The following is a 212,410-nucleotide window of genomic DNA, read 5'->3' on the forward strand; positions in this document are numbered from 1 at the left end:
GTGTGTATATATATATATATTTATATATATATATTTAAATATAAATTGACAACTATGGTTCAGCACAGATAACGGTTGATTGTTGCCATTTCCCTGAACCATGACCTTAGAGCCACTGGAATGGCAAAATTCTTCCCACGGGGCTGTATGTGTCTCAAATTTAAACTTCATTCCAAGTAACCAGCGAAAGTCAGGGAACTTGAAAATCAGCATTTATTTACATACCTGATGCTAATAGGTGTGTTTGTAAAACAGGGTAATTATAGTCTCTGATGCATTTGGGGCAGGTTTGATTTGTTGCTTGTGTGTTTGGTGGTGCTGGTTGCTCACAGTGTCTCACCATGTCATGGCAGGTTGGTTTTTGATCGGAATGTCCAGGCGGAGGAATGCTGCATCGCTTCCTGCCAACCTCTTACTTTTCCAGAAGTTATCTCAAGAAGGAACGAGTTACCAGATAGTAAAGCTATTGTTTGTGAGACAGTTGGGCAACTAAACTCTTGTGTGCATTTGCCCTGCATTACCACTGATGTTACTGGAAAGTGTCTAAAAGATGTTTGTGGATCAGGACTTGTATTGCATATGTATCTGGAGAGATGCCGCAAACATGATTTGTTATCTTGTCAAAGCAGAACTTTCTAATGTTGGCTGGCTGGTATTGCAGGGCGGTGTCCTCCAGAGATGGTGATTTCGTACTGAACAGCTTTCATGGGGTAGAGTTTCCCACCGGCCTATTGGTGCTTTTATAACAATAAAACTCTTAAAGCAGCAGTGAGGCAGTTTAGACTAATAAATATTTCTGGGTGAAGGCAACTCTAGTTCATGTGGCCTTATAAACCACATCAGAGTTATCCTCTAGGGACTGAGTTGCAGTTATTTACCCTGCGTTGACACTGGGGATAGATGATGCCTCACAAGCTCATATGCATGTGTATATGTGGCAATGGAGCTTTTCAGGTTATGCTGACAAAGGTGTAGTGGACGTGGTCACCTCTTAGCCCCGGCTGCTGCTCTGGGGTGGTTCTCGGCCCAGGTTTATTACAGGCCGGTTGCCTTCCCGCATCTCCGACACTGACCAGGGTTCTTTATTCCTGCTCCTCATCCTGGAATTGTTGTGAGGGTGCCAAGGCTCGTAGATGCATGACTCTGAGCAAGGCAGGGTTTAAAGGTCATAGTCAAGACCATTAATAACAAGGTGCAAACGGCTGGTTTATATGTAACGTGAAGCTTTTTACTTATTTCATTTTTGCACTTTGGGGGCTCTGTTTGCTTATGGAGCACTTGGTGTCTGGTACCTATTTAGGCTGAGAGCAGGCAATTGGGTTCCTTCAGGCCTTCGGAGGAATGCAGAAAATTGTTCTCTGGTGTTGTAATTCTACTGGGATAACTGGAGCTTATTTGTCTCACTGCTTATTAAATGCATACTTGTCTTGAGGTCTCTTTTTTTTGGAGAAACATTGGGTGAATCCCAAGGACCACAAGTGAGAGGAAGATTCCAAGGGGAGGGGGAGAGTGAAGTGCCTGCACCTCTCTACAAACTGCATCATCCGCCTCCGGTGCCAGCAGGCTGAAGAGGTTAAATATGAGAGCAAACTCCCTTGGAGAGAAGGAGATGTACGTACAGGGCTCGTACAGACATAAATTAACTTTGCCCTTCCCCCTGCCCAGAGATGACACACGGAGGGGAGATGCACCTCCCAGGCTACTAATATATGGGGTGTGTGGTTGGGAGCCACGTGAGGCTGTGCGGAGGGTTCGGAATGGAACCAGCTGTGGAGGTTGGGAGCAGATGTGCAGCGGGGCCGTGTTCTTAGCAGAGGACAGTGCTGGTAGCAAGTGCAGAGAGAGCAGATGGGGTTCATACCCCACCAACCTCTGAGCAGTACCCAGCTTGCCCTGTTTTGCTGTTAAAACGGACAGACTCGCTCCTCCCTTCTGCATTAAGGCTGTATAGGTGACGTGTGAGCTATTCTGATCTGCCTGTGTGTCGAAAATCTCTAAACACCAGGTCACATTGACAGTAGTGGTCACAGTGGGCTTCTGTGTACAGTCTTGTGTGGCCTGAATTCACTCAACTTTAACAGAGGAAAGGCAGCTTCAGTTTCTAGCTCTGTCTCTGGTCTCCTGTCTCCCTCCTCCCTTTCTTGAGCACACCCCACTGCCCTCAGCACTGTAGGAAGAAGACGGTGCTCAGGGATGCTGCTCATGTGCTTGGAATTTTCCTCCTTTCCAGCTTCGATTGTTGTGTTGTACTTTTTGCTAAAGGCCCTTCGGTGAGTCTGCTCCTCGGGGAACGCTGGATAACACACCCACACTCGTTGCATCAGTGAGGCTGCATCCACGACCACGAGGATGTCTCTCCATCGGGGATCTTCTTGCTTGGGTTCTTTCTGGCTAGTGACATTTTCCTTTTGCTCTGGACGCGTTGAATTTGAGCAATGATACCAGGGCCTCATCAGCTCAGACCCTTCTCTTAAGAACCTCTTGATTTCTTTTCTAATTTGGCTGTGGGCTATCATCAGTTATAAAACAGGGTGACACAGTATGTGACTATTGCATTCTCCTGCATTGACTCATCAGCTGCAATTCCAGAGCAGTAACCCCTGCGGCTTGCTGGAGCAGCCCTCCCTGACTCGCCTTCGCTAACACGGGGTGGGAAAGCTCCCACACAGATATTACGCAAATATTAAAATGCCCCATAAATCTGTCCCTGGGAGCCGGACCTGTACAGCAGGTCTGTTGTTGGCACAGGTACACGAGCAAAGCTTCGTGTGCAGGTAAGACAGCGTAAAACTCTGAAGTCTCTTCGTGCCCTGAATGTGGACCGGCTTTCATAGATTCTTTTTTACTACACTGTATTCAAAATAACAGAAGAGCATTACAAAAAATAACCTCCCTAGCTTCACCCATGGAAGAAACGCTCAGCTCTTCTGTTGGGTAGACTCGAGCCCCTTGGGCTGTCTCCAGGTAATTGTGGTGCCTCCTCTGTAACGCTGGTACCTGCTCCCAGGTGCTTTTACTCTGATTTACTGCCGTGCTGTGATGAGGAGGCAGATGCAGAGGGTTGTCTTCTCAGCTACGGTTGTTCTACAAAGCGCTGAACGCATCCACTTTTAGTATCTCGGCATCCAGTTTTAGCATCTTAGTGATGATATGGGAACGGATGAAGCCAGTAAACCCAAAACAAACCTGTCCTCGGGAGTTTTCTCCTTTGTTTTAAAACGTTGAGCATCTGCATTCAAAGGGAAGAAGTATTTTGGCAGCAGCCGTTGATTAAGGTGTCATTCATCAGGTGGGGCTGCAGATCTGCTCCGGAGCAGGATTTCTGCTGGAAGACGCTTCCCAAAGTCCTCTGGAGAGGAAGAAATGTTTATTGACGGCTGACCCGGGGCACTGGGTCCCTCCCGGCCTATGGAGCGTGCCCTGCATTGGGAGCAGGAGGGAGGCTTGGATTGATTGCCGAGGGGGCAGCGTTTTCGTAAAGCCTGCCGTAAATTGATGGTAGGTGGAGCAGTAATGAAGATAAACGAGGGAGCTCTTCCCGGTAGATCAGCGTGCGTGCTGACGGACCAGGCTTGAAATGCCTTTGGCCTGGCTCAGACCTGCGCCTCACCTGCCAGCATTCCTCAGCACGGCCCGCACGGAGCAAATCTCAGGGAAAATTGGAATTCAGAGGACTGGGAATGGCCTGGGGAAGAGCTGGGAGCCCCCCAGGAAAACACCAGCTTGGGTGCAAGTTCTGCAAGAGCAGTGAGGGCGAAAGGTGCTGCTCAGTCACTCCAGGGTTCAAAAGAGAGGTGGTTTAATTCTACAAGAAACAGGTTAAGCAGTGGGGAGGTAGGATTCCTGTAACTTTTAAGAGCTCTGTTAAAACGTCACCTTTTTCCTGGTCCACAGCTCTGCTGAAGGTCCTTTTTCTGCATGAGCCATCTCAGCGGTGTCTGGCACAGAGTAAGCTGCTCTAATCTGGCCCGTGGCAGACTTCTCAATTCTTTGAGCAGTTCCTATCAAAGCAGTTTTCAAAGTGGTTTTCTCCCAGCACTTAAACTAGTATTTCCTAGGGCCGTTGGGTAAAATCCCCGTTCAGAGATGCTCTTTGTGCAGCAGCCCATGGGTGGCTTAGGACCAGAATAATCTTCTTTGCCTTAAGCTGCTTTGACCTTCCTTCAGACCCGGCTGTTTCACCTGCTCAGCTTCCTCTGCCCACACGTCTCGACTCCTTGGGGAGCTTCAACAGCCCCTCCAGCAGCACCAGCAGAGCCCAGTTAAAACTATTTACGGGTGAATGTTACTGTTGACTTGCCCTTTCCTGTAGTTGTAGGCTTAGAACTCTGAAAACGTGCTTTGAGTGTGTGAAACATCCTTACCTGCATCCATCTGCCCAATGACGACCAACATCAGGAAAATTAACATTATTCCTGTGTCAGGGAGAAAACAGCCCAGCTCTGGGAGGGAGTGCGGAAGCACCTGTCAGAATATGCTCAGGAATTGCAATGATTAAGGTTTTTGGGGATCAATTTAGTTTGCAGGTTCAACTGCCTGTTTGCATGGATTGACACCTTTTGAGCAGACTGCATAAAATATCTGTTACATTAAATAAAGCACCTTTGTAATCATTACTTGCCCAGGTTGGGGGAAAAAAAAGAACTGAGGAAATTTCTAGATGGGTTGATCTCTGTAATGTATCTACCGGCAGCTCTGCAGCTTCAATTTTAGTTGGTAGTTTAAGCTTTGGGGGGTTGGTTTGGGGTCTTTTGTTGTTGTTTTTATGGGAAAGGTTTGCAAGCTAACCCGGCACCCAGTGCCATGTCATAAGATGTCCTGGAGCTGCTCATGGAGGATTCCCCAGGGGTTTTACCTGCTGAATGTGTCTGGAAACACCAGGTAACTCCCAGGACGAGAGGTCTGTGCTTTAGGGGAGCTGCGGGCAGGTAGAAGAAATGTGTGTGTGAATTCAAAAAGCAAAGAACATCATTTTCTGATATAGGTTTATAATGAATTTTGACTTAAAATAATAAGCAGTATACACAACATACAAGTGAGTTTTACAGAGACGCTGTCGTATCCGTCGACTTCAGAACCTACCGGGAAGTTCACAGGTTTGGTTTGCTTTCTCTAGCCCTCTCTGTCTGCCAGCACCGGGGGTGGCCCTTGTCTTTGTGCAGTCACTCGGGTTTCAGTCCCAATTTACAGCTCCGCTTGTCGCCTTGGCCGGGGGGCCGGGGAGAAGCCTCGTGCGCAGGTCGCTCTTGCTCAGCGGGGTCGGCGGTGCTGGGTCTGCTCGAGGTTAACGCGGGTATCACAGAGCTGTCTCACAGTCCGTAACACCCTTCCTCCGGCCTTGCAAAAAGGTGAAAAAGCAAGAGTGCTTTCTGCAAGATTATTCTGAACTAGTGTTTTTTTGCTGCGACATAAAAATCTCTGGGGAGGTGCAGGTTTCCTCAGCCATCGCATCCCGACGATGGGTCCTCCAAGTCCGTTTCAGTTGCGCCGTCCCTTTGCAAAGAGAACAAGGGGCAACGGCAGTTTCACAGTTTAAGCAAGGACTGCAGGCTCCTCCTAAGTACGGGATTAGTTTTGCTGAGCAAACAGAAGGGTCCACAGTACCTCCTGGGAAATGTAGTCCTTTCTTTAGTGCTTCGCAGAATTAATTAAATAAAAGCCATGCAGTTGAACTATAACTCCCAGAATGTCACGGCCCTCAGGGCACAGGGTTTTTAAAAAAGTTGCAAGGGGGGGTGGCAATGGATTCTTCCCTTGGTGTTCCCGTCTCCTCAGGTCTGGTCCAACCACTCGGCCCGTTTCGGCGCTTTACACGTGTGCACGTCCACCGTGTCCTCGCACTCCTTGCAGCGCACAGCGCAGCACCAGTGGAACTTGCACTCGCACTTGGTGACGCGGGTGACGCGGCGGGTGTCGTACCCCCGCCCGCAGCACATCACCTCGCAGCCGTCCGTCCCGCGGGACATCTTGTTGCACACGCGACCGGCCGTGCCCAGGGAGCCTGGAGAAGGAAGCGAGAGCGGGTCAGAGCGTTCAAATGCTTCTTCACCCCACACCCCACAGTTAGAGCAGCGGTAAGATTGTGTTTAGTTTTGGGCTTCTCATGATAAGAAAGCCCTTGAGGTGCTGGAGCGAGTTGAGAGAATGGAAGGGGCTGGAGCACAAGTGTGATGGGAATGGCTGAGGGACCTGGGGGGTTCAGCTGGAGAACAGGAGCTGAGGGGAGACCTTCTGATCTCTGAACTGCCTGAAAGGAGCTTGGAGCCAGGGGGGTCGGGCTCTGCTCCCCAGGAACAAGCGCCGGGAGCAGAGGAAACGGCCTCAAGTTGCACCAGGGGAGGTTGAGGTTGGATCTGGGGAACAATTTCTTCCCCAAAGGGCTGTTGGGTGGTGGAACAGGCTGCCCAGGGCAGTGCTGGAGTCGCCATGGGTTGGAGGGGAGGAAGAGCTGCTTTTGGGCAATGGGTGGAGCTTTAGTTTTTACCTGCCGACTTGTCCATCACGCAGTAATCAGGTGAGTTCTCAAAATACACCAGATCTGTTTTGGTGGGCTTCCTGAAGTTCTTGTTGGCCACGGTGAAGCCCGTGCCGTCCTGGTTCATCGTCACCTGGATGGCCCCGTTGTATTTCTTCCTCAGGTAATCCCCCGTTTTGCGGAAATCTGACATTGCCAGCCAACAAGTCCTTAGTGTGCAGGAGCCGCTGACCCCGTGGCATTTGCACTCCAGCTTCAGGAAACGCTTCACAGCCTGTGGGAAGAGGGATGTTGTGAGGACCGGTTGGGCACCGGCATCGCTCCTGGGTCTGTTCATCCCTCATGCAGCTTATCAGCCCTGCGGGATGGGGCTCCTAACGGGAGAGGGGTGCTGCGTACCACGGACCCATTCCTGCTGTCACTGATGCCAGCAGCAGTGAGGGTGCATCCTGGGGGCAAAAGTGGGGTCCTGCCACCCCTGCAGACTGTTCCCCATGCAGGGAGGCACTGGGAAGGCAGAGTAGGGTCCTGCCCTATTGTCTGCAGCAGGACCTGCCCTTTGGGGACACCCAGGGCTCCAATCCTACCCCCAAGCTGCCCCCCCCATCCATTCCCCTGCCGGGGGGTCCCGATGGGATGCTGGAGGCTACACTCACCATCCTGCCGCAGCGGTTGTTGTGCAGGTTCATCAGCGCCCGGGCGTCCTTCACCTTCTTCTCCTTGGCATCCACGAAAGCTTTGGCAAAGCGGATCCCGTAGTTGATGTTGTCGCTGCAGCCGCCCCAGTCGAACTCCCCGCGCTCGTCCTTGGAGCGGCCCCTCTTGAGCGGGTCGCAGCTGCAGGCCTTGAGGTCCCCCTGGCTGCACCCCCGCGTGATGGCGTACACCACCCCGGCCGACGAGATGGCGTAGACGAAAGCGGCCTCCCTGCTGCCTGCCGCGGGGAGAGAAACGGGCACGGGGAGTGAGCGTGCACCAAGGAGCAGAGCACTGCGTGTGTGCTGGGCACTGCTGAGGACAAACCTTGAATCCTGGGGTCAGTTTTGGGCTTCTCACGCCAAGAAAGCCCTAAAGGTGCTGGAGTGAGTTCAGAGAAGGGGAAGGGGCTGGAGCACAAGTGTGATGGGAATGGCTGAGGGACCTGGGGGGTTCAGCTGGAGAACAGGAGCTGAGGGGAGACCTTCTGATCTCTGAACTGCCTGAAAGGAGCTTGGAGCCAGGGGGGGTCGGGCTCTGCTCCCCAGGAACAAGCGCCAGGAGCAGAGGAAACGGCCTCAAGTTGCGCCAGGGGAGGTTGAGGTTGGATTTAGGAACAATTTCTTCCCCAAAGGGCTGTGGGGCATTGGAACAGGCTGCCCAGGGCAGTGCTGGAGTCACCATCCCTGGAGGGTTGGACAGATGGACATGAGGTTCTCAGGACATGGGGCAGTGCCAGGGGTGGGCTAATGGTTGGACTTGTTAATTTTGAGGGTCTATTCCCACCAAAATGATTCTGTGGTTCTAAGGTGTCACCTTTGCAGCTGGGGGTAAGACCATCCTGCGTATGGATAAGCCAAGTCGAGCCATCTCTGCTGGTCACCAAGCCCGGCCTCAGCTTCCCTGCCACCTTCCAGATTAAGGGGAATTTCACGCTGCGGTGGGTGCCCGTGGGTGCTGAGGCTCAGGACCAGCTGTCACCCTTCAGCCTGGGCCGCCTCCCTCCCAGGGCGATGCTGAGCGCGGGAGCTGGCGCCAGCTCCGGCCGGGCTCGGCTTTTCCCCGCGTGGCACAGCTTGCCGCCTGCTATTTTATGTCTACGGTTCAAGTTCGCAGCTGTTTTTATAACGCTGTAAAAGAAGCTGCAAATCAAAACCATGTTCGTCTTCATTTTGAGAGCCTTTGAAAGCAACTTCAAAGGCAGCAGAGCTCTCTTTGGGCCTCGCAGGATGGGGCTGTGGCGAGGAGCTTTCATCATTCCCCATCCTCTGCGTGGAGAGGATGCCGGCAGGAGGAAAGGTGCTGTCGTGGGGATGGAGAGGCTGAGACCGGGCAGGCTGCAACACGGCAGGGTGAGTATTGCGCTTCCAGCCCCTTTCCCTCCAGCCAGCTCCTCCGGGGGGTTTGGATGCAGGATCTGCTGCCCCATCCCCCCACCAGCTGGGAGCAAGCCCCGCTCCCCGGCTCCGTCTCACATGTCCTCCATATGAGCTGCTCCCGGCTCTTCCCAGCCGCCTTTGATTTGGGGCTGGATGCGCCCCGGCACATCACAGGGCATCTGTCCTGCAGTGCTGGGGCTCCCCCTGAGGCTCCTGGGGTCCGCTCGCTGCTGGAGCCCACGATGCTGCTCCTGCTCTGGAACCATCCCCATCCCTGTCACCATCACACCTTTCCTCATTGCTCCTCAGGTACATCCCTGCCTGCGTCACATCTGTCCCTCACCGGGAGTGGGAAGGTCCCTCCTGGCAGGGTCTGTGCCCGGCTGTTTGTGCCATGGTCCCTCCTGCTCCACCGTGGCGCCCGAGGCGATGATGGAGCTGTGGCTCTGGTTGCCTCCCTTGCCATGCAAGGGAACAGCCAGTTCCCACGTGAATCGCTGAGTCCTGGCCAACCCTGCTCTCCAAATATTTATATATCCCATTACTGTTTACATACGAGCCTGTTCTCTGGAGGTGTCTCCTCCTTCCCCCTTCTCCCCCAGTGCTCCCCCTGCTCCATCTCATTTGGTGCAGCTATTCCAAACGCAGTTGCTCTGCACCCATTAGCGCTTGATTAATTTACAGGGAAAGGCAAAGCTCTCCTAAAGGAGTAACCCAAGCCACCGGGCACAGCATCCCAGCCAGAGGAGAGACCCTCCCAGGGAGACAAGGCACACGGTGGTGGGAAGGGAATGGGGCAGAACCTACTTCGCAGCATGACCCGGCCGAAGACGGTGTGGTCCCGATCCAGGGTGCTGCAGTTCCAGCGGTGGTGCCGGAATTGGTGCTGGCATTCCCGGATCCACTCCTTGGCTCCCTCCCCGACCGACTGCATGATGTCGGGGTACCTCTGGCACAGCTGCCGCTGCTTGTTCACCAGCCCGGGGATGTTATCGCAGATCACCCTCGCGCCCAGCGCCCCAATGTACCTGCGAGAGAGAATGATGCTGTTACTTTGCTGCCCACAGAGGCAGGTACAGGGCTCTGGCTCCCCAGGTCCTCACCATGCTTGGAGCGGGGGGGTCTTATATTGAAGCCCACCTTTCCCTTTTGTCTTTCTAGCTGTGTCACAGGTGCTTTGGGCTCTGCCAAAGGTCTCCCCCTGGCAGGGATGTGCCCTCCTTGCAGCATCTCTTCAGCAAGGGGGGCCGGGGATGGAACACGCTGTGTGGTGGGTGCTGTGGGTCAGAGGGGCAGGACGCAGGGACAGGGCACTGCTGAGCCATCACAGCCGCTGGGCTTTGGCCTTTGTGTTTAACAAAATAATCCCAGGCGGGCAAAGCTCTGCTCTGTGTGCGCGTCGCTGCGGCAGGGGCCCCGTGGAGAACGTCGTCTCCCCAGCACCCAGCCAGCTCTGGGTGCTGCAAGTCAGGGGGAATCATGTCCCCAAGAGCCTGGGATCTTCGTGAGCTTCTGGGGTGGCAGCAGAGGAACCTGCTGATGTGCAAAACCTCCCTCCCAGCCCCCTCCCCTCCCTCCCAGCTTCGCTCTGCAGCCCGGCCCTGCTGAGCACAGCAGGATGGAGCCCAGCTGAGCCTGGTGCAGGATCAGCCTGGAGAACAGGAGCCGAGGAGAGACTTTCTTGCTCTCTGAACTGCCTGAAAGGAGCTTGGAGCCGGGGGGGGTCGGGCTCTGCTCCCCAGGAACAAGCGCCAGGAGCAGAGGAAACGGCCTCAAGTTGCGCCAGGGGAGGCTGAGGTTGGATTTGGGGAACAATTTCTTCCCCAAAGGGCTGTGGGGCATTGGAACAGGCTGCCCAGGGCAGTGCTGGAGTCACCATCCCTGGAGGGTTGGACAGACGGAGACGAGGTTCTCAGGACATGGGGCAGTGCCAGGGGTAATGGTTGGAATTGATCTTGAGGGTCTCTTCTGCCTGAAAGATTCTATCATTCTATGTCTCCTGTCTGCACGCTCACTGGGACACACGGTGGGAACGCTGGTGGATGGCACAGGCACCCACGCCATGCTCTGGCAGGGGTGAAAGGAGTAGGTTTCACCTCTTGTTGCTGCAGTCCTGGTTCACGCTGTTATTCCCCTGCATCTCCTGCACTGGTGAGCGCTTACGATCGTGCCCTGACACTGGATAACTGGGAGAACCACACTGCGTCTCCTGTCCCGCCTGTACCCCGCCTGCATCCCGGTCCCCTCCCTTTGGCGGGAGCTTGGAGCAGAAAGACAATGTGCAAACAACAGTCTGGTGGAGCCTGGCTGAGCCCCACGGGCAGCTTTCCACGCACACGGCGGGGGGGGACCCCGAGCTCTGCCCGCAGCCTCGCACCAGCCCGGACAATGTGGCAACGTGGAATTTTCCATCCCGGTCAGCCCCAGCCAGGCAGCGGCTGCTTGTGCTGGGGGATGATGTTTGCCACAGAGCGTGATTCTGGCTGGAAGGGATGAGGTTTGGGTGGGATTCAGTTTTTCCAACCCCCCCAGACTGGAAGAACCTTCCTTTAGTAATAATGAAAAGCAATAAGCTTGGGCAATATTTCATTGTCTCTCTGTAGCCATGTTCTATCACTTCTATCAGCCCCAGAGAGAGCTCGCAGGCTCAGGAAAGCCCTCCAAGCACAGAAAGCAACGGGATCTGTTCCCTTTTCTTAAAAAATATTTTGTTTAAACGTTGGCAGAAGCACAAGGTCATCTCAGGCTGGAGCTGAGGATAATAAACCCGGCTCCCCATGGCTTTGCAAGCCCAACTCAGGGCCAGTGAGCATTATTTTCAGAGGTTTGCTCGTCAGCCTTTGATCCTGCAGCAGGGGACACGGGAGATGGTGGAAGCCCTTTAGGAAAAGGAAAGTCACCAGGAGATCGTCAAACAATGCTGGCTGTGGATGTTTTAATTGCCACACTTGTGCTGGGCCATGAAAGCGGCCGGTTCCTTCCCATGGTGAGCAGGACAGGGCACAGGAGCATCTCCCCAGCTGGACGATGACACAGGGCAGCGGGCTTGAGTGGGGATGCTGAGATCCCATGGGGATGCATGGTAGGGGTATCCCAGCCCTGAATTCATTCTGCCTGGTCCCCATAAGGATGGGCAACAGCTGGCACGTCCCTGCCAAGAGCTGGGACAAGGCTGCGGTGCCGCAGGATGGAGGAGCAGCCACAGGTCCCCTTTGCTGGAGGGGAGAGATGCTGGGAAAGCTGGAAAAGGTCAAACGTTCTCTGAAGGGCCAGCTCAGCAGGGACTTTGTGGTGACCCTGGCCACCTCCAGCGCTGCTGAGCTGTGGCACTGGCCTTTGGGCACAGCAGGGGGTGCATGCAGGGCTGGCCTTGGGGACATGCTGGTAGAGGAGCCAGCAGCTAAAGCACAGACTGACCCCATCCCCTGGGAGACTGAGATCAAGGCAAACCCTCCAGACAAGATAAACACCAGGCACTCCCTTTTTCACACTGTCAGCTAATTACTTCTCGTTAATTCTCCTGCCAAATACCCAGGTCAGAGCAAACATTATCAGCAGGAGAAAGCGGAAGGAGAGAAGGGTGAAGGGCAACGAGCGCCAAGGGACGACCTCGCCGTGCAGGGTCCAAGACCCGCACTGGGGTCGGTGGCTGCGTCTCCCTTTGCTTCTGGCTGCAAACAAGCAGCAGATTTGCTGTGGTACCTACAGGTCTCCATTAGAAATTATGGACTGAAATCCATCCCGTGATTGCTGGGGCATTGGCAAGTGGCATGGCACAACACGGAGGAAAATTCCTCATGTGTCTTGGAAAGGCTGCGGTTATCTCGGCGGGACAGAGATCTTCCATTGCGTGAGAAATGCTCCAGTTGGGTTCAGTTACTCGGAAATGGAGCGAGACGAGGAACACCAGGAAAATTGTGCCAAGCAGAACTTTGGGAGGGAAAAAACCCAAACATTTGTTTTGGATTGATTAAAGCATCCCTTCCCATTTTGTTTCTAAAAATCTATGACATTTTAAAAGCACTGAAATAGGAAAGACAATGGATGTTCTGAGAAGTCCCCAGCTGCCTTATCAGAACTTCATTTTTAAAAAATGAAGCTGCGCTGGAAGTGGCAGATTTCTGTGAAATGCTGGACTCTTGGGGAATCGACATTATTCTAGCAGAAAACAAACCAAACCACACAAGCCCTGAGTTCAGAAAAGTCTGTGAGAGGGAACCGCTCCTGATGCTGGAAGCTGCTCGGGCCGGGGCTTCTGCATGGTCAGAAGGAGGGAGGCAGGAGCAGCTTGCAGCGAGGAGCTTGGAGTTAATAATGATGTGCATGTGGGGATAATAATAATGGGGGTCCATGGATGCTCACCCAGTGTCTGTGAAGCCCCCGCGTCACCTCCCTGCTCAGGGCAGAGCTGTTTGCTCCGCTCAGGCTCACACCAACCCCGCTGCAGAGTTTCCTTCTTGCAAATCGGCCTCTAACCACAAACTTGCTATGTTTCCCGTTTGCTCCTAAAACTCAGCTGCCAGGAGCTGGGTGCGAGCTGCGGTGCTGCGGGAATCCTTGTGCCACCCCGTGTGACACTGGACCTTGGCCAACCCGCAAGGACCAACTTGTGCAGCAGCAACGGAGACCGGGGATTCCACATTACAAAGGTAAGTGCTTTTGGAATCTGCAGGTAAAGCACTCCCCGCTCCCCACCAGCCTTCCTTCCCTCTGCGAGGGATCCGTTGCACCCAGACACATTCACCGGTGCAGCCAAAACGAGCTCTTCCCAACCGCCCGCCAGCGCCGGGGGAACAGGAGACAACTGTCACATGTTGGCTCCCAGTTGTTGTTCTTGTTCTAAGAGTCTGCTGACTTCGACTCTTGTAAACAAGGCGAAACCTAAATTGCTTCTAAGATAAACATGCAAATCAGAGGCAGACGCGTCTATTTACTTGGCAGCGTGCATTTTGTGCTAAACCCCCTTCCTCGGTTTGCCTCCGTGCTGGATGTGTCCTGCTCCCGCACTTCCCACCAGAGCCTGCCCGGCTTCCTAAAGGACTTTCAGACTCCTCAGGGAGCTCTTGCAGAGCCGTGTGGCCCATGTCATGTCTCTGCCCTCAGCTCCAACTGCTCTGGTGAACGTCTCAAGAGCCCAGAGCTTTCCTCTCCTCCCTGGACGTGCAGCTCCCGCGGGTTGGGATGGGATCCCCGCGGTTACATGTGGGCTGCCAATTCCTGGGATCTGCTGCATCTTGTCCCAAGGATCAGATCCCAGTATGCCTCACTCCTCCTTCATCTTCAACGTGCTGCAATTCTTTTTTCTGGACCAAAAACTGTCCTTTTGGCCCCAAAACAGCAGATGAAGCTTCCTGGTTGCTGAGCTCTTTAATAGGGAAGACCAAAAGACTCAGGAGAAGCCATAGCGCAGATGTAGGGGGATCAAGAGCATCAGGAGTACCAGGCTGTTCACAGCGGCTTAGGGGCTGCTCTGCAAAACCAGCGGTCAGAGGGAACCACAGTTCTAAAGGCCAAAGCAGGGGGATGCTGCAAAGGGGAATTCAGTTCTCCCTTCATTATAAATCTGCCTGGTGCAGGGCAAACGTCCCAGGCAGGCCCGCTGCTGTGGCATGCTGAGACACAAAGCTTCTTCACCATCACCGGTTCATGCAGAGAGGGTTCGTGGCTGCAAAATGATGGCAGGTTAACAGGTCTCCTTCCTGTGGCTTCTCTCTCCCCGAGGATCCCAAAGACATTTTGCAAACTGTTTGTAGCTCCTTGTTTGGCGGCAGAGCAGGGACAGAAGCGCAGAGTGGAATGCAGCAGTGGAATGCAGATGCTTTGGCCAGACACAGCGCCATGAACCTGGTCAGCACGATGGCTTTGAAATCATCAACAGATGCTTCTCCAGCCTGAAGACGAGCCTCAGCACAGGCAACAGGCTCAGCTCTGACATCCCATCTAACATGTTTTCAGCTTGAGAATCTGCCTTTCATGATGCTACCTCTCCCCAGCGAGGGCAGGCTGCTCTCAGCTTGGTTAAGACAGTTTGGACAGCTGAAATCCCTGGACCCCTGGCAATGTCAACTGCTCCTGGGGGTTCCCAATGGGCTCCCCCTTTTGTTACTGGCAGTGGGGAGATGCGGGCAGCCTGTTGCTGTGTGAGGGTGGATAGAGGAGCACTTGGGGGCTCTGGACTTGACCAAACCACATATAAAGCAACAACAAAACAAAAAACAGGCAAGAAAAGCACCAAGGTGGTGTTCCTGGCCTCTCAATTCTGTATCTTCTGATGGCCACCACCTGCCTGGCACACTTATCTCTCCCACCTCATATCACTCAGGCAAATAACCTCAGTGCTGTTTGGAAGAAACGTGGAGCTTTGAGCCACTCCATCGGTATCATCAGATTCCTGCAAACCAAGCTGGAACTGGGCTCGATCCCAGCTCAGGACATTCCCCTTGGCACTGGTTCCATTGTTCTGTGGTCAACTGCAAACTTCTGCTCCCCAAAACACCTCCAGGATGGGCTGCCTGGTGCTGCTTTAGGCTCCACCATCATTGGTGGTGTTGGGGGTTTCTCCAGGTCCTTGAGCTTGTTTTGCACAGAGCGGCATTGCTGCTGACTTCTGCTGCTGAGGTTGAGATGAGAATGGGGTCTGGATTCTTGGTGGTATCAGAGGCTTTGGAGTCCATCCCCTGGGAAACCTGATTCACCTCCCCATTGCTCTCGTGGTCACTTTGATAGTCCTGAAAGATCAACTTGGGAGCCAAACTATCTTGGCTTCTGTTCTCTTCCCATCTCATGGAGTTTCACTCATCTGTATTTTGGTGAAAGGCTGGAAAGCCTTTGAATAGCCTCTCCAGCTATTGGGACACCTCGTTTTGATAGGATCAAATCCAACATCCCTGCCTCTTTGCCTGATAAAGAGCAAATTCCAATGTACCTGGCAGCATTTCACCTCTTCAAGTTCTTTGCATACTTCCCAAGGATGCTGCACTTTCCTTCCTCTGCCCTCCCTGGCTGTGGGCAGACAATTTATAGCCAACTGCAAAGCACTTTGGGTTGCAAGGTGCTATAGACATTTGAGATATTATTTTATTATTATAAACCCTCAGTATTTTATTAAGCGCCACTGGGAATGTGGCCATCCTGGCCTGCTGGAATTGTTAACGCCTTGGAATGATTAATAGTCCTAATTTCCTCACTTAGAGCCACTACTCTGTATGTTGAGAGTGTTAGTCTCACTTGAATAATTTTTAATATCATAATGCTGAGCCACTACCAGTGCCATTCAAGGTACATATTTTTCATTTTCTGCACTGTGATCTTTCTGTTTCTTGTACATCCAGTTATCTGCCTTTGGCACCTTGTCGGAGTCCCCTCTCGGTGGTTCATCTGCAGCCAGTGGGATGCGGATCCTGTGGGAAGGACTGAAATGTCCAGGAGATGCTGCAGCTCCAGGAGCTGGACCCAAACAAGCTCCCTGCCCTGCACCGGTCAGCGCTGCCCTGCCATCCCCTCGGCTGGCGTGGGAGGGTTCGATAGCTGCATCTTGTATCAAGAGTGACGTGGAAATCACAGTCTGTTCTGCCTGCGATGTGCAAAGGTGAGATACGGTGTGCACAGAACATGTATCGGGTGAGCAGCAAAGCCCCGGAGCGCTCAGGCTGCTGCGGAGCTGGAGGAGGGTGAAGGTGGGAGGTTATAAAAGCACAGGGAGAAAAGGACTCCAGTGCCTTCGGCAATAATGGCCAAAATCTCATTCAGCGCTGAGTGAAAGCTGCTCCTCGGAGGTGTTATTGGTGGTCTTCCAATACCAATTGCTCATCAAAAATATGCTTTATCCTTAAGTATATTTTTTTCCCCTCCCAAAATCTCAAAGCACTTTGCTAAGAGGTGGGTTGGTAAGAGAGTTCTCTGGAGGTAAAGTGGGGTGGATCATTCTTCTCTTGTCTGTGGCGTATCTTGTGTGCTGGTGCCAGCGGCTCAGGGCAGAGCCTGCGTGTTTCTCCAGGACCTGGCCCAGCACCCATGTCCTGCTGGGCTGCAGGCACTGCTGAAATCGGAACTAGTAATAGGAAAAGCTAATGAGCTTGGGAGAGCAGAATGACTTTTTCCTTCTGCATTTCTTTGTAAGAAAGATTTCCTATAGGTGAAAGTGACCCTAATGAAAAATGAACTAAGAAACACAATTAGGATTATTATAACGGCGCAGAATGACTGAGAGAACCCATCTGTTCAATACACCCCAACCACGAACACCAGGGCTGCTGCAGAGGCCACAGGGTTCACTCCCCGTCAGTCTGACATTACTTTAAAGCTGATTTTTCAAAGCGCGGCTGCCTGGACAGCCGGAGCTGTGGAGCGCCTGGGGATAAAGACTTCCTGGTCGCTGACCTCCTGCTTTTATTGCCACGCAAAGTGCTCAGCAACAACAGACGTCCAGCCAGTGCGAAGCCCCCGCAGACTCGCTGTGCCCCGAGCGCTGCGCATCATCTCCCTTCGAGGTGGCGAGTCCCCCTGGTACCCAACCTGTGACATCCCTGGGGATGAGACCGGCTGGACAGGGAGCTGCCCTGCAGTGGGAGAACTCATGGAGGAGGGAAGGGCTCGTGGATGCTGGATGGCATTGGGAGCTACTGACGTGTGGTCCTCGGAGATCGTGAGCTGTTTGACCCTCTACTAGAAGAGCTCTCCTGGGTCTGCCCTGCTTAGGCTGGCACGGAGGGAAGGCGGTGACCCCCCCGTGCACCCCCGAGGGTTACACCGCCGGGCTGTGGAGCTCCTCCAGGCAGCTGTCTTTCCCTTGGCTTAATTTCAAACATTCCTATTGATGCTATTTCCCCTCCCACACACCTCGGTGTGATGCCTGTTTAAATGAGCCCCTCTCTCTTATATCCTATATCCACACCTACGTGTGGCTCGATTTTTCCATCGCTCTTTGTGCCCGTTCACTGCATCTGGACCAGGACCCGGTGCTGGTGTCACGATGAAATGGCAAACCAGGGAGAGGAAGGGCTGCGGGAGGGAGCACTGGGCCACCCTGCCCGTCATGGTGGGAATGTCCCCTTCAGTCCCCTGCAGTGGGGGTGTCCTTGCCAAGTCCTTGGGAAGAGCTCGACACCAGCTCCGGGGACTGCTCCAGCATGGAGGGTGCAATGGGTGCTCCTGCTTCACGGCCTCAGGCCAGACTTTTGGAACAAATTGTTGTCCCTGAGGGTGGTGAGAGCCTGGCCCAGGTTGGCCAGAGAGGTGGTGGATGAACCATCCCTGGAGACATCCCAGGCCAGGCTGGACGGGGCTCTGAGCACCCTGAGCTGGTGCAGATGTCCCTGCTCATGGCAGGGGGGGCACTGGGGGTGCTGGGAAGGTCCCTCCAACTCAAACTATTCTCTAATTCTATGACCTGCCCTTGGTGTGTTTTCCCTGCCCATGAGCATAGACCTTCCCTGGCCAAGTAGGGGAGCTGGAGTGGGGTGGCTGCCTCACTCTGGACCAGAGCATCCTCAAGAGTGTCCATCTGGGGGTGTGGTGGCTCTGCCAGGAGCCCCCAGAACCCACCGATGCCTTGAAGAGCCCCACGTGGCTGCCGGGCTCCTGCACACTCCCCAAGCCTGCGCTAGCCTTCCTTCCACAGATTTGTTTTATCTCTTTGGGAGCCTGATGCCTCCCATCTGTTCCAATGCCAGATGAAATTAAATATTTGTAGTTTCCAAGGGCTGTGGTTAGCAATAAACAAGTTAGCTAATGAGGATTTGGTGCGCCAGGGGCTTGGAGGGGTTCATGTGGGCTCGCAGGCAAGTGGGTATGTGTGAGGGTGGGGTACAGGGGTGTGTGTGCATATGGCTTTGTGTACATTTTTCTTTAACCAAACCTTCAATTTAAAATGGCTTTCCACACCAGAGCAGCCAGCGGGGCTCTCAATAGCGAGTAAACTCTACTTAGTTATTTACACCAAGTTTGTTTATTGCACAGTTTATGTTTATAAGCAACATTCATCTAATCTTCCAGATCTTTCGGAAGGAATTTCTGAGGCCGCTTTCGGGGCTCTTGCAGCACGGGGCACAGCCCTGCCAGGCGGGCGCCCGCCCTGCACGACGCTCAAGTGTAAACGGGATTTAGGGATTTTTCCCGTTGCATTCCTTCTTAATTTTCCGTCTGTGTTTCAGCTGGTATTTTGTTGCTAAGTGATGCTCTCCCGTTCGGGAGCGTTTCTGCATGGATGCTGCTCGCCAGTGCCAGCCCCAGCCCGTCCGCTCTGCCCGTGCGGACGCTGCTCCGAGCACACACACACGTACCCACGGCCACTCTTTTTGAGCACCAAAGTTCACCAATTCCTGGCGTTTTTGTGAGGCGGCGCGGCCCGCGCCTGACGTCACTGAAAATTAATAATTTGCAGTTGTTTAGAAGAAACATTTGGTTGATATTTCCTTTCCATGTACTGCGATCAGAACTGACCCATTTTTTTTTCTATGAATCTACTTTAAAAGTCAGCTCTGAAAATGAGAAGCATTTCCTCTCTTTCCAAAAGTTTATTGTGTGTGAATCCCTAGAAGAATTTGGCAATAATAATGAAAATAAGGAACGATGATGCACCACCAAATGTATTTACTGCAATATCAGTAGTGCTAGAGATGTGCTTGGAAACCTATGCAAATCACTGAATAACTTTTTCCCAAACCACAGCTGGTTGAAACCATTTTCAGTAAAATACGATTTCAACTAAACGTTTTATTTTATCGGAACTGACAGGTCCAAGCAGAACACAACTTGCTTCAATGAGGGCTTTTCTTAGGAATGCTCTGGTCTACAGAAGAGAAAGTACGTTTGAAAATGTGAACTTTAGAGTTTAATGTGTCTGGGTTCTAATTTTGTTTTAAGTTACGTACTTAAGGTCCCTGAGACCAATTCTGCTTGCTGAAAATGTTCAGTGTTGTTCCATTTCTCCCTTGGCCGAAAAGCTGTCTGCAAGCTGAGAACACAAACTGCTGCGGGAGCTAAATCGAGCTCCCTCCAAATAAGCCACAGCTACCGAGGCTTAAAACGTGGCTGGTTTTCCTCCTGCTTGCTGGGAAGAGACGTGCGCTTGGAATTAGTGCAGACACCGCGGTGGAGTCGTTGTGGGGAGAAGTGGGGTGCAACGGCAAGGAAAATAGGTGTTTTTCACACTCCTCCTAAAGAAAGAATTTTCACCCCTCAGCCAGCACCCAAGTGTGTCGCCACCACTGCCCAGCTCTGGGCAGAAGATGCTGTGACTACTCTAAACCTCATCTTTTTCCAGCTATTTTACCCCACACACCCACTCCTCAGCTCTAACAAACCTCCACTTCTTTTGCCTCCTTGGTAACAAAGTGAAATAATCCAACTTCTCTGCTGCCCAAAGACTCTTCCTTCCTCAGCTTTTAGCATATCAGCAACATCACCACCTGCACAGATGCCGTCCTGTCTTCACCTGCCCTGCTGGGTGGGGAGATCTGGAAGCCAGGCCAGCGCTTGTATCAACCTGATCCACACTGATAGTGATTCATTTTCTTGCCCGGGGATTTCAGTTCCCCGTGGGCTGATGAGGAGATCTCCTCTGGGCATGGCCGGTGATGGCATTGGTCTGGCTAGCTTCTACCCGTGCTCCCCAGAAGCCTGTGCTGCCCTCTGGAAGAAGTTGCTCCCCAAACAATCCACCTTTTTGGTGCCTGGTTCCAACCTGCTGCCCGAGCAGCATCTCCCGTGGGCTCCCCGCTCCCCCCCAGCTTTCCCATTCACCTTCCTCACCCTGGAATCGCTCTCCCAGGGGTGCCAGCGTGGGCACAGCTGCCACACGCCCAGACGTGCTCTCAAACGCTAGGAATACCTGTGTTATCGGCATGACTACTAAGTGGTACCGAGCCCTCGCAATGTGCTCCACAGTAGCCGAGGAATTCCAGAAACGACTGCTCTCTTTCTGTGGCAGATGCATTGAATTTGATTAAGTTCTGCTCCATCCGCTACGATGGATGCTAATGATGATGAGATAGGTGTGAAGAACAGTGATTTGCACAAGATTAGAGAGGACTTTTATAGGGTGGGGGACACTGAGAACTTTTCTGCAGCAAACTATTTTTTTCCTCTAGTGTTATTGAACTACTGAAGCAGCTTGGAAAACTTCACAGTCCTTGTTTTCCTAATTGCTCTCATTCTGCATACAAGAATTTTAATTGTTATAGGAATCGCGACAGGAGGAGATCAATTTCTAAAAGGCTGGTATTTTCTATGGCATCATTTCTCTCTGTTGCAGATCCTCATCCGAATGAGGGAGACCAGCAACTTCTTAACTTATGAGAAGCTATAGTACAAGTGCGCGGGGCAATACCGCAGCCCGTTGGGATCTGGGAGCTCCAGCGTGATCCCGAGATTGCAGCGGGTGGATCAGGGGAGCCGCTCGCTGCTACCGCTTCGCAGGTACGAACCCTACCGAGGGACTAACCCTGCCGCTGCCTGGGCCGGCGTGGCTTTCAGGGGGTCACGGTTTGTGGGGCTCTGCTCCCCGGCAGATGCGGCGGAAGCCGCGGAGTCTCCCGGCGCCGGGGGCAAGCGGGCGGCGACGGCGCTTTCGGGGCGCGGGGATGCCCGGGGAGCACGGCGGTGCTGCGCCCCGGGGAAAGCACCGGCACCGGCCCCGCGGCAGGTTGGGGCGCCGGCGGTTTTCCCCCTCCGCCCGCCGCGCTTCCCCGGGAGCCCGAGCCGCCGCCGGAGCCGCGCAGGTGGAGCCGAGGGCAGCCCCGAGCCGCGGGACTCCCAGCCGGGACCCGCGATGCTCCCGGGGGGAACCGGGGAGACCGTGCAAGCTCCGGCCAATCCCTGCTGGCTCCGCTGCCCTGCGCGGGGCTCCCACGGCCGCACGTCGGACGCTGGGCTCCGGTTCGGCGGGGCTCGCTGCGCTCCTGGCCGGGCTTCCCCATCCCGCGACCGGGCAGCGCGCAGCTCCCGCCGGCGGCAGCCCGGGGACCGTCGGGGCGGCGAACCCGTCGCGGGGACTCACCACCACGAGGAGTCGGCGCGGGGCGTCAGGGCGAGTAGCAGGAGGACGAGGGGCAGGCAAAGCCGCGGGGCCGCACCCGCCGTCCGAGGGAAGGCTCCGCACTCCGCACGCCCGGGGGCCAAGGCAATCCCAGGAGACGCTTCCAGGCGGTTTGGGCTGAGCATATCTCTCCGGGGCGGGGTCCAAACGGAGAAATGACCGGGGAGGGGGGTCCTGCCCGCGCTCCCCTCGGGGGCACTGCCCGTCACGGTCCCGCGGCGCGGCTGCCGGCTCCGCGATGCTGAGCGAGCCCCGGCTGGGCCCCCGCTCCCAGGCACATGCTGCTGCGCGGGGGGCGGCAGGGCAGGGCCGGGCCGGGCGGCAGCGGCGGGGCTCCCCGAGGGGTCCCGGGCCGGGGCGCTCAGCGGGGCCGGCGCCCCCCGAGTGGCGCGGGGCGGGCGGCGGGGCCGGGCCGGGCCATAGAGGTCCTTGCGCGGAGGGCGAGGACGCACTGGGGATGGGAGCGCGGGGGCCGTGGCCAAATATTGACAGCGCCCGCCGTGCTCCGGGCTCTCATTGGGCAGAGTCAGAGGCGCGGAGCCGCCGCTCCGGCCGGACCGACCCCCACCTCCGCAAGGGCACGTCGGACAGCCCCCTCCGGGCTCCTGCCCACCGCCGGCGGGGCTGCCCCTACCACCGCCCCGCCGCCGCACACCGCGGCCGCTCCCACCGCCGCGCCCGCACCCGCGGGGACGCGGCGCGGAGCCGTCGGCCGTGGCCGCCCCGTCGGGCTCCGCCCGGGGAAGGGGCGCAGCGGGATGCTCGGGGCCGGGGCCGCCGCCGCCGGCTCCTCCCGCGCTGGTCCCCGCCAGGTGTCACTGCAGGGCGGGAAACAGCCGCCCGCGCTCCGCGGGGCTGCGCGGGGCTCCGCGTCCCGCCGGTCGAGAGGTGCCCGCCTGCCTCCGTAACGTTCCGCGGGTCCTCCGCCACTGCTCCTCGCCGCACCCGACGGCTGCTTCGGCCCCGGCCCCCGTGCGGGCAGGAGCGGGCAGGAACAGGTGTCACGGGCGGTGCAGACCCCACTGCTGCACGGGGACCTGCAGGCAGCGGCCTGGGACAGGGGACACAGCCGCTGTTGTCAGGACATGGGCTCCTTGGGGTGATGATGTCTGCAGCGAGAGGCACTGCCATCCTGTCCTGGGACAGCCGGTATCTGAGCACTGGTCGTACCCCTTTGTACCAGGTTGACAAGAGGTCTCCCACCTCTGCCGTGTCTCTGCCGTCTGCAGGACAAGGAGGCCTGGCGGACATACTGCCCTTGGCTCTAAGTTCCCCTTCTGTCATCGCCCTGAAACTGTTGGTTGGCAGCTGGTGAAGACCAACCTGACCTGGGAGCTCCCTCTTCCCCATGTGTCCCTGGCTGGTTGGTCCTTTCACACCCTGAAGATGAGCAGGTGTTAGGCTTCAACGGGTAACCTCTCACTGCTGGCACTTCCCAATATGCCTAATTATTTATTTGGATCACAAACCTCATTATCCACCGAAGTGCTTTTTGCATTGCTGGAGCCCTCAGCTGTCCCCTCCCCTGCCCCCAGCTCGGCTCATTCTGCTCTTTCCTTCCCATTCCCATTGTCACAGATCAGAGAGTGACTTCCCTGGCCTGAGAGAAACTGGGACTAGAAACTCGCACTTGGTTATAATCCAATTATTCTTCTGAAAACTGCAGTGACAGAGAGCTGGTGCTAGTAGGATGCTGTCCTTTTGTCTGAGAGCCCAAATGGAATATTGCATTACAGCTTATTCATAAAGTGATTGCACTGAAAAGGCTGATATTTATAGGCTCGTGTGGAAGGTTGTGCATTTATTTTGAAGACCCATCATAGTGATAGCGTGCTGGGATTTCTGCCGTTGCCATTTCATGGGCTTTTCTCTGTAACCGCATTATTTTAATCCAAAGAGAAGAGACTGAGTTCTCTGTGTCCTGCTCTGATGGGAAAGGAAGGGGAGGAGGGGATGAACACCCAAATTCCTGGGTGTTCATCTGGGTCGGGCTGTAACTGGCTCCAGGATGAGGGCAAGAAGCAGTCAGTGCAGGCAGCGGTGTCAGCCCTGGGAGGGCGATGGGTGTCTGTGGGGGAGGGTTGCAACTGAATTTAGTTGTTGAAATTGCATCCTTGGGCCAGGTTTCGCAGAGCTTTGCACCCAGCGTGCCGAATTTCTCTGTTGACCTCATTGCTTATTTGGATGCTCTCCTGAACAGGAGCGGACTGACAGCCCTGGGGCTGGGTCAGGCTCTCCTTTGCCTGTCCACGTTCAGCAGTGAGGGAGGCCGGGGCAGCCCTCGCTCCTCCAATTGTGGCTCAACCAGGCAGAGACTCTCATTTGATCTTTCATTCAAACTAGCAGCGTGCTCAGGATGTCTGGGTGCTTGGTCCACATGAGCTGCGGTGAGTAAATAAACAAGGCTCTGCTTTCAAAGGCTTTCACGATTCATTAACTTCAAAGGAACAAGCTCTCTATTTTCTTAGCAGGTCGGCCACTCTGGAGACACCCGCTCTGCTCCGGGTGCTGAAGGTGACGGCTGCTCACGCAGGGGCAGCCACTGCAGGGCCCAGTGTCTCCTCTTACACAGCACAGAGCTGCACCGAGGGGCAGAGGGACAGTCCATGGCTGGTGTTAGTCCTGGGAGGAAAGCAGGGTAAGGAAATGCACAGGTGAGCACAGTCATGGCATTCACTGCCTCGAAGAGCTGCCCAGAGGTGGCATCCAACCTGCAACATGTTTGAGGCACCGGCTGGGACAGGGTTTGCAAACCAGGGACACGTCCCAGATCCACAGCTGCTCTACAGAAGACTCCCCATCTTTCCACAGCGGTGAAGGCAGCGTGGTCTTGCCTTCCTGTGCTGTCTTGGTGTGGGTGAGGGTGTTCTGCCCCCTGAGCAGGACTTGCTCTGGCAGTGCGAGCAGGGAGGTCGCTCTCCCTCCCCAGCTGTCTCCCCCGCCGTGGTGCTGGATTCCTGCTTTGATTGTGTGGGCACAGGTGCTGGGGCTGTGCCAGGAGCGCGCAGAGCAAGTGGAGATTGCAGAGGGATTGCTGCACCTCCAAAATGCCTGTGCTGGTCACAGCGAGGAAGCTAAGCTTTCATGTAGCAGCCCCAGGAATAACTCGGAGCCTTGCATAATCACAGCCGCCTGGAACCCCAAGGGGAAAAAATCACTGTCCTGGGATAACCCTCAGTGCCAGGCCTGCTGTCCTCGCGGGAAACCTGTTTTCTGAGGCAACAAAGCCCCATTATGAACACATTTATTGGGAATTTATTTTGGTATGGACACTGCAGCCCAGCCAAGCTCCTGAACTTGTGTAAAAGGGACCACAGAGGGGCCAACGGGATGGCAGGGGCTGCACACTGGGCACAACCTTCACTGTGCTCATCACCTCTCCGGCCACAGTGCAGCAGGTCCTGGGTGTCACAGGGACATGGTGGGAGCCCCGTGACCCCCCCCTGCCTGTACCATGTGCGTCACAACGGTCAAGAGAGCTGAGAGCTCTTGGCAAACTGTGTCTGGCTGGTTCGGTACAGGAGATGATGTGGTTAGTGCTGAGCTGCTGCCTCAGGTGTGCTGAGCCCTCACAACCTCAGTACTTGGCTATGAAAGGAAGGTCTTTTATTCCCCAAAAGAACGGCAGCTCCCAATAGCCGAGCAGTCCCTGGTTAGCCCCTGGCTATCTCTCCGAGGTTGGAGAAGCTAAGAATACATTTTGGATAGCTACAAATAACGAGAACGATGAATTGACCCTTCATAACGGCCTCCACCACCATAGAAACAGGAGCCAAACAAACAGGCACGAGCCAGCCCTTTAGGAGAGCTGTGACATATGCTTTGTTTGTCTGTCCCCTGGTTTCCTTGTTAATTGCTTTGTTCCTTCTCAGATTAATTGATGAATTGCTGTGTGGACATGCAGTGCTTGGCTTTGCAGCTGCATGGTGTTGGGGACCCTTTGGACTCCGTTGCTATCTGGGCACACACAACGTGGGGACAGTCTCTCCTCTCATGTGTGCCCACTGATGCAAATGGTGAGTAACTCCTGCCTGATAAATGCGGGAAGGTGTTTGGGCAGCGGGTCCAGCTACAAGCACAGGTGAAGGTTGAATAGTGAAATTAAAGCCCTGCCTAATATCAGACCCAGGTTTCCACCCAGGAGGTTTTGTGCCTTCCTGGAGGCATTTGCCAGATGTGGTGCCCTAGGAAGAGCTGGTTTCCCATTGGGGAACCCATCCTGCACCACAGCATCAGCTTGGACCCAGCTCCATCTTTCCCATCCCCACCCACCAGACTGGTGAACCGTAGCTCAGTGCACACGACCGAGCAGCTTCAGATTGATTGCCGCAGATCCAGCTGCGTTAGTCATAAAAGTCACCGAAAGCCAGAAATGGTGCAATAACACCTAAAAATACCTGCGCCGCGCCAAGCGGCCCCGGTTTCCATCATCCTTCCGAGGCATCTGTGTATTGTGTGTGCGGCGGGAGCGCAGGAGTGCGTGCTGGGGAGAAACCGGCCATAAATCCTGCCGGCCTCCGCTCGGCTTCTCCCTCCCACCGACCGCGGCCGTCCCGGTGCTGTCTGGCAGGCGCAAGCCCCGGCTGTCATCGGCAGATCAGACGGGGCTGAAATTTGACAGGCCTGTGGAAAAACACAGGGTGACATCACGCAGAGACACCGGCCCACTGATTAATCTCCAAGGTCAGCAGCTGCTTTATTTAGAACCAGGCAAGGGTTTGAGGTGGGTTTTTACAGGAGTGGAGTGGCGTGGGCTGCCTGTCCCATGTCCCCGGTGTCCTCTGGACACTGCTGGAGAGCCTGAAGCAGGGCTCAGGATTGCAAAGCCAAGCCTAAACCATCTTGGAACCCAACTGGAGGGAGCGGTACCACTGCGCCGTGTCCTGGGTTCCAGCTGTTTTCTTTGCTCCTGGAGTTTTCCCTCGCCCTCCACAGGAGGGGCAGCTCGGTTCCCCCCAGAACACAGCACATCAAACTTGAAATGTTTTGTGAAACTCTGTCAAGCCTTGAGGTGGTCCCCAGGGCACGAAAATGTTCCGTTTCCTCATTTTCAAAACAACCCTTTCCATTTCCAATGACTTTTTCTTCTGTGGTTGTTAACATTTTCACTCTACTTTATAATGCAAAACAAAATTAGAGTTAAAATAATATATAGAGAGTTTATCAGTTGAAGCATTTCAAGCCATCCATTTATCTGAGTTTTCTTTTACAGATAACCTGGAAAGCTTTGGGGTGGGTGACTCTGAATTGGAACAGAAAGAGGTTTCAAAATGTTTTGCAAAGACAGAACTTCATCTCTGTTGCCAAGTGGTAAGTGGCCAAGGGAAAAAAAACCCTATCAGGTATATCTCTAGCATTGTTTCTAAATGGAGAATTTTTCCTGTGATTAATAAAAACGGGGAAATAGGGCCAAATCCTGCACATACTTTGACCATAAAGCTTGTACAAACACACTGGTTGGGCTTTGGCTGCAAAGACCAGGCTTAATTAGTTCCCTTGTATCTAGGGATGTGGGCTGTCGCTGTCAGTGCCAGGAAGGATTTATGTTTCCTTTTCCTCGGGAATATGATCAGTGTCTAAGTATTAAGAATAATAATTTCACTAATGTAAGGCAAATTTCTTATCCTAGGCAGCTGATAGCGAGGGGGATGCTGCTGAGCTGCGGATGCTGTTCGGACGAGTGCCCGACAGTGATGACGATTTACTGCTGTTGCTGTGAACCCGCGCTCAGTGCTCACCCGCTCCCGGGGCTCTCAGACACGGAGTTCACCTTCCCCTGGTTCTGCAGCCCAGAGTGATGGGGAATTTGGAAGGAGAAAGAGAAGGTGGAATAAGCACGAAAGTGTAGAGAGCCCATAACTCCAAACTAGGGCAGGAAACGCACCGCACATCGCTCTAACCTTATCATCGGGGATGGATTTTAAGTGCTTCTTCAGTGACTCATAGTCCCTGAATGGGCTCGAAGGACTGTCCGCTTGAGAGGAAAGGCCAGAGAACTCCAGATCAGATATCAGGTTATTACAAAACCCGTACAAAACCCGTACGCCGCCTCGCATGAGGCATCTGCCAGGACCGTGGCCGGGGCTGCTGGGCCCCATGGGGAGGGAGGAAACACGGTTTCTCAGGTGTGGTTTGGGAAGGGCAGGGGGTGGTGGAGGCTCAGGAGGAGGACGGGCAGCATCCCTGCCTGCTCCCGGCAGCATCCCTGCCTGCTCCTGGCAGCATCCCTGCCTGCTCCTGGCAGCCCCCACCGGGAGGTGCTGGATGGGTGACATGAGTGCTGCCCTGGGTGACATGAGTTCAAAGGGACAGAGGTGGCATTTTTTGGTTCTCGCTCCTTCTGGGTGGTTCCCTTGTATCCTGGCTCCCAGGTGAGGATGGGGGCGAACAGAGACAGGCTGAAATACCCACTACTGATCGAAACTCGCTGTAAAAAAAGCCCTCTCTGTATTGTGTACATGAAAGATGGTGGTATGGTTCAGAGGTTAACTTTCATCCTAAGCTCAGCTAGAAGCTGAAGAGTTTTAGCATTTAAAAAAAAATACCAGAAAAGTATGAAAAAAGAGGACAAATTCTGATCTCGGTTACATTGGTATTAATGGAGAGAAATTTAATGGAAGTCTGTAGAAGCTTCTGATTTACTCTTGTGTGAGATTGGCTAGAAATAGCCCAAAGAATCTCATTGCTGCTGCCCGGATTCATCTGCACAGCAGAGAGCTATTAATGCTCTGTTTTCTTGCCTTTGGTCAATACATCTTGCGAGGCAGGAGGAAGCTGGATTATGTCTGCAAGTGTCCCCATGTCATGCTATGCCGGATAATGAACTGTGGCTAAATTGGATCAGCTTTTCAGTCGCCAGGCTCTCTGAAATCCAACAAGGAGTCAGGGCAGCAAGCTGTGCTTTCAGCCCCGGTGTGCCAAGAACAGAGCGGTTGCTCTGATAACCCTTGTGCTGCTGTGTCGGGAACCAGCGTTAGGCAGCAAGAGCTATTGTGGAGATGGCAGGTTGGAGCAGGTGAAAATCATTGTTAACCTGGAAATTGTGCAGCTCTGTTTTGCTCGGTGCTTCCCTGTGCCTTAAAAATGTCTGGTCTGGTGCAAATCTGCTGTTCAAGGAAACAGAGATATAATGAGAGCAGCATCTCACTGAGCTGCATTTGTCATTTGGTTTTGATCTGATTATTCAGTTAATCCTGGTTGGTGAGGAGTGTGGCTCGGGAAGCATCCAGGCTCCCTGGAGGAATGTGGAGAAGACCCTTATGTTGGACACCTGAAGGTTTGTGTTTCCATGGAAATCGAGAAAATATTGAAAGAACCCACTTGATAGCAGGGGTACAAAACCTAGAAGTGGAGAAGGCTCGCCAGCTGCTCTCCTGCCTGTGAGATGCCTGGTTGCGGTGTCTGGCATGACGGGATGTCCCTTCCCTGCCCCAAGGAATGGCCCCTGTGCCCCTGGGGGGCTCCAACCTGCTCTGGGAGATGCTGGGCTGGGATCCCAGCTCCATGTGCTGTCTCTTCTGTGACCCTTGGGGTTTAGACTGGGTATTAGGAACAATTTTTACTGGAAAGGGTTGTTGGGCATTGGAACAGGCTGCCCAGGGCAGTGCTGGAGTCACCATCCCTGGAGGGTTGGACAGACGGAGATGAGGTTCCCAGGACATGGGGCAGTGCCAGGGCTGGGGGAACGGTTGGACTTGATGATCTTGAGGTTCTCTTCCCACCAAAATCATTCTGTGATTCTATGAAAGCTGAGCCAGCTCCCTGTGCACGCATGAGGAGTTCAGCGCAACGCTTTATGATGACATTTCAAACAAAACAGGGCTGCATCTCCCCCCCGGGGATGCTGTGTGAGTGGGGGGCTGCGGGGCGCTGACCCCCCGCACCACAGGCAGGGCGTCTGTATTTTCACTGGAGTTCCCGAGAACATAATCCCATTAAGGGCTGAACGTCTGATTCAGCTGTCCTGCCTGTGGCTAATCCTGCCGGCAGGAGCGGCTGTTAGCCCATCGCCGGGGGAGATTCTGCAGCCCCTCCAGGCACCGGGGTCCCGACTTTAATCCCATCATCCGCTTTTGGGTCTATGGCTTCAATAGTTTCACAGCCAGGGAGTTAATTTTACTCACTACTTATATATTTGCCAGGCTTTAAATGCCATTTTTTGCTCGTGTCCTCCCTTCTCTGCTGTGATTTGCCCCTATTTCAGGGAATTTCACCCTCTGCCGTTGCTGGCTTCTTACAGACAGGACACAGTCTGGTGGGGTTTGTTTTGTTGACGGCTGCCTTGTTCTTTAAATATAAGATTTCTACAAAAGAAGCCATTTCAGTTGCAAATCTCTTTGAACAAGATGTGGTTTTGCCCTGCAAAAAGAACAAGAACAAATCCAGTGCTGATGAATAAAGAATATGTTGATAGAGCCAGTAATAAAATATACTGGTGCTTCTAACAGCTGTGAAGTCTGAGAGGTGAGGGGATCCATGGGAAGCCCACGGTGTCAGGGACACAGAGGGTTTTGGTGCACAGCAGCCCTTGTTTTGGGTTCATTTTGGCCATTTAATTATATACATTTTGATCACAACCCGTCCCCTGAGCAGTTGCCAGCATTCAGCCCCAGGAATACCCATTTCATCACTCTCTGCTATAACCTGAGACAGTGAATCTGGGGTTAAAAGCCTGAAGGAAAGCTGATAAATGTGTATAATATAAACTATTGAAGAGTAAAAAATTCTGAAAACACTGGAGAAAGTAAATACAATAAATTTGGGGTGACATTTCTCTCCCTAACTCAGGTTTTCCAGCAGCAGCTGCCCAGCCCTTTAACAGCTCAGAACTCCATATCACCTCCAAAATGTAATAATGAAGAGAAACTCTTGCAAAACATTTTTATCCTGAACTAACTGAGCATGAGTATCCTTGGCTCTTTTCTTCACCTGGTTTCTCCCGCGGGGTCTGGCAGTGCTGATGATGAGGGACAGATGCAGGTTCCTCCCTGGGAGCTCCTGTTATCACCCAGATCTGCCCAGGCTGGGTGTCTGCCCTGGGACCCCCCCGGGATCCCCACCTGCCGCTCACCCCCGCCTGTTTATTTCTACTTGTCTCTTCTAGTTTGGGAACCTCTCACTCCGCATCCCCTGTGCCCCGTCCTGGCTCCTCAGCCAGGCAGGTTGGATTTCCACCTGGAGAGGTGGGAATAGTGGGAACAGCTCTGGCTGCTGTTGCAGGAGGAGCTGAGAGTTCATGGTCTGTTTGCTGGTTTTATTTGATTTCTTTTGCTCAAAGACAAGACGTGAGGGCACTTGTGGTCTGCATATGGCTGCACTTTAGCTTAAACTGGAAGAGTCAATGAAAAATGCTGCGGGCAGGTGGTGGGCCAGCGGTGGCCACTTGGTCCTGTCTGGTGGCCACTTGCAGAGCACAGGAAGGCTTGTGAAGATGCTCAGATGCCTAAAGGGCCTCTGCCAAGTCACTGTGTGCGTTCAGCGGGGTCCTGTTTATCTAACAGCGCCAGGGCACTTAAGCCCTTTATGAGAGCGAGAGTTACGTCGTGTTTACCGGCTGGCGTGTGACACTGTCTGCAGGGGTGGCACCCGCCTGGGGACACGGGTGAGTGACCCAGGAGAGCTCAGCCCCCCTCAGGATCCAGCCCTTGGGTGCCCACCCATGCACCCCTGCGTCATTTTGCCTAAATGCTTTGCAAATCAGCCAGCATCCAATTTACCCCTGAAGTATTTTGGAGATGTCACTCCGAGAATGTTAATGGTGTGTGATTCACAGGGGTCCCGCGTGCTGGAAAACTCGTGGCCATGCAGTGGGCTCCTGCGGGAAGGCGGCTGGGACAGCAGCTCATGTTGGGGGCAGTGATTTATTAATGGGGGGGTCATCCCAGCTTTTTGACCCCGCACCCCTCAGCACAGCACAGCAAACTGGGGGAGAGACTGAGCCATTTAGCTGGCGAGGTTATCATGCTTAAAAACTTCTTATTTTTGGATTGAGTTTCCAAGCCCCCCCCCCGCAGCATTAAACACAGTTGTTTATTGGAGCTGACAGTAAAAACACAAGTGGTTGTCGGTCGCTTCTGCAAGAGTAGCGTCTACCGGCGGTGGAATGAACATGACGGAGCCGATGACTAATACAGCTTTGAATTTTATATGCTTCCAGCTAACGGGTCCCATATGTTCCACCACTGCAGCCTGAGGAGAGAGTGGTCCGAGATGTGGTGCCGGGCCCTGGGGCATGAAGCCTGGCTGGTTACAGAGCCAATTCCTGGCTCTACCCACCCCAGGGCTCCTGGTCCACAGCTGCGTCGGGGCTCACACCTGAGCTGGAGCCACTGCAGATGTTTTTTGGGGGTTTGAACCTCGGGAGGTGGTAGCAGGAGCTGTGTACTTGTGGCTCTGGTGCCACTGGCAAGCTTTGCAGGCAGCGCTGAGCTGGATTCAGTAGATTTATGAAGAGATCTAAGAGTCTCCAGTCTACCTCAGCTAACCTGGATCTCTTGCTCTGCAAGAGACCGTCGTGATTGAATTGATACCCTTGGCTTGGAGCCCTCTCTTGTAGCCTGTCGGGAGGATGGAGCAGGAGGGGAAGTGGTGTTTCCTCAGCAAGCTGCTGTGTCATTAAAATAACCCATCAGCTCTCACAAATCATGCTTAGTAAAAAATGCATGCAGTTTTATTGCAGGGAGCAGCTAAAACCTGAGTCAAGCATGTGGATATGAGGTTCTCCCTGGGCACCCAGGCTCCTGATTGCACGTTCCCACATTTGCCCATGGGTGCTGCTGGCAGAGCAGCACAGAAGCTCTCTGAAGAAGCAGAAGCACCCTAAGGCAATCGCATAGCTTGAAGAGGTCACTTTCCAGGACCTACAACACAAAGAAATCATTCTGGGGTAATTTCCACCAGCCTGCACTGAACTGCTACCGGTGCTATGCCAGGGCTGAACTAGGGAAAGGCTTTTGTCTCATTGCTTTTGTTTGCACAGCGCTGGCTGGACTGCTGCCACCTTCCCGTTTGCGTGTTGCTGCTAAGGGTGTGTTTTGGCTGGTTGCAGTTATTCAGCCGAAAATCAGAATCCATCTTGTTCTTCTCCAAATGAAGAGGGAAGTGATGGGAAGGCCATTGCCTCCTGCAAACAGCCATCTGCGGTCGGCAAAGAGTTTCCCACCCTCTTCTTTGTGGTATCTGCTCCCTGTCCTTGGCCAGACTTGGCTCCTTGGGGCAGCACCTGGGGACGCCGGGCACACAGACACAGCTGCGGGCTGATGCTGTTTAAACAAGAACGTACCTGAGTGGCTGACTCTGGGAATAATTCCCCAGTTCTCCAGTCCGGGAGGAGTTTGGCATCCCAGCCACTGCGAGACAGAATGCAGCCATGGTGGTAGCTGGTGTCTGTCCCCCCAGTGATGGACACGCCAGAGCCTCGTGGCCATGCCTGGGCTGGTCAGCTGCTCCCTGCAGAATTTTACCTTGTGTGTTTTTAAATTCCAAGTGCAATCTGAGTCTGGAGCTGGTAAAACCAGCAGGCAGGGAAGGTGAGGGTACTCGGTGCTTGAAGAAGCAGGAGCACGAGACGTTTCCTTTAACGATGCCCTCAATATTTGTCATTTCTGTAATGCAGCAGGGCTGCCAGCCTGACCCTGCACTGAAATTCCCCCTGCGGTGTCTCCAGCTAGTTCCCATCTGTTACTTCACTCACTTGATTAATCTGCCAAAGAAATTCCTGGTATAAACACAGCATTATCAGAATTTTACTCCAGACTTGGCCCCTGGATTCCCTGCCAGCTTTTGCTGCTATTGCACTTTTTGCTACAGCAACTCTTCAGTGAAAACAAATGGCAAGCGGAAAGTTATGGAGGCTGCGCAGGGAACTGGGGAGTCAGGGGTGCTTTGGGCCAGCCCAAATGGGATTGAAATGCCCAGTTCAGCACTGGGAGGTGATACCTGTTCTCCCAGGGCAGTGTTGGAAAAATTTAGCCTTAAAGTCTTTCTTTAGCGGGGTGAAGCAAGAAGCTGGATGCTCCTCCGTCTCAGATACACAGTCAGGAGTCGGAGCTGGTCTGGTGAGCTGTCTGTGTGCCAGCGCCAGCAGCGCGGCAAGGGAGCTTGTCCAAATTTGAGGCTTCATTTTCCTCTCACCCCTGCTCCTTTCCTTTGTGACTAATGACAGATCAAGCCCATTCATTAAGAGGAGGAATCTGATCCCGCAATTGAGGAAAGATCGCTTCTGAGCTATTCTTAGCTCACTAAGGACTTGCGTAAGAGGCGGATTTTGTTTTCCCGACCCACCTGGCAGCTGGGACCTCTGCTCCTGCCCTGCGCTTCGGGTCCAGGCACATGGCAGGGAGTTCACAGGGAGCCGTCTCCTGACATCCCTGGAATCATTTCTGTTATCAGAAGGGAAGAACCAAGCAGTGCAGAAAGGAAGGGTTTGCCTTGTGCCACTGATAACACTGTTCTGCAGTTAAACGCAGCCAGCAGTGAGGGATGGGAGCTGTGGTCACAAGAGCTGTTTGGCATAGGAGGGAACGCAGGAACTTGTGCTCAGGTTCATGTCTGGCAGGTGGTGGCACTGGCAAAAAGGAAAATTAACACTGCTCTTGTCTGTCTCAGGCAGCTGGAGCATCCCTGGTGCATCTCCCACCAGGAATCCCGATGGACGGTGTGTCCTGTGCGTGGAGGAGGCGTGAAATGGGAACCTGCGCCGCTGCTTTGCGCTCGATCGTGTCCTGAGCCCCTGTCTGAGCATGGGGTCCGACTCCAGTTTGAAACTGGTGAGAAAAGGTTGTCTTGGAAAATCCCAGCAATTCATTGTCACCCATGGTCCCTGCGGGGGGTTCCTCGCCTGCAAGGCGAGTGGAGGGACCCGCGGGGGTGCCCGAGGAGGGTGGAAAGACGAACGCCCCGGCGGTGCGGGGGCTCGGGCGCGCCCGGCCGGCGGGCGCCGGGGACACGGAACGGGGACACGGCGGAGCGCAGGGACGGACCCGCAGCGCTACCTGCTGGCTACCGACCCCTGGCTACCGGCCCCCCTGGCTACCGGCCCCGCGGCTCTGGGAGCCACTGCGGGGGGTGCGGGTGGACTTGTCTGCACTTGTGCCCCACGTTACTCTTCTGAGCTCTGGCTTGTCGGCATAACCTGGTGAGGGATGTCATGAGCTGGTGAGGACCCCTCCAAAAAAAAGCTGCTTTACTGTCAGGATAATTGTGTTCTGAATTGTCTTTTGGAGCAAATGTCTTTTGAGAAGATTAGAGATGCTGTCAAGAGCCAGTGACATCCCGGCTGACAAAGCAAGTTCCCAGCGAGGCGGTGGAACAAGTGGCACCTGGGATTATCCCTCAGCCGCAGGTAAAGTGGATGGTGGTTTGAGCTGTGGTGTCAGCTATAGCAGGATTTTTCCTCTGTTTAACATCAGGTCTGCCCAGAGTTACTGATGCTCACAGGTGTGCACAGTTGTGTGTGAAGAAGGAGCCACTTGTACCAAAACAGCTGCTAATGCAAATAACCAAAAGAGTCCCAGTGTTTTATTTCCACGTGCATCTCCTGACCCCTTCAAAGGCAGGGACAAAGTGTTGCAGCTTGTCCCCCTACGGGCTCTGTGTTGAGTGTGCTGGCTTTGTCCCCCAGTTGGGATGAGGATGCTCCAGGGATGGATCAAGTCTCTTGTGCAAGGTACGTTTTAAAACAGGCCTTCTTTTCTTTTTGCTAAAGCAGCTGTGGGACATTTCAATGTATAAAATATCTTTTTCCTGCTATTTTGGCAAAGAGAAGTTTTTATGTAGATTCCCTTCAAAACTTTGAAGAGCTTTTATCATTTTTTTCTTTCTGTGGAAGCAAAAGTCCCTTCCCACTCCGGTGCTCTGAGCAGCCGTCCAGCTGGGACAGCTCTCCCACACCCAACCCCATCCCGCTGTCAAGCATTGTCCTCTGCTTGATCTTCTCGGAGCCATAATCTGTGTTTACTCAGTGGTGCACCGGTAACCGTTCCTCACTGGTAGTCTAATGTCTGCAGGAGATAAAAACCCAAGCGAGGGCACATGTGGGTGCACGTGCGTCTGGCCAGGTCTCCATCCCCATCTTTTCCAGGATGTAGTTTGGATTTTTACCTTCTGCCCCTCTTGGGGGCTGGGATGGGTTCCCAGGTGGGCACCCAGGACTGGGTGCAGTGGCCAGGACACGTGTCCCCTGTCCTTGCTCCTCCCTCACCTCCTGCCCATGGTGACAGACGGTGACCAACAAGGGGTTGGACTCAATGATCCTTATGAGTCCCTTCCAACCTGGGATATTCTATGATTAAATATCTAGTTACTAAGTGATAATTAATTAGTAAAATTAATGTATTATTAAGGCAGGAGGTCCTGCTCTTCCCCGCTAACGGTGGGAAGAAGTGGGCGCAGGGCAGGATCCCTCCATAGCAGCCAACACAGCAGTCCGCAGCCATCACTGGCGAGCGTGAGCTCTGTGTTTGTTTTTGTAATCCTCCTTTTTTTTTTTTTAATTGTGATTTTAGCGGTGGTGAAAGGTGCTGGATTGACAAGCCGTGGAGACGGAAGGGCCTCCGGACTCCACCGAAGTTTACATTTACAAAGGACACAGAGAATAAATAGAAGACAGTGTTTAGAGTCCTCTGTAGACACTTCAGACTTGCTTATAATTCTGCAGCAATTCCATCACCTCTGAAGTGATTGATGCTCTCTATAAAGTCTTGCCTTAAAACATTTTCCTATGTGTCAGGGGAAGAAGTTTATTACACTTTAGTGAAAGGGCAGGATTTGTGTTGTGTGGAGGGCTGAGTCCTTCCCGGCCTCATCCTCATGAGAAAAAATAATCCGAGTGCTGGAAAAAAAGAGCCGGACCCAAAGCACACGTGCGGCTTGTGGTTAGCCAGGTCTAAAGCTGGGTGTCGAGATCAAGTTCTCTGTGGGTGCTACAAACTGAGTGGGTTTAACAGGTTTGCGTCATTTTAATTTCCCCTAAAAGGTTATATTTGCATTGAGTGGAAACACAGAACACATCTTCTTTCAGCAAAAAAAAGAAACAATATTTTTCATTAAATGGCCAAATATATTGAACAGAGACTGCTTTGGGACGGAGCTGCTTGCGTTCTAATCAAAACACAACAGATCACTGGCCTTAGGTCTATATTTCTATGGAGGAAGTTATGGTGTTTGTTTCTTTTTTATTCTTTTTTAATATCAACCTCACTCCTTGTCCTTAGACAGCAAACTGGGGGGTTGCTGACGTGAGGCTGATGGTGCAGGAGCTGTGGTCTCTCCCATCCCATCCTGTCCTGTAACATCACCGGGGATCAGGGCTGTACGAGCTCCCTGCCGCCTTCTGCCACGCACACAGGCACTGATTTATCACCAGCCCCACTGGCAAGGAATTACCTGTGTCTGCCTACATTTAATCTTCATTTTGATGTTTAAGGGAGAACCTGATGTTTGTTCAGCTAATTGCCTACTAAAGACTCTGCTCCCTCCCTGCTTTCGTGCTGGATTCACCTTTTTTTTCCTTTCCACAATGCCCTCAGGTGAAAGACAAATTGCAACATATAAAAAATGACCCTAGCCACTTAATTTGAACCAGAGAAGATAATAACAGTCTGCATGGAGAGCTGGATTTATGCTTCTCTCTCCGAAGGAGCCCCCTTCTCCAATGATGGCTGTCGGATGGTGCAAGCAGCATCTGAAGCGAATTGGGGAGGAACTCTCGTACCGCGCGGATCTTCCAGCAGCGTTTGCCGGGCCCGGGGACATCTGCAGCCCGCATGTTGGATTTTGGCAGCCGCTGAGCCCATTGTCAGCCTGTTCCATTGCATTAGCTGGTAATGGATAGAAAGACGTCTGCCAAGTTGGCCCCTGCACGCGGAGCCACGCGTGGCTGGGAGCATCCCCACCCTGCCCTGCCCTCAGCAGTGGGGCATGGGGATGGCGCACAGGCAGCACCCTGGGGCTCTTGGGTGCTCAGACAGCACCTCTGAGGCTCTTGGATGCTCAGGCAGCATCCTGGGTGCTGTTGGAGGCTCAGGCAGCATCCCTGAGGCTCTCAGGTACTCAGGCAGCATCCTGGGTGCCTGTCCAGCATCTTGGGTGCTTGGGCAGCATCCCTGAGGCTCTTGAGTGCTGGGTGCTGTCGGAGGCTCAAGTAGCATCCTGGGTGCTCGGGCAGCATCCTGGGTGCTTGGGCAGCATCCCTGAGGCTCTCAGGTGCTCAGGCAGCATCCTGGGTGCTGTTGGGTGCTCAGGCAGCATCCCTGGGGATGTCAGGTGCTCAGGCAGCATCTCTGCTGGAGTGCAATGCACTCACATTAGGGCCTTTTCAGATGCATTTCGCAGTCTGTCTGTCCACCCTAAGCCTTGTTCTCATCTCACCTTCCGAGCTCCCAGGCTGAGCGTGTGTGTGCGGGTCCCTGGGCAGCCACCCGGACCTGACACAAGACGAGCTGGGAAGGCAATTAGAGTCTCACCCTGCCTGCTAATTCAAAGGGATTTTTGTGTGTGTGTGTCCAACAACATGGAAAAATGTGAATGATGCGGATCAAAAAGAGGAACTGGGAAGCTTAACCTCTGGCTCATGAGCTGTTGGTCCAGCAGCTCAGGGATGAGAAGCCAAATGTCAGACACATGATGCACTTCAGGCTTTAGGGGGGGTTGTTAATTAGTTTTCCAAGTTTTTAGAAGTTTGTCTGTGTATCAGTCATGGCTGAATCACTGTGACAAGACCTCTCTTATACGTGGTCCTGGGGGAGAAGACACTCTCCCTGCTCCAACACCTGGTGCCGGGGCTGCAGGTTCCTCTCCAGCAGCGCAGATATTTGGTTTTTAGTTCCAGGGAAGATGAGAGGCAGTGTCCGAGTGCTGGCCATGCTGCTGCCCATTAGGCAGGCCCTGTTCCTCTGTTTCTGAGTGGAAGGATGCGGTTTAGACTGTTGCAATCAGCTCTTGGCCAGCTCTGCAGCGGCTGCGCCGGTCCCTGGTAAACACCGACTGGCGGCTGCTCCTTCCAGGGAGCCTTGCATGCTGCAGCCCTGAATCAGCCCGTAAATCATGCGCTGCAGCACGATTTCATTTGGATTCTTGATGTTCGCTTCTCTTCTCCGGCCAGCATTTCTCCCCGTTGCTCCCTGGGTGCGCTGGCTGGTTTGTCACACCCGGGCACCCACTGCCACCATGCTGGTGCCCTGCAGCTGCCGCTGCTGATGGAGCCGCTGGGCTTGGGCCATTCCTGCAGCTCTCTGTGCTGCGTGGGGTCCCCTCAAATCATAGGGCAGCCCCTGCCCCCGCCCCATCAGTCCCTTCACCTTTGCTGTGTAATCTGCATATAGAATGATAGAACAGTTTGGGTTGGAGGGACCTTCCCAGCTCCCCCATCCCACCCCTGCCATGAGCAGGGACATCTTCACCAGCTCAGGGTGCTCAGAGCCCCGTCCAGCCTGGCCTGGGATGTCTCCAGGGATGGTTCATCCACCACTTCTCTGGCCAACCTGGGCCAGGCTCTCACCACCCTCAGGGACAACAATTCCTTCCTCGTGTCAAAACCTCTGTTGCATATTAAATAAGCAGCATCAGGCAGGGTTGGGGGCTGCTGAGCTGGGGGAAACACCCACACATCCTCTCCCACTCGGGACTGATTGTCTCTGTGATGTTTCCCAAAGCATGAACGTCATGCCTGCAGAACCCCAGGTACAAGCAAGTGCTGAAGAGACTCCCCCCAATATCCATGTTGCTCTCCTGGCCATCCCCTTCCCTTCAGGTCTCCAGTTCCAGCTCATTTTCTGATTTATGGTCAAAATCATACAGTGACCGAGCAGTGCAATCGGGACACTTTATAAAACATTTAATTGCATTTCATAACCTCTTTCCATAAACCATCCACGGCATGTTTATAAACTTCCCAGCTCTTATTTCCTGGCTCTCGCAGCAAACGCCCACAGAGCCGTGGTACCTGGGGCAGCATCGCCTGTCACTGTGGCCATGGGACCGGGCTTTCCCGGTGGCAGGATGGGGATCTGGAAATGTGGATGGAGAAATAACAAAGCTCTCTAAATTCCTGTTTTCCAAAGACACAGACTGCTGTATGGACAACATTGAGATGATAGTTGAATTCATCCCAAACGCCTCTCAGAGTGTCTTTGTCCACTGAGGTTAACGCTGCCATGATTCAGTTTTTGAGGTCATCCCGATTAGTCGCTAATGGTGGCACAAAACCATGGTCTTCAATGTATCTCCACAAGAAAAAGTCACAGGGTGTGATGTCTGGGGATCTTGGGGGCCAACAGTGTAGGGCAAGTCTTGGGGTCCTGTGCGACCTATCCAACATTGAGGCAGTGTCTCCAAATTTTTGAAGCACCCTGTATTACCCTGTCAGCTCCTCCAGGACTTTTTCCTCAAGGACATAGGGATACTTTCACTTCCAGCCTGATTTCTTACACCGATCAGGGAGCTGGAGGGACAAGTGTTAGCCAAGAGCATCGCTCCTGCCTCCTGCCCTGCTGCTGCTGCTGCTGCAGCTCCATCACCACGCAGGGACTTGAGCCCTTGCCTCCATCAGTCTGTCTGTCCATCCAGCTGTGATTTCCATGAGCCCTGGTCTCTGCTCTGGGTTGTGAACGTCTCCTTCGTGCTTTGTCTTGATGGAGGGACAGGTCAGTGAAATGTCAGCCCCAACCACGGGAAACAGCCGCGTCAGACACCCGAAGGCACAGCCGTGCTGGAGGGACGCCCATCGGTCAGCTTGGCGGCCCTGTGGAAGCTGTGTTGTGTCCCATACCAAGACCCTGATAAATTCCTACTCTTTTTTTAGCTTGAAGGATTGCTGCAGCCTTCCACTGCCTTTCAGGCTTTGTTTGTTTGTTTTTAGCACAATATAAGCAAACTGGAGATTGCAGCATCCTCAGCAAAGCGCCTGACTTGTATGGAGGAGTTTTTCCACACAAAAAGTAATGACAAAGTAATGATTTCATCCCCCGGGATGTGAAATGTGCACAGTTAAGTTTTATCCAGAAGGTCAACAACTTTTAACTTTTGGCTGTTCAAATCCAAGGCGCTTTCCCAGGAAGTTCAGCTGCGGGTGGCTCAGGAGGCTGCTGGGGCTTTGGCCAAGGAGCTGCAAGAGGCTGCACCATGATGCGTGTTCTGTGCTCCCTTCTCAATCATGGAATCATAGAACAGTTTGGGTTGGAAGGGACCTTCCCAGCCACCCCTGCCATGACAGGGACATCTTCACCAGCTCAGGGTGCTCAGAGCCCCGGCCAGCCTGGCCTGGGATGTCTCCAGGGATGGTTCATCCACCACCTCTCTGGCCAACCTGGGCCAGGCTCTCACCACCCTCAGGGCCAACAATTTCTTCCCCATGTCCAGCCTGAATTTCCCCTCCTTTAGTTTAAAAACATCACCCCTTGTCCTGTTGTAACAGGCCCTGCTCAAAAGTCTGTCCCCATCTTTCTTATCAGCACCTTTTATTTATGGAAAGACCACAACAAGGTCTACCCAGAGCGTCTTTTCTCCAGGCTGAACACCACAACTCTCTCAGCAGAGATCCAGCCCTTGAATCATTTCTGTGGCTCCTCTGGCCCCTCTCCAACAGGTCCATGTCTGTCCTGTGCTAAGGACCCCTGAGCTGGACACAGCACTGTGTGCTCCCTGCTCCATCACTCCCTGCTCCATCACTCCCTGCTCCATCACTCCCTCTCCAGCTGCAGGGAGATGACTTGTCCTGTTCAGCCTGAGCCCGTTGCTGTGCTAACGGCGCTGGAATAACCCTGTAACATTATCAGCAGCAAATGGCCCTCAGTGTGTCACTTATAGGAAGCAGAAAAACAAACAAACCCTGCACAATAGCCAAAATGTCTTTCATGGGACTTGCAGCTTTCTAACTTTATTTAAAAAAGAAAGGGAAAAAAAAAAAAAAAGAAGTAAATTTTCTCTGTCAGAGAATTGCTATCATCACGCAATGGCACTTAGGAATATTATAAACAACTGTGTCAGTTTATAGGGGCTGCAGACGTTTTCCTGCGGCTCGCCCAGCTTTTCTCTCCCGTGAGCGTGGCAGCCTGGCCGGGCTGAGCATCCGCCCCAGCGCCTGGGAAATAGGGGATTAGTGGAGGGTTTGTGCCACTGGTGCCTCAATTCCTCCCAAATTCTTTGTACTTTTGGGGGGCTGAGTTGTCCTCTGCCCGCCCCCTCGGCCATGGGCATCACTTGCCCCAGCTGCAGGTGGGATGGGGGCTGTGGGTGGGATGGGGGCCGTGGTCCCCCTGCACGGCTCTGAAACCTCCCTGGCAAAACCCCCTTTCTCCCCCCAGAGCTGCTCCTCCTTTTCTCCCAGATCAGCAATTTCTCTGCTTGTAGCTGTCAGATGGCAGGCTGTAAATCAGAGCCCAGGCTTATCTTTTGGTGGGGTGGGAAAAATTATCTCGGCAGCAAAGGAAACCACCCGGGTGCGTGTTGCTCTTGTTGGCCCTTACGCACACTCGAGTACAGTTTCCTGCACAGGTACAGTCGCTGCAAGGATTGTTTTCCCTGCAGCAGAGCGTCACTCAGAGCTTTGCATGTAAAGTCTGAAGATGGATGCGTGTGTCCTGCCAGTGTTGCCTGTGTGGGCATCTGCCCCTCTCTGCTACTGTTGTGCTCAGACGGGTCTGCTCCAAGCCTGCTACACGATGCAAAATCCAAAAAAAAAGCCCAACATAAACATATATATATACCTACTTTATTCTGCATGTCCAGGGCTGCAAAACACGTGTCTAGCTGGATTGCTGGCGCTTGCTTTCGCCCCTGCGGTCCCTTACCTGGCAGATGGAACGTGTAAGACACACCCTGTAATGCTCTCCCATGGAGCTGCGGAAGATTTATAAGATCAGTACGTGACTGACAGATAAGGGACTCCCACAGAGCAAAGATGAGAGCGGGGGAAACAGAAAGCTGTGTGCTTGGACTTGGTTCAAGGAATTCGCAGCCCCTCTTGTTCAGGCAGGTTCTAATAGAAAATTTGCCAAATCAACCAAACGCCATAAAAATGTTTCTTGAAGCAAGGTTGGGGCAGAGATGGGTTTATAAAGAATACCCACCAAAAGCCCCATGTCCCACCCTGGTATTTATGAGATGCACACAGAGGGTGTTGATAGCAGAGACATTTTTGTAAGTCAATAAAACGGAAAAAGAGATTCCACTTGGTTAGGAGGGGTGGTGGCTTCGAACACATCGAGGGCAATGAAGGAGATCATTCCATTGTTTTAAGATTTCCATAACTCACTGTGCTTAAGCACATAAAAATGTAGACATTTTGGCAATAAAGTTTGGGTAATTTTTGAGTGCGAATCAAAAATCTCTCCCTCGTGTTCCCCTCCCCCTTCTGCCTTTTGTTGTTGCTGCAGGCAGCTGCCCCCCCCAGCTCCACCCCATGGCCTCATGTACGGAAAAATGTCTTCAGCAGAAACCTCCCAGCTTTTTAATTTTCTAATGTGCAGCATCTGTGCCCAGCCCATGCGCTCCTGCGGGCTGCCGTGGTGTGTCCGCTCCCGGCAGCTCACGCACGCAGACATGTGCAGGTTGAGCCTCTTTTGCCGGAGGTGACACCGGCACCTGCAGCCTCGCCGTGCTGCTGCGATGCCACCCGTCACCTCTGCACGTGTGGCACAGAATCCCAGGCTGGTTGGGGTTGAAGGGATCTCTGTAGATCCCCAGCCCAGCCCTGCTCACGCAGGGTCACAGAGCAGATCACACAGGTGGGTCCAGAGGGTTTGAATGTCTCAGAGCAGGAGACTCCACAGCCGCTCTGGGCAGCCTGGGCCAGGCTCTGGCACCTCCCAGCAAACAAGTTTCTCCTCGTGTTCAGATGGAGCCTCCTGTGTTTCAGTCTGTGCCCGTTGCCCCTCACCCTGGCGTTGGGCACCACTGAACAGAGTCTGGTCCATCCTCTGACACCCCCCCTGAGATATTGATCCCATCGATCAGATCCCTCTCAGCCTCTCTTCTCCAGCTGAACAGCCCCAGCTCTCCCAGCCTTTCCTCATCAGAAAGATGCTCCAGACCCCTCAGCATCTTTGTACTCTCTCCAGTAATTCCTTGTCCTTAAACCTGGGAGCCCAGACCTGGACCCAGTACTGCAGATGCGGCCTCAGCAGGGCAGAGTAGAGGGTGAGGACAAGCTGCTGCTCACACTTTTCCTAATGCACCTGCCACCTAAATCGCTGCCGTCCCTCTGTCTGTACCGCTGCCCTGGGGAGCCCTGGTGCATGTAGCGGTGAAGTTACCACATCACCAGGGCCGGCTTTCCTGCTCACACCAAGTCCAGTTTCCCCATGTGAAGGGCACAGGGTCAGCAAGCCCAAGCTGGATGGTGGGTGCAGGTCCCTGCGGTACCCGTGGTGCAGGCAGCGAGCATCGTCCCTGTGCACTGGGGTCAGCAGCTCCACTGCACTAACAGCCCTACTGACAACCACTTCACCCCGCTGACCTCTTTGGCTTCCAAAATTGAACCGTTTTCGCCAAGAAACTGGACGGACAGGGTGGTGTTTGCACTGTCCTGGGATGGGGAATGGGTCAGCTCCCGGGGGGTCCCTCCTGCCCGTGCCGGCAGCTCCCGTGTGGGGCTTCTCCTGCACTGGCTGTTTCCTTCCAGCTGTTTGCATGAAGAGCTGTTTGAGTCCAAATATTTTCCATGAAGAGCAAACTTGTTTGGGTGAAAAAAACACTGTTTTGTCAACATCTAATTTTCTCTGGGAAACCAAGTTTCCTGGGCGGGGGGGCGGGTCTGGCCGGTGCTCCCGGTCCCTCCCGGGGAGGCAGCTGGACCCACCACCCCACTACAGGGGTGATGTGGGATGGAGGGGGCCGCTCTGCATCTCCCCAGTGCCAGTTGCACTGCTGCATCACCCTCACTACCCCTCCTGCCCCCACACACCTGCCCCGGTGCTGGATGGGGCTCTGTCCCCATGCTGGGGTGGTAGCAGCTCTGCCGGTCCCACGATGCAGCTGCTCCGGCGCAGTGGTACCGGTGGGTTTCTGTTATGCAAAATAATGAGGTTTAAAAACAGCGTGGCTGAGAACAAACGCCACCTCCAGCCCACCTCGCTGCCTCCCGTCGCCGCTGCAAACACTGGCGCGTGTTCCTTGGCGCTAATCACGCCTGACGTTACGAGAACCAGATGATGGCAGAGGCAGGAATGCGCTCGCCTATTAGTCACTTCAGATAAATAGAGTCATCTGTCTCAGCACGATGAGGCCTTCGGAGATGAGCCCGGAGGGGCAGCACACACTCCCGGCAGGAAGACTGCGGGAACCCGGGCCGGCTGCGAGGCGGGAGGTTGCAGGGCCACCAGCGACACACACGCGGTGTGTCCCTGTGACGTTGCCTTGCTCTGTGCATTTAGCCTGCTCCAGGAAATAAAAAGTCACCAAGACTCAGCCGTGGTGCAGAGCACAACCACCCTGCCCGGTGCTGGGCACATCACAGCACCAGCGTGGAGCTCTTGTGATGCTCCACATCTAACCACCCAACTCCTGCCTGAGTGTCTGTCCCAGTATCACCCAACTTGGGGGTTTTTCATGTTTTCTTTTTCCTCTTTTCCCCTCGTTTTTTTTCTTCCTCAGTGAACAACTTTATTTCCCACTTTGACGTTTTCCAGACCCACCTGGGAGCCTGCCTGCCAGAAGGAGAAATGGCACAAGAGGAAATACATCTTCACAGCCTTGAGAGAGGAGAGGGTTGGAATCCGGGTCCGTAATCAGCGTTGCTGCGCAGTGAGCAAAGGCAGAGCAGGTTGTGCTCTGGAGAGTGTAACCTCACCTCCGCCACTCCTCTTCCGAGCTAAAAACTCAAGAAGAGAAGTGAAGCCTGTTTCTCTGGCTTTGAATAGGGCTGGTTCGAGCAGTGGTTGCCCGGGTATGGCAGGGAGGTGTCAAGAAGCTGCTTCCATCAATGCATGTCTTGGGAGCACCATCTCTTCACCTACCAAAGGGCAACGCATTTTTCCACGTCTGAAATTGCCCAGATAACCCCGTGCACTTGTCACAGATGGCACTGAAGTGACAGATGTGACACGGCTGGGGAGGAAACGCTGCTGGGGCTCCTCACAGCCGGACCCGCCGTCCTGCCCCGCCGCGACTTTTATCCCTTCACCTCTTTTTTCCGACTCGGTGAGCAACAACTGTCATGTTTATACTCTCCCCCCCAAGTCCTGCTCTACCTCAAGGATTAAGCTTTCATCCTTCATTATGAGCTTCTCCCCCAGGCAACATTTTCCACGAAGAAAAAGGAATCTCTGGGATTTTGCTTTTAAGAGATTATGTTACTAAGCATGTGTGTGTTTGTGCCGTGGCGAGGAGCTTTCCGCACACACACACACGGGTGATTTGTCACAACCTGGGGCAACGGAGTTTGGGGTGACAGGTTCCTGGGCTCATGGCCCTTCCTCCCCTTCCATCCTCTCCCTCCCAGGGCTGTGCTGGCAGTGAGACATCCATGAGGATACCCGTGAGGGTCTGGTCCTGCATCTTGGGGACCGCAGCGGGGTCCTGCTGCCACAATGGCACTGTCACCCCTCTGGGATGGGGGATACAGGGTGAGCATCGCTGGGGATGTGGGGAGGGAGGGGGTTCAGCCTTGCTCACTGTTTTGGGGGTCACTGCTTTGGCTCCACTGTTTGAGGCAGGATGAAGCTGAGCTGCCACAGCCTGTCCCTGTCCCCAGCACCATCGTGATAATCTTGGGGAGCTCGTGCCCTGGATCACGATGCTCTTGGGGGTCTCACCCCTCAGCAGAGCTGGGAGCCATCCCCAGCTCCTCCTGTGCTGCCCTCGCTGTGCTCTCACCCGTATGTACACAAAACCTCAGCTACTTACAAGCAGCTTACACCACGCCTGGAGGCTTGGCGGTAGAAATATTTGGCCGTACAGTAACGGTTGAACAAGGTTATGCTTTCATTGGCAATAGCTGTTGTTATTAAATCCCTTTTTCGGGAGCTCATCTAAGCCCAACAAATTAACATAAGAGAAATGCGATAGCTAATAACCTACCGAACTATTCCAAATCTGTAGTTACAACAGGGAAGACATAAACACGGCCTGGGAAGAATAACTGACGCATGTTTAGCTTCAGCATCTGGGCTGCTGCTACTTAGAAAGTCGTCCTGTTCCACCGGGAAATGACGAGGAAAAGGTCAGGTGCAAGCTGTGAAAACTCAGGCACTTGGGGTCCCTCTGGGGACACCTTGGGACACGGGGGGAGAAGAGGCGGAATCCCCCAGAGCTGTGTCCCCCCTGCCCAGGACACACAGCTGGGACCACAGCTGATGAGCAATAGCTTCAGCTGGTGAGTCACGGTGCTGAATCAGATGCTGTTCATCTTCCGCGCGTTAAATAGCACTTATTTTATGTGTTCTGGGGGACAACACCAAGATATGTTCCTGGAGAGAAAATAAGCTTTCCCATTGCTTTGACTGTAGACATTACATGGAATAATTAAGCTGCTGCTGCAATAGCTTGCTCTGGATGCTCAAGCGTGGCCAGCACCCTGCCCTGCTGCTGGGAAATTAAACAATTACCAGCTCTCCACTGTTTTCTGATAAGTCGTTTCAGCTTTCCTTTACAAGTCAATAAATAAAGAGAGTGGACTGTGCAGAGCTCAAACACAAACGGGAAAGTACATTGAAAAAAAGGTTTCTAAATATGCAGGGCAGCCTAAACACAGGCAGCCTGCAGACCCCCCCAAACAGGCATAACAGTAGGTCTGTATCACACATGCAGACACACACTATTGTGGGTATTAAAGAGCCTAAATCTGATTAAAGCCTTTCTATCCCCACCAGTGGTCAATTCCACAAACCAGCTCACCCAGGAGGCTGAATTCATTTCATCCTCAAAGTCTAATTAAAGCCATTAGTGTATTCCTTGTCTTTCTGATAAGATCAAAGCATTCCAAGAGCCAGTCATTACCTTATTTTCAAGACAATTATACAACATATAGCATCAATTTATTCTGCCTCCAGCTGTACGCGTTTATCTCTGTCTATCATCGCGTAATCGGGACCATCAGACGCTCTCTCAGCTGACGAGGCCCCTGCTCACCGCAGGGCTCCTCTTCCACCCTCGCCTGCAAATTCCACGTGTGTGTGTCTGTGTGTGATGCTTTTGCCCCTGCCCAGGTCACAGTGCTTACGGGCACCTGATGTTTTGCCAAGACAGCAGCCATAGGAGCCCGTGATGCCACAGCAAGGAGACAGACACACGTCCCGCAGTGACCACAGTCCCTGCTCTGCCCTCTCTCTTTTAGGGATGCTCTTTGCCATGTGCTCATCCAACACCCAAAGCCAAAAGAGCATTTCTACAACAGTCCTGAAGCACGTTGCCATCAGCCATACTCCCAGCTGGTCCCTGTGGTGCCTTGGGGGACACGGCACGGCCACCACCGCACCACAGCTTTGGACAAGGGACACAGCTCTGCAGAGCCCAGAATGCTGTTCTTGCAATGGGATCTGTTACTGAAACAAGGGCAAACCAAGCACTGCCATGGCTCACCGGGGGCTTTCCCCTCACATAAACACATCTCCGGCAGCTCACGGCCCCTGCAAGAGCCGAGCTGTGAATTTTCATCTCTCAGCTAATCAACTCGCCTGCTAGTCCAAACTTGTCAGGAGCTTTATCCCTGCCCTGCCAGCCTCCTCCCGGCCCACAAGTGACAGAAGACGTTCCCATCCCTCGCCGAGACACATCCAGCTGCTACAAAAACAAACATCCTCCCGATGGCGATTCCTCCTCGTCAAACAGCCCTGACCCCGCTCCCCACGGGCAGCCCCTCCGGTAACATCTGCGCTGCGCCCGTGCCCGGCAGTCGGCACATCCCGAGTCACAGGCAGTAAAAGGGTGATGTTTACGGCGGGGATGGCAGAGCCGTGTTACTGCTTAAGCCGGGGGGTTTATTAATTGCTGGTTCTCCCTATTCCTCCATGACAAAAGATTAATCACCCGGCCGAGGCTGCGCTGCCCGTGAGGCTCCTGCAGACGAGAGGCAGCTGTGGCAGAGCCAGGCTCCTGCGCCCGGGGAGGACGGGGCCGCCCCTGGCTGTGGTGGGGACAAGATTTTGGGAGGGTCTCGCAGGTTGCACACCAAGGGGCTCCCAAAAACCCACCTGGGAAGCTGCTGTGCTTGTGGCCAGGTCATGTGTCTGTCTCGGTCCATTCTGTCACCAAGCGACCTTGCATTAAATCATGGAACAGTTTGGGTTGGAGGGACCTTTCCAGCTCCCCCAGTGCCCCCCCTGCCATGAGCAGGGACATCTTCACCAGCTCAGGGTGCTCAGAGCCCCGTCCAGCCTGGCCTGGGATGTCTCCAGGGATGGTTCAGCCACCACCTCTCTGGCCAACCTGGGCCAGGCTCTCACCACCCTCAGGGCCAACAATTCCTTCCTCATGTCCAGCCTGAATCTCCCATCTTTGAGTTTGAAACCATTGCCCCTTGTCCTAAATGCCTTAAGCCCTGTGCTCGTGCTTGGTCCAAAATGCGGCCATGGGCAGCTGTGGCTTCAGGACACTATACAGAGACCCCCCCTCTCTGTCCCTGAAGTCACCAGGATTTATTTGGGGTTTTGCAGCCCTGACAGACCCCATGCACTACATAACATTTCACCATTTCTGGCACCCAGCGGTAGATGCTGGTGGCAGTAGCCCCATCCCCAGCATGGGGGCTCAAGAGGGGTCTCTGCCTGCAGCGTGTGGGCACAAGGTGAGCTTGTGCCCGGGCCCAGCGAACGTGCTGCTCCTCATGCTCTTCACAAGCAGCACATGGAGATGCTTCATTAACATGTAAACAGCTCTTGGACTCCCACGAAACAAATTCCCCTCTTGCTTTCAGAGCAGGATGAAAACCATCAGTATCAGCTCTTCAGCTTCATTCCCTCTTCCGCGCGGCACTCGAGAGCCGTTCGCCCCGTGGGAGCACAGCAAAGGGGACTGGAGCCTGCGGCGAGCTGCTCCACAGCCTGGGACAGGAGCAGCCAGCCTGGATCCAGCACCAGCTTCAGCTTGCAAAGCATCCCCTGGGCGCATCCAGCACAGTTCTCCATGGGGCTCAGCAATCTGCACAAGCGCTCGGTGCTGAGCGGGGCTCCCACCACCCCTCACAGCCACGGGTGTGTGCAAGAGCAAACTCCAGGCACGTGGTACATGGGAGCAGTGGCCCAGCAGAGCCGAAACCATGCAGCCATTGGGGAATGTGCTTTCAGCTGGACATCCACTGATTCCTAATTAGCTGAACAGCATTTGGTTTGTGTTGCAATTACTTCTGTACAAACACTGCGGTAGCCATGCATGGTGATTTTATGATGGCAGTTTGCAGCCCCACGGCTACGGGGCAGGATCAGCCTGTGAGCACTGAGCAGGTAGAGCCGCACCGGGCCGAGCGGAGGATCCAGCACAGGGCAGCGGCGGGATGCACAAACTGGAAGCAGAGGACTGCAACCCAGGCACGTGCATTTCGATGTCCGAATCTAGCTCTGTGTTTGCTTCTTTCTCTGTCCTCATCCCAAAAGAGATGATTACTCCCAAACGGATTTTCCCGGACCCTTTAACCTGCTCCTCTGAGCACCGCGGTGGGTTGCTGCCCACGGCTGGCAGCTGACGGGTGACGAGGCTGTGGCGGTGACTGCGGCGCCTGGATGGCGCCCAGGGGTTATCAGCAGCGGTGGCCGAGGCTGAAATAGCAGGGCAGGGAAGTGGGGTAAGCAGACCTCAGCTTCTTGGCATGTTTGCTTGTGCTAAACCTGTAGCATGAAAACTTTTCACAACAACACTCAGCGCTTGAAGCCTTCCTTGGCTGCGTGCACCCCGGCGGAGGGCGAGAGCCAGGTCTGGCTGGCGGGCTGGATTGTGCAAACAAACCGTGTCCGCAGGCATCGTGGCCGGGGCAGCCCGAAGCTGATGCTACAGGGTGAATGCACACCAAAGCAAAAGTTCTTTCTCCCGGCAGAATTGCAGGTTACAGTGTCTGGGGGACAGATGTGTTTTGCTCAGCCCTGGGTCTTTCTCTGAGCAGCGCGGCCGGGCACCGCACGTGCTTGTGCACTGGGGCTGCTGCCTGACCCTGCAGCCTCAGGGAGGGGTGCAAGCTCACAGCTACCCCAAGAATGTGTGAGCTGGGCCCAAAGAAACCCATCCCTGGTTTACCACTTCATGGGATGACTGGATTAGTTTTGCTGAGCTGGTTGGGTTACAGTTTCTCTTGGATGATTATTCAGATAACAACCGTGCTTGTGGCATCAGCTGATCTGCGATCATTTTGCAGGGGGGTTTGCCCTGCCATGGGGTTGCCTTTTGATGGGGGTTCCCTGCGAGGGGGGGTTCCCCTTCGATGAGGGTTTTCTTGCGATGGGGGTTTCCCTGTGGTGGGGGGTCGCCCTGCAATGGGGGTCCCCTGCGATGGGGAGTTGCCTTTTGGTGGGGTTTCCCTGCAATGGGAGTTCCCTGCAATGGGGGTGCCCTGTGATGGGAGGTTGCCTTTTGGTGGGGGTTCCCTGAGATTGGGGCTTCCCTGCAATGGGGGTGCCCTGTGATGTGGGGGTTGCCTTTTGGTGGGGATTCCCTGCGATGGGGGTTCCCTGCGATTGGGGATTCGATGCGATGGGGGTGCCCTGTGATATGGGGGTTGTCTTTTGGTGGGGGTTCCCTGCGATGGGGGTTTCCCTGCGATGGGGGTTCCCTGCGATTGGGGATTCGCTGCGATGGGGGTGCCCTGTGATGTGGGGGTTGCCTTTTGGTGGGGATTCCCTGCGATGGGGGTTCCCTGCGATTGGGGGTTCGCTGCCATGGGGGTGCCCTGTGGCGGGGCAGGCGCAGCCCGTTTCCCCTCCCCGGGTACGGTGCTGCCGCTGCCGAGAGCGGACTCGGGACGGAGCGGCCGCACGCAGCCGGGGGAGGCCGTGCGGGCAGCGGGAAGCGCGGCCGCCGCCTCTCGGTCCGCTCCCGGTGCCACTCCCGCCGTTCCGGTGCCTCCCGGGCCGTTCCCGGGCGCAGGGCGCTCTCTAGCGGCCCCGACCGGCCGCGCACCGGCCAGGGACGCTCCGCCCTGGGCGGGCGCTGCCGCACCCCCGTGTCCCACCCCGTGTCCCACCCCGTGTCCTACCCCGTGTCCCACCCCGTGTCCGCGGAGCGCCGGGGGATGGCGAGGGGCGGGAGCCACGGGGGCGTTGGTGGAAAAGAAACGGCGACTCGAGTTTTCCCGGTTTCCCGAAACGTTCGGTCTCGCACCGGGAAACCGAGGTCCGGCCGCGGGGCTGGAGCGGGGCCCGGGGGCTGCCTCGGAGTCAGTGTTAGGTGGGATAGAATCAGAGAATCGTTTTGTTGGAAGAGACCCTCAGGATCGTGGAGCCGGTGACAAACTCTGCAACAATGTCTGTTTCTAACAGGTGTGAGTTACAGAAGAAACATTTAGTTGCTTCCACGCAGAATCTACATCAACAGTTGGACTCCAAATGTCTTACTGAATTAGTTGGATCCATTTTAATATGTTGTGCTTGGTTTCTCTCAGAAGACAGGCTACTAGCAAAAATACATTCTTTTGCATACCCCTTCCCATATTATACTTTAGAAGAAACAGTACAGCGCATGATAACACAAGCTAAAAGGCTTCTAAAAGGTCTGTAAGAACCTCTCGTTCGAGTCTAAATACCCACAGGAGACAGCAGCGGGGTTAGCTCTGGTGTCCCGCAAAAGGAGACCCAAAAGCCATTAGGGACCAACTGGGCTGTGTCCGGCAGCGCATCCTCCCGCCTGCCCCCAGGATCCATCCTATGACAGAGCTGGGAGGGTTTTGTCTAATTAAATATTGCAAAATTACGGAGAAAGTGTCTCCGGTACTGGGAAGCTGCAGCTCAGCCCCTGCAGAGGGAACCACTGAACAGCAACTGATGCTGAAGAACAAGTCCAGTTCTAAATTTAGGACCAGCTCATGTAAAACAGCAGAGGTAATTAACTCGGGGCTGGGCTCTCAACTATATCAACTATATTTGATATAGTTGTGTCAGTTTGGGAAAGAAGTTAGGAAATCCTCACGCTGGGTGTATCTCCATTTTACTATTAAACAGCTAAATCGCCTGCTTTTCCTGCAGAATAGCCTTGGGAAGTTCATGGTACCCTGTTTCCCCCCAAAATAAGCCCCTCAGGATTTTTGAGGGTGCTTGAAATATAAGCCCCACTCCAATAACAAGCCCTACTTACAGTTCATTAAAAATGTCAACTTAAATAGTGCCCAGGCAGCTACACATGTAACAAAGTAAAATTATTTGGCAATAGAATGCAGCAGGACAGATGTGACAGGATGTGATGACATGACTATATTTGAATAAATATTGACTTTTTTGCTCAAGCATAAATGTAGATTGTTGTTCAAGGAATAATAAGACACCCCTGAAAATAAGCCCTAATGCATCTTTTGGAGTGAAAATTTATATAAGACTCTGACTTATTTTCCAGGAAACAGGGGCACAAACCATCACCAGACCATCCTCGTTACAGTTTCTAATTCGCAGACAGGCTGCTCCCCCAGTTTCTTAACGGGGGTTTTGAGAACTGCAGTGCAAAGTTTATTTGAAAGAACATTAATTTGTTCTTCCACTTAAGAACAAGATGAGCTCTTGAAATGAAACTGCTTGCCATAAGGGTCCAGTTAAGGAGCTCCTTCAGCTTTAACGCTGAAATACATGAATAATTGAAATTCTATTAACTCAACAAAAAAGCCAGAATACAAACTTCCCAAGAGACTCTGCCGTATCTCACCACCAAAACTCCAGGCTCTGCCAACACATGCTCACCATTAACTTAGCAGCTACTCAGTCTTTCTGAAATTTAAGCTTCCAAACAATGCCTAAATATTATCAAATACACAAGGAAACTTTTTACAGAAGGAGACGGGAAGGATAGAAGCTTTTTGACAGGGGAATCTCTACCCAATAAACAGGAATTGCAGCAGTAGAAAAGATGATGCTTCACCTCCAGCTCTCATGGTGGGCTATCGGACAAACTGCAGCGCAGCCGCCTGGTAGGTGCCCTGGTGCTTTGGTGCTTTAGTGTTGCTTGTTCTGCAGAGGTGGATGTGCAGGGGTGACTGTGGAGGTGGCATTTCCCAGGGCAGACACTGCAAACAGCCGCTGCTGCTGCGGCTGCCACGGCTCTGTGTCCGCAGGCTCTGGACAGGTTTCTCCAGACGGAGAAACGGAGTTTGGCCCCAGTTCCTCCTGCGCCTTCACCCGTCCATCTGAGCCAGCCACACCAGGAGATGGATTTTCGGTGAGTCGTTTGGAAGAGGGTTTTGTGGACAGCCCAGCACCCCCGCGACAAGCGACAAGCGGGACTTGCTCATCCTTTGCACCAGCAGCTGGGTGAGCGATGGGGCGAGGGCTCTGTGTCCTCAGGGCTGGGACTGGCTGTGTTAACCCCTTCACCGCTGCGCACCCATCACCCCGCTGGGTGCTGTCCTGTTCAGTGATGGTGGGGTGCTGAGGGGCTGCCTGTGTCCCTGGCAGGATGCAGGAGCTCCTGGAGCAGATGAGGTTGGTAACTTGTGATCTCCAGTTCAACAACGGCATCATCAAGCGGTAAGAGCACCCAGAGATGGAGATTCCTGCCCCTGACACCCTGTGCTGCCTTGGGAAGGGGTGGTGGGTCTGGGTGGGCTCCCTGGGAGCTGTACCGAGCACAACCACAGCTTCTCCTGGGCTGGCTCACACGGGAGTTCTAATGGGACCAGGTTTACATCATGATCTGGCAGCAGAAGAGAGTTTATCGTTCTTGGAAGTTTAAGCATGATCTCCTGCAAATGCTATGTCGTGTCTACGCCCTCTTTCCAGCCTTTTTCCTGCTCAGCACTGGCAGCTGCTCGCTGCCACGGAGAAGTGGGTGTTTTCCATTTCTGGATGAAACGCTGTGCAAAACCCAGCATCCTACTGCTGACAAACCCCCCTGGGTTTCTTCCTCTGCAACCTTTTTTTGAAGATCTTAGTGCAAATCAACAGTAGGAATAAGCATATCAAAATGTCAAAGAGATTCAGATCAGATTTTGAAAGAAAAAAATAAATTGGTGATTGACCCCAGCCCTGTTTTTATAGGACCAACTGTGTTATTGCAGCATGTGCACTGTGAATAAGGGGATAAGAAAAAGTCTGGTATGCTTTTGATTTGAAGAACTTATCGCAAGAGAGACACAGGAACAAGACCAGAGATGGGTGCCCAGCCCAAATTATAGTTTGGGACTGCATGAGCAGGAGCCCAGGGCAGGAGGGTGTTGTACCAGATCTGGTCCAGGATGTCCCTAGTGCTGGGTCCAGGAGGTGACAGCAGGTGCTGCAGCCTCTTCTGCTCCAGAACTTCACCCCCAGCTGTGGTTCAAGGAGTTTGGAGCGGGGTCCACAGAACTGGGACTGCAGCAGCACTGGAACCAGCAAAGCCCAAGAGTGAGAGACTGGGGGCACCTCCCAAGGACTGGTTGTGCATCTGGAAGGAGAGGTTGAGCCATCATCTGGGAAAGCAAAGGTGTCTGACTCAACAGCAGTGGGGATGCTCAGAGCGCCTGCCTGGACCTGTCCCTTGGCAGAAAATGAAACACCTGACTCTGCCCTTCACCTTTGCTCCAGTTCGCTTTCCAGCCTCTTTTCTGGAAGGGGCACACATTAGATAAACCGAAAAGTGTCAGCCGAGTCTGGGACTGCTGTGGCTGCTCTGGTTGCACAGAGATTGTCCCCAGCCCCCAGGAGCCAGGACTCTCATTATCTGCAGAACTGCAGCAAGAACAGGGCAAGGAGGTGCCTGGCCTGACCACTCCTTGGATTGATGGTGGCAGCAAATGCTTTTAATCTCTGCCGGGACATGTATGGGGACATAAGGCAAAATAATGCATCCCTGGAGCTGAACATATTGCTGCAGCGCTGCCCTGAGTCTCAGTAAGGGAGCAAAACCAACGAGGAGCAGCAGCTCCAGGGCTGAGCCCGGCTTTGTGTTCTTGTAAGAACAGGCCAAGCTCACCCAGGAGCTCCCCCCGCCCAGGAAACGTTCCTGAGTGGAATTTGGCACCAAACGCTCCCATTAATTTTAATTGCAAAAACCAACATCCTGACTGTCAGACGTAGCTACTTATTGTAGAAGAGGAGGAACTAAGCCATCACTTAAAAGCTTTTCTCCCACAAATTGTTTTTTAGGTTTCTCTTAGTTTTATAATGAACTTTATTTGTAAATCCAGCTCAAATTCACTGCCATCCTCTGCAGGAACAGGGCAGGGAGCCCAGGCAGGGTTCCTCGGATTCAGTGGAGCTGCGCTGATTTGTACCAGCTGAGCGTTTGACCTGGAACATGTTTGGCTTCAAGAAAAAGAGATTTATTTCTTGGCAAAAAGAAAAAAAGAGTCTTTGCTAATAGCCCTTGTCGTGCTTAAACTGCCATAACACAGCAGCTGCAAAGGGGACTCCCAGAATCCAAATGAAATGGGAATTTTCCTGCCAATGGTAATTAGGGTTGGTTTTTTTTTCCCAAATTTTTTAACCCTTGTCCTAAAAGAGCTTCCTATGCTGTCAGACCCGAATACCTGCAGAGACAACTGAGATAAAATACCAAGGTTTTGGGAACCAATTCACTCAGGAATAAGTCTGCTGCTATTCTCAGGCAGAAGCAGAGGACACATGGAAGTGAATCAGGATCCTGAATGGGGAAGGAAAAGACCTTTCAAAAATTAATCTTGCTACTTAGCACAGGACAAAACCAGAATTTTTCATGCTGCATTATTGCTCCTTTGGTTTGAAGCTCATATTAGTGACTGCTTAATGGCACTAGTCTTTTGTAACTCAAAGCCAGCGTTTTAATCCATCCTTCATATTAAAATCCTTGAAAAGAATGTAGATATCCTTGGCTTATCCTGTCCTCAAGAATTCATGAGAGATGTCAAATTCAGCTTCCTGTGAAGCCAGGATTCTTCACCCGGCTGCTGTCACATAAGCCAAAGAAATTCAGGGGCAATTCTGAGCTACGTGTTTCACACCAGTACAACCAAGGGCAGCAGAGAAGGGATGGCCTGGGTTAGACCACAGCCTGGGCAATGCCAGACCAGTCACATCCTGCGTGACTCGGGGTGACCGTGTCACCCTCTCTGTGCTGCACCCAACACGGGCAAAAGGGCTGTAGCTCATTTCGTGCCTCTTCCAGCCAGTGGAGAAGGTGTTATGGTGACAGAAGGACCTTCACATCGTGTGCAATATCCCTTGTGTTCAGAGGAAGGAGTCGCTTAGTGATCAGACTGTTGGAGTGGCAGAGGGGCACACTGCGCCTGGCCGACTCCCCCCCATTTGTGCACCCCCAAAGCCTCCTTTGCCCAGCGGAGAGGTTTGCAAGCAGGGTAGCCAGGCATGGGTGTCCACAGAGCTGCACCGCTGGAGCCTGCACGGAGCCACTTCAAAATTTAGCCATAATATTTTCCCTTTTGCCTTTCCCACAACCGCAAGAGCCTCATCTGGGAGCGATAATTGCTTCAGCTCACTGGCCGTAGCATCGCTCGGCTGTCACTGCAATGGGGAAGGGTAATTTGTTTCAGCTACCCTTATAGCCAGGTCCACACACACGTGTTGTGCCAGGAGGGAGTTTGCACCGGTGCAGTGCCCACTCGTGATCTGACAGCTTCCGTGGGGGCAAAGCCTGCGTCACAGTGGGGGATGTGGGAGAGGAGAAGCAGCAGATGCTAGAGAAAATCCCTGGTTCCGCTTTGTGCCGCAGGACCTGGAGCGGGGGGGTGATCTACGCACCTCCCAAGCACCCCAGGTCCCGTGGGAGGGGGAGCGTCCCGTGGGAAGAAGGCCCACGGGGAGGCGGGGGGATTCCCACGGGGGTGGACGCTGCGGTGACATCACGCGGCTCGGGGAGGGGGAATCCCACGGAGGGGAGAGTTCCCACGAGGAACTCGCGACCAGCGCTTGTGGGTCCCGCGGGGAGGGGACCCGAGGGGATCCGAGGAGAATCCCCCGGAGGGGCCGGTCCCGGTCCCCACCCCCCCGCCGTGTCTCCTCCCCCCGGGCCGGCTCAAGGCGCCTGCGCTGCCCCACGCCCGCGCGGCGCTCTGAGTCCATGGCGTCCCTGGCCGTGGGGCTGTGCCCCCGCCCGCTGCCGCCGTCCGTGCCTGGTTCCATGCGCCGGTGCCCGCCCGGCCCGGCCAGCCCCGCCGTCGCCCCGCAGCCGGTGGGCGGCCGGTCCCCCGGGAGCCCCGGCGGGGCCAGGGCAGCGCGGCGGCTGCGGCGGCGCGGCGGAGCCCCGCGGCTGCTCCCCGACGTGCGAAGCATCTTCGCGGCGCCGCGGGAACCGGCGGAGCGCGGTCACGGTCACTGCTTCGCCCTCCGCCCCCCGCGCCACGGCTGGTGCGACCTGTGCGGGGAGGCGGTGCGGGAGTGCGCCCTGCGCTGCGACCGTGAGTGCTGCCCGCGCCCTGCCTGCGCCTCGCTGTCCCGCACCCCTGCCCGCATCTCCGCCCGGGCGCTTCATCCCGCTCTGTAGCTCTGCCTGTGCTCTGCTTGCGCCCTGCTCGGACCCTCTCCCATCCCTTTGCCCCCGCTGTGAACCCCCAGACCCCATCTGCCTGTTCCTCGGGGGCTTGCGGGGAGAGCCCCGCACCACGCCGAGCATCCCTGGGGGGGTCCCCGGTGCCCCGCGGTGCTGCGCTCCGGGAGCTGGATGGAGAAAGGGATGTGGCTGGGGTCTCCCCACAAAGGGGCCGCTGTGCCCGGGTACGGGGCCGGGTGTTGGGCAGGGCTGCTGTGAGGTGCTGCTGGGTGGATTTGGGAAATGAAGGTTTTTCCAGGAAAGAGATTATCAGTTAATGGGCAGGGTTGTGAAGGGGTGGGCATCAGCGCTGGGCAGCAGGACTCTGTGAGTGGGAAGGATTCGTGCTTGTAAAGCTTTATGGTGAGGTGTAAATTCCTCTAGAAATAATAAGTTTGTTAGTTGTTAGACACCTTGCTTTGCCCAGACTCCCCAGGTAAGAGTGTTCCTGCCACCGAGTTTCACTAACGCGTATTCCTCACGTCAGACACACCCTGTATTCACGCTTGTGTTCTGCAAGAGAGATTAATCTTTCCATCATGTGGAAGATGGCACCGAGGGTCAAACGAGGTGACCCAGCTGGGGCTGTGCAGTGGCACACACTCTATGTCCCATGTGCCTGGGCTGCTGCTCTTGGGCCATGGGGCGTTTGCATGGTCCTTGGAAAGGTGTGACCTGCGTTAGCTTTTGCAGCTGGGGGGGTGATGGGCAGAGGAGGTTTGAGCAAACCCGTGTCATAGATAACTTGGTAGTGTGTGCTGCTGATGGTGAAACTGCTCCTTTCCAACTCAATTTGTGAGCACATTTCCTGCTGCAGGCTGGGTGGAAACTTGATGCAGCTGTAGAGTTGCGCTTGGGCTTGAGTGACTCCAGGATTTGCTGGTAGGGGGCAGCTGAGCATTTTGATTTTTGGCAGAAGCTGTTAATGCTGATGCCATTCACCCCAGACTAGGGGCCTGTGGGGTGAGAGCATCCTCAGCACTGGGCAGGCAGTTGTTTTTTGTGGTGAGGGAATGTGCTGTGTCTCCCCTGTTCCCAGGCTGGCTGCCCAGCTGGCAGTTCCAGGGGAGGCTTCATTGCTCGTTTGCTGGTTCGTTTGGGGGGTTATGCCAAGCAGGTGCTTTACTGCCAGCTTCGCTGGGGCAATTAGTCCCTTGCTCAGCCCCGTCTGGTTCTTACGCTTGGCTTTCTTTAGTTTATGAATCAATTAAATGTTTCTAACGGTGATTTGCATGGCGTGGTGTGAGCAGGCCTCTTACACATGCCTCCTGGTGCCGTTTGGAAATGAAGGGCAATTGGGAGAGACAGTCGCGCCATATGGCCCTGCTGCATCACATTAAGGTTTTAGCGCTGACTGCTGTTAATTAAATGTAACCTGGCCGTCACCACATGGCCAGCACAACGTGATGCGGGCATACGCTGGGCTCAATGAACGTGCTTAAAGAAATAGTGTGGGTTTATTTGAAGCAAAAGGAGCTTTGTCAGGGCTCTTGTCTTCACCAGACACCCTGCAAAGCTGTTGCAGGGCTCGCGTGTGAGGTGGGGTACTGGGCTGGGAGTTTTGAAATCCTGATCTAAAGTAATAATTCACGGAATTTTGTGGTGTTGCAAATGCTATAAATAGTTGTTTTGAGGGACTTCTCCCCTGGCAGGTTTTTTCCATAGTTATATTGAAACAAATAACTCTGTTTCCCTTTTCATTTCTGAGGAGCATTATTCAGACTGTGGAAGTTGTTCTGCCTCTAAAATTCCCCAGACAACCAGGCAGCATTGCTGGGGGCAGGAGGGAGATTTCAGTGGAGATGCTTGTAACATCTTCTGCATCCTGATAGTTTATCCTTTTAAAAATGCCTGAGAGCGGCAGACGGGGTGCGCTGTCCTCCCGTGGTGAATATTTGTTTTTCTTCTGGTGTAGAGTCACTCCTTGTTTTTGACTTGCAGCCTGAGGATACTCAGGTTTTAGTTTGTACAGTTGTGGACTATTTCTATTTATATCAGATCTGCTCATCTTTAGTAAAATGGGAAAGTGGTATTTATTCCTCCTCCCTCCCAAAATGGTCTGTTTCCCTTCCTGTCCTGAGCCGGCCCCGTGGCTCTGGAGGCAGCGGACAGGCTCAAGTCTTACCTGTGGGTGATGTGTCTGGGGCTGATGCAGATGTTGTCTGAGATGTTAGGAGCCTTTTCACAACCTTTTCACAGCCTCCAGGTCGGTCCTGTGCACAGAAGACGTGCTGCTCCCATGGGCATCAGTGCAGAGGGATGGGGAGGTGGGAGCTCGGGGGTGACTGACCCTGGGTCGTTTGTTAAAAATACTTGTTTTGAGTGCTGAACGCGATTGGGCATGCAAAGTAGCTATGACATTACACGCTGCATCTTGAATATCTCATATCTAAGGTGTGTGGCTTTGTGCTGCTGGCACCTTTCAGAGCCTGAGTGGATGTTTTAAAATAGTTCTCACCACAGGAACGTGTGTCCTGCTGCCAGCAGCTTTTCCCGACAGAAGAGCTGCTGTACCTGGGGAGAAGGGGCTGGACGGGCAGGTCGCAGAGGTGCATTTTTGCTGTGGGTTTTTTTCGTGTTTATTCTGGTGGGGCGGAGTGCCGTCATTTGAATGCAATGGTGACTAATGCAGCTTCCAAGCCTCCCATGTGCTTTATTTCGCTTTGGAGCTGGGACAGCAGAGGAACCAGGCTGAGCTCTGCGCTGGGAAGGGGTTGGGTGGGTGGTGGTGGGGGCAGCGATGGGTCAGGCTTTGGCCGATGGCTCGAGTGCTCCCCTGGCTCTTGGAATCCCTGTTGGTGCAGTTTCAGGGTTGCCGTTGCTTTTCTTTATTATTTTTCTTCCTGGCAGCATCATGCTGGTGACTCAGGGTCCCTCTGCACTGCACGGGGTCGTGACTGGTGAGCAGGGCTTGGGGCAGCAAAATAATGTGAGTGCCTAACCTGGGTGTGGATTTTACTTTGCTCCCTTTGCATCCCAGTTCACCCTGAGATGGGCCAGTTCTTCCTGGTGGACTTTCTTATCCTTGCTGTACCCACAATGCCAATGCTGATACAAAATTCCTGTTTGTATTACTGCAGCTTTTAGCAAAGTCCATGGTAAGATGTGTCCCCACCCTTCACTTGACCCCATCCTCTGGTTTGGCCGCGTTGTCCCCCATCCCCATGTCTGTGCCGGACGGGCTCCCCCGTGGTCTCTCATCCTGGCAGCGGGGGGCATCATTTACCACCCACATATTTCCCGGGTTGTGTTGATGAAGTCCCATGGAGTCGTTTCTTTGGCCAGGGTGTGTTAAGCCAGAGGCATCTCTTGCACATGGAGTGACCATAACCAATTTTTGTTCCTTTGCTGGCGGGACACGGTGGGTATTGTTTCTGATGGCCACAGTGTTAACAAAATAGGATGTTGTTGGCTGAAGTGCTTTTTCCTAAGAAAATCCCTCCAGCTTCCCTGCTGGGAAGGCTGGTTGTGAAAACCTCAAGCACCTGATGATCTGGGTGGCAAATGTGGTTGTACCTGAAGAGTGATTTTGTTCTGTAGATCTTGTGACACAGACCTGGTTCAGTAAAGTGCGTTGTGTGAATCTGAGTTTATGCCTCTGGTCTGAAACCACGCTTATCTCAGAGCAGTTCATTCTGTGTTCCAGTACTGTGCTGAATCAGGGCCTGTTTCCTTAAGGAGGAAGTTGTTCAAACACACACAGTTTCTCTTTCTAGTTTGTAGAGCAAACTACATTTCTAATATTACTGGTTCTCCTGTAGATGTTTGCTTAAGATAATGAATTCTTTAGCAGGCGTGGATGCTCTTAAAAAGCACAGCCCAGCCTTGCCGGGATGAGGCTCTGCTCACACCGCCAGGACACAGTGGTTTTTCATGTTCTCTCCTTCCAACATGTCCTCCCATGCTCTGTCATGTCTCTGGCCTTGCCGCCGTAAATAATAATTGCGAACAGTTCGTAGGACCTGCAGTGCTTTACATTTGTGCCCTATAGTAGCTGGCCCAGACGGATTCCTGAGGCTTCTCCTGCTGCCAGGTTGGGATGGCGCTTTGCGGGCTGAGGTCGGATGAGGACGGGGTGGGGTGCTGGGGTGCATCCCGCCCGCTGAGGCTCCCCAGGGCGAGGTGTTCCCTTCCCCGGGGGACACGGAGCTGTCGGGAGGGACAGGGACCTGCCCGGAGCAGCTCAGGTCTTCAGGGTCATGTTTCTTGCTTGCAATCCAGTCCAGCGCCTTGGGAAGGATTTATGGAGAGGGATACCAGCCAAGGCTCCAGCTCTGGCTGCGCAGGTTCGTTTTTGGGCTGTCCCTTTTCTTCCACCACTTTGTCTCTGGTGCGGTGGGTTTAGTTGAGTTTGCTGGGATGTGTATCTGTGGGGATGCTGTTGAGGTGTTGGGACAGCAAGGGGTCAATAAGCAAGTCCCCTGTGTTGTTTTAACTCATTGCTTACTTGGTGTGTTTTTTAGGATTAGTTAAATTTCACCTCTGTTTCTCCTTGAAGAACATGTTGTGCAGGGTGCTGGGAGCCTGGTCTGTTTGGAAGAGAGCAGAGGGGGGACAGTCATGATGTAGAGGGTACAAAGTGGCAGATTTCAAGCCTCCTGTTAAACTGATGTTTGTGTCCCAGCCCATCATCCAACACCCGCTATAGCTGTAACTGAGCAATGCTGTGAAAGAATTGTAGTATTGATCTAAAATCCTAGCTGACTATGTGCAGAGTTTAAATCAATATTATAAACACAATTAGTCTCAGCGTATTCCTTTAATTTAACCTTTCTTAAACTGTAGAAGACTGCAGGGGAAAAGCAGCAAAGTGAAGAGGGGCTATTGGAAGGAGCCCTCCCAGCGTTCAGCTGGGTCCTGCGCTTTCTCTTGCTAATCTCTTCCGTCGGGTTGTTTTATCTTATCAAGCAAAAAGCCCCAGAAATAGAAAGTTTTCCATGGCTAACAGGACAAGCCCAGAGATGCACAAGCTCCGCTGTGTGTTGCCTCATTGCTCAAAAAAAAAAAACCAAACCATCCCTTAACTTCCATCAAATGGCAGCAGATTGCAAATGGACAATGTCAATGTTTTATCTCCATGGGAGGAAAGGCCTCTCGTGGAAGCAGACGCAACTGGTGCCGGTACACGTTGCATCTCGGCAGCGCTCAGCTGCCCGCCCGGCTCCGCGTGCCCGGGAAAACATCGATCTCCCCTCGCAAGGATGGCAGACGGGAAAGTGGGGGCAGCCGCTTGCTTTGGGCTCGTAACAAAGAGAATTCGCAAAATATTCAGGCATTTTCCCAAGTCAAAGTCTTGGTCTGAGAGACTCCGGCTGCTGAGGAGGCCGAGCAGGGAGGTCTTGCTGGTTAGAGGTAGGTGGGGTTGGAAATGGGGGTGTTTGGGTGTATTTGCTGGTTGTTTGGGGTTTTTGCTGCTAACTGGGTGTTAAGGGATTGCTGCGGTGCTGCAGAGCATCACTGGCAATGCACAGACCTGTGGGCTCCTGTCCAGCTGGCACTGTCCCCTGCCACCGTGCTAGTGGCACCGGGTGGCTTTAACTTCTGCCCCTTCTGCAACACTTGTCACATGAATGGAAAATTCGCCTTTTAGTAAATAATGAATTGAGAGCATCCACCCAGCAGCTGCGTTTGCAGTCCAGCCCCTGCCATGGCGCAAGGATCTCTCTGAGGGGTCATTGTCTCTGAGTGGTCCTGTTGCTCTGGACAGAAAACCACCCTCTGGTTTCACCTGTTTGCAAAGGAATTAAACCCAAACTGCCTGATTTGGACCTAAAACTGCTAAGACCTGCAGACCTGAGGCAGAGATGGGGCCGGATTGATGCTGGGGGGGTGTCAGAAAGTGCTTGTGTGGGAGCGTTGCATCAAAACTAAGACCGTTCCCTGCATTTTCTCTGTGAATGCTGAAGCTGGTGGTGATGCTGTGGGTCCCCTCCCGGTGGCAGGTGACACCCAACAGCTCTCGTGATGTCACAGGGCCACATCCTGCATCTGTCCCTGAGGTCACCCCGAGTGACGTCGGGCATATCCCTGTTTTGAGGTGCGTGTGAATCCTCCTTGGCTGAAGGATCCAGAGCTCCAAGGCAAAGGGAAGAAATCTCCATTCTTTGCCATTGTCCCCTTCCCGTGCTCGAACACCTGCAGGTCTCCCAACGTTTTCAAACCTCATGTTGTTTTATTTCTCTTTCTTGCCTGATTCTGAGCTTTCCCATGGCAGCTGGGTCATACTTCAAAGTTTTTCCTTAGCTTTGCTGATATTAGGAGCATTTCTGCTTTACCCTTTATTTTAAAATGAATGCTAAGATCCTTAATAAACCAGGAACTGGAGCTTTAAGATAACTCCTGCCATTTTGTGATTCATTTTAACATCACACGAGGGTTTGTTTGTAGCTTGTTTGAAGTGTGTACTCTCAGCACGGCTCCTCTGCAGAGGGACAGTCAGCTCCAGGGCACGACAGTCGCCCAGCACCGCTTATAGGAACCACAAATTTTAACCAGAAATGGGAGGTTATCACAAGGGATGTGTTGGGACACTTTAGATCCTTTCTGACCTTCTCCTTTTGTCTCTGTAACCTGCAACTCTGGAGCTTGCATGGGACTCAGATCGAAAGATGCTCCACAGCACCCGCAGTACTGGGGAGGTGGGAGCGGGCGGCTGGGGGTGAGCAGGATGACTGTGGTCCTATATTTAGGCATCTAGATGGGCATTTCGATTGGATTGTTTTACTCTGCTCAACTTTATCCTCCTGAGAAACTTTATCTATGGAGAAAGGGAAATTCCTTTCAGCCACCAAAGTTTTTCACAGTATCATGATCTGACTTTTTTTTTTTTCTGAAGAAACTACATTTCCAAGTGTTACTTTGCTTGACTCGAATGGAAATTATCTTAAAGCGTAAGTGGAGGCATCCTGCTCCTCTTGGCAACCCTGTCACGTGGCTGCTTCCTAAAGCCGTGCTGGGTTTCTAAAATTAGTGTTCCCTGCCGGATACCGAGTGATTAGGTCTGTTAATAGGTGACGGTGACTAAGGACGTGTCATGCTTTAATCCCGTAAAGAAATGCCTGGCCGTAATGGGCCTGATCCGGAGGTGTGCTTGGGAACTGTAATTTCCGTGGTCCACGTTACGTATTCCAGGTGTTTTGTCATGTGTCTTCTTCACCTGAGATGCTCGAGCCTTCCCATCCTGGCCGGCCGCGGTGCGGGGAGCACGAGGCAGTTGCCCAAACCTGAACATTCTGGCCCAAATAGGTAGAATTGGACTCTCCGGTGGCGCCAGATGCTCTGGTGAACCTGCAGCTGGAGCATCCTCAAATTGGCACCTCCAGCAAAGACTTGGTGAATGTTCCCCATTAAAAGGCTGTTCCAGTTGCTCAGAAGGTCAGGCATTAAATTACCATGTAACTGTGCAGCTTAGCTCTAATTAAAACAACCAAAAAAAGGCAAGTCTCTCTGCTTTCCCCCAGGCTTACTTGAGACAACTGGCTTGGAATAGGAGAATGATAGACAGCTCATGCCAGGTGCATGTTGGATGATAAGTGATTTCCCTGTTTCCCCTGGAGATCGATGATTTTCCCCCTCAGGCATCAGCTCCCAGCGGTGCTTCAGCTCCTCTCATTCATTCCCAGGCATTCCTGTGTGTGTGTTCAGCAGAGCTGAGCAGAAATCCCTGTTTCCAGAGCAAACATGGGATATTCCTTTGCATTTCCTGCAAGCGCCACATATTCAAAACCAATGACCAAAAGAAAAAAGGAAAAGGATAAAGAAGAGTATTTAAAATACAAGCTTGCTGGCTTGGAGCAGAGTGGCAGGGACTTGGTCCTGTCTCGTCCTGTTGCGTGAACTCTCTTGCCTCAGTTTTAGGATATATTTTTTTTCAGGTCGGTGACCGCTCTGGAATTTTGGGTAGTGTAAAAAGCAAATTTAACGCTGTTTGTACAACAGTTAAAAATTAAAAGGATTAAAAGGGCCATTAAAGTGGAAGGAGGTTGTTAGTTGAAGTCAGAAGTCAGGGCATTGAGGGAAAGGGCTGGAGGAGCGACAGCCAGGAATACGTGAAAATTGTTGTGTCTGGTTGATGGAGCTGGCGGTGCCGAATTCTGCCCCTCAGCAGCCGTGGGTGAGCGGGACCCTGTGCCTAAAGAGGTTAAACCTGGGCTCTGCAGAGTCGGCTGTGCAATTCCTACCTTGAGCTAGTTAATATGTTACAGGAAGGGTCGGCATCCAAAGAAAACAGGCTGCGTAAATCCCTGACTTTGGTGTGTGTGCTGGGATGGGCGGTCACAGCCTGGGCTGGGGATGTGTCTGTGCTCTCTCCAGGGGCGGCTTTTTGGCAATTGGATGGTAGATCCATTCCACAGTCACTGTTACTCGCCTTTGAAGTGTTCATATTTAGTGACCTTAAACAGCGTGGCTTCTGTCTAACACAAAGATGCGTTGGAAGGTGGGGCATCCTTTCCTCGTGAAGCAGCCGAGCTTTTGCAGCGGGCGCTGTGTGGGTGACATCTCCAAGGAGCAGAGCTGGGGAGCAAACCTGTGGTTTGGTGGGACTTGAGCGTGTTCTGTACTTTGTGTATTAAGGTGCATCGCAGCAAGAAACACAGCTTTCCCTGGGGAGAGGGTGCAGGAGCAGCTTTTCCTCTGTTTGGGATATTCTGGTCCATGTCCTCATCTGGAGGAGGTTGCTTGAGTGGGGATGTGTGCCTGGCTGGTGGCTCTGGCCATACTGGTGCCCCTGAGCATCGGTCCATCCTGCAGCAGGAATGTGGTCCCTTCCCAGTCTCAGACCCCTCTTTTCTCGTTTCTCTCCCATGCAGACTGCAGATACACATGCCACCAGGAGTGCCGCAGCCTCATCCAGCTGGACTGTCCCTGGCCGGAGCCGTGCCAAGGCCAGCTCTCTCCCGAGAGCACCCTGCTGCCTCCCTGCAGCCAGGTACACCGGGGAGGGGCTGTCCGGGGGGGACACTGATTGCATCTTCTTCAGAGACCTGATTTCTTGCTCCTAAAGGGTTTTACAGGAGGCAGGTCTAGTCAGAGAAGTCAGTCCGTCTGTCCCGCAGACCTGTGCACACTGATGAATTGCTTATATATGGGGTGCATCTTGCCTATATGCTTGTTATATTTTGCCTCTGTGCCCTGCCTGGGGGAGAGTGATCTGGTGTGATGGAGGTTGTGTACCTGGGCATCCCCTCACCATAAATGTGCATGTGGAGATTTATGTTGTGTTTAAAATGCTGCCATGGGCCAGGCTGCCCGGAGCAGAGTGGTGACCTCTGGGGACATCAGCCTTCCCTGCGAGGGAGGGTTGATAGCCACATTAAATTGTGTCCCAGCGCTGGGTGCAAAGTGCTCGTAAAGAAACAGCAAAGGTGCATTTCTACTGCAGCTCATCACAGAGTTTGGAAGGAGCTCTGGCTTAATAGCCTTTTTTTTTCAGAGTTTCAGTAGTCCCGGGGGATTGAGACTCTTCAATCCGTTTTAGGGATGTGCAGTAATCCCCAGGGCCGCTCCGGAAGGTTTAGCTATTTGCCTAATCCCCCCGAGGGTCCCGCGGTGTCTGTGACACCAGCAGTGGCCTCTGAGCCGATGTGGGTGTTTGCTGGGACAGGCTGCAGCGTGGGAGACTGACGGATGCCGCGCGAGCTGAGATGTAAAATACTCAACGCTGGGGAGCTTAAAACATTGCTCAGAAACCCGCCTGACTTGCACAGAGCCTTCTCAGTCTTTATATGCTTTTTAAAAACTGTGTTCTCCCCACTATACCCGTTCATTTATATTCCTCTTTGTGGAGGAGCTTGTGCAAAACTGGAAATGGAGACGTGCACTTTTTCTCGGAGAAGATGTGGGGTTTCTGTTGGTGGGGTTGGGTTGTCGTCTGTGCTTTGCTGTGTAATTTCTGCGGAGCTTGGCCTCGCCGGCACGTGGCTGAGTGATTGCTGCTGGGAACAACATGGTCAGGAGGGAACCTGAAGGTGGATGGGATTTGTCCTGTAGGTTATGAATTACTAAGGGACTCTGGGTGGATTCTCCACTGAGCCTTGAGGTATTTGTATAAGGGCATAAAACCAGATTTGTGTGTGTTTACGTCTCCTTCGGATGTTGGGTTTCCCCCAGCAGCTTGATTTTTAGAAAAATTAGAAAAGCTTGTTTGTTCTTCAGGGTGATAACAGCAGCCAGGGGGTTATTGATGGTCCTAATCATAAACACGGAGGCTGCGCTTTGTGGCAATTCATCACTCTGGCGCATCTCTGGTGTGATCCTGGGAACGGGGGAGGCGTTTTGTGCCAAGGCAACAAAACTCTTTACAATTACAGCAGCGGACAGAAACCCATAAACCCAGCCTGAGATCAGGGATCGCGCCTCTGAACCCTCCGCACAGCAAAGCGCTGTCTGGAGTCTCGTTACCTGTGGCTGTAAGGCTGGGGGTGCGTGGGCTGTTTTGGGGGTGAATGAGGGTAAATCACTGCAATAAAGCTCTGTTCTCATTTGTGGATAATCAGGGGAAAAAAAAAATTGTCAAGTTTACTTGATCTCAGCCCATAAAACTGAGTATAAAGCCACATTCCTGATGTGTTTCTGTTGGCCAAGCAGGTTTTGCTGCTTGAAAGGAGGAGGATGGAGGGAAAACAATGTCAGTATTCCAGAAAGAGACCAATAGTGTGCCTGAATACGCTGGGTGGGAGGGAATTGCACACTGAAAACACAAGAAACTTAAATTAATAGCTGGCATAGTTGGAAGCCATTAAATAGTATTATCAAACGTAAGCATCACGTAGTTAAGTACTGTTACTATGTAATACCAGGCATTAACAATTTGGGCTTTGATCCAGCAAAGTACTTAAGCGCGTATTACACTTGGGGCGCAGATTAGCCTCCCTAGGTGAAATCCAGCCTCTGCTGGCGCTGACGGAGCCTCGCATGGTCCCAGCAGCACCAGGAATTTGGTCCTTGGTTTTTGCAGAGCTGGTCATGCCCTTCCCACCTGTGAACTGGTGCGGGTCACCGTTGGGTGGCTTCTCTGGGGACTGTTGCTGCTGCTGAACCAACGGGCCAAAATTACATGGGATTTTTTGCCCGGTTGGATTTTTACAGAGCTGGTCTCCCAAGCAGGGGGACCACAATGGAAAAGGAAGGGCTGGGTGGAGAAGCCCGTGGAGCAATATGATGGGAGCGCATCCAGTTTAGCGTGGGGCACGGCAGAGCTGGCCGGACCCTGTTTGCGCTGTGAAACGCTCAGGGCTGAGGCTTCAGCGAGGACTCGACGCCTGTGCTGTTCATCGGCCTGACTCTCGCTTTCTGCTCGCGTTGCACATGCTCAATTTAAGCCTCTTTCTCTTCTAACTATAGCCTTGAGAAGCTGAGGAGGTTTGTGCCGCTGCAGAAGCACGCGTGCTGCAAAGAGGATAGCTTATTTATTTGCACTGTTACGAGCTGCTTTGTAAATGTGCCATTTGGATTCTTGCCTTCCTGTTTGAGATGCAGATGTTGCGTCCTCCCACTTGTCTTCACATTGACATCCCGGTTTGTATTCAGGGGATGCTGCTGGCTGTGGGGTACAGAGCTATCAAAAGCTTGTAGCAATTGAAGTCCTTCAGCTAACAGATACAGAAGGAAGGGTGGGAGACACCATCTGCAACCTATCAAGAGGGAAGAGGTTTTTGTGCAGGGGTGGTAGCTTGTATGAAGATGTTGGAGCCCTTTTGGGCCAGTCGAAGGAACCTCATGACCTGAAGGAGCAAGCGATAGCTCCAGTTTACAGGAGGGGTTTGCTGAGGTCCTCAGGGACGTGGTTGAGAGGTTGACTTGGCATTGCTGGCTTAATGATTTGACTGGATGATCTTGTGGGTTTTTTCCAACCAAACCAATTCTGTGATGGTCCTACTGCAGATGGTCAAGCTGGGGAGAAGAGCCAAGGCTGTGCCTGCCAGCTCCCCACGCTCACTGGCCTGGTGGAAAAATAGCACTTAGCAATGGTGAGATTCTGCAAATCTGATTATGCGCAGCCTGGAAAAGTGCTCCGTTCAGTGTTAAACTTGCTGCATCCTGCGTGGAAACACCTCCTACGATTTTGTAGCTCTCCATCACATATATGCTCTTTCTAGCCCTTCCTTTCCAGATCCAGGCTGACCCTAGGCATGGAGACCTCCCTGTACCTCTGTTCTGCCCTGTCCTTTGCACTAACTCTAGCGATTCTTTATTCTTTATTGGATGGGCTGGTGGGGTCTTGTGTGAAGTATGCAAAGTGTGGGCATAGGATGGATTTATTCAGTGGAACGATACTCTCAGGCTTTGTTCCCTCTTCCTTTTCTGAGGTATGGTGGAGAATTGTTAGGGTGTATGCATGTACATTAATACTGCATTGCCTAAGCAGAGTCCTTTTTAAATTGATGCGTCAGGCTTTGCTTTAGTCCCCTCAACCTCCTTCTGAACACACGCGGGGTAAAATGCAGAATATTAGCGGGACAGTGGTGGCTCTGGAGGGGCTGGGGGAGAGCAGGATGGAAGAGGCAGCTCTGGGGATGGGTCTTCACAGGTCTGCGGGGGCCGAGAGGAGCAGGGATGATGCTGTTGCTCTGAGGCTTTTCCTGAGGCCAACACAGCATTTTAATCAGTCTGGGGCGATTGCTTCTTGCAAACAGAACCAAGGAGCAGAACAGTGTTTTCCTGGGCTGCAATCAAAGCTGCCTCAGCCGGGCGCCAGCACTGCTGAAATCGCTCCCGCTGCTCTAAAATTAGCTGTGGAGCAGGGAGGCACCCGCTGCCTCCCGAGAGCGATGACCAGGGGCTCCTGACACCCCGAGGAGGGTCTGAGGCCGCGTCCTCACCAGCTTCCCCCCTTCCCCATCACCTTTAGCAGCATGGTTAGGCTCGGTCCAGCCCTGGCTTGCTTCCCTAAGACATCAGATGCACCGCAGCTCTTGAGGATGCACTAACAGGGAAGGAGCAAGCATCCAGAGAGCCGTGGCAATGTGTTTCAGGTAGCAAAAGATGTGCTGGGGGTACCCGGGGATGGGGCAGTGCCCAGGGCCAAACTCAGCGCCTCGATGCAGCGGGGGTGAGAAATTTTGCAAGAGGAAGCGGCGGGGCCGCGCGGTGCGAGCGCAGGAAGGGGAGGCGATGCTGCGCCCCAGGGACCAGACGGCGCGTGGTGAGCGAACCCTGGGGTGCCAAGAGCCGGGGGAGCAAACTGGCAGCTCTGCCCCTTCCATGCTGCCCCCGCGCCGCCACGCAGGGAGGCGGGTGGAGGAGGAGAGGGAAGGGTTACCCGGCACGGCTGCCTGTTAAAGAGAAATAGCTCCGCTCGCTCTGGAGGATGAGCAGAAGGAGCTATTGCAGATAAGCGCCGGCGAGCTGAGGATGTGAGAGCCGGCTCGCTGCTGGCGCGGGAGCCCGAGCGGGGATCGCCCATGGTCGCCGGCCCCCCGAGCCCCCCAGCGAGCTCCGTGCGCACTCGGCCTCTCGCGTCCGCTGGGCTTCGATGACCCATCGGCAGCAGCATGAGCAGCGGGTACTGCAGCTTGGATGAAGACCTCGAGGATTGCTTTTTCACGGCAAAAACCTCTTTCTTCCGGAGCACACCAAGCAAGGTCCCTGCCAAGGTAACAGCTTAAAAAAAACTAGTGCAAAGGGCTGTGCTGGCTGGGAAGTTGGGGGGTTTGCTGGCCAGGGGGGAGATGTCAGTGTTCCTGCACGTTTGGCTGCAGGTGCTGCCAAAATTAGCTTGCAGCTGGAGCGAGGGCAGAGCTGCTGGCAGGGAGGAGGGCTCTCCCTGCCTCTTGCAGGCTCCCCATTCCCTGTCTGCACCGCTGCAGGTTTTTCTCGGCCACATTTCCACCTTTCGCATGCCCAGTTGGCCCCTTCACTAGGGATCCACAGTGGAGGAGGCGACTCCAAATGTGGTTTTGCAGCTTTGGGGGGGGCAGGCAGCAGCCCTGCCAGCTGCCATCCGTGGGTCAGGCTCCTGGCCAGGGACCTGTGGTTTGGTCTCACGAAATATGCGCCTTTGGTGACGATTGCACCTAACAGGTGGATAGGGAGATGGGAAAGTTACAGCATTAAATTAATCCACAAACTTATGAACACAGCAATGAATCTGGTCCTTGTCTGGGTGCATGGATCTGCCTTGGAGAGAGCGCTTGGCTGGGCAGCGTTTCACCCCAGGATGAGATTTCTGTATCGGTAACATTGGCAAGGCTGTTTCACGTTTTTTTAAGTGTCTATTAAAGAAAAAAATCCCCATCGAACTTTGGGGCCCCAACCAGAGCTGAGCATAAAAGGAGAAGGCGAGCGGGCGCTGCGGAAGTGGGGGTTTCACTCAGGAACAAGAGCCCGAGATGAGATCTGGCCTGGGGAGCAGCTTTTTCACTTAGAAATTCCCCTGTAAACCAGCAGCATCGACTTGCTCCTGCTCAGGCTCTGCTTCTATTTGCACACCCGAGGCTGCTGAGCCAAAATCCACAGCAGGTGCTTTGTGGTTCAGCTTTCAGCATCAGGAGGGCTCTCCCGGTGACCTGGGGTTGTTCTCCTTGGGGGGAGCTTGGTCTGGGGGAGCATTTAAGTCAACTGGTAATTTTATTCTAATTTCTTCAAAGAAATTCTCCCTCGGGTTTAACATGGGATATTCCCTGTTAGCCAGCAGCTCCCTCTCGCTATGATTAACCGACCGGTGCTGCTGGGTTTTTAAATGTCATTTGATGATTCATTTGTGTAGGAGATGTAGAAGGGCTCGGTGTTAGTGTGATAGGCGCTGTACCCCGCACCGGTTTAATTCTGTTCTTTTTGAGCCAGGGCGCTGCAGATTCTCAGCTACCTTTCAAAATCATCTTGGTCGCATTGGTGCTCAGGAACTCTCCCTTGCAGAGGGGCTGGGGGCTGCTGTGGCCCCTTTTTGCCCAGCTTCTCACCTGGATGTTTCTGGTGTGGGCAGGAGACCTTGTGGCTGCAAGATGGAGCCTTTTGGGGTTTGGTGTTATAGGGAGGAAATGGTTCCTGTGCATGGAAAAAAAAAATGATAAAAACAATGAAACAACACCCGCCAAATCTGCTGCTCAAGCAAATGATGATGTGTGATGGGTCTGTGTGCAGAGGTGGCTCCTCGTGTTTCTCCAGGGGTGGAAACCATCCTCAGGCCTTGGTGGGAAAAGGTTTTTGGGGCTTCTTGGCGCAGGTCCTGCAGGAGTGTGAGGCTGGACCTCAGCTCTGGATGGAGCTGCTGCTGGAGCGTGGTGGGATGGAGGAGGAGGAGGTGTTGGTGTTGGTCTGGAGAGGCTGGGCTGGATGGTGGATGGAGAGCAGCAAGGAGAACGTGTGTCCGGGGAGCAGCCAGCAGAGCAGGGGCCAGGGGACAGGCACAGCCCCAAGGTGGATGTCTCCCCTGGCTTTCGCTTTGCTCTTTGTCCCCATTTTATTATGTGGCATCTTCTCTTGAGCGATGTTATTGAATACAGAACGTTTCCACCACTGCGAGAGCTGTGTGTGGCAGCTTTTTTGCCACCAAGGATGATACCTGTTCCTGGCCACGGGCTAAAAACATCAACTTGCAGCCATGGGAATATGCTGTGCTGGGCAGGAATAAGCTAAATCCAGATAACGTAGGGCTGAATGTCTTAAAAGACCTAAGAAACAATCTCTGTGCAGGAAATGTGTTGAATGTGGGGTAGGAGGAGACAGGCAGGCCTCCCACCATTAAAGAAAAATAGAGTGGAATTTGACCACTGTGATTTGAGAAACGATTTTTCTGCTTGAAATAACTGTATTAGTCTGAAGCGCCTCTTTCTAGGAATTTTGTAATTCCTTTTTATTTTCAGAACCATCAGCACAATCACTTTTCATTAGCAAAGAACCATTTTAGATCTCTGAAGTGACCTCATCCCCAGAGATCTATTACTTGGCATTTTCCTGCCTCTTCAGCTGAATGGCTTCAGTGGCTCCTGCCTGAAGCGTGATTGCTTAAAACTCTGCAAAATTGCTCTTCGAGTCCTCCACCAGTAGCTAACCTGGTTTAGAGAGAGAGAAAGGAGCAAGTTTCCGTCCAAGAATAGAAAACACAAGAGGCGCAGAATGTAGTTTCATCTGGGGTGGGATCCAGGGATGGGGATGATGGGACCAGCCCCTGAATTAAGGGTCAGGTGTAGGGTCCTGTCCAGCCCAGACCCCCTGGGATTGATCTCCCTGGGAGAAGCTGCTCAACAGGGATGTGGCAGGAAAAAACGGTTTCTAAGTGAAATCTCCATGGCAATCAAAACACTGAGCCCATCTCCACTTGCTTCTAACCTCTCTGAAATGCAGCAATACTCCTCCCCTTCTCCAGTGATGCACTGTTCTCCTATCTTTTCTATCTTTTGCCTTTTCCTCTGAACCCCAAAGTAAACCGCAGCATCTTATTTGAATTTTTGAGTTTCTCAGAGGCAGTGAAATGTGGTGCGGAGCTGCTGCCTTTGCTTGATTTAGAAAGCTTTTTAAGTTGGGGGTTGACTTCTGCCATGCGAGAGGCTGTAGGAAAGGATGCTCTTCAGCTGGACCTGGAGTACCTCTCTCCTCGCAAAAATCTGTCACGGAGGCTTCATTGTTGCCTTTCTTGGCACAGAATCCCTCTTTTTGGAGTATGCCACCATAATTGTGATGGCCCATGGTTGTTTTTTTTACCTCCCCCATCCTAGGCTGTCATGAGCTCACTAGATGAGCAGTAGGATGCAAAGAGGAGGCTGGTGTGGTGAGCGTGGCTGTCCCAGCCCCGGGCCATGGCCATTGTGTGTCGCAGCCGCCTGCATCTTCCCGGGGCACTTGTTCTGGGGCAGCTTTTATCCTGCCGAGCATTAGCCCAAGTGCCAGATGAGGCTCAAGTCCTTTCTTATAATTGTTCCTTCTTACAATTGAGAAATAAAGTAGGTTAAGGAAGGGGAGCCGGTTCGCAGCAGGGCAGGGGGAGGACAATGGCACATTCGCTTCTCTGCGTTGCCACAGGTGCCCCTGGCTTGGTCCTGTGCAGCCCGCGGGTCCCTACGTCTCGCTGCAGATCGCAACTGCCTGCCAATTATTTTGTGGCAGTTTCCTAGGGGACGGCAAACCCCTCGCCTGCTGGTTTTAAGTGATGCCAGCAAGCTGGCAGTGCTGGTGAAGCTCTGGCATCCACGGCATGTTCTGCATCAGGTTTTTAACAGGTTAGGAGTGGAAGCATCCTGGCAGCTCCAGTCTCCCCATTGCTTTCCTTCCAGTTGCACATGAGGTTGGAGGGATGGGGATGATGGGAATGTGCTGGTTTTGCGGGCTGGCACACGGATGTGCTGCTCCACAGCCAGACCATCCCTAATTTCCAGCCAGGAGAGCCACGGATCCAGGAGTGCCTGCCAGGGTTTAGGCACAGGCAGAGTTACTGAACTGTTGTTTTGTTAACAGCTTGTTTCATCCTGTCCTGGTACAACAGGAAATGTGGCAACGGTTTATGGTTAATAGCTTCTGTTTTTCTTCCTTCAGTCAGAATTGCATATTCTGCACTAGAAACTTTGCGAAGCAGGGAGTCTGGGTAGGTTCATGAAGAGCAAGAAGTAGCTGATCTGATCGTGATGGAAGGAGCAGCAATTCCCTTCCCAGCCCTTTCCAGTGCTCCCCTTGCCGCGGTGCTGGTGCTGCTGGGCTGGCTCAGGCCCTGCTCGCAGGTGGATCCTGGGGTCTGCGGATGCTTTGGCTTACGTTTGGGTTCATCAAAACTAAGAGATGTGGTAAATAAATAAATGATGGGCAGTTTTTCTTTCCTAATGTGTGTTCCCAGACCAGGCTCTGAGCATCGCGAAGCCGCGGGACAGGCAGAGGAAGGTGGAAACTTGGGAAAAGGTTTGGGTGGGTGGGTGGGAGCTGAGCTGCCTCCCCGAGCAGAACAAACCACTGTCTGATTCCAGCTCCTGGGAGCAAAATTCCATCTCCAGCAGCAGTAGCAGAGCAGCTTTGGGTGCCTTGGGGGGGTTCCCTGCCCTGGGCAGAGCTCTGCAGTGCAGCCACCCCCATGCCTGACTGGAGTAGAAGCTTTTTGCAAGAACTAGGGTGCAGTGGGGGAGTTGGGGGGGGCTGAGCAAGCCAAGAAACCCACAGGTACGTCTGATCTGTTGAGACACATGCATTGGGGAGGCAGGATGCTGGGGGCTGGGCGGCGGTTTGTTGGCGGAGTTGCGTGGGGACGCAGTGATGTGGTGCCACCAGCACCATGTCCCTGAGCCAGGCTGCCCGCTCCTCCTGCTGCCAGGGGTTGAGATTCCCCAGAGCACGGAACAATTAGCACCTGATGTGAAACCCTGGGGACCGGCACCGCTCCAGGCCCCTGCAGTCCTGGGTGCACCGTGCGTCCTCCATGGAAACCGGGTGCCATGGGCGCGGGCTCTGAATTGCTGGCACCCGCTATTTTCCTCAGTTGGAAACATCAGAAGAGGGGAGGGACCTGCCCCGCTGGGGAGAAGCAAATTGCAGTGACAGGGATGGACTGAGCCGCTCTGTTCGCTTTTGCCGTGCGTGGCTGGATGGCTGCGGGTCTGCGCCGGGTTGTGTTTGTGTCATGGATGGGGTGTAGCATATGTGCGCAGCCCATCTTACCGCAGCAGCTACGAGGTGCTTTGCATGCAGGAGGAGACAGTCCCGCGGGTCTCCTGCTCCCCGCTTGCTGTGCAGTTTTTGGGGGGCAGCCCTGATGGATGGCAGCACGGCTGTGCCCGTCTCCAGCACATTGAAATGGGTGGCGTGAGGAAGTGGAGGGTTTCTCAGTGCACATCTTCCGTTAACTTAAAGGGAAGTTTTTTTGTAGTTGTTCATTTTGTTTCTTTCCCCCAGTGCTACTTTTGAAAGTCTCTACCCTTGAGATTATTTTTAACGTCTCCCACACCAGCCCAGCACCTGTGTAAGACCTATTGCAGTGAAGCCTGTGCCTAAGGGCTTGGACATATTCTGGAGCTGAAATTGCCATTATGTGTAATTCTCAAATACCCCAGGAAAGCTTTGCTTTTATTTTCTTAAGCCACTGGACAATGACGAGACTGTAATACAGCATCAATATTCTTCCATTGGGTTACTGCTCCGGATCACCGTTTCGAGAGGTCTCGTACTGTTTGCCAGACTCGAGCAGAAATTGCGAGCTCTCACCTGGGAATCACTTGAATCAATGTGGGGCTCTCGAGTCCCAGGACTGTAGGTGTCTTGCCAGATTGCAACCAGGATTTCTCCTCCTAAAAGAAATATCATGGGTAGCCTTGGGCAATATTGGCTTATTTACAGCTTGCTGCCTCCTTGTCTTGAGTGCTGTGGGGCTGCCTGGGAAGAGATGGGCTTTGTTCCCAAAGTTGCTTTTTTTTCCCCCCTTTTTTTCTTCTTTTTTTTCCTTCTAAGAGGTTACAGTGTTCGTTCTGAGTCTTACCGGCCCTGATAGCGCATCCCTTCACACTTTCTGCTCTGTGCTAATGCCAACTCCTGAGCAAACCCACAGAAAATCTGGGCGCACCGCTCGCGGTTCCGGGCGGCGCTGGCGAAATGTGTTCACAGCCTGTCTGGGGGGAAGGCGGTGAGTTCTGGAAAGGCAGCCGGGCGCTCTGACATCCAAGACGCGCAGGCTCGTTCATGGCAGGTCGGGATTTTGGGATGCTGTGCTTAGAGGAGAGCTGCTCTCCTGGCTGAAGGGCTTTGGGTACTCCAGGCTAAAGTGGTGGCAAAACCTTGAAGGACAAGATGAGCCTCATGTAGGGGCTTCCTAATGGTTCCTTGCTGCAGGTTATTTCCCCTGAGGACACCCAAAGGTGGCTGCTGGGCTTAATCATGCAGCCAGGGAACTCCTGGGTCAGTTTAGCTCCCTATGTTTAATGGTTTTTGGTGGCTTTTTCTTAGCTGGCTTGTGACTTTCAATTTACTTCAGGGTCACACAAGTCCTTGCTTCCATCTCATGATTACAGGAGCCATTAATTCTGCAACAGACTATTCTAGATGGGTGCTGAAAGTGACTGGGTGCTTTTTTCCTAAAATAGCTGCTTTGGGCTTGTTGACACCATCCCCAGGGGATGGGGACGGGATGCAGGGGGTGTCCCCAGAAGCACTTTTGCTGGGGGCTCAGTTGCTTTAGCTTTCTTCTCTGGGTTTCCCTCTCCTCTCTGCGCCGCCTTCATGGTGCAGGCAAAGCACCAGCACCCAGGGACAGCCCTGGGAGCCTCGAGGGGCTCTGCAGCCACTGAGGCTGCACTTGAACTCTTAGGGTGGGAACACACAACGTCCCTGCCCTGCACATCCTTCCCTGCCTTCCAGCACGTTTTCAGAAAAGAGCTTGCTGGTTCTCATGTTCCCGCAGTGCCTGGGCTCTGCTGTGATGCTGAGTGCGGTGGTGGAGGATCGCATCCCGAAATTGCGTTTTCCAGGGTGTCTGTGGCCTCTGCAGCTTGTGCAGATGGGAGGTGGGAGCGGGGGCTCCTGCTCTCGCTCCAGGCTGCTACAAACCTTCATCTCTGCACAAAACCATCTGCAACTGTGTGTTCCTGGTTCTACTCCGGCACTTCATCCAAACCTTTCGTTGCCTTTCTGCTAAATGCTCTAAACCCCGGCTCGCGTTTGAGAAGCGCCCACGAGCTGCCTCTCTGCAACAGGATTGTGTTTTCCTGTTATTTATTAGTGACATTTCCATGCCTGACCTGCAGGTAAAGCCCACCCACACACCAAATCTGTCCTTTTGCCTCTAAAGGGGAAATTCCCCAAAACCTGGGCGAGCAGCAGCAGCTGTTGTCCTGCCAGGGAACCCACGCACGGTCAGACCCTGAACAGTTTCTGACACGGGCTGGGATGCCCAGACTTGGTTTGCACTGACTGATTTATTACTCATGCAGCCAGCTTGCTGCTTGCTTGGTTTTTTTACTGCTCTGAGCTATGATTTCCAATGCTAAGGAGGAGTAATACAGCAGAGACTTGACTTCAGGTTCTGCCTGGGTGAACCTGCTGGAAGCTGGTTGAGGAGTAGCCAGGGTTTTTAAGGGGGTCCCGTGGGTGGGCAGAGCCATGAATGCTGGAAATAGGATGTGATTTTCCAATAGTGTTGCAGGAAGCAAAGAGACTCCCAGCAGGTGTAGGTGGCTTTTTTTACAAGTGGGTTTTAGATGCTGGATTCTGGTTTGTACTGGGATGTCTTTGCTGCCCTGTGCCCATTTCCCACTAACTGGTTGGTTTTGCATTACCCTCCAGTTCCTGTTCCTGGCGTGTGGAGGTGGTTTGGGGCAGGGATGTGGCATCCTGCACATTTAACCTTTTGGCTGTAGGGACCATCTCCATCTGCACCATCATTCCTTGTGTGAGCTCAGGAGCTACGCAGCCTCCTTGTTCCTGCATTTCCCAAGCAAAAGTAGAGCTGAACAGATGCAGTGTTACCCAATATGTAAAACAGCTAAAGCCTGTCTCTTCTGATTTCAGAATGTAACACAAACGGCAGAAGAAGAAAAACCCGAGCCTCCGACCGTCCAGGAGATCAAACAGAAAATTGAAAAGTACAATGCAAAGGTTACAAACTGCCTGTTGATGAAGCTGGTACGTATTTGGCTGCGTTTAGGTAATGCGCAAAGGTCAATGCTGGTTTCTCTAGGCTGTAGGAACGCATCTCCAAGGCAAGAGGGCTTGTGGCTGTTGAGTTGTTCTTGTTTTCCCTATGCAATCTGCTTTCTCTCCGGCTGGGGTTTCCTTAGTTTTAATCCCGGCCACTTGAGATAACCCTTCCTTGTCTCCATCCCTGCTCGACTGGCACAGGAGTCTCTGGGCAGCCTGTGCTGTGAATGATTTGCCACGAACAGCTGAGCCCACGTTGTTCTGGTGGGGATGAATCACAGGAGAACTCAGGCTGCGACTCTGCAGTTCAGCAGCTGTCGCAAAGTGGATTTAGAAACGCAAAGTGGATTTAGAAACGCAAAGTGGATTTAGAAACGCAAAGTGGATTTAGAAACTCAAAGCCTTTCTAGAAAGAGATGCTTTTCTCCTCTGCCACGGCCAGGCTTGTTTAAGCTGAGGTCTAAGAACCACAGTAGGTGGCTTATGTTTTGAAGCTTTGATTGCAGAATTACTTATCACCACCTGTAAGGAAAGGCTTGATATGTGGTGGGAAGACAAGGGAATGGCTTTTTTTACAAACCGGAGTACTGCAAAGGGGGAAAACTTCTTAAAGAGTGAGTTAATTAAATCATAGAACTTCCAAAAGCAGCAGCTACGTAACGCCCTAGTGCTTGCTTACACCTGAAAATAGTAGATCTGGGGGTAGGTTAAGGGACCTGTGGTGAGACAGGCTGATCTTGCATGGTGACTTATTACATGCAGAGGTGAGAATCCCATCAGTGGGGAATAAAATGTGAGGAAGATGGTTGTGAGATCCTGCTGAACACAAGGGGTAGAGACCTTCCCAGAGGTTTCCAGTCCTCACCTAATTGCGACTCCAAATTACACGCAGTGGTTTCCATAGCTGACTTATGACGGTGTTGGTTTGAAACGAGACGAGGTCGCACAGACACAAGGAAGGGATGAGTCATGACCGAGTGGAGGCAACAGGAGAAAAAGCAGCAGTGACTAACCCCAAATTACTGGTTACTTTTAACATGATTAATAAGAAACCCTCAACCTCCTGGCAGTACCGAGGGCTGAAAAGTCCTGCAGTCACCCACAGGCTGTAGCCCTGGAGACCAGCAAGTCCCTCATAGGGGTTGAAGGACTGGAAAAATCTCTCCAGAGCCTGATTCCCCCTTCTCCTTTGCTTCAGAATGACGATGGGACGTACACGGGTTTCATTAAAGTGCATTTGAAGCTGCGCCGCCCCGTGACGGTGCCGGCGGGGATCCGGCCGCAGTCCATCTACGATGCCCTCAAGGAGGTGAACTTGGCCGAGATGACGGACAAGAGAACGTCCTTCTACCTGCCGCTGGACGCCATCAAGCAGCTCCACATCAGCAGTACGACCACGGTGAGCGAGGTGATCCAGGGGCTCCTGAAGAAGTTCATGGTGGTGGATAATCCGCAGAAGTTTGCGCTTTTCAAGGAGATGCGGAAAGATGGGCAAGGTGAGTTGGCGCCCTCGGAGCCACCAGCTTTCCTGCGGCTGAGCAGTTTATTGACCGTTTTGCATGACGCAAACGTCATCGAAGCATTGGTCTGGGGTGCTGTGTCAGGTGGGCAGTGCCCAAATGCCAGATGAATAAATGGCCTGAGCGCCACAGGAGATGCTGCTGCTTAAGCTATTGGGGAATTAGTGGTTTTCAGAAGGCGGGCTGAAGTCCCCTAAGACCTCTAAGGGATCATTACAGGTCTGCGATGGAGACTCAATGAATTCACTGTGATCCTAAGGAGCATGAACTGCTTTTACGTGCTCTCATTGACCTTCTGAGCATCCCTCTTGCCCCGGCAGCCGAGGTCTCACCGTCAATGTCCCTGTCCCCTTGCAGTGCTCGTGCAGAAGCTCCCGCTCACCGAGTACCCGCTGTACCTGCGGCTGCTGGCGGGCCCCGACACCGATGTGCTCAGTTTTGTGCTGAAGGAAAACGAAACGGGGGAAGTTGAGGTACGTGGGTGACCTTTCCCTTGGTTTTTACATGAACATTAGCGTTGTGGAGCCCGTGGCAGCGTTGTAGAGCTGGGAGATGTACGGCAGAGGCTATTTGCCTTCTAAAACACCCAGTATGATACCAGTTTTCCTCCACATTTAAATTAGCAGCTGAATGAACTGTATCTTACTTAAGAAAAAAAGGTCATTTATTGCTACTAAATTATGTTGATTTTAAAAAATTAAACTTGTGCTGTAAAAATGCTGAGGCTGGTTTTGATGGCCAAACCATAATCTGTTTACAGAACCAAGCAACACCACCCCAGAGTTAATCCTCCATAATTAGATTAGTGAAACGCTGTGATAAGTAATCCACTAATTTAAGCAGAAGCCAGGGATGCTTGGGTAATGAATTTGCAGTCAGTTTTTGTCAGCAAACATGCTCCTGGTGCAGATGATGCAATAAGATGAACGGTGAGGATGATGCTCCACCGTGATGCTGCAGGTGATGCAATAAGGTGAACGGTGTGTGCTTTACGTTCCCTCTGCTTCTGCTGTTTTTGCAGTGGGACGCGTTCTCCATCCCGGAGCTACAGAACTTCTTGATGATACTGGACAAAGAGGAAAAGGAGAAAATCCAGCAAGTGCAAAGGAAGTACGAGAAGTTTAAACAGAGACTGCAACAGACCTTGAAAGAAGCCAGAGGCAAGCCTGGATAACCCTTCGGGAGGCACTGGGCACCAGACTAAGCTAGATAATATTTTTTAAATGAAAAAGACGCTTCTCAGGACACCTTAAAGTAGTCACTCTCCCTCTTCACCCTTCTATTAAGGACTGGCTCACAGCACCTATAAAATGAACATGTTGCATTTTCTTCTTCTGAAACCTCTTACCCCAGGACCGGAGCCAGTCCAGGAATGGGAAGCCTGGTTTAAAACTGCCCATTGAGAAACCAAACGCAGCTGCTGGTTCGCTTCTCAGCTGTACCATCGAATGGCGAAGCTTCATGGAAAACAGCACTGAACCCACTGAGAACATCTACGGGCTCGTGTTTTGGGCAGGGTAACGCTTGCCGTTCCCACTCCTCCCACCAACTCCCTGGTTCTTGTTCGGAGGTGCCGCGTGGCCGAGCTCTTGTTTCGTAAGTCGAGCGCAGGAAGCAGCAGATAAAGCGGAGGAGGTTGTTGCACCAAACCACGTGGGTGTTGCAGCTGGAACCAACTGTAGACAGACTTGTTCGGGTCTCAGGCAAGGAAACCTAAAGTTATGACACCAAGGCAGCTGCAACACCCAAACAGTCTGTTAGTAAGTGCTATTGAAACTAGGTAATACTAATTCAAGGAAAAGTCATCCATTTTGATTCTATTTAACTTCAAATTTTGAAAATAGATGTGAATTGAAGTAAATATCCCTGATGCTTAGCTAAATTAGCCAGTGTTTTACCGGTTTTCTACTCTGTGGGAATTGGGACCTGTGAGAAATTCTGCTTGAAAAGTGTAGAGATGGTGGTTATGGCACAGGCCGGTGGTTCGATATATAGAGCATTTAGCAATACATATCCAACAGACTAACCCAGGAAAATGCAAAACCTCTGACAAATCAAACCCACGTTGAGCTATGAACAGGTCTGGCACCAAGGGAGTGTCCAAGAGGGTTATGACCAGGTTTTGCTCCCTACGTGGAGCTGGGAGAGGACAGCGTGTCCCTCTCTCTCCCTCTCTCAGGGCTCCCACGTCTCCCAAGCATCCTTCATAAAAATCCTTGAGCTGGAGCATCGGTTACTGCCATAACTCCCACCAGCGACCCTGGTCACACTGATGCCGGGATTGCTGAGGGACACGGGAGGCTCGGGGACACTGGGCTGAGAGGGGACGGTCCCCACCTTTACCCTTGGTGCTTTGTCCCCAGCACGCTGCACACGGCCAGGTCCAGTCTTCCCTCTGTTTACACCGGGCGTTAAGAGAAAACGGACCGTTAATCCCGGCCGGATTCGGATGGAGCACGTGAATGGGTTTCGTGTTGACTCAATGAACAAGTGTCCCTTGGCGCTCGCTGTGATCCCACCTGCGTGAAGCGGGGAGGGAGGGGACCATGTTTTGGGTAACAGTTACCGCAGAGACAATGTAAAAGAGTCTAAAACTTACCTCAGTGCCTTTTGTTTCGGTTTGTTTTTTTCCTTAAGTGTGAAAACTTTGCATTTGGGCTAAGGAGGAACTTGGAAGGGGCTTTTGTCAAGAGGCCTTGGCAGTCCTGTCCCCCAGTTACCCCAAGTCCTGTTGTGACGAGGCTGCTTTTGGCTGTAGAGGGATGAGGAACTGTTTTGTTTCTTTCTTCAAAGTGACTGCTTGGGATTTTTGTTTCTTTTTCCCCAGATTAATACTTGAGTATGTTTGGTATAAGAGAGCAAGTGCATCACTTAAAGCCCCTCAGTTTGTTTAAACGCCACTTTCTGCAAGCTCAGCTTTAGTCAGTAGTGCACAAGGGTTTGCTAACAGGGCTTGGCCTCCCACTGTACTGTACTCAACAGCCCTAATAAAGCAGCATTTTTCATGCTCTGGGGCTGTTGTCCATTTACAAGAATATTCGCTACTTCACTACGCACTGGTGAAGTAATTTAAGCAACGTTTACCTAGTGCTTTTGAGTCTTGATGGCGCCGTATAAATCCTTCTGTTCAGGCAAGAGCAAGAACCCTGTAAAACCTGCCATTGGTTCTGAGATCGATCCAGCCGCTTGTTTTTAAATCCCTTCTCTTTCTGGCTAAAAGTTGTGAAGATTTCTCTTTTGGTTGTTGTTTTCTACTGGCGTTTTGGTGACCATTTCCCTCTCCCCTCCTGGCACCCAGCATGTCTTTGACATTTTGTACAAGGCATGGCTTCTTATGCAATTACCGTGAATGCTGCTGAAAACCTCCCGCAATGGGGAGGGCTCTTTCTTTGGTTATTTTTATTCAAGATACGGGGCATTTGAGGAATCAGTAGATATTGAAACTCAAATTCTCAAGTCAGTTGAGCTGTGACAAGGAGAGAAGCATCGGCCCCTTCCTTAAGCGCAAAATACTGTTGGCAGTGCCTTTGGTTGGTATATATTGTGTTGCCTTGTTTGCGTGAGTTTATTTTTCAGCTCTATTGTAAAACATGTAAAATAATGTGTATAGACTGGAATAGTAAAGCTTCTATGGCAAAGTGAAATGCATTTTTGCAATGCTGTAATTTATTTTTACTACTCCCTAGTAATTCTATGGCATTTTTAAAAAAAAAAGAATGTCTCACTTCCAGCTTTTTTTGAAGGTTCTGAAACTATTTGTTCATATGCAGACAGTGTAAAAGACGATAATAAAACTGTCAGTAATTAAAGACATCTCTTTAATTTCTTTTTCCGGCGCCCTCCTATGGAACTATAGTGTATTAAGTCTAAAGGGAAAATACAGGAATCCTTCCTAGAAGTGAATTTAAGTTTCTTAGCTATGTAAAGTGTTTAAGATCCAGCTGAAGAGGTACAGATCATCTACCCTTGGGAAACCTGACTAAAGCGTTCCATTAATCTTAACATTTTAGCTGGATTTGACAGAACTGCCACCCATGTCTACCTGTGATAAATTACAGTTAATCTTCTAAACTGTATTATACATAGAGTTCATTCGCAGTGATCAAAAGTCTGATATTAATACCTGGAAATGTTTAAAATCTAAAAGCGAATGGGTTTTACCTCTGACAGACACAATCTATGGCACGCCAAACTGTCCCAGGACAATGTGTTGCAATGTACTTTGCTTACATTTTGGTGCAGGTTCTATTCCTGTGCCTTTGCTAAAAGATGCAAAGCAAGAATGTTAAACCAGCCAAAAGCTGCTGCAGCCAGAAAACCAGCACACTATTAGGAACTTCTAGAAAATATATGGAAAAGGATAATACTAGAGGTTTTATTCAGCTTTTTATTTTTATGAAAAATGAACAGCTGGAGCACTATTATTTGGGTGAATCCCAAACACTCAGGACTCATTTTTGAATGAATGGGGCCCACAGATGATCCTTGATTTGTTGGCAGAACACTTGTATAAATAATGAGAACTGAGTCATTCTTCCAGTAGATTTTTCTCCTATTTCTTCCGGCCGAGCTTTGGAGCCTTCTCAAGGCCTTGAATATATTTCCGAGGTAGCTGATATTCTTCTGCAACATAACCAAGAATTCAGGTAAATATTCAGAGCTCAAGAATGAAAATCTGTATCTTGCTGTAACCAGTTCAAGCCAAGTTCCAGAACAGACTTACCAAGCAGCATCTTGGCCAGGTGATGGATTTGGTTGCCTTGGATCTGGACTTGAACTCTGTCTTTTGTTCCAGGTACTGGGGTGATGGTGGCACTGGCTTGTACTTTTTGTTGCAGAATGTTGGCCACACACTGTGGGTCTAAACCGTACAGCTCAAGGTTCTTGATAATTGTCACCTATGGGTTTTAATAGTTAGTACAAACATCACTGGTGTGGGTATTAGCAAGTCACGTCCCATTCATCCCAGAAAAACTGCTCTTGGAATCTGGGCTTCTGCTCAAAATCCATCATTTCAGTTATCTTTTACCTTCTTATTTGATGATCTCTGTGCTACGGTTATGTCGATGGGCTCAATGTTTCCTTTCCTCACAATAGGCTCTTGTCCAAAAAATGTCACCTGGTGTAAGGGCTGCAGCCGTTCCAGGCACCTGAACAAAGTTCATAACCCAAATTAGTCTACAGAGAACAGCAAGTGTGATGTTCACTGCGCTCTTCCACTGCAGCCTTCCACAGGCTTTTGAGACTACATGAAAGCCAAGATTCTATGTGTGAGAAGAGTTTGTATCTTAAGAAGATAATGCACAATGATCTCACACAGAGATTTGCACCCAAGCTATTATTTAAATAATAATAATTGACTAAAATAAAGCTGGTCTACTGACTCGCAAAAATTATAGCTTAGATCATGACTGGTAAAATTTTATAAATTGGCTCTTGCAGAGGAAAATCTTCTTTAATTCTGCTTTTAAGCTACTCTTCAGTTGCAAAGGATGGCTTTATAAATGTGTACATACAGACTGTACACAGAACCAGGGACTGTTTGTTTAGGAAGCTTTCCCAGGTAAGTGGTGAGCAGGTAAACACAAAGACCCCCAACAAGAACAGTTAATGCTTGATGTTTGTTAAATGGTGAAGAATGAGAGATCCTTCAAGTAAAGGTCTCTGGGTATTTTTTATTACCAGTAGAAAATTACAACTTAGGGAGCTCAAATAACATGCGGCTTTGAGTTGCATGCGATTAATCTGTGTTAATACTGAAAAGCAACACTGAGAAAACAGTCACCTGCTCAAGAGGTCATCCCATTTAAGTTTGGAGATTTCATCTTGTTCTGACTTATCTAGCAGGCAGTCGCACAGAATGGCATTCACCCTTACAAAGCTACAAAACAAAAACACACATTAGAAGCAAACAAGTTCACTTTTTCCCTCTAACTTCAGCCCCTCCTGTGGCAGTAGGGTTGGACAACTTCCATGTCTACTTACTTTTTGTTTGTTTCATCAACCAACTCGTTAGTCTTCACGTAGTTAATGATGATGTTTCTCACCTCACTGCTTGAGAGGATGCTGCCTTTTCTAAAGAGAGAAAACTTTCAAACTTAATAAGTACTTGGGTTCTGTCACTGAGAGAGAAGACACCCACTACCCTGACTACATTTGGTAGCTCAATACTCAAATAGAGCTGCTGGGGAGTGATTTCTTGTCACATCTTAGCTGCTGTGTAGCAAATCAAAGGCTCATGGCAGTAATTAGATTCTAAACCCCTTGGTTCTGGGAGCCCAGTTTGGGAGGGTGACCCCAAGGGCACCCCAAACTTCAGGAGACTGTGGTTAACTTGTACTAAAGTGCTCAGTTGAAGACAGGCTGCCAGTGCTACCTGAACTACATCAGAACAGGTAAGATAAGGGCACAAGGAGGCAAGTGAGTTCCTTAAATTATCCAGGCACCCTCTTTCCAGTAAAGCACACTGTGGGTGGGCAAATATGCCTTATCCAATGGCAAATTAAGACAACCCAAGAAAAATGCATCAGTTTTGACACTTGAGCTATCGCCTCCTTAGCTGTGGGAGAAGTGATGTGAGTGCTTACTGAACACAGTTGCCACAGCCTCTTATCTATCTTCCCTTTTGCGAGGCAATTAATACATTCTTGATTCCCATCACCTTTCCTGACAGCATCGGTTTGTTAGTCTCCCTCTTCCCGTACCAATGGTTTTGTTGTATTTTCCTAGTGCTTACCTGTGTCCAGATTCCTGAAAGAGTGGGATCATTTTTGTTGAGACCCCATAAAGCGGAATTATTTCAGGAGCGTGGTACTCTTGTTCTCTGTCTTCACTCTTGCTGTCTTGGGCAGCAGAAGCTGAAGAAAATCCCTCAGGTACTGCAAATGCTTTAATGCTGAAATGAGAATTGACAAAAACTGAGTTTGAGTACGTCTGTCTCCCAATGATAAGGTCAAGTACAATGACAGAAAAGTTAATGCAAAAAGTCAAAGTGATTCTGCTTCTTTCCAAACGCTGAAGAAAAGATACACTTGTATCTACAGAAATGTTCTCCATGCCATTAGTTGCCAAGGAGATGTCATGTAACAGGAAGCCTCAGGCCCGCCGGGAAATTCCAAGAGAGCTAATGTGCCAATATGCAGAAGGAACGAGTAGGATGCTCTTGAGGTAACTACTAACCCTTCGAAAGAGAACAGAAACACCGATAGAGGATTTGTGCAGTAAATAACTAAAAGAGTGAGAGTATTTGTGGAAAATATATCATTTTTTTTCAAATTTTTTTTTTAGATTTTAACTTTGGCTTCTGATTTTGCAAAGTGCTTGATTTGTCACATAGATGGAATGGGGAGGGGGAGACCTGCTTAAACTGGGAAGGCATGAAAGTCAGACCATTATAGTCACTGTTAAATAGATGGAAAACTGCCTTCTTGCCTCCTTCCCCTCAACACCAACAAAGAAACCCACACAAACTACCAAGACACTGTCAAAAGTACATTCCTTTTAGTGACTGCTAACAGGCTTGATGCTAGAACTTTTCTATTAGCATCCAAACTGGAAGCCAGAAATTTGTCATTTTAACACTGCAAAAACTGCAAGGGATTGAATCCCCTGTAACACTTTCAAAGCTGTTTCTCTGGAAAATTTGTACACCCACTACAAGAATAAAGAGCCATATGCAATTTTCAGATCATTTAACAGTCCCTTCTGATCTGAAGTTCTATGGATGAATGCACAATAAGCAAGAAAGGTGGAAATCACGACACTGCCATTAGACCTTCAGCACACTCAGTGCCGCTGAGTAAAGACGGAAGAATAGAGTTTACCTGGAAGAACTTTACAAGAGCAGGAAACATAAGCAATTTGTATAGAAGCAGGGTATAAAATCCCTCTGTAGCATGTTAAGGTTAGGAAATGAGAGCTGCTGCACGAACTCAAGCGAGTACAGGTGATGGAGCTGGAATCAGCATATTCCGCTCCCTTCTTTCAGAGACTACCAACTCTTTAAAATATTACAATATTTGACATACTCTGGATGTTTCCAGTCCACTTCCACGATGCTCTCCACACCTTTGTTCAGCTCCTTCACTTGTAAGATGCGCTGCTGCTGCATGCATTGCAGGAATTTAGAGAACTGCAGGAAACAACAAGCAGAAATGGGAAGTCAAGCATTTTAAATTCCTGCTCATGCGCTCCTGACTGAACCAAAGTTAATCGCTAAGTCGGAAAAACTTCATTAATAAAAGAAAATACACACCCTACGCCTTTGCTTCTCTAAATACGACAATTGCTAAAGAGCAGTGAATGCCTCTGGCTCTAAACCAGAGTGAGCAAGTGTTCCTCTTGTAGTTCTGCTGTCTATTTGCTCTGTGAGCACCTCAGCCGAATCACCATCCATCTCACGGGGAGCACTGTGAGATCTTTGGGAATGCGCTTTGCTTGTCATCTACACAACAGGGACAACATTGTCTCCTTTCTCTTCATTTTTGTTCGTTAATAGCCCTAGAAAAGGAATGGCCTCTTCTTGCAAGTCATTGCACTGTCCACCAAGACCAGAAGCCTCTAAGAGCTATGGCAGTAGATAGTGGCAGATCAATGCAGCTGCATTCAAAGCAGATTGATGCTCATGCTCTCAGCACAATTACTTTTCTCCCTGGATCCCACAGGAGCAGAGCGCTGAGAAAGAATAACTTGCCTTTTAAGAACAGCTGCTAGGCTTTTCTGTTTGTTGTTTTACTAACACTTGAACAATTTTGACTTTAAACTTTTTCTCTCCTTCCATTTCTTATTTAAATTAATGCAAAAACCAACAGAAAAATCTCACCTTCTTATAGCTTGATTTCTTTATGTCCAGTTGTTGTCCAGCGGGGCTATAAACGGATTTTTTAAAAGTTCTTTAGTTACAAGTCACCCTTCATTTCTTCTTAAATCTTGCTACTTATGTTAGAAGTTTCTTAAGAGCGAAAATGCGAATCACACAAAGAAAGAATTACTTCAAATGAGCTAATAAATAGAACATGATGAGTGAATCTAGTGCTGATGTTCCTGTGGGTGGGCAACCAGCCATTTAGGCAAACCTGAAACAAATGTCAGCCAACTTGGGTTCAGTACCACTGGTCCAACCAATCCTTAAAGTATCTGATGTAAGAAGTGAGCATAATCTTAGAAAAGGACTGAATTTTACTTACAAGTCAAAAACTTCATTGACACTTGACCCCCATGGTTTTAAAGCCAAAACCCCAGCATGCAAATCCAAAGACAATCTTCTTACCACATACCAACATGAGAACATATGGCTGCGTAGAAACGTGCTGGTGAGCAGAGGGAGATCTGACTTCTTGACTTTGCATTTTAAGGCATGGAAAAAGCACTGATTAAATAACGCATCCATTTGCTCTGCAGGGATAAAAAAAGGACAAGTAAGCTGTGAGTAGTCCGTCTTTTTTTGAGAACTTGGTTCTGTCAGATTGTCTTTCAGATCACACAGAACTGTCTCTACCCCACTCTCGCACTGAGCTGCCCAGAGTGGTCTAGATGGTGGGTATGGGCTTCAGTAAACCACAGGGGCACAGTTTGGTTTAATCTGGATGCAAAAATACCTTGTGGAGTCCTGCTGTCTTCAGCTTCCTGCTGAACCTCTGCGTTGGCATCCTGAGCTGTTTCTGCAGCTCTGCTCTCCTCGAGTTCCTCCGTTCCCATCAGAACGGCACAACTGTCTTGCTCCTTCAGGCTCAAGTCACCAACGTCCACGTGCTGCAACGGGTCAGTGGAGAAGCTGATGACGGGCTCCTTCTTCTCCATCTCTTCCTCATCTTCAGCACTCTCCTTTTCAGCAGAATCTGTTACCAAGGGAGCTAAGGTAGGAGGACAAGATTTGTCACCATATTCCCTACAAAAGGAAAAAAAAGGCATAACATAGCTTTCTGTTTACTGCTTTGAAACCCACAGGACATGAACAAGTGTCATCCTGCCAAAAGGCACTGGCATTTTCATGGATCTTTCTCTGCGTTCTCAGAACTATAAAATCTATTTTTAACTCACCTTCCTCCATAAACTCTGTGTTCCCCCCATGAATCTCAATTTAAAACTGAGCAGACTAGTTGAATACAAATGCAAAGCAACTCTTATTTGGTTGAGACGAGCACAGTTGACCATTTTCAAGTAAAAATTATACAAAGTTCATTTTTTTATAGAACAAGATTTTCTAAAATCAGAGTAACAGGGATGTTCCAGTTTTATTTCTATAATAATTACTCTCAGGTTGAAGGGACTGAACCAAGGGAATAATTTTACCCACCAGAGGTGATCCATGTATGTATGCAACACAGCAAAGCCCTTCCCTTTCATTCCAGCCGCCAGCATCTCTGCCGTGGACATCGTGGCAACTGCAACTGCTACTGGAGCTCTGGGAAAAGAAAAGATGTTAGAGCAAGACAGCACAAACACACAGTGCTGCTCACGCAAAGAAAAGACCGTGCCATTGTGAGATCCAGAATTGCTTCTACAATGTCATTGTTCCTTACAGCCTGATTTTTAAAGCATCTAGGTGTTTTCTAGCTATCTTCTGGTATGTAAAGTCTTCCAAAGAAAGCCAGGGCTATGTGCAGCTGTGATAGTGAAGGTTGCACAGCGACACGTTCTTTGCTTTAATAAAGCACAAGAAGCATATGCATTGCCAAAGGAGACTAGTAGTGGGGGGAAAAAAACCAACAGCATTAGCACTGCTCCCTCACTCTGAATTTCCTTGTAGACAAAAATACAACTGTGTAGAATACTGTCTTTTATTAAAAAAAATTACTCTGTTTCAAAACAAATCTACCAGTTGTGCCCCCACCGGTCCAAAAGAACCCATTTACAAAGCTGTCCATGCAAGCTCAAACATATCCCAACACAGACACTTGAGTGGATTTTTTTGCCTGCTCTATTTTCCACTGTTTAGGTCCACGGTGCATCAAATGCACGAGAACAGTTCTGCTTTTATTTCCTCAGAACTCCAGAGCCTTCCTGTAAAAAAATATCTTCACTTCGTTTTGATTTTCTAAGAAAAGACATGGATAAAGAACCCTCCATACCTGTTTCCCAAGAGGGTGACAGCACAGAGCGCGCCCCGCTCCACTTGAGGGAAGCCAGAAGGTGGCACTACAACTCCTGGCAGCATCAGATCTGAAGGAAAGAATAAAGCACATCCATTTCCCAAGGAAAGACTCGGCCACTACCTCCTCCACCCCCATCCTTCCTCTTACTCAGCAAAAACACAAGCCTGTTAATAGCTGAGAACACGATTCTCTGTTTTTCCTAGTAAGGCAGCACTTCTTGCTACCACACTGTGGAGTAATGCACAAGGGTGCTGGGCACATCCCAAAAAATTGCAGAAGAGCTGAGCACACTCAGCCCCTGGTAATCCCAGCTGCTCTCTCCCCCTGAAGAAAGAATTGCCTAAAATTTGCAACTGCTGACCCAACCCTCTTGATCCACACAACAGCTGGGAACTCTGCTCAGCTGACAGAGCCGCCTTAACGATCTCCTTGCTCACCTGGACAGAAACAGGACCCCTTCTGCTGTGCTTCCTTCTGCTTTCCATCCCTGGGATGAACAGAACAGCATGGGAATAAACACCAGTTTTCCATGCTGTGTATGTGGCATCACGTCACCATCAAATCACGTAAAGAGCATCTGCTCTTCCTCATAGCAGCTGTAATTGTCTAGAGCTTGCAGTCTCATGGACTGACCTGTGTTCTGCGGTTTGGTTTTGAAGGCATCTCACTTTTTTTTTCTCAGCATCATAGATTCAATGTGTATGCTGAAAAAGCCGATGGATTTTTCCTCCCATTCACTCTCACAACTACTTTCAGCAAATCTAGAATGAACTCTGCAATTGCAACAAAAGCTCCACACCTCCGAGGCCAGAAATCACAAGATCTTAACCTGACTAGGTAAGTACCATGAGTACATCATGTAAATAATCAGGGAATACAGCAGATATTTGAATTCACTGAACAGATTGCAGGTATAGTACTACCTTGCATCTCTTTTTAACAGACTGCACCCTAAATGTGCTCCCTCCCTATCTGTCTGCAGCACTGGATGGCCTCCTGCCTTTCCTCTTGAGATGTGGCTCTACCACTCCTCTCTGACTCTGTTGGCCATTGTCAGTGTCTTATCTCTGGATCTACCCTGAGGTAGCCTGGTTGCCATGGGAGATGAATGACCTGCAGCACTCTTTCAGCAATGTCCTTCCCCCATTAGCAAGACTTTTTTCCCCCAGAAACTAGGTCACTACAAGTCTTGCTCAGATGTCTTATCCCAGCTACACATTAAAGCACTTTTATTTCCCCACAAGTAAACAGAGGGACTTCAGTTCTACTTTAGATACTGTGTAATGGAACAAAAAAGATGTCTCTTCCTACATGTACACTTCCATTTACAGACTAAGGCTGCAGCGGCTGCAATTTAATCTTTTTCTGGTTGAGCAGTTCTGCAATTTCAAGTTTATAAAGACTTGATTCTCCTAAGTCTGAACTGCATCCAAAGCAGGTTCCAGAGAACAGACTCCTTTCTTGTTAGTCTTGATCCATAATTAGGTGGCAGAGCCAGTAATCCAGGAATTCAAATCCTACCTCACCTGCACAATCCACAGTTTACTTGACAGTTATTATAGTTGTAGGTTCCCATATAAGCTCACTTCTCATCCATAGGACAAGCTACTTCACCTCTGAACTGAAAGGAAGCAGGGTGGCAGCAAAGGAACTCAGCTGCTCAAGGAAAGTTATAAAAGAGACAGACCAATGACACAGTTCTGTGTCCTAGTTCAGAGCTGCTGATCACCCTGAGAAGATATTTCCAAGTCCGAGACTCCCACGTGGAACAGGTTACTGCATTTAAACAGCTTAACCTACATTTTCTTTCATTCATGTTATTTTCCTGCTTAGGGCATCACCATGAATTACTCTGTGAGTTTTTTGTTTCAGGTACATTTTTGCCACTGGGGAAGATAACATAAAAATAGTCCTGAAGGCAACAGCTTTTTGCAATGCAATTTGACAAAGTTCTGGTCCTCTTACCTGCTCCTCCTGCTAGTTTCTGTAGCACAGGGGGCCATGTCGAAAAAGCAGGGAGAAGATCTGGGTAGAGCCACAGCATGTACACTGTCCCAAAACAGAACCAAATTTAAAGATTTGTCATTAAAAACATCTCTCGCTGTTGCTTCTTCCCATCCTTAAGACTAAGCAGTGCAATTCTAACCACAACTAAACACTCTTGGGTTACTCGGGTAATTGAGAAATCTGAAGCCAGAACAATCCTACAATAATTAGATGTGATGGAGAAAAATAAACTGCTAGTTAATTCAAGCTCCTGTTAATTGTTACATACAGACAAATGTTTGTATTATTTTCCTTAAATCAAAGGCACTCCGAGCTAATATGCTGCTCCAACAGGGAAGAATTGCTGGGTATGGGAAAAGCAAAAGCATAGAATATCAGAGCAATTCATTGCCTAAATCCAGGGCTGACTGGAATCGAACATCATCCGTCTTGGAATTACACCTTGCAATGGTCAAAAGAGAGAAATAGGGCTAAGATGCTACCATGACTTAAAAACCTTGTTTATAAGCTCTGAGCACCTCAATTTCCTTTTTTGCATAAAGAATCCAGAAATGCCACTGATTTCACAAAGATGTTGGTAGAATAAGTACATTAAAGATTATGAAGTGTACCAATACTGTAGTGGTAAGTATTTAACACAGACACAAGGAAATCTTTTGGGGAAAGGTTGGTGTCCAATAAGGGGAAGGATTATTCTAGTCCACTCCCCATACCTGTTGGATACAGAGCTTTCTCAATTTCAAACAGTATCGGATTCCTGTGATTCATGTAAACAGTGACGGCCTCCCCTTTGTGAGAGTATATTTTGATGACATTAAGCTCTTCCTTGTTCGGAATAAACTCAGCCAATTGTTCAGCACTAAGGTGAGGAAAAGCCGCTGCGACGTCCGCTCGCAGTTTTCTCCTGTAACGATAAAATCACAAATACATTACAAAGCTCTCCAGACCATTGCTCAAAATAATCGCTAGATCAGTAGTTACTATTTTGTTGGCTGTCTACGATATTCCCACTTGTTCACAGAAGATAATTTGAAGCATTGGTCTCTTCTCCCAGGCAGTCAGCAATAGGACAAGGGGGCATGGGCTTAAACTCTGCCAGGGGAAATTTAGGCTGGATATTAGAAAGAAATTCTTTACAGAGAGAGTGGTCAGGCATTGGAATGGCTGCCCAGGGAGGTGCTGGACTCGCCGTCCCTGGAGGTTTTTAAACTGAGATTGGACATGGCGCTTAGTGCCATGATCTAATAAATGGACTAGAGCAGGACCAAGGGTTGGACTCGATGATCTCTGAGGTCTTTTCCAACCCAGTCGATTCTGTGATTCTGTGATTTATGTACGGCTTTACAAAAGAGGCAGTTGCATGATGGAAGAATATCAGACAGGCCAGCTAAGCTTGACCTGCTCGTATTCTTCCTTAAATATCTGCGTACAGCTCCTGTTGCTTCCTTTGAGGTTTCCCACTGGGATTTCATCACTGCTCTGAGCTCCTGAGCAGAAATCTGAGAGTGTGCGACTTGCTGAGCCCAACCTGTCACAGAGGAGCAGGGGGTTAAAACTTCCCTCTCCCCCCATCCCCTTTCGGACAGTTTTAACTGTTTTTTAGACACGGCGATGGGCACCAGGTGGGTTTGTGTGGCCATCCACGGCAGCACCCAGTCAATCTCAAAGATCGGCAGGTCCGCCCAGCATCGCTACACAAGAATATCATAGTAAAGCAGCCAGACCTCGACATAATAACTCATTTGAGCCTGGTTTCATTAAAGCAGCACGAAAAGCGCGTTTCGCATTCAGAGCGGCGGTTCGTGTTTAGCACAAACCCAAGGGTGGAAGCGGCCGCAGCTCCGTGCCGGCCCCAGCCCGGCCCACGCCGCTCCCCTCAGCCGAGCCGCGGCGGGGGGCTCCGGCCCAGCACTCACCGATCGGACCCCTTGATGGCGGTGTTGGATCTCACCCGGAACGCCCTGGAGAACATGGCGGGCCCGCGGCCGCGGCCGGCGCCGCGCTCCCCTCAGGCCGCGGCGGCCGCCATGGCGCCCGTCCCGCGCTGCAAAAGCGTCCGGCTGGAAACCGCCTCCCCGCGGCCTCGCTCCAACCGCCCGGCCCGGCCCGGCCCTGCCCGCTCCCCCCGCCGCTGGGTCACCCCGCCGTGCGCCTCGGCCGCTCCACACGCGGGAGGCGATCGCCGTGGGGCGGCTCTCTCCTCACGGAGCCTTTTCCTCTCCCCAAACGCTTGTGCTTTGTCCTGTGAGGGCTCTCCTGGGGCGGGGGGACACTGCGAGACGCGCTGATGGGGGAGAGGGGCAAGAAAACGGGCGGTGAAACCCAAACGCTTTGAACAGGGGTTTTAAAATGTAACTTTTTTAGGTGAGGAAGGCGCTGCCGCGGTTCCCAGCCCCGCCCCGGCCCGGGGAGGCCCCGTTCCCCAGCCCGGCCCTCCCGCCTCCCCCGCTCCCCATTGCGCATGCGCGGCCCGGCGGGGGGACGTTCCCGTGGCAACGGCCGGGCCGGTGGCGGGCGGGCGGCCGCAGCCTGAGCGGAGCTCTCGGCGCCCGGCGGGGCAGCGCTGGCCGGCGGGAGGCGGCTCGGGGGCCGGCGGGGGATGGGGGCCGAGCCCCCTCCGCCACCATGCTGCTGGGCAGGAAGCCGGAGGCGCCGCTCGGTGCAGGTGAGGCCGGGCCGGGGGGAGCGGAGCGGGGTGAGGCGGCGGCCGGGCCCACCCTGGGGGTCCCGTGGAGGGGGGGTTGGCCGGGATTCTCCCCTCGTCCCGCTCCCCCTCTTGTTTTTTCTCCCGTTCCCAAACCCCCAAGCACCGGTGCGGAATCAGCCGCGTTAAACGCTGAGGTTTTAAGTTCTTTCCCAGTATTTGCCAACAGTTGCGGTGCGAACCGGCACGACCTTCCCACCCCCGCCCTTGCAGCAAATTTCTAATTCCCATCTATAATTTTTAAAGGATAACCTACTTTAAAGGATAGTCCTATCAAGTATTTATGTGTGCGCTCATTTTCTTCTCAATGAGGCTCGTTCTGGATTATCCTGCTTAAGGGAAAATGGGGAGTATGTTGGTTAATGTTTCTTAAGAATATACTCGCGGTGTAAAAGTTGATTAAAAAAAAGCTCTAAAGTAGAAGTGTCACAAACTAAGATTTCCCAAGAGCTTTGCACTCTGTTGTGGTATTAAAATGTAGTTAAATTCTAAAGATCATTTAATAAATGAACAAGAACTTATGATCTTACAGACTAAAATGTGCTGAGGGAGACACATCTCAGTGTTTGTATCTGTCTGGATCAACGGGAATTGTCGTGACTAACTGATTTGTATATGGAACATTTCCAGCCAGGTTTGCAGATGGATTGTATGACTCCTATATGAGGATAGATCAGATTAGGTACCAAGAGGCTACAAATGAAGAACACAGCCCTTCAGGACTTCCTTCCCTTGGAAGATCTAATGTGAGTATATTAAAGTTGTCTGGGTCTTCACGTTGTGGCAGTGAAAACTGGCAAGGAGTTAGGTATCTCACTCTAGAGAATAAATTTAAAAGGTGAGATGTTGCAGCTTTGTAGCAGCTTATTAACGTTATTGCTTTTACTAAGCATAAAAATGATGTGGTGGTGTGCTTGATGTAGAACTTGCTAGACAGCCTCAGAAATCCCACCTTACTTTCCTCAGCTCATGTTTAATCAAGAAATTATTTTGCAAAAGGCTGAAGTGTTCTGCCGTGACACCTTGTATGTCGATAAGCATGTAAATCCACGCATGCTTTGCTTTGACTCTTGCACATTTCCCTTTTAGTTTCCCTCATGAAAATTCCAAAAGATAAATACTTACAAACAGCAGAAGGATCAGTGTGGGTTTGCACGGCTGCCAAACACCTTACAGAAGTATCTCGCTCCTCTGAAAGCTTTGGCATTATCTGCCACTTCATTTGCTAGCAAAATAGGTCTTTATGGACTTGGAAGTGTTAATGCGGCTCTTCATAAGTGCTGTATTTCCTCAGCAGATGTGGAGTTATGAGATCTTTCCTTGCCTTGTTTCAGCGGGTTGTAGTGGTCATGTTTAGCTGTGCAGTGATCTGACCTTTGTATGCTTTTAAATATGTTTTGGCTCTTGTTGAATTCTGGCAGAAGTGAAGGAGCTGGAGCTTAAAAAAACACTCTCTATAAGATGAAAATAGACATTCCACTGAGGAAGATGCATTGGAAAATCATCACCTTGTGGGAAGTTATTGTAAGAGATATTAGTAATTAACGTGGTTTGTGCCATTGACAGAGCACACTCGGTAGCGTGGATCTGTGTTTTCCCTTTGTAGCAATATTGAGGGAGAGCAGAAGAAATTCAGAGATTTGTAGAGTTTGACGACTAGTGAGTTGTTGGTTTTCTTTTTGCAGGGATATGGGAAATTCTAAACTGTGGTATTTAAGTCATGGTGTAACTACAGTTCATAACTGAACAGAAATCAGTAGAATGGAACCATACAGTTAAATACAAATATAACACTGTGAATATTTTGTTTAACTGGTGTAACTTATTGTTCGTATTTTGCCCATCAAGCCCGCTGACTTCTTAAGGCAAGATTAAGGATTAGAAATGTCTAGTTTTGCCGTGATGACATAACACATAAAAAAATACAGCCTTAGTGGGATCTTGCAAGCAGGAACTGAGGTGAAGCGTGCGAGGAGGGAAATCGTGTTGCTCAATTTTAATGGGAAGTATCTGGAATTAGGTGATATTTGGTTTCCTTCTTGCAAGATTTTTTGTGTTACGACGCAATGTGACATGAGAATTGAAGAGTTCTGCTGTCTGCAGCTGTCCATTCTTTTCATTTTAGCTCCAAGAGAACATGAATATCTCTGTTTGGAGAATACGTGAGTTTAACTCTGTTTAATTCAGTATTCAGAAGATAACATGCACTTTTGCAAAACCAATTGTGTAGGAATTGGATTAACAGTTTCCTCCTCAATTAAAACAAAGCTTTGTAAGTACGTGAAAATCTTCAACAAGGCACCACGTGTGCAATCTCATTTCTTGGCTGCTAATAGCACTCTATCAATAAAACAAAACCTGTGTGGCCTGTGATTTGTAAAAGAAAACTGTTGAAAGAAAACTGCTGTTACCCAGGAGTCACCTGACATTGAGTGTTGCTCTTCGGAGCTCACGTTGAGATGCGTCTATATTTGTGTCCAGCCATCACGCAGCAGATTATTTTAGTAGCTGTCTGAGAATGAAAATGTAGTCCTTACTATTGAGAGGCTGTTGAATCAAGTTTGAGATCCAAAGCCATAGTTACTTCATTAAGAAGTAGTTCCAGGATAAATGGAATAATGAATTCCTTGTTTATTTAGGGCTTTAAAGGTACAAAATGTTTGCCACAAACAGCATGAGCAGAGTTGCTGTTGCTTCTGAAGCAAGAATATTTAGATTTAGCGTGCTTTATGAGGCTTTTTTACTTTGTCACGTTGCTACAACTGATGGCATTCAGGCTGTTAACCCCACTTTCTGGAAACCAAATTTTGATTGCAAAGGCAAAAATAAGACTTCTACCGTGTTGTTTTCCCTCCTCTCTCCTGCCACCCTTGGAAAACTTCCGAAAACATACACGTGTACACCTTGTTCTGTGCTTATATTCACTGTTTATTTGCAAATTTACTGTTTGAGTCTGCTGGACTGAACAGCCTTTTAGCCACTTCTGAAAAGATGTCATTCTTATCTCGGAGGTTCAGCGTTTATTTTAAGTTACCAGGGCTGGGCTTTGGTTTTGTTTTGTTTTGAAGACTTTCTGGAAAGGCGTGTCTCTTACCGTACGCTGTATTTTTGGGCTGATAGGGCGCAGAGCAGTGGAACTGAGTCAGATATGTCCAGTGGCCCCTTGTCACCATTGATAAGGACCAACTTCGGCAGGAAATGCCCTTTTTCTTTTGGTCTGGTGAGCAAGAGCGAACATTTCAAGGCAGCGCCAACAAACAGACTCTTAAAAGAGACGTGTGTAGTTGTTTTTGGCGAGAACATTCACTTCCCTTATTTACTGACCGTGCCGAGATGTCGGATGGTATGTAACTCAAAAAGGAATTTGGGTTTATTGCTGTGGATATGCGGGTTTATTTATATTTTTTGTTCGATCCCTGTGTAGTTATTTTGGTTTTCAGGGATTCGGTTTGGCATGCGTCTCGAATCTTTATTTTTAGATTAAAGGACAAAATGGAAAACAGATGTTGCTACTCTAGTCCTGGCTCTCGAGCCTTGCACAGGATAAGCCAACACCTCTCTGCTGCCTCAGCGTCAGCGAGTAGAAAAGGCAAATAACTGGAACTGAAGTCCAGGGAGCTGAGCACTTAATATTTAGTACAAATGACAAGCTTGAAAAATTTCACAGTGCTTTTCTCACTTTCTTTTAATACGTCAGTAAGAGGCAGTGGTTACAGAACCGTCAATAAAGTTGGTGTAAGGGAGATTCTTGATTATTCAAAGCTCCCCAGCCTGTCTTAAGATAGTTGTGCAGCTCTCATGATTTTAAAAGGAGTTGTGGATATGATGGTATTCTCCCCTACAAAGAAAAACCAGCATTTTATTAGAAAAAAAAGATGATTTATCTTCTCTTGCTCTGTCATCCTTTGGCTCTTTGTTCAGCGTGGTTACACCAGCCTGATGTCACTTGCTGTCGTTTCTTTGTCTCCTTTGGCCCACTTGTCTTTGCAATATTCCCGGCGCTTCTCCGCACATTCCCGCTCCGTTGCATGTTTCAGACAGGTGCAAGTTGCATCTGTCGGTGGTTGTGTTTGCTGCACCCACGTTTAAAGCTAAACATAGCTGTTCCCCCGGCTGTTTGCTGACTGCGTGCATACTAGTAGGGAAAGGTATTGTGTCCTTGTTGGAGCGTTTGACTGTCTGGGGTTTACCCTTTATGGACTTAAAAATACACTACATTTGTGCAAGTGCTTGTTTCAGTAAGTTGCGTTCTCTTTGTGTGCCCTTCTGTGCTTGTGACTTGAGTTAGTTTAGGTCTAGCATTTTCTATTTGTTCCTAACAGAAGTGCAAAACCTGTTGATGTTACTGGTTTTGGTTTACGTGGTATGGATTTGATTCTTAGTCTGTGCTGTAAAATATAAAGTAAAGCTTTTGTTTTGGTTTTACATCTGTAGGTTTCTAGCAACAAACTGGGAATGAAGGATCACCCTCTGACGGGAAGTCAGGTCAAAGTGGAGCAATTATTTGAGGACTCTGGCAACAGAAGGAGTAGCAGTCTCCAGTCTGCAGGAGTTACTGAGAGATCTCTTCCTTCCCTGACAAAAGACAAGAGTACAGAGAGCATAAGTACTTCGAAAGGTAGTGGTTCCTCAAAAGCCCATAAAAGCGTTTCCCAAGCTCCAGAGCAAGCTGTCAAACAGTACAAGCATCAGTTATCTGCTTATGAACAGCAAGAGATATTTAATTTTTCTGAAATTTACTTTGTGGGTCCAGCTGCAAAAAAGAGACAAGGAGTAATTGGTGGTCCCAACAATGGAGGTTATGATGATGACCAAGGCAGCTACATTCACGTGCCCCATGACCATCTTGCGTACCGGTACGAAGTGCTCAAAATCATCGGCAAGGGCAGTTTTGGACAAGTCGCTAAAGTCTATGATCACAAGCTCCACCAACACTTAGCCTTAAAGATGGTTCGCAACGAAAAGAGATTCCATCGCCAAGCAGCGGAAGAAATCCGGATTCTGGAGCATCTGAAGAAGCAGGATAAAACGGGCAGTATGAATGTTATCCACATGCTGGAAAGCTTCACCTTTCGGAACCACATCTGTATGACCTTTGAACTCTTGAGTATGAACCTGTATGAGCTGATTAAAAGAAATAAGTTTCAGGGCTTCAGTATCCAACTGGTACGCAAGTTTGCTCACTCTATACTGCAGTGTTTGGATGCCCTTTATAGAAACAAAATCATACACTGTGACTTGAAGCCAGAAAATATCCTCCTAAAACAGCAAGGGAGGAGTGGAATCAAGGTTATAGATTTTGGGTCCAGCTGTTTTGAGCACCAAAGAGTCTACACGTATATTCAGTCTCGATTTTATCGGGCACCAGAGGTGATTCTGGGCAGCCGCTATGGGATGCCCATAGACATGTGGAGTTTTGGCTGTATTCTGGTGGAGCTATTGACTGGATACCCTCTTTTTCCTGGAGAGGACGAGGGAGACCAGCTGGCTTGTATGATGGAACTGCTTGGAATGCCACCTCAGAAACTTTTGGATCAATCCAAGCGAGCCAAGAACTTCATCAACTCCAAGGGTCATCCTCGCTACTGCACCGTAACGACGCACACGGACGGCAGAGTGACCCTTAACGGGAGCCGATCGCGCCGCGGTAAGATCCGAGGCGCTCCAGGGAACAAAGACTGGGTGACGGCGCTGAAAGGCTGCGACGATCCCTTGTTTATCGAGTTCTTAAAAGAATGTCTCAGCTGGGATCCTTCCGCCCGCCTGACTCCGAGTCAAGCCTTGAGACACCCTTGGATTTGTAAACGAACGCCCAAGCCACCCAGCACCGATAAAACTTCCAATAAACGGATTTCTAGCTACACAAGTTCATTCGCAGGATTAGGTTCCAAGTTGCCTCCCGTAGTTGGGGTCGCGAACAAGCTGAGAGCTAATTTGACCTCCGACTCCAACAGCGCGATACCTCTCTGTACTGTGCTGCCCAAACTGGTCAGCTAGTGGAGAATTAGCTATTCCCAGAATACACACCTTGTATTTTAATTGTTTGTTAATAATGTGTAAGGAAGTTACGTGCAGAGTTTTTTAATGGATTTACTTTTTATTAGAGGCTAAAGCCTAAACAGCAAAAGTTCAGTCAAAATGTACACATCTAAAGGGCTAACTTGGATCCAGTTGTTTCACCGACAACGTGGTGCATATGATGTTACTGGGTAGGTCGGCTCAGCTGTCGAGGAAAATGACACTTTGGCAGGCGTGCTATTCAATAATGTTGTTTTAGAAATCAAACTATTTCTTATCAGGACGGTTTAACACATTCTTTTGCTGAAAACAGCAAGGGAAATTGATTTAAAATACATGTTTTCAGTTAATATCTCCAACTGAGCTCCTTTTAGTCTGGGGAGAGTTTTTACATCTATTGTCAAAAGCACAAATGTGTTCATCTAATGCATTAGGAACTTAATTGCAAATTGCGAACCTGTGCTTGAAGGATTTGATTCTCTGTACTGCTTTTCCCTTACCTATCCGACTGGGGTTTTTAGAAATACCACGGGATGGAGGCACCAAAGGGATTTGGTGTTGAAATTTTATCATCTCTATTTTTTTTTTCCTAAAGGAGCATGGAAATGCCATGAACAGGATATATCTAAATAAAACTCCTAACTCTCTACACTTGCTATTTCCCTTAAAAGTCCATGGCAAGCTGGTAGGTCAAGGGCAGGACTGGCCCATCGCAAGCGTGAGCCAGTTTGTTCAGGGCTAATGGATTAATGAGCTCAAATTGACATCATCAGTTCTGCCAGGTCTGTGTGCTGGTTTTCCTGTGTTGTTCCCAAAACTTAGAGCTTGAACTTAGAGCTGTTTTATATACACGCTTGACATTCTGGTCATTTTAAAAATGTCTTTTTGTGTAGAGTGAGTTCCATTGAATTACATGGAGCTCTTTTCATAAAAGCAAGCATGCTACCCTCATCAGACAAGCAAAAATGTTTAAGGCCCAGGACTGTAAGTAGGAAACGGGAGGGGTGGGAGGTCACACCTGAGAATTGGAAGCGTGCTCTGAAATCCAAGCGTGATCTGTGCAATACCAGGATAGACTGAGAAGGTGCAACAACTGGTGGACCCAAATCAAAACACGGTACGGGAAGAACTGCTTGCTTTCTAATCGGATGTCTTCAGATCTTTGAGAGGGACATGCCCACGTTTTCTCATTCTTGAAATATGTGAGTTTGTATTTCCTCTTCCTTTATCTTCCAAGAACATGAAAAGGTATGTGACCCATAACGACAACAGCACAATTCCTCCGGGTTGTTTCTTCTTGCAGCCACATGGCCCGAGTCCATTTACAAAAACCATCTGATCTCTTGCCAGGTGCCTGAGCACAATTTTAAATACAATTTAAAGCTTTTATGAACGGAAGGTCTGAAATGGAATGAGTTTCTCTGTAGCAGCTATTTAATGTTAAAACAAGGAGACCCTCCGTATGCAAACAAAGGAATTATCAGGGGGATTTTTAAGATAAGGTGAGTGCATGTTCAGTGTGAGACCCTCCCTCTGAGACGATGGGGCTGCGTTTCCTCCGTCTGTTTCATTGCAGCGCTGGTGAAATTCTGGGTGGAGACCTGTGTGAAAAGTCAAAAAGACAGAGGCAAAGCTCCAAACTTTCCAAGACGGTTGTTGAAACCGACGTTCTCGTGTATGTAGCTTTTTCCGGGTTCTTTTGTTTTACGAGTTTAAATTCTATTGTTTTACAAGTTTCAATTCAATAAGCTTTGTCATAATGTTAAAATAAGACTCCAGCCTTTAGCTGTGCAGCTACAAGTAACACCAGCGCGTGTGGTATGTTCGTGGTCCAATTCCGAGCAATGCACGGCTGGTATGAGTGAAGTTCTATTTGAATAGAGCATCGGGGAAGTGGCTTTTGGGGGAAGTGGTAGAAGACACCATCAATTCTTTTATTTAGTAGAATCTCTACGAGATGTGACACATTTTCAGAAGCCAGAAACATTCTTCTTCCTCCTCTGCCCTTCATGCATTTCTTTTTTACACAATGTACCTGGCGAGTAAGGAGAAGGGAACTTGTAAGGAGCAATAGCTTGTTAGGAAAGCTTGTTAGGGTGTGTGCCGCGCAAACAGGGCTTCTCGTAGCAACACAGAGCAGCCGCTTGGTTCTAAACCATTTTCATCTATAAAACGCCAAACGTAGAATAATCTTGCTCCTGGGAATTGGTTACGATGAGGTAACTTCTAGTGTAACGCCCTGGGGTTTACACACAGCATCTCACCTCAGGCTGGTGCTGGAAAACTGCAGATAAATAATGAGCTGGTGAGAACGGGGCTTTTATGGAGAAAATGTGCTCGGCGTGACCTGATTGCACAAGGTGCCCGTTATGGGTTGCGGATGTTTAAGACTGGCTCTTTCTTACTCGGGACTACTGTATTTTAAAACCAAGTGCATACTTAACCAACTTGCTACTTTGGGGCTCTTGTCTATAAGGCCACAGTAGGTGAGAAGGAAAACGAAGCAGCCTCGGAAGGGTTTTAGTCTATTGCGAAGCACTTTTTCCTAACCCAGGGAATGCGGCTGAGGATATTTTGGTCTTGTTTCCAGTTACTAAGCCCCATTTTCTTTATAAATTATTTGCTTGCGGTGAAGAGCGTGAGCTGGTGTTCCCACATTGGGAGAGCCCTTCAGGCGAGCTAAGAAATATTATATCTGGGAGAGAGCTGAGGAATCGTCCTTGTGAGCACCTGGCTTGCCGAGTTCTCTAGGAATTATTAATAATAATGAATAATTTGGAGGGTTGGACCACAGGCTGTGTCCATGGGTGGTGTCATTCATGGGGGGTTGTCATGGTCACGGTCACAGGGGCTTCTTGCACTGAGATACAGTCAAATCCCAAATTCACACGTTTGTGTTTTTTTGGAAAACTGAACACTAGTGAGGTCTGAAATCACCATATTTAATTAATAGTGATACTGGTTAGAATGTTAAAATAGTCTAAACTCGTTTAAATAGCTTGACAGAACAGCTTTTATTTTGGTGGTTACTACTTGCTTGGCAAGTTTGTTAACCTGCCAGCGTTAGTGAGGTTCCAGTGGAACTTCAATCACATTCTTCTACCCTGTTTCCCCCAAAAGTTATTACTTTTTTACATGTATAGCTGCCTGGACACTATTTAAATTGACTTTTTAATAAACTGTAACTAGGGCTTCTTTTTGGAGTAGGGCAAAATGCTAAATCATGCTAGGGCTTATTTTCGGGGTGGGTCTTATTTTCAGGGAAACAGGGTAGGAAGTCAGCACAGAACAAATACAAATTACTTGGCTTTACAACAAAACAGACATTGCATTTATAAAAGTCACCCAAACTCGTTTTAACGTGTTCCTGATAATGTTCCCTCTGTTTTCCTACGTGGTTAGGCTGTGTTGTAAATAACCCGCTCTCGTCTGCAGTTATAGCTGTTTGGTTTAGTGCTGTCTTTAGATAAAGAATGGCGAAGCGTGAGCGTCACGTTTGACAGATACACGTTGCTTTTACACAGGGGTCCAAACATGATCTGCCTGCCCAAGTTGCAGGGAGAAACTTCATTTTATTTGAACTCAGCGGGACAGGAAAATATTCTCCTTCCCCACAGACAGACCCCCACCCAGGCCGGGTTTAATTATCTTAGAATCAAGACTGAACCAGTGACCTGGTTGTGGGGATTTTCTGGGTACAACAGATACACTTCACTGGGGTTTTTAATCCTTTCCGTCCAGCTCGAGTAGGAACTCGATGTGTCTGGTGACCTACAAGTTCAGAACGCACTAACTGGAAAGCTTTGAGGTGACTTTCGGGGAAGAGGGGGGTGTGTTGCTCAACCTGAAGTTGTTTACAACCCTCGTGACCTGTTAGGACTTCCATGCAGTTGAAAACATTTTAAGCAGTGATTTATCAACGGAGGTTCTTTACAGTGCTCATCCACTTTAAAACGAGCTCCGGAATAAACCTGGGGTCCTTTTTAAAGGGATATTCACTGCAAACTACAGCTCCTTTTAAAATTTATTGATTGTTTCATACTAAGAGCTGTTTTGGCTGTGAAACGTACACATGATGATCTCAGCAACGCCTTCCTAATCCCGGCCAAACAAGCGAAAGGCTGATTCTGCACCCAGAGATCCCTGCTGAAATGATGGATGCAAATCCCCCGCCTGCCGAAGTTTGATGCTGTCGTGGAAGCCGAGAGCCAAAATAATACGGGAAGAGCCGCGGTACCCGGCTGAGGTTCAAACCAGCCTTGTCCTTAATGCAAAAACCTGCAGCTGTTGCGGGTGTTGAGCTGTGGGCACCTGGCAGATGTGAGAACTGGACATCACATCTTTATATTTAGTGTTTATCCCAGATATCACTTGATGGCGTTGGGGTTGGAGGGTTGTTTTCTTGTGGTTTAGTTTGGTTAGTTTTGGGGTTTTGTTTTAATTTGATAAGGCTTTGGAAAAAATGTATCCGCCTCGTACTTCCCATAAAGAAGCCCTTGTATGTTCTTACCTCCACTGATATCTTCAATTTAACTCTCGCTGTAGCGTGTAAAATCCTTGGGTCGCCAGAGCAGTCTTGGGTAGGTGCAGTGACTTTAATCTGAATACAGACGGGTTAACTGGGTCAGTAAGTCTGTGGTGCTAAAAGAGTAACCCGTGTTCCCTATACACAGCACTGTGCCTTATGGTTTTACCAGCCTACATCTGTCTCGGTGCAATCAAATGACTATTCAGGGTTTCTTATACATTGCAGATGTTCATACTAAATGTCGCTGTCTAAAGAATATACAGGTTTTATTATAAATATTATGATGAGGTGTAATATGGTGGAGGATGTAGAAAACATATAAGGTGCATGTGAATAAAACTCTTTGGAAATAAGTCGGTCTCAAACTATGTATCAGAATGTAATGAACTGATATTTCCTAAAGTTGTATTTTGGTTCATTTTTAAAAGAAAATAAAGACATAATTTTCTTTAGCAACTCACTGTGCAAATTCCTAAAAGAAGCACTTGATAAATGGTGTAACCTACCTCGTATTACCAGACATCACATTCTGTGGTATCGAACTAGAGATCGGTAGGAAACTTTCAGGCTTTGTGAACAGATGATTCCAGTGTGTCTGTGTTAAACGTGACGGATGCTCTGGCCTGACAAATGTTCTTCTCGTTAACGGTGCTGTAATTAGAACGTATCGCAGTTTTGCCATGACATTCTGCAGTTGTCACTTTCTTATTCAGCCCACTGGAGAGCTTTTTAAAGCCCAGAATCCCGCTTATCCCTGGGCTGGAAGGAGAAATCCAGTAATAGCCACTTAAGGAAGATTTGCTTTTATTAGAAACCTATAAATGGGTAACCTACTGTACACAAGTGGATATTGGAAGAGTTTGAAGATGAAATCATGCTGCAATAAAATAGCCATGACCTACATGATTAAACGATGCATGTTACATACACAAAGTCTGCAGACAACACAGAGTGATTGTTTTTTCCTTGCTTTCATAGGGATGAATGGCAAGTATTCTACTAAAACAAGTTTACAATCTGAAAACAGTAACAAAATATGTACGTGGGGATGTAAAAGTGTTCTTTGGGTGTTCCTATGTGTGTGTGTAGCCTGGGCACAGTGCCCGCTCGGTCTGCCGCGGTTCCTGATCCTCATGGAACTGTTTCTGTATGAGGATTTCGTGTGACCGAGTGGCATTTGCTCAGGCACAGCACCTCATTTACAACAAAAATAAGCTTATCTTGTCATGCTGTCATGCTTGTTGCTGTAATACGATAAGGTATCGTGTCGGATTCTGCTGGTTGGAGCCGCACAGGGTGCCGTAACGTGAAGCGCCGCTTAGTGCCGGCTGAGGAATCGGGGAATCCGACCCCGAAGCTGCATCCAAGACACGCTGTTCTCAGGGTGTGGGTCAGCGTGGGGCTTGTTGTGTGGACCACAGAGGTGAATTTTGCCCGTAATTATGTTTTCTTTAAGCACCAGCTAGGAAGCGAGTGCTACTCTTTGTATGATTCATCAAATCCTTTTTATAAACTCCGTTCTTTGCTGCACAGGCGATGAATGGATGGCAGGCAGCACTGGGTTTGTTTTCCTTCCCCTTGTCCAATTTGCCTAACGGGCTTTACAAGTGCTTTTTAGGACAACCACATGCACAGATGCTCAGAAATGTCTTTTTCCTCCAAAGATTGTTTTCTTCATGCGGATGCACGTTCTTCAAACAAAACACACACAACGTACACTGTGTGTTTTCCTGTTTCTTCTCCATCTCTCCCTGGTGTTTTCACAGACAGAATTAATGTGCAGGGCCACCCTTGATGCAGCTGCAGCCAGTGGCAACAGACGCGCAGCCGAAGGAAGGTTTGGGATGCAGCTCTCGAATTGCAGGGCGATGGGCTCATCTTTTCCCTGGCCTTTTGATGAACGGTCCCTGAAGTGCGTTTCTGTCTGTTTGCTTTGTCTGCGGGGATGAAATAGTTGCCTGAATTAAGTCTGCCCATTCTTAGCTGCTGAGAGGAGCTTTCTAAAGATGATGGAGAGTCAGCCCTGGCCTCTTGCTGAGGAGTGGAGCCATGTAAGGATTTGTATTCCTCCCGCTAGCTTGGAAACTCTGATATTTACCTTTGCAAGTGGAGGAGAGACATATCAGAGAGAATTCTTCTCCCAGGCAAGCAGGTAATAGGTAGGAAAGCAGAGACCATGATTATAATAAATAAGTACAATTAAGCATAGCGGAGAAAGGATTGAAAGAAGTAAAGCACGTGCCCCATTAGCCCCAGAATCTACTGTTGTAAAGACCAGTAGCACTGTTGAATTTAATATGAAGTTCTTCACCATTTTAATTGCATTGTGAAAATACCTCGGATGTGCTGTGTTAGAGAAGGGTGCTATTGAGCAAGGGGATCTCCAGACTAGAAATAATGCCACCAGTTCTCTCCCTGGGTGGTTTTGTGGCTGCGGGGATGCTGCTGTGGACACGTGTCCCTGGAAGTGCAAGAAGATATAAGCAAGAAGGAGCTGGGACCTTCGAGGGCTGTGTGGTGGAACAAGATCTTGCAGGGCAGGAAAAAGAATTGGGAAAAATAGGATTTCCACCCTGCCGCCCTCAGCAGCTCGTGCTGCTCATTCTGGTGTGGGCAAAGGAGGAGGAGAGGGCAAAAGAAGTGTTTTACTCAATGCTATTGCAGGTCTGACCGATAATGCCTATTGTCCGATTCATGTCCTGCACTGCCCAGGGCTGTGCGCTGCAGTGATTTCTTCCGAGCCCGTGTGGGTGCCCATCTCTGTGCAGCCTCTGCCACGTCGCTGGGTGATGGTGACACTACTAATGTTAATGATAGAAGCTGCCAGTCTCTCCAGCAGGTGTTGGTGATGGATGGCATAAATGAAATTATATTTGAGGTGTGGGCAGCCAGCTGTAAAGTCATTAAACAGGAAAGGTCACGCAAAGAGTTTACACCAGGAGTTCTCTGCTCTCCAAGCTGTAAGCACAGAATAAATATCTGGAACAAGCAGAGAGGGATTTCTTTTTGGTCTGAGGCTGAACCTCTGAGGCATGAGCCGTATATCCCTTGTATATCCCCTTCATTGCCGTTGCCCTGTGCAGAGCTCGGGGTGTCGGAAGCCTTTGGCGCAGTTTGCTCTCGCTGCTCCCAGCTCCTGCCTGACACGGGACAGAAAAGGGCTGGACATGGGGCTCCTACGGCTCCTCGGCTGCTGCCTCCAGGCTTGGGCTTCTCAAGGTGCTTGAAGAAATGTGCTGCCCACCTTTTGCTCCGTGCCGATAGGATTTAGGCGCTTAATTACCTCCTTAGGTGCAGCTAGACATGGAAACAAGGGGGTGGTTTAAGACATCCCTGGCTCTTTGCTGAATGTGCCCCACAAGCACCATGTGAGAGCCTGGGCACTAAGATGGGATAATCACATTTTCCAGTGCTTTCCACCTCGGTGATCCCCAAAACCACCCCTGGAATCTGGTCATTTCTCAGGGTACCAGGAGGAGCGGGCTGGGCACGCCGGCTGTGGCTCCTCTGGTCACAGAATTGCTGGGAAAGGCAGGAGGGAGTGTGTGGTTTTTTGGGGAGGGTGAACATGGGGAAGCCGCTGGTTATTTTGGGAGCTGCAAGAGGGGAGCAAACAGCCCGGCTTTCATTTTCCAGCCAGCTGGTGCTGATTCAGGATGTTTTTGCAGCGACAATTGCATGGAGCTGAGCCACCGAGGGCTTGGTTACGCGTTCCTGCTGCAATTAGGTGTGCAGCAGCATTTTACCACCCTCATCGTTTTATTCCTCGCTGTATGGAGCACTGGTGGTGCTTTTAGGAGATGCAATAAGGTGACAGGAGGGTAAAAGAAAGCCAAGACCTCCAAGATGGATTGTCTTCTTGTTCCTGGTCTAGTGGGATCACATGCTTTGCTATAACTATTTCCAGACCCCACTTCAGCACTTGCAGGACAAAGCATGATGCTTTGACACATCCCCATGTGATGGGAAATGCACAAGAATGACACAAACCTTTATAAATATTCTTTGATGATTCGTGGGTTTTTTCCTATTAGGCTAAAACCAGAGCATCGCGCACCCTTCGCGCTGTTTGGTCTAATCACGCACAGCTGATAAGACGGCTCTTATGAAACACCTCAGGTTCTGGTCTCACTCCACGGCCCTTTCTGTGACATGACAACGTCGCAAAAAGATATTTGACTTTTCCATAGAGCCACAACAAGCGCAGCTGCTAGTAGACCCAATTTCAGGTGCTCTCCCCCATTCCTCCCCCTGTCTCCAACCTCCTTGATGCCATTTGCAGAGTTCGAGTTCTTCCTACACGACGCTGGGAGGGATTAAGCACGGCTGGCTCTGGGGATGGCAGGTGGGAGGTGGGAGGTTTGTCCCTGCTCTGCCTGCAGCCGTGGGGTGACCTTGTGCTTCTTTCATCCCTCTGTAGCTCACGTAGGAAACTCCAGCCCTGGGAGAGCTGCCCGGAGCAGCAGAGGGGCCCTATGCTTGCAGGACGGTCTTTTCTTATTTTATATACATATATATGGATGTATATATAAAAATATACAGTATGGCCTAATTCAAGCCTGTATCTGGCTCTGGTTTGTGCTGTATCCAGCATCTCCCAGTGCACACCAGCACCCAAAAGCCTGTGGTACATGAAAGCTCCATGCAGACGCTACTGCGTGGAAATGTCCCCGCTGCTCACAGCCCAAGCAAAACCCCTTTTAAAAAAGTGAACAAATCTCTTCCACCCAAATAAATAAATCTTTCTAGCCTCAAAAAAAACCCCACAACAAGATACACCTTTAGCTCGTGTTGCTATTTTCTCAGTTGCTACACAAACAGATTTATTTCTGGCTCGCACCGCATGCCAGGTCCCAGCCTGCTGCAATGTAATCTGGTGTTATTGGTTTAAGCACGCCGGGGTGGACGCGGCGGTCACAGAGCAAAGCCCCTTCAGCACGGCCCCCGGCAGCTGCTCGCCCTGACTCCGGCCACTTTTAGCCTGTTGCTTGGTGGCCCAAGTGTTTTTTCCACCATGTGCAGAAACCCAGATAAAGTCCCAGCAGTGCCGCGATGCCACCGGCACCTGCGCAGGAAGGGGGAGAAGAGAGGGCTGAGCTGGCTGGGGGTGAGAGGCCACCACCCCCCAAATTGTCCCCACAGCCCTTATCCCCAACTGTGCCCAGAGCAGGGGCTGTGTGTGTCCCTGTGCCATGGTTATGGCTCTTTGCACATCACTGACCCGCAATATAACCAACTGAGCACATTGTCACCTCCCTCTCATCCACCTTTTCATGGGGTTCAGGACTTCACACACTTTTTGTCTTCTCACAAGTTGCTCACACACCTGGGTGCCTGGGGTTCAATGAGCCCCAGCTGCTGGTCATTGGCAATTAATGGTGTTAATTGCCATGGGAGAAGCTTTGCTCCTGTAGTAGGGAGTAGCTGTGGAGGGTGAGGACTGTGTCTTTGCTCACTCTGCAGCCCATCCCCATGAGCCCTTCAGTGCTTTGCTTTGGACTCTGCTTGCAGGTAAGTTGGGCTCCAACAATGAGTCTTCTGTGGGTGAAAGTCAAGTGGTGGAGCATAAAAAAAGCTATTTGTGGAATTGTAGAATAATTTAGTTTGGAAAAGAGCTTTAGGGTTGTTGAGTCTGTTCCATTTGGGATGTGCAACTGCCCAGGTTTGAGTGGGAGCCTGCAGACAGCAGCTCATGTGTATGGGGTTTTCCTAGGTTATAGCCTTGAATGTATGATTAAAAGCTTGTTCTAGGCTGAGGGCTGAGCCCTGTTCCCAAGAAAAAAGATGCAAACAATGGTGAGTTGCTTCTGCAGGCAGCCTGGCAGGGCCTGAGCTACTTGGACCCTTTGTTTGCTACACAAAGCACCTGCAGAGGCTGCACTGCAAGACCAGAGGGGAAAACCTGCCCTGAGTACCCTGCATTTGTGTCAGAGCAGCTGCTGGGCTGGAAGGTGGCTGGGGGAGAAGGAAGAGCCAGCCCAGCGTGGCCATCCTGTTAGCATGGACACAGTGGTGAAAATTGTCCCCTCCAGCTCACACGGCTCCTTTAGGGCAGCTTGGGAAAGACAGCGAGTGGCAGCGTGTGGGCTGCATATGTCCCTCTGGATTAGGGCCAGCCTAGGAGCTGCTTATGCTAACGGAGCTAATCTCCATAATCTTGTCACACAAATGCCTCCTCGCTGCTGGCAGGCTGGCGAGGATTTGGGTTATATGTGGATGCCGGCAGACGTAAGTGCACTGGGAGGTGACACAGAGAGGGGCACATCTGGGGTTCAGCCTGGGACTGTGTGAAGAACCTTCTCCTGTGACCTGCTTTGGGGTCTTGCCCCATCATTCCCGAGCTGGGACAATGTGACAAAGCAGACAGCTCTGTCCTACAAAACATGACACATTTGCATGGTGATCTCCAGGGACCGCAGTGGCCCAAGAGCTGCAGAGGACAGGGTGTCTGTCTGATGGGGTCCCTGGCACGTGAGGGACCTCATTTTATTCAGCAGATCGGAGGTTCTCAGTCTGATTGCTGAGCTGAAGTCCCATCCCCCTCCATACTGGCATTGCTATGGATTTTCTTAGCAAAGAAATAAAATAAATCTGTGTTTTAGGGTAGGTGAGGTGAGGGCAAGATGTGAGAGGCTGATTGCTCCTTGTGTCAAGGCCGTTGTCTTGCTCTGCTGCTCAGATGTGCCTTAGGCAAGAACTAATATTTGCTTGCAAGCTCAGTTTTCCCTTGTGTGGGATCTGTGGTTTTGCTCATCAGCTGGTCTACATCCCTTTTGAAGCAAATTATTTTAGAAGATATGTATTTCTGAGTAGCCGTTTTTGTGACTCTCAGTTAAGGAAGTACATTTGGCATCATCTTGTGGGCGATGAATCAGGATACAGTTTCCAGGTAGGAAAAATCCCCCTGTGTTGAGAAAAGCAGCATAATGGGTCAATGCTGGGGGATTCTGTGTGTTTTTAATGTGCTTTGTCCTGGACGCCATAGGGATGCTGCCCAAGGTGGATGCCTGTAAGATGCACCCATGGCACCATGATCTGGTCCAGAGAAGTCCAGTGACCATGGGGTGTGTATCGGGACAGCTGGCTGGCTGGGAAAGCAGGGGAAAAAAATCCTCATACCCATCAATCAGACAGATATAATCCTGACCAATATTTCCCGACGTGTCTTGCGGTTACGGGCTCTGAGTGTCAGCTAGAGTATGTCCAGCAGGAAGGGTTCGCAGGGCCGTCCCGCTCCGGTATGTGAGCAACGCCGGAGCCTGCCGGGTGCTAATCTGCCGAGGGGAAGCCCAGCCCTGGAGCTGCTGCCTCTTCCCACCATGTGCCAAGGGGCATTTCTCCTCCTTATGCCACAGAAGGGTGGTGCCAGTGGGGAATATCCCTGGCGAGAGACTGATATTGCCAGCCAGAAACATCCCCTCCTCTGGCGGGGTTAGGAGAAAGCGTCTCCATCTAAATTCTGTTGCTCAGACTTGTCTTGAGACAAGCGAATGAAGGGTGAAGTGGAGAAAATCTGTGGTTAGTCTTTGGGTAATAAATCTGGGTTATAACAGCTCCTTTCATCCTAAAGGATTCCACGGTGCTTTATAAATAGATACGCAAACCATGCACCAGGATCACTTCCAAGCACTGGGACGCAGCCGCTTCCTGGGAGAGCGGAGCAGCTGTTTGGAGCAGAGCTGGAGCTCCTGGAGCGATGCAGCTCCATGCAAAGCAACCCAGGGAGCTGGGCCAGCTGCTGGGGGTGCAGCGGGGCGGCATCTCCTTCCATCGCATCTGTTCATCCTCCTGCCGACATGGAGAGCTACACCAGGCTCCCTTTGCATGGAAAATGCTTGCAATGCTACACTTCCAGTCCTTCCTCCCATCCGTATTCCAATCCTCCCATTGCTTTCCAAATGACATTAATAACCGTAGTGGGGATTAACAAGATCTTTTCAATTCAATTACCCCTGTCCTAAAAGCATGTGGGATTATTTAAAGGTATTATCATTTTTTTAAAGTGAGAGAGCTTTTCACCAGCCTCGTGCTCACACAAATCTACCTGGGGAGAAGAGGAGGATGCATACAGCTTGAACCATCAGTACCCTGATCTTCACGGTCTGTTTTTCCTGGTAACTCTGCTATAATCAAATAACAATCTAGTTTATTAGTTGCCAGGGAAAGCGTGTTAGCGGATCAGCCGCTTGTGCCACGTAGATGTAAAGGCTGAGCCTGCTACTGGCTGTTGCTTTTTTCCCTAATGGGAGTGGAAGGAGGGAGAAATCACTTCCCATTCACATCTGCATGAATTTTCTCATGGCTGAGGAGTGGAGGTCACTGCTGCTGGGTTCCATATTCATAGTGTATTTGTGTGGGGTGGGTTTTTTTTCCTTTCTTTTAAATAGCAGAGGCTGAAGCAGCCAGATCTGGTGGGCTGTGCAGAAGGGGTTGCCCCTGCGATGAGCCCTGTGTGGTGGTTCTTCATCTGCATGATGTGTAGGGAGGGGAGTGGGTGGGTGGCAGAGGATCTGGCTGTGCTCCACACTCACATCCCTCTGCCCCTGCAGGATCACGGGGGAGATGGATGTCCTGGTGCTTGTGGACCAGCCTGCAATCAGTTAAGGGAGTACCTGGGAATAGGTCCCCAAATCTGAAGACTAGCCCATTTCCAGCCTGTCTGCAGGATGAGGAGAGAGCGTTTTGCTGTGATCATGTGTGCCAGTGGCTGGGTGCTGCTCGCCTCTGTGCTTCCACATCCAGCCCAGACAATCTACAAAGCGTTTGGCAGGTTCTGCACAATAAATCACAGTTTTGGCTTCCCTCCGAGTAGGCCTGGGGAGCTGCTGTGGGCAGGGGTGGTCAGGGCCGGTTTAGTGCACGTAGAGACCTCCTCTTGTCTTGCGATGTGGGGAGAGACCCTGGGGACAGCAACCAGCCCTGCAGCCCTCAAAGACGAGTCCCTTTATGGGGCGGGGGGAAAGATGAGTGACACATCTGGGACCCCAAAAGTGCCGGCTGGCTCCTGGGGAGCCCCGGGGGCTCCATCCAACACCCCACGCACGCTGCAAAACGCTCCCACCCCCAGCACGGGAGGGGGCGGCGGCAGCCGGACCCCCCCAAAACCCGGGGCGGGTGACGGCTGCGCGGGGACCGGGGGCCACCTCGTGGCCGTTCGGCCGCGGCGACACCGCGACGCGTTTGGGGGCGGGGGGGTGAGAGTTGAGCTTTGCAACGTGCTGGGTGGCCTCGCCACCACCTTCCCCCCCACCCCAGGACTGAGACCCCGGAGTCACCCGCCCCAGGCAGGAAAGTGGGGGGAAAATTTGTGCTTTAGAGTCCCTGTTGCAGAGGGGAAGGGTTGTCATTTTTGGGGGCTGTTCCTGGAGAGAGAGCCCTCCCCTGGGATGGGGAATGGAGGAGTTTTCCGTGGGAAATGTGGGAGCTGGGGCTCCCAAACTGTGCCTCCTCTGCAGTGCTGTTTATCTTTGAAATAGCTGCGGGGTCGGGTTACAAGGCAAAAGTGAATGAAACGCAAGGAACCAAAGTAGCAAAATGGGGTCAGTCATTGAAACTAAAAGAAACAAAGTAGCGAAACGGGACAATCATTTTCCTGTGACCAGATTGCTCTCTAAAGAAAAACTTGGGTTTAAAGGCTCATTTCACCAGGCGTGCTGAGACGAGCAGAAATAAGGGGAGGCAAATGATGGGAAAACCCCACAGAGCGTGCGGGCAGCTTTAAAGCATCTTTGATCTATGATCTGTTGTTACAGGGTACATTGGATTTAACTCTGACCCCCTCGAAGCCCCTGGTTAATTGGGGTGAAGGACACAGGATCAGGTTCCAGGAGATGCTGCAAGTCCCGGAATTAATCCGCTTTCCTGGGAGGCAATTTTCTTGCTGCAAACGCTCACACCGTGATGTGCCACTCCATGGGTTTTGCGAGGGAACTCACGACCTGTGGTGAGAGGCAGCTCGACAAGAGTTTTATTTATAAAACACCAGTGCCTGGTGTAGGTTTACTCACTCTCCCATCTGGTGACTATCGCTGCCACCTCCTGACAGACGCTCCGTCTCTTGGTGCTAATGACGTATTTTGATTAGCTGGATCCGCCACTTCACCCAGCTATCGATCAGTCACGGATTAAAAACTGGCTTTTAAAATCATGAGCTGGCTTTTTAAAATTATTGTTTAACGGATGAGGTGGTTTTATTGGCTTGACTAAAAAATCCGAGAGGATGTTATTGATCACAGAAGGTGCTGGGCTGGCAGACACGCACCAGATGCTTCCCACTCCAGCGCAGGCAGCTCTGCCTGTACGTAGGGACCGGCAGAGGTTGTGGCTTTGTCTTCACCGTCCTGACCTGTTCAGACTCTGGATTCTGCTGTAGTCATTTTCTTTTGCTCTTGCTTTCCTTCAGTTGCAAATAGAAGAGGGAAGTCCCACTTGCTCTGTCCGTTGTGACACCAGTGAAACTGCTGACATTGGTGTGGATGAATGGGACGTGTCAGCCCCTCGGCTGTGCTGCTCAGGCTGGGCTTGTATGTGTGGCTGGGCCTCAGGATATTGCTCTAGGCTCCGCTTTTTGCTCCTGGTATGGCTCTGGGCACACTTCTTCCTCCCTCTTCCTCGGGGCATGCTCGCTGCTTTCTGTGGGACAGCTGGGTAGGAGGGGGATGAATGTAAAAAAACATACACATTCTTTATTTAGAAAACAAGGATTATCAGTGACAAGCAGGCTGTGCTTTTTATGTCCATAAACAAAAAGTCTTGATTTTCCCATTGTGCTTCAGCTGAAGAAACGTTCACTGGGTATTGCCGGATGCCAGGCAGCTCCATGGCACATTGCACCTCGGTGCAGATCCCTTCTCTCTTAGCTGTGTCTCTGTCTTTATTGGATTGTGGACTCGACATGGAAATAGGGGTTAATTTGTTATTGTCAGGATGGCCTTAATTCTTTTCGGACTGGTGTCTCATCCCCTGCCTGCTTGTGGTGGTGTTGACATCTCTCGTCTTCCTGGGAACTGGTTACGAATGGAGCGATCGGTGAACACGGTGTTTGGGCACCGACAGTCAGCGCCCCGTCAGAGCTGTAAGGATGCTTTTGGGACACCGGGAAGACGCCAAACGTGCTACTTGGGTGTCACTGGCGGTGGGACTGGGAACCCCACGACCTGTTGACATCCCAGCGCGAGAGCTGGAAAACGGTGGGTGCGCTCTCCTCTGCCCTCCCGATGTCCCGCAAGCGCTGAGAACCCCCGCCAGCCCCCTCGGAAGCGCAAGAAGCAGCCGGGGGAAGCGGCGGGACCGCGCTGCGCCGCCTCCCCGCGCCCCCCCGCCCTGTCCCGGCGGGCGCAGGCCCGGTGCCCGCCCCGCCCCGTCCCTCCCCCGGCGGCCGGGGCCGGCCGAGGCGAGGCGCTGACATCAGAGCCGGGCCGCGCCGGGAGGAGGAGGAGGAGCCGCCGCCGCACCGGAGCGATCGCTCTTCTCGGGGCCGGGGCGCACCGGCGGGGGGCGGCGGCGGCGGCGCTGCTTCACCCCCCCGCCCCTTCCCGCTTCCACGGGGCTCCGCCGGCTGCGAGTCCCGGAGCCCGCCCGCCCGCCCGGCGCGGCCCGCCCGCCGCCCGCCATGCTCTCCGGAGCGCCGCCGCCGCCCGCCGGCTTCCCCAGCCCGCCGCCGCCCCAGCCGCCGCCGCCCCCGCCGCCCGCCGCTCTGCCCCACGGGCCGCCGCCGTTCCCGGGGAAGGGCGGCCTGCAGATCCGGAAGAATGCCATCACGGACGACTACAAGGTCACCACGCAAGTGCTGGGCTTGGGGATCAACGGGAAAGTTTTGGAGATCTTCAGTAAGAAGAGCGGGGAGAAGTTCGCTCTCAAGGTGCGAAAGGGGATTCGGTGTAGCGGGGGACGGGGACCGGACGGGCGGGCGGCTCCGGGCTGCCCCCGCCCCGCCGCGGAAGGGGCAGGAGGAGCGGGCAGCGGCGGCGCTGCCTGACAGTGATGGAAGGTGTCTGCTGCGGGGCGGGGGGGTCCCGCCGGGCCGGCCACGGGACAACGGGCAGCGACAGCAGGAACCGGGAGCGGGGCGTGCGGCCGAGCCGGCTGGGACAATGGGGCCGGCTGCTGCCCGGCCGGCCCGCCATGCTTTAATTTGTTTCGTTTTGTTTTTCCCTCGTTAAAAGCATCGAGAGGTGGCTTTCCGGCTTTCTGATCTAACATCTGGGGAGCCCACCCTTGGGGGTTTGGAGCAGAGAGGAGCCCTCGGCCTGGCTGTTGTCACCCCGTGGGGTGACATCTGGAAACGGGGGTTTTCCTGCATGGAGCCACTCGTAGCACTTTGTGTACATGTGGGCAGCTGCCAGAGTGTCCCTGTCTGCTGGCAGGTCACTCCTGGCCCCAACCATCCGAAACGGTGTGTGACACCGAGCAGCTGTCATCCCCTGCTCCGGACTGGGAATTTTTCATTGTTGTTGTGTTTACCCCTTGTCCATAACTTCTTTTTGTTTGAAAGACGCGTAGGTAAATAGCAGCTGCAAAGGTGTATTTTAGCACACGCTCGGTGATGCGACAGTTCCCTTGTTTTCAAAGGAGGTTTTGGAGCGAAGCGGGGAGCGTGTTCTCCCTGCCGGAGGGACTCGGGGAAGTTTGAATGGATTCACGACACGCTGAGCGGCGCTGGGTGACGTGGGTACAGGCAGTCTGCGCGGCGGGAGCGTCGTGTTCTCTAGCATCCGTGCAATTTGCGCCCACACATGAGCTGTTCAAACCCTCGGTGTTACCCTGAGAACCACAAAGGCTACAAAAAACCCCACCTAAATCCATAACCCCCCACCTCTTTTGTTTTTTAGAGCTGCCCATCTGTTGGTATCTGGGATTCCTAACCTGAATGAATGAATGAACAAGTGGCTTCAGAGGCACAAGTCACACCGTGGGGGTGGTGAGGTCGGCAAGGGATGGTGCTGAATCCCTGCGGTTAAGGAGGGGGGTTCAGTTGAGCAATAAAAGTTTGACTTTTCCTTCGGAAATGGAGGCATTTCTCATGAGTACTCCGAGATGACATGTATTGTCATCTTGTTTGGTTGGAAATCGCTGAAATCCTCTTCTGTTTTGACAGCCGGGCTCCTCCTCGCTTCTGCAGTTGACTCAAGTATTTAAAGCGCAGATTCCTGCACTTCCCTTTTGTAGCCCTGGAAGGGGAAGGAGCGCAGAGGAGACCGAATGCCGGCGGTTCCTCCCTGCCCCTGTAGGATGGTCAGATCCTGGGGTTGGTGCCGTTATCCCGCCCGTACCAGAGTGCAGTGCAGTAGATGGGGTCGGGACTTAGTGCCGCGAGTTGCGTTCGTTCCTTGGCCGCGTTGAGCGGGACTTCACATTGTAACGTAGGAGCGTGGTGCAGAATGTCTGCATGGCTCTTGGAAGGTGAGGTGTATTCGGTGCTGAATCCCTCTGTCCCCTTCCCTGGCCTCTTCACACGTCCCTGCTGGGGAGAGAAGAGCTCAGCTGGGTGGGTGGATGTGTCTCTGGCTTTTCAAAGAGCAGCACAGCTGCTACTGTAAGTGATTCCTTCCAGCCCCTTAAAAAGTGCTACTCTGTGAGTTCAGGCTCTTGGATGGGCCGGTGTGTATCCAGCTCACGAGCTACAGGCGTGGGTTATTTGGTTATTGTATTTGGACCGAACTGCTCAGCCCAAACTCTGCCCTAGACGCGATGTGAGCTGACTTCATCCCCTCCTCTGACACGCAGCCGGGATAACATCTCAGTTAGAGACCTGAGGAGAGGTATTTGGACCTGGATTACTCATGGGCTGCATCACTGTGGAAAGATGACCTAAAGCAGGATCCACAGAAATGATTGCATCGAGTTGTCATGTTTCAGATGATGCTTAAAAGAATCCTGATGGCCCACGGCCAGAAGCCACAGCTGAACTCCCTCTGTGCTGCCTGCTTTGGTTGTGCAGCAAACCTTTCCATTCGGAACATTGCTCTTTACATTGCCTATTCCAGAATCTTTTATAATAATGCAATCCTCCGCTGGAGGGAAACAATTGTATCTTTCTCTGATATTAATGGTGTCTTCTGGTTATGCTGTGCTTCCTTTTGGATCGTGAGCAGTTCCTATGCCATTAAACCTCTTTCTCCCAAACAGAGAGCTGCATTTGGATTAGGGTTTTGCTGAGAGTCACTTTGCTTAAGCGAACTTTTCAGTGTTCCAGGAGAGTGTGAGCCAATTTTCTCTCTGTCCAATGCAATAGTCCATGGCAGAGGCGCGTCATTAAATAAAATGTGTGCGAGTTGATGTGTGGTAGTTAAATTTCGGTACAGTACCCAGGTGAAAACAGGAGTTATTGTTTATTTTGTTAGTTTCCCACCCCCACTTCTATTTTATTGTTTTGGTATCGAGCAATACCTGAAGTGTGGCATCTCTGAATTATCTGATGGGAAGCAGGCTACTGACAGTCCCACTGACCCACAACTTGACCCTGTTTGATGCGCAGTGATTTACTGCAGGGACATAAAGTCCATGGAGAGGTGATGAACGGAACTGAAATGCAAAGTCTAGGTGGTTTCTTACCCCTTTCTTCTTTGTACCTTGGTGTGATTTATTACTCGGCAAAATGAGGCTTGTAATTTCAGTAGAGCCTGCTGTATGTAGGTCACTGCTGACCTGACTTGGCGTTGTTGGTTGTGGTCAGGCTGTTGGCATTAGTGACTCAGGCTGCGACAGTGGGGCTGGGAGCAAGGTCTGTCTCGCCTGTTGCAAATTCCACTCCGAAGACTAATCTTTAGGCCGGATACTGGGCTGATGGCTGGCTGTCTTAGTTGGGTGAGGAAATCAGTAAGCCAGACCAGAGAGTAGTGGCCGGTAATGGTGGATGGTGAGTTTTAATCTGTTGCACGCGTCACTTGATGGAGCTGTTTGTGGAGCGGGTTTCCTTTAAAACAAATTACCAAACCTCACTCCTAACCCCAGCTTCAAAGCAGGAAATCCTCACCTGGGCTGGTGAGTTTGGAAGAGCTTTGCAGGACCTTTGAGACTGTTTGCAAACCTGCCCTGTTTCTTGAGCACCCTTGGTATTTCGGGGCATGTTTGTGAAACCCTCTCAGTCTCATTCTCAGCCTCATCAGATAATCTGTGAGGGATGGTTCCTTCGGTAGAGAAGAAGGAAGGAGCCCAGTACTTGTGTGGTTTACTATCCTTATAAGATGCCTGTCGTGGAAGTGGGGCAGGCGTCTCGTAGCTGGGAGCTGAGCTCTGTGTCTGCTGTACTTCTGCTCCCCTCTCGGTGGAAGGATTTTTTTTTCCTAATTATACCATGTATTTTATATAACCAGAAATGTCTTTGCTGTGGCCTTCTGTGCAAGCCGTGGTCGAAAAGCTGTGGAAAGTGTAGTGCGATCACTGGGACTCTTCCAAGGCAGTGATTTATTGACCAAAGGAGCCTGCTGACTCGGGGTTTGAGTTTATTTAAACCATTTAGGATTTGCCATAATCTCTTCTAAATACATTACACGTTCAGAGCAGTCAAACCTACAACTGAGAAGGACTGATAAAGGCCTGGGAGCAGGGGCTTGGTTTCTGCTTTGGCACATGCTCAGGAAGTGGTGGGGTTCTTCCTCTTAATAATAATCTAATGCCATCAGCCACAGGTCTTACAAAAGCAGAGTGATGTTTCCCACATTTTCAGAGGTGGGGAACAGCGATGCAGTGATTTACTGAAGGTCTTGTGGCTTGTCAGAAGCGAGACTGGGTTTAGGGCCGAGCTGCTCACTCCAGGATGAATCCTTCACTTGCAGAAATCCTGCAGGGTGAAAATCCAGCCTCTGTGTGTGCGATGCAACAGCCCAATACAGCCAGGTAAAATGATGAATTTATCATTCACACCGAGCTCCTGCTGGACTCTGTCAAGATTTCTGCTGAGGTGCCGGCTCTGCCTCCGGGTAGCGAGCGACGCAGAGCAGGTGCTGAGCTTTGTCAGACACGCGCTGCCTATTCCAAAGCATTCAAAGCTGTGTATAAATAATAATTTGAAGTTGGGCAGGCTAAGAGCTGGGTCTCCTAGTGTGTTTGCTGGATGATGGGTAGGCACAGATGATGAAAACTCCCAGAAAGGTCCTGCCTAGGAAGCATGAAAGAGCGAGTTGGTGACTTCTCTCTTCCCAGAACCCTCCAGGATGTGCTCTGGGATCCGATGGGATGAACCCCTGATGGGCTGTGCGGGTATGTGGGAGGCATCCGGAGGAGAGGCTGGGTCAGAATTGGCCATTGGACCGTTCCTGCGGCACAGGGAGCAGCGTGGCTCTGGCTTTGGCGTCTCCTGAGCCTTCATGGTGGGCTCACATGCCCCACACCAGGGTGGTCCAAGTGCTTTGCAGCACAGGCAGTAGCTGATACTATTTTAAACCCAACCCTTTTGCTGGGGTTTGCTCTCTCTGCTGAGAGCCTGGGAGGAAAGAGCCCTCCTTCGTGAAGCAACCCTTTCCTCCAGACGTCACCGGCTTCCCGACGGCCCTCGCTCGGCTGCAGAAATCAGGCTCCTCTCCAAGCACAACTGGCCCCGCGCGCCTGGCCTCAAGTTGCAGCATTCAGGCAGCATGACCTCACCTCCTGGTTTCCAAGAATAACGCGCTGCCTCCCCTCCGTCCCGCCGGGGCTGTCTGCAGCGGCCCAGGGCGGCTCTGCTGGGGCTCCGCTCTGGCTGGATGTCCCAGGGCAGCCGTGGTACGTTCAGCTCCTCTCCCCTTCGCAGGCAGGGGTGCGGGCAGGAACCAGGAGAGGGTCTGCTGAGCTTGCCGGCTGGTTTTGGAAAAGGGAGGGTTTGGTGGGGGGAGGATCTGTGAGGACCAAGGTGATCCTACCATCAGCTCCAGGAACCTGGCCTGAGCCCGGGCAGTCACTTTTGGTCGGTGTTTCACTGTGGTCCAGAGCTGTTGAGCATCATGGTTGTCTCTGGTGGGGACACTGGATTTTAGAATCATAGAATGACAGGATGGTTTGGGTTGGCAGGGACCTTCAGAACTCACCCAGTGCCCCCCCTGCCATGACAGGGACATCTTCACCAGCTCAGGGTGCTCAGAGCCCCGTCCAGCCTGGCCTGGGATGTCTCCAGGGATGGTTCAGCCACCACCTCTCTGGCCAACCTGGGCCAGGCTCTCACCACCCTCAGGGACAACAATTTCTTCCTCGTGTCCAGCCGGAATCTCCCCCCGCTTTAATTTTAAAAGCTCCTGAGACCTGTATCCCACTGAAAGCGGCCCCCATCCCCTCTGTGGATGCTCCTCATCTCTCCTGGCTGCAGGATGCTAAAATATATTCTCCTTTCAGCTCTGGCCAGCACGAGGACTGTGTGCGTGACCGGTGCCTGGAGGCTCATTTTGGAGAGGGCTCTCGTCTCTCTGGCCAGTTCCCCTCTGGAGAAGGATGGGGAGCAGCGCACGGGGGTTTAGACCAGGGCACGCAAGAGCGAGTCTGAATGCAGAGAGCTTTAACAGCCTTTTAAGCTGTTGTTTCTTTATACCTCACGGCTGAATCATTTCAAAGACTTCAGCCTTTTAAGATCTTACCAATTTGAGGTAGGGATTATAGTGACCGGAGGGTTTAATGGTTGCATTAACTTGGTGTTTACTTCATGGCCTCAGGAAGACACTAATGGCTGTGAGTGCTGGTAGATCCCCCTGACCTAAAAGGACCTGATACATGAGCTTTGCTGGAGATTCTGTGAGCCACAAAAATGTCATTTGGAGGGTGGTGGGACAGTGCCTGCCATCGGGAGGGGGTTACAGGATGGGTGCCAGTGTGGCTCCTCTCTGAGCGCTGCGGGGAGCACGTGGAGCTTTGCTGCAGCTCTGTCTTCAGGCTGATGCTGCCAGGGAGGACAACAGCACCTTCCTGAGTTACTCCCATACAGCTGCTTTGCTCTGACAAAGTCCCTTCTCCCAGCGGAGAGGACAGGTGAGCACGTTGGCTCAAGCGGTTTTCAGCTGGCACACCGTTTGCCGTCATATGTAATGAGATTATTTAAGCTATTGGCGTCAGGGCTGCATGTGATTATGTGCCTGGCTGGTCCAGCGAGCTGTAGCCTAAACTAGAGATAAAGTTCAAAACGCAAGCCCAGATCTGAATGTTCCTGGGGCGCCCAGCCAGGCTGGGGCTTTGCAGCCCTGCTCTTCCTACGTATCCTTACCTGGTTTGGGCTATAGATTTGGGATCAGTGGAGGGATGGACTCATTTCCCTTCATAGTTAACTTTGGTGCCTCACTTTGTGTGGCTGCAGCCAGCTCCCCTGGGCGCTCCTCTTGAGTTCAACCTCTCCAGCTCTGCTGGCCCCAGAAAAGGGGAGTAAATTTGGCTCAGCATTGTCATTGCCATACGCATCTCACACTGGAACAGGTCTGAACGGGTATGACACCTCCTGGGTTTCCATGGGGTGGACACAGGTGGGAACATCTTCTGCTAAATATTCAGAAATAGAGCAACTGCCCTCTCCATCTGCTGCTCTCCTCTGGCCCTGGTACATGGCACTGAGCTGGGGCAGCCTCCTGAAAGGCTCCTCGGACCTCCTACCAAATGCATATTTTCAGGGAATATGGCTGGAACACACGATGGGGCTGTGGAAATTTGGCCGCTCAACCTGCAATTCCAGTAGCTGCAGCTTGTTGCTTCTTGCGCCGTAGGTGCGAGTGGGAGCTGGGTGCAAGCGGTGCTGCTTGGAAATGGGGATGGCATCCACGGCATCTTAGCTGGGCTGGGGGGAAAGCAGATACGATCAGAGCCAAACAAACCAGAAAGTACGCGTGGTTATCCTCAACCCACTTTAAGGAAAAAAACAAAGCAGGGGGGAGCTGGTCTGGGAGGAGAGATATGGTTTTATTTTCAGTAATAATGACAGCCTTATTGCATCTACCAGCTCAGTGTTTGCTTCAGGAGAGTTTTAACATACTATGTATTCACTTGTTTTAGCAAAAAGGTGTCACCTGCAGAGCACTGGCTCTCAGGGCCGAGCTGCTCTCAGACATGGCCAGGCTACAGGAGCCATGGGGCTACGTGAAGCCATTGTCACCTGTACCAGCCTCCTCCCACCTGCCCGGTCCCCTCCAGGCTCTGCTGTGACTCCGTTGTCCTCTGCAGCCCTTTCGCAACCTCCCTGCCCATCGCGCTGGGCAGATTGCGCAGAAAACCCCGGCAGCTCTTGCGCAAGTGGCTGCTGTGCTGGGAAGGGCGGGCTTGCCAGAAAGTTTAAACCCAGCTTATCTCCTGGAAGTCGTCAGAGCTGCGAATCTGATGCTTTTGGGTGGGTACCGCCCATGCCATGGGCAGTGCTGGTGCAGGGCATGACTTTTGGGGAGCCTGGGGGTGTTGTGGCTACATCTGCCTGGGCTCCCAGAGAGAACATCTTCCTCTTAGGAGATTGGTAGAGACTTGCCGAGGTGTTTATTTTTGTCCACAGTGCTTTTCCCAGCAAGGAGTGACCCTATTCCCAGCGTGAGGGTCCGCACGTTTGTGTCACTGGGGCTGCTGGAGCCCCGGGTGGGCAGGCGGCCGAGCCGCACAAAGGCTGCCCTGTCTGCTCTTTGGCTCCCCACAGCCTGAAGCCCTTTTCCTGAATAAGTGGGATTGAAAAAGCTTAAATTCCTACAAAGCAGGACCTGGGAGCCCCTGGCCAGCCTGGAGAAAGCAGCTTCTCCCCGTGCCCTGGGGCTTCCCTGGGGTGAGCTGGTGTCAGTAAGGCTGTCTGTCCGTGGGGTTTCTTTTTAAGGGCTGGGTATGGGAATACCTGAGATGAACAGCCTGGCTTGCTGGAGGAGCAGCAGTAGCTTCAAGAGGAGGTGTTTTTGGTAGTTTGTTTAAATAGCCCTGCTTTCATCCTTTTATCCCCCTTTCTATTCTAATCTACCAGGCAAAATGTGTCCAAAGCATTCGCTGTCTGTTCTGTTTGGTGAGACATCAAGGAACCTGCTGGTAAACGCTGTCTAGCAGTGGGGTACTGGGCATCCATGAGAGGACCAGCGAGTCTTTCCCAAAGTGCCTGTGCTTTTGCTGTATATCGAAAAGATGCAAGGATGCAAAACCTCTGCTGTGGACCCCTCGCTCTGTGCTGGTTTCTGCTGGGCAGGATCTCTTTGTGGGCACAGCCTTTAGAGACCAGAGTTTCCCTCCTGGTAACACGGAGGGGCTGAAGGTTTCTCCTGCGATGGTGTTTTTGGAGGTGTGTGCACCCAGATGCTTTGCAATGAGTTTTGCATGCTTGTTGGCTGAGGTATTTTGAGGTTACAATGCTGGTGGTCTGGGCTCCATCCAGGCTTCACCAAACCCCCTGGGCTCTGCGGCTGCTGCCAACAGGTGCCGTGGAGGCTCTCGGGGCTGCCCAAAGCCTGGAGGGAGCTAATAATAACCCCTGTGTCCTGAGAGCTTTCATGAGGTGCTAGCAGGATGCAGAGAAGGGCTTTTTAAAAATAGAAACGCAACTGTGTTTTCCTCCCAGCTGCAAGAGTTTAAGGATGGTTGGGGTGTGCATCCCAGTCTCCTCTCCAGGATATGTTTGCTGTGCCCTGGTGGTGACAAAGCCCATGACGAGGGTGAAACTCTACTAAACAAACAGCCAAGGAAAGGGCAAAATGTGCTGTCGTCACCAGGCTCGCAGGTTGTGTAAATAAACCCCTCCTCAGGCTTGGCACGGGTGGAGGAAACGCGTCCCCAGGTTGTGCCGCTTCCAGTGCGGGGGGTGAATGGCACTTCAAGAGTGGTTGGCCTCCATGTGGCTTTGTGTTTTGTTTTTCTTTAAATATATATATTTCAATATATATTCATTTACACTGCTCCAGGATCAGTGGAGGCTGGGCCCGTCTGTCCGTCTGTCTGTCTGACACACAAGGGAAAGCCCCCGGTCATGCTGTAGAGGGCCGGTGGAGGTGACAATGTGCTGTGCCTGGGGTGAGAAGCTCTTTTTCTTAACATTTTTTTGCAGCTGTGCCTGTGGGAGGGAAGTGCAAAGGACACAGGTCAGTGCTGAGTTAATGGTTACATTAGTGTTTGTTTCTGTATTAATCATGCCTGCGAAGATCAACCACTTCCTATCATAAAAGCACATGTGTGCACTTTTCCGTTCACGAGCCCGGCAGCTCTGGTAGGAAATCTGGCGATGGACGGGGCTTGGGGAGGGGTTGGACCTCACCCCGTCCCCGAAGCTTTACAAGGAGGCAACAGTAAAGGGGCTGCATGTGGAGCAGATCCAGTGGCCACAGCCGTGTCTCACATGAAGATATCTGCTCCATCGGGACCTGCTCTGGCCCCCTTGGATTCACAGGAAGGTTCTGGCCTGGGTGGTGGCTCCATTGCTCCAGCCCATTCTGCTCCCTGGGATGTCCCCCTGTGTGGCAGGACATGATGACACTGTTCATCCATGGCTAATGCCTGGGCTGACATCTTGGCCTGGTGTGATCTGGAGAGACGAGTATCAAGTGAAAAGAATCCATCATCACCAAAACCCAGCGCTGTTTCTGACGTACAGGAAGAGGATGATACCCAAACAAAAACCTGGGACTGAATGCTCCCCTAAATTTTGTTTTTCTCAGATAAGTGAAGCTGAAACTCTCTATTTCTCATCATTAGACACCAGCTCCAGCCTGCTGCTGGTGTCGTGAGTCAGCAGGGATGCTTCGTGCTGCCGCCTTGTTGCCATTCACCTGCTTTGACTTTTCCCTGTGAGTTTCGCAGCCCCCTCCTACCCGTCCCCTCCCTCCGCCCTCATCCCTGATGTCCCCATCATACTGGTGGCCCTTCCCTCGGCATCCAGGGTGCTGCCCCTGAGCACCCGCTTTGGAGCTTCGTCTCCTTGAAATCAATGTGCCCAAGAGTATTTTTGCTGCAGGGAAATGGGTCCTGCAGAGCAGGGCTGGCCGGGGGGGAGCACCCCGATTGTGCGAGGGACACGGGCCCCTGGCAGGTGGCTCTTATTTAAGCCCAGGCTTCTCTTTTGCTCTTCGCCTTTGTGTGCCTGGAGAGGCTTTTGTTGCAGCCTGAAAAGGCTGAATAGCTGCTGCATCTGTCGCAGGGGAGAGTGGGGTGAGGAAATGCTCAGCAGATGCCCTGGGGAGGGGGTGGCTGTGGGATGGGGGGTCCTAAGCATCCCCCGGTGGGCATGGACCCCCCGGGAGCTGTGGGCAGGGGACCCGGCAGCACCCGGGCATGGAGTGTTGTGCAACCAACTGGTGCTGTGGGTCTCCTTGTGCAACAGCTGCCTCTTCCCTTGCTCCGTTTCCATCCTCTGCCCCTTTGCAAAATCACCCCCAGGAGCAGGGACGAGGCTGCGTGCTCCGACATCTGCCTCTGTCAGCGTGCTGGCTGCTTCTGCTGGGGTTTTTAGGGTTTTCAGCTCGCCTCTCGCACACGCAGCCTTATTCGTGCCTGCCTTATTGCTTGTGTGCGGCCATGCGGGGGCAAAGCTTTCCCTCGATAGCTCCAGGTCTTCCTCTGATAATTCAGGCTCAGAGAATGCGGCCGAGCAGCTCGAGCGTGTGTGTCAGTTCACGTTTGCTCGGCCTGAATTGCGTCTCTAGGCTTGCTCGCTCTTTGTCGCTCTGTCTCATCTAAATAATTCTTTACTGCTGGGATGCTTTTTCCAACATCTCCATCTTCCCTGAGGCCAGAGATTGTGTGGGATGACCTTTTGTTCGCAGAGGTGGGGATGAAGCCACTGCACTCACGTGCTATGGTCAAAGGCTCAGCATCCACCTGGGTGCTGGTGGCACCTCCAGAAGGTGGGGAGCTGGTGGCTGGTCCTGTCCTGCCTTGCAAAGCGTGAGGCTCTAATGAAGCCACCACCATCAGAGAGCAGCAGCCACTCTTCTAAATAGTCGCCCCAGCATGGGACACGCTGTGGGACCCATGTGTGGTGGCTCTTCCAGACATGTCACCTCTTCTCTCTGTCTTTCCCTTGGTAAAACCAACATGAGGATGAGGCTTTTGCCTGGTCTGTTGGAGCTTAAAGCTCTCCAGACACGGGCTGTCTGTGCCTCCGTGTGCATGGGGAGAGCAGAAATTACCCTCAGCTTCAGAAAGCCCCGTTGCCTCTGTCTAAGCGCTGCTGGTAGTGGTGGATGTCAACAGTGGGGCTGGGGTGAATGTAACGGTTTATGTAAGAGCCATGATGATGTGTGGGGGGGGAGGTTTCCTGAGCTGCATGTTTAGTTTTTATGCATTGTGATTGAACCATGAATTTCCATGTGTTTGGTAACATAATTCTTCTCACGGGCTTTGGGACTCGTGATTTTATTTCTCTTTCATAGTTAATAAATGGTAAAAGCAGAACGGAGCTTTGCTGCTTCCATGCCCTTCTGCCGCCTGCTCCTTCTGAACCGCCTTCAGCAGAGGCTGGAGCAGCTTTGGGGTGATTACCTGCGGGCTCCCAAAATGCACTGGCATTAAAGGCAGAAAAAAAGACACACAGGAGATGAGCAGCTTGATCCAGGTCCCCCAGGGCTGTGTCTTATTGTGTGGGTGCGGGGGGCAATGGGGCTTTGCCTTTCCGGCGCTGCGAGGTGGGAACAGCCTGTGCAAAGCATCCAGCGCCGGCTCGACAAATGTGTTAAGTAGCTGACGCCAGTTGGCAACTAACTCGTGTGGAAAGATGAGAAGAGGCAAATCCTTTGAAGAGAAACCCTTTGACTTTATTAGGAAAAAATGCTCCTTGCCCCATGCTAGGGGAACCCGGAGCCTGTGTGTGCAGTCCAGGCAGGGAAACCTCTGCTCTGCTTCCCTGCGGATAACTTGGAGGGTGACAGCCTGCCCTTTCTTTACTGTATGTTTATTTTTATGGCAACTTAAGAACGGTTTATTTTAACCCCCGCGGTGCAAGCAGGTCCCAAAGGGAGCTCCTCGGGATATGGGTGCGCTCCTGTTGCAGGGGGTTGTCAGAGAGGCGGTTGCCGCACAGGGCAAGGCATGTGGGGTGTGCTGCTCCGCTGGGAACCGAGGTGTGATCAAAATAGACACGGAAATAAAAATACCCTCCCTGCGAGAGCAGCTGGAGCCAGAGCACAGAGGGGCAGCCCTGGAAAATGAACGGCTCGGCGTGCCGGTATGTGCCTGATCCTCAGTTTTCATGGAAATCACCCATGGGAGATGAGTTTTTGCTCAGAGGCTCTTGGCCGGGGATGTTTTGCCAGTCTGGGCGAGCGTGCCGTGTTCTCACGGCTCACCGAAGGGCAGCAGTGTTTGGGGCTGTGGTGGCACCCATAGGGGGTGGCAGCAGGACAGGACGGTGTCGTCTGGGTCCTCTCGCTGTGCCGGTGGAGGAGGGAGCTGGGAACCCGCTGTGATTCATGGCTCAGCATCCCGGGAGGAGGCGGCGAGACTGAATCAGCGGTGCCAGAGGAGGACGCGTGCGGGCGAGGGAACGTGAGCGGCTCCGGCCCCCGTGTTTTCTCTGGCATCCTTCTTCCTTCCTCGCACCCACCCGCCTTCACTGCGCTTGGTGTGACGTGATGGGGGGGAAAATTCAGCTCTACGTGCCGCCAAGAAATGCGACAGACCCCTTGGCCCTTTTTCTTTGAGCTAAATCTCATTTTTGATGGCCATGGGCAGCAGCAGGGTTGGCTGGAGCCCACTCAGTTTGCAGCCCCATTGCTTGCGCTGCAGATGCGGCTTGACGAGGTTTGGGTTTGCTGGGTGGTGCCATCCCCCTGCAGATGCCCCCATGAGCTGTTTTGTTTTCAGAAGCTGTTTCTACGGTTTGTCTTTCAAAGGTGGTGAAAAGCCCAGAGCTGCTGTAGGAGCCCAGGAGGAGCTTTTGCTGCCAGGGGGGTCCCAAGCATGTAGGGGCAGGGGCTGCACCATCTGCAGATGCGACTGGTTTTGGAGCCCTCAGCTTGGGGGTTTTAATGAAGCTAATGAGCGCATTTAGCTTTGCACATAACTAATTTCTCTCGCAGCATGTAGTGGCTCCTGGGGGAGCTGGGCTGAGCCAAGGCACAGAATGGTAGCAAACGCCGTCTGCCGAAATCTCGGAGGTGTCAAGCTGCTGCGAGGAGAGCTGAAATGAGGCTGAAAGCTGCATTTCTTCCCTAATTGCGATGAGGGTGGGGTGGCCCTTTCCCCGCTCTCCCTCCTTTCCCGCGGGTTTGGTGAGAAGCAGAGGGGACAGTGCAGAGCTCAGGTTTGGCACAGCTTTCCTGGCTGCCCTGTCACACCTACTGAAGGGACATCAGGATGTGGAGAAATGCTCTGATGATAAGAGGTGCAAAGACCTGCACCGGCTGCAAAGCTACATCTAAAGCACCTAATTTCCCCATCGAGGGAAATGCTCACAACTTGTCTGTGTGTGAATGAGCCCCCTCTGCAGCGCTGCCCTTGTCCCCTGCTCCGGGGACACTTGTGTAACACCGGGATCCAGTTACTGCCCGTGGCGCTGCCTGGGATGTTGGTGCTGAAGCCCTTTTCTCCTGCTCCAGTGAGAGCAATGCTTCCCATCTGAAATAGCAAAGGGTCTGGTCTTCAATGAGCCATCCCTTGGAAGGGGAACAGGAGATAAGAGAGATGGAAAAGCTGAACTGAGAGCAGCTGTGGGCTGCCGGGGGTTTCCAGTGGGTCGTGCATCTGCTGCCATCTCCCCTCTGCGAAGGGTTAACTCTGGCTGTGCTCTTGATTGCTGTGGTTGCAAAATCTCCTGCTTCCGAAGCTGCTGGGAGGGGACAGTGACCCCAGGCTGGTACCCTCAGCTGGCGCGGGATGGGGGCATTTCACCCTTGCTGAACCTCGAGGAAACACGAGATGCTTTTCCCATTCCAGCCTCCTCGTTGCGAGCCAAGAAATATATGGTTTGGACACCGCCACATCCCTCCCGCGTCCCCCCGCAGCAATAACAGCCAGCACCGCGCAGCCTCCTTGCGTTTGGCCTTCAGCTCCCTGTCGCCACGCTGTCACCTGCCACCGGGAACACGTCCTAAATAGACCAAATGATTCTCTTAAAGAGGTTTAATTTGCTCCTCTGCCAGGCGGGTGAGCAGCCTCTCCATCCCGCGGTTGGAGAGCGCAGGGGCAGCTGTTTGCTTGCCTGCGGGTGCCTGAGTACAAAAGCAAATGTCAGAGCTGTGCTGGTACAGGTAGTGGGGGCTGCTGTCTTCTAGTTCATTAGAAATACAATTAAGCCCCTTTAAAAGTGCTCTGAGTGGCCTTTAAAAATTAGAGATGTATTTCTGTACACCTCTTGTTTGTCTTGTGCAGAATGATGTTAACTGTCAGCTTCCTGCTGTTCAATTTTCCCAGCGCATAATTACAGAAGTGTTTTTTTCTCTTTTTAATTTTTTTCTTTTTTTTTGTTTTGTATTTTTATTTTCCCTTCAGTTTCCTGGCTCCCTGTGCCAGGTTGCTCTGGAAGGAGCTGCAAATAACCACCAAGCTTTTCTCCAGGCCCCTTCCCTGCCTGCGCGGCTGCTGGGGGGGCTGGCGCTGCGCTCACTTATTGCTTCAGCAGGATCCGGTTTTTAGGGTAATTAAGCAACGGCGGGGCAAGGAGGGACTGAGCAACCTCCTGCCCTGTCTTCCTTTCGCCCGAGGTTGTTGGTGCAAACCATGTAAAGTGGTTGTGCAAAGGGTGGTTGTGCCAGGCCAGCAAAGCATCCAGGGGCTGATGCTTTTCCACTCGCCAGCTGGGCGCTCTCCTTCACCGAGCAGCCCTGAGAGAGGATGGGGGGCAAGAAGTACGTTTCTGTGTCTGGCTTGGTAAAATGACCAAACTTGCTGTTCCCTGCCGCTGTGTATGGGGGTGGGATGTGTTTCCACGTGCCCCCTCCTGCTGCTGCACCGCGGTGCAGACCTGCTCCTGTGCCTTTCGCTAATCCTGGCCCCAAGAGCTGCTGGAGACAGGAAGGAAAATGAACTCTACTTAAGATAGACACGTTTGTTGCTCTATATTTAGGAGTTTAATAATTAAGGCTGGTTGTTTATCCTGACAAACATGGTAATTAATAGGCTGTGGCAGACGAGCAAATCCTTCCTGCACCTGGGAACTGTGGGTTGTCCCTGGGAAGGGCAAGAGCTTCATTAAAGAGCTGCTGCTGCTTATGAGAAAAGCTGCTATTTTTAGGGAACATCTGGCTGTTCGCTTTGTCCCCTCCCCAGCCACGTGTGGATGGGTGCTGGTGGCCTCTGAATTGTGGAATTTTAGAATCGTAGAATCATTTTGGTTGGAAAGGACCCTTGAGATCATTGAGTCCAACCATTCTCCCACCCCTGGCACTGCCCCATGTCCCTGAGAACCTCATCTCCATCTGTTCAACCCCTCCAGGGGTGGTGACTCCACCACTGCCCTGGACAGCCTGTTCCAGTACCCGAAAGCCCTTTCCAGGAAGAAATTGTTCCTGATATCTGTGTTTGTGCCTGGCACAGAGCAGGAGGGTCCTACCCGCCCCATGGAACATGATGATGTTGTACAGGAGGTTATGGGTGGGCAGCACAGCCAGGGGGGCTGCAAAGGGGAGAGCAAGGATGCTCGGTGGCACCCAGGGCTGCAGTGGCGTGGGTACCAGTTTGCAGAAGCTTATTCATAAATGCAGTAAGATGTCTTGCTGGTTGATGGCACAGGCTGGTTGGGCACCTGGGAGGCATCTTGGAGGGCAGGGAAGCGGAATAAGCTTTTACAGCCTTGGAAGGGAGGGCAAGGAGCTTATGAGAGCGGGCGGCTTCACGCTCTTCCCACTAGATGGGGATGGAGGCATTGCAGAGCACGCTGGAGCTTGCCTCGATGTGCCCGCAGGGAGCACCCACGCTCACCCTTGGCCCCTGTGTGTGCTCCAGGTGGGTGCTGTGCTAGCGGGGTGTCACAGCCTGGCTCTCCTGGGGGGTTCGGGGCTGACGGGGTCTCGCTTCTCTGGCAGATGCTGCAGGACTGCCCGAAGGCCCGCAGGGAAGTGGAGCTGCACTGGAGAGCATCGCAGTGCGCGCACATCGTCCGCATCATGGATGTCTACGAGAACCTCTACCAGGGGAGGAAGTGTCTGCTCATCGTCATGGAGTGGTGAGTCCCCAGCGGTGCTGCTGCAGGTGGACTCTGCCCACCGGAGCACCTGCAGCCCTGCTGGGAGATGCTAAAAAGGGGGGTGAGCACCTTCCTGCGTGGCTGTCGGGGTGCCGGGGACCCAGGGAGGTGCTGTGCTGGGGGAAGCAGCCCACGAGTGGTTGGGGTGCTCGCCCTGGATGCGACGCTGCACCGCTGGCGTTGGAGGGACGGCGGGAGCTGCGCTGGTTCTGAGTCATTCTGAAAAACTCGCTCGGCTGTCAGGAGGCTTCAGGCCTGTGGTTATTGCTGCAGATAGATCATAACCAGACTTGCTTTGGCCATTGAAAGTGGGGGTAGTCAGTGGGTTCCTGGCACGCCAGCCGCAGGCGGCTGGGTCTGCTGGGCAGCACGCAGCCAAGCTGAGCTGGTGCATCTATTAACGCTGCTGCAGCCCTTGCAGCAGCAGTTGAGCGACTCTGGTTCGGGTAGATGTTTGATATAACCTGGGGAGGAGGAGGAGGAATGAAGGGGAAAGTATTGAAACCACATCCCAACCGCAGCTGTGATTTGATGCAGCTTCCTTGCCAAAACCTCTCCTCTGGCAAGCCGGTAGGTCACCTGGGGGGGCAGCGGGTGCAAGGAGCTTCGCCGGCAGCCGCCCGGCTGCCTCTTGTGTGGGAAGAGGCTTCTGAGAACCACGCTGGGCGCCTGGGGATGCAAAAGGTTTGTGCGGCGCATCAGCTCGTGCAGGAAGAAAGCGGTAGTTGAATGGTAGGAAATGAATCCCAGGGGCAGTGACAGCTCCCAGCAGTGTCTCTGCGGTAGCTCCCCGCGGTCCAAGGGATGCTCTGGGTGTGACGCCCATAATAAGGCACCATTTGACTTTTAGCGTGAGCACATGTGTCTCCTCGTGCGCTCCGTGCAGCTGCACTCTATCTGTATTGCAGATGTCTAGTGAACGTCAGGGGCGCTGGCAGGAGATGCTATCTGCGCTGGGAAAACCTGAAAGTGTTTCTGCTCGAGTTAGATAAGGCAGGGACAGGAAGCTGTCCCTGTTCTCATGGAGCATTATCCTGATCTCACTCCTGATCTTTCTGGGAGCTGAGTTTTTCCTTGGGGTACCTGGGGAGAGAACCGCGCCAAGGTTTCCATGGTCGTTCTCCAACATCTTACGTGAGAGCTTGCTCTGCTGCAGCAGGGTTCAGTCTGTGCCTCCCCCATCCCATCCGCGAGCCCATAGCAATACAACGATTCTATGATACTGCTGACGCCTTGCCTGAGCCACAATCTTTGCTCAGCACTTCTGCACGGGGTTAGCACGCCAGCAAGGTGGTTGGCTTGTGAGCGAAACGAGGCCAGGCATACCGGGAGCACCCTCGCCACGTTCAAGCCATGTTTGCTGTCTTTACTGTAAATGTTTTTCTGTGGGCTGGTGGGGAGACCACGTCCGTTTGAACCCGGTGTCTCCACCGCCAGCATGAAGCCTCTGCCCTAATCTTTTCTGGAAGAAGGAGGCTCTGAGGTGCCCTGTGCTCAGAAACACCGACCCAAGGGCTTGGATGGAGAAAGGGGTTTGCGTCTTGCTGAGCTTGTGCAGCTCCGGGCTGAGCAGCAGAGGTTTCGGTTCCGCTCACGCGGGGTGCGAGACGGGCACCACAGCATCTCACGCCTCCTGCTTCTCTTCCAGCTTGGACGGTGGGGAGCTCTTCAGCCGAATTCAAGACAGGGGAGACCAAGCCTTCACAGAACGGGGTACGGAGCCCGCGGGGACCTGGGTTTTCATCTTTAGACCGTTTCTTGCTGATTATAGGAGTCTCTGGTCCAGCCCATTCCCTCAGTTGCTCTTTCGAGTTCCCAGCAGAGTTTTGTGCTTGGGGAATGAGGAATGTAGGTGCAAGTGGCCCTACTTTTCATGCTCAGTCAAGAGCAGGATTAGGGGATGTTTTCCCAGCTGTGCCTGTGCTTTGTCCATCCCGTGACAGCACTGGCAGGAGCTTCACTGACCTTCAGAACCCCCAAGCTCTCCCTCCAAAAAATGATGACCAAGTCCAGTGGTTCTCATAGGTCTCATGAATGTCATTCCCTCTACTCCTATGCCCATGAAAAATGCCCACACAACCCAAACCCTGAGCCTGTTGGCCCCACATCCCACAGGGAACAGTTTTCCCAGTCATTTACCGTGTGGATTTGGGGTCCTTGGTGGTGCTGGAGGCCAGATCAGCCCCCCAACCCTGGAGTGAACCCTCCTTGGGGCTTGTGTGGTTGGGTTTGGGGGTCAGGGACTGGACCCTGCCCCATCCCTCCTCTGGGGAGTTTCTCTCCTGTTTACTGCAGGTTCCTGACCCAGGGGTGGTTGCTGGGGGTGTTCTACTTCAAAAGGGGCACTTTGGGCAGAGGAAACCTCTTTAGCCTCAGCCAGGCTCTTTGGCTCCTGGACTGTGGAGTAACCCAGGAGCAATGCTTGTTTTAACTTGCTTATAAAGGTTTCTGATGTTTGTTTGTTTGTTTGTTTTCCTGCTTCAGAGGCTTCAGAGATAATGAAGAGCATTGGGGAAGCCATCCAGTACCTACACTCTATCAACATCGCGCACCGGGATGTGAAGGTACCATCCTAAATACTCAGTGATGCTGAGCCCCACCAGGCCCATGGCAATGCCACAACTCCTCCAGCTCTGCCGCTCACTTCTTCTTCCCCGTCTTTCCACAGCCCGAAAACCTCTTGTACACCTCTAAAAGGCCCAACGCTGTGCTAAAACTCACGGACTTTGGCTTTGCTAAAGAAACCACCACGCACAACTCCTTGGCCACCCCGTGCTACACGCCGTACTACGTGGGTAAGTGGCTGGGGGGTCTGAGCTGGCAGGTTTGCAGGGCTGGAGGGCAGAGCCGGGGGGGTTGATGGTGCTCAGCCCATCACCTCTGTGGCTGAGGCTGCATGGGGCTGCAGGCAGCTCTTAGAGACTCCATCATAGAATAGTTTGGGTTGGAAGGGACATTTAAAGGTCACCCAGTCCAAGCCCCTGCAATGAGCAGAGACACCTTCACCCAGACCAGGTAGATCCCTCTCGCCTGGTGCTGCCACTTTGACTAAGGACTTTGTTTCTCTCTTTACCAGCCCCGGAGGTTCTTGGCCCAGAGAAGTACGACAAGTCCTGTGATATGTGGTCACTCGGAGTCATCATGTACATTCTGTAAGTCCCACGGGTCCCTCTCCATCCTGGTGGGGTCAGAAACTCGTGGTGGAGCTGAGCCTTTTGGGGCAACACGCTGACTTTCTGCTCCCCGTCCCGGCACAGGTTATGCGGGTACCCCCCTTTCTACTCCAACCACGGCCTGGCCATCTCACCGGGTATGAAGAAGCGAATCCGAATGGGCCAGTATGAGTTTCCCAATCCTGAATGGTCCGAGGTGTCGGAGGAAGGTAAATGCGGTCCCTACGATGCTGTGTCCCTGGGCTGGGGTCTCCTGCTGGGGGGAGCCCGGGCATGTTGTGGGTCACCTCTTGCTGATGCAGCAGCTTTGCCTCTCTTCTCAAGAGGCTTTTGCTGAAGTGTTTGACCAGAGTGTGTTCTTTGGCATGGAGGGGATGGAGGGTGCGTGGGGCCACTGATGGGTGTTGGAGCACGGGATAGAACACCCTCAGGAGCTAATTCCCAGCCTTACCCAAACCCTTCCAGTTAAGCAGCTGATCCGTAACCTGCTGAAGACGGACCCGACCCAGCGCATGACGATAACGGAGTTTATGAACCACCCCTGGATCATGGTGAGTGTGGGGTTGATGAGGCAGCGGGATGGGGATGGGGATTGGGATGGGATGGGATGGGATGGGATGGGATGGGATGGGATGCCTGCAGCCCCCAGCTCACACTCCTCCACTCTCTCACAGCAATCCATGCAGGTGCCCCAGACCCCGCTGCACACCAGCCGTGTGCTGAAAGAGGAGAAGGATCTATGGGAGGACGTGAAGGTAAAACCTCTCTCCGTGGCTGCTTGCGACTCTCTGTGCCACCTGGGGACTGTTCGCTTCCACCTTCTCATCACAAACTGGGCTAATTCGCACACGGTGTGAGAGTGCTGGCTCCTGTGGGCTGGGAAAATCGGTGGTGGGATGCTCGGACCCTGCTGTGATTTGTTCCGATGGGGGGTTCAGGGGAAAAAGGGGTGCACGGCTTTGCTGACGGTGCTGCCTCCTGCCCGCAGGAGGAGATGACGAGCGCGCTGGCCACCATGCGAGTGGACTATGAACAAATCAAGATCAAGAAGATCGAAGATTCCTCGAACCCTTTGCTGATGAAGAGGCGGAAGAAAGCGAATCCCACCGAACCCGCCGCGCTGCCACACTGAGGGTGCCCCGCGCCCATTGGCCCTTGAGAAAGCAATAACTATATATATATTTTTTTTAAGAAAAAAAGACAAAAAGAGACAGACTGTTATATCGAGCGCATGGAATTCAGACATTTTTACCAGACTAGTTATTTTTAGCTACTCACCTGTGTTTCTGACCTTTCTGGAGCAGGTGGTAAGATCCCCCTGTCAGATCCACATGTTTCGGCCGGAGGTTTTTGTCCTGTAGGTGAACGCCGCCGATAATTGGATTTTCTCTTTCTTTTGTGAAACAGTTTTGATTTTTATTATTTTTTTTCCTTCCTTCCAAAGACATGGAAATTCCTGTGGTGACCTTTTTAGGGTATATATAACATATAAATATTTTTTAAAAACTACTGTAGAGCTGAAACCCAGACAGCGTGTTCCCTGTGTGAGTGCTGGTTAGAGATGGGCTTTGGGTTTGGGAGGGGGTCGAGGGGGGACAGGGAGGGACAGCTGCCTTGTCCCCATCCTACTGTGCATGGCAGGGCTGGCACAGGGGGGTCCCCGTGGCCACCGTGCTGCTTTGCCGGCCTGGAAAACTGCTGTTTTTAAAGCAGGGTAGCCAAAAAATACCCCCCCCCAACCCCTCCCTGACATGGAAGCCTCGACTCTACCTGGCGGCGCGTGGGGCAGGTCTGTGTGTCTGTCTGTGCGTGGGGTGTGTGTCGTGTCCGTGGGTGCGGAGCTGCTCGTGGCTCCCCCACCGTGGCTGTACCTGTGCCTGGAATCCAGTTCTGACCTCAAGGGGGGAAAGTGGGGGGGATGAGCAGGAGGTCAGGACTCCCCCACATCCCCCCCCCACTCTGCAGGGACTGCCTCCCCCAGCCCTGGGGACGATGCTGTCCTGGGGGGTCCCCAGGGAAAAGCAGGTGGCGTGGGGAGGGGGTGGCGATGGTGTGGGGCTGTAGCTTGAGCTGGGACAGCAGCACTGTCCCCTCCCTGGCCAGGGCTGGGAGTCCTGCTGCCCCCCCAGCCGTTTGGCTCCTGCCAGGGCGCTGGGAGCGATCCTTTGCTCCCCAGAGCAGGATGGCTGCTCTCAAGTCTTTAGTCCATGAATTATTATTATTATTATTTGTCATAATGTTTCACTGCGTTAAATGTGTTTGAATGGGGAAAAAACCAATTTTTTAAGGCAATGTTTTTAGGCGATCTTTTAGACACTGTATGGAATTGTAATTTGTTTTAAAAACCAGTTTTTACCCCCCCTTTTTTTTTTTTTTTAATTTTTTGTCTGTTGGCTTATACTAATCTTCCCGCTCTGTTCTTCAGTCCTTTGGATTAAAGACACTTAATGCGTCACCCAGTCTCTCCTCCTTGCTTGTGTGGCTGTGAAGAAACACCCTGATGCTCCAGGCTGGGCAACCACTCACCTGATGTCTTGAAATTGCTGCTTTCTTTTCTTTTCCACCAAAGAGGCTGAGCTCCCCCAGATTGTTCTTTAGGGATGCTCCAAGGATGAAAATGCTGTATCCCTTTGCTTGGGGCCAGTCGCTTGAGATCTCATGGCCAGGTCTGTCCTGGCTGCTGCAAATAGGATTTCATCCCAGGCTGGGGTTTTGGGGACGTGGGATGTGGCTGTGGGCGCTGCGCCCGGGTGCCAGCAGGGGACACTGCGCATCCATTGTGGTGGCCTGGCTGTGGGTGCTGGGACACGGTGGCCCTTGGGCTGTCACCAGCCCTGCCCGGTCCCCACGGTCCCCCCTGCACTGGTGGCCCCGGGGTGTGCAGTGGGGGCTGCGCTGGGGTTTTTTTGGCTGCTGCTGGTACCAGTGCTGAGCTGCGGTGTGTGCAGGGGGGAGGAAGTGGTGAGATCCCCAGATGCCTTCCTCATCCTCCTCCTCCTCCTCGGGCTGTCAGTGTGGGCAGCGAGGGGGCTGCAGAGGGACTCAGATGGGTCCTGGTGGGTCATTCAACTCCAAACCATCCTTTTTTGCTTCCTGTATTTGGGACTTTTCCCTGGGGGACTCAGTCTGAGCTCCAACTGGGGACCCCTGGGTGAATTTGCAGCCCCTGAGCTGAGCGCTGGGCGGGAGGGAGCACAGTGGTGCTGCTCAAGAGCTTTGCCAAACCACAGAGCAGGAAGGCTCCAATACAAAGGGCTTTATCTGATTATTTATTTCATTATTTCACACTTGGAGCCCAGTTACTTTTCACTCCGACTGATGGAGCTGCGTTTTCTGACAGCGCTGGCTGAACGAACCTTGCGCTGGGGCTGCCGAAATCTCTCCTCTGCCCTGGCTGTGGGTATCTCTGAACCACACGAGATCCCTGGGCTGTTGGTTCTGCCCCAGCATGTCCTGGGATGGGGCAGTAAATACTGGGAACGGGGGCATGGGGAGAGTAATGGGGGGGTCTCCCAGCCTTTCCTCCCCTTTTGGAAACAATCCCAGTGCCCCAGCTGCCTCTGGGCCTTTTGGGGTATTGAGATGTGGGGTGGGATGTGCACCCCATAACGCAGGTTGGCTGTGGTTGGGCTGTGGTACATGTGATGGAGGTTTTGGACCAGCTGTGGTGAACTGGAGGGGATGCCCTGATGCTTCCCCTTGTTACTGGGAGCTCCTTTGCTCAACCCAAACCTTCAGCCCTGGCTCTCACTTAACGCTGCATCTTGCTCAGTTTAATGGGATGGACGGGATGCAATGGGCTTTCTTCTCCCTACCTGCAGGAGCGCCCCGAGGTATTTTCAACCTACATTGGGCCAAAATTCAGCCTGAATCTGCTCCAAAGGTCACAGTCCCACGCCATGGGGTTTGGAGTGCTGCACCAGTTCCCCTGCAGCATCTCTGCAGGTCCCAAACGGAAGATTCCAGCCACAGGCATGTGCCAGCAGCAAACCAAAATTGCCAGCACATGTTGTGGTTTGGAGATGCACTGACTGAAAAGGTTTTGTCTTTTCAAGAAGTTGGCAAAATGCTACCACCGTGCAGCAGCGTTTGCTCAAAGTGTAACGTGAGAAGCTGAAAGTGGAACTCGGAGCTGCCGGGGTCCCGAGCTGAGCTGCCTCTGGCTGATGCAAACTCTTTGCACTTATAAATGCTTAAACAAGCACTTTTTACAGGCTCAATGTTGTATCAGTCTGGAGGAAGCATTCGAGTTGTCTTACAAGAGCCTGGAAGGCTGCGTCTCTTTATGGTGCTTTTAATTAATTTGCAAAACCTGAGGGTGTTGGTTCGGATGATTTTCCCCCCTGAAGAGCTGGGGTTAGTGCAGGTTGTGTGTGTAACTGGGAGGACATGGGGTGCACTGGTGGCCCCAGCCCTGTGGGACCCCTCACCCCAAGCATCCCATATCACCGCTGGTGCTCTGTTCCCGAGGTTTCTATGCTGTGACCACATCAGGCTGGATCAGGCTCATGTTTTTCAAGGTGTAAATGATGCTGAGCTGCAGTTGCAGCCTCGAGGCTGTAAATCGGGCTGGGCTGTCAAGGTGTCATCTCCCCTGCGGGTGTAAGGGAGGCAGGAGAGGTTGGAGCTGTGGTGTCTGTGCAGCCCAAAGCCCAAATCCCATCTTTGCTTTAACGGCAAGGCTGTGCCTCTCAGATGGAGGGGGCAGGATGGCACGTTGTTGCTTTTGCTTAAGCGGGTGTTTTAACAACAGGGTGGGAGCAGAGGTGGCACTGACCATGTGGCAGCGGAGCAGGGAAGGCTCTGGATCATTTGTCCCATTTCTGGCAGGTACCCGGGATGCTGCTGGGCAGGAGGGAACGAAGCCAAACCCCACAAAGGTGCTGCAGGATGGGAGCTGGAAATGGGTGAGAAGAGGAGCTTTAGTGACCTTCTCCTACCCCACAAAAGGCAAGCAGGGAGGAGTCACTTCTTTATCTGCTAGGTTCCAAAACAGTGAGCTAATACCCCGAACCCTAACAGTAAATCGGGTTTGTTTGCATGATGCTGTTTGCTCTACGGAAGCGGAAACGTGGACTGTACAAATAGGTGTAGTGCTGAGAGGTGTGAAGCACAGGCGGATTTTTCCAGGGGCTCAGCCCGCAGCCACCGTCAGCTCTGACGGGCTTGCGCTGCTTCAGCGTTTTGGGAAAAAACCTAAAGATTTTATAAACAAACAATCCTGGTAATAAAACTCTAACCTTGTTTTGGGGAGCGGAGGAATAAGGTTTGGGTTCCTTTTGTTACTGAGAGCCTGTTTGGGAATTCACCATGCAGAAAATGACACAAATGACACAAATCTCAACTCCAGCGGGAAGATTGGTGACTTGAAATGTTTTCTGTCTGTGGATGTCACACACGTCCCTGCTCTGGGATAGGGAATGGTGGGCATGGTGTCACCCATTACCACCACTCCTCCTCATTCCCACCCCACCAAACTCTCTTTGGAGGGGCTGTGAGTTCATCACAGCACCCCAGACTCTTTCTTTCTGTCACTGCTTTCACAGTGTCTGTCTGCGTGGACAGAAACAGAGGTCTGTTTTCTGTAAAGCTGTCAATATGAAAAGGAATAGCTGGGTCAGTGTGGGCGTTGGGTGAGAACAGAGACTTACTCATACAGGGTGATATTTTGTTGCTTCGGGTTTGAAAGCAAGATTTTTAGACAGATTTGTTCACAAAGCACTGTAAATAAATAGGCTGAAGAGGAGAGGAGAGGGCAGCTGCGAGCTGGGGGAATACTTGGTGCTATTTGCTCACCTGTGTCAGGTAAGGATGGAAACAGCAATGTGAAGGAATCTAGTTTTGTTTGGGGGAGATGAGACTGATGCTGTGCATCTTGCTTGGGAAAAAACACTCAAAGGGGAGCCAGGATATAAAATATTTGAATTAGGCACCTATCTGGGCCACGTGAGAGATGGTGGCCATAACTATTTCCCACTTTTTGCAGTGGAGATGCTCTGAAAGTACAAGTTATTTGGCAAGAGGAGGAAGTGGTCCGGAGCCAGTAAATAATAACACTGCACACTCTGGACACCTGTACTGGTTTGTACTGTCACTGGGTTTGTCACTGGGTTTGTACTGACCTGTGCTTGACTTAAAAGAAGACATAGATGGTTGAGTTCAACTAGAAGCTAAAAATGAGCCACCAAGATAAAGGGCAACCAGATAAGCATCCGTGAGTCTCTCTTGTTAACTCTTTGAAAATGCTTCAAGCCTAACTGGAAATGGAGAGCAGTGGTGCCGACAGTGAAATTCCACACCCACCTGCTGGAGCCTGGTGACGACTGTCAGTGCTTTAGGGTGACAATGGTGAACAGAGGCTGCTCTGGTGTGCCAGTGCCTTGGCTTCCCCGGCCCGACATGAGGGACCAGCTGGCTCAGCTGCCACCCAAACGTGCCCCAGTGTCCCTTCTTTCTGTAGGAACAGGCTCCTTGGCCATCGCTCTGACTTCTTCTCAGAAGCAGGACTCACAACAGGACACCCTCTCCAGTGTCTGCTCAATAGGGTCCTCCTCTGAAAACTGGTCACCCATCACCCTGGGTTTGTCTTCAGCTTTGGAGAACTGTCACAGAGAGGCTGCAAAGGCTTTGAAGGCTGGATTTTGTAGCTCTAGACACACAAGATGCACAAGCAAAATGAGCAAAGCAGAGCGCAGCTTCCTTCCTGAGGTGCACTCCATCCAGGTCTTGTCTCTGAACTTGATTTAAGGTCTTCTGGGAGTGTTTGGGGGCATTGTCCTCTTACACAGTTGGGTTATGACCTTGATACCCCTTTTCTTGTTAATCCCTGGGCTATTGTGTGACTTCTGACTTTGCCCTCACCCCTGTGACTCCAGAACAGGGCTGGCTTCGTTTTAGCCATAGAGAAGCCTTTGGGCGGGTTCCTCTCCCCACCTCATATTCAGAGGACACAGAGCTGGTCAGGAGCAGCTGTAGAGGCTGAAGGGACGTCATTTGTGCCAACACTCATGTCTTGCTATGGAGCTGAAGCTGCAGAATTCAACTTGCATTTTGATTTCATGTAACCTTTCGGCATCCTCGTCCACCACGTAATCCATGTACATATGTACCATGACGACAGCTTCGTACAAAATCGAGGGACTCTACGCATGACCTGCTGACTCTGAAGGAATATGTGAAAGATTCACCACAACATTTTTAATTTTTAGTAGCTAGTAGGAAAATAAACCCTTTCTCCTCGCACCACCTTCTTATTTTTAGCAGCGAACTTCCTGCTAAGGAAAAGAAATAATTTCTCACTATTGAGGGGATCGGTTTCAATCAACAGCCTGGCTCTGCTCCAGGTAGATCATCAGTGTTTGCCTCTACCTGAGAGATGAATCACAAACATCTCTTTTTCCCCATCTGTCAATGCAAGAAGTATTAACAGCTGCTGCTCCGGCGAGGCCGGATCGGTGACAGCTCCTCGGTGTGCGGCTGCAGCGGCGCTTTGCTGCTCTCCCACAGTGTTGGCCAACCCTGGAGAACCCCAGAAGGCCAAACTGTCCTCGGGGCCTCTGTGGATGTGTGGGACAGGAAGGCACGTTGTGCAATTGAGACGAGAGCGGTTGTGCATCTTTGCTCGTTTGCTGTTACCTCTAGTTTTCTAAAGATTAGGATTGAGAGCAGATGTTTTCCTATGGGCTATCTATACTTGCAAGCCTGCTCTAAATCTAGTGGAAGCTAACTTCAATCTTCTGGTGGCCAAGTAGGCTTAGATTTAGGTTGCGTTTCTCTCCTGGGTCAGCTTGCACCCCACGTACAGCTGTACAATTCAAAAAAAGCAAAACGTTCTGTGAAAAATCAGATCATGGTTATATTTTTCTAAGAACTGGGATCAGGTGTATCATAGTGTTGTCAGGATTTCCTGCTGCAGAGCTTAGGATGAAGCGTGTTGGCACAGCTAAACTGCTTAATGCTACAAAAATACCAGATTAATAAAGGACCTGTTAGCATCAGGTTTGCTTGAACCTGGGTTTAGAAGGATTTTGCTGAGGGTCTGCTGGAGCAGACTGTAAGGTTGCAGACTGTAAGCATTGCAACAGAGTCAGGAAATGAAGTTTCAGCTCAGGGATAAAGAAATTGGGCATTAGTGCCAGGAAAGGAACCTCATAGTCCAGCTCCATTGTCTGGAGCAAAGAAGAATATTTTGTTGCTTCAGGGTGTGATGAAATGGTGGAGAGACCCTGCCAAGAGGCAAAAAGCAAGAGAACACAGAAGGCAGAGGTGAAAAATGAGAACTGGCTGGTTAAATTGCTGAATTGCCATCCCTATCCAGCTGAGGATTTCTCCCTGGGATCTCCAGCTCCTCCTTCATCAGAAAGCCCGGGGAAGTGCTTTGATTTAAGCATCCAAAATGCTGGCATGGATGGGAACCAATTCAATAAAATCCCTTTCTTCCTTCCTCTACGTCGTCCTCTAATATCTCTGAGAACGAGTCAGTGCATCTTTACCGTTCTCTTTCACAAATTAACGGGATAGGACCCAAAAATGTAATGGGATTCGTGCATCTCTGTGGCATCCCATTGTCATCACACGCTGCAGGGCTTCTTGTGAACCACCCTGGGGCTGAGTTTCAACAGCAGGAGCCGAATCCTCCCCAAAAGCCTCGCGGGATAAAGCGATTTAGCGCAAAGGGGAAAGCAAGCGGCTGCTGTTCCTGTTAGGTGGCTGCTTCTCCAGGCTGCCGCGGGTCTCTGTACCGCTGAGGGTAACCAGTGCCCAGTCATTGTGAAACCGCCTGCGTGCGGAGCAGCCGGAGGCAGAGCTGGCTTGGCTCCCCAGCGGGTGCTGGGGCGGCTGGGGGCTCGGCGGGCGGCACAGCTTGGGAAAGGAGCTTCGCCGAAACCAGGCGCCTTTCTGAGAACCAGCCCCATCGCTGCCAAGCGTCCCCGCAGCCCCTCTCATCCCCCATTCACCAGCTGCAGGCGCAAGCAGGGGAATTGCGTGGCTTTGCTTACCCGGTAGCCCCCTTTTATCAGAGAGGTTGGTTCACTTTCTGTTCCTGACAGCGTCTGCGGCAGCAGCAGGAGTGGCGCAATGCTTCCTCTGCTGAATCCCTTCGTCTCGCCAGGGTGCCCATCTCCACTGGCTGTATGAATGATGCGGGGAATTCGGTGATGGGGAGAGTGGGATGCAGATGTGGAGCTGCTCGGCTCCATCTTCCCATCGCTGCCCTGGTGCTGCTCCTTGAGATGGAGGTGGGTGTCTCCTGTAGCTCTGCACTGGAACTTTGGACCCTTACTGGTGAAGCAGGGTGGGCATGACTGGGTACAGGGCCATACTGATGATAATGATGCCTGTTTGTTGTTAAGGGCTTTTTTGGGGGGGTGTTTGTTAACCTACACTTTTTCTATTTCCCTTGCATCTTCCTGTGCTGTTGGAGAGTGGATGACTTTGTGATAGGAACCTGCAGAGCTCAGAAAAAGGCCAGGACAAACTGCTGCTCAGTGGTAGAGGAAAGAAGAAATGGTAATGTTAGGGCAGCTGCCAAACTTTTAAAGCCTGCAGAAAACTGATAGTTGGGCTTTTGCAGGTGACAAAGTGACAGGTGAACAACTGACTTTCTAGAGAAGCAAGGCCTATTCCTGAACAAGCTATAACTATGCAGGGTTCCCACCCTGGGCTCTATCCCCAGCGAGGGGCACAGGCAGGAGCGATGCTGCTGGTTCCTGCCTGCACTCACTGAGCAACTGTCCTTGCTCCCTGAAAGCGAGAGCACCTGCTCATCGGCCTCACGTGTAATCCCTGTGGGAGCTCTGCTTGTCAATGCTACTGATGCCAAGACCAAAAAGGCTCCTGGCAAAGAGAAGAGCAAGGCAGGGCAGCCCCCGGCCACCCTGTGTGTCCAGTCCCCTCGCAACAGGACACAACACTCACCTCCCTGTGTGCCTCTTGCTATGAGACAACCGGAGATGCTGCTCCTCCACCTTACAGGTAAAGCTGGAGCACAGATGAATAGGTGTCAGGCTTAGATTTTACTTGCTGAAAGTGGAGCCCCACAGGGAATGGTGGGATGTGTGGGGTCCCTGGGCCTGAAGGGACCATGCTCTGGTTGGTCCATGGGATGCTGGACCCAGGTGATGGAGATGAGCCCTTTCCAGAAACAAGACCCATGGGTGCCAAAAGCGTGGCCACGGTGAGAGGGGCACCGGCAGCATTTAGTAATCCTGTGCCCTCCCACACTCGGTATTAGTCAGGCTCTTGCCACCCAGGCACAGCCGAGATAAGAAAGTGGCAGCCGATGCCGTGTGCCCAGCCCCGGCTTTCCCTGACCTCTTTCATGACAAAAGCCCGAATTTCAGTCACGTGCCACTAAAATCTAGGGCACACAGAGGCACGAGCTGCGTGGGGCTGAGTGCTGCAGCCAGTTAAAATGAAATAACAAGCAGCTGATGCTTGGGCACATCTGGAGCCCTCGGGAGCTTTGTCTGTGTGCACATGTGCTTGTGCAGAAGTTGCAGCAACTAAACTAAAGCGCTCGTGCAACCACTAACTTCTTAACTGTGCAAAGCTTGTGTGCACACTCTTGTCTTTGGCTGGGAATTGCATCTTCCTGTGAACTGGGATTCTCTCTGATGGGGAAAGAAAAGTGGAAGAAGTGACTGACCCTGCTGTGGCACCTTGTGACAAAGCCATGTTGCGGGCAGCGGGGCCGATTGCCAAGTGCTGGCAGTGATTCATCTGCTGCGGCTCAGCTGGTTTCACCATGAAAAGCCTGTGCGCTGGCACCGTTAGGCAAGCCTGGACTTCGCCGGGCACCGCGGGTTGTCCACGGTGCTGTGCCGCCCAGGGCACACTGCTGGGCTGTCACAATCGTGTGGCTTTGACCACAGACGGGGCTTCTGTTGGGTGAGCACGGAGTGGACTTTCTGAAGAGGAAAGTGAAAATCAGGTGGTGGTTCTTGGCACCGGTGCCACTGACTGGTGGGTTGTGCTGGGAGGCAGAAACCCCCAGAGGTGGCTGGACTTGGAAGTGAAGGGCTAAGAGCGGCGAAAAAGAAAGAGGCTTGCAAGTGGAACAGAAACTTGGCCAGGTGAGAACAGCAGCCGCCCCGGGCTGCCGGTGTGAGCTCGAGTTTGGAAATGATTCTGCTGGTTGAATTCTGGGTTTGTGAGTAGCAGAGCTGTAGATTCCCATGCTCAGTTTTATTAAAGATTCAGCTGCTGCGCATATGGATCCAGGTGCATAGATACATCATTCCCAGCCTGGGGAAAAGCAAGCTGTTCTGTTGTTAATTTATATTAGTCTAGTTCTTGGCTAGGATCTACTGTCTGGTCTAGGATCGAGGTCTCATCCTGACTGAGAACAAATGGAAAGTTAAGACCAGCTCAGTAGATAAATGGAGGACCACGGGTCCAGTGTTTCTCTACTGTAAGAAATCACTGGCAGGTATTTTGCTTCAGCAAATTTCACCAGAAATTTGCATTTAGATGTGAGGATCTCATGTTTTCTCACTCCCTGGCCATTAATGCAGGCAACGCATCCTCAGTGATTCTCCTTGCCTGGATCTGTGCCCACTGGGCTCTTCCCCAGCGCAGTGACACTGGGCACGGCATCCGTGCGCTGGTGCCAATTTACAGCCCTATAACAACTTGGGAGAACAGAACAGAACAGAGGCTTTATTCTTTAGGAAGTCTTTATTAGCAAAAATAAAAGATTTCTTTTCATACAGATAAACATGCACAAGTTCACAGTGACAGGAGCTGTGGCCAAGGTACGGTGCCCCCACCAGAACGGAGCCGCTGATGCTCTTGGCTCTCGCTGCTGCTCCAGGAATGTTGTTGCTTCTCTTACACCGCTGAAGTGGTGGAAAAACAGGTACGGAGCTGGCTCAACAGGAGCTTAATGTGTCCTAGTTAGAAGCTTAATTAAAGTTTTACAGTGTTTGGCTCCCACATTGCCCTTGAGCCAATGCCACCCGGAGCAGCATTCCTTGCTCTGGGATACCCAGTGTCTGCCAGCAGGAATGCCATTCTGTCACCATAAATACACAAACAGAATAAATCAAGTATAAATAGCCTCTCTTCAGTGGTAACCGACACAGCAAACAACAAGCTGACAGTGTTTCACCATATCGGTGCCTTAATACTTCTAAATATTAGAAGCAGATGCCTCTGGTTTATGGTCCTGTAGTTCGTGTGGGGACACGCAGGAGACAAGGGGAAGGGGAGCCCCAAAATCAGCAGCTCTGGGGGGCACTGAAGCGGCTCTGGTTGCAGCTTCCCCCCCAGCACTCGTGTGCTGCGGCTGCTCGGGTGTAGGGTTAGAAATAACACAAACCCAAATGTTGTCAGTGCTGCTTGCAGCTTTTTGAATTTGAATGCAAATTACCCAAGCCACCTTAAAATGGTGGTTAATTAAATAGCCTCTAACTTCTAAAAGAAAGAAATAACCCAACAAAACTAAAACCAAAGAAACGAAACCCAAGGAAACGAACAAACCAAAAAATAACCAACCAACAAAAAAACCCAACAAACAAACAAACCCCCCTCCAACAAAATGGCAAGTAAAACCCAATCAAAGACTGGAAAACAGATCAACTTTCAAAAGTGCCAAGTGGCCAACCCAGCAGCTCTGGAAATCAGTCGTTAGCAACGTTTAAGTCAAGTTCTATTAGAACCAAACATTTCTTTCCTATTACTGTTTTTTCTTTCATCTGGACTAATATATAGGCTGAGTCTGGAAGTGGGGTTAACTGATCTATTTCTCTACATGATCACAGGAGTGCAGAACCTCCTCCACTTTGCTTTTCAAGCACAGGAGAAAAAGTGCCCTTGGTTACATTTATGGTTCTTTTTCTCGGTGCAAGGCCATGGAATAATTTTGAATATTTCAGTGCCTAATTCCAGCTGCAGAACCAGAGACAGTGACATAGTCATGCATTAAAAAACCGAATTGATTGCATAAATAAATAGAGGGATAGAGCACGAGGAGAGCTCTCATTTGCTTAAAATTAAACTTTGCTGAACTCGGAGCAGGAATTGCTCCTGATCAGCCACTTGTACTCAGTGAAACTGCGCTCAGGATTAACTCTGCTCACCATCTGCTCCCCACAAGAACGCTGCTTTGGGTGTTTTGAAGCTCTGAATAAAATAGCCCTATCATTAACAGTATTAAAATATTGAACAATAAATAGTATTTTACACGCTCATCACACTTTTCTTTAAAACATATTGTAAACACAAACACTGAGGTATTAGAAGTAATAAATATTAAATTCAGTTGCAAAAAAAACCCCAACTCTTAAATACAATACCAAACTTGAAGTTATTGACCTGTAATTCATGACTTGAACCCTAAGATAACTTAATCTCTTGTGTGCTCTCGCAACCTGAAGTGATTTCTGATAAAATAGCAGGATTTGATGCGGAAGGTGCAGACCCGTGGGCATTTTCACTTCCTTCTCATCATCAAGTACTCTTCGACATAGTTGATGAAAATGTCAAACTCTCCCATGGCCTTGTAGATTCCGTTCTCATGCATCTGCAGGTGAAAGCCAAGCCTGTTTAAGTCTGAATGTGGTGATATATGTGATGGACAATCTCTAAATATATTCTTATTCCACCAACATTGCGTTTCTGCCCAGCTGCTCTCTTCTCTGTCCTAAGTTGAAGTCAGCAGTAAAATCCAATGGTTCCTCCCCACCCCAGCGCAGCCACGCGAGCGGGTCCTCACCTTATCGAACGTCTCCTTGATGTGCTTGATGGTTTTGCTCCTCTTCTCGCACGTGAAGAATCTGTGCTGCAAAGGGACGAGAGCAACGGCTTCAACCACCCAGGTTTCCTTCCCGGCTGCACAACAGCGGCTCTCCCCTCCTCCTGCCCCTCGTCACTGCCGCCCCGGCCGTCTCCACCTTCCCCTTCCCTACGTGGGGTTCTCGGGGGCAACAACTGCGGCTGCTTTGGACGATCCATGGATGAGCAGAGCTCAGCAAGACCCGAGCGTGGACCTGAGGTGTTTCCCAGCCCTGGGCGATGGCAAACCCGCTGTGGTTCCTCCCCAGGGCAGGGTTCATCATCTCTGAGTCAGCCTGCGATGGGGTCACAGCCGCACCAGGCGCGGTTTCAGGAGGCATCACTGAAAAATCGTGCTGCTCAGGCACCCAGGTAAAGAACTGGACCAACCCTCCACCCTCCCTTTCCTTATCTTTTCAGGCATCTCTTGGGCGGAGCTGTGCTCCTGAACCGAGCCTCTGAATCATCATTATTAACTAGTGAAAGCCCAGAGCCCTGCTCCTCTGCACCATCCCGTGTCACTGCTCCTGGGGAAACCCAGCGCCCACTCCCCACCCTGCTGCCGGTCCCTGCCTTGCCGGAGCACTGGTTTCATCCCACCCACACCGTGCTGCTGAGCCCCACTCACACAGCGCTTCATCATCGCCTTCAGGTTCCGCAGCAGGTTGCCCAGGTCGCCCATGCTCTGCTGGTGAAGGGTGCTGGTCCTCATGGCGCTGGGCAGCACCTCCTCCATGTAGAACTGCATCATCTCTGACACCGACTGGCAGCCCAAGGTCCCCTGGGCGAGAGGAGGTAACGGCGTTGGGACCGGCCACCAGCACCCGTGTGCGGGGGTGTTATTTAAATATCACACTCGCGGTGTGGGGGGAACCGCGCATCAGCCCCACCACAGCCACACGTGTGCTGCTTGGCTGGAGAACTGTCTTTCTGTGACACTGAGAACACCCCACTTTACAATCTGCTGCCTTTCTTACAAACCACTGGCAGAACAGTAAGAAACTTAGATGAGATTCATAATTCTTACCTTAAATTCATCCAGCAGTTCAGAGCTGAGTAGCTGGATGCTAAGTTCATCATCTTTGGATTGCTGTAGAAGAATGCAATGAAACATGAGCTTTAATTAGACAGGCAGTTAACGCTGCTTTTCACTTCATTTTACTGAACAGTCATTTTGCTTGCTTGCATTTACCATCTCCCTGAAGCGAAGGCAAAGAACACCCAGCACACTGTGCATAGCACAGTGATGCCAGACGCTGGAGTCACCAATTCTATGGTCCATCATCTTGCAGGGCAACTACCCTTAGGTCAGGACAGCAAGAGAATGAAATAGCAAACTCCAGAACCACTGATTTCATTAACGTGAAGCTCCTCCCGCTGCTGCCAGAACTTGCTGCAGCTGCAGAGGGTGTTAGTGCAACGAGCGCCAGTGCAAACCCTGCATCTCTTCAGGTGGGTGTCAAAGTTACAGCAGGTAAGCGAGGTATCCACCCCAACAGCGGTACCAGAGCTTTAAAAATAGTCCTTTTAAAAATATATATTCCTTTAAAAATATTCCTTCCCATCATTAACTAGGAGATTTACAGCAAGCTTTAAATCTAAGGTCTTGGTTGCGTTCATTTGATAATAAATACAAGCCATGTTGTTAGCCGGAGATTTAATCTGGAGAATTATCTTGTTTTATTGCTAAAACATACTGACTGTAACTAAACCAGTAACAGAGATGCGAGCAACTGTCCCTATCAGTACTGATGCAACAAGTGCTCCGAGTACATCTTGTGCTGCTTTCTCAGCAACCCTTGATGCTCCATTAGCTGTGATGCAAAGCAGCGACCTTTTACAGGGACTACAGCAAGTGCTGGTTACTGCAGCATTTCTCCAGTCACAAAATACCGTGTTCAGTCTTTTGTGGTTCTTTCAAAGAAAAAAGCCTGTAGCAAAAGGTTTCCCTTTTCATCCAGCAGTGATTCAGCAAGGCTGAACCTCGTTGCCATGAAGAAGGGACTGTTTCCTTCCTATTAATTCAGTGAAAAATTTGGTATGCAACACTTAGGGGGAAGTCTGGCTACCAAGGCTCGCAAAGATTCATTATGAAATCTCTTGGGTTCATTGTAACTAAAACAAGGAGGAAAACTCTTGCGTGTTGTCCCTCACCCAGCGATGAAACTGAACTTCTCTTGCTCACCCCCCTCAGCCCATAGCACAAGACACAACCAAACCATTCACACCAGGAGGAAGCTGCCTTCCCCCTCATCCAAATCACTGAACTTTGCAACAAAAAAATTAGGTAAAATGAGAAGGAAGAGAGGGTTATACTCACAAAATAATCCTTAATTTTGTCAAAGGTGATGCGCAGCTCTTTGAGCTTTGCAGGCAGCAGCTCGGAGAAGTGCAGGCAGGAGGGCTGGGGGGCCGAGCAGCGGGCGGGCAGGGCGCAGGCAGCCAGGAGCAGCAGGAGCAGCGCTGGGCAGGTTTGCATGCTGCCAAATATCAGCTTGTCCCCTCCTTGGTCCAGCTCTGGGTTGAATTTCACGGGAGGGTTCAAAAAGCCGATCTGCAGCCTTCACCTTGATGGAGCCCCTAATTTATACTCTCAAAACATCACTCCATTTCCTCTCCCCATTTCCTGGCGAGCAATATTGGGGTTTTAAGTCATTCATTAAAACCAAATGTCACTTGGGTTTCCCGTCAACTTTGGTTTCCTGTTCACTTGACCCCCCTCCTCTCCTCACACCCCATCAAATCTTTTGTGCTTAGACTCTGCATTTTTTTTTCGTTGCTTGCTTCTTGTAAATTTAAATGTGGCTAAGGAGGAAAGCTTCGCATATAATGGGAGCAGAAAAGGTGCTGCGTGAGGTTACTTCTGCATTCGCACAGTTACTTTTTATTTTTAGATGAATGTCCTATTGTTAGGGGGGAAAAAAGTGTTTCTGTTTTCAAACCTCTGTATTAAACCTGCACTTAGGATCCCCAGTACTGTGTATAATGCAGTAGCATTGCTTTTAATGAGCCTGCACAAATACGCTGTCTACTACTTCAGCATTCTGATGCTATCCTGGAAATATACATTATATATATATATATGTATATATTTGTTGCTTAATGCATGTCTGCTGAAGTCAATAAGCAGCTGGGTGGGAGTGGGGTTTGTGCCACAGAATCTGGTATTTTGATATTGGTGGGTGCTGCTAAAGTGGACAAGCAGGTCATGAATATTCGTGTTTCTGGCTTTTTGATCCTATTTTGTTTCCTAGAAATGGACACTGGCTCGGTGAACTGGGTGTACTGTGCTAAATGAGAGTTATCATCCCAGCGCTGATAAAATTACCATTTCAGAACTGGAGACAATTCCTCTGACGTCCCTCTTGTTTTCCCTTTTCCTCTCTTTCATGTTCTCTTTCTAAATATATTAGTGCACACACCCTTGCTTCCTTGTGATAAAGATTTCACTGGTGAATTTGAGAATCTGTTACTCAAGAAAGAGAAAGTGAAGATGAATTTGGCTTTTTGGAATCCTGATGGTTTTCTCTGAAAGCTCCCATGTTATTTGGGAATAGCAAGTTCATCCCAGCCTTCCTGCAGCACATTGCTTTGGACAAATCACTTGTTCCTTCACTGCACTGAACCTCTTTCAAGTCAAACTTGCAAACCTCTATGATGGGACTTACTGCAAAAAATAAAGCTGGAAAAATGCAAATTATTTTTTGTTACTGTATATTTAGTTTTGGTTTGTTTTTTTTTTTTAATAAAAATTGAAGAGCAAAAGAGGGGAATATTTGGTGTACGTATGTATGAGTAAGAGTAAAGGGCATGAAACATTAGTAAGCGAAGTGTTTGAGGAGAAGACAATGTGGGATTTTGTGTTCTGATTTGTTTTGTTTGGTTGTTGATGTTGCCTCTTCCAGAGGGGCCGGGGAAGGCTGCTCCCGGTGAATCACTGCAGGCACACTCAGTTGTCTGAATCACAGCGTGTGTCACATCTTTGGTGACCCATTTTCTTCCCCTGCTCTAATGCGGCCGTGCGGTTTCTTCCCTTGACCGCCAGCAGAAGTTTGAGAGCGGAGAAGAGCGAGCAGCAGGCGATGGCTTGGACAAAACCCAGTAGTTTTAAACTCAATCTGTTTCTACTGGTAGTTTCCCACCTTTCTTTGCTTTCTCCCTGGGAGATTTTTTTTTGCTTATTTTGAATTAACTTGAATCTGTCACAGGTTGATAAGGCTTTACTGCCAGGGGAGGTTTGTATTGGATATTAGGAACAATTTCTTCCCAGAAAAGGTTGTTGGTGGAGTCACCATCCCTGGAGGGGTTGAACAGACGTGGAGATGAGGTTCTCAGGGACATGGGGTAGTGCCAGGGCTGGGGGAATGGTTAGACTCCATGATCTTGAAGGTGTTTTCCAACCAAAATGAGTCTATGATTCTAAGACCTGGCCAGCTGCTTGAGTTTCATGAGGGCATCCAAACTGATGTGCTAAGAGCAATGGGTATGATGCTGTCAGGACACGGTGCCCTGGAGCAGGTCCATGGCCCCAAGCTGGCTCCATCTCTGGGACCAAAGCCTGGGACTAAACCCGCTTCCTTTGCTAGAGGGTGCAGCCCCGATAACTCCTCTGCAAACGGGGTCCCCTGCAGCAGAGGGGTCACTCTCAGCCTCAGCTGTAGGTATTTTTGTGGGATGCAAAGCCAAGGGGCTTTGTGGCACACGGGAATCTCCTCCGTAGTGGCACGATGCCAGGAACCCTCCTTCCATCCTCCCCAAGGGCTGAGCACTCATTTCCAAACTTCTCTTATTTTAAGCCATCTGCAGGTCTCCATGAAGTCATTTCGCTTTGGCACCCAGAGCAGTTCTGAGACTTGTGTGCAATTCCCTCCTCCCTGTTTTGGAACCTGGCTTGGTTTTGGTTTGGGTTTATTTTTTTGATACAAGCGTAAGCCAGATGTGTCCATTCCACAAAGGAAACTCTGGCCTGCGCACAGATGAGATGCTGCTCTGTTTACCTGTATTTCCTTTGCCGTGTCAGAGATCTTGACGGTGCAGTTTCGTTCTGACTCACTCCTGCTTACTGCTGTGGAAAGGCATTGACTCTGCAGTATTACGAAGTAGTCGCATGAATGAATAAAGCACCTTTTCCTAAAGAGTGTCCGGGGGATGTGGGTGTATTTCTAAACCTTTAGGAAACAGCTTTCATGTTTGCCAAGAAGATCGTTTCAGGAAGGAAAGTGTGTTACTCAAAAGCCATTCATGCACTTTTACCCCACCTCCCACAAACTTCTGAGAGCTGCGTGTTCACAAGAAATACTCGACAAGACAGCAGGATTGCATTTCTGCTGTAAAACAGAGGCATGGGGGCGATGGCTTCTCCCTCACAGCGTGGCACGTGGAAAGGTTTGTCCTGGACATGGTCCTGGGCAAACTGCACTGGCAGGGCTGGGGTTCGGTGATCTCCAGAGGTCCCGTCCCCTGGAGCGGGTTGGCATCTCATACTTCTTATCAAAAGAGATGCCTACATGTGTAGCTTTTCTTCTGCGGGCAAGGGTTTTTTGCCTTCTTGACCTCTTGCATTGCTTTCAGACAAAGGAACATTGTGTGTTTTATGCACTCTCTATTCTAGGTATAGCTTTGGAGGATCCCCTAGATTTCCAGGCTATCATAATGGTGTGTTTCTTTCTTTCCTTTTCAAAAATTCCCCGTTTCTCATCCCTTCAGGTTTGGGAGATCTGTTGTCAGTGACGCTCTGGGGGAAGCAGGGACTTGGTGGCCTTTTATTCACCTTGGGTGAAGGGCAGTTTTGAAGTAACGTCATTTGGTCTCTCAGCTGCCCCATTGCTGATGACTAACAGTTCCTGATGGGTGAAGCATCAACTGGACCGCATTTTTTTGCCCTATTTTTAGCTGGCAAGGCGTGACGTCGGATTTTTTACTTCTGGAAACCTCCTTTCTAGCGGCCTTGTCACAATTTGCAGTGTGACTCATAACGGCCTCAACAGGTAAATCCCAAATTACTCTTTGGAAATTTAACCCATGTCATTGTTTGTCTTGTAACATCTAAGTGTCGAGAAATAGGTTACTAATAATGAACAGAAGACATTGTTATGACCTCTAATGTGACTTATACTATGACAAAGAGAGAGCCTTACATAAGAATTTCTTAGCAGGTCCAAAAATTCCATTTAACTTAAATCAGGCTTGAATCTTGACCTAAAAGCATCAAGTAATAGAGACTTCCATCTGTAGATTCAGTGTTTTGGTGTTTAACTTAACTGAGAAATACTTGCACTTTTTAAATGACATACATAAAACTCCCGATATTTGGAAGTCTCATGCATCCTGTAAGACAGGTGGAGAATAACATCCCTATTTAATATCTTGCCCTGGGATTTCAGGCTGCTTTCTGCCAACCTAGAAGAGCGAGCTGGGCTTTTTTTGCCCAGGTTGCATGTGCTTTGCCATTTTCAGGCGCTCTTGTCACTGCGTCTTCTGACGAGCCCATCAATGCAACGTCAGGCCAGGAGGGGTTATTACCTTTCTTCTCTTTTATTTCCTCCTGCAATAAGTTGTTGGCAGGGATTTTCCAATGTCCTTATAGAAAGTGATGAGATTTGGGCGCTGGCATTTCAGAGAGTGGGGAGTGGGTGCTCTGAGCAAGGATAAACGAGGTTTTCTCTGGTAAGTTAAGAAGGCAAAAGTATGCAAAACCTCCCTAATATGTGGTCCATTTTGACTTACCCAAATATCTCCTGCACTGAGTTTTGGTTTTGTTTTTTGAGCATCCTACAGAGGCAATTTTGAGCAACTCCTATCTCGAACAGGTCATTTCATAATTGCTGTTTTGATGAGTTTCTTTTTTTCTAGTTTTGGTATTACTGGGCCGTGTGCATCTTCTGCAGAATGTTGTCTTTGTCATGATTTAGCATCAACGCTGTGACCCATAACACAAATACAAACTATTTATAGTTGCGAACGGTCATAAGACAGAAACTAGTTATCACGGTTTGAGAAATCAGATAATGCAAACCAGCTGCTCGGAAGCGTAACGTGACCGGCGGGGTGAATTACGGAGGCAACTTCACTCACTTTCCACAGCAACATCAACCCCCTTGGCCTGAAGCCCAAACATCAGCCTGGGTCACTCACGCAGTGGAGTTTTGGGGTTGTTTTTTTGCCTTTTTATGCTTTTTTTTTTTTTCACGGTGCCAAGCAGCTCATGATGTGGGTTGAGAAATCCTGGGCTTTCTTATCTTTCCACCCTAAGACACGCAGATAAACACGTGCTACGGCCGCTGATGCCGCACGTGATGGGTCATTCCCGGTGTTGTGAGGGATGCTGCAGCATCCAGGGGGGGTTTCCACATGCCCACACCACAGCTTTCTGCCCCAAAATCATCAATGCGATAATGCCACGGCCTCTGGGACACCCTTGAGAACCACTCTGTGCAGGATAAAGCCAACACTCTGAGCCAGTGTTACTCAACCAGAAAGAAAGTAGCGATGACCACAGAAGGCTGTATTCAAATCTGAGATTTCGGAGCCCCTTCTGAGAAGCTGGGGCAAAGGGAACAAGTTTCATGATGCGGATTCCCAGAATAATCAGCTCAAAAGCTGCCGCTGATACTGCTGCTCTATGAGAGAAAAATGCAATCAAATAAGGTTCCTAGAAGGTGTTTGGTTTGGTTGGTTAGTTTGGTTTTTTTCATTGAATTAGTTGATTTTAAGCACAGGGTGAGCATCTGTCTGTGCCGCAAGGGGGGAGAGGAAAAAGAAGCTTTGACCTCACCTGTGTAAGCAGAGATTGTTTTAATGAAAACATGATCCATCAGAGATGCTTTCCAGTGGTTTCAGAGGGTCTTAAATATTTCTTTATAACTTTCTACCTTTGTGTGTTCAGATGTCCCTTCTGTTGTTGATGTTTTTTTTTGGTCAGTTGGTTTTTTGGTTGGTTGGTTTTGTTAGTTTGTTTGTTGGCTTGTTTTTCTCCCACAGAAAAAGAGGTTGCTGGTGACATGACCTGGTTGTTTCTCCTGCGAGGTGTCTTAATTATATAGGACCTGGGATCTCTGCTCCACTTCTGCTCGGCACAGGTATTGTCACACTCTTTAGGCAATTTTCCCCTGGATTTCTCTTTTTGTGGAAGCCCAAGGAAGGTTTATTTCAGTAATGAGATCGAGCACTTGTGTCCATTTTTGGTTATTGCTTTCCATGTAGCTTTTGAGGGCTGTAACTGGGAAGTGGAAGATCAGTCCGAACGGTGGAAACCCCCTCTCACTGAAAATGGTGTTTAAAAGAAAAAAGAAGAAGAAGAAGAAGAAAGATCTGAAGGGAACTTCCTCTGCTAACTGTCTCCTGCCTGTTGGGAAAGGAGACATTGGCAGTTTATTGCCCATTCGGCAGAAAGGGTTGGCAGCCTGTTTGCTGACAATATCAAGACAAGTGTAAGAACCTCAATCCTTGCAATGCCCTGATTTATATTTATGGCTAAAAGGGGTTTTTGCTGGTTGCTCCCATGTTGGGAGGGATGTACTTCTGCCAGGCCAGCCTGGATTATTGGAATGATGCAAACAAGAGGTGGAAAAAAATGACTGAAATAGCATAAAAGTGTTGGGTTTTTTTAATTAAACATGAAGATTTTTTTTGACAAATATTTGGATCTGATGTATTTTAAAATCTTCATAGTGGAATAACAGCACAAGAAGACTTGCCAATGTGGGATTTGGTGCCATCTCTGCCCAGGGCTGGGGCTGGAGGGGGCAGAGCTCTGGGTCCTGCATCCCCCAGCATCACCAAAACCACCTGCGGCCCCTCGTGGTTGTGAAATTGAGACTGAGTCCCGAGTTAACATGTGCTCAAAGCAGCATGAACCCAGTCAAAACCAAAACTTGTCTTTAAGAGCTGGGCTCTGTACAGAATCCACAGATAATTTACTGAACTGTAAGTTTCGGTTTTGGTGAAAGCTAAATCTATGACAGCTCTGACTGGCTATTGGAGTGATTCATTTGCTCCCCAGATAATTCAAAAATCGAGCAGATAGCAGCGAGCACTCAGTTTCTCCTCTATTAGGCATCATTTATTGCCTGCACCATCAGCACATTTCACCCCCCTGGGCAAACCCAGGCGCTGTGGGACAGCTTTCTAAAAAGAACGCCCTGCGTGACTTTTGCTATTACATCGGTTTTTAGTCCTTCCAAAGAGAAAGATGGGAGGACCGCGAGGGCTGGGTGTCACTCTCAATGGCAGCAGCAGCGCATGTGATGGATATTCCTCTTCTCCCCGAGACTTCGCTGAGATTATTCAAAAAGCCCCGCCATCCAAAGCTCTGACTGATGCTTTGCAGGAGGAAGTGGGGGTGGTTTGATATTTCGAAAAGAAACAGCCCCTCTGCTTAACAGCGCCCTGGCCCGCTGTGCCTGGTGCATCTTAAAGTCCTTGGTCTGATATTCCTTCTCTAGGGGTGCAGATCATTAACCCCAATAACTCTGCGCACATGCTGTTCTATGTTTTGTGATCTTTTTCAATCTCTACGTGCTGCAGACTGCACCTGATAACTGATCGCTTTTCTGTGACTGTTCATTTGAATTTTTAAAGTCAGGAAATTCAGCTTTGGTTTTCTGAACATTAACGAGCCTGTTCTGACCAAGAGCCCATTGTTGGGGACCAGCATCCCAGAAGCTCTTCCATGAGTCATGGCAGCATCCATGGCCTTCAGCTGGGGATCCCCAGCTTGGCTATGGAAAGCTTCTATCCTTAAAATGAGCTATTTTCTTCAATTTTGACTAATTTTCTATTTGGAACTTCTTTGGTCTTATGTCTCTTTCAGATTGCCCACTTTCCAAGCATCACCCAACCTCCACAGGACCCCCCCAAGGCTGCAGGAACAAGGGAAGCCTCAGGATGGCTGGTAACGCAAATTAAGATTGTAGCGCTAATTGCAAACGAGGGAAAAAAATATTGAAAATTAGAAGCAAGTGTAGTAAAGAAATACAAATTCTGCAGGGAAGGTGTGCACAGGGGCTTTGAAAGTTTAAGTTTGATTTGCTTAGATCATTTTTCACCCTTGCTGTTCACGGCTCTCTCCCTCGGAAAGATCTTTCACCAAAGTTTCGTTTCCCTGTGAAATATTGGTCCCCCCGCATGAACACTTCTCAGACAGCTCCAAATCTTGCCTGTGCTTCAGCAATTTCTTTTTCTGTACACGGCATTACCACTTGTTTAGAGAAGCCCAATTGCTAATATGTCAGATGGCCACATCAAAAAGCCTCAGAAACCTCTTGGAAACTGAAAAAGCCTCACTCGTTAAGCCTGTATTTCATCTCGCTGGCAGATCTGAGTGACTGAAATACATGCACGTTTAGAGAGTGGTGCAAATCTCAGTAGGACTTGACATTGTTCTCCTATGGATGCTTCTGTTCATGTTCAATGGCAGGGCAGTGCTTCTAAGGCAATGCTACCTCATTTTTTGCTGAAATAGCCAATTTCCTTCACATAGTAAGGGGAGAAAAAGAAAAATAAAAAGCCCACACCATTGAAATTCACTCTCTGACTTGGAAATCTTACTGAAATGATCACAAAAGCATGACATGCACTCAAGCAGGGGGACAGCTAAACCTTTCCGATAACTCCTGAGCTGTTACACTTTGGGGGTGAATATTTCCCAAGAGGAATTTGATTTTTCCAGCCTGTTCCTGACATTAGCAGGAATGTGTCAAACTCATTGGGGATCATCTCTCGCATCACATGCAGCTGATTTTGAGCACAGCAGCACTTGGGCTGGAACTCTGACTTTCTGAGCAGGCGCTTTGCACGCTCGTGTTTGCAGGCAGAGGAATCCCCGGGCACAGAGGTGCCTGCCGAAACCCAACTGATAGACAGTTAAAGAAAAACTACCAGGAGCTGCTCTTTAGTTGTATCATTAAACTGTAAAGACCAGCAATATGTATTTCCCTTTGGGGAAGATGCCATTTGTGATAACCAAAAGATGAGTTTGCATTTTATCAAAACAGGAGAAGCAAGTATTTAACCTTCAACGCCCCCCACCCTGGTGACTAAATTGATGGTTTTCTGCAGAACAGATGTGTCGGTGTACAAGATCCTCCACCACGCTTTTCCCCTTCCAGAAAGGTGAATCTTAGAGGTGTGTGTGTGGGAAGCACTCCTTTTTGCATTCATTTTTACCTTCTTCGGGTGAAATCCTGGCTCGGCGGCAGCGCTGCCATTGGTGAGTGACGCAGATGAGTGTCACATCTGCTCCGTGAAGGTGGTGGCTGAGATAGTGTCATTTTCTGTGACGCGCGCCTCTGCGCAGCCAGGAGCCGGCCATGGGCCACCCAGCCAGGACAGGGGGAGCCCAGGGCCACCCGCAGCAATGGGGTGATGGTCCCCGGGGAGGTGGCTCCATCTCCTGTCCGGTGGGACACGCACCTGGGGACACCCAGAGCTGGGCTGTGCACAGCAGGAAACAGCAGAAACAGCCCCAGAGGGACAGTTGTGGGTGATGCCCAAAACCAGGATGATTGTGATGTTGTCTCGAGGTTGGGGACACTCTCCCAAGCCCCTCAGCATTAGGAAAGGAGCCCATGAAGGGAGGTTCTAACGCTGCTGAGAGCTTCATGCATCATGAGCCGCTTGGAAAGAAATGCCAGAAAACAACCTGAATTTGGTTGCCATGGCTTTGGACATGTCCTGCGTTCGGCTGATTAAGTTTCATTTCATTAAGTTGAGCTGTGGCTAGCCTGTCGCTCCCTAAAAGGCAGTACTCAGTGTTTGATTTTCAGTATTATTCAAGTGGTTATGGTTAGAAACGTGACTGAGAAGAGGGCACACGATGTACCACACCTAGCAGCCGATAACTCCCTGCAGAGGTTCAGAGGTTTTGTGTTTTTTTTCTGAGTCATTTGATGAGTTTACCGAGAAAAACAGTTTTTTGACTTTTGTCAGCAGCATTGCAGAACTGGGGCTGAGCAGGCGCTGGGGCTGGCGAGCCTGGTTTCTGTCGACAATGAACTGCACTAATGAAGAAAGAGAAGAGCAGCCAGGTTTTTGGAGGCTGGGACAGGGCACTGGCATCCACGGAGCGTGTTTCCATTGCAAAGAGCAAAGTGCGTCAGTGTAGAAGCTGATGGAAAGGGTGACGGTGGGACAGGTGACACCCATCTGGGTGCTGGTGCGAATCCCCAGGTTTCCAGCGCACTGTGCCAGATTAGCACGTGTTCAAACGAGATTTGAAACGGGCTCTGGATTGGAGGGCCAGGTGATTGCTTGGCAATTAAAGCTCTGATTTTTTTAGGGCACTACTCAGAGCTGCAGTCACTCTTCCCATTAGCACCCAGGGTGGGGCTGTCTGACGATTTACACCATTGCCAGTAGAAATTAATGCATAAAACCCAAGCAGAAACATTTTATTCTGTCTGTGGAAACAGAATTATGTTCCTTTGGCAAGGGTTTTGGTGAGCTACAGCATTACCAGGAGAGCTGTACAATCCTACAAGCGTTTTTGTTCCGGGTGGCCAATTGGTTTTTGCAGAGGCATATCAGGAAGAGTTCCTGAGGTCAGATATTGTTGCTGGACTTTGTTATTAAGTCTCAGTTTTTCTTTTATTAAAATTACTGGAGGCATTTCTATCATTCACACTGTCTAGTTCTGGGGATCTAAACACAAACCATTACCAGCCTCATATCTGAAATGCTGGTGTACCTAAAGCTGCTGTAGAAATATGAGTAATAACAAAGCCTGGCAAACCAAGAATGGTCTGTAAAATATTATCAGATCTTCTTACAGTATGAAACTACATTGAAACGCACTACTGAAACTGGTACCTTATCACTAGGAAACACTTTACTGGAAATCTAGTGTTAAAACGTGCCTGTGGTCAGTTCTTGACAGCATGACTCCTGCAGATCAGAACAGCTTGATTATGTCTTTTTTAAGGATTTTTTTAGGATAAAACCGAAGTGTTTGGATATTTGAAATGCTAAAGCTGGGTCAGCACTGGGTCAGTAACTCACGGTAAGTGACGTGCACAGGGCTTGGCTCTCCAGCCCCAGCACTGGAGCAGAGCCGGGAGCTACAGCTGAATTTCCCCAACGTAACCGGCTGTCGATGAGTAGGTGTCTCATCTCCCGCCATGCTCCTGGGCTCTCCAGGAACGTCTGATTTATTACTCATTTCAACAAGCCATTTGTCTGCAGCAGTCTGGTGCTTTCGGCTGTTGCTGAGATGTTTCCGTTGCCATAGCAGTGATGCCAGCCCTGCACGGCGGCGGGGATGCTGGTGATACACAGGGTTTAGTTTTTAATTCACTAGCATGGTGGCAGCTGCTTAACAACTGTCTATGCTGCCTTTGCTCGTATTTTGGGTGGCAACTGCTTTTAGTGTGTGCCGTCACAACGTACCTACTGTAAAATCCCAAGGGAGGAGCCCTCCTGTGTTACCTGGGAGTTGCCTGGATGGGTTCCTGGGGACAGGACCACCTCCCCACACACTCTCCAGCACTGCTGCACACAAAAGGCTTAATTATTCTGTAAGTGCCCGCAGGAGTCAGCTGGTATTTTACTATCTGAGCTCATCTGCCTTGTCACGGTGCTGTGTTTCAGAAATCCCTGTTTCTCCTTTCCCTCTTTCTTCCCAGAGCATATGAGAAACAAGTTTCTGTTTTAGTGAGGATATGTTCATGTTGCTGTCGCTGGCAGGTAGATGAGAGCCTCACTTAGGCTGTGTGGGGAAAGCCAAGCCTAGGTGATTTGCTTCCACCAAGACTTGGTCCAGCACATGCAGAGATCCCAGCTCATGCCGTTCATCTGCTCCGAAAAGTGAGGGTTTCAGACCTCCCCCAGGTCCAGCCCTTTGGGTAATCAATTGCCACCATTGCACACACACTTAAAAACCAAAAGTGAAAATCTATCTGGGTTGTCTCCCTGCCTCTGATGTGGTTATTCTTCTCCTTGGCCTTGCAGTGAGGGTGAAACTATTTCCTCTGCTTTGCAAATGGTCAGTGACAGGACAGAGAGGCCAAGGGACAGTCACCCAGGACCCTGCAGAGGTCTGGAATGGAGCAACGTCCTGGACCCCAGTAATACAACACTTCACTCCTGTTCCTGTATCACCCCAACATCTTCCCTCCACCAGCCTGGCTGGCAATTTTGAAGTGATGACTCTTTCTTGCCTGCTGGCATTTAGCTGAACTGCCTTGAGTGTCAGCTCAGTTACCAAAAGGAAAAGAAAAATCCCTTCTTCTCATCCGCAATTTACATAATTAAGTAAGAACTCACTACCTCTTTCCTCGTTTCCTCACCGAGGCTGGGTGTGCACCGGGCTGCCTGGGAACACTGCTGATGCCGCTGCTCCGCGTGAAATTTTTGCTGCAATTACAGGCAGCAGCCAGAATTGGGGGAGGAAGGCAGCAATTAGCAGCCTTGAATTGCTGAGGATCCCTCCAACACCTCAGCAATGGCAAACGCAACCTGCTGCAGATTTGGACCTGCCTTTTGGCCGTTTTACTGTGTGAAGGCACAGGGATGAGAGAGGCAAGTTTAGTATTCGAGGTAGTTTCAGCAATACTGTATGCGATACTATGACTAGCCTGGGCATAAAATCTATTTGCCTAGTCTTCCCCTGATGATGGATTTACTTCAAGATTGAGTTTTGTTACCAGCAAAACTTCATCCAACAGCCCTGGCCCACGACATGTACCTGCATTGCAATAGGATGCTGCTCTCCCCTGGAGCATCATGGCTGATCCAGATGTTGGCGGTGGGATTAGAGGGGTGTCTTTCCACCTCCATGGCCTCTAGTCCCTCTGACTTTCCCTACTGAGTACAGGTAGTCTGAGAAGTCTTTCTTAACTGCTTGTTTTTGTTTGTAGACTGGACTTAACTATCTCCTGAGGGGTCACAGAACAACCAAATCAGCCTCGGAGCCAACACCATAGTGAACCAGGCTGGGTTTTGGACCAGTACAGCCATATTCATGTGCCAGCACATCCCAGCTGGCAAACCCTGGTTCCCTGGGGACAGCTGATCTGAAACGTTGCTATGAAAACATGCCTGGCTGTGTCAGTTTTGCTCAGCAGCTAATGCTTGTGGCAGGGTAATTCTAGACCTTCCAGTCAAAGTCTTTGCTCGTGGGTCAAACTTCCCTGCTGCCGCTGAGCTGGTGGGTTTGTAAATGTTTCAGTGAATTATCTGCCTTTCTGCAGGGCGATATGTTTGGATCGTGCATGATGATCACCTAAGTCACCCGCGTTCCTGACAAACCAAGTGACTTCTGGCACTGCGGTGGGAGCTGTGTCACCCCAAGCCCTGCCTGCTCGGACCTGTGCATTTCTGGTCTCCAAACACCAGGGATGTGCTAAAGGAGAGAAGTGTCCATCCACCTGAGAACAAAGCCTGAGAAGTGGGTCTCCTGACGCTGGTGGGTGAAGGCTCCACATGCCAGGACAGTGATGGAGAAAGGTCTTGCCGGCTTTCTGAGTCACGCTACTTTTACCAATGCACCTTGATCTATGGCCAGAATCTCTCTCATCTTGGTATATTTGGACCATGGGCATCCCAGGGGGGGTGATACTGCTCAACTTCTTGCGTCTCAACATCTCTGTGATGAGCTGGGAATGGACCCTCTACAAGAGGGACTTGGCAGAACAACTCCAGGATGGGGTGACCCCTCCAGCTTGGCATTTTGGGGATGTAATCTCCACAACGGTCCCTTTTTTTTGGTCATGTCCTTCTTCCCGAACAAAGAAATGATGCAGCAATGCCAAGATTTCCCGCCTCCGTGGGTGAGGGAAGCACGTGTGGGTGAGAGATTTGGTCCCTTTCACTAGCTCATTAAATCAGTGAATTGCAAGGGGAAATACAAGCTGGGGAAAGAAAAAGAAAAATCCCAAAAGTTAATCCGATTTATTTCCTCCCAATACCTGGATAAAAATGTGTTCTTGGGAGCTCTTCAGGTCAGACATCAGTGAGATAGGGGAACCCACATCAAAGAACAAGGTAAAATACTGATCTTTATCCTTTTGCTCTATGTGCTTGTGCCTGTTTCCTTCTACTCCTATAACTTCTCTCTGAAAGGGCCTTTTATTTCATTCATAACCATAGTTTTCAGTGCTATCAGAACTTGCAGTTGAAGGTCGCTCTTTCTGAGGGAAAGCATTTCCTTTTGGGATCAGATGTTGGGATCTGCTGCTTTCACTCCCAGTTCCCTCCTGCTGCTTCTGAGTTGTAGGCTTTTAAAAATCTAATTTATCTGCATTTATTTTTCAGAAGAACGTTATCTATTTACACACAATCTCTTCTTGGTATTTTATTTGGGTTTTTTTTTCCTTCTTTGGGAATCTTCTGTTAAATATTTGGGTTTATTTGATTTATAGTCTTGCACGTAGGGAGTGAGAAAGAAATGGGTAAGAGATACTAGTCAGTGTGATTTTTTTAATACACATGTACATGTACTATATATAATACATATATTTTCATAAGCATCTCAACTGTGTTATTTAGGAAACATAGCGAGGTAATATTGTCTTCCATGACCAGTTCTTGCAGGCGTTGAGCTGTGTTTGCATCCCACAGCAGCATGAAGGGATCCCCCTTGTTCCTCTGCCTCTTCTCCACCATGTGCTGGGTGAATTTGATGCCGACAGCTGGGAACAGAATCTTCCACTTCGGACCCTGCAGAGTTTCAATGAGCGTGGCTGAGATTCGATCTGGTTTCACCGCAATTAAAGCCAATATCGTAAGTATTTGCTCCGGGCTCTTGTGGAGCTGAGGATGCTCTTTAGTGGCCCCTCCTGAGCCGGTGTGTGCGTCACCATCTCCATCTTGTCCCCCGCAGCAAGCCAGGGACCCCATCAGGACCCTCAGCATCTTGTCGTACCCACACTCTCTGCACAAGGTGAAGGTAGGTGTCCTCACCCTGGCTCCGCTTTTATTCTGAATAATTCTGACCAGCCAGCATCCTAACACCCCTCATGGGGTGCACCAGCTCAGGGCGTTTGGGGATGTTGTTCAACACCGTGACTGCTGCTAAGTTCCTGCGAAACACAGACGCTGAGCAGATCAGGGAGGATAAAGTGATGTGGATCACGTATGTGAAAAGAAGTGGGTGTCCCGGTTCCTGCACCGGGTTTTCACCCTGACTGGCTTTCTAGAAATGGCTGGCAGAGATTGTTGTTGTTGTATGTGATGCTCCGGTTGCAGGAGCTTTAGCTCTGACTCCCCACCGCCTTGGTTGGTGGAGGCAGAGTGAGGTGAACCAGGATTTGGATGCAAAGTTATTGAAGAATACAAAAGCAGGTGAATGTGAAATATATTACAAATATTTTGCAGCTCTCCTACACTCTAAGGCTCTAGACATTGGCCACTGCTTCAGGTCTCAGCCTGTAATACCAGCTACAAAATCAGCAATTTATTTTGCTGACTAGGACTTGCTGAGGGTGGATCTGGAAAATCAGTCTAAAATAACTTCTTACTTATATTACCAGTTTACATTAAGCATCACTGGAAAAGCTTTATATGAGTCAAAACATCCGTTTGTGTTCAGCTACGGTGCTTGCTGGTAGAGATGGTTTATTCTAGAGAAGGGCAGAAAGGTTGGTGACTACAGGTTTATGGCACTTTAGAAGATCTTTTAAAAAATTAATTTATTCCTTAAGTCTTCAGACAGATGCTGCATTGCCCACCACCTCTCCAACTTCTACGTGGACAAAGTCTTCAGACACTGCAAGACCGAGGATTCATATGTCAACCGGAAAATCAGCAGCATAGCCAATTCCTTCCTGAGCGTGAAGAGGACGCTCACGCAGTGTGTAAGTCTTGGGAATTGCTAGAGTTCAGTTTCCTCTGTTAGGATTTGGTATATAAATATAGTATTTGGTGTATAAATAAACCTAAAATTACAAAATCTATATTTATAAAATGTTTTTAACAAGAATGCATATCTCTGCTAAGAGATTTTTATACCTGCCAGCTCCCACCTTAGTTTTCAAGAATTACATTTATCCTGTCCCTCTGTCCATTGAAGTCAACTCTGTTCTTAACTGAAGTCTGATTTAAGGACCTGCAGCCTTTTCCAGAGTTTAACAAGGTCTCAGTCTATACAGTAATTTCCAGCGTAATTAGAAATCTATCTCTTATTTTAATAAATTAACTAATGAACTCTATCTCATTTTTTAGCATGAGCAAAATAAGTGCATGTGTGGACAGGAATCCACTGAGAAATTTAAGCAAATACTTGCTAACTATGAAGCGGTAAGTTGATAACTAAGTTTAGTAATTAACACAGCTATTCAGATTCTCTTTACAGTGGGTAGTACTCTCCACCTTTGCTCACAACTTGTTCTTTATATCATTTCAGCTGGATGTCACATCTGCAGCAATTAAATCCCTGGGTGAGCTGGACATCCTACTGGACTGGATGGAGAAATCTCCTTAGAGAGCAGAAGCTGTTAATGACCCGCTAACGAACTGCTGGGACATTGCAAACAGCAGTGGTGAATGGGAAAATAATGTGCTGTATCAGTGCAATTTCTCATTTGTGTTTGATCCATCACTGATTGTTTTGCTAACCAGGTACATGGGTGAATGCATCAATCTTGCATTAAGATGGAAATACCGAGTTTGATCAAACTGGTGTAACCCTCGCTTAGCTGACTTCCACCAAAGGATGATCTCCAAGGGGGTATCTAAAAGGTTTTCTATTGCTAGCAGACATAAGCTATGATCATTTAATAAAAGTACTGTTTAATTTATACACTTTTTCTATAGGGAATGCATATTCATGGGTGCTGAGTGCCTGCTGGAACTACTCTGATGTAGTTAACGCTGCAGAGCAGCCCTCATAAATTTAGGCTCAGTCTTAGGTGAGCGCTGCTGCTGATTGCTCTGGCTGAATCGAGGGGCACAGGGTGGGAAATGCTTCCAAGAACAGGTCCTGCCAGGTATGTCAGGCCTTAGAAATCTGTTTCTTTTTGAGATGATATTTTCTGCCTATCTGTAAAAGAAAATTTTCTATGCAAGATACATGGTTGCTGAATAGAAAAAGGTTCTTGTACATATTGTGTAATTTACTGACACTCAGTAGTAAGTCGTGTGGAAATCTGTTGCAATTACTGTAAATAAACCCCACTTGAAACTGTCAACATTCTGAGGAATTTTGTGTTTCTTGTAGGTGCAACTTTCTGAATTGGCTGTGGTGCCCTTTCACAGCAGATATTGTCACTCCTGGTGGCGGCGGCATCGCAGAGATGATGCATCATTCCTCACATACCAGGGAGACCAAAGTTTAAACCTGAAAGATACTAAATCACCCCAGCTTGTCCACAAGACCATTTTTATTGTGCATAATGTATCACTTCGTTCTGTTTTCACCCCTTTTGGGCTCTTTTAGCTGCATGTACCTTGCTGGTACCTGCCGGTTCTGCATGCTCTAAATCCCTTTTCTACTGTGTTTTCCCGCAAGGTGTTAATACGCATATTGCTGCAGTACCTGACAGTGGCAGAGGACTAATGTGTTAGTAAATGAACCAAGACCACCCAGATTCTCTCTCCAAACAGCTAGAAGGTGTTATGCTGCTTATTAGCACATGCTGCTTGGAGAGCAGATGGATGTTTATGTCCCTGGTAGCACTCTAGTTCTAATATTTCAAGTGATAAAGTCTTACTGCTGCATTCGTTGGACATAAACCTCGATTAAGACTGGAGGGTAGATCTCTGGCTTGGTACATTTTGCTCTAGGTAACACCTGAGCTGAGCAAGGGGACAACCTTGGGACAGCCCAACACTCTCCAGCTCTCCCTTTCCTGCCCATGAGCAAGATCCAGCAACTGGGATGGACGCAGGTCTGGTTGCTCCCAGCTCAGGCAATTTCTAATGATGCTATAGACATGACACAGAGATTTTAGCTGCAAAAGAGGCTCTTTAACAGGATTTTTCAGGATTTTTGCAATTATGGAATAAGGTGCTCATGTCCTGGAGAAGGAGCTAGTTACTGGTTTGGTTTCATCCCCATCACAAGACTTCCAGCAGCACGTGGACATCACCAGAGCCTTGTGTCAGTCTGGTGGGCACTGTGCCTTTCTTTGGGTGCAGAAGAGGAGGAGACTCCTTGTCCCTTCCCAAAACAACCCAGTTGGAGACCTGGCTGGATGAGCACACCAGCATTTGCCTATAGAGCATATCATGCTGAGCGGGATTTGGTGACTCACTTTTAAAGGAAAAATCTCCTTGATGGCTCATGATCTTTCCTGAAATATTTGCTTATGCCAAAGGAAGATTTCTCAGGGCTTTAATTTGCTTAACTTGCTTTCTCATGGCTTTTTGCAGCATAACTTTCATTTGTCCCAGAGCCAGGGCATGAACGGGTGAACTCATCCCTCCACGCTCTGTCAGGGTTCACGAAAGCTGATCTTTCAACACCATCACCTTTGAAATCAACCATTTAAGAGTTACATGTCTTGCATGTACCATGGTTTTCTGTCAAAAACATAAAAAAACACATTAGGAACAAAGAAGTGATGCAATGAGATACCACAACTTGTCACGGACCATGTTTGCCAAACCCTGGTGAAGGAGATGGAGCTGCTTGGTGAGATTCTCATGGACCTGTGCATTGATCATGGTGGGCTTTGCATCACAGGTTGAGTGACCAGCGTGAGTTTTACTCTGCATTGTCGGCTTACGCTGTCACAATTATTAATTACCAGATTTAATTGATTTTGTACCCTGTGTGGAGGGTTTCATGCCTCCATCCATGCATGTCTTACTGCTTTCATGGCCAAGTTGACACTTTCCCACCTGCTGCAGCAGCCTAGGGATGTGTCCCTTTGGAAACGAGGTGCCAGGTGGAAATGCCAGCAGCAGGAAGGAGCAGGAGCCGTGGGCTCAGCCCAGCCACATTTCTCACCCTCTACACCTCTCCTGGGAGTGGTTTAACTCATCCTCATTGCTCCCAGGAGGAGCAGAGCAGAGACCAAGGTGCCAGCAGGCAGGCTGAGGAGGAAGTGGATTTGCAAAGGGGTTTTCTCCTCTCGGAACTTGTCAAACCTTTTCCTGCAGCTTTATGACTGGGGATGCTTCCCAAGCGCACGCCTTTCTTATTGCACCAGAACAATTCATTCACTTCCAGCAACTCCGGGCGGGCACAGACCTGCCCTGGCCCCTCCGCACCTTTTCCAATATCCCAGCCCCTTTCGAGGGGATGCAGCCCGGGACATGAGGCAGATGAGCTATAACCAGACATTTTTGGTCCTGGTCCTGCCATCGGTAAGGTGCTGACTATTGTGATGTGGATGTGAGAGCAGCCCTGAAAACACTCATACTGCTGGAGCTGCTGCCCTCCTGTTCACGGGGAGCCAAGCTCATCTCTGTGCTTATTGTGGGGATGTCCATGATTCAGGAATAATGTGGCTTTTTTATCCTTGATGAAAACTCAGCGTTTGCAGGCTAACGCAAACAGCCATTGCTTGACACTTCACTGAGCTACCGTACTGTTTTAATTTCAAAATGTAGCTAATATTCTACCAAAACAGAAATAGACTTGTGGTGTTACTGTAAGACCATCAGCTCAGGCTCTAGCCTGGGTGATGCTCCTCATTCTTTATATGTTATGCCTTGCTATCAGAGCTGCATGTGACCAACACAGGCTCAGGAATTTGAAGTTATCTTTGTGGTTTCTGCCCCTTTTCTCCTGAAAATCCCTGGCCCTGTCGGACACCCCCTTACCCCCACTTTTCACTAGACAGGCATCAGCCCATCCCATTCCCAGTACTCTGGGAAAACTGCTTATCTGCTTTATCACAACTTCTTCATCCTTGCTGCTTCCTATCTTGCTTTATCTGAGGGGTATTCAGCTTTCTGTACCCATTTCTAACTGACAGACAACAGTCTCGTGCTGCTGTTTGGAAATCCATACATCAATAAATTACTTTTCTCTGTTTAGACATCCACGCTCAAAAATAAGACCAAGAGACAACATTTAATTGCAGTCACTCTCATTTCTGCCTGGATAAAAGTGAGGTCGGCCAGGGAAAATGTGTGAGTGACGTGTGGCTCAGGTTTATTAAGCAAAGGGTGGGTTTCCAAGACCACGCTCTGTGGCAGAGGAGGACGGATTTGGCTCAGTGGTTCCACCTCCAAGTCAGAAATGGGAAATGGTTGGTTCAGCTGCTCTGGGGAGTTTAGTCTGTACTATGCAAATGAATACAGTGAACACTGGTGCTTAATCAGCTATATAGGCTGCTGATAGGTTGTCATGCTAATTAACATTCATGCTGTGATCAGTTCCTGCTGTTGATGAAAATGCATGCGAGAAACATTACTTGTAATATTGCCTGTTTATCTCCATTAATTGTGGTTTTCTTCTGCTGTCCTGTGCCATTTGCAACACCTGATGTGATGCTGTAATGCTGCAGTAAGAGGAGGAGAAAGCCCCCCAACCAAATGCACCCTTACTGCACCTTTTTGGGTGCACTTTCCCCATACCCTCCCACTGACTTCAAGTCCCCCTGGTCTGCTGAAAGCCAGTGGTAATTCTTTATTGCTTCTGCATGAAAACACTTCAGACCATGTCTGGTCTGCAGGTACTGCCCTCTGGGTGAGAAAGCTAAGACGAATCAAAAGCGCGAGTCATTGTTCTAAAGGGTTTTCCAGCTGCCTTTAAAAGAAAAATGAGATATATATATATTTTTAATGCCCCTTCTGGCCTTTGAGAGCCCCCCATGTTGGAAGGGCACTGGTGGGGCTGGTGCTGTCACTGAGCTAAGCCACCGGAGCCCCTGACGTTTTCCAGTCTAACCTGCTCACTCAGATCTGTTTCCAGCCCAGCTGCCCTATTTGGCATCAAACGATTCCTCCTAAATCACTGCTCAAAGCTGAGTTTAAGCAAAAAAAAAAAAAAAAAAAGAAAAGGTCAAGCTATAGCAAATCATGGTAGCAATAAATGGTGCCGCTTGCTGATGTCTTGCTCTGATCCTCAAGGTAGAGCCAGTCCCAGTTGCTGCCTTGTCTTGGTCCCTCACCTTCAGATCTGACCCTCCCATTTCGGAGGGGACGTGTCAGGGACAGCGCTGTCCCCCCCGGAGCCGCCCTGTGAGATGGTGTTGGAGGTGAGGAGGTAGGTGGAGTAGGCGAGGTCAGCATCCTCCTTGGAGCTCTGGGGAAGGACAGAAGGACACGGTCAGTGGGCAGGGACAGACAGCAGCAAGTGGTGGGGGCAAGGACAGCATTAACAGGGCCATGAGCTTCTCAGGATGACTGGGGCAGACCTGACAAGTGGGACAATACGGCAGGTCATGAGAGCATCACGCCTTTGCTCAGCCCCGGGCAAGACTCCAAATATTTGCAGTTTTGGGACTCTGTGACATGTCTGTCCCAACGTGTCAGCACCCAGCTCACCTGTCCTAAAGCTTGTCCTAAAGGTTTTACTGCTTTCCTGAGAGTTTCCTTAAATGGTTCCAGCTCAGCTCTTGGCACTTACAACACTCACATATTGTCTTTGGTTATGGACTTTTAAAAGAAAGGTTTGCCTCTGGCACATTTGGTTACTGCTGAGTGGTTCCACTTGGTCATGATCTTCCCTCTAAAGGTCCCTTCCAGCTCAGACTATTCTATACCTGGGGCTGACTTGGTACACTGCATTATTACCTCTGCTAAAATGCGGTGTCAGGAAAGGGTTAAGGTCCCCCCCATGGAGGATGATCTGCTGCACGTAGCCAGATCCAGGTACATGGAGAACACCTGGGTATAAATAAGGCCCCTGGGAGGGGGAATAGCTCTCTTGGGAAAGATGGGAGGACCGTGGTGGTGTCTCCCATGTGAGTGGCCTTTCTCCTGCCTCCTCTTACCCTTTTTGCCTTTTTTATCTCGGCAGCACTTTCTGGGGTAGCTGCGGTGGTGATGAACTCTGTAGGGAGAGAGAAGGAGGTGTTAGGGTGGGGGGACAGTCCCTGGGCAGAGGTATTTCTGCGCTTTTTTTAGGGTCCTTCTGCAAACCCATCCCTGGCACCCCGTGTTCTGGGGATGGAGAACAAGTCCCTCCGTCAGCACGTACCATCCCCTCCAATCTGAGTCTCCTGGGTATCTTTCACGCAGGCGTTATTGCTCGCACTGTACTCCTTCACGCTTTCAAAGTCCGACATGCTGATGTTTGTCCTGTAGCTCCCGACGGACACCAGATCTGTTGAGAGGGAAGGACATAAATACCTTGCACCCTTGCTCAGAGTCGGTGCAAGTGCATCAGCCTCTGAACGGTCTTGGTGCAAGGAGACAATATGCAATGCAACATGCAAAGCCTGCAGATGGGTGGGCTCTGTCTCAGCCCAGGCACCCTGTTTGCTGGGTGTTGGAGCCACATGGATGGGGACAGTGTCACAGACTGGGTCCCTCATCTCCCCTTGGTGTGGTGGGGGGACCGGGGAGCAGCTCAGCCCGGCAGAGATGGCAGCATGCACAGGGTATCGTCTTCATATTGCCGATGTCTCTTGAGATACTAGAAAAGGCGGGAACTCACCAGATCTCTTCAACTGTCTGTATTTAAAAATGGCAAAAGCTGCCACGAGGACCAGGATCACGGCACCAGCAAGGCCCAGGGCTAAAGGCAGTGTACTGTGGCCCTGGCGTTGATCAGAGCTGCAACGGAGGGAAAAATAGATCACTAAGCTGTGAAATGCATTTCTTTTAAATTATTCAAGACTGAGTAACATATGTGAATGTCTGGCAGTCTAAAAACAGTATAGGATGATAAATCTGAGTAAGCATGATGCAATTCCAATAATGAACTGGATCCCAGCATATCACAGGGGATAAATAAAAGTGTAGGACAGAGGTTGTACCAAAACAGCTGCATCAGCAGTTTGGTAATGAATGAGAGAAGGAAGGCTCTCTAATCTTGACAGAATTATTTTCAATTAGTTTTTCTGTATCTGGAATCTCTAGTCATTCTCTCCTCTCTGGGACTGTATTTTCTTACTCGGGCTAGATATAAATTTCAAATAATCTCGCCTTTTGCTGCTTTTCCTCTGCTGTTTTGAACTAAGTTCTTTGGGAACAAGATTTTTTGGTTCTTTTGCTGCTAAGCTTCATGGGCAGTGTGCAAACACGGTGCGAGTATCAGGCTAATAAAATCTTCAGCAATAATTGACAGAGGCTTGCAGAGAACTCACCTTTCTGAGTCAGCTGCACCTCGCACTTCAGCATCACTGTAGGCTCTTCCTTGGGGAATAAAACCACCTGCGGCAGGGCTGGGGACCTCGGCAGGATGATGGTCCTTGGTAGGGATGGGGACATTGGCAGGACGAGGGACCTCAGGGGGGACCTCGATGGGATGACGGTCCTTGGTAGGGATGGGGACGTTTGCAGGATGAGGGACCTTGGCGGGGATGGGGAGCTCAGCAGGGATGTTGGCAGGATGAGGGACCTCGGGTTGGCTGGGGACCTCGGCAGGGCTGGGGTTGTCAACATCCAGGAGGTCCACGCTGCGGCCGGCACCGCTCCCTGCATTTCCCAAGGAAGAAAGGGAGTTAATCGCATGAGCAGCAGCACGGAGATGGTGACACAAAAACGAGTTGGGTGTATTTGATGCCTATGGAACCTCAGTGGGTTTTGGCTGTGCGTCTGAGGCTCTTTAAAATGGGATTTAGAGATCTGAAATGACCTCATTCCAAATAATTTATTGCAAAAAAAAATCTGAAGTTGTCTCTCTCTGCCTATATGCTTTTGAGAAGTCTTGCATTTCTGAGTTCTGCCTCTAGTACTTCCAGAACAAATTTTGCATACTTGATTTCTTTTATTTCTAGCTCTTTGCCCACCAAAGACAGTGAAGTGAGGATATTTCTCTCTGTTTTCATTTTTACTGTTATCCACTTAAGATAGTTGTGTGTGGGTGCTATACTTTTTCTATGGTCAGCTTCTAACAATACCCCTTACTGAGAAAAACATCTTAATTCCAAAATACTGCACTGAAGTTGAGACTTAAGCCCCTTGCTACCCAAGGGGAGTTGGTGATAGCCCTTCCTTTCCTGCTCCCTACTGTTTTCTTCTTTATTAAGATAATAAGCTCCCTGGAGCAAGATGTGTCTCTGAACTATGTGCCGTCCTTCACCTAAGAGGTGTCAGATGTTGCTTAATCTAAATGATGCTACAAATTGTCCAAGCAATTATTAGGAAGGATAGGGTTAAAAAGTAAAAATTGTGTGGAAGGAAGGGATTTTTAGACTGGTGGGGTTGTTTTTTTGGTGTTTTTTTGACTGGGAATCGGGGAGAAGCAGAAACCAGTGAGTGGTTGAAAACATCTATGACATGCTGTGCAAACCCAGGGTGATCTTGGCACCTGGGAGGCTGCCTGGATGAGGGTGCATCTGCTTTGAGGTGCTGCAACCTAGTGGGTATGGAGAGAATTTTTCCCTCCGCTTGAGTCACAGCCTTGAGGAGCCTTTTCCTTGGAACTCACCTTCGGTCACCTCCAGGTGCACTGCCATGGTTTCCCCAAAGATGCCGTCGCGCTCCACTCCACACCAGTACCACCCTTGGTCTGTCTTGGCCACCGAGTCAAAGCTCAGGACAACTGTCTTGTTGTCAGTGTCACAGGTAACGTCCGGCCCTGGCCGTCTCTGGTCAGCAGCTGGCATGGGGGTGCAGCTGCCATCAGCCCACTTGCACCAGTATTTCTGGTAGGAGTAGTACTTGCATGGGTAAGAGCAAGTCAAATCCAGCCGGGAACCTGCTTGCGCCTCCACTTCCTTCTTTCCCTTCAGTCCAGGTTCTCCTGCGAGGGCAAACAGAACATCAAGGCTGACGTTAGTGGTTTTGATGGTGGGAATGGTCATCAGTGGGGAGTGGTGCTGCTAGAGATGGCAAACTGGGAGATGCATCTTTGAGGGAAAGTGCTCCTCACATTGCTAAATGAATGTTAAAGGTGCTGTATCTGCAACTCTGAGTGAAAGCTCGGTATAGGTTTTTTTTGCAACACTTAAAAAACACTTGCGTGAGAAACTTCTGTGAATACTTTCCAATCAAACTGAAACTTTTTTTCCATTTTAAAGCACTGGGGTGTGGGAGAATTGGCACAATGCATTGACTTATGCATAGAAGTTCAGAGCTGGACCTCACATCTCTTCCCTGCTCCTTTGTGGTGCTTAGGGGGTTGTTTTGCACCTACTGAGCAGGCAGAGAACTGACAACCCATGAGCTCGTACCATCTATGACCTTCAGCTCAGCTGATGATTGCTGCTCCTTCTCCTCGTCTGTCATGCACCAGTAATAGCCTTTGTCACTGTCCTTCAGCTGGTTCAGGATGATGGTCATCGTATTGTTAGCTGGGCTGTCGATGATGGCGACTCTTCCTTCATATGGGCCCGACACGTACCCAGTGGTGTCGGTGATCCGAGCGCACCCATTCTGTCTCCACTTGCACCAGTACTTCATCGAGGACCTTTTGCGAGGCTCATAGTGGCATTCAAAAGTTACCGAACTTCCTTTTACTCCAATTATTGTGGGCTTTACTTGAGGAACATTCGTCTCTAGAGATAAAAATGACATGAGCAGCTATAAACATCTAACTTTTGCCCATGTGGCACTCCCCCAAGAGAATAAATATTATCAGATCAAACAAAGGGGTTTTGGCTAAAGCAAGGCTAGGCAAAGCTCAGGGGTGTAGGTGGTAGGGGACTGTCCTGGCACTGCTGGGAATTGACCCTAAAGGGTCTGTCAGGCCTTTCTTTTTCCCAAATTCTCTGTGTGGTTGTTGTCTTTGCGTACTGATGTTTCTAAGTCCCTTTGATAGGGGAATGGCACATCTGGTCCCTTCTGTCATTTTGAGATTTAAGGAATTAAGACTGGAAGAGAGAGTTTGCTTGTCTCAAACTGGTCGGCTGACTTTGCATTCTGGAATTTTGGGCTAGCCAGGCTAGGGAAGACAGCTTAGCCACTGCTGGGAAAGTTAATTCTTGGTACAGGCTCATTAGTGATGGTTTAGTACCTTACAGATAGTTAAATGAATAGAAAGAAGTATCTAGATGAGAGGATAGGATAATAGCTCTCTGCAAATGGAAATTGAAGTTGTTAAATGAAGTGATACTTCTAATGATGGTTCAAACGAGACGAAGAAGGGAAAAAACACTGGGAATAGTTCACTCACCCTCATAGACATGCACATCCAGTTCCTTTGTTTCTCCATTCTCCCCATACTTGCCAGCCCCACACAGGTACAAGCCCGAGTCTTCCCAGTCCATCTGGGTTATCACGACGCTGAACGAGCCTGGGGACTGCTCGTTTGTCAGTAGAACTCTCCCCACGTAATCCTCGTCAACATTCCCATGGCTATCGACGATGTCGTGGCAGCCATCTTTCTCCATCTTGCACAAGTATTTCCTCATGCTCTCGTTGTCCTTCCCGAAGCTGCAGGACATGGTCAAAGTGCTGTGCAGCTTCACGTAGAAGAGCTCAGCTCCCTCAGTTTCATGAGGACCTATGCATAGAGACCATAGTGCTCATCAACTGCTCCGTCAGTAACTCTGTGCAACTCCCTGACACCTCAAGGGTTTTATTTTTATTATAGGGTTCCTCTCTACTTTGCTATATTATATGGTTGCGTGCCACTCCTGGTCAGAGCACGATCTACCCAGCTGTGTCCCACATCTGTCACACATTTCAGGAGCCAGAGAAAACAATATTTCAAGGAGCCCCAAGAGTGTAATTACCTTCAGAAACATCCAGACTGACTTTGTGGGAGAGCCCTCTGCCATTGATACCGATACCGCACTGGTAGGTGCCTGCGTCTGCCGCTGTGAGCCCCGAGATGTCAATCTGGAAGTTTTCTGCCTGTGGGTAGTCGGTGATGGAGATTCTGCCTCGGTAGCCTGGAGCAGCGTAGCCGCTGGTGGAGGCAACGGTCCTGCAGCTCGTGCCCGATTCCCTGCACCAATACTTTCTGTCGTGTCTGTTCACGCGGGTGGGAGGGTAGAAGCATTTCACAGTAACAGAGCCGTTGAGCAGACCATAGACCTGCCCTGGTCCGAACACGGGGCTCGAGACTGCAAGAGAAAATCAAGTTGGCTCTAAATTCCAGTTGTGCTATGTGAACCCGTGGGACTGCCGAGGAGGTTGGGTGCACTGAGGCAAGCGTGGACCCTGGGCATCGTCTGATCTTAAATGTCCCATAGCAGTGATGGCCACCAATGGGGCAGAGACACTCCCTGAGCCCTGTTTCCCCCCTTATTAATGTCACCTCTGGTCCTAGGCCACCCACAAGTTTTGTGCCCCAGACAGGTTGCACTTACTTGCTGCCTTGGGGGGGTATCTGCTGTTTGCCGATTCAGCTGGGAGGAAAGCAAGCAAAAAGGCAAATGCCAGTAAAGTCATTTTTCTTGCATTCCCTGGAAAAGACATAAAAGTTGCTGAATAGTTTGCAAAATGACTAAGCTAAATGATCAAGTCATCTAATAATCCTTGTGCCTGGGGGATATGAGGGTTGTGGGTACTTGAGAGAAATATAGCATTTAATGACATCTATCAAGCAGCAGGATGGGAAAGAGGGAGCTGATAACTCTGCCCTAGTCTGTGTTGCTGCACAACTGCCCATGGGTCTCACCCCAACGCCCCAATCTTGCCTGAACTGAGTGTGCTGATGGTGGGAATGTGCGTTTCCCAAGCATGGCTGTTGATCTACCTGCGTACTCCAGGTTCTAGAGGACACAACAGGTGCCAAAGAAAATCTTTATAAACATTCAGAGGAATTTGATTTCATGGTATCAAGTGACACAGTTTTATTAAGGGTAATTCCCGGTAGAAGAAAAAGGCTTTTATTTCCGTGTTAAGATGAAAGGTGTTCTGTTGTGTGTTCTTCCTTGTATTATGATTTTTAATTGCTCAGTAGCCACTTGTCCATGACTAATAATTAACTCACTGAGCATGAAAAATGCTCTTTCATACATATCCCAGAAGGAGCCAGCAAGACAAACATAACGTATTCTGCAGAAAGCAAACACCATGGCACAAAAAGGGCCTTGATATTTGCCCCTTGCTAACAGCAGCTCCTCTGGCTGATGGTCACCTCGCTGCCCTCCACCCCTTGCTCTGCGTTGCCAGCAGGATCCCAGTTCAGCTTTCCCTTTCTTGGTAAAATCTGAATAATCTGTTAGCCTGTTTCCTTCCCAAAGCAATCAGCTACTTCAGGGTTACAGACAGCTTAGCTTTGCAGGTAGGGAAGGGTTACCAAGACCCCTTTTTTTCAAACGAAGATATAGCTGTGCCCAGAAAGATGTGTGCAAAAGCGGTGGCATCAGGGTCCTCACATGCCTGTTAGGGCAGGAAAGAATTTTTGTGTCTCTGAGGACACGTGTGCACTTGTGCCTACACAAGAACAACAGTTCCTGGGTGCTTGCATGGCCAACATCTGCAACTTCTGCAGCTCTGAGTTGCCTTTAGTCCTGTTTCCTCATGTTGTTAAAACCTTCCCCCACTCACTGAATGAATGAAGGAAGAAAGCTGCCATGTATAGCAAGCCCGAGCAAGCACAGCCACTGCTTACGTAAAAATCTGTGCTGTATTTCCATGCTGATCCACTGAGCTGGATGCTTGAAACCCCTTCTCTGCTACCTGTGCTGGGTTGCACTCTGAGACTAAGACCTCCTAGCCCAGAGAAATGGCACAAAACGAGCTTTGCTGCTCACTCTGCAACAAGCAAGAGCTGTTTGAGCTGCTGGAGGAGAATTTCTTCAAGATATTGGTAAAGGAGCTCTAGTCCCTTCTTGCTTTCAAAGAGCACTTGCCACTGGATTTGCTGTCTCTAGTCAGAGCACAAGGTTTAAACCTCAGAGCTCTGGGGAAAAAGCCACCGATCTCATATAAAATGGAGTGCAAGTAAGTATCTGTGTGAGTGACCTGTGCTAATGCTTGTGGAGGTGGAGGGGGAGCTGGAATGAGAGAGGAGACTGAGCAGCAAATGGTTGCAGGGGGCTAGAGAAGCATCAAGTAGTGCTGCTTTGTTATGTATTGGTGAAATCTTCCCTGGAGCTGGCAGTGGAGGCAAGGCTTCATTTCAGCCTTCATGTCCAGATGTACCACCATATGTATACCATAATGACAGGCAAAAACTCCCTAGAGCTTGTAACATATTTCCATAAGTTGGATTTTGTTGCGTTTCTTTCTATCGCTGGTGCATTAGAGCTTGTTGTGCATGTGCACTGCACCAAAGGGGCTTCGCTGGTCAGTGCCGAGTGAGACGCGGACGCGCTGCCGTGTGGGTTTGGTGCGAAAAGCCGTACAAATGGCAAAACTACAGTGTACTTCACAATATAATGACCTTTTTCTTTGCTTTTCAGCTCATGGTAGCCAAATGTTTTTGTTATCTTAGTATCATCTTGACAGTGAATAAGATGATTTGGTTTTATTTGGTATGTTGCCATGAGCTTAAGCTTCACTGCGTTTTGCTTCTGCTGAGTGACAAAGAGAAGTTTTAGTGTTGTGTATAGAGCTCTGGGGAGGTTAGAACCCCTCAAACCTCACAGTCACTCTCCCTTGCCAGTATGGACATGCCTTTAGTGTTTCTAGCCATAGAAAGTGGCTTGTGATGTATTTTCAGACTTATAATGATTTGAAAGAGGTCAGGACCCAACCCCTGAGTTACGCAAACCTGAACAAGCAGCTGCTCTTGCTGGGTATGAAATGCCAGAGTTCAGTTCCCAAAATCTGCCGACTCAGCTGCAAGGCTGGGCTCTGAGGAATTGGGATGGCCCTAATGCAGCTTGCCAGAGATCAGCATGGTTCAGCCCATTAGCTATTAACTATTGCTCTTACCTATGACCAGTGTCAAGGACGTGCCACTGGATCAACAAAATGTTAAGATTTAGTTGTCGCGTTTGTATTTCAAACCTAGGAGTCCTTCTATTTTGTAGAATGTTTACTGCTGTTCAAATATATGAGAAATAATAACTTACAGAATGGAGTGCATGGACAGAATGGACTTCTTGCTGCACAGGGCTGGGGCTCTCTACAGCTTTATGTTGCTCATCAAGACCACAGCATAGGTGGCCTTACTGTGAGTGTTATTTGCTGTAGTGAGACGGGGGAAAGCCACCACTCCACTTTCATGGAGTCATGAATGAGCGAGCAGCTTTAAGACAAAAGATCAAGCTGACCTAAACGCATACAGAAATGAAATATTTCACGTTCCAAAACAATGCCTTCTTTATATAATATGGAATGAATAAACAGGAGGCGCTAATTTGGTGATGCAGTGAGCAGAAACAGCTAGGCAGTTCTTACTGAAGATTATAAGGATTTAGTAGGAAATCAGCAGTTTTTAGGGATTTCTGCAGTACTTGCGACCCTTCTAGCTAAGAATGTTTGTAAGTGCCAGTTACACACTGTCCTCTATGAGCAATATATCCTGGAAAACAAATGCAAAAGAATAACCAGACAGCCCTTAGGCAGTGACTGAAATTGTGCTGCTGCCCTAACTTATGTTCCTTTAGACTGTTATTTGCTCCATACACTAACCTGTTGCTTTACAGGTAAGAATGTCATGGTTCATTTGTTTCTTACTTTTTGTTTCTTGTCTCCTGGGCTGGAAAGTGAAACCAACTCCAACACTATTAAACTATTATTCTACTTGAACACTGTTGATATTGCGAGGAGAAGGAACTTCCTATAATCCAGCAGCACTTACTGTACAGCCCCAGTCTGTACAGAGAGGTTTACTGGATGGATGGACAGTGCCAGGGCACATGTGGGTGACAGCAGCACATCCCATTCACTTACACTTCAGTATCTATTTATCCTCCTTTTATCTGTGCAATCTTAATAGCTCTTCAGAGCTTGTTTAGGACATAACTGCTTCGGTTATTTTCTTAAATTTCAGAATCTGCATCCCTATGATTATCTCCATGCTGTGATTCAAAAGACTGTAATGACCACAGGCTGAGTTGCAACAGTTTAGATTCGTACAGTAAAGTTTACTAACATTTCTTACCTTCTGTGTTAAAACTTAATGCAAATATCGCAATGATAATTAACTTTTTTACAGAAAGGAAAGATTAAAAATCTACTGCATGGAAGAAAACATAAACATCATAAACCTGATCCTATGCTTCTGACCTTCTTTGAAAATAAATCAGCCTGGACACCTATTTACTACTTTTTCAGAACTGCTGTTTCTCTCCACACATCTGTGAGGAAAAGTCCTTAAAAGTGTCTCAGGACTTGTATTCTTCTCCTTGCCCATCTCAAAGCAGCAGCACAAAAGATTTTGCATTTCAGACCACGAAGCAGCGTTACTTACACTCCAAGATACTTCTGCAGACTGCTTTGAATTCTTGTTTTTTCTTTTTGACTGACCGCTCCTTGTTTTGCTGGTGTTGGTGGTCGATCCCAGGACCTTCTCTGAGTGTCCTGCCTCTGTGCTGCAGCCGGACACCGGGCTCTGGCAGTGCCGGGCTGTTTTAAATACTCCTCGTACCTCTAGCCCTGCATTTCCACCTATTCTGCCTTAAAGGAATAGCATCCAAAAACCCTGGCAGGTGAGCACCTCCCCACCTGAGCGTAGAGAAGCCAATGCCTGTCCCAGCTCTGCTGTTATTTACCTTCTGATTGCAAGTGGCCGTTGCACAGCAGCCCCCCCACGGTGCCTGCGTTGGGTCAGGTCCATGGAAGGTCTTCTGCAGCTGCAGTTCCTTGGGTTGAAGATGGAGACCTAGACCTGGCACGAAGCCACCAGGGAGCCCTACGGGGTCTGAGTCTAACACAAGGGTCTAATCAGCCCCCTTCTCTTTGTTGGCATTGCAACCTCACCCTTGAGTTGTGACCATGTTTCCCATATCCTGGGCAGGAGAGCCCATTTCTGCAAGGACTGACCTGGCTTCTGAGCTTATAATAACCCCAACCAACAGTGGAATAGCTTTGGAGGGCAAACCTGGACAAAAGCAGGTAGTTGTGTGTTGGGTTTTTGTTTGTTTTTCAAGCTATCACACGTATTTTGGAAACCAGTGTCCCTAAGAAGTCCCTGTTTGCCCAGGGTTGGCCCTGGTCTGTGTCCCTTCCCTGTGTCCCTTCCCTGCTCTCTCCAGCCTTGTGGGAAGAGCAGGAGTCTGGGTGGGCAATGGTTGGTCTTGTCTGTGCAGACTGAGAATATTGTAAACTCTTTAAAATGAAAAAAACAATTAACAGGAGCTTTGCTGTCGTCCTCAACCTCACTTCTCTGCTCTCCTGCTCTAGGCACGTCCGGGGCCCAAATACAAATTCCCCGTGAAGTGTGGAGTTGTCAGAAATGGAACTGCAGGAGACAGGAAAATTAATGAAGATGAAGGTATTTGTGTTGTGTTGGATGAATCATGAACTTTTCTTTACCTTGTACTGATGATGCAAAAGCAGTTATTTCTTCTAACTAGTGAGTCAAATGAAGCTTTTTGTGGCTGCTCTCAGTGAAAGCTGATGAGCCTCAACAGGATGGCAGCTCTGGGCTGTGCCTGAGAAAAGTGGGAGCCTGACCTGCAGTTGGGATGTTTAGCAAATTTGTCAGATCTTAAAGGCAACTCTGGAAGTGCTTTGTCCTCCAGCTACGAGTGTCATGGTCCTTTCTTCCCATGAATGTGCAGCTTTTGAGGCGAGGAAGGTGATTCTGAGGTTAGGAAAGCTGTTGCTGTGCTTGCACAGGGCGATCTGGTGGGGATCTTGAGCCGAGAGAACAGCCACAATCTCTCCTAAATGGGAACAGTCGCTGATCCCCTTGTGAGCAACATCCCTCCCATCGGTGCTGCTCCTCTGCCTGTTCTGCCATTACTCTTTATTTTTGGACGTGGAGTTGAGCTTGCTTGGCCACAATAGGCACAGGTGTGTTGGCTTTCCTCTCCCAGGCACTTCTCCTTTGGGTGCCAGCACGTCGGCTTCCCCGCTCGCCTCATCTCAACCCCGCAATTTGCAGGGGATGCATTTTAAAGGCTTATGGAGGGTGCGCAGGGGGAAGGCGGCGCGGCCATGGGTTAGGACATCCTGGCAAAAACCAGCCATGGGGACCAGCAACCACTTGTGTATCTCAGGGATATCTTTGGCCAGGGCGGATAAACGGTTTCTTCAACCAAGCTGCTCTTTGCCCTTAAGGTTTCTGATAAAACAGATCTGTTGTTCCATGCAAATATATTTACTTGCTTTAACAGAAGAGGAAGCGTCCTCCTGCCAAGTCACAGGTTCCGAAGCACTTTGGCATCTCCAGAAAACAAACAACCCTGACTTTGCTTTTTATTTTCCAGGCCAAAGCACAGTTTGCAACATGGCATGCAAACCAATGCTGCTGGTTGGATCTGGGCTGTGTTTGGGCTGAACAGGTTTGATTTTGAAGCTGTGGATAGTTCTGCAGAAGAGGTAGAGGTAAAACAGCACCCGAGAATTTTGGTGTAGATTGAAGTTGGATACGGTTTACACCTTGCAAAATGAACTAGTGGATAAAGACTTAATGAAAAAAAATAATCAGAAACCCCTCATTTTTTGCCTAGCACTTGGCAAACCTTCAGCCACGAGGGTCCTTCCTTCCCACACCCCCTCCCCAGCTTTACTTTTCCTCCCCTGCAAGAGCCAGCTGCGGTTGCACTCAAATAGCTTGATTTACAGGTGCATTATTTTATTATATTTTCTACAAATGATGTAGTAAGTGGCATTTGAGCAGCCTGCGGGGATTCGGCTCTCGGCTTCTGAGCAGAGCAGCAAGCGGCGCCGGGCGCTTCGCGGTTTATAGCCGTGCATCAGCTTTCTGTAGGGAAATATTCGAGCTCATGTATATGGGGGCTGTGATGGAAGGGGGTTCTGCCTCAAGTCTTCATCAGTTGCCTTGAAAAGTGTTCTTTTCCCTGTAGGATTGCTGTAAAAAAATAATAATTCAAAAAAAATCAATCAAACAAACAACACCAAATCCAAAAGCTCCGAACAAGCAATCAGAAATAAAGAAAAGCAGCGATCTGGCATTGCTTCTCTATAATATTTTTATAAGTGATTTCATGGGTGTTTCTGGGTTTATGCCAAACTTCATATTTTAAATGGGTCTGATATTTCAGGGAGCCCCGAGAACAGAAAACTAGAAAAATGTGAGTCGGAGGGGAGTTCTTGGAATCAACCTCCCGCTCAGCTTAACAGGTGAGTTACCTTGGGCTTCACCCCAACCCAGACACCTAGAAACGAAAGACACAATTAACAACTTCTGGTTTTCATTCTCATTTTTAGAAGGGTTTCACAGATTGTTTATTCTTTATTTTCAAGGTTTTTTGGGGGTGTACTTCTTTCTTTTCATTCTTTGCATTTAGGATAGCATGAACCCTTCATACAGCTTCAGCAAGGAAACTTGTACAGTTTTACTGAGTTGAATTACTCTCCACAAAATATTCTAGATTTCAACCTTATCTGCCTTGGTTTTTAAGCCATTCTCTAGGCTTCTTTTGACATCTATGGTATATTCTGTGAATAGCTTTGAAAAACGGGATATCTGTATATCTGTATTCTTCTTCTGGTCAAGTCAATGGGTGTTTCAAATAGGGAAAGAAACACAAATGTACATGCAGTAGCATGCACAGAGGTGGCAGCTCGTTCCAGAGGGTCCAAATCCTCACAATCACTTATTTCCTTCTGCAACAATCTGGCTTTAAAATATTATCACCTGCTTATATGACCAGAAAGTTCAGATCTACGTGCGTTGTAATGAGACTATGAAATGCCATCACCGAATATTTGAATGTTATTCCACCGTTTGATTTTTTTTTTTTAATGGAGACGAGTGCTTTTCACTGATATGAATTTCCACAAATTGGATATACTTTAAAATATTTGCTCAGCTGTTTTCTACAACAGTTTCTCTCTGAAGAGCATTGGTACTCCAAGACAGGCCCACTGTTCTTATATTTTGCCAGAAGACATAGACTCTTACGTATAAGTCGGTCATCCTGAATCTTCCAAGGATAGCATAGATTATCCTGCACAAAAAAAAAGAGCGATATGATTGCAACACAGTGAACAAGAATTCTCTGTAATATTGCAAGAGGTCGGAAGTAATCAGACTTTATCGAAACAAGCAACCAGGAAGAGCGATAACGTGTTTACTGTGCGTAAGCAAAAATTATGATCAACCCTATAATAAATTTATAAACCTCATAGGGGATTTAATCTAAGTCTTTTGAAATCTGTGGCTCAACGTCTCTTGGTAAGGAATAAAGGCAATAGTTTGGCATCAGAACATAAATCCTGGACTGTGAGATCCTACCTCCTGGACTGCAAATCTGTTGTCCATTTTGTAGAGGTATTTGATATATTAGGCTGTAAATACTCCGCTTGAAGTGTTTTTATTCTCTTGTACCAAGGGAGATGATGCCTGCAGTGCCAGCTCCAGAAACACCCACCTACATTTGCCAGATTCAGTCCTGCATTCCTGCACTTTTTCTGGCCTCGGGGTTTCCTCCATCGTTTGCTCTTTCACAGGGTTTGGATCAGACCGAATCGGAGCTGCCTCCAGGTCTCCCATGGCACTTCTTTCTCCTCCTTAAAAACCAGAAAATATGTGGGCAATGGAGGGAACACCTTCTCTAATGCCTATTTAAACAGACAAGCATGTCTTAACCAGCACCCGATTAGGTCCATTATTCCCCAGTCTCACTGCTGTGAAAAATATACATTTCCATTCACCGCTGTCCTCACTGAAGGTTTTTGCCCTTAAATTTATCCCTGGGGACTCAGTGTGTTATAGAATAAGATGTGCGTGTATTTTTTGAAAATCACCTGTTAGCAGGGATTTTTGGGGCAAGTTTTTGTCAGCTTTGCACTGAATGGGTGGATTCGGCCCCAAGGAGCCACTGGCATTGAGCCGCTGGTCCCTGCCCTTTACACTTCAGGATTTCCGAGCACTCATGGAGCTGTAAATCTTCTATACACAAAATCTTAACCCTGCTTTCAGCAGGACTTCAGAATTGCCATTTCCTTCATTTGCTTTTTGTTTAAACATGTATATACATATATATAAGGCAACTTCTCTAGGACTTCGCAGCAAGTACAGTTGCACTTTCAGGCTGCACTGGTTGCAAACTGGTTGTGTGTGTCTACAGATAGGAATCTTCAGTGGGTCAGACTCCCGCTCTTGGAAATCACAGGTAAAACCATTGCAAAACAACAACCACAACCCAAAAAGTGTTGCCTGGCCAACTTACCCATCTCTTTTTGAAGCTTTATTTTGATCAGGACAAGAATAGTGACAGTGATGAAAATCAGTAAAATGAGAGCTGGTAACACGACTGGGAGCAGATGTGATTCACTCGTTGAGCTGGGAAGATAAACCACCAGAATTAGATTAGATTTTATTCTGATACGGGGTGGTTGAAGTACCTTGATGCAGGCTGTCCTTTTTACATCAAAGAGCATAAAGGAGTTATAGACTTGGACTGAATCAAAGGAGAACAGTCAACAAAGTAAAGATGAAATCATTTGATCTGGAGTTTGGCTTATGAGGAAGTAAATTCTACATGAATTATCCCCTACAAAATGAAAACAAGCTATTTTCATGATATACATTTACAAGGGAGGTTCGGGCCCTTTCTTTACAACTTCTCATAGAATCATGTCATAGACCCTCATGCTTTTGGAGGATGTCTATGTAGCCTCCTTGCAAAGAGCGAGCTTTGCCAGGAACTGTGCAAAATCTGGTCCTTTCGACAAGAACGTGGTTTGTGATTGGGAACGTGCTCTCCCCTCCTCTTTCTGGCTGGATGGTGAGGAGATACACCTGGGGATGATGGAAAAGATGGTGCTTCTTTCACCAGTGAAACCGCTTGCACTAGGGTGAGCTGTAGGACTTGATGTACATAAGTACCGTGGAATAATTACTGGCCAAAATAGCTCATAGCCTTTTGATTAACCTTGTCCAAAGATAGCTTGTTACGCAACACAGAGCACCCAAACACTGCCTGGGTTACTGGCCACCTATAAGGACTTGGATAGTGCGTGCAGTGAGGTGTGTACAGCTACTGATTCACCAGCATTATTGCTCAAGCCTGATGTTTCCTAATGTCTTGTCTCCATCCCAAGCAAAGGAAAACAGACAGGAGCACATCTATCAGCTCTGGCATCTGATCTCCAGCAGACACCAGCACCAGAAGATTTAGAGACAGGTTCAAAGACATGCTGCAGATGGACCCGGGATAGCCTTGCCTTCTGCTTTTCTAATTACTAATGTCTCCAGTTGGTGTCTTCAGCTTGCAGCCTGTGCACAACCTACACAGTGCCCGGGCGATGGGGCAGATGGGCCATAAACCACCAACTTGGTGCCAATGAGAAGTGCAGCCATGAACTTACCTCTCATATTTTTCGCCTGGTGAGGTTACAAAGGTGCCAAGGGGGCTAGGGGACAATGGGGTGCTGATGGTCCTGGTTACAAAGGTGTTGGGGGGGTCATTGGACAGCAGGATGCTGGTGGTCTCAGTTACAAAGGTGCCAGGGTGGTCAGTGGGCAGCAGGATGCTGGTGCTCTCGGTTACAAAGGTGCCAGGGTGGTCAGTGGGCAGCAGGATGCTGGTGCTCTCGGTTACAAAGGTGTCAGGGTCGTCATCAGACAGTGGGATGCTGGTGCTCTCGGTGCTGGTACCTGTCACATACATCAGGCCCGTGATGCTGTTCTCGGTGACAGTGCCCACTGTGTACGTCAGGCCCGTGATGCTCCTCTGCGTGAACATCCCGTAGGCGGCTGGAATTGATAAAGTGGGTTTCACCAGAGTAGATGTTTCTGGGTCTTGCAAAGAGCAGGTTTCTACAGAGAAAATTATTTTGAGGCTTAAATATCTACCTTTTTGCAGAAACAAGATGTTAGATTTACCAAAGATTTATGCATTTTACCTTGCATCTCAGCATGAAAAACATGCAGCACAATATGACCAAACCCAAGCATTTCTATTTTCCTTTGAGTCTTCTTAGTACGTCCAAGCTGCTTTTTATGAAAACCCATTAAGACTTGGCAAACGTTCATACTTTAACCCCACTATTTCTGTCTTTGCCAGCTGACCAGCCACATGGATCTGTGTATTTACATGCTGCAGTTCCTAAACTGTAAGATTACCTCCAGCTTTTCTTCAGACACGTCTCTGCCCACCACTTACTAGGATCAGGTTGTCGTATGCAAGGGGTTTGCATCATAAAGAATCAATAATATAAAGCAAACAAACTAAACTTCTTCTGAAAGCTTAGCTTACAACCCTGCATCTGAAAACCTTCACCATCATCTCAGTTACTTGCCAATAACTGTAAGGTGAAAAGTATAGCTGATGTTTCTCATAATGTTTTTATACTTATGCATAGTACAAAGGAGAATCTATTCCCCCAATGGCCATGAAGGAGAAAAGAGTGACTTAAAAGGGATTTACTGTGTTCCAAGCCACCTCACCACCTACCCTTCTGGATGAGCAGCTTGACAGAGGACGTGTGCTCTGTGTGCCCATTTTTGGCCCCGCACCAGTACCATCCTGCATCCTCCTCTCTCAGGTGGCTCATCACCACCGTGTAAGTCCCATTTTCCCGGGCGCTGCTGGTTATTTGTATTCGCCCTTTGTAGGACTCGTGCACAAACCCGTCTGCATCCACAAGCAGGGCGCAGGAAGCCTCCTTCCACCTGCACAAATACTTCTGCTCGTAGTTCCCCTGGGGATCATAGTGGCACTTTAAGGACAGCGAGCCTCCCACTCTGCCGCTCAGAAGTTTGGGTCTCTTGGGAAGGGTGGAGGCTGCAGGTTGGAGAGGACTGTGTTAGTATTTTGTGCTCCTCATCCAGGGCTGCAAGAGACCCATGTGGTCCCCAGTGTCCTGTCCTACCTGTGGTCACCTGCAGAGCCACCGCCTGCAGGCTGTCTCCACCTCTCAGCCTTCCCGTCCCGCACATGTACAACCCCGAGTCTTCCTTTTTTAAGTCATTTATCAAGATTTTGAAAGCTCCAGAGCTCTCCTGAGGGGTGATAAAGATTCTTCCTTGGTAACTCTTTCCCACGTAGCCATCGGTGTTGGCTATGAGAGCACAGCCGTTCCTCCCCAGTTTGCACCAGAACCTCTTCTCACCACTTCGAGTGTCCCCGGGTGGGCACAGGACTGTGACAGATCCATGGAGCTCCCCCCAGACAAGCTCAGTTGGCCCCAACGCAGCAGCATCTGTAGGGAGGAGCACAGCACGCACCGTTCCTTTTACATTTATGAACAGCTGATTTGGCCAAATCTGGGTACTTTTATACCCCATCATTGTAAATATATGGTTAATAGCACAGACTAGGAAAGTCTGATATGCTTGTTGTGTGATGATGCCCACCGTCCCCCACCAGCATCCTACCTGCCAGCACCGTCAGGTTCAGGCTGACAAACAGGTCCCTGTTGGTGGTGCCGATGCCACATCGGTAGGTCCCCGTGTCATTCCTCTCCAGCTCTGTCATGGTCACGGTGAAGGTACCGTTCTGGGGGATGTCCTCAAGGGACACTCGCCCCACGTGTTGCTTCGAGATGTAGCCGGTTGTAGAAATGACAGTGTGGCAAACTCCGCTCCCTGCTATTTTGCACCAATATTTTCGGTCGTGTTTGTTGGCTGGCGTGATGGAGTAGAAGCACTGATGGGTGACTGCTCCTCCAACCTTGCCTGTCAAAAACCTGAAGCCGTACAAGGTGCTTGAGACTGGTTCTTTTGGGGAAAGAAAGAAAGAAAGAAACAGAAGCTGTTGGTTACTCAGAGACAGGCAGCTCTTGGTTAAAAAACAGGATCCTTTGGGTCAGGGGGATTATTGTTGTGCCTTTTCCAGCTCTCTGCAGAATTCTACTGGGCAGGGGGTTTCACCTGTTCCCATTTTGCAGGTGGAGGTGTCTGATGTGCAAGTAAGGATTTAGCCAGGGATTCCCTGTGTCCCCACTTCCAGCTTTCCCTGTTCTCATCAGTGTAAGAAGCTGGAGAGGTGTTTTTTTGGCGACTCACCTTGCAGCAAAGCTGCTAAGAGGAGGAGAATCACCATGTCCAGCCTTCACAAATGTTCACTTGGCAAACTTCGAAGATCTCACGTTAGATACGGGATTTTGCTGATGTCTGTGTTAGCAAAAAGAAGAGAGAGGTTGTGGCTGGGATCTGCCAAGGTGAACCACCCCGACTGCTCCGATGGCCCCAGCCTGTGACATGGCCTGGCCCAAAGATAAGGGAATTTAGCTAAAGGAATTTTTAAAAGAAAAACAAAAGTGCTAAAAGCGCTCTGCAGCTCTCACACCCCTGCGTTACATCCTCTGCTGTGGGGGTGGGATGGTTACTAAAGGTGTTGCTGGTGATGACAGGCCCCTGGTAGCCAAAAGCCGGGGGTCACTGGGGCTGGAGAGGGACTTGTCACCACCATGAGACGCGGCACTTGGTCCTGCAGACGGACCTGCGGCATCAAACCGTGTCTTTATTTTTCTTCTTTTGTTTTCAGCTCCAGAACCACTAGGAAACGCTGCAGATCCCAGGAATGCCAACATCTTTTAACGTCTCCTGTGGCGCCCCACTTATCTTCCTTTTTTATTTTTCCCCCTTGCAATTTATCTTTGCGCAGACTGTTGTTATCCTTTCTCAGCTCTGAACAGAATTAGTGTTTGGGTGTCTGTGTTTCAGAGAGGAATTGCTTCCTTGTCTGAGTTAAAGAGTAACTGTTGATTGCTGCAGTGTTTTATCCTACAGATTCTCTACTAAAATTGTTGGAGATTTGCCTAACCCCCCACTGCTTCTCACACCCTGTGTTGGGGATGATGTGTATCCCCCCAGCTGTGAACTCCCTGCTTGCAAACTCAGTTCTCCCCCCTTCGCTGCTGCTCCACTGATGGGAAGCACGAGCTGGGGCTGCAGAAATCTTCTCTTCCCTTTGCAGCGCAGGCTGAAGCGCTGCGGTGATGCAGCTGGCACAGCATCCCCTTGGGGCAGGTTCCCCTCCATTTATTTCCCCTTGTACGAGGCAGCTCTGCCGTATAGACGTGCGTGCCTGCGCACAGCTGGCTGACCACATCTGCCAGCACAAAACAGCTTCGTGTGTCCCCAGCAAACAGCAAGGAAGACGTTCAGGTCACCTCAGCTCTGTGTAGCTTGACATAAGGCGACGGCTCCACCAGAGCCTTCGGAGTTTCCTCATTGCAGCTGGCCAGTTAAAAAATGTTGAGTTTTATTTAATACCATAACACGCACCAATCTGGAGGACTTGAAGCAAGCTGACAAGAATACCCTGAAAGAGCTGGAAGTCCTTATTTACATTCCTTTTACATTTATGAACAGCTGATTTGGCAAAATCTGGGTACTTTTATACCCCTGATTTACATCCAGAAATCAGGAAAAATACTATCCCTATGCTCATTCAATCTTTTCTGATGTAGCCCACTACAGCTGAGCCAGGGCACTCCCTCTTCTCCTCATTTTTGGGCTAGGGACATGGGGCAAAGTCCTGGCACCCTGAAAACAGGGAAGCAGCTGCCGGTTTTGCCAACTGGAAGCCAAAACTTCATCCTGTGCTGATGTGATCCTGATGTTCAAGTCAGCAGCTGAATGAGACATTTTTCCTAAGCGGATGCATTCTGGGCTGGCAATAACATGCTAAATTCTCCCCAGCATCAGCTCATGAACAACAGAAATGCCATGAACTTGCCTCATTAGGAGGTGGGTGCCGCACTCACACAAGCACCCAGCTGCAACCACTTGCAATTATCTTATCTACTTATTCACCCCTTTCCCCACCCCGCAGCAACAAGCAGCGTGTTAGCAAAAAGCCTCGTGGAGCACAAACTCGACCTGCTACAACCACCACAAATGGCTTTCAAGCTGCTAATAGGGCGATATCTCACTTTTTCCAGGAGAAAAGCTACTGCAGTTCTCTTGGGTGACTTCAGCTGAGCCCCCTCATCCAACCCAAAGCATGAAACCTGCCTTTCCTGGGTCATTTGCAGCATCCGCTGCAGCTGAACCAGGTGTGGTTTGCAGGTACGGGATAGCTGATGTGCAGGGAAACAAGCAGCTGCAAGTGAGTTATGCATTAAAAGCACGTTCAGCAAATAGGCATTAAGAAAAAGAAAGGCAGAAAGTGGAAAGAGCTAGAGTTATAGAATCCCACAAACAGAGCCTTTACTAAGTAGCAAACTCTATATAGTTGGTGTTTTGTTTTTTTCCCGTTTTCATTTCAGTTTTGTATCGTGAAGATGTTTCTATGGTCGGTTTTCTGTACTTGTCTGATTAAATCAGTGTCCTGGCGCCATGCAAAGTGAGTTAGTTGCTGCTATGGAATCGGGCAGAGTCCCTCTGTGTGGCTCTGCATAAGGATTTATCTTGTCCACATAATTTTTGTGTGTGCTCTTTGCAAAAAGAAGTCAGCAGGCTTATCTACAGCTTTAAAAAGGGAAAAAAAGCACTTTTTTTTTGTTTGTTTTAAAAAAAGGATCTCAGCATGAGTTATAATGCATTTATTGCTATGGCAATAATGATTTTAAATTCCAGACCTGTGAGTTATTGTGGGTGAAATCCATTACAGTAGCTCATATAATTGCTGTGGAATAGTATTTTACTCCAAATAGAAGTATTTTACTCCAAATGGAAGTATTTTAAGGGTAAATTGAGGCTCACCTACCTTAGACTGGGATGCTCCTCTTGCTGCCAGTTTTCTCCTGCTCTGCCTCCAGTTTGGAATTGGTCTAATAAAGCAGTTTTTGCAGGTTGCAGATCAGTTAGTTGTTTTCAAATATATTGATGCCCAGGGCTTAAAAATGGATGCGCTAAAAATTTTCCTAAGTCCAGATGTGCATTGCTGAGCAAACTGGGGGCAGTCAAAATGCTTCACAGGAAGAGTAGTGATGCCACAAATATACAGAGTGTGGAACCCAAAAATGGTCATTTTTAGACACCTAATGATGCAAGTGACATCACAGAAGGGGAAAATTCAAAAAAGCGAAGAGGACAGGAGCAGAAATTGCAAGTTTGAGAGGAATTCCCCTGCTCTATGGACAACTTGCAAAGTTTTAAGACAAAGCAACTGTTTCTAAACAACAGTAGTAAATGCCCTTTGCTGCGAACCACTTCCACGCAGAACTTCATATAAAGCAAGAACTCAGCAGTTTGAATGGACCTGGATGCTTAATGTAGCTCACACCTCTTTCCACCCCATCCTCTTTATGAATGCAAGACAAAAAGATCATTTCTGCTTTGAAGGCTTTTAGAAAACAATCCCTGCAATGAGAACAAAACAAGGGATGATGCCGGGCTGGTACAAGTGCTGTTTAACCAACAAACACCTTTTTGTAGTCTGGTCTTTCTCCATGAGCAGGATTGTGTCAGGTCATTGCAGCCGGGCTTGGCTGAACTGAGTTACCAAGCAGCTAAATAGACCCAAGTTGAGAAATCACGCTGGTGTATCACTACGGTGCAGGGTTTTTACTTGAAAATCTATTTAATGCACTCAATAAGTTGGTGATTAGTTTATCTCTAAATTTAATCCAGCCACATTTTAGCCATTGCGTTCTTCACATTTGTCAGGTTGCCACAGGAAAGGCACCATCACCCGTCACCAAACCCAGAGCTTCGCACAGGTACAACCAAACCCCTGGGCATGTTTGGGGCTTGGTTGGTTGTGAGCAATTATGGTTTGTTCTATGACAATGGCCACGCTCGTCACCTCACAGGACCTGAAGATACAACTAAAGGCAGTTTGTTCGTGCACACACACACAATTCCTCTTTTGCACTAACCAAATAATCAAGAGAAGCGTAGATGTGGCAATAGTAATTTCAAAACTATGTAGGCACGGCTACAGTTGTGTTATTGCGAGGGACTTTGGTCTGGTTTTCCTTCTAATAAAAATGATTGATTGAAAATAAACATCTACCCGTGGCATTTCTGAGAAGAGCCTGGGCCGGCTCCAGGCTTTGCAGGGTGGGAGAAGCGGCGTGTGGTTCGGATTGTTCACGGCAGAGCTGATAGAAATGACTTTGTTCTGACCCGATGGTGGGATCCAAAGGTCTTGCTCTTCCCCTCCTCTAGTGCAGGCACGCTTTGAAGATGGATTATTTTGTGTAACTCAATCACTGAAGCACTCTTGAATCTCCCTGGGTGAAGATAAATCTCTGTTAAGCAGTTTTGCTTTCTTTATCAAGATATGATTACTTATATTGTGGCAATTGTTTCATACTAAACCTGTGTGATAAACTTCCCGATATTGATTAGGCTTCAGCAGAATTTTTTGGTCTAAGGACATTTATTATCACATCAATGGCAACGCAATAGGATTGCCCTTGTATTAGTGATAAGATGTGATACACAAAAGTGGTGGTGGGAAACCAGTAAGGCTGCTCAGTGTGATTTCTCCACACTGCAAATGTGGCTGAAACGTTTATTCTGGAGGACCCCACGTGCTGCCATGGGGGTAAAGCTGAGACCCCCAGTGAGGACCAAGCGCTGTGGGGACCTGCAGCTGCCCTGGGGACACCCCAGCTCTGGAGATGCACCAAAGGGGCTGGGGGCAAATTTACACTCCGGATTTGGGAAGTGTTCTGTGCCTTCAAAGGTTCTTGTAGTTTTTTATTGCTTCTGATAGGGAAAAGCCTCTCTACATCCGCAGCAATGTTAATAATTCACGTTAACTGTGGTTCTAGCTTAATTACCACATACCTGCTTCCTCTTTTCCTAAGTCATTTGTGTGGCCACAGTACTGGGGAAGGCAAATTCCCCTCTGCTGAGCACCCCCATCCCGTCCCCTGGGTATGGGTCTGAGCTGGATGTGCAGGCAGAGGGGGGCACAGGAAGGACTTTGTGCATTATTTCTGATTTACGTTGCGGGTAATGGGGTGTTTGACCCCACGCCCCAAGGCAAAGCACCAGCAGCAAACCCCCTTGCATCCGCAGACCCCCCTCAGCAGCATCCCTTGCAGCGTTTATTGCAACCCCTAACCCGCATGTCCCTCCTGCAAAGGTCCCGGAGCTGCGGTGGCACAGTGCCACCCCGTGTTCGTGTCGCAGCCGGTCACCCGAGGTGGTGTCACAGACCTGCTGTTCGCATCTACCTTTGAAACGCGGGTAAAGAGGCTGTTGAGCTCTGCAGAGCTGCCAAGTTTGCTCCCGGTGCAGGTTGGACCTTCTCCCCTGTATCCCTGGGCATGAGGTTCCATCTGCTGGTTTTCTTGGGGATCTGTGAGCAGGGGGACAGCAAGAAGTCCTCAGGCCACAGCTGGCAAACGGGCACAGCTGGCAAACGGGTCTTCTAGAGAGCTATTTCATTGTGTTTTATTTGGATATGGTTTCCAGACGTCTTTGGGTACAGAGCAGTACCCATCTTTGGCTCCACATTATCCTTCAGGTTATTGAAAGGGGCACAACTCATTGCTCAGGGGAAAATAACAAGCACGTTTTGGGGGGTGTTGAAGGTAAAGCAGCAGCATCCCACTGCTGGCTGGTTAAACACAGGCACAAGGAGTGTGCACTGTGTCACTGATGGGACTACCCATCCCCATCACAGGGTCTGGCATCCCTGGCTTCCTTGTAAAAAAATTGATGAATTCAGCTTGGGATTGCTGTATCCCCCAGCAAACCCCATAGCCCACGTTTAGATAGAAAGGAGCAGAATCGCTGGAGCATTGGGAGAAACAGGTGACCCACACAAGGCAGTGCGGTGTTTGAGGGTGGAGAGATCAAAACCAGCGACAGGCGCAGCGGGATTGCTGTCAAACCAGCTCTCCCGAGAGGAGCCAGTTGAGCCAGGTATTAAGTCCCGAGTTGCTCTGATGAGGTGGCAAGATGTTTTGGGTGGAGGCCGATCACCTTTGACAGGGGTGATCTGAAGCCGTAATAACAAGCAATCTTACTCACGGCAGCCCTGCTTCCTCACCCATCTGCAGCAGGAATGCTCATGTTGGGCTCTGCAGGAGGAACCTGGGTGTCCCAAGCCAACCCCAGCTTTTGGAGCAGGGACATCTGGGGACCTGACCTCCTTTAAAGAGAAAAAGCAAATAAATCCAGCAGGGGCAGCAGCACTGGAAGCAACAAGGGCCATTTTCTCAGCACTTTTTATGAACAGTTGGGAGCAGGAGGCAGCTGGCAGCGAGGAGGATGGCCTCTGCAGGAAAACAGCGATGGCAGCACAGGGAAAGGTTCAGCACCGCTACCTTGCACCTTTTTCTACTGCCAAAGGAGGGTTAACTTGCAGCCAAGTCACAGAATTTGTTCTCCTGGGCTATGCTTGCTAAGGAAATTCATTTTCCTTCCTGTAACGAGCACGTGCTGGCTGGTGAATCCCTTCCCTACGACCAGCGCAGCGGGCACCGCGGAGCACCGGGCATCGCGCCGGGGCTTTGGGCCAATGTGTTTTACCAATGTACAGTTGTTGGGGTTGCTGTCAGCATCTCAGCACAGCTTGTCCACTCAGAGTTGATCTGAATAAATCACAACCACCCCTATTTGCCCTGCAGTGCAAGCAGGAGTTAATGATTAAACTCTAGCTGGGGCAGTGTTCTTGGAACAAGAGAGATATGTTATCATTGCACACAGAAGCCTGTGCAAGGAACGACAGTGACCCTTTCTGTCTCTTGCTAGACTTCAAATTAAAAGACATTTGGAAAGAAAGAGCAGCTGAGATCTTTGGCAAGCAGGAGCTCTGCTAAGGGCGGTCTGGTGGCTCACTGAGCCCAAACTGGTGGTTGATGTGGCAGAGGCAGAGCACAGGCTTTAAGAGTAGGAATGAGGAACATTGCATCTAGTTTGGCTTTAAGATACCAGGTAAATTTGCATGGCTGGTAAGTAAAGCAAAACAAACCCAGCCCAGGTTTGATGTTCTCCAGCTGGAGACGTGTCGGGCCAGCAGTAACCAACCCACCGCCCTGACCTCCTGTGGGACACCAGCCCCAAGGCTCCCTGCTGACACCCACACCGCAGCTGCTGCTCGGGGACAAAATCTGTTATTAAGGTGACCAATATCTCCTGGAGACTTTGGCCCAGTGCAGCTGACATTCTTTGATACTGCCAGAATTTAGCAAACTGCTTCTCCTGAATTTGATGTTTGTAATGAAGTATGTGCGCAAGAATGCTTTTAATTGGGATAGTAGGTCTTGACAGGCTCATGTAGACATGGAAATGATATGTCTGAGCCAGTATGGGACTGATAGTTAAGGAGGAGACGAATACTCGATGCAAAATGCAAAGCTGAGTGTTTTCTTTGGGTCTTCTCTAACATCATTGCACTGTGTAAACACAGTCTGTAGAATCCGCATTAAGGCATTGAGGGTGCCTTTATCAGCTCTTCAGGTTACTTCTGAAATATTATCATCTCTCTTCAGGGCTGTTTTCTTGGCTGGGGTCTGCTGTGATTTTTGCCTTCCAGGCACAAATCAAGCATATTATTCCCAGAATTAAGTAGCATGTGGGCTGCTTTCAGAAGTAACTAGAGCCCGGGAGCTCAGCTGGAGTTTGGCTCAACCTGGAGGTAGATTTTATTTCTGTTCTTGCTTTTCTCCTGTCCATCTCCCAGACACCCCCAAATGCCATTAATAGGCAGGAACAGCCTTTCCCTTGCCTCTCTGTGGGAAGAGCAGCGTTGCTGCAGCATCTCCTCACATCAGCTGTGTGGGATGGAGGAGCACAGCTGGGGCAACCAGGACCTCATCTGCTTGCCCACCAGCTTTTTCCTCTTATAAAAAAGAGGCTCATCACCCCATTTGGGCTCCAGTTAGTCTGCAAATTGAGGCTCTTTTGGCTGCTCCTCCATCAGGTGATGGTGGGATCCCAAGGGGACTTGGCTGAGAAGTCACTGGAGGCTGCTGATGAGAGATGCAGGCTAGAGCAAAGGTAAATCTCTTTCGTGGAATCTATGGATCATGGGTTTTATCAAAGCAGAAGAGTTTTACTCCCTGTGGTCCTCAGTGCTCGGGGAGAAATTATCTGGGTGTCTTTAACTGTAAGGCTGCTGTGAGTGATGCTGCTTCCCGGCCCTCTCTGCAAACAAAAAGGGGGAATATGTGGTGGTGCCCGGGTGAGCTGGCAGGCTGGAGTGGGGCCGAAGAGCAGACAGGCAGCAGGAGACGTTCCCACCCAGTGCCGTGTTCCTCAGGCTGGAGACTTTCAAGTGCAAATGACTGAATTTAAAGTCAGGGAGAGTGCAGTGTTAATGAAAGAGGAGAGGAAAATGCAAGATTAAGCTCTGAGTGAAGGGGTCAGCCCTCAGAAGGCGGCTCTTGCGAGAGATCTGGTAACCCCATCTTTTGTGGACTGGTGCCTTTCCAGAACAAATTTGCTTGTTCCAAGCAGAAGGTGTTTCCTTCAGGGCTCCCAGCTCACCCAGCGAGATCAGAGCTCTCTCTTCCCTGTCCCATCCACTAGCCCCCTGTTGAAATATCATAGACAAAGAAAACTTAGCGGGCACCCATTGATAATTTTGTCAGGACTGAGCTTTCTATTCTCTTCCAAACCTGTGTGGATTTTGCCCTCCCCTTCTCTCCATGCAAAACCGAAGCTCGGCACATGCCTTTTTGGAGAGGAATTCAAAGCCTGGCTCTGGGTTTTGTCAGTAAAAGCCTGTTTAGTATTCACGACACTGTCTTTAAAAGCTGATTGTACTGCAAGGTCGGCGATGAAAATGCTCAAGCGCAACTTTATCTTAATGCTGCAAGCATTTAATTAACATAAGTAAATTGTTTAGTGTAATTGCCTCCATGGGTCAGCCCCTCTCGCTAAAGGAAACCTACATTAGTTTTGAAATTAAATTGCCTGTTAGAAGCAAAGGCTCTCCCTTTATTAGCAGTGGCGCTCTCTAGATGTCCAAAACTGAAAGCCAGGATTGCATGGAGGATTTGTTTTTGGTGAAGAAATTAAAATGATCCTTTCAAGCTAAGCTGTTAGCGTGGCTTTTCAACCACCACAGCTGCTATGGGAGATGGTGCAGGTTGGAAGGGGTCGACTGGAGCACTGGCAGATCCCATGTCACCCATCCCAGCCTGGCAATGCAGTAGCAGACTTTGCACCTGCTTATTGTAGTGGAAGACAAGACAAACTGAAGGTTAAAACTCATTATTTAGCTTTACCAGAGCTTTGATTGCAACAGGAGAGTAAACCTGTATTGCACAGTCATTTTCTCATCATATACAAGTTTATTACAGAAATAAGCCACCTTTGTTCTGAAAGGGGCGCAGCATAAATGTTGACAGCATCAGCTGGGTCTGCAAGATGCGAGGAGAGTTTGAGAGGGAATGAAATGATGTTGTCTCAGATTTGCATCTCTCTCTTGTTTTGGGCGGCACTTCTGCCACCAACATGCAGTCTGTCACTTCTTCACTGTCACTTCATGCTGCATGTTTGTGCTATTTCCAGGGTGTCGGGGCTGGATGTGAGAGCAGGCAGAGGTGACGGTGAGACCGGGCACTCGAGCATGGGGAGTGTTGCTGAGCCCCGTCCGGTGCCCCTTGGTCTGGCACTTTTCTATTTGGCAGTTGTGGCTCTCGGGAGGCACTTGTCTCTGGCACATGAGTGCTCAGGCCCCACAGGCTTTTGATAAGTTTAACAAAAACCCACCAAATCCTAAAGGAGCAGCAGAGTCCTGTAGTTCTTCCTGGAGAGGTTTTATCCATGGGGAACATCTTTTAAAATAAGTCAAAACCTCAGTTCCATGGCTTCCCTGTTGCAATGAATCCCCAAATGACCCTGTAGGAGAATATGCCCCATCCACGTGCTGAGTGATGCTTTATATAAATAGCTCATAGACACTTGCTATATACAAAATACTATGTACATGTGGCATTACTTTATTTGGTGTGAAGCTCCGAATACCTCTCATAGTACTGCTCCCACGATGCTGGGGCAGGAGATCACAGCAGAAGATGCTTATGGTTGTGGTACCTGGATCCAGGACGAAAAGCCCCTTTTCCAGCAGCCCCATTACTTTGTGGAGCTATTCCTTCAGCAGGCCGAGCTTCTTCAGTGCCTCTCGCCGGTTCTCATCCGTCGTGTCCTTGGGGGAAATCTTCACGCTGACGGAGGAGCGGGGTGGCCTGGGGAAGCTCTGCAGCGGGTGGGATCGCCACTTGCTGCTCTTCTCTGGCTCCACCTTCCCCACGGGCTCCTTTAGACCAGCAAAGTCCTTCCCTGCCCCAAGGGAAACTGGCCGGGGGCGACTGCTCCTGAGGAAGCTCGGGGCGAGCCGCTCGATGAAGGACATCTTGCCCAGGGAGCTGCTGGTCTTGACGTTCTGCTCCTTGGTGCTGCTCATGTAGCTGCTCAGCCCCACGCCAGAGCGTTCCAGGGTGTTGGATTTGAAGTTCATCTGTCGGATGCCCGGTACCGACCTCTCTGCCATGCCGCATTGTGCCCCGGGCTCTCCAGGAACGGGGAATGGCATCTCTTTTGTTTGGGCTTGCGTGGTAGATTGAAGGTGGCTACTGGGCTCCCTCTTGTCCTGGGACAATCCAAGCTTCTCCAAAGCTTCCTGATGGACCTTCTCCCTCTCCTTGGGGTCAAGGTGCCCTGAATTCACTTTTTCGGCAGCGGTGTTGCTGGCAGAGCCAGATGAGGACAACAGTGGTGCTTTTACCTTCTGGCCAGGCTCTGTGGTGAGTGGCACTTGGCTGGTTTTGCTGCTTTTTAGGATAATATTTGGTGGCAATTTCCATGGCTTGGGGGCAGTTGGAGGCCCACGCTTGGCGTCTGGGTCCTGAGGGGCCTCTTCCACCACGGATTTCTCTGGCTGGCCCCAGTTAGTCCAAGTCTTGGTCTCCTTGGCTGTTTGCCTCTTGGCATCTGAGCGATTGCTCCGTGACCACTCGAGGCTCATCAGGTCATCCTGGAAGGGATCTGGAGGTTGGATAACCAAAGATCCCAGGGACTTTGTCTGGCTTCTTGCATTGGCTTGGTCAAGCCTGTTGTCCTTGGCCATCTCCTGTGATTTACCCCCTGGCACTGGGTCCTCCACTGTGCAGACAGTCACTTTGCTCTCAGAAGCTCCGTTTGCTCTTTGTGCATTTGCCACAGTGATGTTCCTTGGAAGACTGTGATAGCCTGGGCTTGGAGCCGCTGGTGGGGTCGAGCTTGAGAATGCAGAGAGGTTCTTGGCACTCCTGTGTTCAGCTGCATGCTGCTGACCTACGCTTGGAGCGGGAGCCCCGTTTTCCAAATCTAGGCAAAGAGAAAGATCTGAAGTCATGCAGCACACAGGACACCTTCCAGTCTGCAAAATACATTTCTTCACACCTCCTAAGCCCCTGCGGCCGTGACAGAGTAATTGCACCCAAAGAGTTTACCCTGATCCCAGTTAACACTCTGTCACTAAACAAGTGAATACTTTGGATTTGTCAAAGCACGTGTTGAGCAAGGAGCCTTGTTAGTCTGTGTGAGCCTGTTCAGAGCACCAGCAAAGATGCTCTGCCCTGCAGCGCTGCTGCCCTCGCTCACTCTCTGCCAGCAGCTCCCGTGCACCAGAAAATGCAGTTGCTGCCCTCCCCATATCGCTGCATCCAGCCACCGCTCACCAGAGTGACAAAACCAAGCTGCTTTAGCTCCCCCCATGCATGAAATTGGGGCCATGCTCCCTCCCTGCCCAGGGAACGCAGCCCAGCCTGAAAGTCCCTTTGCAAACAATGCTGGAGCACCAGTTGCCAGCTCACCCTGGGGCAGGGGGTCTCTTTTTGGCTGTGTCCCAGGCAGCTTGGAAGGCTCCACGTAGTCGGTCTCATCAGTAGAGACCCCGCTGTCCGCTTCTGCATCCAGTGAGCCGATAGTTTCTTCTAAGAACATCAAGCACTCTTTCTCTTCCACAGATAAGTAGTCATAGCTGTTATCACTCTGGAAAGGAGAAAAGCAGCCCAGGTAGGAGGCAGAGGTGTGTTGTTATTCACAGCCCTGGCCAGTGACTATTCAAAAACTGATACCTACAGCTATAGAAAACTAGACAACTTCCTTTAAATATTTAGATACTTAAAGGCCATTTTTATATTACCCTACTATGAACACCAGAAGATGGATTATTCTTAACTTGGAAACTTGGTCTCTACCTTTTAGTTCTTTAGTTTACTTTGAAATATGAGCAGATTGGTTACGTGGGCAGTCTATACATACAGACAACTATACTGACCAGCAATGCTGTATTTTAGAAGTTTGTATAAATACCAGAAATACTGAAAGCTTATCTGTGGGCGGTGGTCTCCTCATTCTCCTATTCATACCCCAGCTTTAAAACAATATGGTAAGATGCTGTTTAATTTTTGTTGTATTTCAAGTATCATGAGCTATGATTGCTGTGGAAGGGCCAAGTTACAAGGTGACACGTGCAATATATAATGAAAAAAATGAAGTGCAGTAAAGGATGCAGTGTGGATCAGATCAACAAGCGCAGAGAAGTTGTCCCAGGTGGAGCTGTTTTGCAGAGAGACACCTATCCAAATCTTTTACCATGCACTATTGTAACCAGTTTTTCCATCCCTAATAAATTTCTGAGGGTTTGGTTCTGGTTTGCAATACATCAAATGGGAAACCTGTTCAGGACTGGGTGTTGCGCTTACATGTATCAATTATGCTCCAAGTCAGACAGGATGTAATTAGTCCATCAATCTTGGAATCAGTGTTTGGAGACATAAGCTCTAATGGACAGAGAAAAACTACACATCTACACCCATGGTCCGAACTCACCTCTGCCTTAACTGGGAAATTAATCTCTTGTCAGCTGGGAGGAGTACGGCCCGCTGGTTTTTCCAGGTGAAATCACCCTGTTGGAACCAGACTGACCCAGTTCTCCAACTGGTCTCACTGGGGAGCTCACCAGGCTCCCCCTGCACTCTCTGTCTCTGCATCTTTGAGCGATGCTGGAGCCGCTGGGCTCTCAGGGTCGATTCCCCGAGGAGACCTCGCAGGAGCGGAGGAGAAGTGGCAGGATGGAAAGTCTGAGGTTGCTCTGGGGCAGGAGTTACATTGGTCCTTGCAGTCCCTTAGCATGGGGCGGCATCAGGGCACCCAGGTCCTTCCAAAGCACTGATGGAGCACGCTTTTGAGCAGAGATCAGACCAAACTCCTTCCTCAGCCACCGAAAGGGGTGAGTTGAGCCCCTGCCATGCCCAGGCTGGGTCCAACGGGGTTACTTACATGCTGCGAGTGGTTGGAGGCTGTGCTGACCATGCTGTCGCAGCTGCCAGAGTTGCAGCCGGCCGTCCCCAGCCCCAGCTCCTTCCTAGGCATATCACAGGCTGCGTCTGGTGCGGGGGGCAATATCCCAGCTGAAGCAGAAGAGAGGAGAAGCGTTAAGCTGTGAGAACCCCCGGAGCGATGCAAGAGAGCTGGCTCAGCCAGAGGGAGGACAGGCAGGCTGGGAAGATGCTGGATGGATGGATGGATGGATGGATGGATGGATGGATGGATGGATGGATGGATGCATGCAAATGTCCTCGATCTTAGGCTTTTCTCTTTGGGAGAAGGGGCTTTTGAAAAGCATCCTTGGAACTGAAGGTTTCCCCAAAAGAATTGAGAACAGAGGAAGCTTTGGAGCGCCTGTCCACGGCCATCTCATGCTGGTGGTTTAATCATCTCAGGATAAGGTGGTTCCTGAGTGAAGGAAGAGGTTGAAAGCCCAGCTCAGCAGTTATCCCAGCCCAGCTCTGCCTGGTGAGATGTTGTCCCTCCACACACCCACTGTCACCAGCTATGAAGCTGAACTTCTCTCCAACTTGTGAACATGCTGACGCAAAGTGCCACCATTTGGTCACAGCCTTGCTATGCTTTGAGGACCCTCTTGGGGAAGCACTTCCTCTGCCACCCTGCCAGGGGTGTCACAGCCTTGGGGAGGTTCCCCGGGACCTCAGGGTGTGTTTGGGGACACCTGGCATGGTTCGCATGGAGCCAGGCTGCAGAGATGTCCCATGTCTGTGGCCACCCGGGGGTGTCACAAGCAGCACCCCAATGTCCCCTCTACCCATGGCAATGCAGCTTTGCTGCTGTCTGGGTGCAGCCTGTGCCCCCACACCAGTGGGACCCCAACGTGGTCACTGTGGCTGAAAAACAACCGTCCAGGGGTTGAGTTTTGCTCATAGAATGCACGGCCAAGAGAACTCTGCTGCCTGCGGGGAGAGGCTGAGCAGCCTCCAAAAGGCGTAATTACTTCTGGATGTAAAGCATTAACCTCCCAAAATCTACTGCCACCGCCAATTAGGTGTTTTCTTCACACGCACCGCCCATTCTTTGGGAGAGAACGGGGCTGCGGAGGCTGATGGCAGCAGCAAAACAAGCGCCTGCTCCAACACACACGGACCCACGCGGGAAGGTTTGCTGGGCAGAAGACAGAGGAGCTCTTTGTGCTGTGACCTGGCCGCTCCTGCTTTGCTTTTTTTCGTAGCAGGATCAGGGAATTAGATGGAGAGATAAGTGAGCAAAACCGGCTGCTTGTTCAGAGTGTTAGACCCTGAAAGAATTCCTTTGTAATTGGAACATGCCGCAAAAATCAGATTTCGACGCCCACGCCCTGACAGATCCGATCTTTCTACGCAGGAGGAGTTTAATATTTCAGTCTCACTTTTGCATTATTTACTGCTTAAATCATATTTCAGTAAGTGGTGGGTTTGGAACAGCAGCACTCTTGATTCTTTGAATTTGGATAACTTTATAGCTAGAGCTTCTACTCGTCAGAAAGCAGACACGCCATCTGAGTTTGGGGGTTTTTGTAGCCTGCAGAGTTTTGTTGTTCACCCGCATATTTGCAATGTGGAATATGAGTCTGTTTCCAAGCAGCTCGGCTGGGATTGCTGCGATGCTCCTTGCTGCCTGCTGCACAAATTCGGGAGAGTGAAAGGCTCCTGGGGAAGCCAAAGTCTTGCTCAGACTTGACGCCCACAGCTGGAGCAGCTGTCAGAGCCAAATCCTGCAAGGCAGCAGCCTGGCCCGGCTCTAATTAGGGGTCTCCACAGAGCTGATTTCTCCATGAGGATGAGGATGCCCACCGTTAGCAGCTCATGGGAAGAAATCATTTGCTCTCTTTCTAACAGCGTTTTCAGGACCAGAAAGCGGCCGCCCAAGGTTTTGTACCCAGCTCACGGGGAAGCAAAGTCCAGCCCGGAGCTTGTCCCATGCTGGAGAGGATCTACGCAGAAACAACAAGTTCATTTTCCTGCCTTCTAGTTCTCTGATGCGATTATGGCTCTAACGCATTTATCCGACTTGGGAAAGAGGAAAAATCAGTGTTGAAAAAAATCCCGGTGTTTATGATTCAGGAGGATTTTACAGTTCTGCTTGAGCAACGTGGCAGTTCAGCCACAAACTAAGCTATGACCGAGCATTAACATTAAAAGACATGGTACTTGAAAAGTTCTTTTCCAGTGGTATATATCTTCCCCCACTAAAAAAACGCTTTTAGAAGCAGTTATTTTTTTAATCTAAAATAAAAGGCCAGTTTGTGCAGCTTTTGTCACAGCTGCCATAACTGTCCTTTACAAAGCTCGCTGAGCCCTCAAACATCAAAGAGGTGCTGGGTAGCAATTAATGCTAATTGCTTTATATGAGGAGGCTACTTTCTTTTAAGCCCAGGACTACTACAAGCAACTCTACCACGGCTCTCCAGCAACGTTAAAGAACCTCGGTCAGTTTTGCTGTGTAAAGCAGAGGAGCTGTAATGCCTCCACCAGCAAAGAGCTTTATCCTGGCCAGCTTGAAACAACAAAAACAACGCAAAACCCCCTTTGCAGGTCCCATCTCAGCAGCTTCTGCTCTGCAGCAGGACAGATCCCACCCTGGGGTGAAAGGAGACTTTGGCAGCAGATCTGCAGTTCCTCCTATTTAAACAACTAAATCAAGTGCACAGAGCGTTTGCCTGAGCTTTTGGTCTCCCCAGCTTTCCTCCCGCTGCCGCCCCATCCATCTTCGCTGCAGCCGCCTCCTGTGCCACCTCCACCACACTTTCCCCTTGCCAAGCAAAGCCCGTCCGTAGCCCCACGGGTGCCCAGAGCCCCGTGTTCCCCCCGGGCAGAGCCACCCAGCCCCTCACCCACAGCCCGTTCAGCAGGAAAAGGACAGAAAGCAAAAGACAAGAAGGAATAGAGATGATTATTATTATATTCTTTTCTTTTTTACCAGTTCGTCTGTCGTTCCACGCTGCCCAAGTCCTTGTCCCAGCCGTGCCTACCCCAGGACTTCTTTACTTTTCCAGGCTAACCAAACAGAGCCGGGTTACACATTAACTCACCTTCCCAGCGGAGATAAGGCTGCGTGGGTGCTGGCAGATCCGTGCTCACAGCTGAGTCCCTGGCCCCTCACCTGCAGCACTGAGAGAAACGCATCTGCACCCCTGCTCCGGGCTGGGGTCACAGCACGGCCGAGCCCCTAAAACAGCTTCATATTCTGACCTGAAGCAGCTGGGTCCCTGCGTCCCGTGCTCTCCGGCAGCCCTGCCCAAGCAGTTTTGCTGCAAGTTGCAGAGGCGCAGGGTGCCGGGGAGGCTGCGGGCAGCTGGGCTCGGTACCACCCAGCTCGCTCACTTCCCTGCTCGAGCTGATGGCCTCTGATGTCCTCGCACGGGTTTCGCTCCTTAATCCGCCAGCCTGTTCTGCCGCATTGCTGCTCGCTGACACGCCGGGGAGCCCAACGCGCAGCCCTGACCAAAGCGCTTTTGTACGTAGTAATTAAGTCCTTTCGCTGGATGTTTGCAGCGGGTGCTGCTGAAGGTATCACCCCCACGACAGGTTTATTCTCTTCGGTGGTTTTGTGCACGAGGTCCCTCAGCTCAGGGTAAGACTTGGTTCCTTCTTGGCTCTAAAAGCAGATTGTTGCTGGGACGGGTATATACTTGCATATCACCAAAGTTATCCCAAGAGACTGCAAGTTTGCCACCTGCAAGGAGATTCTTGTAAAGATGGGGGAAAAGCTGGTTTAGAAGCAGCTGGAAGAACTGCAGTGACTTGTTATTGCCCTGACTTGGAGCTCTCCTATTCAAATTAGAGTTTTGCTCTCTGATAATGCTTAGGTCATTGTTCCCCCCCACCGACCCACAGCATAGACTTGTATCTGCTCTGCAAGGTGTTCCTCACTGGATGACTATAAATATCCCAGCAGAAACCCTGCAGCGAACTTCCAGGACTGATGCAGCCACTAGATTCAGTCAAGTTTTTGTGTTTAAATGATTTTTTTTTTTTAGGAGAAGGAGGTTTTGTTGCAATGTGTGTTCCCTGCTACACAGAACAGGGAAGTGGAACCAGGGGTTATTTAAAGCCGTGGAAGGATGGAGGGAAAGCAGAAGAGCCCCAGCTGTGCCCTGTTACAAAGGGAACATGTGCTGAGGAGTAAATCAAGCAACTGGAGGGTCCTGGAGCCCCAACCAGCCTGTGCAGAGCTAAGAGATGTGGCAGCACAAGGGCTTAAATCTCAGCCATAAAGCAGATAGAATTGTTATCTGCAGGACTCTGCCTAACTCAGGAAAACGTCATGATTTATTAAGAGAAGTCTTGAGCTTCTCTGAATCAGATGCACAGACAGAACCTGTTCTTTTCCCACATTCCTCTTCCTCCAACGAATATAAATAGCGACAACCCAAAATAAAGCGTGATTTCACATAGACGGCATGAAGTATATGCAAGTAGTGGAGTGATGCAGAGAAAACTCCACAATGCCGTGAAAGGACTTTGGCATGTTAACAGACCTGTCGCGCCTCGCCCTGTTCATAAACAAAGGAACAGAAATGATTCAGTCCTGGCCCCGAAGGAAACGCATCCGTGCGGCGTCACCGATAAGATACCTGTCCAGGTAATGACATTTATTTGACTCTGGGGGGACTGTTGGACACTTTCCTTAGACCAAATTGTGTGTACAGTACGTATGCTGACAAATCACTTATGAAAAAGACTAGGGAGTTAATGCCTAGTGTTACACAGCAGTTTAGAGAAATAAATCTTAATATGGCTGGGAGCTAAGCAAGGAAACCTATTTATTATCCCTGTTTTGTAGAAAAGAGG

The 212,410-nt window shown here is 50.3% G+C and overlaps 10 protein-coding genes across 12 annotated transcripts; 5 read left to right on the forward strand and 5 right to left on the reverse strand.

The window, feature by feature from the left end:
* Positions 1-5,221: 5,221 nt before the first annotated feature.
* On the reverse strand, positions 5,222-21,711 carry WNT2B (Wnt family member 2B; the record flags this gene model as incomplete). Its single annotated transcript, XM_082069290.1, has 5 exons — positions 5,222-6,001; positions 6,485-6,749; positions 7,132-7,409; positions 9,358-9,578; positions 21,548-21,711. The coding sequence occupies 5 exons, from the start codon at positions 21,709-21,711 to the stop codon at positions 5,772-5,774; spliced, it is 1,158 nt and encodes a 385-aa protein (XP_081925416.1). The 3' UTR covers positions 5,222-5,771.
* Positions 21,712-57,673: 35,962 nt separating this feature from the next.
* Positions 57,674-69,490, forward strand: LOC309447971 (ras association domain-containing protein 5-like; the record flags this gene model as incomplete). The annotated part of the gene is made up of 3 exons (XM_082069116.1): positions 57,674-58,010; positions 66,952-67,070; positions 69,485-69,490. 3 exons carry the CDS (start codon positions 57,674-57,676, stop codon positions 69,488-69,490), a joined length of 462 nt encoding a protein of 153 aa, XP_081925242.1.
* Positions 69,491-71,258: 1,768 nt separating this feature from the next.
* LOC309448047 (ras association domain-containing protein 5-like) lies at positions 71,259-85,017 on the forward strand. The gene is made up of 5 exons (XM_082069248.1): positions 71,259-71,736; positions 79,556-79,669; positions 80,883-81,180; positions 81,562-81,677; positions 82,226-85,017. Exons 1-5 carry the CDS (start codon positions 71,635-71,637, stop codon positions 82,376-82,378), a joined length of 783 nt encoding a protein of 260 aa, XP_081925374.1. The 5' UTR covers positions 71,259-71,634; the 3' UTR covers positions 82,379-85,017.
* A 548-nt stretch (positions 85,018-85,565) lies between these two features.
* On the reverse strand, positions 85,566-96,686 carry EIF2D (eukaryotic translation initiation factor 2D). 2 transcript variants are annotated; one of them, XM_082069285.1, is made up of 15 exons: positions 96,221-96,686; positions 95,018-95,208; positions 94,263-94,346; positions 92,274-92,364; positions 91,499-91,606; positions 90,801-91,090; positions 90,390-90,597; positions 90,026-90,071; positions 89,232-89,335; positions 87,941-88,099; positions 87,190-87,279; positions 86,990-87,085; positions 86,234-86,354; positions 85,928-86,102; positions 85,566-85,827 (listed from the first exon to the last, which is right to left on the reverse strand). In XM_082069285.1, the coding sequence occupies exons 1-15, from the start codon at positions 96,274-96,276 to the stop codon at positions 85,757-85,759; spliced, it is 1,890 nt and encodes a 629-aa protein (XP_081925411.1). In that variant the 5' UTR covers positions 96,277-96,686; the 3' UTR covers positions 85,566-85,756. The 2 variants fall into 2 exon arrangements, with proteins under 2 accessions (XP_081925411.1, XP_081925412.1); XM_082069286.1 differs by having other exon boundaries at positions 90,480-90,597; positions 96,221-96,683.
* A 95-nt stretch (positions 96,687-96,781) lies between these two features.
* Positions 96,782-108,010, forward strand: DYRK3 (dual specificity tyrosine phosphorylation regulated kinase 3). Its single transcript, XM_082069431.1, has 3 exons — positions 96,782-96,969; positions 97,639-97,754; positions 101,443-108,010. Exons 1-3 carry the CDS (start codon positions 96,930-96,932, stop codon positions 103,003-103,005), a joined length of 1,719 nt encoding a protein of 572 aa, XP_081925557.1. The 5' UTR covers positions 96,782-96,929; the 3' UTR covers positions 103,006-108,010.
* A 10,944-nt stretch (positions 108,011-118,954) lies between these two features.
* MAPKAPK2 (MAPK activated protein kinase 2) lies at positions 118,955-141,194 on the forward strand. The gene is made up of 10 exons (XM_082069249.1): positions 118,955-119,414; positions 135,406-135,545; positions 137,215-137,279; positions 138,051-138,130; positions 138,235-138,361; positions 138,643-138,718; positions 138,824-138,948; positions 139,205-139,290; positions 139,414-139,494; positions 139,728-141,194. The coding sequence occupies exons 1-10, from the start codon at positions 119,166-119,168 to the stop codon at positions 139,869-139,871; spliced, it is 1,173 nt and encodes a 390-aa protein (XP_081925375.1). The 5' UTR covers positions 118,955-119,165; the 3' UTR covers positions 139,872-141,194.
* Positions 141,195-150,676: 9,482 nt separating this feature from the next.
* On the reverse strand, positions 150,677-156,162 carry IL10 (interleukin 10). Its single transcript, XM_082069381.1, has 5 exons — positions 154,836-156,162; positions 153,543-153,605; positions 153,144-153,296; positions 152,457-152,522; positions 150,677-152,264 (listed from the first exon to the last, which is right to left on the reverse strand). The coding sequence occupies exons 1-5, from the start codon at positions 154,992-154,994 to the stop codon at positions 152,175-152,177; spliced, it is 531 nt and encodes a 176-aa protein (XP_081925507.1). The 5' UTR covers positions 154,995-156,162; the 3' UTR covers positions 150,677-152,174.
* Positions 156,163-169,112: 12,950 nt separating this feature from the next.
* On the forward strand, positions 169,113-170,989 carry LOC309447972 (interleukin-20-like; the record flags this gene model as incomplete). The annotated part of the gene is made up of 5 exons (XM_082069117.1): positions 169,113-169,232; positions 169,332-169,397; positions 170,152-170,304; positions 170,672-170,746; positions 170,853-170,989. 5 exons carry the CDS (start codon positions 169,113-169,115, stop codon positions 170,928-170,930), a joined length of 492 nt encoding a protein of 163 aa, XP_081925243.1. The 3' UTR covers positions 170,931-170,989.
* Positions 170,990-175,514: 4,525 nt separating this feature from the next.
* LOC309447999 (polymeric immunoglobulin receptor-like) lies at positions 175,515-181,849 on the reverse strand (the record flags this gene model as incomplete). Its single annotated transcript, XM_082069169.1, has 11 exons — positions 175,515-175,646; positions 176,338-176,396; positions 176,544-176,669; positions 177,003-177,121; positions 177,655-177,740; positions 177,909-177,985; positions 178,941-179,255; positions 179,686-180,009; positions 180,627-180,956; positions 181,189-181,521; positions 181,768-181,849. 11 exons carry the CDS (start codon positions 181,847-181,849, stop codon positions 175,515-175,517), a joined length of 1,983 nt encoding a protein of 660 aa, XP_081925295.1.
* A 21,298-nt stretch (positions 181,850-203,147) lies between these two features.
* Positions 203,148-211,181, reverse strand: LOC309448081 (specifically androgen-regulated gene protein). Of its 2 annotated transcripts, XM_082069291.1 has the most exons (4): positions 210,649-211,181; positions 207,567-207,697; positions 206,096-206,273; positions 203,148-205,607 (listed from the first exon to the last, which is right to left on the reverse strand). In XM_082069291.1, exons 2-4 carry the CDS (start codon positions 207,657-207,659, stop codon positions 204,388-204,390), a joined length of 1,491 nt encoding a protein of 496 aa, XP_081925417.1. In that variant the 5' UTR covers positions 207,660-207,697; positions 210,649-211,181; the 3' UTR covers positions 203,148-204,387. The 2 variants fall into 2 exon arrangements, with proteins under 2 accessions (XP_081925417.1, XP_081925418.1); XM_082069292.1 differs by lacking the exons at positions 207,567-207,697; positions 210,649-211,181 and adding an exon at positions 210,537-210,634.
* Between the last annotated feature and the right edge of the window lie 1,229 nt (positions 211,182-212,410).

The sequence above is a fragment of the Streptopelia decaocto genome, assembly GCF_964273445.1.
Source record: "Streptopelia decaocto genome assembly, chromosome: 19".
NCBI classification, from domain to species: Eukaryota; Metazoa; Chordata; class Aves; order Columbiformes; family Columbidae; genus Streptopelia; species Streptopelia decaocto.

Coding starts and splice junctions, on each gene's coding strand:
- EIF2D (XM_082069285.1), bottom strand. CDS start 96,276: ATGTTCTCCAGGGCGTTCCGGGTGAGATCCAACACCGCCATCAAGGGG. Junction 95,209..96,220: donor GCCATCAAGGGGTCCGATCG/GTGAGTGCTGGG, acceptor TTATCGTTACAG/GAGAAAACTGCGAGCGGACG. Junction 85,828..85,927: donor CCTGGCCAAGATGCTGCTTG/GTAAGTCTGTTC, acceptor GTTATGTTGCAG/AAGAATATCAGCTACCTCGG.
- IL10 (XM_082069381.1), bottom strand. CDS start 154,994: ATGCAAACCTGCCCAGCGCTGCTCCTGCTGCTCCTGGCTGCCTGCGCC. Junction 152,523..153,143: donor AGGCGATGATGAAGCGCTGT/GTGAGTGGGGCT, acceptor GTCCCTTTGCAG/CACAGATTCTTCACGTGCGA. Junction 152,265..152,456: donor TCAAGGAGACGTTCGATAAG/GTGAGGACCCGC, acceptor TTTCACCTGCAG/ATGCATGAGAACGGAATCTA.
- MAPKAPK2 (XM_082069249.1), top strand. CDS start 119,166: ATGCTCTCCGGAGCGCCGCCGCCGCCCGCCGGCTTCCCCAGCCCGCCG. Junction 119,415..135,405: donor GGGAGAAGTTCGCTCTCAAG/GTGCGAAAGGGG, acceptor CTTCTCTGGCAG/ATGCTGCAGGACTGCCCGAA. Junction 137,280..138,050: donor CCAAGCCTTCACAGAACGGG/GTACGGAGCCCG, acceptor TTCCTGCTTCAG/AGGCTTCAGAGATAATGAAG.
- DYRK3 (XM_082069431.1), top strand. CDS start 96,930: ATGCTGCTGGGCAGGAAGCCGGAGGCGCCGCTCGGTGCAG. Junction 96,970..97,638: donor GGAGGCGCCGCTCGGTGCAG/GTGAGGCCGGGC, acceptor GAACATTTCCAG/CCAGGTTTGCAGATGGATTG. Junction 97,755..101,442: donor CTTCCCTTGGAAGATCTAAT/GTGAGTATATTA, acceptor TTACATCTGTAG/GTTTCTAGCAACAAACTGGG.
- LOC309448047 (XM_082069248.1), top strand. CDS start 71,635: ATGAGCAGCGGGTACTGCAGCTTGGATGAAGACCTCGAGGATTGCTTT. Junction 71,737..79,555: donor CAAGCAAGGTCCCTGCCAAG/GTAACAGCTTAA, acceptor TTCTGATTTCAG/AATGTAACACAAACGGCAGA. Junction 81,181..81,561: donor GATGCGGAAAGATGGGCAAG/GTGAGTTGGCGC, acceptor GTCCCCTTGCAG/TGCTCGTGCAGAAGCTCCCG.
- LOC309448081 (XM_082069291.1), bottom strand. CDS start 207,659: ATGCCTAGGAAGGAGCTGGGGCTGGGGACGGCCGGCTGCAACTCTGGC. Junction 206,274..207,566: donor CCTCCAACCACTCGCAGCAT/GTAAGTAACCCC, acceptor TCTCCTTTCCAG/AGTGATAACAGCTATGACTA. Junction 205,608..206,095: donor AAGAGACCCCCTGCCCCAGG/GTGAGCTGGCAA, acceptor CTCTTTGCCTAG/ATTTGGAAAACGGGGCTCCC.